General features: G+C 44.3%; 5 protein-coding genes and 1 long non-coding RNA gene across 8 annotated transcripts; 1 reads left to right on the forward strand and 5 right to left on the reverse strand.

Annotated features, from left to right (window-relative positions):
- Positions 1-245: 245 nt before the first annotated feature.
- Positions 246-41,054, reverse strand: SLC41A1 (solute carrier family 41 member 1). The gene is made up of 11 exons (XM_048497747.1): positions 40,904-41,054; positions 37,212-38,562; positions 29,863-29,970; positions 23,436-23,507; positions 23,010-23,154; positions 22,761-22,907; positions 21,655-21,802; positions 20,426-20,505; positions 20,034-20,168; positions 18,873-19,021; positions 246-3,816 (listed from the first exon to the last, which is right to left on the reverse strand). The coding sequence occupies exons 2-11, from the start codon at positions 37,593-37,595 to the stop codon at positions 3,631-3,633; spliced, it is 1,554 nt and encodes a 517-aa protein (XP_048353704.1). The 5' UTR covers positions 37,596-38,562; positions 40,904-41,054; the 3' UTR covers positions 246-3,630.
- A 22,640-nt stretch (positions 41,055-63,694) lies between these two features.
- PM20D1 (peptidase M20 domain containing 1) lies at positions 63,695-93,912 on the reverse strand. 2 transcript variants are annotated; one of them, XM_048496945.1, is made up of 15 exons: positions 93,699-93,912; positions 90,821-90,907; positions 87,965-88,200; positions 85,722-85,808; positions 84,872-85,005; positions 82,702-82,821; positions 80,983-81,058; positions 79,556-79,617; positions 79,204-79,282; positions 73,704-73,775; positions 72,829-72,997; positions 72,163-72,262; positions 69,486-69,611; positions 66,895-66,930; positions 63,695-64,222 (listed from the first exon to the last, which is right to left on the reverse strand). In XM_048496945.1, exons 1-15 carry the CDS (start codon positions 93,910-93,912, stop codon positions 64,168-64,170), a joined length of 1,653 nt encoding a protein of 550 aa, XP_048352902.1. In that variant the 3' UTR covers positions 63,695-64,167. The 2 variants fall into 2 exon arrangements, with proteins under 2 accessions (XP_048352902.1, XP_048352903.1); XM_048496946.1 differs by having other exon boundaries at positions 66,895-66,994.
- A 115-nt stretch (positions 93,913-94,027) lies between these two features.
- LOC125432871 lies at positions 94,028-125,281 on the forward strand. The gene is made up of 3 exons (XR_007244561.1): positions 94,028-94,114; positions 105,144-105,258; positions 124,507-125,281. It is a non-coding gene; the product is annotated as an uncharacterized LOC125432871 (long non-coding RNA).
- On the reverse strand, positions 103,931-173,960 carry SLC26A9 (solute carrier family 26 member 9). 2 transcript variants are annotated; one of them, XM_048496942.1, is made up of 22 exons: positions 173,834-173,960; positions 151,896-152,030; positions 145,019-145,158; positions 144,185-144,295; positions 143,245-143,420; positions 140,522-140,686; positions 139,265-139,417; positions 135,009-135,091; positions 131,387-131,534; positions 129,616-129,729; positions 128,348-128,425; positions 126,905-127,000; positions 124,530-124,636; positions 122,336-122,405; positions 120,870-120,962; positions 120,121-120,252; positions 115,686-116,003; positions 113,201-113,255; positions 110,333-110,478; positions 105,597-105,674; positions 105,416-105,459; positions 103,931-105,212 (listed from the first exon to the last, which is right to left on the reverse strand). In XM_048496942.1, the coding sequence occupies exons 2-22, from the start codon at positions 152,018-152,020 to the stop codon at positions 105,197-105,199; spliced, it is 2,448 nt and encodes an 815-aa protein (XP_048352899.1). In that variant the 5' UTR covers positions 152,021-152,030; positions 173,834-173,960; the 3' UTR covers positions 103,931-105,196. The 2 variants fall into 2 exon arrangements, with proteins under 2 accessions (XP_048352899.1, XP_048352901.1); XM_048496944.1 differs by lacking the exons at positions 144,185-144,295; positions 151,896-152,030; positions 173,834-173,960 and having other exon boundaries at positions 145,019-145,026.
- Positions 173,961-202,004: 28,044 nt separating this feature from the next.
- On the reverse strand, positions 202,005-225,012 carry RAB7B (RAB7B, member RAS oncogene family). Its single transcript, XM_048495846.1, has 6 exons — positions 224,796-225,012; positions 215,409-215,470; positions 210,961-211,087; positions 209,751-209,966; positions 206,446-206,571; positions 202,005-203,794 (listed from the first exon to the last, which is right to left on the reverse strand). Exons 2-6 carry the CDS (start codon positions 215,459-215,461, stop codon positions 203,714-203,716), a joined length of 603 nt encoding a protein of 200 aa, XP_048351803.1. The 5' UTR covers positions 215,462-215,470; positions 224,796-225,012; the 3' UTR covers positions 202,005-203,713.
- A 13,810-nt stretch (positions 225,013-238,822) lies between these two features.
- On the reverse strand, positions 238,823-251,913 carry CTSE (cathepsin E). Its single transcript, XM_048497878.1, has 7 exons — positions 251,901-251,913; positions 251,338-251,456; positions 249,524-249,723; positions 249,136-249,258; positions 246,550-246,691; positions 245,678-245,776; positions 238,823-239,003 (listed from the first exon to the last, which is right to left on the reverse strand). Exons 1-7 carry the CDS (start codon positions 251,911-251,913, stop codon positions 238,839-238,841), a joined length of 861 nt encoding a protein of 286 aa, XP_048353835.1. The 3' UTR covers positions 238,823-238,838.
- Between the last annotated feature and the right edge of the window lie 36,445 nt (positions 251,914-288,358).

The raw sequence follows: 288,358 nt of genomic DNA on the forward strand, positions 1-288,358 counted from the left end.
AGGCAACACTGACTGAGAAAGTCAAGGGCTTATTATGGAAAAAGTTTTCCACACAGACTAAGATTGGAGGAGTACAGTGGAGTTAGCATCATCAGACTGTGGCATACAAGAAATATGGGAAAACCTTGTATTGGGCAGTGGCAGAAGGAAGGGGGCAGAGTTTGAATACTAATTATAATTTATCAGCAAAATCTTCACCTGTAGGTCAATACTCTTAAACAAAATAAAGAGAACCAGAAACCTTATAAATAAATGTATTCTTTATTTTACCAAATATAATTTATCAGTTGTTGGCATTTGTCAGTTCAGTAATAGTAACTATAAATAATTAAGAATTCTCTTAATAGAAGTGTAAACCAATCATTTTCATTTGCTGCCCAATCTAAATATACATGCATTTGAGTGCAACTGGTGAGAATAAAATTACTCAGAAATAGTTCACACACCCCATCCTTACCCCACCCCCACCATACTGCAGACAAAAAAAATTAGGGATATCACCCAAGCAGCTCTAAACACTCAGCTTAAGAACCTTGGGCTAAATCTTGTGAATAATACCAGGAGATGGAAACACTTTCATGAGATGCACAGTCACACATACAATAAGTAGGAAAAAAACTAATGCAACAGAAAACTTGCATGAAGTTCCATATAGATACCATGAGCTTGTATGTCAGGAAGGTAAACATTTAAGATAAATCCAGCACAACCTGGTGAGACATACAAAGCTCATTTTAGATGTTCAGGAGGCCTGAATTCAGACAAAACGTTTCAAGTTATATTGTAAAGATTCATCCTAGAGCAAACCTAAATACTTCCAAGGTTCATGTGGCTGAAGGAGACCTTTGGCTACTCTTGTGGTTAGACTTCAGCAGTTAGTGTCAGAAGTAAGACAACAATGACATTGTCATCCACATTACTGGTATCATCTTGTAATGGAAGGATCATCCTATAAACATGTTTCCACAGCAGTCACACAAATTTCCTTTTGGGGCATATTAAGAAAAAACTGGAATGTACAGACCACAGTCTAAAAAGGCCTACGGAACTGACAGGAATACTCTGAAGTAATTAGTCACAGTTGTCCAACTGAGCTGCTGCCATGTTGTTTAGGTGCCAACTGCCTTTCAGTGCTATCATTTTAATCAAGCCTTTGGAATATCAAGAATATTGCCAAAGGCTCAATTCCTGAACCCATAACACATGGAAAATCCTTATTATGATGCATCTGGTACAGAGGCTGAACCAAAGTACTTACTATTGGCAACCATGTCCTTACTGATCAAGGTAGGGCCAGCCAGCATTCTGAAAGCAGTATGCAATTAATATAAAATTGTGCTAGGACCTGTTTAGAGCCCCCAATCAAATCTGGGACCCTGGCTTTTACAGAGACCTACAACTCTGGATACAAATACAATCACCTCCTCCCTCAACTTTATTTGGGGAAGAATCACATAAGTAATCATGTGATATGCCACTAACAGTGCAGATAGGAAATGTAGTGAGCCTTAGAAAAGGTAGGAATGACTTACAGCCAATTAAAATTCCAACATCCTTAGATTTACATCATTAAATATGAAACAATATTCAGTACAACAAATTTCCTCCCTACAAGGATATTGTTTTTAATAACTCTTCATTACTCTGGTGAAGGAAAACTAACCCCTTTCACACATTTCATGCAAGTTACTGCTATTTTGGCGGTTTATACTAATGCATACTGAACTGCTCATAAACTGTTCCATGTGCACAACAGCACAGAGATAGGACTCAGAAATCAACAGATCAGCATTCTACAAAAAAGGTGCCCCCCCTCCAAAGACATTCTTGCCGATGAAATTAGATCTGTGTGACCCATTCTCCAGTTTATGATTGCCCCAGTGGTAGGCTACTTGCTGAACACCACAGTGAACCCAAAACCTGCAGTGTTTGATAAAGGTTCCCACTATTCAGACCAACTGAAGATGACATTTCCCCAATAAAGCATCCCACAAGTATTGTGTCAGTTTTTGGCCAGATACCCAATAAGTCAAATGTACTTATACAGACATAAAATAGATCAAACACTATATGAGATCCAAATGTCTCTCAGATGTACTATAACATGTTAACGTAAAAAAGAAAGAAAGATGGCATAGTGCAAAGGCAAGAAACATGGCCAGTAAATGTTAGTATTTACGAAGTGATTTCTCAGAAAAGGGGATGTGTATATTTCGCAGGGCACTGTAGGTAGAAACCCATAACATTGACCTAATGTATACAAATCCTTACCTCACGAGTGAAGAGCTTTCAACCATGAATGTGTATGAAGGCTTTTGCTACAAAACAACTGCCCTATGATATACTGGAAGTAATGATAGATTAGAGCGAAGCCAAAGATCTAATGTATGGAGTTTTATACAGACGCAGTAATCTTGTACCAAGTTCCCTATATGTTAGTACATGCAAAGAATCTTCAGTTCAGTACAAGCATGGTACAGCACCAGAAATTTAGACTTCTCTGACTACCAGGCATCCAAGATACCAACAGTATTCCAATCCAATTAGCTCATGGCTATGCACATCATGTGGACCATATACAATGCAGCCAAGGAGGCTACAGTTCAAAAAAGCAGCAGATGAGTAAGCATCTGGGATACATAATTTGCTGTGTAAACTAGTGAAAATCTAACCTTTAAAAATTGAAATGGGCAGTTGGAGGTAAACTGTACCCAATCTGCTTATGTTTAATGTTTTCCACTGAGTAATGGCATGATACCATGGAAAATGACATGACCTCAGCCTTCTCAGGAGGCTGCTGTTTGATTAGAAAATCTATGATTGTCATGAACAATGACCAGTTTTGAAGAGTTGGATATTGGATAAATAAGTATTCTAGAGCTGAGCTTTCATGGTCTTATTAGCAGATTTGGAATGGCTGGTAGTAGGGAGACATATTGCAGGTTAACTCAATCTCCATTCAAGTTCTTATTCATCAACAAGGGGAATGATATAATACACTACAGCAAACTCCAGTTCTGCTATCCACCGACAGCAAATAGCCAGATTTCACAGCCATGAAGATTGGGGCTTATGGCCAAATGAGAGAATATTAGTGCAAACAAGCGACAGTTGAAATGCAGTAAGTATGTAATAACCACAAACCGCTTAATCAGTTTTCAGAACACTGCTGTAAGGTGAAGAACTCTTGCCCCAGCTTAATAACAAAATAAACCTGAATTGCATCTCAAACATTTAAAAGAACATCGACAAAAAAAGTGACTGTTTACTTCTAGTGTCTCATGTGGGTGCAAAATGAGGGAAGTGGGGTTTCTTTAAAATCTGAATTGTTGATCCATTTTCTACTATATTCTACTAGTTTAGACATTAATTATGAAATTGCACTTGGTGATTGTCTTTACACTTTTTTGTTTTGCCCTTCTTAAAACTATTTGTCCTGTACAAACTTGGCTTGAAATATAAACCACATAAAATTCCCATTGAAAATAATGAGAATCCAGTATCAAAGTTGAAGTCCCAAAGAGAGACAAAGGGTGGCAGCAAGGCCTGGAAGGGTGAGGGGTGGAGATGGGAGAATGTCACTGAAGGAGAAGAGCTAGGGAGTGGGGGGGAAGTCAAGGAAGGGTGCTTCTAATCTCCCACATCTGTGTCCCGGTCTCCAATGAGCCAGAGGATATGGAAGCTGAGGGCCAAAAAACCTGTCCCAAGCAAGTCACCCAGCGCTGTCAAGTAAGGAATTGAAAAGTTGTCCGGATCCAGGCCTCTGCCCCACATCCAGTGGACCATCCAGTCAGCAATGTAGAGAAGGATGAAAACCTGGAAGACAAAAGCACAGTGGTCACATTAGCCACAGATCTAGACATTATGGCAGATTTACTCAGCCTTTACATTTTATGAACCATCAGTATCTATGGCCAATTTATGGTTTCACACACACTGGTCACTCTGCAATTTAATTGGGCTGGACACAAGCACTATTGTGCAGCGAGGGTGGGGTTGACAGACAGACCTGGAGGGTAAAATCCATACTTCAAATTACAGAGTAATTTGGTAATCAATGGTAAACAATTAGTTGGTACATGCCAGCTGCTGCTCCTGCTTCTGAACCCATCCCCTTCACCATATGAACTTATTAATCAGCATGGCAGATAATGAAGAAGAATTGGTTTTTATACCCCGCCCCAATTTCTCTACCTTTAAGGAGTCTCAAGGTGGCTTACAAACTCCTTCGCTTCCCCTCCCCTCCCCACAACAGACATCTTGAGAAATGGGTGGGGCTGAGTGAGCTCTGAGAGAACCATGACTCGTCCAAGGTCACCCAGCAGACTTCATGTGGAGGAGTGACGAGTCAAACCCCATTCTCCAGATTAGAGTCCGTTGTTCATGTTCCCTAGGTTAGAGTTGACCACTCTTTACTACACCACACAATGCTGCACCTCAGTGACAGTCCCCTGAACAAATTAATCACCCACCCTGCTGATATGACCTTTCTTGTTGATCCCTCTTGTTTGAAGGCAGGAGATAGATAGAAAAAGAAGAGGAGAGGAGGAAAGGAGCCAAGGCAGCCACTGGCTTCCTCACTCACTTTATGGCTGCAGCTGTTGACCTACAGCAGGAGTTGTTTTTCTCCGTACTCCACAAGCAATGTGTGAGTGCATTCATGTGCAAGCACACACACAAAGTATTTCGTCAACAGAAGCACTACGTTTTCAGAAGAGAGGTTTTACTGGGTGGTCAGGAAGCTATGCATCTCTCACGAGCAGCACTGCAGGCACCAGCTACTAAGGGCTCTACTAAGGACTATGACTCTCCCAGAGCCACCGTCCCTACTGCACTCTCTACTGGAACAGAAGCTCTCTCTGATGGGCCTCTTCCCACATTCTGAATGCTGCTTTCTCGGCATTTACATTTAAAGATAAGATTGCTAGCCAGTCAAAACTCCTTTCCATCTTCTCAAATGCCTGTGAACCTGGCAGGAGGGTCTACTCTAACCTATATTTAGCAACTGTATTTCTTTTCCTGATGACTCATTTCCACCAGCTTCACTTCAGCTCTACCCCTGCTCAACACACACACACACAGACAGAGGAATGGCTACTTCAACAAACATTGAATAGGAAGCCAGAGTTTGTAGGAAGCTCCCCTCCCACACTGTTTGCCTAGATCCCTCAGCAAACAGCTGAGAATAATCAGCATCTCCAGAATTCTTTGCAAAATGACTCCCACTCCATCATTCATTCTACCCAACTGGTCTCTTTTGATTTTTGGGTTTGTAGCTGGGCAAGATTAAGGCTTGGTCAAAGTGGGGAGGAAAATCAAAAGAGACACCAGCTACCTCATCTTCCTGCAGACGGACCTCCACAGCCATGCTACCATCCCTGTGCCCCTCTGTAGCTATGCAGAAGAGGCAGGGGCTGAAAGGAAAAAGGGAAGCACAGCCAAGTAATGTGGTTGCTGGGGCAGGCATTTGCTTGGCTGCAATCCACGTTGAAACAAAAGAATCGCAGATAGTGCAACCCTTGAAAGACCCAGGGAGGTGGGGGGAGCACAGGTTCGGCTCACGTTAGGAGCAGGATCCATGCAATGTTCCCCCACCAACACGGGTTTTATACCATGGTTAGCCTGCGATTATTGGTCCGTGTGGAAGGGCCCCTAGAAAGTGATTAATTGTATATGCAAACGTCTATGCCAAGTATTTGGACTAACCTGCAAAACTGAGTCAACTGAAAGCCCAAGTGACAGATGACACAGTAGATTTTACAGTAATATCACAATGGCAATGACTATAGTGAGTATTTCTTCAGGATATCCCAAAGTCTCATTTAACTATGCTTTTTCAAACGTTTTGTGCCCTGCTTTCAATTTCACATATTTGGAAATTGTTTAACCTATGCTAACTTCTTTTGAATTCCTAACTTTTTTCTTCCTGTCTCAACTGATGTATGGCAAGCCCTGATGGGGTTTTCAAGGCAAGAGATGTTTAAGGTGGTTTGTCACTGCCTATCTCTGTGTCACAACCCTGGTATTTCTTGGAGGTCACACATCTGAATACTTGCTGGAGTTGACCATGCTTAGCTTCTGTGATCTGACAAGATCAGGCTAGCCTGGCCTATCCAGATCAGGTCGACTGAACATATTTTCCTTATAACAGCAGAGGGTTAGATTGCCAGTGTAGGTGGAGAGGTACTTATCTATAGTCACCATTACTTCAGTAACTGACAAGTAAGATCTGCCTTGCAAACCCTGCCCTCTGTGCCACTGCCTTCAGAGGTGAGTTGGATGGCAACCACAAAATAACTTTTTCAGTCGTGCCACCTTCCCTGTGGAATGCCCTTCCCCTTGAAACTCATCTAGCCATTAAGTTGCTTTCTTGTAAGAGCCAGGCCAAAGTGTTTTTTATTCACACCAACCTTTAATCAAGGTCTTTAAAAATGCTGGAGTCAAAACCCAAACTTATTAAAAAGGGAAGTTTGAATTTTATAAGATTTACATGACCAATTGGAAGAAATATTTAAAATTAAACCCTATCATTTCCTATTCAACAGGATGTCAAAATTTTCTATAGTGCTAAATAACACAGAAAATAGTTTCAAAATTGGGACAGCAACAGCTGTCAACATGGAATTGAAAATCCTAGTGCGAGATGGACACTATTCAAAGAAAAGGGACATCACAAGGTAGTCCTACAAAAGAGCTACTTGTAGTGATGCAATTGCTGACCTGCAGTAGCACTGTAGAACGTTAGACTAACGACCTAATGGCTTTGCTGGTCGCACTGCACTCTTACCTCTCATCCCCCCCCATGAGTCACGGGTCAAGGAACTGTTTGGCTCACCTCAGACCGGGCGTAGGGACAATGGTCTTGCCCCAGGGTGAGGGATAGCTCAGACGCTATTACGCCCTTCCTCCAAGACAACAGAAGGGCTAGATGAGATCATGCATCACATGATGATCTCCTAATTCTCCGGGCCTCCGAACTCCCCCCCCCGGTCCCTCCCTCCTACACGCCTCTCATAGAATAATACAAAAGGTGCCAGGGAACCGGCAGGACGGGAGATCATGAACATCGACCTCCTCGGCTCCGGGCTGCTGGCTTATCTCCACCAGATGTTATCTCCTGCCTCGCCTCGCTCTACGCTTGACCACGCGGGTCGACTCAAGCAAGCTGGTGTCAAACCCGGGAATCCTCGAACCTCCACCCTGCTACTCACTGGCTTGGGAAGGGCTGCTGATACCAAGTCCGGCTGGATCGGCGCATCCAGGGACCACTGCTGGTATCATCAGCTTGTCCCTCTGGACTCATGATTCCAGACACACGCCCTAGGGACACTCTCTCGTCCGGAATGGAACACCAGAGTATGGGAGTTGCAGCAGGGCTTGGTGACAAGCATCGCTGATCTAACTGGAAAGCGTTTAGCTGCAGGGTCCCTGTGAAGAGAAGGGGAGCTGGCGAAATTGGTTGGAGAGGAGATTGAAGCTCAGTGTCCATGGTACCCAGAGAGGGGGGACATTGGAATCTTAAGGACTGGGAAAACATCGGGCGACTCTTCAAGACAGAGCCTTGTGCGCCATGTCGCTGCTACTGACGTGAGACAATTGCTTTGTCACATCAGCCTGCAGACCTATGGCTCCCTTGCTGTAGGTAATGCCTCCTTTCACATCTTTCACCTTCAATTTCAACCCCGAATTTTCTTATCCGCCAAATTGGACGCCTGTCCTCCTTCTGCCCCTCGCCTCCTTCACTCCACTCCGGTCTCAAGCTCAGCCTCCCTGGCTCTTCATTTTCTGGCCACTGCACTCCTCCGGGCTAGCCAATGAATGGCGCTGGTTTCAAAACTTCTAGAGCCGTATTAGCCACGATCTGCAGAAGAAAGAAACCCTGACGGAAGACCTATGCCGAGATTCTTGCATTGTGCCCTCATCTAATTTCACAGATAATGGGGAGGGTGGCGCCATTCAACGGGTTGTCGGTAGGCAATCACTCTTTGCTATAACATTCCTACTGAGTTCGCAGAAAGCTGCATGCGGGACGGAGTCACTAGCCTCACGTGGAGAGAGGCATGTTGAGGCTATCGCAAGGAACCACCCAATGGTTCCAGACGACTGGAAGACCACCTTCGTGATGCTCCCTGAGCTCTCAGACAATTTGTGGTCTGGGAAAGCGAAGTCTGGCCAGCAGTGCTTCAACAGAGTAGCCACTCTGGCGGCGCCTACACCAAGACAGCTTTACGGCTTCATGCTTTCGCCAACCCAACGTATCAGATTAACGGCTCTGAGGCCACTCCTTACGGTCGCCTCTGAGGCTTCTATAAGGTATTTGTCAAGGTCCCTAACGCTGCCAGCCAACTCCAGAGTTTCCTCCCATCCAAGTAAAACCCCAAGAGCCCTATGCCGAAGTCAGAACAGGCCCGTGGAAGCGCCAAGAGGCAGGTAGATAGCTAGGGAGGCTCAAAACGAAGCCTCTGGCGCTTCGCAAAGAGAACAACGCCTAATGGAGTGCCGCGAGGGCATCACGGCCTGGGCAAAATCCTGAACTGGGCTTCCCATGCTTAAGGTTTGCCAGGGACATCGATCCTCCGGCTTCACTGTTGGCCTCTCGCAGCACTCTCCACCGGGCGGGAGGCAGCCTCAGGATGACTGCTTTAACTGCGGGTGAGACCTGGCACTTCCGGCGGGAGTGTAGCAGTCTGGGGGGGCTCTACAACCCTTCGAAGGGAGGAGGGTCCCTCAGGAGGGAGAAGGGCCACCTAAGACCCGGGTGCCCACGCTGTTGCAAAGGTTTCCACTGGAGAAAAACCACTGTCTGCCGGGAAACTCTCACTCGGGCGCCTCCCCAGCCCAGGACCAAGGAGGAGAGTACTAGAGCAGACCTAAACGCCAAGGCCCCTGCCAAACCACCCCTCTCGTGGCATCTCAGCCGCATGCACCCAGCCCATCTCCCTTTAAGTTCCCCACGCAGGTTCTTGTGGTCAGCCCAACCCAGTATGACGCAGTCCCATCCCTACCGGGACTATTGGGCTGGTGCTGCCAGGCTCCTCTGGCTGAACAGGGGACTGTCTATCGCCCCTGAGTGATCGAATTCCACGCACTAAGGGACCCATCCATCTCCAGGTCTGGACAAACATCCTACAGAGTTACCTGTCGAGCCGGGGCTAAGGCCAGTTGATTCTTCTGTCTCTATGCTGCTCCGCCGACCCAATAAAGGCTAATGGTGCCCCAGTAGCCAACATGGCGCAGGCGCCTACACCACCGTCAAGAGCGGTGGAGACGTTTATCGAGCTCCCAGCCTCATACCTGAGCTCGCCATAGAAGGATGTAAGTTCAAGGGCTCTGGTGGACACCGGGCGCTGATGTTACTGTCATCAGAGCAGCCGAAAGTGGGTCTCACCAGTGGCCGAATCGGGGAGGCTTGCCCGCACATCTGGGGGTGGAGACAAAATCATGATCGGAGATCCGGTCACACGGGTCAACAGGCCCAGGACTCGGAAGGGTAGTCGATAGGTCCTACCGCATCGCTTTTAGACATCCATGTCAATCTCTGGGAAGAGACCTCTAAGGAGTCAGGGTTAAACGACTTGGTCTGGGATGGTAAAGTCACACAGATCATTTATCCCACTGTACTCCAAATTACCTCCCACTTCAGAAGAAACTGCTTCCCCTCCCTCCCTCCCTCTCTCCTTCTGTTTTTCGACTATAGAGGCGCGGGAGGGCCATTGGCTGACTACTAGCCCTCCCTTGATTAGAATTGGGCCCGCCCTGCACCGCAGTACTGCCAGGACAGGCCCCAACTTAAGGCTGCTGTAAACACAGATCCACTCATGATTTGCAGTGGTGTCACAAAGGCAGGGCAGCTGTGGCTGAACTCACTTTGTAGGCTGGCCGGCCTCTTAAGGGAGCGGCCCCGGGCGGACGGCAATCCCCCAAGATAATCTGACTGCAATTCTTAGCACCATCCAGCTTCCTGCATTAGCCACCAAGGTCACTGTAAGTGCAACTCCCTTTGCAAAGAACCCCCCCTTTCCCTTCTTGTGTGTGCAGGGACATTTCCAATTGCCTGGATCGCCTATCTCCGGATACACCCATCCCCCCAGAAAGATGCTTCCAAAAACCCCCTTTGTGTTGCTAATTAAGCATGCATACCCACAACTCTAGGACCTCACTTGTTCCTCCCTCGAGGCTCGGACCCCTCAGCCTTGACGCACTCTGATGACGCCTAGCCACTCCCACCAGGGTCGGCCAATTCTCCCTGCCCCTCCCCTGTCAAACAACCAAAGAAAGAGGAGTAGGCGTGTCCCCAGGAGGGGATTTCAGCCAGCAACCTTCACAGGCTGCAAACAAGCCTTTCCTTCTTATATTAAATTCTAAACACTAAACTCGATCCCGACCTCCGCCATCCATTTAGAACTGAGTTTGGCGGGACCTGCCCCCCCCCCTGCAACCTGGGAAAAGGGGTGTGTTTCAGTCCCTCTTCCTACAGGTCCCTGTGGTGGACTCCTCGGGACTGGCCATGACAGGGCCAACCCATGGAATGGCTTCTTGTGAGGAAACCAACCCCATCCCGGAGATGGAACACATCTCTAGGAGTATCCCACCAGCCATCTCAACAGGAACTGCCGCCAATGCCCAAAGACCAATGACCTGGGAGACGCTACATGACCACCAGCTAAGCTCTAGAGCTGCCAGCAAGACCACCCCAGACACCCGAGAACCTCTGGAGCCTCTTTATGTATCACCGCCAACCTCGGCGGCCACCGCCCTGCCTTGCTCTGCTGCCTCCCGCCGCATGGCGATCGCCACCCCTGACGAAGCCACCAGACCAACATCTGGGAGCAGTTTGCTGCCGCTGCCAACGCCTCATCCCTTCTGCCTGGGCCAGTACCTAGGAGTCGGGAGCCTGCTAAGCTCCTGCCTGTTCTGCCTGCAGTTTCCGGAGACTTCCTAGCTGGGAGTCTGCTGCCCCTTCAAGGAATGCCTCATCCAGTCAGGGTACTCTATGAGCTACTGACCAAATCTGTCGCCCAAACCCTCCCGGCTGGCGCCTCCCTTGTCACCAAGACTGTCGCTAACCACTGCATCTAACACTCCGCGCTCAAGGCCACCGGGCGCAGCTGCTGGGAACCGAATTCGGCTCCATTCATCGGCTCGGCCAGTTGGAACTGCACACACACGGAGGGACATTCCCCCCATGTTCAAAACATCCCGTCTCCCTAGGCTGGTTCTGGACTCATGGGAGAGAACGCTAATTATATTCCTCACCACTCTCTGCCGAACTTTGTTGCTCCTTAGTCAGCTTCACACTATCGCCCCCACTCCCAGGCTCCACCTCCGAGTCTGGACGCTGCCACAGCCACCAAGACCGCTTCTGCCTCGACCCTCCTGTCGAGCGACAAGGTCGCCTCTCTCCAAGCGGAGTTCGCCTCCCCTGCAACTTCCCCCAGTGGGAGTCCCCCGACTCGCCTTTACAATGCTAAGACCTGGCCTGTGCCTCCTATGGTCCATCAACTCTCTACCTCCACCGCCTGGATGCCCTGGCCTCCGAAAGCAGCAGGAACTTCGCCAAGCCGCACCCTAGACAATCGTGTCGCCAGCTGATTACTTGTTGTTATTACATCACCAAGGTTGTGAGAATGTGCTATACATGTGTTGTTTTTTAATCTTTTCTGATAATTCTCAATTGATCTATACAAGGAAAAGTAATGTGAGCTGTGAAGTTGTATCTAATCTGAAGTATGATGTTTTGCTCCCATTGGTGGTCAGCCCTCTGAGCTAGCCGGGAGGATGGTTGAGTGCTATTGTACAGCCTGCATTGGTTTACCCAGCTCCTGCTATCGGATCTTGTTTCTGCTCTAAATGGCGCGGTCTTTACCATTGTCTGTAACGTGTAAGAAGCTCCCTCAATTTCCTACCCTGCAGCCAAGTTCTACTGTTACACAAGAAGCCATTGTTTAATTCAGATGGCGAGGAGACATTCCTTTAAATCGCCTCTTTACATTTCGGGTCCCCCCTTTCTAAAATAAAAAAGGAGGAGATGATGCTGACTCCAGCAGCACCGTGGTAGAAACGTTGGGGACGCCTTAAGCGGACCTACGGCCTTGTTGGCTTGAATGCAGCCACCGCACCCCCACTCCTCATCCCCCCATGAGTCACGGGTCATGAACTGCCTGGCTCAATCACTGGGCTATGCCAGGGACAATGGTCTTGCCCCCAGGTGAGGATTAGGCTCCAGACGCTTACGCTTCCTCTCCGCGACGTAGCCAGATGAGATCATGCATCACATGATGATCTCCTCGACTCCTCCAGCTTCTCTCTCTCGAACTCCCCCCGGTCCTCCCTCCTACACGCCCCGATAGGAGCCTAACATTAAAGGGTGCCAGGAACCGGCAGACCGGGAGACTTCATGAACACGGACCTCCGGGTCTCCCCGCTGCTGGCGATCTCCACTCAGATGTTATCTCCGCGTCTCGTCTCGTTCTTACGCTTGACCATTAGATTGACTACAAGCTGGTGCGGGAAACCGAATCTCGAACCTCCACCCTGCTCACGTGGCGCAAGGAAGGGCAGCGTGCGAAGTCGGCTGGGTCGAGCATCCAGGGACCACGTTTCGGTATGCGCCTGTCCTCTGGATCGGCATCCAGAACGCAGCGTCCTAGGACACTCTCTGCGTCGGCGGAACACGGTGAGTATGGGGAGCTTGCAAAAGCAGGGCGCGACGGCTGCGGTTAATGAACTGGCGTTGAAATCGCGGCAGGAGTCCCGTAAAGAAGGGAGCTGCGCCAGTGGTTGAAGATTGAAGCTCGAGTGTCCATGGTGCCGGGGGGGGGGACGGTGAATCTTAAGGACTGGAAAACATCGCGCTCTTCGCTGCAGAGCCTTGATAGCGCCGGTAAACTTCTTACTGGCGTGGAGACAATGTTTTGTAAAAGCCATCAGCCTGAACCTATGGCTCCCTTGCTGTAGGCAGCCCTCCTTCGATCTTTTCACCTTCAATTTCAACCCGAATTTTCTCTATCCGCTTCGGTGGGCCTGTCCTCCTTCTGCCCCTGGCTCCTTCACTTTGAATTCAAACTCTCCGGCCAGCGCCCCTCCCTGCTCCGCCTTCATTTTCGAAGCCACTGCACCTCCGTCAGCGCCCGTAATGGCGGGTTTCAAACTCGCCAGGCGGTAGCCGATCTGCAGAAGAAGCCCTGGCGGAGAGCGATGCCGAATTCTTGCATTGTGCCCGTCCACTTCACAGATACTACGAGGGAGGGTAGGCGTCGATACCGGCCGGGTTGTCAGTGCAGCCCCGCCAGCTATAGCATCCTCACTGAGCTCCATAAGCGTCGCGGGGCGTAGGAGTCACTAGCCCCTGCATTGAGGCATGCTGGAGGCTATCGCAAGGAACCACCCTAATGGTTCCAGGCGACTGGAAGACCACCGCTGCATGCTCTGAGCCCGCTGGTGTGGTCTGGGAAGCGAGTTCAGCCAGCAGTGCTTCAACAGAGCAGCCACCTCTGGTACCACGCCGCGCAACTGCGGCTTCGATGCTTTCGTAACCCAGATCAGGTGCAATGCCTGCCTGAGGCCACCCTTCACGGTTAAGCCTCTGGTCGCTATAAGGCATTTGTCAAGGTCCCCAGCAGCCGACCCAGCCAACCCAGAGTTTCTCCTCCATCCGGCAAAAAACCCCAAAGCCCTATGCGAGTTTGTGAACAGGCTCCAGGAGGCGCTCGAGGCAGGTAGATGGCGAGGAGGGCCAAAGCAGGCTCCTCGTAAAGCAGCAAGAGCGCCTCCCGCAGTGCAGGGGCAATCACGCGGGCCTGGGCAAAATCCTGAGCCTGGCCGACATGCTTAGGGCTTGCCGGGACGCCGGATCCTCGCCCCACCAAGCTGGCCTCACCGCGCCTTTACTCCACCGGCGAGGAGGCAGCCTCAGGATGACTGCTTTAACTGCGGCAGACCGGGCACTTCGAAGGGAGTGTAGGCAGCCGGTGGGGGGGGCCTACAACCCCTGGAGGAGGGTCACCCCAGGAGGAGAGGCCACCTAGACCCGGTGCCGCGTTGCGAGAAAGGCTTCCACTGGAAGCTTGACTGCCCGTCGGGAAGCTCGCCGAGTCTCCCCAACCAGGACCAAGGAGGAAGTACTAGAGCAGACCCCAAGCGCAGGCCCCTGCCAAAACCTACCTTCTAAGTGGCATCTGGCTCGCATGCACCCAGCCCATCGCTAAGTTCCCCGAGGTTCTTGTCGCCCCAACCCAGTATAGCCGAGCCCATCTACGGGACTATTGGGCTGGTGCTGCCAAGAGCCTCTGCCGCTGAACAGGGACATTCATACGTCCAGTGTCGACTCCTTTCCAAGGACCCATCCATCTCCAGGTCTGGACAAACATCCCCACAGGAGTTGCTGCGGAGCCAGCTGCGCTCAGCTGATTCTCTTATACATAAGCTGCCGCTGCCCGACCCAATAAGGCCTCTGAGCTAGCAGCCAACATGGGCGCCAGCCTACACCACCGTCGCAGCGGTGGGGCATGCTCGGGAGCTCCACACCCATACCTGGGCTTCGCCATAGAAAGGATGTAAGTTCAAAGGGGCCTGGTGGACACGGCTGATGTTATTGTCATCAGAGCGAGTGGCGACCAGTGGCGACGAGGCTACCCGCGCATCTGGGGTGGGGGGGGGGCAAACCCGGCGAGGAGCGGGCATCCGCCGGCTCACGGTCAACAGCCCAGGACTCGGCGGCGGCTCACAGTCCACGCCCATCGTTTTTAGACATCCCATGGCCAATCTCTGGGGAAGACCTCATGAGTCAGGTTAAGCGACTCTGGTCTGGGATGGGTAAAAGGCGTGCAGAATCATTTATCCCCAATCGTCTGCCTTCGAAATTACCTCCCACTAATTTCCGTAGAAAACTGTTTCCCTCTCCCCTCCTCCTCTCCTTCCTGTTTTTTTCGGCCAGTAGAGGCGGGAGGGCCAATTAACTGACTAGCCCTCCTGGATTAAAATCTGGGCCCGTCCTGGTACGCAGTACTGCCAGGACAGGCCCAATAGGGAGTTGCTGCAAACACAGATCCACTCATGATTTGGGTGGGTGGTGTTTGCCAATAGGAGCAGCTGTATGAACTCAGCTTACGGGCCCAGCTTTCGGCGGCAGCCCTTAAGGCCCGGTCTCGTGGGGCGGCAATCCCCAAGATAATTCGATCAAAATTTTTTAGCACCATCCAGCACCACCATTAGCCACCAGGTCACGGTAAAAGTGCAACTCCCTTGCAAAAAAGAACCCCTCTTTTCCTTTTGATAAGGAATTGCGCCTCTAATTGCCTGATCGCTTCGTTCGGATACCCCATCCCCCCAGAAAGATGCTTCCAAAAGCCCGCTGTTGCTAATTAAGCATGCATACCCACAATCCCCAGGACCCGCCTGTTCCCTCCCCTCGGTTTCGGACCCTGGCCTTGGCCTTTTCCCTGATGACGCTCTGAAGCCAATTCCCACCAGGGTCGCCTACCTCCTGCCCTCCCTGTCAAACAACTAAAAAGGGGTAGAAGGCCCCCCCAGGAGGATTGCATTAAAAGCAGCCTTCACAGGCTGCAAAACAAATAACGCCTTCTTATATTAAATTCTAAACACTAAGCTTCGATCGATCTCCCATATCCCGCTCTGGGAACTGAGCCTGGCGGACCGGCCCGTAACCTGGGAAAAGGGGTGTGAACGATCCCTCTTCCTACAGGTCCTGTGGACTCGATTAAGCCATGACAGGCCAGCCCATGGAATGGCCAGGAGAAACCAACCCCATCCGGAGATGGAAACACACATCTCTCTAGAGGATCCGCTTAGCGATCTCAACAGGAGCGCCCGTGCATGAAAATGCCCAAAGACCGAATGACCTGGGGAGGCGTCAAGGCGACCACCAGCCAAACCCTAGAGCTGCTGCGTAGCAAGACCACTGAGACACCGAGAACCTCTGAGCGGCTCTCTTTGCGATCATCACACATGACTTCGGCCACCGTCCTTTGCCTGCGTTTCTGCTGCCTCCTGCCGATGGAAGCGTCGGCCACCCCTGACGAGCTTCCACCCAGACCAGCATCTGGGAGCAGTTTGCTGCGGCTGCCAGCGTCTCATCCTTCTGCGCAGGCCGAAGTACCTAGGAGTGGGAACTGCTAAGCTTATATACCTGCTCCCGTCGGCCTGCAAAGCGCCGGAGACTTCCTAAGCCGGAGTTCTGGCTAAAGCCTTCATGAATGCCTCATCCATCAGGTACTCTATGGTGCCGACTGGGGACCTGTCGTCCAAACCCTCCCGGCTGGCGCTCCCCTTGTCACCAAGACTGTGGTCGCTAACCCGCGAATCTAACACCTAGCCAGCGTCACGGCGCCAATAGCGCCGGGAACAGGCCAGCGGGCCCATTCATCGGCTCGGCGGTTGGAACTGCACACACACACGGAGGGACGGTATTCCCCTATGTTTACCGAAAACATCATAGCTCACGGGGCTGGTTCTGGACTTCTTGAGGAGAGAAGCGCTTCAATTATATTCGCCCGACTCTCTCTGCGGAACTCTTTGTTGCCTCAATTAGCCTTCACCATCGTCCTACCCCCAGGCTCCACCTCACAGGAGCCAGTTGCCGCCTTCCCGCGCAGCTCTGCGCTGGGCCCCTCGCAGCCGGAGCGTAGCGCCGTCGCCCTCTCCGGAGTTAGTCTCCCTACCATAGCTTCCTAGTGGGAGTCCCGGTTCATATCTTACAATGCTAAGAACTATCGTGGCCGGCTGGCGCACCATTGCCCTTCGAAGTCCATCAACTTCTACCTCCACGGCTCTGGGATGCCCTGGCCTCCGAGGAGCAGCAGGAACTTCGTCTGGCGACCCTGGTGTCCCGTGGCAGCTATTGATTACTTGTTGGTTATTACATCACCAAGGTTGTGAGAATGTACATAATATGTGTTGTTTTAATCTTTCTGATAATTCTCAATTGAGTTCATATGAAAGCATGCGTGAGCTGCAAAGTTGTATCTAATCCCCAGGTATGATGTTTTGCCCCATTGGTGGTCAGCCCTCTGGAGCGCTGGCTGCGGGGAGGATGGTTGAGTGCTATTGTACAGCTCTGCATTGAGGTTTAATTATTGTGCCTCGTTATCGGATCTTGTTTAGTTCAGTAAGTGTCTATTATTGCCTGTAGCGTGTGTAAGAAGCCCCTCGAATTTCCCTTACCCCGCAGCCAAGTTCTAATGTTACACAAGCAGCTTGGTCAGCTTGACCGAATGGCCGGAGGAGACAAAGCGTCCCTTTAAGTAAGCCTCCTTAGCATTTTGGTCCCCCCTTTTTTCACAAAATGTAAAAAGGAGGGAGATGTAGTGATACACTGCTGATTAAGCAGCACCGTGGTAGAAACGTTGGGACGCATATTAGCGGACCTCTGACGCCTTGCTGGTAGCGACCGCACCTCTACTCATCCCCCCCATGAGTCACGGGTCGCCAGACTTCCTGGCTCAATCACCGGCGCGCAGGGACAATGGTCTTGCCCCCCAGGTGAGGATTGGAAGCTCCAGACGCAACTACGCTCCTCTCGCCGCGTAGCCAGATGAGATCATGCATCCACGCCGGTGATCTCCTCGACTCTCCCCGCTTCTCCCGCTGAACTCCCCGGTCCTCCCTCCTACGCCCCGATGAGGAATAACAATAAAAGGTGCCAGGAACCCGGCAGGCGGGGGGGAGACTTCGCTAGAACCACGGACCTCCGTCTCCAGCTGCTGGCGATCTCCACTCGGAGGTATCTCGGCGTCTCGTCTGGAACCTTCACGCTTGACCACGTGGAATTCGAGCATCACACTACTAGTTTCTAGAAGATGGTGAAAAATACACTTAAAAATATAGTGAATAACAGATTCTATAACATAGAATGCTGCTGTAATAGGCAACAGAGTATGTTAACTGCAACCATATTGATGTACATATAGCATTACAACAAAGTACAACCATTAGAACACAGGAAAATAGAAGGGTAAAGAAGAGTCAGGAGTTATTTTCTTTAATTAAACATTAATTAAATGTTCCCCCTCCGGCGTGTCACACAGGCCAGGAGACACCCCTGCTGTCCTGCGCGACAACTCTGGAGTCGCAGGGCAGGGGGGCGTGTCCCCTGGCCTGTGCGAAGTGCCGGAAGACTGGAGTGGACGGAAAAGCGTTCGGGAAAGGGGGGGAAATGGTGCCTTCCAACCGCTGCCATTCTCATGGAAGTGGTTGGAAGACGCTGCTTCCGAAAAACCTTGTTCAGGGAGCGAGGTTCGGAAGCAATGTCTTCGCGCCGCTTGGGGGTTGCGAGGCCGGCGCTGCTGCAATGCAGCGGCGGCGGCCGTCCGAACCCCTCCCCAGGGATGCTGTTTTTAGCATCCCTGGGGCGCTCTTTACCGCCTGTGTGGAAAGGACCTTAATGTGGTAGTGACCAGAGTCCATGACACATTATATTGAGGGTTTAGATCACGAGTCAGCTTAATATCACACTAATCCACCATCTTGTAACAGTGTTTCTGCCTTCACCCTGAATGTTACTGCTCTCAGTTGCTACACAAAGAGTTGATTTTAGTTCAGAAACCTTTCAAGCATTCTCTCCTATGGCAGAAGTGTACATGTTAACCCACAAACAATCCAGATTAATGGTCCCTTGCATTAAAGATCACTGGACCAGAAGAGCAATATCCAGCTCTGTTACTTATAAGAAGTTGCCCAGGAAATACTTGCTGAGTTCATTTCAGAAGTACAGGTTTATTTTTCAGACAAAGCATCGCTCATAGGAAGTGGCCGGATTTCTGCTATCAACAAGTAATCAGCATTCCCTCTTGTAGCCAGATCACAGTCACATGATTACAGACAACACAAGCCAGGCAACTGGAGCCAAGACTTACCTGGAGAAGTGCTGCTGTCATGTAGAAAACTATAAAGATTAAGGTGAGTGTTGTGTGGCCACCCTGCATGGAGCTGATGGTGTAAAGGAAAACCAAGTGTCCGGGAACCACCAGGAGAAAAAGCACCCGAGCAGACTGGGAGTTCACATCTGTAGGACACATACAGAGACAGCAGAGGAGTTAACCAGGCACACCAAAGTTCTGAAGGGAAGCAACCCTCCTTCATTGTTCCAGCTTCAGTTCTGCCCATTAGACATATATGTGAGGATTGTATATGCTAGTGGCAAACCTGAAGTCTTGTGTAACATGCAAGATAATGTACTGAACTTTTAATGTTCAAATCCCCACCCATGCTACAGAAGCTTGCTGAATCACCTAGTGCCAGTCACACACTCTCAGCCCTGACCCTGGCTAGTATTTAGATGGGAGACCCCCAAGAACATCAGAGTGGTGACAAAGAGGCAGGCAATGGAAACCCACCTCTGAACATCTCTTGCTTTGAAAACCCTACGTGGTTGCCATAAGTCAACTGTGACTTGATGACAAATTATATATATATATGCAGATCCAAGAAATTTAACACTCCACTTTGTAGAATGATCTAGACCCAACCCCCCACATTACTATAGGAACTAGCAGGAGATTTAATAATGGAAAATTTGAAAATATGCAGGTCTGTTCATGAATTCCTTAATACTAATTAGTAGTTCAAATAGTGCAATATTTGTGATTTACCCTCTCAACCATGCCTAAATGGCTGAGGGTAAATGAGAGAGATGCCTTTATATGCCCAGGTTACTTAGGGATAAACATTCTGTTCATCATACAGCAAAAAAATAGGATCAGCAAAACTTCAAAAAATGAAGCACAGCCAAAACTCTATTTGAAACGACCGCATGAAATTCCTCAAATATGCTCTAGGACAATATCCAAACAAAGAAATATTTGGATTGATTTGCTACAGTGCTTGCATTGCATTACATGCAGCACATGTCCAAGTACTCTAGCTTGCCTAACCAAGAAGTCTCCAGTTAACCACCTCTTCCATGCAGCAGCTCCATCTCAATGTCTTGAGATACTGCAACATAAAATACAGGAGGAAATGGAGAAAGTTCCAAGAACACAGGCTATTGTAACCATTGCTACACATGTTAAAGCTACCTGAACTGAAGAAAGTCCTGCAAGGGCTCGGACACTTGCGCGGAGCCATCTCTGAGGTCTCTCCAGGCATCCCACTCATGTGGAGGTATGTGGAGATGCGGCTAGCCTGGACAGCCACTAGATTGCCACCAACACCTGCAGAAACAGGGAAGCACCAGTACCATTAGGCCACAGAAGTTGTGCCTCTGTGCTAGCTCAGTCCTTTTCCCAAGGACAACAGATGTGCGAGTCCACAGCAGCCACTCATATCCTAACAAAAGAATCTTTGTTGCTGTTGAGACCACAGCAGAACAGTCTCATTAGGAGCTCCCATTTTCTCCATCACATACTATAGGCGAGCTATACAAGATTTGGTTACTGTGGATACTGTTGTTCATAACAAAAGAACTCACCATTGATAACAGGTGTGAAGACTGCCATCCCCACAAAATTTGGATCCGACACAGTTTTACCCAAGATTAAACCTCCAACACTGCAAAAAAGAATTTTTGAAGAGAAAAGAGCTGAGGAAAGAATAGGGACTTAGATGTTTTAGAGGCATCCTCAAAGAGTTACTGCCTTAATTGTATCTACTTAACAGAATTTCTGTTTTCAGTGAAACATTAAATGTAGGTTGGTGATCAAGTCCATTTATTTCATTCAAAACACTCCCTCCCCTCAGTGTACAAAGGGCTTTTTCAGTCTTGGAGGATCAGCCATTTGCAGCCTGTCCCTGGGAAAGGAAATTGAAGAGCAGAGATTACAAAATCCAATTGAGCTCAATTTTGGAATTGACCTGGACAAAATCCAATTGAACTGGATTGAACTGGATCCACCCTTTCTCAGTCTGCTCACTGGACTGCATTCTGTTCCAAGAGACATCTGATAAGCTGTCTGATCTTGCTCAAATCTGAGATGGGATATTTGCACTGGGAGATGAATCCAAGATCCAGGGACACTTCTGAAAACCCAGAAGTTTGCACTGTTGGGCTTAGAGAAGAGATCTGGCACTTAAATCACCAAGTTTTAGGATTGTAAATCCTGCTCGTCACCCCCAGCTCCAGCTGTACTCCTCAGGTTCGGCTGCACTGCGTGCAAACTTTCACAGAAGATCTTGGGAATGGATCTCCAGTAGAGAGCATTCTCTATGAGTAGAGAGCATTCTCTCAACTGACAGAACTGCAGGAATCTGTTTTGAAGAGGCCATTGTAGGAGACAGATTTGTGTGAATGACTGATGTGGCAGAAGCAGCTGTCTCCAATCTAAACATGGCCCAATCAACATGAATTCTATGCACCATCTTCCTTTCAGGCAATTGCCTTTTCTGCCATATGCCATTTTGGGCAGAATGATTTTGATTCCTTGATTTCTGCTTAACAGCTGATGAGAGATTGCTGATTGTTAATTCCTTAATTCCTGCATGAGAGATTGTCATATTTTTGGTGCATGAGAGATTGTCATATTTTTGTCACCAGAACACTATGGCTAAGAAAGTTGTTCTCTATGCATCTACCCAAGGAATGTTTTTTTTAGGAGGAGCATGTTTTCTAGCTAAACATGGAGATTAGATAGATTTGAATTTCAAAGATCATGTTTACAAGAGCATTTATACCAGTCAAGAGAACTACTTAAACCCTCCTACCTGCTAATAGCCATAGCAATGATGACTGGCTCCCAGCCCGAATACAGAACCTCCCGGGTAGCTGGATTTTTTTTGGCGATGATGATCCAAAGGGGCAGCAGAGCGACAAAGAAAGCAAACACCAGAGGATTCACATAAGGTTTGTCCTCTGAGCAGAAAGAAACAGGAGGTCAGAATGCAATCACTGCAAAGTGATAGGCAGACATCAGATCCCACCCTGCTCCACAGAGACAGGCAGCAAAGCATCCCCTATGCTGGGTAAGACCTGCCAACATAGTATTTAAGAAGTACTCAAGCACAGTTCTATGTTAGAAGTACAAATGTACTGTTCTAGCATAGCCATTTCCTGCAGTGATACACAGGCCGTTTCAGTCCTAGCTGATCTCCAGCAGCCCACATGACTGGCAGATAATTTCTAGCTATCAATCATGGAATTTACAGTTAGGTTCTTGATTTAAGTGCAAACTGATATTTGACTGGTGCTTCATTTGACTCTACACTAACATTTTATGTGAGCACTAAGGAATTAACAACTAACAACGATAGTTAAGAGACTCAGCAGACCAATTAAATCCTTATCCTTATGGATGCAGATACACTGTAAGCTTGCTATTGGATGTGCCCATAATGCACATGTAGTTCTCTAATAAAGGCAAAACCGTAAGTGCCTCTTGATGCACTTTGGCCTGGACATGTGAAACACAGGAAGGCAGTTCTAGATGTGTAAATAGAAGATCTTTGATGTGGGAAAAACAGAACAGCAGTTCTAAATGCACTAATACCAGGTTTCTGAAGCAGATGGCCACACAAGAAGAATAGTTTGTAATCACATTTCAAGATTTCTGGCTTCACAATGCAGATGTCACTTGGGGCTTTCTGACTAAAGAAGAGAGGAAAATTGCTCTGGCAGAGGGAGCATGCACCCACAATGAGCTCCTGGCCAGGAAACCATGCATTGCAGAAAGTCAGCAGATTGTGTACCCTTTAAGAATTAGACTGGCAGGGAGGGAATGGGTTAGGGAATCCTAGATAATTTCTAGTCACTTCCTTATGGCAACTATAATATGCAACATAAAAAGATGGCCATACAACCTCTTTTATCTTACCCAGTTCTATGTAGAGGCCCCAACTGATGCCAGAAAGCAAAGCTAAAGTGATGAGATCACCCAAACTTGCAGCAATAGGCGTAGCCACATTGTCAGGGTTAATGCCCATCTTTCTAGAGCCGATGATTACGCCAATCATGATCATGCCTAGAGAACCAGAGAGAGGCAGTTTAGCCTTGCTGCAACAGCAGTGCAGGGACTGAACATTTCCCCCTCTGCCTGCCTACCTCCAAAGAATTTCCTCCTTACCTAGCACAAGGGAAGCTATGAAGGCTGTGGCCACACTACTGGCACAGAGAAGAATGGCATGGCCAATGCTGAAGTGTCCATCTGGGATCCAGCCAAATACCACTGCAGCAATTGATGCCAGAAAACCAACCACTGTTGCTTGAACCTAAAAGACACAGCCAAATAGAAAAGTTATTCTCTGGCTCCCAGTCAGTGGAAGCTTTAACTCTGGCCAAGGCCTTGTGGCTGCATCACCTCTGCTGCTGGTGCCGGTTCAGCTCTTTCTCTCTTGCCTGCCATTAGTAATGGCCCATGACTGACTTTTTGGTGAATCAGAGAGAAAAGATCTTTTTATGAATTGCAGCAATGGACAAAGACAGACAAAACCAAAACTTCCATTCCACTCACTAGTTCCTTCCATTTCCCAAAGGTACTGCCAGAACTTACCTGTATCAGAGCCATGTTGCCTGTTATCATCCTCCAGAGTTCTTCGGGGGTGTCCATTTGCCCAATATTAGCCTGCAAAACAAAAAATGCCATAAAGTAAGCAAACTGCGTATTGAGACATGGTTTGGAATTCCACATTTATCAATTGACTGCTTTTTGCAGCATGCTTTATATCCTGCTTGTGACACACTCTGATCTGGACTATACAAGTCAATCTGTGGAGGTCAGACAACTTCTTACAAGTTTACTAATGCTTCAATCACATCCCAGCTACACAGGATTAAAAGCCTCCTTAGAACTAGGTTCAGAAGAAGAGATTTCCAAATTAGGAAAAGTTCTGCATTTATCATGTATCCTTTCTCCATGTACCCAGTCCAACAACATTACAAGCTGCAATGATCTGAACTATTGTTGACTGACCCCACTTTTTTCTCCCAAATTGAGACACAAAGCATCTGACACAGTTCACCAGATATCCACCAGGCTCCCGTGACAGAATGGGGATTCACATCTGGGTCACATAGACCCTAGTCCAACACTCTAGCCACAACACCCCATAGTTGTTATGCAACGCAGGCAACCTCTTTTGTGTACTTAAAGGTGGAAATTGTAGTTCTATTGGCATCTGAAACTTTTTTTGCAGTTTAAAGTTCAGACAGGCAAGAACAGAAGCCCCTGCCCCAACACTTTCAGCAAATATTACGAAAAGCTGCTGTCAGAAGCATGAGCCACTATTTCTGGCTCACAAATGATAGGTCATGTTGCCTCCGTTGCTTGTGGAAAGGGCTCAAGGTCTGATAAGGAAGAAAGTCGGAATGACACCAATGAAAATTAGGAGCAAATAAAGAACATGCCAGGTGATTCCCCATTGAGCAATGAGTGATTTTGCAATAATTGGGGTCTTGAATCAGTTGGAATATCTTTAGCGCCTTCAGTTCCCCAGCCAATGAAAAACTGTGCTACCCCAATCACAGAAAGACTCAAGCAAGGGCTCCAGAATGGTCTATAAGCTTTCCCAATATGCGTCAAGTTCAAAATAATGTTATTAATTGCAACATGCTAGATATTTGGTACCAGCAAACTTAAATCTTTTGCCCAGAAAAATAAAGAACCACTTACAGAACTTTCCTTTTTTAATATGAATATACACATACAGTTTCTCTTGGTGACAACCACGATGCAGGAGGAAATGCACCTCACCTCTCAATCTAAGCTTCTCAAGGTAAGATACAGCCCTTTGCCACCAGCTAATTACTCAAGCTCCATCCAAGAGTGAGTTTTCCAAAAATCGCTCACCAATGGCCTCTGTAGCCATTATGTGGACTGGAGACAGGTTTTGTCCAAACTCACAGGTGATAAACAATCCAAGTTGCATCGAATGAGACCCCTAATCCATCAAGCAAATCTATAGATTACAGCCACCTATGACTGTGAAATTCTAGATAACATCAAGTACACATTACCTTAAAGAGTTTACTGACAGCTGTGGTGCTACTCTGAGGAGGGGGTTCTCCCCTGGGATCAAGTTGCATCATGCCTAACTGAGCAGAGTTCAGTTTCCTTTCTAATCATTGCTGTTACTCAAGACCAGCTCTGTAATTCCAAGTCAGCTATCAATCATGAAGATGTCAAAGGTATTTTCTATCAAAGACACATGGCCAGTCTGAGCGAGGCAGTTTCTCTCCGTTGAGAGAAGAACCAAATGCTGCTAACAGATATTAAATAGCAATTTGGAAGAAAGCAGAGTATAGCTATCTAGAGTAGACTGTAATCTTCATAAACCTCCAGAAAATGGCAGCCCACTCCCCCTAAAGAAGTACCTTATGACAAAGGGCACCTAAAGAACAGTTTGCAAAATTCTCTCCATCCAAGTAGTATCTAAAATATGCAACTTGTGAGCCGGAAAATATAACCAACAGCTATACTCACTACCATGGTGGCAGGCTCAAGTTCTACTGGAAACAGCCATTTCTATAAACTACAGCTTTGTGAATTTTTGGTGTTGCTTTCCCCTCATGTCACATTCCACCAGCTCATGCAAGATGAAGGTGAAGAAAACTTAATCAGAAGTAGAACTTCCAATGGACACAAAAGGCCTAAGATGACTCAACATCTGCCAGAACCAATAGGAAGAATGGAACACAAGGTGTATTCATGCAGTGCCAAAGGGACTGTTGTGAACTTGGCTGTAAGAGCCCTCACTGTTAGGTTAAGGATCAACATAGCTGTCATTGCTTACAGCTAAGTTAGCTTTTAATCCACTGAACAGGATGGGGGGAAAATCTTTTCTTAAAGTAAACACACAAACAGGTCTATTTTGGGATCCTTAATGGGCAGATAATGAAAACTAGTACTAAGTTTCCTTTGCACATAGCAGGCTCAGCAACCAAATCCACAGAAGGCTCATTTTAGAAGCTCTACCTGAATTCTCACCCTCATAGGTATCCTCCTTGGATGTCTTTCCTTAGAGAAAGAGTCCAAGTGATTGCAGAACACATGCATCAGAACTATAGCCCACAAAGAGATGAGCTTCCTTGGCACGAAGTTCACCAAGGACAGAAGGTAGGAGAAAGCAGCGTTCGACCTCAAACTGTGCCAAAGAATCCTGCTGAGTAAAACAGCACCATGTATTTCATTAAATTGCATCAAATGTGATGGAATGCAAAGTTAATTGTTTGCCAAGAGTGAACCTAGCCTCTTTGTGCCAACACCAGCTTTTCTAACAATTGCCTTCTTTGAGGCCTTTCATGTTCGTAAATTATGTTAGGAAAACAGAAGTCCCAAATACACGACTGCAGACACAATGCTGATATGTGCTTGCCTTCACATATATGCTGGGAAATTAGAGCCAGTTGTGATTCTACATTACATTTGTAAGTAGCTGTGGCCTTAAGAAGGTGCACAACAAAAGGCTGATTTTGGCACTGTTTAGGATAATGGAGGGGCATGGGAGAAGGGTGCCAAAGGTTTCCCACAACCCACTGGGAAACTCTCCTGCACACTCTTATGTATTTGTATTTTATTATTTGAGGCATTAAGAAACCTTGTGTGGGGGGGGGGAGCAGGGGGAGGACTCGGGCATTAGTGTATATGGCTATCTACATGCAGGTGGTGTGTTTTTCTTTTGTAATAAAGGTCAGTACCAAAAATCAGAACAGTATCTTTTGAAGTTTCTTCCATTTTGGTTCATTGGATCCTGGGGCAACTCACCTTCTGATTTAACAGCTATATACCTATCCCTAGTTAGTTAGTTTTTTAAGTTTAAAAAGCTGCTGTCCAATCCAGGGGGTAGCTTACCCAAAAATTACATTCACTGTTCTGTAGGACAGACGTGCACTAGGAAGCAGACCAAGTTTGATCCTACACCAGTGAATTCAGATGACACTACTAAATCCAGTGGATCTAAGCTTCCTGAAAGAACCTGTCAGAAAACCGCCAGAGGAGACTGGGAAGCAGACAGGAAAAATGTTTTCACACAGCAAGGGGGAGTCTCATTTTTATGCCAAGTCTCTCCCAAACATTAAATTACGCTGGGATGCCACAGAGGATTAAGCAGTGAAACTCTGACTTAGCCCCGTGGAAGCAGAACTTAGCAAAGAATTACTAAGAGACCTCAACGCAAGGTCAGGAAAGAAGTTTGCAGTTAGAGCATTTGCATGGGATGTGGAAAGTCCAAGGAGAAAACTTCTGGTTTTGGAGAACTTGGGAGTAACTATCTTAAAGCCTATTTCAGATGCTGTTTCCTATCGTTTCTTCCTTGGGGAATCATGAACAGAGAGTGAGGTGTGTCTTTAAAATGATGTTCATTACAATGGTTCTGCCTTCTAGAATGTATCTGAACGGTGACTTGGTCCCCTCCTTTTTGCCCAAAACGACAATCACGGCAGCTAGATACCTTTGAGATTGTGTTTGTATGCTGTGCCACTTCAGTTCAAGACATTAAGAAGCTTGCAGAAGACATGTGAAAAAGGCTCTACAGAAACTCTGGAGGAAGGGAATGTCACTGGAAGCAAATAAAACCAAAACCTTATTGCATCTCTACAACTGATCTTTCTGAAAGGTGGTTACAGTTCCTTGCATTTCACAGTCTTAAGGATTGCAAATGTGCAAGAACTGGGCTAAGCAGCAGCTGATTACAGCAAAGAAGCAGGGAAGAACACGAGCAGGCTGTGTAGGTTGGAGCTTGGAGATTTCTATTGCCTTGCTTCATACCCAGAAGCTGGCAAGAGACCTTGCTCTGGGCAAATCAGTCATATTTTCACTCAGTTGAACATATTCATTTTGCTAACCAGGATGGAGCTACACATGTCATATAAACTACATGCTACATTCCCACAACAGAGTAATCCCTACTAGGGCAATTTCAGGCCAGGAAAATGATACAGGGGTTAAGGTCTAAGTCCCCTTTCTGTGCAGGCCATGGTCTTGCTCTGAATTGGGCCCTCATGCACTTGGGAAGCACAGAACTTAAGAACCCACCACTACCCAATTTGAGGAGGCCTTCTCTGGAGAAGAAAGTATGTTCCGTTTGAAAATGGGAAAGAGAACATAACCATGCTGGCCTACCACAGCCCCAACTGCTGAGGTTGCAAAGCTTGAGATTTTGCCACCTCTACACATGAGGAACACAGCACAAATGAAGTATTTGACAGAGAAGTGATGGATAAAAACCAGGCATTAGGAAATAATCCAAAGGGAATAGAAAGAGTTGAAGCATGAAACTCTTAACTGGCAGGAGGGAAATATTTAGGCAAAGAACATCATTAAGCAAATGCTGCATCAGAGATTCAGTGCTCCAACGGCAAGTACAAAACGGCAGAAGGAGCCCTGATGGTTAGTGATGCTCACAGTGAACTGCCAACACTCACAGAGAATTGCCAAGTGTTTTTTTCTGCGTAATAAGGAAATGCACTATTGATCATTGCTTTAACTTTGGACTTCAGAGTGACGAGAATTGAGCACAAAGATGTGCATGTAGGCAAGTCAGCACTGGTCACAGCTCTCCTGTGTGAAGGTCAAACTAGGTTAAGTAAATATTTGATCCCAATCACAGGTTTGCTGAGATAACAGGGAATTTACTGGCGGTGTAGGAGAGATGAATTAAAAGGGATTATAATTTCAGAGTGTAGCCATGCTGGCCTGCAGTAGAAAGACTGCACCTCCCTGCACCTGCCAGTATTTCAATATAAACCCCCTTGAGGTAATCTTCTACCACCCCAAGCCTGGTTTCCTTCCAGGTTTGCTGGGGGAATAATTATATTGCTTTGGGAAGAAAAGAGAGAGAAACAAAACCCACTGCAAAAAGGAACCAGATCTTACCTGTTTACTCTCCAAAACCCCAGCATTAGCATTGAGGTCCACATGTCTGCAGGCCTTGTTTCCCTTAAACTTCAGCATATCTACATTTATTCAACACCCTCCCTCAACAAAAGAACATTCCAGAACAGGAAACCTGCATGTTACAAAGAGGAGCTAGTCTCCACACTGTTGATGCCCAACCAAAGGGGCTTCTTGTCCAGGAATTATTCTTTAGCCTTATTCCTTACGCTATTAGAATTGCTTTGTGGTAACTTCATGTCTAAAGTTCAAGAGCAATTTTGCTTTGAGGGCTGCAATTTTATTAATTATAATATATTATTAACCTTATTATATTATTATCTCATTACAGATGCTAATTTTCTGCCCCTCTGCATTTCCACTCTGCTCTAATCAAGGTAATTATTGTGCGCACTGCATCTCTGCATCCTGAGTTCCTTCTCTGCAATACCCCTCCAACCTCCCAACTGGGTCAGATCTCCATTCTAACTCATACATGATAAAGGGAGTTTAGACTCTCAAAAACTTATACCCCCAAAATCTTGTTGGTTTCTAAGGTGCTATTGGACCCCAATCTAATTATTAATGAAACAAATGCTTTGAAGTATTTGGCAATGCAGCCATCGGAGAGCCCAATAAGCCACAATTATAGCCATGTGTTTTATGACTACTCCTAAAGGACTCTGATCAAGTAGCACTTTGAGAATTCATCCTTCAAGCACTCTTGATCAAAGTAATGCCATTAAAAGTACGCATTATTGTCCACAGCATGCTGCTCATCTTTGCATTTACAAGATCTGAAGGCAATACATGCAGACATCCCCAAAGCAGTTTAACTGCATCTGAGCTGACAGCTTTCAAAACACATCCAGTTCTCCCCCCCGCCCCCCTTAAGTTTCTTCATTTGAAGTGATGAAACACATTTCTAGCCCTCGCTGTTTGCTTGGAAAAAAACCAACTGGGTGACCCAAACCTGTAGAAACCAGAAGGCAGGACTCATGTTAAAAATTCAAGAAAACCTTATAAGAAAACACCATGTCAACTATATCTGTAAGTGGTTAGATACATGAAGGCTACTCACCCAGCCAGCCATAAAACCCAAAATACTTACAGCAGTAGAAAGACGAGATGCTAGTGTCATCTCCAAATTTCCCTTCAGTCCCAGGAGGGCTGGAACCAGGATGAATACTTCACCCACATACTTGAAGACATCCCAGTGCTGAAAGAGCAATGGCACAGTTCTGAGTCCCATACAAGATTGCTAAATAAGATGGCAATTTTCAAAACGGCAATCTCGGAAGTTGAGAGGGTCTTCAGCAGCTTATTACAGGGTCCTCAACGGTGTCAGCAACAGCAGGCAAAACTGCCTAGAGTGGGGGAAGAAGCCCTTATCTGTCATCACTGATATTCTCCGGCAATGTGCAGCCACAGTAGTGTTCTGGACATGCATTCACTTAAAACTGGGCAGCAGGTATGCTCAAAAGGCACAATCTGAATGAATGTCCTATATACTAGGGTGGGATGGAATCCTTTGCAAGTGGGCAAGAATTTTTGGGGCAACAAAAGACTCCTGAGCTTTTGGGAAGAAAAGCAAGATACATTAACAAAAGGCAGAAAGGACTACTGCAATGACATACTTAGCAGCAGACACCTATTTGTTCCAGATTAGCTGAGTCTTGGGTTACCAAGCCCCAGTTAGATATGACAAGGCTGACAGGCAAGGCAACTCCCACCCCATTCCCAAAACCAAAACCACAGGCCCAGCAACATATCTAAACTAGGCTACTTACCTCCAGTTCCAAAAACCAAGGTGTATGCAGTTCAACGTACTAAGCATGCCTTGTTGCTTTGCAGAGGCTGCAGCCCAGTCCAACTGCAATGTTGGACCCATGATAGTTGCCTCATCAGCACCACATTCTCAGAACAAGTTCAGTCACAAGCAGGGTTGACATCCTCCAAGTGGGGTCGGAGGATAATCCAGAATTACCACTTATCTCCAAGCTATCAGTTCCCCTGGAGGAAATGGTTGCTTTGGAAGGTGGACTCGATGGCATGATACCTCACTGAGGTACCCCTTTCCTTGCCAAACCTCCAGGTTCCACCCACAAAGTCTCCAGGAATTTTCAAACACAAACAGTTGGCATCCCTAATCACAAGAAACCTCCCCTCCAAGCCGTGGATTGCAAGATCAAATTCCATAAACTCCCAAATATAGGCAAAAACTCTGGCAGGAATCAATCTATTCTTCACTCCAGAATCTGCATCATCTATAAATATACCATCCCTCCCTGAACAAACACTAAACTCTGGGTCTCTTAGGGAGCACTAACTACAGGGCAAGAATTATAACAGTAGGATTATTGGAGAAGAAAAACCACAGAGGCCACAGGCAAAAAGTTTCCAAAATACACCAGACAATCTAACTCCCCTCCACACCCTCTTGAGAAGGTCGTCTTAACTTAACTCCAGCATGTAGATTTTAACCACTTACCAGCAAAACTTCTGCTTGTTCGAAAACGGGGGGAAGTGCCTTGGAAAAGAAGTGCCTTGGACAAGGTTCCAATGTCCTTATTCCCAACCTGTGTCTTCCCTAGAAGTCAGCCAGAGGGCAGGAGAACAAGTGGACTAGAACAAGTTCTTGTGAAAGATCTGAGAATATACCACTAACCTAGCTTGGTTCCTTTTGAGCCCCTACAGAGTTTGTTCAACTGGCCACCAAGGATACCCCCATACCAAACCAAGGAAAGTGATGGGTAAATTTTGTGCCACCAGATAGAATTACATATGGTTATGCACCAGTCAATTTACTCATCTGAAACATAATTATGAAAATAAGTCTCCCCTGCCTTTCCCCTTCTGTTTTTGTACCTTGATCCTAAAGTTCTTTCCTGCACTATAATAGCTTAAAGAACATCACAAATATTCTTATCCCTCTCTTCTGCTAATTGCTAGATGTACCAACTGGCTTGCTATACTGTAGAAGTAATGCTTTATTTTCACTGCAATTCTCTAATTGCTTCCACAGTAAAATGTTATGCTATAGAAGCTATTAATGTAGCTCCTTGAGAGCATACACAAACAGAAAAACAGGTAGAAGTACTAAGAACCACCCAACTACACCAGTTCTATACCTCACTTACTTTAACAGACTCAGCCAAGGAATCTACAAGTTCTCTATTTCAAATTCTCACTACACTGAGAAGCTTTTGTATTTGCTTGGATCTATTCCTCAAAAGAAAACAGGGTGGCAATCATATGATACTGCTGTAGTTAAGTCTCACTGCATCAAACAGGAGAGTTCATCCAAAATGTGTTCACCACCACCCAAATTCCTTCCAAGCCATTCACAGACACTCTTGTCAGACAACAATCACCATTAAGTTTGCTCACAGTGTTCTCACACTGACACACATAATGAAGCTTGACTCCTTTTTAGACCTTGTATGAAGGGAATCCCCACAGCCAACTGACAGTTAAAGATATATTTGCAGCACAATTTTAAACAGCTATGTCCATCTTAGGGCGCACTTCTGGCTAGGACTTTGCTGTTCACCACTTTATTGGATAACCCACTCAGATTCAAGTACTTTCAAAAATAGGTCTCCAAAAAGTGCTTAAAAGGGAAAACCTCAAATACTGCAGCAGATATATGGTCCTGGATAGAAAGCAACCTGTAAAATATTCCTTTTTTTTAAACAGTATCATGGTGCTTTTTTCCTCTTCTAGGGCCAGCACAGCTTAATTTTCCTTAATGATTCCTTATAGGACAAGTGACTGGCCGCTGAGTAAGAATATTCTGTTGAATGTTCCCTGCTCTTGGTATACATTAAACTAGTCTCTAACAACATTACTTTTATGGAAAAGGAGGTAGGTTTAAGATGGAAAAACATTCGAAGCTAATACGTAGGACACTGTACCTGTGCTCAAATCCCATGATTCATACATAGTCCTTTAACAGTTAATCTGTAACAACAACACTAAAACTCGTAAAATCTAGAAAAACAGATGGAAGTGTGTCATCCTGTCTGTATGTACATTCCTTGTTTACAAATTTAAGCAGGCAGCATAAGGTTAAACAATATTATCGGTTAAATATATATGGATAAGAATGGATACAAGAAAACCCATCACTACTTTCGTCACCCGCGTGCCATTTTGGGTTGCTATGACAGCCGCAAAGGCTGCTCAAACTCTAGCTGTTTTTTTTGTTTGTTGCACACGCAGATGTCACTGTTAAATTTCAGGGAAGGGGTTATATGCAAATTTGCATATCACGTATTTAATATACATATTTTCTTATGTCCCATTGGTGTGAAATAATGGCAAAATGAGCCAACTTTAAAAAGATATAACAAAGCCTTCACAAAGCTTTGATTAGGATGACAACAAACAATGCTCTTACACACCCCAACAGAAAGTAAAGTATGACCTGGCCCAACAGGATTCATCTCTACTTAGGATCTCTTTCAAATCAGTGATCCAGATCCTTCTTTCAACACACAAAAACTTCCAAGTACAATTAATCCTGCATCCAGCAAATATACTAAATTCTACCATGTTGCCCTGTCAGCCTGTCTCTGGGTTAATATATTAAGTCATTAGCTACCCTGGCCCAACATGAATTTGCTGCCTGGGTATTTGTATACATATCACAGCAGGTGCCAGATCCCTCAGTCTTGGATTAAGAGAGTCCATGCTCCTACCTTGGAAGCTAAAGTGAACAGAAGTGCAGAGGGGCCTCATTCATAACAGATTCCTATTTATTGTGAAAAGAACTGGTTTAAGTTTCTGTTCTCCAATTAATACTTGTCAAATATCCTCTAACTCTTCAGTTACCACCTAGAGCAGGAGTCTGCAACCAGCGGCTCTCCAGATGTTCATGGACTACAATTCCCATCAGCCCCTGCCACCATGGCCAATTCTAATAAAAGGGTTCTGATCCCTAGTTAATCCATCAGCAGGTACTTGCATTCACACATTGGTATGAAATTAGTCTTGCAGAGAGACATAAGACATTTCTATTATTCTCCTGTAGAATACAGCCTTTTGTCACCCCTTGAAAGACTGCAGGTCTAGGAAAGGGAATAAGCACGGCTCATACGAAGCTTTCAGCACTCCCATTCAGCAGCCCCATCCTTTTTGCTCAAGACCATGGCTTAACACTGAAGAGGCAACAGAGAAACTCGATCAGCCGAGAAGGAACTGTTCCATACCAGTCTGTAACTGCTATGTTCTGTCTCAAAGATCATTCATCCTCTCTATTTACACAGCCTATTATAGGAAGCTCCAGAAACTGGGATCACAAGTCAGACATACACAGAGGGCTACCGAAAGAGCAGTTCTACAACTGACAACATTTTATCAGATTAGAAGATCACTCCTAATCAGGCAAGAGAACCAAGGCTCTTGCCCTAAAACGGGATCTATTAGGTTTTCAGCACCCAAAAAGTAGCCTTAATCTCCTGAAAGCCTCAAAGAGAGGACAATTGCACAACTTCCTTGAATATCTTGTTTGAAGGGCTGAACTGCTCCAGCAAGTTTTTGTTTGATGTTTGACCTCAATCTACCTGCACATTAAGTCAACTGATTGTCATTCTACCCTCAATGAGTAAAGGTATTTGCTAAAAGAAGAAAGTTTTGAAGAGAAAGGATAGACTGCTGTCTCTTTAATTCCCAAGCCACCAAACCACCTTCATTCACATGAGCACATGAAGCTGGCTTACATGGAATCAAAGCCCTGGTCCATCAAGATCAGGGTTGCATACTCTGACTAGCAGCAGCTCCTCAGGGTCTCACATTTCCTACCTGACTCCATTCACTGGAGACCCTGGGGATTGAACGTGGGACTTTCTGCATGCTGAGCAGATGCTCCACGGCCCCCTCCCTCCCTCAACTTTTCCTTCCAACAAAACAAAGAGGTTACAGACCAGTCTTACAACATATTCCAAACTCAACAGGGCCACACAGCAAGAAGGCCAGGATGCCACTGTGAAAATTAAACAAATTAGCATAAATAACGGAGATTAAGCTACTTTGGAGGGAAAGTGTTTACATTTGCCTAGGTCAGAAATAAATTCATGAAGATGTTTAATTATAAATGGGCTGGGGAGCCCCTGGCACATAGGATAATACCAACCAGCTCCTGTGGTGAAAATTTGAATGCTTTTTTGGGGCAGGAAAGGTAATTCATATTTCCCACCAAGCACATCCCAGTGATCATAGGAATCAACCAATGACAAAGGTATTAACTAGAATTTTGACTTTACAGAAGGGAGCTTATACAAGATTATTAGTCTTTGTTTATTTTATTAGGGTATTGGCTTTACATTTTGCTTTTATGTAATTCAATTGTGATGAAGGAGATTCAAATATTAGCACAAATGCAGTGTTCAGGGCTCTGCTGTTGAACAGGCAGGTAAGGCTTGTAAAGGGCTTTTAAAGAACTAACACTTGAAGGATGTTTCTGCCTGCAAGTACAACAAGCTCTGTACTGCTTCTAATACCTATGGTCAAGTTGGCAGGGGAAAGAACCATGCTTACAAAATTCATGCATTATATTTCCACTTAAATCCAGGGAGAGGGAACACTTGCATAAAAACAAAATATGAATTTGTCTATAAACAAAGAGAAAGGAAGTATCTAATACACTGGACCATAAAGCTAGCAGATGCCTAACTGCAAGAAATAGATCAGCAAATACAAATCAAAGTCTCTAAGTACACTCCAATGTTAAAATTCAGTGATGTACTTAAATAACTATGTTTATTTAGTTTTTATCATGTTGAATTACCACTATGGACCCAATCTCCCCAGAAGACCAAGAACACATGGCGCTGATCTAGCATGCCTTTCCTATGCATGGCCTAGTAACAGACACTGATTAAACTCCCAGCCAGCAAATCATGCAAATGGATGTGCAACTGAGATTTCAAAAAGTATCAAGTATTTTAATGGAAAAATCAAGTAATACAAGGAAGAGGTTGAAGCCAGGAATCTAGTATAACCTAATGTACCTAATAATGCTGTACTCAGTTGCAAGTATTTCACAGAACAACCTTATTCCACCACACATACAACCTGCTAAAAGCAGCAGCCATTTAAAAATTAGGCTCAAGGAACCATTGCTGCTATGTCATATATCTGAAGCAGCCATAATTTGGAATATGTGGGACCAAATCTTATTTAAAGCACCACCGGGCTTGTTTAAATGAGAAAGATATGTCCCTGAAGTCAAGGTCTTGGTCTTTAGTAAAAAGTTACATGCATTTAGGGCAGAGAGGTCAGTGAAACTATAATCCAAAACAACTAAAGAATGTCATTTGAGAGGCAAGTTTCATGTAACAGCTGGTGTTTTATGACAGACCTGCTGGAAATCTCCAGAGGTAATCCTGCACTTCCAGCTTCACAGAAAAGGGAAAGCTGAGTTTAGGGAAGGCCAAATCCCAGGGTGCACAAGCACATCTTTTCAGTCCTCAGCTAAAGTGGCCTTTTAGCTGGATAGCAGTTGCTCCAGCTTGTCAGCGTTGATGTCACCAGCCTTGGCCAATGTACAGCACTGGCTTCATAGTTTTTACTGCAGCACTTTGAGTCATTCTTCAATTGGCAGTGCTGCAAGCATGTAGATATTATCAACAGTGCCAGGGTTGGAATTTAAAAATATTTCTACTCTTGAAATAACAAACCAATCATGCTCCCCCCCTGAAGAATTCAAAATAAAATCTCAAATTTATGTAATACTCCCTGGTTTAGGTTTCTAGAAGAACCCCAGCATGCCAGCCTCTCCAACTGTGAGTAGGAATTTACACAGCTCACAGAAACAGGGTTTTTCAGTTTTCTGTGCTAGCAGCATACGGAGATGGATCTCGGTCTGTTTCACAACAGAATTCAAAAGCAGCCCCAGTAAGCCATTGCTAATAACTAACTGAAACGTCATTCATTCTATAACAGCATAGGTAAAGTATTCTTGCTCCAGCATATGTTACTTGCTAGTGAGGAGAGCCTCAAGCAATTGGACAGACAACATAGTGACCCAATAATGCTTATCCCAGACTAAGTCCATGGCCAACCAGTTCGGGGCAAAAAGATTTTGTAGGATTTAAAGTCACCAACTGCAAATGATACAAACGTACATATCCAGAAACAGTATATGGTCTCCAAAATCTACCAGTTCCCTCCCCTCTGATATAAGTTAAACATGAATTTTGGGTGGGAGGGATGGATTTATAGGTGATGGGTGTAATTTTAGCGTTCCCCAATCAGCAATATGAATTTAATTTAGTAAATACTAGAAGCCATATCAATTTCATATGAATTTTAGTAGACTTGTATTGTTATACGTATTATCAGTGATGTTATTTGAATGCTCTTAGCTGCCCCAAGCCTGCCTTTGAGCTGGGAAAGGGCGAGATATTCAGTCAAATAAAATAAATAAAATACATGATGAGCCTAGGCCAGTCTTACCTGCACCATGTCCAACACCATCCCAGCAGCTACTGTGCCAAACCCTGCCAGCAGGAAAGGAAAGATGACTTGCAGCCCAATGGAAAAGGATGTCTCTTTGAGAGGAGAGCTTGGTTCTGGGCCCCGGTCCGTACTGGTGTCATCACTCTCAGTAGTCTGACTGCCATTCTCCAGCAGGGCATCCTCCTCGCGAACCCCTTTGGCATTGGCTCGAGATTCTATCACCACTACCTCCACTCCAACTGCTTCAGGTCCCAAAAAGTCTGAAGATTCAACTAGATGTTCTCTGTCAGGGCTGGAGAGACAGTCTATAGGCCCAGAAACAATGGGTAGTATCGATCCATTGGTGTGATGAACTTCTTTTTGTTCCTGCTTGGATGTCATGTTGCTAGATTATGAAGGCCTCCCCAACTTCTGAAGTACTACAGAAGACAATTGATAAAGAACTTTTTTTTTGCTTGTGGGTTCAGCCAATACACCTTTCGGCATATAAATGTCAACCCCCACAAACCCACAGTTCTGTTTTTAGCTGCAAGGTCTGCTACCTTAGCAAAAACCCCCATCAAGCACAATCCAGAACTGGAGGTGCCGGCCACAGAGACAGAGGATCTGCAACAGATTCCAACAAAATCTAATCCACACTGGTTTGCCTTGCCTGCAGTTTTCACTTAAGGCAAAGATCTTTCAGACACAATCTACAATTTATTAACAACTTCTTTGGTTCATAACTTCCTGTGGCAGCATCTTTCCAAATTTGTGTCCTCTCAGCTTCAGGTCCAGGTTTGTTTGGTTATATTTCTTTTAATAACAGCAACTGCAAAGAATATATAGTTCAACAGTTCTTTAGAGAAGATGGAAGAGAGATTATTTTTCCCCAGAAAGGCACAATGTAAATTATAATCTTTAAAAACAGTCTGGCATAAATTTGGATCCTAGCTTTAAAAAAAAAACACGATAAAGCTCTAAATTCGGTTTTCTAGCCAGTTGCTGCTTTATCTACTTTGGAGGGTAAGAAACTTGAAAGGTAGAACTTGAAGTCATCTGTTCTTTCCTCCAGAAGGAAACCTTCAAATTCCAGGCAATTAAGAGGGGTTGGTTAATGTCTTGTTGCTGGTCTTCTCACCTTCTCCAGCAGCCCATCGTACTCCTTGCAAGACAGTCTGGCTTCTCAAGAGCTATGAGCACAGCCAACCGCTTTCTCAAAAAGGAAATCTCTCACCTTGCATCATGTGGCAATGAAGGCTCTCATTTAAAGCAACAGAGACCCCCAGAGAGGCTTATACTGTGAGCTTATCATGTGCTACACTGAAAATTTCTTCCACTGATGTTTCAAGAATCACGCAGCTCTCACCTTAAAACAGGAGGGAAGGAGAGAACACATGACGCAACTGTTAGGTAAATACAGAACAGCTCCTTCATTCACAAAGTCCTTCCTTCTCATGTAGTCACACATATATCAATAGCTTTACTGTTCTTGACTATGCAAAAGCTCTCCTTGCTAAAAAAAAATCTACATGTACAGCCACAATATAAAACACAGCTGCAAAGGAAGAGGCCCTTACATTTCCTCTGTTCCTGCTCAGTTTCCCTTCCTGATGTTAGATATCCCCCACTTGAATTCTTCATGCACAATTGTGACAGGACATACAGTACAGATGTGTTGTATGCCCAGAACAAACACCTTTGTTCACTGCTGGTGACCAAATGCAACTGCAGAAACTTCAGTTTATTTTCTATAAGTATGGGGGGGGGGGGCACACAGGGCAAGTGCATTAATGTATATGCACTACTGCCATCTACTGTGTGCATGATGCGTTCAATTCAATAGCTAGCAGAATTTTGCTTATATTGATCACCTAGGGCAAAAAAGGAGGGCTAGTAATTAGCTATTTTGTATGTATATATGAAGTCCTTGCAGTGCACACCCCAGGTTTTTCATTTGCTGTACAAGAAACACCCACAGAGGCTGTAACCACTTGTCAAGTTTGAGGTTTTAAGGTTTTTACTTCAGGTTCAAGCCTCCAGCTTGGCACTGCTATTCCTGTAGAATGTAGAGTTAGGTTTTTATTACTTTTGAAAAGAGAGTCAGGTTCATTTTCGTTCCACAGGATAGCAATGTTTGTAATAGAACAGCTAGATTTGAATCCAGTAACACCTAATAAGATACATTTGGGTGTAAACTTTTGAGAGTCAAAGGTTCCTTCATCAGATACAGTTGGACTTTGTATCTGATGAAGGGAGCTTTAACTCTCAAAATATCTGAAGAAATTTTGGGTTAGTCTGAAGTGGATACACAAGAGAAATAACTCAATATATAATCAGAAAGTTTATGTTGTTATAATGTAAGATATGTACTTACAAAGAGAGTTCTTAAGTATTTTGTATTGATTTGTATTGTTTGTCATAATTTTATGTTAAAAAACAAAATATCTGTCAATCTCTAATGTGTCATTGGACTTGACTCATTTTAGGTTCATGTTATTCTCCAAAAGGCCCACACATATCAACAGAGCAGGTTTTTTACATAGCTAAACCCTTTCCTCTCGCATATACCATACATACCACACCCCTACACAGAACTTGGCAGTAACAATCTGTAAGGTCCCAAGGTATCTGAATTAACAGAATTCAAAACCAAAGTCATTTCAAGTCCAGTAGCTCAATCCTTTGAAATACTTTTCAAATAGTTTATTCAGGAACTAGCCAAAGTGAAAATATTTTACAGAAGTATGGAATAGATTAGATATCCCCCACTTGATATCTCACAAACTCACAAAAAGAAAGCATCAGATACTGATCCTTGGACTGCAAAGTAAACCAGATAAATTTTAAATTTTCAAGTTCCTTGTAAGCCTTTGAATGAGACAGCCGCTCATGCAATGGCATCAAATGGTATGCTTCGCAGGTTGCTGAGCATACATTTCAGGGCTCTGAGTAATTCTCCCAATGTCGCAGATTACTTACAAACTTGATTCCCTTTTAACTGCATGTCGCATCACACATTCCACCTCTTTTCAATATCTTTTCACCTGTACCTGAATACAGCCTGGCAAGCCCTCCTCCATCCTCGTCAATAGACCCTAATCTTAAAACCACTTGGCTGAGGATCTATGATCATCACCCTGTCTCCTTCACACTGCAGATGGCTTGCATCTGACTAATCTAGTGGGACCCAACAGTTAACTATCTATGCTCTTTCCACTAATCAATACTATTAATTTAACCCATTTTAAAAAGAGAAGCCTCCAGTCCTACAGACTCAATCCCCAGTTAACATTCCATTCCACTATAGCCGAACTATATACCTCCAATCTCATCAAAAGGGTAAAATGCCTCTAGGAAACAGGATGGCAAAGCAGCCACGGGAGCACAGCAGCATTCCCTAATGGGATCTCACTTCTCAGCCAACATCCCCATCATAGGAAAATTACCCAACGAGGCAGCTTTCCTTGCTCCAATCTCCCTTGTGGAACCTCGACCCAGAGCAAAAGCCCATAAAGGGAGGAGCATAAAAAGAACCTGGGATGAAGAAAGGAAAGCCAACTAGCTGAATGAAATCAACTAGGTACTACCTGGCCATTCCGCCTGCAGGCACAGCCCCTTTAAAGACCCCCCTCCACCCCGGGAGCCAACCATTTCTACCCCTTGGCAGATAACATCCATACTTCTCAGGGGCTGCTAGAAGAACTCACCTGTGCTTAGCAGCGGCTGCTGCCTGCAACCCCCGGTTTCCCGGCCGCTGTTCTTATGGGAGCCAGTGGCGAGCTGTTCCGCAGCCCCCGTTCCCTACTACTCCAATGTTGCATTTGGACAAGCAACCAGAAGCCGCTGCTGCTAGCAGAGCAAGTCAGAGGCGAGCAGGATATAACCTCCTCCCTCACTTGGGGATTTGACATCGCCGTTGTCCAATAGCAGGACGCCGCCTCCCACCCTGGTCTCTGCTGACTGGCTTCCCCGAGGTGACGTGACAGTTCCGAGCAGGAGGAGAGGATCAGTGGCCGTGCTAGCCAATCGCAGGCGCGGGAAGGCGGGCTTTACCGTGCGGCCTTCGTCCTCTTGGCCGGGAGGAGGGCGGGTGTCAGGGAAGGGACTAATCATGAGCTCGCTGCGAAATTACGGGGTTTTTGTTTTTGTGAAATCCTCCGCATCCCTGGGCAGTTGTTGCAGCTGTTCAGAAGCCTGCGGGGAGGTTTGGTTCTTCAGAATAGCGGACTGAAAGCGAGAGATCGAGGCAATGTTAGTTCTTCCAAGTGGTAGAACAGAAGGACTAAGTGCAATGAGGCGTAACAAAACACCCTGCCCTGTTCAAGCAGAAACCAGCAGAGCTGGGAGACGTACTTTATCTCAGGTTTACTAGTCTTCTGCTTTCAGGGGTGCAAAAAACAAAAAAGGGGGGAGCATTCATTCTATTTGGAACACTTTGACATCTGTTTTGCTGTATATGGAAAACAGGCTTCAGGCTAATTTGAATGTGATGCTGATAGGAAAAAAGAGTCTCAGGACGCCTGCTATCTTGTTTCAACTACATCGGCAGCTGCTACATGGGTGCCGCTAGTGCACCCTAGACTGGCACGCTAACAACACAGGTATAGTGACTGAGGACCTAGAATATCAGGCATATCATGTAATGCTATACAGTTAGATTCTTATTGTTTACCAGCACCACGTTTAAATCAGACCTCTTTCAAACTATCTAAGCAAGGGAAAGAAAAGTATGTAGTGCTTGTAGTCGGTTACTTTAGGTTCCCAAAGCATAGGTAGTGAAAAACATATGTGTACAGTAATTGCAAGTGGTTATATTTAGCTGTTGCAAACTCACTAGTTTTATTAATTTGTCCTGTTTTTAAATGCTGTTATTGCTTTAAGCTACTATTTGTGTTATTTGAGCAAAAGTAAGATACTACAATTGCTAAAAGTACATCAAAATATGTATCACGTTCCTGCTCTTCTATCTCAAAAGATGCTATATTTTGGCTGCATATACAGAGCTCAGGCACCACCAAAATATAGATATGCAAGTCTCAGGCACCAACAAAATGCCTTTGTTGCATGAGAGAGTTTTGATTACATTTCCTTGTCAAGGGAAATTAATGTGAAGAAACTTGTTCAAGGTTCCATATTATGTGTGTGGCAAAGCCTATTATCTTAACTGCTATTGCTGTGTTTTAACTAAAAGGAGATATGAAGCTTTATTTTAGTTCTAGATTAGTTGAGAAATATCATTATTTCTACCATCAGTTTGTACCCTCAGAGGAATCCAAATGACATCATAGGCAATACATTGCATTTCAGAGTTTACTTATTTTCTTTCTTTTTAAGGTTTATTTTATGAAGGCTGCAGAAAATTGACCCAGGCTCAATCATTTGTAGTTCCAGTGCTATTGATATTTCTAAGGGATACTGTTAACTTCTTCTCCATTCAGCTTACTCAGTATTACAAATGGAAAGGATCCTCAGGTTTTTGGACTTCTCAGTCTTCACAATATAGTTGTGCATGTTGTAAAGAGCTTCAGAGATCCCAAGGCTACTGGGAACTACATATAAAGGGGGGAAAGTGTATGGATAATGGCTATAATGCAGTGGCGTACCACCTATAGGGACATGGGGTAACAGATGGGTAACCCATCTCCCCAGGCGCATGCTGGCCTCTCCCCTGCCGACATGCCCAGCCTCTCCCATGTGCACGAAGCCTCTCCCTTGCCAGTGCACCTGGCCTTTCCCGTGGAGCATGAGGCGTCTCCCAAGGCGCGCGCGCGGTCAGGTGGGCTGGCAGGGGAGAGGCCAGGCGTGCTAGCACGATTCCCTGGCAGGGGAGAGGCCTCCCAGCCGCGCACCTGGGAATCACACCGCGCATCTCCCCCACCTGGGGATCACACCGGCACCTGAGGTTGGGCTCAGCCATGTGGCATGGAGGCCTGTCCCCTGCCAGGTATCTGCTGTGGTGCCCTGCCCCCCACCTCCCTGCAGGCCAGCTTCTGCCCTCCCCAGAATCTGGGGAGGACAGCAGGCGGCCTGCAGGGAGGCGGGGTGAGGGGGTTCAGACAGGCGTGACAGCAGCAGGCTGGCTCAGAAGTCAGCCTGCCGCTGCGATGCCTGTTGGAGCTGCTTCCGGCCCTGCCCCCAAGTGTGCGGGGGTGAGGGTGGGTGCCCGGAGCAGGTGTTGTCCCCGGGTGCCATTTTCCCCGAGACGCCTCTGCTGCAATGAAAAGATTAAACTAACAATTTGTCAAAAGGAAGTGAAATATCTGTTAGGAACTTGCTTACACAATCCAGGGTCTGAACTCAAGAGTGTTTATCCCATATCAACTATGACTTTGCTGGAATGAATTCTGATCGTTATGTCAGGATATCTTGGCATACCAGTGAACAGAAAGGAGATCGTACATGAAATCTCCCCTAACAAGAAGTATTCCTTTCCTTCCTCCAGCCTGCCAGTCAGCACTAAATATACTATTATTGAGTTTATTTGTGTCTTACATTTTCAAACAGCAGTAGCCCATTCCAGCAGTGATTACAATTAGATGCGTCACTTCTGGACTCTCTGAATCAATAGCTTGGCAGTTTGAATAGTAGGGAAGTGAAGTTAATTTCTGCTAAAGTGAACTACTGCTATTTCAGAACAAAGATATAAGCACATCTGTGATTATATACCCTGAAATGATTGCAAAAGAAAGCTAAGAATCCTTGATTGCACAGCAGCTTAACTTACAGCAGTCTTGAAAAAGGAAATAAATGCAGTTCTTACCATTTCATGATACATGTTTGAATGTGCCCTAATTGTAGTTTACATCCTTTTGATAATGTACCCTAAGAGACTTGTGCAAGCCACAGCTAGGTGAAAAGCCAGGTTTTTCAGACATTTCTTTCTCAACAGCTGCCCTGAGCTCACGGTAAATTATTAATTAACAAGACTTGATGACTCTGTTAATATCCAGCACAGTGTGCCATAGTTTGAGCACAGACTTCTCCCTTTACCCTTCCCACAGCAGTATCACAGTTAGATCTTACAGGCAAACTAAGGGAGATTGCAGAAAAGCTGAATGAATTCTTTGCATCTGTCTTCACCCAAGAGGAGGTGAGGAAAATTCCTGTACTTGAACCAAGCTTCTTAGGAGGTGAATCTGAGGAACTAGCAAAGATAGTGGTAGACAAGGAAGAAGTTCTGGCAGCCATCGATAAACTAAATGCTACCAAATCCCCTGGTCCAGATTGCATTCACCCAAGAGATCTATGTAAAGTGATGCACATGGGCAAAAAAATCCAAACTGCACATATACGCTACAGTATGATATATCAGTATCAGTATGATAGTTCCATGGGAATGTCAACTCAATGCATGGCAGCTGTGAAAGAGGCAAACTCTGTGCTGGAGATAATTAGGAAAGGAGTTGATAATAAAACTGCAAAGATTGTCATGCCCTTATATAAAGCAGTGGTGGGACCGCACTTGGAGTACTGTGTTCAGTTCTGTTTGCCGCATCTCAAAAAGGATATTGAAGAGATAGAAAAAGTGCAGGGAAGGGCAATGAGAATAATTGAGGGACTGGAGCACCTTCCTTATGAGGAGAAGCTGCAACGTTTGGGCCTCTTTAGTTTGGAGAGGAGACGTCTGAGGGGGCATATGATTGAAGTCTATAAAATTATGCATGGGGTAAAAATGTTGACAGAGAAATTTTTCTCTCTTTCTTACAATACTAGAACCAGGGGGCATACATTGAAAATGCTGGGGGGAAGAATTAGGACTAATAAAAGGAAATATTTCTTCACACAATGTGTGGTTGGTGTTTGGAATATGTTGACACAGGAGGTGATGATGGCCACTAACCTGGATAGCTTTAAAAGGGGCTTGGACAGATTTATGGAGGAGAAGTCGATCTATGGCTACCAATCTTGATCCTCCTTGATCTAAGATTGCAAATGCCCTAGCAGACCAAGCGCTTGAGAACAGCAGCAGCAGCAGGCTATTGCTTTCACCTCCTCCATGTGAGTTCCCAAAAGCATCTGCTGGGCCACTGCAAGTAGCAGAGCGCTGGACTAGATGAACTCTGGTCGGATACAGCAGGCTCTTTCTCATGTTCATATGTTCTTAAGGACTTTGGCTCATGAGGTAACAATGTAGAGAAATGTTGACAGCTTCTGGTTAAGTCAGCTTCTGGATCTAAACAGAAAAACAGATCATCAACTGTATTGTCGAAGGCTTTTACGGTTGTATTCAACTGGTTGTGGTGGGTTTTCCAGGCTTTGTGGCCATGGTCTGGTAGATCTTGTTCCTAATGTTTCGCCTGCATCTGTGGCTGGCATCTTCAGAGGTGTATCACAGAGAGAAGTCTGTTACACACTGGGTCTAGTGAGAAGGGAAAGTTTAGTGGGGTATATATTGACCATGTTGCAGGGTGGGGAACCAATCAGCAAGTTCCACGCAAACCCTTACTGATTGGTTAATTTGGCCTACCTAACTTTCATGTGACTTTCTTCTCACCTTGGCATGTGGTTTTGGCCAAAAGTATAGCTATGAGCTTGTGAGAGCCAGCATGGTGTAATGTTTAAGAGATGGGGGCTACAGTTTTGAGGGTCCATAACTTTGGCCCCCCTGAACCAAACTGCACCAAACTTGGGGGGAATCATTAGGGCAGTCTCCTGATGAGACCCTGAAAGTTTTGAGACGGTGCCTTCAAAAATGTGCCCCCCCAGCCTGCAACCCCCATTGATATCAATGCAGAAAACTCAATGCAGAACAAAGATTCTTGGGCAAATTTCGGGATGTTCTTGCAGAGAGGGCATTCCTTGGATATCAGCACCAAACTTTCCAAGGGTATCAATCTGGAGACTGTCATGATGGTGCAACCCCCCAAGCTGTTTGGTGCAATTTAATTCAGGGGTCTGAAAAGTTATGGACCCTCAAAAAAAGGGTAGCCCCCATCTCCTTAGCAAAGAATGTGGGATGTGGGGGTACCCCTTTGAGGGGTCCACATAACGTTGGACCCTCCAAAACCAAACTGCACCAAACTTTGGGGTACCCATAAGGACAGTTTCCCAGATGATACCCTGAAATTTTGGGTGCCGATACATCCCAAAAAAAATGCGCCCCCTGCAGGAACATCCCAGAAATTTGCCCAAGAATCTTTGTTCTGCATTGAGTTTTCTGTATTGCTGTCCATGGAATTTGCAGGCTGAGGTGGGGGGGGGGACATTTCTGAAGGCACAGCCTCAAAGCTTTCAGGGTCTCATCAGGAAACTGCCCTGATGATACCCCCCAGGTTTGGTGCAGTTTGATTCAGGGGGACCAAAGTCATGGACCCTCAAAACTGTAGCCCCCATCTCCTATTAGCTCCCATTGGAAACAATGGGGATGGGGCACCCCTTTTGGGAGTCCATAACTTTGGACTCCTTAAACCAAAACTCACCAAACTTGGGGAGTAGCATAAGGACAGTCTCCTGATGATATGCTGAAATTTTGGTGCTGATATGTCTAAAACTGCGCCCCCCGAAGGCACCAATGTCCTGGTGCAAAAAAAAATTGTTCGTGGTGGAGTGGCCGCCCATGGGGGGGGCATCCAACTCAGGTTTTCCCAGGGCTACAGTTTGCCCAGGGCTGCCTCGTTACGCCCCTGAGTACAATAACCAACTCTTCTTCTCAAACAGGGACTTCAGAGTGGTCCTTATCTTAAACAAGAGATTTCAGTTCCCCTGCCTTATAATCTAAAAACACAAAACAGTTTGCTCTCATATTAGTCACATACTTCAGAGGGTACAATTGAGAATGTCAAATGCCCTATGATTACGCTAGTTTTCCCTTTTTGCTGAAATTGTTGGTACAACCCAGATAAAAATATTCTCATATCCTGTGTTTTATGAAGTCACAAGTTCCTGTGCAGCTGTTTTTTAGTGACAAAGAAGCCACCTGTCAAATAAAAATCTAAGTGCTCACATTTTTTTCCTATCACCTTTAACAGGATGAATGGAATTGTAATGGAAGAGAACAGGGTTGGTGGAGGGGGGCAGAAGTGATCAAAACATCATTCATACAATCCTTTTGTCCTTATTTGTGTTTATGTGGTGTATATTATGTGGTGTATATGTGGTGTATGCTCGCTCACCTTCTGACCTCCGACCTATCCCGAGGAACGTAGGTGGTAGGGCTCAGAGAGACTCCGCTTCGTCATTGGTGCTGATCAATGCCAGGTCCATAAATAACAAGACCACAGTTCTCCAGGACTTTCTCGGGGACCTGCAAATGGACCTGGCTTGTGTCACCGAGACCTGGGTGCGTGGAAGGAGGCAGACTCGCCGCCTCTTTGATGCGAGGTCTCACCCCCCGAGTTTTCATGCGTGCTTGCACCGACATCCACCGCAACACGTGGAGCCGGGGAGGCGTTGCAATGTTCATCCGGTAATTACCATCCCTTTTAAAGAGGCAGCCCCTGTCCCGGAGATCGATGGTTTGAGTAGTGTCTGAAGCCTGGGAGTGGATATTGGCCCAGGAGAGGTTGGCTGGTTCGTTACCGAATTGGTGTACCGGGTCGCCTAGCGCTGCCGAGAGACAGCCTGCCACGGCTGCTGGAGGTGGTGGCAGACTGGGCGGTAAGCGGTTTCAGGCTTAACTTGTCTTGGGGGGACTTCAATGTCCATGTCGACACACGCCTCATGTACGGTGGCCGCGGACCTGGGTTGTTATCCATACTTGTATCTGGGCCTCTCCTTAGTAGAATTCTGGCCCCACCTGCCATGAGGCTGGGCACACACTGGATTTTGAGTCTTCGGGTCGGGGGGGTTAATATGGTCACTTATCCTTCTATTGACAGAGTGCCAAAGTGGTCTGGAAACCATTATGCCCTGAAGGTTCGGATGGACATGCCACAACACCCCTGCTCTAGGGCGACGGGCTAATTTTTTGCCTCGCCCGCTGAAGAACTTATGGATCCGGATTGGATTCCTGAACAGGCGCTTCTAAGCGGGACTCTGAACCCGACCGGCACCCTCGATGCGAGCTGGCTAGTGGAAGATTGGAACTCCCGTCTCTTCCGATGCCATCGCAGGGGAAATTAGCTCCCCGGCGCCCTCTACGGCTCCCGCCAGCGGCTGGCCCCTATTGGTATACTGAGGGAGCTCACGGCTGTATGAAACGGGAACTCTAGGACGACTCAGAGCGAGTGCGTGGAGGAAAGCTTTCGTGTAACGAAGCTGCACGAACATCTTATAGGACGTTTATGAAGGCCTATGAGGTGGCGACGAAGGAGGCGAAGAGGGTTTTCTTTTCCTCCTCCCTCGCATCTGCAAGCTCTCGCCCGGCACAATTGTTTCGTATTATTCGGTCTTTGACCTCATTGTCTGAAGGGTCTACAAATTGTCAATTGGCTATCAGCTGTGAGGCATTTATGAGCTTTTTTGCGGATAAAGTCGTGTCGCTCCGCCATGATCTTCCTGCCACCTTAGAGACAATAAGTGAACTGGAGGCTCCCTTGTCGTCTTCTGGCCCTTGCTTGGCCCAGTTCTCCCTGCTCTCAGAAGCCGCTGTTGACAGGGCCCTGGCTGCTGTTAGACCTACTACCTGCCCTCTGGATCCGTGCCCCTCCTGGCTTATTAAAGCGTGCCAGGCGGAGCTACGCACCCCACCTGTTGAGTATCATCAATAACTCCCTTTGCCCAGGCAAGGAGTTTCCTGGTGGGTTGAAGGGAGGCCAGTGGTCCGCTTCCCACTCTTGAAAAAAGATCTAGCATCGCTAGGATCCTGGTGATCCTGGCCACCACGCCCCGCTTTCGAATCTTTTCGCTTCTGGGGAAGGTACTTTGAGAGAGTGGTGTTAAGGAGCAGCTTCGGGTTTCCTGGAGGACACAACGGCTTTTGATCCTCTTCCAGTCCGGTTTCCGTGGCTGGGCATGGGGACGGATGACCGCTCTCCTCGCGCAGTTTCACGGATTTGCTCCCGCTTTACAACTAGACCGAGGCGGATCGGCACTGCTGGTTTTGTTAGATCTAACCGCTTGAGCGTTTGATGTGGTCGACACGATCTTTTGACCCACCAGCCTGGCCGCTTCCGGAGTCGCTGCAGGCACTGTCCCTTTAAAATGGATTGCTTTGTTTCTCTGGGACCGGACACAGCAAAGTGTGGTGTGTGGGGATCCAAGCGTCCCCGAGGTGCTCACTTTCATTGTGGTGTGCCTCAGGGGCGGCTTGCTGTCCCCACTGGGTTATTTCAACATCTACATGCGACCCGCTTGCTCGGTTGGTGCGGAGCTTTGGGCTGACGATGTCATCAATATGCTGATGACACCCAGTTCATCCTGTTGATGGAGGGGAGCTGACCGCCGCCTCTGCAGCTCTCCAGCATTGTTTGGAAGGCCGTGGCTGGTTGGTTGAGACAGAGCAGGCTGAAACTGAATCCATCGAAGACTGGAATCCTCTGGTTGAGGCGAGGGGAGGTGGGGGGGTTTCAGCCGCCCGGAGGTGTGAGGAGGGGGGCTACTTTGGCACCGGCCCCCTCTGTTCGGCGCGACCTGGGGTCCACCTGGATTCGCTCTCTTTCAATGGAGACCCAGGTGGCCCATAGCGCAACCCGGGTCGCGTTTTACCATCTCTCGCCAGGGCCCGACGAGCTGGCCCCAGCCTTCCTCTCCCAAGCTGACCTCAGCCACTCATGGTCCATAGCAACGGGTCACCTCCAGGGCTGGACTATTGCAACTCGACTCTCCCCACGCCGGGCCTTCCCTTAAAATACAGCCTTGATTCGAGATTAAAAATGGTCCAGAGAAATGCGCGCGGCTCGTGTGCTCACAGGGAGTGCCATGAGAGAACACATCACGCCTGCAATTATCCGCCCGCCTGCACTTTGGGTTGCCAATAGAACACCGAAGATCATTTTTTCAAGGTGTTGGTGTTAAACGCTTTAAGGCCTTATGCTGGCTTTGGGGACCTACGATACCTGCTTGGGACCGTCTTTACCTCCATATGTCCCGAATCGGTCTCTGCGTTCGGCAGAGGCCAATCTACTGGTGATTCCTGGCCCCTCAATGATACGGCTGGCTTCCACTCCGGCCAGAGCCTTAACAGCTCTGGCCCCCGCCTGGTGGAACGCTCTCCCACCAGCTGTTCGGGCCCTGCGGGATCTTGTTGAGTAAGACAGAGCTGTTCCACCGGGCCTTTGGGGAGCCTAGCCGTTGATAGGGGCCCCCTCCCTCTCCTCTCCTCCCTCCTTCTCCTCTCCTTCCTCTCTTCTAATTATAACATCAAGTGGACCCACCACCTCATTCCTCCTCTGAGGCTCTGGGTGAACTGAAGCTGGTGCCATCTTGTTTAATGTTAGTTAATGTTAATTTTAATGATGTTGTTTTTAATAAGATAGGTTATTATTAGAGCCATATTAACTCATATTTATTGAATTTTAATCTATTATTGTGCTCTATTATATGCTGTTCACCGCCCTGAGCCCTCGGGGGAGGGCGGTCTATAAACCTAATAAATCAAATCAAATCAAATCAAATCGTATATACAGCCTGAACTGAATTTGGCTAGGGCAACAAAGTAGACTGAATAAAACAAATAAACTGAATAAAATAAAAAATAAAATAAATGATTTGGCCAGCTGGCTTGGCAGCACTGCAGAATCCCAGAGAGTGACCAGAGGCTATAAACCAGATACCCATCTGCTTTGATTTATTATTACTTCAGAGACTAATATCCCTCCACCTTACAGATGAAGTCTTCACACAGAATGTTACCTACCGATAGCAGAAACACATAGGAAGTAAACCAAAGAAATAGCTCAACCAATCCCACATTTTTAAGATTTACAATGATTATTAAAAGCTCAAAGAGTGTTATTTGTTCTTTGTGTTTAGTCATTAGCTGTGCCCTAGATTTCTGGAAGACAACACGAAGAAGAGAGAGCAACCTCAGGAAAACATAGAGAAGAATCCATTAGATATGTTTAATCTTTCCGGGTGAATTTGCCTTTAGCAGGATTTGCATAACAACTGCCTTTTCTTCAATGTCTTCATTTCCTTCATTTTTTCCCCAATACTGGAATAAATGTTTTTCTCTTAACTGAACTAAGGTAGTATGGGGTTTTTTTTCTGCACGCTGCATATGCTCAGGGACCACTCAGCAAAGCTATCCTGAGAGGCAAAATAGGCTAATGTTTGCAGGTTTTTTTCTTTCCACAGTTTCTAGCTTACACATTGGTAGACAGAATACTAAGACCTGAGAGAAAGTCAGAGATGGTTTGTTTTCCTGTTCAACCTGCATGTTTAGAAATGCAACATGGATGGTGGTGGCATTTATTCCCTCCCCCATGCCATGAATGGGAAGAGGTATAAAGAAGAGCTCCCAATCTCATGCTGGGCACAGTTTTATTATTACAGGTTTTGGTTTCAAGGCAGCCTTTTGCTGTATATTCTTTAATAACATAAACATCATCTTTCATTATATTCATTGAGAAAGCTTGGATTTCACAAAACATGGAAGAATAGTAAAGAAGGAAGTCTGAGAATTTGTATTGATGTGCCTGAACAACGAGTTAACTATCCACAGACTTGGAAATTGATCCATCTTAAAGGGTCTTCTAAATTTTGATCTCATGAAATGACTGTCTGTCCTTCCTTCTTGGATCATGCAATATTTTGCTTTAGTGTGCCCCAGTTTGCTTCAGCTTAATTGTCCTGATTGCTGATGCAGTGTTAAAGAAATTATCATCCTGCTCTTTGTTGCAGTGAATTAATATGTGTGCAGTAGAGATGAATGAAGATAAGTGCTAAAGATTTGGAAGAAAATCTTGTCTCAAAAACTACTATTCATGGACTTTGAAACTGGAAAGGAGCCAATCAGAACATCAGCCCTGAAGATCCATAGATAGTATTACCCAACACTAATGGCTATCTGGGTTTGATAACAAAGTCTCTGAGATCATTCAAAAGAAGTTGTCTGTAATGATATCAACGGACTTACTGCACTGTTGTGGTTTAAGTGTTTGTGGACTGATTCTGTACCTCAGACACACCACAATTTTATACTGCCAGGAGGATTTATCCATACCAAGGTAGCAAATTGGCCTTTGATTCTTGGATGCATCTCTCCTACAGGAGAGGGAGGAGAAAGTTTGGTGGAAGTAACAATCTAAAAGACCGTAGGGAGGCGGAAACTTTGGTGTCAGAAGAAGACGCTTAAGATTTTGACTTGTTAAAGCATTCTGAAAGATATGGTGCATTTAATTGTGAGTCTTCCAATGATGATGGGCTGAACTGAATTAAAAATAATGATACACCATGACAAGAAAGGCTCCAATACAGAGCGTCCCTGTTTTCCATCATACTACTTTGTCCTAGGGTTGAGCAGCCGAGCAATCAGTAAATCCATCATTTTACCTCCCCTTGATGTGGCCATTTTCCTTCCTGCTTGATACCGTTTCCTTTTGCGCAGGTTGCTGCTGTTCCTAAATCAGTTACAGCGACGGAATCTTGGTGAATGCTGCGGGGCACTTCCTTCCCCACCATGCTGAGCACATGCTATCTATGGCCCCTCATGCCCCAGGAGAATGCAACAACTGGAAACTAAGCTGAGGTCCCTGCCCAGCGGTGCCACAGATATGCCACATTGTGCAATTGTTTAAATAAAATAAAAATGTTAATGATGCAGAATTTCTAACTAGCTAGCAAAACTGTGTTCTCCAGGAGGACCACTTACTAGCATTCAGCAACTAAAAGAATGATGATTGTTCAGTTAGCATTTACTACTTTTTGCACAGCCAGGATAAGATAGCAGTGGATGGTGTCAGGACTTGGGATAAATAGCAGAGTTGAGCAGGGGCAGATGAGGCCTGGGAGGCCAAAAAAATCTACTGGATAGGGAGGCAGCAGTAAAGCTGAAGAGGGGAAAAGCTGTCCCAGCATCTGCATGTGGAACAGCTTCAACACACACTCTCACTCTCAACATGGATAAAGAGCATAGTGAAGTCAAGAAAGCCAGTTGCTAGAATCCGAACGAAATCATTGGGCTTCATTCGGAGACCTAGCCCTTGCCAAATCAATGCAGCTGTGCACAAATTGTATTATTGGAAATATTTCTGGAGGTTTTGAGCTGGAAGCAGAATCACTGGGCAGTCAGAGTAGCTTGAAAAAGTTCAGAGTTTGGGGATACCTTCTCTCCACATCTTTCTTGTATGAAATTTTGAGACAATTTATCTCAATCTACATGTCAACCTTTTACTTTTTGCTGCAATAGTACTGTCATACTTGTGAGATGCAGAAAGGACACTGGCTTGTGGGCTGGTTTTTTAATGTGCTGACTGATTAGGGTACCAGTCCAGTGGTGGAGCTACAACAGGACGGGGGGGGGGGACAACAAATGCCCCACACATAGGTGTGGGGAGGGTGGGGGTGAAATATTTGCTCCCCCTCCCCATAGGCCGCCTCTGCAGCCCAAAGCAGCCTCCGCAGCCCCCATGGACTGCAGCAGGCTGCTTTTTTTGCTTTAAAAAGGTAGGTGAGGGGTGTTGGGGGGGGGCACGGCTGCCACTTTGTCCCAGGCACCATTTTCCCTTCCTACAGCACTGTACCAGTTTTATAGTATATCTAACATAAGTTTTCTCTCTTAAGAATGAGCCTGTTGTTATATAACTGGAAGATAAAGAGATCAAATGCTATACATGAAGAGAAAGCATTAGAATTTTAGTCTTAGAGAGATTCTAATGCTCAGAAGCTGTTAAATATGTGCTCTTATTTTTGTAACTAATGTAGACATTTCTGTCATGGACCTAAGTTTTCCATCAGAACATATGTCCAAACAGAATGCTTCTCCTTTTTGCTTGTGAGGCAGATATGGTCAAAATGACTGGACTTGTTTTGCAGAGTGTTCTTGGCAAACTGGATCTTCTCTGAAGGGCTATTGGCAAAATGAGTTCATCATTCAATTTACAACAACGGTGAGCCAGATACAAGATACCTTTAGGATGCTTAGAAGCCAGGTAAAAGGGCAGCGATATTTCCCTGTTGTTTGCTTCAGCACCTGATGTCCAGAGACAGACTTACAGGAATGGACAAAGCTGATACGGGGTTGGAAAAGTTTGGAAGTGGGGAACAGAGAAGAGGAAAAGTGAGATGAATGCCTGGCTGGGATAAGTAGAACTCCCATTTCCTTGGGGCACCGGCTGCCCTGGTAAACATCTAGTTCTTGACATCTTATGAGATAACAGCTCTTGGTAGTCATTGGCTCCAAATAAACCAAGGCCTTAAAATAGAAGTTGGCAAAACAGCGTTTGGAAGTGCAGGAGGGGCATTTGACCTTGTCTGAGACATTCCATGCTACACTTGCCTGGCTGAACTATGATACACTCAACTTAATTAACTTTATAATTGATCATGCCACAAGAGCTGAGTTTTATTGGCAAACAACACATAGTCCCAGCATAGAGAAGTCAATGTAGTTTGCCAAGAGAGAGATTCTCTTTTTCAATTTTAGCCTTTCTATGTGACTAATGTGGAGCTAAAGAAACAGAATTAATTTGATGAAATGGCAAGAATAGGAAAGGGGGAATCAAAGCATTCCTGGGTGAGCTGATTGGGAGCCTTCCCCAAAAGGAGCGACCTTCCATAGAAGACTCAGTCACTCAACAGTGGAAGAAAATCAGTCCATGCACAGTGCAGGGCTCCTTCCTGATTTCAGCACAGAGATTGAACCATCAGTCACTTTTGTTTTGTCTCCTGCCTGTTATTCAAGGAGCTCATGGTGACAGACAAGGTTCGGTCCATTTTGTTCTCACAGCAACTATGTGACATATGAATTAGGGAGAGAGATAAAGAAATAATGTGTGTGAGACAGCAACTGGCCCAAGATCACTCAGTGAACTTCATGGCTGCATGTGGAATTGAAAAGGTCTCTTCTGTCCTTGTCTTTTACACATTCTCCTACATCACTTTGACTTTTTTAGAAGTGTGAAGCTGCATCCTGTCATATGACAACCTACTCACCTGCCATCTGAAGTGGTATAGTCCAGACACAATGCCTGCACACACACAAACCCAGCATGTCAGACCAGAATTCCTCTCCACTGGAAGAAAAAGACCACTGTGGAATCCTTATCATGCATTAGTATTGGAATACCACAGTGGCATTAGTATTGGAATACTACAGTAGCATTCAAGAACTTAGGGGGAAATAAGGGTATAGAGAGGTCTGGATGCTTTTAGAGGCATATATTGTTGGTCTTTGGACATTTTTACAGATAATCAAATGTCCTTTTACAGATAACCAAATGTCATCATGATTTTTCAAGCAAATGTAAGCTGTAGACTGGAATGATTATTTGAACATTGAATGACTCCAGAAGTATATAAAAAAGAGGGCAGACAGGAAGGAAAGATGTTTAAAATAACACAGTATTGGATTTAATTTGACATCAGCACACTGCTAATTTTGAAGGTTGGATGCATTGATTCCCATAGTCCATGCACCCTGGAGGCTTCAGCCAGTGCATGCTGGTCTTCCATCCATCTAGAAGAAGAGTAGAAGAGCTGGATTTATACCCCCCTTTCTCTCCTGTAGGAGACTCAAAGGGGCTTACAAACTCCTTTCCCTTCCCCCTCACAACAAACACCCTGTGAGGTAGGCGGGGCTGAGAGAGTTCAGAAGAACTGTGACTAGCCCAAGGTTATCCAGCTGGTGTGTGTTGAAGTGTACAGGCTAATCTGAATTTCCCAAATAAGCCTCCACAGCTCAAGTGGCAGAGCAGGGAATCAGACCCAGTTCCTCCAGATTAGAGTACACCTGCTGTTAACCATTATGCCATTGCTGCTAAATAATACATGGGGACAAATGGAAATGCCATACACACTGGGTAGGCTGCATAACTTTCACATATTTTCTTCTCACCTGACTTCCATTACTGGGGTATCCCCAAGAAAAAACACCCTGTTTCTTGAGCAGCTGCCATCTGGACCTGCCCGTAAATAGACAAAATGCTGCCCCCCTACAATTGCTGAAAATGCTAAGCCATGCAGAGCACCTGATATAAACTATACCACCTTAGAGGTGCATGAGGGAGCAGATTTCTTCGAAAATGGCTCCATAACAACATATCCTAAAATATGCAAATTAGTAAGTTTGGAAAAACAGATGAAGGAATAAGTGTATGTGAATGTGAGTGCATCATGAATATGACCTCATATAATATAAGGTGAAGAAACCCATGGAGGACTATGGTAGCATGTGTCTTGAATGTTTTGAAATAGCTTAGTGATCTTGAAGAAGGACTTGGAGTGTTCCTCTACTGAAACCTTCTACTTGGGCTAAGGAGACCAAGACAAGTATAGAAATTCCAGCTATTGTGCAACAGAGTGTTTAAGACACATCCCAACCAAGGTATAAAACCCCCAGTCAGTGGCGTAACTAGGCAAACTGGAGCCCTGGGCAAAACCTGAATTTGATGCCCCCCCCAGGCGCGTGCCCAATGCAATGCGCACCCCCCCTTGTAGCTATGCCCAGTGGCGTATCTAGGCAAACTGGAGTTTGGCGCCTCCCCCACTGTGACCAAGCAATGATTTTTTACACCAGGTTGTTTCAAAGTCACCATCACATTATAGAACATGCCCCAACTCACAAATCTGAGCTGCTGTACAATAAGCCAAGGCACACAGCAGAAATAATTTTTTGAAAACATTTTATGGTGTTGTATCCAGTACCCCCAATTGGGGGAAAGGGCATCGCTTTCAATGTTTCAAAGGAGAATTTGGGCTCCCTAGTTTAAACAAATGATGCTGGAATCCACCTCCAAACAGCATCATTTTCAATGGTGTTAGTCTAGGGGAGCTCCAGATTCTCCTTTAAATCTACCTTAAAGGGAGAATCTGGGTTCCTAGTTTAAATGTCGATTGGAAGTGATGCTACTTTAGTTGATTCTCCCCACCCTGAAACAGCATCACTTTGCAATGTTTAAATTAGACCTCAGATTCTCCCCTTAAATCCATGTCAAAGGTGGGGGGATTTAAAAAAGGAAAATCTGGGGAATTTGGGAGGTGCCTCATGTCAGGGTAAATTGTTAAGCTAGCAGCACCAAACTTCCAGGGTATCTTTAGGAGATTTCTATCGATACTACCTAGTTTGGTGAAGTTTGACTAGGGGGTCCAAAGTTATGGACCTCAAAGGTGTAGAAGGCCCCATCTTTCTGTTAGCTCCCATTGGAAACAATGGATGATGGGGCACCCCTTTTGGGAGTCCATAGCTTTGGACCCCCTGGACCAAACTTCACAAAACCTGAGTGGTATCAGTAAAAGATTCTCCTGATGATACCTCCCAGGTTTGGTGAAGTTTGGTTCAGGGGGTCCAAAGTTATGGACCCTCAAAGGTGTAGCCTCATCTCCTATTAGCTCCCATTGGAAACAATGAGGAGTTATAGACTCCTCTTTTGGGAGTCTATAACTTTGGACTCCCTGAACCAAACCTCACCAAACCTGGGCCATATCATCAGGAGAGTCTCCCAAAACATCCCTGAAATTTTGGTGCTGCTAGCCTAAAAACTGCGCCCTCTGCAGGCCAGAAAACGTACCAAAACAATGCACCCAACAAACCCGCTCACGTATACGCTCAAAAGCAACCACCAAATTTATCAAATGGGAGGAACGCCTCTGCCCCCAGTAATTCCTACTGGCTATGTTATAGTAAGTCTCAACTTGCTGTAATGGATTAGGAAAAGAGAGCCTGCAGGGGCTTAGCCGTTGGGATTTTCAGTAGCCTGTCTGCCAAACCAACACATTTCCTGTTCCTCTGTGAAATTCATCTGATAAACAACTCCTGTCTGGCAGAACAGATAATAAAAGCACTGTCCCATTTCCATTTCCCTTTTTTTTGTCTTTCTTCCTGACATTGCAACCTTTTCATTCCCCATGCCTTTGCAGACAGATGCCCAGATCCTTTTCATTAAAGTGTAGTACCTCACTATCAAAAAGCAAACCTGATCAAGAAAAACCTGCAGCATTTTTACTGTCACAGCTATAGGAATCAAAGAGCCAAAGAGCAAAGAGCAGAACAAACAGGAGCAATATGTCAGGTGAAGCTGTCATCCATGCCTGACTTTCAAGGTAGATATCCCTTTTAACTTGACACACTGTTCTGGTTCTGTTGTTTTTTACAACAATAACAACACTCTCAGGGCTATCAAAGTCAGCAGTAGGGCTAATCATGCCACAATATTAGGCTGTAAAAAAAAGAAAAGAAAAAGGGAAGGCAACATGAATTTGCCTACTTCACTGCAATTCACTCTATGAATGCAACTCACTCAGGGCCTGAGAATCCGGATTATTTTAATTTTGGTAATTAGATTGTTGTCTTGTGTGGTCAGTGTGTTTGTGGAGTTATGGCATGGAATCAGGAAATTCCAGGTTATTCTCCCCCAGTCTCAGATATCATTGTTAGGCCAGTTTTGGGGGGCAGGGGGTGGGGAGGGGGTGGGGAGGGAATCTGTGCAGCTAATTCACATTGCTACTGTCAGGTGGACAATCTGCACTCTAAGGTGTCAGGCAGTTCGCACGTCCGCATCAAGGCCACAGCTGGCCCAGCCCTTATCATCGCCCAAGGCCAAGGAGATCTCCCTTGCTTGCATGTTAACTAGTCAATAGAGCTTAACCGTTCATTCTTATCTGCCTTCTTCTGGAGTGAACCGCCTGTCCCAAAATAATACCTCTGTTCACACCACTCTTTATTATGCTGATATTATGGGAATGCAAGGGTGGGGGGAACTATGGGATGGGCCTTGTTGTAACTTACAGGTTTATAACTGAGCCAAACTTCAGTTTGGAGTATCTGTGCCTTGGGCTGACACGGTTCTAATAAAGTTCTTGAAACCTTCATGAGTCTCGTTTGTTGAATGGAATACTAGACCCTTACACAAGGGTTGTAATTTCCTAGTTTGGCAAGCTGGTGCCCAATCTTTGCAAAATAGGAAAGAACCAGTGGTGGGATTCAAATAATTTAACAATCGGTTCCGGTGGTGGGATTCAAATAATTTAACAACTGGTTGTCTACAAGCACCATTTTAACAACTGAGTTCTGTCGAAGTGGTGCGAACCTGCTGAATCCCATCACTGGAAAGAACCCATTTCTCAAGATGGGATAGAGCCAGAGGTGGGATCCAGCAGGTTCTCACCAGTTCCCAGAGTAAGGGTTACCACTATTTTCGTGTAAAGCCGAGAGGTTACTAATTGATCTGCTTTTCCTCGCCTCTGCTCTCACCCTCCTTCTTCTTCTTCTTTCCTCAGAGTCTCAAGCTTCTGTATTAGTAAGAGGAGGGACCTTAACTACTGTTGGGTCCAGGCGACTCTTTACTTGCCCGGTAGGCTATTTATTTTGGTACTCTGTTCATTTTATGATAAATTGTGATTTACCATGATGCTTGGCCACTTAAAAGCTCTGTATTCCTGTATGTGAGAATGTTATGCTAATCTGTGTCTCTAATCCTGGATTAATTAATGTGAAATATTTGCAGAATATACAGTATGGATTTTCATAATTCTTAGTTCACAATGGATGACGCTCTGGTTTATTTTTTTACTTTAAACAGAAGAAGAAGAAGAGTTTGATTTATATCCCCCCCTCTCCTGCAGGAGACTCAAAGGGATTCCCATAACTTTGCCCTTCCTCCCTCACAACAAACACCCTGTGAGGTGGCAGGGCTGAAAGCTATGACTATCCCAAGGTCACCCAGGATTAAAAAAAGGGAGTGTTAATGACTGATTTTAGGTATTTATGGGGCTGATTACGTGCCATTTTCTATAAGTGAAAGGTTGGGGAAGGCACTAACTTTCACTAATGCTTACCTCAATTTTTAAAAGTCATGACTCATGACTGGCAGTAGCCTTGATATCTAGCTCTTGAATATGCCGCCCTATGCAGTAGGAATGGTCCATCAGATCCATGTTTTAATGAATTTGTGTCTTAATCTAAAGTGCAAATTATTTTGAGTATTGAATGTATTAGCCCTTCAAAATATAGTTAACAAACAGTGGTGATGGTGAATCTTCACAAAACTGTAAAGTGACCACACATGATTTCACAGTTGCATAAAAGTCCTGTTGTTTCCATGCAGCTTGTTAGCTTAAGGTAAAAAACGTGGATAATTCTCCCGTTATTGTTTTAAAACATGTTTTAGAAATATGGTAAAGTTTCTTGTTCAAGAAAAGTATCCTTCTTTTGATTTCTAGAAACAAAATTAAGTATTTGAAAGTATTAAGTATTTGACAGGAAATCAATTAGAGGAGAAGTAGTTGTTTCTGTTGGCAGTAGATGATAGGACTTGCTATAATGAGTTTAAATTATGGACAGAAAGAAACCAGCTGGAAATTAGGAACTTTTTTTTACAGTAAGAGTTTTTTACAGTAACAGAAATTATTAATGCCCCGCCACGGAATGCCTGGCTATGCCCCCGTCGTGCCCCACCCAGCCCCATTGGCGCTGCGCCACTGTTTGAATCCCACCACCATGGGAACCTGTTACTAAAATTTTTGGATCCCATCACTGGATAGATCTCTCCATAATCATTAGATTTTTTGACCATCATAATGTTGAGGTGAATCAAGGAAAGGTACCCACAATATGGACATCCCCTCCATTGTAACACCAACCGCCATATGTTTTGTACCCTTTCTGCAAAAAGATACACTTAATAGGTTTGGCCACGCTTTTCCAACCCCCATCCCACTAATCCAGTGATGCCTAGTTGATTAATGTGTGTGTGTGGGGGGGGGGGGTAAATGGGACTAGGGATGTGTCTCTGAGTACACATCCCAGTGGAAGTGTTATAGTGACAATGGATGCACAGTATCCAATAAAACTGCAGTGCACCAAGACAGGATGTGTTTCAACTCTACATTCACATTCAAAGTGAGAAAAATGGGAGGGCTTTGTTTACCCTTGTTGGTAACCTCATGTAGCCAAACTGGATTGGTCATATGGTGCTGTGATGTCATCCCATTCAAACAACTGGTTAAGAATCCCATCATCATATTAAAGAAAACACATACCAGCAGCATATCTGAGAAACAAGAGGAGGAGGAGGAGGAGGAGGAGGAGGAGGAGGAGGAGGAGAAGGAGAAGGAGAAGGAGAAGGAGAAGGAGAAGGAGAAGGAGAAGGAGAAGGAGAAGGAGAAGGAGAAGAAGAAGAAGAAGGAGAAGAAGAAGAAGAAGAAGAAGAAGAAGAAGAAGAAGAAGAGGAGGAGGAGTTTGGATTTATATCCCCCCTTTCTCTCCTGCAGGAGACTCAAAGGGGTTTACAATCTCCTTGCCCTTCCCCCCTCACAACAAACACCCTGTGAGGTAGGTGGGGCTGTGAAGAGGTGGGAAAAAATGTAAGAAGTAGCACTTAGGATTTCACAAATCACACCTCCTCCAAACAGCCAGCTAATTTTCTCATTGGAAAAATGAAATCATGCATGTTTAGCACAGAATGGGGATAGCATTATAAAATCATCAGAATTAAAATCACCTACAGAAACACTTAAAAACATAAGAACATAAGAAAGAGCCTGCTGGATCAGACCAGAGTCCATCTAGTCCAGCACTCTGCTACTCGCAGTGGCCCACCAGGTGCCTTTGGGAGCTCACATGCAGGAGGTGAAAGCAATGGCCTTCTGCTGCTGCTGTTCCTGGTCTGCTAAGGCATTTGCAACCTCAGATCAAGAAGGATCAAGATTGGTAGCCAGAGATCGACTTCTCCTCCATCAATCTGTCCAAGCCCCTTTTAAAGCTATCCAGGTTAGTGGCCATCACCACCTCCTGTGGCAGCATATTCCAAACACATTATTCCAAATTATTCCAAACATATTCCAAACACTTTTTCTATAGATCTTAATAAGCAGAGGCATTCCTCCCATTGGGCAAAGTGGGCAGTTGCCCTGGGCGCAGCCCTGTGGGGGGCGCAGGTTTGTTTGTGGGATTTTTTTGTATTTTTAGTGTTTTTCCAGGCTTTGCAGAGGGTGCTTTTGAAAATAGCAGCACCAAAATTTCAGGGATGTTTTGGGAGACTCTCCTGATGATATGGCCCAGGTTTGTGTTTGACCAGGAGTTCAAAGTTATAGACCTCAAAAAGAGGTGTTCCCATCCCATTACTTCAATGGAGCTAATAGGAGATGAGGTTACACCTTTGAGTGGTCCATAACTTGGGACTCCCTGAACCAAACTTCAATTAAACCTGGGAGGTATCATCAGAGAATCTTTACTGATACCATCTCAGGGGTTTTGTGAAGTTTGGTCCAGGGGGTCCAAAGCTATGGACTCCCAGTGCAAGGTGCCCCATCATCCATTGTTTCAATGGGAGCTAACAGAAGATGGGGGCTACACCTTGGAGGGTCCATAACTTTTGGGATCCCCTGAACCAAACTTCTACTAAACCTGTGGTATCATTAGGAGTCTCCTAAAGATAGCCCTGAAGTTTGGTGCTGCTAGCTTTAACAATTGCACCCCTGACAGCAGGCACCTCCCAAATTTCAGATTTTCCTTTAAACTCCCCCAATCTTGACATGGGATTTAAAGGAGAATCTGAGGTCCCCAGTTTAAACATTGCAAGTGATGCTGTTTCAGGGTAGAGAATCAACCCTCAAAGTAGCATCACTTCCAATGTTGTTTAAACTGGGAACCCCCAGATTTCCTCCCTTTAAGGATTTGAGACCTGGGCCCCTAGTTTAAATCAATTCAATTGAAAAAAAATGATGCTGTTTGGGGTGGATTCCAGCACTTCCTTGTTTAGACTAGGGGGCCCAGATTCTCGTTTGGAACATTGAAAGCTTTATGCCCTTTCCCCACCAGTACTGGATACAACACCATAAAATGTTTTCAAAAAATTATTTCTGCTGTGTGGCATGGCTTATTGCTGCGCTCAGATTTGTGAGTTGGGGCATGTTCTATAATGTGATGGTGACTTTGAAACAACCTGGTGTAAAAAATCATTGCTTGGTCACAGTGGGGGAGGCGCCAAACTCCAGTTTGCCTAGATACGCCACTGGGCATAGCTACAAGGGGGGGTGCACATTGCATTGGGCACGCGCCTGGGGGGACATCAAATTCAGGTTTTGCCCAGGGCTCCAGTTTGCCTAGTTACGCCACTGTTAATAAGCTCTAAACATTGAAGGTTTAGGCTTCTGAATCTCTCTTGTGTGAAACATATACTTCCCTCCAACAGGTTCCCTCCCCTACAATTCAGCTCCCATGAACAGCTGCAGAACAGAGTGCGGTTCCTTCCAGTCAGATCCACACTTTCAAAAGATGTGTTGTGCCTGCTGCCCCTTTTTCTGTTGCCTCCCTGGCTCTCTTGAGTCCTAAGCATGTCAATGGGAAAGAGCATAGGGAAAAGAAAGTACTATTCTGGTTTTATAATTAATTGAAATAGTACTCAGTCATGGCATCAATTCTCAACTACCTTAAATAATAGCCTCCAGAAACAGTATGGCAAAATTTTATCTGAGACTTTTGTTTTCAAGGCTGAACCATTAAACGTTTTTTTTCTTTAAAAAAGTTTTTAAAATAATCTTTATTTAAAATTATACAGTGACAAAATTAAAATTCAACATAAAGAGGATGAGAGCAGCTAGACATACAGTTACTGTACATTCTCCCCTTCTACCGTCCCTCCCCCCTCTAACAGCATAGTAAACTTCACCTTCAGTCACACTATTATCCCCATATTATCTTCTAATGAAAAATATCACTGTCGTTGAGTTGATTCTGAATACAACGGAGTTTATCTCTTCACCATAGTGAGAAGGAAAACAAAAGAAATTAAACTTGAACAACAATACTTGTGTATCAAGCAACAACATTTAAATCTCATTAATATTCAACTGGTTGAATGCCTAGGTAAAAGTTCTTTAAAATGTACTTAGTCCACAACTGCCATTTTTGTATGTATATTTCCACAGGTTGTAAATTTATTTGGTGCGAGAGTCTGTCCATTACATAAAATTGTTGGACTTTTTCCTGCATTCTTCAATTGTAGGTAGATGTTCTGTTTTCCAGAGTTTGGCCAGGATTATTCTTGCTGCTACAATGAAATGGAACATTAGATGCATATTGTCCTTTGAAATTGCTTTAAACTGAAACATAGGACCCAACAAGTAAGTAATCGGCTTTTTGCTGAATATTTCACCTAATATAGATTCTATCTGTACGTGTATGTTGCTCCAATATTTTTTAATTTTACCACCACAGATGAAAAAAGGTCCCTTTCCCACTATGACATTTCCAGCAGAGGGGTGAGTTTTTGACATTTATTTTGTGTGTTAGATTTGTGTTAGATATGCTTTGTAGAACATTTCAAAATAATTTCCCCATATGCCAGTATTCAGGGTATATTTATAAATTTCCCTCCAAAATTTATCCCATTGCTCCAGTGTTAATGTTTCATTAATGTTCTCAAAGGCTGAACCATTAAAAGTTTGTGGGAGGACCAGGAAATGAATCAACAGGAAGAAATAAAGGATGAGGTGGAAGACAGAGCTGGCTGGAAAATAGTGGGTTCATCCTGTTTATTTCCAGGGTAGTTTTGTTTTGATGGAATTTTTTTCCTTCAGCTCTTATGAAACCTCAGATGAACAGATTGATGATCTCAGAACAGTGATTACAGGCCATATATTAAGAATACTCAGAATTCTCTTTTTAGATGATACTGTACTCGTTTTTCTTTTTGTCTATTATACAAATTAGATGTACATATAGTGTATATTAGTTAGAGAGACTATGCAGGGGTGTAACGAGGCAGCGCTGGGCAAACTGTAGCCCTGGGCAAAACCTGAGTTGGATTCCCCGCCCCCCCCGGGCGGCCACTCCACCATGACCAATTTTTTTTGCACCAGGACATTGGTGCCTGCAGGGGGTGCAGTTTTAGACATATCAGCACCAAAATTTCAGCATATCATCAGGAGACTGTCCTTATGCTACTCCCCAAGATAGGTGAGGTTTGGTTCAAGGAGTCCAAAGTTATGGACTCCCAAAGGGGGTGCCCCATCCCCCATTCTTTGCTAAGGAGATGGGGGCTACCCATTTGAGGGTCCATAACTTTGGACCCCCTGAACCAAACTGCACCAAACCTTAAGGGGGGGTGCTCCATCAAGATACAGTTTCCAGATGAAACCCGGAAATTTTGAGGCGGATATGTCCAAGAATGCCCTCCCTGCAAGAACATACCAAAATTCTGGCCCAAGAATCTTTGTTCTGCATTGAGTTTTTTCTGCATTGCTGGCTCAGCCCATGGGGTTTGCAAAGGCTGGGGAGGGAACATTTCTGAAGGCATTGAAGTCTCAAAACTTTCAGGGTCTCATAATGAGACTTTCCTAATGATACCCCCAGGTTTGGTGCAGTTTGGTTCAGGGGGGGCCAAAGTTATGGACCCTCAAAACTGTAGCCCCCATCTCCTATTAGCTCCCATTGGAAACAATGGGGGATAGGGGCACCCCCTTTGGGAGTCCATAACATTGGACTCCCTGAACCAAACTTCACCAAACTTGGGGGGTATCATAAGGACAGTCTCCTGATGATACGCTGAAATTTTGGTGCTGCTAGCCTAAAAACCACACCCCCTGCAGGCCAAAAATGGAAAACCACTAAAAATACCCAAAAACGAACCCAGCATTTTGATGCCCCCCACAAGGTGATGCCCTGGGCAGCTGCCCACCTTGCCCAATGGGCATTACGCCAGTGAGACTATGTAAGATAGTCACTTCTCAAATGAAAGGCAGATTCTGCACGGGCCCCTATAGCGGCTTCCCACCAGCTTATATGATGCTGGAGGAGCCCCAGGGCCGCTCCCCAGAGTGACCACAGCCTGTGGAGGCGCTCCCCACACTTATCTTCTCTCCCTGAAGAGCTCTGTAGGGATAGGGAGGCACGCCCAGGCTGCCCTCCAACTCCCAGGGGGGTCTAAGGGCAGTATGGGCGTGCCTCCCTGTCTCTGCAGAGCTGTGCAGGGAGAGAAGGTAAGTGTGGGGGAAAATTCCATTTGCATTGCTCCAGCTGGGAAACGCTGTTTCCCAAAAGCCTTGCCCGGTGGGGCGGGGGAACGGGGGGAGCACAGAGCTGCCTCGATGCAGAGGCAACAGCCGTGCAAACAGTGCCCCTGGAATGGTGTTTTTACCGTTCCAGGGGTGCTGTTTTTGGCCCGTGTAGAATGCGCCAATGAGGAGAAGGAGGTAAAAAAAATCTGCATAATGTTAATTAAATGTGATTTTTTAATGTGTGCTCATCTTATCTGTATGTATTCCTTCTGAAGAACGGAATAAACTTCATATAAAAATGAAAAAAGAATAATCAGAATCCCCTTATTTCATTAATACAAAAAATCTATTTCAAGTCTTATTCGTTACCACTTTCACATCCACATAAACAGTACAAATACATGCAGATTGGCGTGAAACAGACACTAAGATCCACAGTGTAATCATCCATAGTTATCTTAATTTCCTGGCGCTCCAGGCTTAATTTCACCACTATTTATGCCAGGAGTACTAGGGAAGAGTGTTTTTATATTGCAATGGATAATTCAAGTCCCCAAATATGGCATTTGAACATCCCTGAGGAATAAAGCAGTAAAGGAGATATTAAAATATGTGCAGTAACCACCACCCCCCCGCCCCTCCAGTGAGGGTTCCTCGACTTAGCAATGATTTAATCAAGCTTCTTTTGACAAGGTTCCGCGAACAGAAAACTGCAAAACAATACCTTGAGGAATGTCTATTGCAGAATGTCCCCTGGTGGCTGTAAAGGGAAGAGACACAGCTGCATGGCACACAGCACCAGCAAAGACATAGCTCCCTGGTTTCTACAAGCAATCAAATTAATCTCAGTTATAATATTTTTCCCTCAGCCAAGTGTACTTCCACTGAAGGAAGAGAAAACAGCCCTCTTAAAGGAAGAATAAAGAGAACATGGACAGGATGGAAAAAAGGGTCTCAATATAAAACAATCTGGTGAATAAGGAAAAGAAACTAAATACAGGGAACTCATTCTCACTCAAATACTGAAATTTACATGTCTGACATTCCCTCAACATGGCTCCCACCAGATTCTAAAGCAACAGCAATTAAAATACCTGTTTCAAGCATAAAAATGGCAAACTAGTACCTTCATTAAAAAAACACCAGCAGAAATTAGCAAAATTAGGAACTGTTGGGTTCCCAGCAAGTCATGATACCATAGAATGACAGAGGTTTGGAAAAGTCAAAGGGGTGTGTGTGGAGGGAGTTTCCTGGGAATAATTGTTTAAGACAACTCATACAAATTCTGGTCAGAATTAGCCAAACTAACAAATGATGCAACAGACGGTCAAAACATGAATGTGAGGAGAGATGGAAACTCTACTTTTTATATGAAGCTGAATCGATCATGTAAAAATAACGTGAAGATTAATAATTTGATAATGATTAAGATATAAAAGACTAACCAGTAAAGGTGTTCCAGAGTTGGTGGACAGAAGACAGTGACTTAAAGATTTCGTGATAGTTTCTATGATAATATTTTTATTTATTTGGTTAGTTTGATTCCTATCCCCAAAGGGCTCTGGGCGGGTTACAACATAATATAAAACATTCCATGAACATTAAACATTAAAAATATAAATCCTAACCAATTAGTAATGTAAAAATGCTGAGATGGTAATTAACGTAAGTTCATCTTTCCCTTCTTCCTTCTTCCCCACTCCCCCAGAGACCGAGAGATGTTTAGCTGTGCTCAATCAATCTGGCTGGCTAGTTGGAAAAGGCCTGGTGGAAAGTCATGTCTTGTAAGCCCTACGGAATTGACACAACTCCCACAGGGCTCTGACATCACCAGGCAACTTGTTCCACCGGGCCAGAGCCCGGGCTGTCCCAGTGGAATCCATTATGTTATGGTTATATTAATATAGTTTGGGGTAGATGTCTTTTCTGTTTGTTCCTATCTTTTCTGAAGTATCTTTTTCTATATCTGTCAAATATACTATGAAAATTAAAAATATTTTTAAAAAACCCAAATTCTGGCCAGAATAAGGACAAGACAGAAATGACTGACGTCTAAACCAGACCAGTATGGATTTGCAAATTCTAAGCACCATCTTATTCAACAGGACTTATACCCAGGAAAGTGACCCAAGGACGAAATGGGTTATCATTGACATTACATGAGGCAGGCAGCAAGTACAATATGAACAGGCAGAAATGAATCATCTTCTATCCCTCCCTGATTTTCCTCCCCATACTGCTTATAGCCGCTATTTTCCTTTTAGAGGAGTTCAGACATTAGAAATAACCCCTTTAATAGAAAAAAATTAAGGGGAAGAAAATGTGCCCAGGGGGACAGTTAGAATAGAATAGAATAGAATCTTTATTGGCCAAGTGTGATTGGACACACAAGGAATTTGTCTCCGGTGCATATGCTCTCAGTGTACATAAAAGAAAAATACATTTGTCAAGAATCATAAGGTACAGCACTTAATGATTGTCATAGACTTAAGTTTAACACTCTCCTCCCACCTGCTAATGCTATACTTTAAATGTTTCCATCCCACCAATATTTTATGTGATTTCAACACAAACCTAGTTGGGAAGCTACTTAAGCTTTGTGTGTGTGTGTGGGAGGGGGGGGGGGCAGAAATATTTCCATCCAGTTCAGTGTTTTAATCCACTTATTAATTGTTTAGGTATAACGATGTACCATAACTCAAGAAATTAAATGTTTAGGTATACTTAGGTATAACTCAAAAAAATTAAAGCACTGCAAGCATCACAACCAGAAAAAATGTGCTTGGCAGAAGTGAAACGTGGTTTGCTGGAACACTAGTGGATTGGAAAATAGAAAGAAAACAGTGTGGTAGCTTAAGCTGGATTCAGGTGATTAATACTGAAGGGCTGGCACCACATACAGCCATAGCTGTTGCCCTGAGCACACAACAAAACAGCTCCTGTAGGTTTTGGAAGGTCAGCTTTATGGAGAATTGCCCTGCCCCTCTTAAGAGAACAGTTTAAAGATCTTTATTTTATATACTTCGCAGATCTGCATGGTGAGCATTAAGAGCACATGGTGAACACTCAGGGCAGTAGTGGCTGGAAAGTACAACACAGAATGGAGCATAAGCTTTTGTTCTGGTCTGAAATCATTTGTTCTACTTTAGTTTTTAATATGTTTCATAACTGCATGTAGAGCAGTTAATTGTTAACTCTGTATGTAAGTCATTGCTCTTAATAACTTAGTTCCAAAGAACAACATGGAACATAGCTTATTTGATTATCTTCAGTCTTTAACCATATCCATAAGCCTTCCCTCATTCTTGTTCTTACAGTTCATGAACATTCTCATGAGGTTTTTGAGACGGGTCGATATCAGAATTTTGAATGAGCTGGAAGAGAAATTCCACTTGCTTCTCAAAACTTTCAATAGAGATCCTTTCATTCAATCCATGTAACCTGATAAAAAACAAACCAACATAAGAAGCGGTTTTCATTCAAATCTGCATCAGTCAACTCTGTTAGCACAGCAATATTGCAAGCTTCACCACACCAAGCTACCAGACCAAGACAGAAAGGCCAACATCAACTACATTTGAAGCACCCTAAACTTTATTTGTTTGTGTATATCTCCCTCTTTTCTTCTGACGAGGATCTCAAAGTGGCAGGCATAGGATTCACTGGAGGCCTACCAAATGGACAGTAACCAGACCCAGACCTGCTAGGGTTGCCAACCTCCGGTGGGGATTGGAGATCTCTTGGAATTACAACTGATCACCAGACTACATAAGCAAACAAACAAGCTATTTAAAATATGTATTCCAGTTCTGCTGGAGAAAATAACTGCTTTGGAAGGGAGACCAATATGGAGCTATACCCAACGGAGATCCCTCCTCTCCATAAAGCCCACACTCCTAAGTTTCACTGCCAAATCTTCAGGTATTTCTGATCTTGGAGTTGGCAACCCTTAGACCTTTGAGAGTCATTTTGTACCCTCCAACCAGAGCTCCAGAGCCCAAGTTGTGCCAAATCTTTTGAAGGAAACATCTGCTTGTTTTGCGATGACTTGTGAAAAATCAGGACCATGAATTACATTTGCAGTTCTCCAGCAATTCTAAAGAGCATGCCCAAAGAAGCTAACAAAAGCAATTGGAATTAAAATATACTCAATTAAAATGACTGAAACACAAACTACAAAACATCCTTCTCCACCAAAGGAAGACCTAAAATCAAAACTGCTTTCACTTGCCACCATAAAGAAAGAAATGGGCCTTCTGGCGGACTTCTCTGAGGAGAATAGTTTGAACACTAAGTGCTACTACAAACAGGAGCCCATCTCTGGTCACCATCTGCTTTCCTCTAGCATTATTTTGAAGAAGGATGAGGGTAGGTAGCCCCAGTTTCCAGAAAAGTATAACTTCCATACTTCTTTAGAAAGTATGAACCCCCTGGCAAGTTTAGTCCGGAGTTTCGGGCTGCAGTGCCACCAATATGCGGATGACACACAGCTCGTGTTCACAATGGAGGGCCACCCGTCTTTGGCCCCCGACGCTCTCCAGCGTTGTTTAGACGCTGTGGCTGGTTGGTTGAGAGCAAGTCGGCGGAAGTTAAATCCTACAAAGACGGAAGTCCTGTGGCTGGGTCGGGGGGATCGTCCAGTGCCTTTTGGCCTGCCTACGCTATATGGCGAGATTTTACAGCTAGCCTAGTCTGCCAAAAGCCATGTGGTGATCCTGGATCCAGCACTGTCGCTGGAGGCCCAGGTCACCTGGATGGCCCAGACAGCCTTTTACCATCTGTGGCAGGCATGGCAACTGGCCCCGTACCTTTCCCGACCCGATCTGGCCACTGTGATTCATGCAACTGTCACCTCCAGACTAGACTACTGTAACTCACTTTATGCGGGCTTGCCTTTAGCCATGATCCGAAATTAAAACTTGTACAGAATGCAGCAGCCAGGCTCCTCATGGAGACTTCAAGCAGGGACCGGATTACGCTGGTCCTATATCATCTGGACTGGCTGCCGATCGAGTACCGGGTCATGTTTAAAGTGTTGGTTTTGACCTTCAAAGCTATTCATGGCCTCGGACCTACATACCTGAGGGATCGCCTCTCCCCATATCGCCCCTCCGCTCCTCCTCCTCGGACCTATTGGTGATCCCTGGCTCAAAGGCAATCAGGCGGGCCTCTACACGGGCCAGTACCTTTACGACCCTGGCCCCTACCTGGTGGAACATGCTTCCAAGGGAGATCAGGGCCCTGTGGGACTTGCAGAGTTTCCGCAGGGCCTGTAAGACGAACCTGTTCCGCCAGGCATTTGGCCAGCCTGGCTAAGTACATCTGCCACCATTCCATCTGGCTTCCCATGGGCGCAAGGGTGGGGGAAGAAGGGGAAATCTGATGCCATCTGATATTGATATTTATATAGTTCCTGTTTTAATTATTGGGGTACTGTGCTGGTTTTATTGTATTTTAATGCTTTGTTTACTGTGGTTGTTCACTGCCCTGAGCCCTTTGGGGAAGGGCGGTCTATAAATTTAATAAAATAAAATAAAAAATAAATAAAAAGGGATGAACTAAATTAAAAAAAATAGAAAAGGTTCTTTCTTCTGGAAGCCTACCTCGCAATGGTGCTGGACAACATTGTATATCTGTAACCAAGACAATATAACAGCACTAACAGTACTATCCTAAACAGAATTATACCCTACTAAGCCCAGTTTGTTCAATGGACTTAGAAAGGCGTAACTCTGCTTGGAATTGCAATGCAAGTTCAGATATGGAAAGGATGTTTCAATTCCAGTTTGCCTTTTAAAAGAGACAAATACAGGATTGTGCTCTCCTGTTGATATCTTGGACACTGGGGCAATGTTTTGGACACAGACCAACACTTTAAACAAATACAGCTTTTTGTCAGGTCTCAATGGTTATGTCTTGTTTGCTTTTCTGAGAAATCACTCATGCTTCTCATCAGGTGTTTCCACCAGAAAGAATGAACAGATTGCAGTACCTTGGCATATCATCGGGTTTAAAGACCACTGGATTAAATCGATAAGTGGCATTTGTGAGGTTGGTGAAGTGGATGCTGTCAGTGTTTGCAACACAAACGCCTGGAGAAAGGATCAACAGCAAAAAGATTAATAATATTCCAGTCAAATCTTGTATCTCAGCACCAGGAGCAATGTGCTTAGTTTCCTTACATGCCTTCAAATGTTCTTGTATCTACTTAAGCAATGCCAGAAAATTGAATGCGTAAACAAGGTTGGGTCTATCTCCTAATTCAAGAATTATGGCTTACCCAGCAAGCCATTTTGAACCAGGCTGAAACAGCAGCTTGAAAGTAGAATTGTCAAAAATTACAGGGAGAAATTAATTGAAGAAAATAAACAGCTTTTCTGCTAGCTCCATAAATTCCTAGAAGATTGAATGTATGAATTCAGAAGTTCAACTCAAACTTTATTCTTTGTCAGTTTCCTGTTGGCCTTTTTGTTTGTCTTACCACCATTAAAAACTGTCAATTGCCTTATGTCAGAAAGATAGAACAGAAGAAGGAAAAGGCAATGGTTTTCCATCATGAATATCATGTGTGTACAGGGTGGGGTGGGGGGAACACAGTAAGCAGGGACTAATGAATGGAAACAGAAGAGGAAAACAATGATCATGTGTTTGCCAGTACCTGGAGCCACACTGCCAACATCTGGGAAAACATTCAGAATGGTCTGGCGGAAAATCTGTACTCCGAAGGTCTCGTCGTCCCACGGACTAACTGGGAGCGGATCAAAGGCACTTGTTGCTTCTATCGTTACTCTCTTATCATCAATCGTTTTGCTTACTATTTCCAGTACCTAAGAGCACACCCAAGAGAACAAATAAATGAAAGCAGCAAGGTGCTTTCCATTACGGGTAATAACATATATTCCAGACTTTGGGTCAACTTTGTACACAAATCAATTTCCAGTTACGGTTCTCCAAATAATGATGTATAACCAGGCAGGTATCCTTCAGGGGCCTTACTATGGAAGTCTGCCCTCCCACTACACAGTGGCTTAGTAGGGTGACAGATCAAAGTTCTTTCCAGGCAATCAGTTCTGGATCTTTTTAGAGATACCCTTCAAAGATAGCCGTGTTCCCAATATGATTCTACAAACAACTCTGAGTAGTGTCCAAATATGGCTCGCAGTAAACTTGCTGGCCTTGTGGCAATAACCAAAGCAGCACAATGAGGCCAGCAACCAGACATAGGTGGAGGAATAGTGGAAGAAACTTCAGATATGCAGAAAAATTTGACTTCACCAGACAAAGGCCAAACAAAACAGAACCAGGTTGGAGAAGTTGTGCTACCAGTTCTCAGTTCCATCACGGTTGGTTGTGCTGGTTGTGCTTCCATTAAGCCTAAAGACAAACTGCCTGTAATGTTGCAACAGAGCTCCTTGCTCTGCTGGGTCCCATATCTCCGGACAGTGCCGTGTTTATCTAGCTGACCGGCTGGCATGGCCTATAATGATGCTTCAATTGTAACGTTTGTTACACTCCATCACACAGTCATAGTACCTCATCAACTGTTTGTGCAGGATGGATGCGAAAATTCACAGTTGCGTTTGCAGATGCTGGGATAACATTAGACTACAGAAGAAAAAACAAAGAAGTGTAAACATGTAGGATAGTATCAAAATAGCTCCAAACTCTGACAGATCACAGACCGAAGGACTGTAAGTTGAGTAGGTCCCAAACAAGGGCTCATGGGTTACTAGCTATTTCCAAAGGCAGGAAAGATCCCTCACCTACCTGTGGCATCCTATTAAATCAACTTTGCATCTATTATTTAGGGGCATGTAGTAACAGATTGCCATACCCTTCTGTTCTGATGTACTACCATTCTTCTCCCTTCCCTGTGTCATTATCCCAGCAGTGAAAATAACTCTGCTCTTCCCTGTCCAGCAAGGGAAGGATTGGACAAGTCCACTGGTGGCAGAGGAGATCAGACTGAGTTGAGTGAAGGCACAGCTTACTTCTTCTACAAAGACACAAGCTTTATTTGTACTCATCTAAGATGTCCACATGCAGGATAGTGGACAGACAAGAGCACAGTCAACTGGTTTCCCTCTTCCTCTACCTGGGAGGCTTGTGAGCACCTTCCTGCTAATTAAAGTGGAAGACAGCAGCTGCTAATGCCCCATTTCAGTATCAGGTAAATGTGAAACACAACTAGTTTCTTCCCTTTCTAAACTCAAAGGCTGCTGGCATCAGCATCTGCTTTTTGAATGGTTGCTCAGGTGAGTGGTACATGATAAATGACAAGGAAAACATTTCCCCACAGACAAATGATGACATTTTCAAATAAAAGCATTGTCCATCCTGCCAAGAACGGATTAGGCAATGTAAATTCCAATAATTTCAAACATAAGGCATAACTCAGCACAATGAGATCTTTTTATATGAAATATGTTTATATTTATACTAATACACATTGACACAGGGTACCTTTAGCCACGGTGTTAAACCCCACACAACAGTGACAAACCTAAGGTGGTTTCCACACAGGGACAGGCTTGTGTGGTTTCCCCATTGCTGCAACTAGAGTGCAGTGGCAACAGGTTTCTTGGCAGTTTCCCTGCCCAATCCTGAAGCAGCAATGCCCGCCCCCTCGCCACGGAGGCCTTTGCAATTTTTTTAAAAATTGACACTAGAATACTGATATGTCAATATAACATTATAGCAGTAGGTATACAGGTTCTCTGAATTCATTTTAAAAAGCAAGTCTCTGGCTCCTTTTGTAGTGGATATGTGCCTTTCCCTTTATCTCTCCTCAGAAGAAACACTAGAAGCTCACTATTTTAGAAAACGAAAGCTGGAGATTCAGAGAATCTGTAACACATATCGTTACAATGGTATATTCTTGTGTTGATTTTTTTTAAAAAAGCTCCCCTCTGGGGGTGGGGGAATGGCTGCCTTGGGTTGGGGGAATGCTGGGGGTAATAGCTGCCATATGGGTGGGGAAACTTGGATTTCCTACACATAGAGTAAGAACATAAGAAACAGTCTGTTGGATCAGACCAGAGTCCATCTAGTCCAGCACTCTGCTACTCGCAGTGGCCCACCAGATACCTTTGGGGGCTAGTCATCCAGGTTTTACGATGATCCTTCCCAAAATGTCAGAGCAAAGCAACTTTGGCCCCTTCCACACATGCAGAATAATGCACTTTCAATTCACTCTCACAATAGTTTAAAAGTGGATTTTGCTATTCTGCACAGTAAAATCCAGCTGCAAAGTGCATTGAAAATGCATTATTCTGCATGTGCAGAAGGGGCCCTAGAGAATAATCAGAAAAAATAAGTCAAATGCACCACAATCCTTTTGGGAAGGTGAAAAAAAACCCTTTCCCAACAGCACTGAACCCAGAGCCATTTCCACACAGGCTATGTGTTTAAATGGAAAGCTGCCACAAATCATGTGCAGTGTTGGACTTTGTGCTGTCTCTTAACCTCAGACTTCAAAAAGGGACTTGACTGGAGAGTCAGAGGGACAGAGGGGTCAAAGCATTGGGCATCCTCTCTCTACTGCTCTGACACTCTCAGTTGGATATGTAGATTGCTACTATCAGGGAAATTTCCTCCCTTCCTGTTTCCTTCCACACCTCTACTCACATGTTTCTCTTCTCGACCTTGCAAACCATGAGGGTAGGATGCAGATCCTGTATCTCCTGCCATCCTAGTTAGTTCGAATATCCTATCTAGAAATGGGAGTTCTTTCAATAAATGAAGTATATTAAATTGAGTAGATAAAAAAGTCTTTGAGTAATTTTGTTCCTGGCACACACAGAGATTGGTTCATCTTTGCTGTATACTATATCCTTCGTTCACTCTGCTCAGTAACCAAATCAGAGTCTTACAGGCTGTGGGGCCCAGATTCTGAATATACCAACATGCAGCAGGTACACTTTAAAGAGCAAAAAGGGTAGGCAGGAGGAATATGCATACTGATCTATGCCTGCTGCCTCTCTCATAGACTTTCCCTCAAGGACAATTTCTGCTCATTCAGACTCTGATGCCAGAAGCAACCCTGGCTAGAAAGTATGTTGCTGGAAGGACAGAATACAGCATCTTCAGCCCTCAAGCTCTCTTTGCACTTCAAACCATGCATCATTCTACATAATATTCTGAAATATACACTATTTGTTGTTAGTATTCCTGAATACCTGAATATGGAGCAGCTCCACACCAGGTTTTGCTTATGGCTCCATCTCACCCTGTAAGATTCAGGCAAGCTGTTGTGAAGGAAGGGGGGCGGGGGATCACTCTATTTTCTTTGTTCATGTGAGTTTGTTCAGAATAAAACAATATTGTTATGTTGAAAAGATCCTTTTCATATTCCTGTGTAAAAGCAGCTTTTTACAACATGATTCAATATCGGGCTGCCCCACATGCATGGTTTGGCGTTTGAACATAGTTGTAAAATTACCAAAGAAAACCTAACATCTTATTTCCCTTTCCACCACTGGGTGTCACTGTTTAACTATCATACCTCTGTGTCCAAGTCAAGGAAGAGCTTTGAAATAAAAAATGTCACACCTTGTTTAGTATTCTGTTTTCAGAAAGTCTGTTAATTAATCAGACGATAGCAAAAAACTGTCATCTAGAAGCTGTTCAAGCAAGTTCTGGACCTCTGATTTTTAATTTAGTTCCTAGAAAGATTTTTACTGCCACCAACTATAATATTGTCGAAGGCTTTCTGATCCTCTGAAGATGCCAGCCACAGATGCAGGCGAAATGTCAGGAGAGAATGCTGCTAGAACACGGCCATACAGCCCGGAAACCACACAGCACCCAAACTATAATATTACTTTCTGTAATCCATAAAACAATATAAATTAGCAACACACACAAACAAACAACTTGGTAGGAAGATGTTTCTGTGCCACAGAAACATAGAACTCTCTCAGCCCTACTTACCTCACAAGATGCCTGTTGTGGGTGGGGTGGGGGAGGCAATTGTAAACTGCTTTTAGACTCCTTATGGTAAAGTGGGGTATAAAAACAAACTTCTTCTTCCCCCTCCACACCCCTAAGTGACATGGGTTTTATGCCCAGAGGAAGGCAAAAAAACCCTCCTGGATCCTATGCCAATCTGGCCTGGAGGAAAATTCCTTCCTAACCCCAAAGTGGTGATCGAGAATGCAAGAAGGGGCCATGAGAGCGGAGCCCCCCCCCCCCCATGATCTGCCCCCCGATCTGCTAAGTTTACAGAATCAGCATTGCTGTCAGTTGGTCATCTAGCATCTGCTTTAAAATCTTCAAAGAAGGAGAGCCCACCAGATACTTGTTAAAATGTGGTTCTCAAAACTGAATACCATACTCCAAGTGAGGTCTAACCAAAACACAGTAAAGTGATACCATCACTTTGCATGATCTGGACATTTTATTTCAGTAAGTGCAGCTGAAAATCACACTTGCTTTTTTTTAGCTACTGCATCACACTGCTGATTCATGTTCCCTGTTTGGTCTACTAAGACCCCTAGGTCCGCTGATCACATACTACTGCCATGACAAGTCTCTCCCATCCTATAATTATGCATTTGATTTTTTCCTACCTAAATGCAGAACTTTACATTTATTTCTGTTGAAATTCATTTTGGTAGTTTCAGTCCAGTTTTCTAGCCTGCCAAGATGATCCTGTATCTTGCCTTTGATCTTTGCTGTATTTGCTGTGGGTACGTGTGTTAGTGTGCATGCCGCCAAGTCATGGCAGACTTATGTGACCCTGTAGTGTTTTCAAGGCAAGAGGCATTCAGAAGTGGTTTGCCATTGCCTGCCTCCATGTGGGCTGAGAGAGAACTGTGAGAGAACTGTGATGAGTCCAAGGTCACCCAGCAGGCTTCATGTGGAGGAGGGGGGAATTGAACCCAATTCTCCAGAATGGAGTCTGCTGCTCTTAACCACTACAACATACTGGCTCTCTCCCAATTTAGTATCATCTCCACATTTAATTAGCATTCCTTCAACCAAGTCATTTATAAAGATGTTGTATAACACAGGGCCCAGGAGAGATCCCTGAGGCACTTCTCTCCAAAAGGATGAGGAACTATTAATAAGCACTTGTTGGGTATAATTAGTCAACCAGTTAGAAGAAGAAGAGTTTGGATTTATACCCCACCTTTCTCTCTTGTAAGGACACTCAAGGTGGCTTACAAGCTCCTTTCCCTTCCTCTCCCCACAACAGACACCTTGTGAGGTAGGTGGGTTGAGAGAGTTCCGAAGAACTGTGACTAGCCCAAGGTCACCCAGCAGGAACGTAAGAGTGGGGAAACAAATCTGATTAACCAGAGAAGAATCCATCGCTCATGTGGAAGAGTGGGGAATCAAACCATGTTCTCTAGATTATAATCCACCTGCTCTTAACCACTACACCATGCTGGCTCACAAATTACAAATCCAACTAACAGTAATGTCCTCCCTTAAGTGACTGTTGTTCACACACTGCATGTTTAGATGTACACTTAAAAATCATAAGTGTGATTATGTTAAACAGGTGTTTGAAAACACAAGAATCACACAGAAATTCTGATCAGAGGGTTAAGGAAGGCTGCAGTGCCCTGTAGAATATACTGTTTGATACACATTCAGGTTTCTTCCTGCATAATGAATGAAATGACTCTCCCTTCTACTTGCAGTAGATGTTAACTTTTCTGTTTTCTAATTGTGAGAGAATTGTGATTACATTCATAAAACCATTCCATTGTAGGAAGTGATAATTTGAGTTAATTCTCAAGGAAAGGTCTCAAATGTCATGTGGAATTTTCTGTCCCTGCAGTTCCATCACTGAAGCCTTTCTGAACATTTGTCCAGGATAACTAGGTCACTGGACAACAGTGAAGGTAGTCTATCTTTTTCACTCTACAGAGGGAGAGAAAGAAATGAGTCTACATTTTAAGCTCAAGCAAGGGATAATAATGAGAGGTATAAATTGCTATGCACCAAGACTGGTAAATGAGGCTGCTGCATTTGTCATTCTTACAATTTATTTAAAAATCCCGGGAAATTCATGTAACAGTACCTTGATTCCACCATGAAACATGGTGATTGCAGTGGTGGTCCGAACTATGGCATTAGTAGAGGGTGTTTGCTCAAGAAAGCTGCATAAAGATTTAGAAAGCATTTCAATGCTTGAAACAGACACAAAATTCAAACACATCAGAATTATACAAAAACAAGGGACACTGCATTCCACCAACAGTACTTTTAAAAAACAATAAATGTGAACTTTTCTTGTTTGTTATGCATAGAGGGCAGAGAGGAGTGGGGAGATACTGCCTCACTCCCGACAATGAAGTTGCAATCATTTGTACCTGGGGAAATTCTATAGTCTCTACCCTCGATCCCCTCCCAACAATATAATTCTTACTTACCTGCTGACAGCTGGTGCAAACAGCCACAGATTGGCCATGACGATATTGAGAGGGAAGTTGAACTGAACAGCATAGACAAAAAAAGCACAAAAACACATCAAGAAACTTGGTACCAGATACATAGGTTTCTTGCACAGTAACATTTGCCATTCAAAAGAAGAATTGTTGAAGAGATCCTATAAGTGCATCTGCTAGAAAGTGTTATTTGTATTGAGCATGATCAAGACCAAATCCTCCATACACAGAAGGGAAGTGAATGGGTAGCTGAGAACAGCAGGAGAAAACTGCATAAACAAGAAGCAGTACACCAGAGAAAAGGTAATTCAGCAGGCCACTGGATTCCCCTTGTAGATTCTGCAGGAATCAGTTGTAAGACATACTAGGTTCTAAGATTCTGCTCATACCTTTCAACATTTTGGTCCAATTGTCTGGAGGCCATGGTGAAGAAGAGCTGGCTGAAACTAAATCCACCAAAGACAAAGGTCCTGTGGCTGGGTCATGGAGATTTGGTCACCTTCCAACTCTTGACAGGGTACAGCTAACATCTTCAAAGACCATCAAGGACTTAGATATGATACTTGATGCCTCCTTGTCTATGGAGACTCAAGTAACAAATGTGGCCAGGTTGACATTTTATCTTCTATGTGAGGTCAGGTTACTGGCCCCCTACCAGTCATACAGTGATCCATGAACAGTTACTTACAGATTGGACTACTGTAACTCACTCTACGCTGGGCTGCCCTTGAGGTTGCTCCAAAACTCCAACAGGTTTAGAATGCAGTTGCACAGCTTCTTACCAGGATGCCAAGGTGGAAGCACATCCATCTAGTGCTCCACCAGCTGCACTGGTAGTGAGTTGAGTTCAAGGTTTTGGTGCCAACCTTTAAAGCCCACGGTGGTCTGGGACCTCTGTACCTCTGAGATCACCTCCCCAAATATACTCCCAAGAGAGCACTCTGCTCTATGGCTAAAAACTTGTTGGTGATCCCTGGCCCAAAACATCTGGCTCCTGCCTGGTGGAAAGCTCTGTCAAATAAGATCTGGATCCTGTGGGACCTGCCACAGTTCTGAAGCGCTTTTAAGACAGAGTTGTTCTGCCAGGCCTACAGTTGAGGGCAGCAACAGTATTCCATTTCAGCAGGCCTCCCTTCCCCCACCTTCTTTCTTTTTTTCCCTTCCCTTCCTTTCTTCTTTTAATTCATTCCCCTTTGTTAATGAGGGATTGATTTTAGGGCACTTTTTATAATGTACTTTCTTGTTGTAAGCTATCCTAAGCTCATTAAGGGGAACAATGTCCTAGAAATCAAATTATAAATAAATAAATAGTATACTGGCTAAGGATTGTTCTCTGAGAATATTAAATACTGATCATTTCAAACTCAATTACCAGAAAGTGCAAGAGAGAACACGCTCTGTTCAGTACTTACGTCTGGAGCCAATTGTTCCAACATAAGGGCTTCAGGTCCCTTACCAAACAGATTGGGCATGGGTTGCTGCTCCAACCTATAACAACAAAACACAAAAATCAATACAAATGGTATTCCTTTTATTCAACAAGAATGCAATGGAGTAAGATACAAAGGCAAAAACTGATCACTGTACTCCTGGCCGCTTAAAGAACCAACACTATGGCATAGACTGTGCAATTTAATACAGAGTAAAGAGCAATACAAAAACACCAAATAACATGTATGCAAAATACTGCTTCTAAATCCTATGGTTCTTTAAGGGGCCAGGAATATGGTGACTGGTTTTAGTCTTTATTCCTTTAATTCAGCATATATACACTTATACATAGGAGGGAAAACAGAACACTTGTAGGTAAATAGAAACATGCAAGACGCCAGTGTAGCAAAATGATTATAGCTCCAAACATTCTCAGCCTAATCTATCTCATAGGGTTGTTATAAGGATAAAAATGAAGCAGGGGAGAAAACAATATGTCACCCTGAGTTCCTTTGAGGAATAAAATTATACCAAAAAAAGTCAACAGAGACTATCAAAACGATCTAAACTGTGCAAGGACAATGAAGTTTGCAAAGTAGTAAGATTTAATCTTTATATTACCTGCACAGTGGCTGTTCTATGGTAGCAAAACATTTGTTGGTATGAATTACCTGCCCCCTGCAGAACAATTTTGTGGGGAATGGGAACATAAGAGAGCTGTTCTGAGGTATGCTGCAATTGCTGACCTGCCTCAGTGTTTAAAGAGAACTGTTCCACATCTATGTTATTTAACTTTATTAACAAAAACACATTCAGTTAGTGACATACAGAATCCAAACAAAACATTATCTACTAGGCCTAATGCAACTGCAGTGTTGTTATATGAAAGAAACCTAGTTTAAATTATGAATTTTTTCCAGACTCAGAGGTTTTAGGAATAGGAGATACTTGTTTCTTTCCCCCCTACCCAAACCTCTGTCATCTGCTCTTGCCTCCTTCTCTATGAGCTGGTTCACTTTCTCTCCACATCAGACCCTAATTCTTCCTCTCTCCTCTATTACTCTCTCCTCTATTACTGTTAATGTCTCACAGCCGTTTGGTTCTTTGTTTTTGAGCACATTCCTATTTCCCTGATTCTTAAAAGGCCTCCTTCACCGTCCCACTCTCATGTCTTCTCCTTCAAACGACTTGAATGTTTCATTGCCTTTACTTCTGATCATACCTTTTCTTGACCATCTTCAACATGGATTCCAGCTGCACAACTCCTCTGAAATTACTTTTATTGAGGTATCTAATTACTTCCTTCAGGCAAAACTGAAGGCTTCTTCTGTGCCGTTATCATGCTTCCTGATGTATCTACCACCGTCAATCATGCAGCTTTTCTCATTTACCAAGGCCTCCAGTTTGCTCTTATTGTCTCCTTTTCCTTGCAATACAAAGAACATAGCTAACCATACTTGTTCAGAGCAAAATCCAAAAACAAAAGCCATGTAGTATTTTTTCGCTTAGACCAACCACAGTAACACAACTCAGTGAGTTTTCCAGAACTCTTCATCAGGCAAGATGTTAAAAAAAGGAGAGGGGAAGAAAAAAAGACCTTTTGGGCCCTTTGTTTGCATTCTGTATAGAAAGCTCTGCCTGCTTCAGTGGGCACAAAGCTAGTATCATGCCATGCCCTTAGCCTTTAGGCAACCTCTCACCTGGCTAAAGCTTCAGAGAGAATACCAATACTCGTCCTCTTAGGTGGCATAGAAGAATGGCCTGGCGCTGACGTCACACTGAGTTCTGCTGTCACTGCACCCTTTTCTGTGACAGCTATTCTGATGAATAAAAGAAACCAAAACCACTCCATCAGTGAGATTCCAAGCACAACAAAGTGGAGCTTTCTACTATTCTCTAGTTGGACAAATATTCTTGTTCTGGCTGATTCTTTTTTGAAAGCAAAATAATAAAATGTGACGAGCCAGCAATAAACCAGCAGAAGCCAGGCCTAACAATATGTTGTTCTTATTGCTTTGGGGTCCAATTCACAAGCCTAATGTGTTGTGCAGCACAGCAGAATACCATGCTAACGAATCTCTGGCTTTTTCAGACCTGGAAAATCAATGCAGTTCCTGAGGCCTAATGACTACACAGCCCAGCTACCAGCCTTCTTTTTGGGAAAAGGCTATGCTTTGCATAACATGGCAGTAAACCGGGAGCTCTAGGTTTGTAGGGGGCTGTTGAAATGATCTGGCCAGCCATTCACATCTCTAAGGTTAAAGAGGTATTTCCCAGAAGGAAGATCAGCTACAGCATACATTTTACAGCAGGGGTCAGCGACCTTTTATAATTAGAGTCAAACTGTGTCAAAATTCAGAGTAAGAAATCAACGGCACCAGTATAAGGAAGCCTATTCACATAACTGTAAACATACAGTCTGGGGAGGACGGCCTATAAATCAAAGGATAGATAAATAAATATAAAATAAAATTACTGTTAATTTAAATTGTGGTTGATAATCTATACATTCCCGGCAGCCCAAACTGGTTGCTGCAGCCCTTTCAATAGGAAAAAGCACACATGAGGTCTCAGAATAATGGATTAAAAACACAGGAACATCCTGCATGATTGGTTCAGTGCATTGTCATAAATCTGTATATGGTTTGCACCTGAATTACTAGCAACTGTTTATGTCTGTTACTTCCTTTTCTGCAAAGCATCTCTAAGAAGCCTTTTAGTGCCATACAAATCTTTGCCCACCATTCCCGTCACATAATATTAGGTTGTCAACTGCTTGGAGAAAAAAAAAGTCCTATCCCTTGAACAGATGTTATTTCCCAGGTAATCTTATTTATTTGCACACCATTAAAGTCTTCCTGAGGTCTAACACAGCCCAGCTCCCAGCCTTCTTTTTGGGATAAGGCTGTGCTCTGCATAACACAGCAGTAATGCTAAACCAGGAGCTCAAGGTTTTAGGGGGCCGTTGAAATAATCTGGCCAGGTATTCATATCTCTAAGGTTAAAGAGGTCCATTTCCAGATATTAAGCCTCTGTTAAAGAGACAGGATATTTTTCTCCAGGCAACCGTAGCACCCAGCTATTATAACATCTCATCTGTTGTATGTGTGTGTTAAGTGCCGTTAAGTTGCTTTCGACTTATGGTGACCCTAGGAATTTATAACCTCCAAAACATGTTACCTTTAAAAGTGTAGCTCAGGTTCTCTAAATTGAGGACAGTGGCTTTCTTGCTTGAGTCAACCAATCAGATGTTGGGCCTTCCCCTTTTCCTGCTGCCTTCAACTTTTCCTATCATTATTGTCTTTTCCAGTGACTTTTGTCTTCTCATAATGAGACCAAAGTTCAATAGCCTCAGGTTGGTCATTGCAAATACCCCCTGGACATATCTTGCTTAAGGTCAGTGGTGATGATGCCAGACCCCCCGCCCCTGAACTTTTTGATGCCAAACCTGGTGCCTACCAAGTCCAATGGGGCCACAGGCATTCCCTTTATAGGAGTACCTGCCAGCCAGCTGATGAATAACTGTTGGGTTTTTAACAGTTGGTCATTTGACAATCAACTGTCAGGGGTCAAAGCCCTTAGAGAAGAAAAGGGAGTAGTAGAGGATAGATTACTCTGAGGCCACTATTGGCTTGACCATGTTTCCATAGGGCTTCTGGGTAGAGTGTGGGCAACGGTTGAGAAGGATGCACTAGCTCTGGCTGCCATCACAGAAAGGACCAGAGCCATAGGGTTGTAGTCCCATGTTCCAGAGAATTTTTTGTTTGTTTGTTACATAGCTTTGAAGAAACCTGTTTGTTTGCCTAGACCAGCAGAGAGGCTCTTATAGCAGTAGTAATCACAGGTAAATGTTCATCCTTCCATACTTACATAGCTGCAGGTTTCTTTAATCCAGTTATGATCCCATCTAAAATGAAACTTCCCTCATCAAGCAAGAAAGAAAGTTGCACTCCTCTGGATTCCAGCTCAGCCACAATCTTCGCTGCTCCTTTTCCACCACCCACCTGCCAAATCCATAACAATATTATCTTTGCAAATCAAGCCATTTGCCGACAATGCTAGTCCAGGCAGCAGCAATGAGATTGGGCATGAGTACAGGACAAAAACAGGAACCCCCTACAAGAGACATCAAGTGATTTGTTCTGTCCCAAACACTGAAATCTGCGGCTAAACAAACTATGCATTATTTCATTTGTAACAACAATATTTTCTGAATCCTGCTATAATCCTGCACTCAGAGGCATACTGAGAACCAAAAGTGAACCAGCTACTATACTAGAACATATTCATTTCTGCAAGTGCAACAGCTGGTCCCACTCCAGTAGCATAAGGAAAAGTAATACAATACACCAATCTATCTCTAACCATGAATTCATAGGCTCATTGTTCATTATGCCGCTTTCTCTAACGAAGTATTTGCTACACTAACTTGCATAAGAACTTATTGGTTTACAGCTGCTCAGCAAAACCCATATTTCCATGCTGCTGAGAGCTGATCAGCAAATAAGCATCTAATTCTGCAATATATGAAAGATAACCTCAAGGCAGCACACAATCTTAGAGAATCTTCAAGTAAAGGAGTAGCAAGTGGACCTACTCAAGTTTATTAACAATGCAGGCCACTGGATTCCAACATGGAGTCTACTGTTTCAGCCTTTGGTGGAAAATAAATCTAACTACATAGATACATAAAGGAAAAATAATTGACATAACAGAATACCTCTTCATCATGCCCAAGGCCAATATAGAAAGACCTGCGAGGCCTATACTTTCGTCTCAGTAAGAATTCTAGAGCCTGCAGAATCCCCTGAGGAGCAGAAACAAAATGTTCAATACTATATCATTTTGCATCATGAGTGGAGAACATACCCCCATACTTTGAGCAACAAAACTAACTAGAAAGGGAGTGGGGAGAGGATTTCAGCTCAGCAGTTGAACATCTGTTTGGCATGCAGACAGTGCCAGGTTTAACCCCCAGCATCTCCTGCTAAAGTGCTCAGGAGCAGGTGATGTGAAAGACCTCTGTCTGAGACCCTGGAGAACTGCTGCCAGTCAGAATAGACAATACCATTCTTGATGGACCAATGGTCTGATTCAGTATAAGGCAGATTCATGAGGTCATGGCCCATTATACATGGAATGCTTACCCTGGGGCTCTTAGCTGCACAGTGGTCTCCTCATGTTTCTCTGTTTGGTCTCCTCATGTTTCTCTGTAGTGTGGTCTCCTCATGTTTCTCTGTTTACACATGAGGAGGCATCCACTGCCTGACCTGCAGCTGCTTGCTGAAGACTCAGTGGGAGTTCTTCGTTTCCTGATTTTCTTAACTCTACCCATCAACTCCCTCTTAAAGGCACAGATCTCATCACACCTGGTAGCTGCAAGATAAAGGGTTTTGCTAAAGCCCTTTAAATTGCAGTTATATCAATATAATTTTCCAAAATCCACCCTCCCAGCCAAAGAAAGAGGCAAAGCAGTTCCCTGGATCACACACTACTGAAGAAGGGGACAACATGCTAGAGCTGATATTCACTCCCCCTCCCTTCTCCACACACTCACTCTCTCTCTCTCTCTCTCTCACACACACACACACACACACACACACACACACACTCTCTCTCACTCTCTCTCTCTCTCTCTCACACACACACACACACACACTCTCTCTCTCTCTCTCTCTCACACACTCTCTCACTCTCACTCTCTCTTGCTGCTGCTGAGGCTTGTTTTAAAACAGAGGCTTGTTTAAAATAAAGTTTTAGAAAGCCCTGTCAATCATCAGGGAGGGTGGAAGCAGTGCGGGGGAGGTGCAGTGGAGGCAAAGAGAGACCCTCATTGTACTTTTCCTTGATATATCAATATGAGCATTTGGAGAAGTAGGAAGCAGCCAGCAACATGAATGGGGGGGGGATGGGGGGAAGGCGTAGACAGCAGTGTGAAGGAGTGGGAAGGATAGAACACATCTGCAGAAGCAACCTTCCTGCAACAGACATTCGCCCCCATTGCGCACAAACCCACCTTGTGCATAATCGGCTGATGTGTCCAAAGCACAGTTCATACACACAGAGTTTAATACACTTCAAACCGAATAAGGGCTGATTTAAATGTGATGAAGGGAAGGCACAAGAATCTACCTGTGTGACTTTCCAAAGAATTCTGCCCCTAGAAAGCAATTATGTCTGCTTAATTACTAGTGTGCCACAGATTAGTAACCTGAGCAGGTGTTGTACTGGCATGCTAAGTGAGAACACAATTCAGATGGGGTGGGGTGCGCTGTGGCAGCTGGAGACAGTGTAGCAATGGCAGTACTGCATCACATCCGCAGGGGCCATGGGCAGGATGAAAAGGAGGGAAAATTTAAACGCCTCTGGCCACCTGGATTGCCCCATTGAACAAACAGGCTTATGCCAAACCTATGTATGGTATAAGTCCGGGAGGCCAGGGAGTGGCATTCCCAAGCTGGAACAGTGGGAATGCCCTGCCTCCCCCACCCCCTGGCCGGCATCTAATTGGACACTAGAATTGCTCTGCAGTGACCCCAACTTCTGGGTTTCATTGCAATGGAGCTGAGGGGCGCCCAGCTACTGCCTTTGCCCTCTCTGCCAGTGGGGGAACCCCTTGTGCTAGTGAAGCAGGCAAATGCATCAGCGCTGCCCTCTGCCCATTCGCCGCCGCCCCCCACCCCCCAGGCATTGGGATCGGGCTGCCTATGCGTGTTTCAAGAAATCAGTAAAGTGTAGCAAAATACAGTCAGAAAATGTTTAACAAAGTAATTTCTAAAGTGAATAAAACAGTCTTCAGCTACAAAAATGTACTGAATGTTTCTATTTGCCCTTAATCTCTTTTCATTCTTATGTACAAATAGCAGAAGATAAATTCTTCTTCTTCTGGTATCTCCAAATTTTGTCATTAACTCACAATTTTTTTTGCATATCTCCAAAATGAGGAATAATGTCAAAACTTACTATAACAGAATTTTTGTTATCCAGCGTTCCCCGTCCGTAGATAAACCCATCACGTTCTTCAGCGGAGAAAGGGTCATCAACATCCCATCCTAGTGGGGAAGCTGGAACCACATCTATGTGGGCAAGGAGCATGTAGGGTTGCAGCTGCGGCTCAGAGCCCTGGATAGTGAATAAGTGGCTATATTCCCCAATAACTTCATGTTGAATGAATGTGGCAGAAAACACTGCAGGAAAGACTTTAGGAAGAACCAAGACAAGATGAAACGAAATTGGACATGATTGCTCCTGATTTGAAATTAAAACACTGTATAAACACATCTCTGATGGAATTAGTGAAAATACCATGAAACTTCCAAGCTAATCTGGCCTGGAGGGCCCATTTCAAGAACACTCATAACAGGGCCTTAGTCACAACAAAGGCCAAAATACCTTTCTTACAGCGAAGGTGGACACTGTCCCTGCTGTTATCTTGGTTTTTAATGTAAAAGTACGGTAGGTGGTAAGCTTCTCTACGGAGTATGGACTGTGGAGAGACAATACATTCCCCTTTGCCATTATCTTTGCAGTGGATCACATGCCAAGCTGTGTGGCTAATGTCTCTTTAGGGGTGAAACGAGGCTTGCAATGTCAGCATAGGTCAGGGCTTTTGGTTTTTGGCTGAAAACTGTATTTGGCACAGAAGCTAATGGATGCCTCTGTCTATTAAAATCTTGTACTTACACTATTCCGTGGAGGAAACTAAGAGACAATAGACTCCAGCTGCTGTGTTCTTGCAGTAATGAGCAGAAGATACTAAAGAGCAACCAAAATGATTGGGGGCTAGAACAACTATCCTGCAAGGAGCAGTTAAAATGCTTAGGAATGTTCAGCTTTAAAAAAGGAAGGTTCAGGGAGACATGATAGAGGTCTATAAAATTACGCACAGTGTGGAGAGAGTGGATGGGGGACCTCAAGCACTGGTTGGTTATTTTAATTGATTATTTTTGTTGTTACTAGTATGACATTGCTCAAGGCCTGTAGGCTAGATGAGCAGCATCATTAAAGCAAAGGAAACACCATGAAAAGTATAGATCAAGGTTTCACAAAGCTTGGTACTTTTAAAAGAATTCTGGTTGTTAAGAAGAACAAGGAAATGAATAACCTACAGCTCTCTCACCGTGCACTCTAGATGGGGGGAGGGGGGATGGAAGGGTTGTGGAAATGGTGCAAGGGTGTGTTGATTCAAGGGCCCTGTACATCACTGCAAGGAGTAAACAGGCAGTGGCAAGGGCACTGAAGAAGCTGCCACTGCAGGCAGCTCCTCTACAACAGGAGCCTGCACGAGCATTCCAGGGCATTTCCGCGGGGGAGCGGGGAGCTGACTTTAGTCGGCTTCCTGTGGCCCTTAGGCCCAAGAACACCCCCTTTTGCTGGCATAGGCTTACGCCAATTAAGAGTATGGTGCAGCCCATTATGCTGCATAGGGGGTTTCATGGTGGCCAAGGATTTCTGCAGCTTTTCATGCTTCCCGCACTGTCCGAAACCCCTTTAGACGTGATGCGGCTGCACCATGGAGGCGCATCCCCTGTTGCCACAAAACTACCCACCCCACAGTAGATTGCACTGAAAAAGTGATGATACATATTTTGAAGCATGAAAACTTCTGCAAAGACAGTGCTGCTGTCTTCTCTCCTGATACAAAACTCAATGTACAGCTACAAATATTGATAGATTTTTTATTGTGTAATATTACAAATGCATCTCACTCTTTGTTAAAAAATACTCAGCCATATTACCTATCAGACCATTACTGAGTAAACAGTAAAATTAACAAGATTTAAAATAGCTGGGGCCAAAACAATGCTAAACTAATACAATTTTCTGAACAACATAACTGAAAATCATATCTAGTAGTTCATACATTTATAGGCTACTTCAATCTAGTTTGGATGAAACAATCAATACTTTGCTATTGGGTTTATATCCTCCTCACCCTCCTTCCCCCCCGGCATGATCCAATTTGCTTACTAACTGAGGCAAACCACACATTGTCATTAGATTTAAATTGGCAAAATATGTTTCATGTTTGACTTCTACAGGGTTTTGCCTGTACTAGGAAGGAAAGGAGGAAATCAGAAGATGACAAGGAAAGGAAAGGAGAACAGGAACAATCCCAATCCTCCAAGCCACGAAATCTCAGCAAACCTTACTGAACACCCCTGCACTGCTGACCAATATCTCTGGCTTGAAAGTGGGGTTGAGGAGGAGGGATAACGGCCAGTGGTGGGATTCAAATAATTTAACAACCGGTTCCGGTGGTGGGAATTCAAATAATTTAACAACTCGTTGTTTACAAGCACCATTTTAACAACCGGTTCTGCTGAAGTGGTGTGAACCTGCTGAATCACACCACTGATAATGGCTCTCTCTTGGTAAGAATGCAAGTTCTCAGATGAATTGAAATCTGAACCTAAGACTTCCAGGCTCATTGTTCACACTTTTAGTTACCACTCAAAATGGCCATAACTGTTCACAGTGTTACTGTGGATCCAAGACTTTAAGTGCTGCACCATCAATAGTGACCCAACAGAAATTGTTGCAATGCAGACAGATCTACAAACTAGTTTGAGAATAAAAGGTTTTGGGGTAGTTTATAAGCTTAATCACACAGTGATTAATTTGATCTCAGATGTCTTCTTTTCTAACATCCCATGGTAGCTTCAGTTAGTTAAGCTGCACTTGCTTCCATTTTTTATACATGTGGTATTTCAGTTTCACTGACAAAAGGAATGACAAATCCAAACCATTTTTAAAATAAAATTTCTATGAAGAAAATTCCCACCTCTCCTTTAAAAGCAGCAAAGTAGATTAAAGTACCTTTACGAATATAAGGCTCGAACTCTGCCAGGGCTGTTGTATTCTGGTCGTCTGGAGCAAAAGAAACTGTTTGCAACCTGATGGCACCTTGCAACATACAAGAAAATATTTTACCATTTTTACAGCATAATGAGTTGAAAACATAGAGCCGACAGAACCTATTATCAATAAATTGACCAGTATCATCTCCAAGATGTCAGTTTCCATGGTCATTTTGAACACCAGTTATTTTCTGTAGTCTGTTGCATCTCTCAGTGACATTAATGGCCCCACATTAAAATATATGCAGTTGGTGCATCAAATGCTGAGCAAGATCTCCAGACTTCATCAGACATAATGTATCTGGCGGATCACATAGCACAAATCCAAGGTGAGTACATATCTTACTTAGAAGCTAATCCAGTAATGGAATTGAGCCTGTATGATTCTACCACAACATTAGGAAACTATATATAAAGTTATTCTACAGAAAGGAAAGTAATTTATATGAAGATTTTTAAAAAATTAAACAGTAGTTCAGAAGCAGCAGGCATTCGTGGAGTGAATAACGGTGAAATTCTTCTCGGACAGGTTATGTTATGCTGTGATATCAATGAAACCAGATCTGAGCAAGCAGAAAATAAGAAGATCTAATCAATTCAGATTGACAAGGCCTAAAGGCTAAAGTCACTAAAATGCAGGCTATATTTTTCTCCCTGGTATCACCAGAACTGCTTCTTTACACAGAAGTAGAGACAGAAACATTTATCGGTACTTATCAGCTGATTTCATCTTTGCATTTGTGACTTGGCAAACCAATCATACCTATAATTACTGGGCACTGTAAATTTCATATCCACAGCTCAACCAATTAAGCTCCCCCCTCCCACCGCAAGTTTCTGAAATAGAGGAGGTTCAGGATCTAGATATCCAGAACTATAGAATGCCATTTTATAATTTATAACATGCCTAACATTACAAGTACTGTGCAAAAATATTCCTGCAGACATGGTTTACACTATAATAGATACAGCAAAAGGAAGAAAGTATGGTTGAGGGGAAAGGAAAATTACTGCACAGACTTTATATTGATGATCAAATGATGTGATAGGAAAACCTGCTTACAGTTTTCATCCTCTGAAGATGCCACAGCCACAGATGCAGGCAAAGCATGAGGAGAAAATACTACTGGAACACGGCCATACAACTGGGAAAAACCACAACTTCCTAGGGATTCTGGAAGTGAAAGCCTTCAACAATGCAGAGCAGTGGTTCCTGACATGTGACCTGGGGACCCCTAGTGGCCACACAGGTTATTGCAAGGGGCACACAAAGCCATCCAGCGGGCCTATCAGCTGGTTTCCTTGGCCCCTCCCACACTGCTGCCAGTCTGGGAAGATCCAGAGCTGCATCTGACATCTGCCAGCAGCTTCACCAGAATATGACATCTCTGTCTCAACCACCTCAGTTTAGGCTTGTAACGAGGTGGAGAGGCTGCCCCCTCCATACAACTCATCAGATGAAATGAGTTCTGCTTAAGTAAAGAAAACTTATGCTGGAATACATGTTGTTACTTGTTAAGGTGTTGCTGGACTTTTCATTTATTTTATCACCTAGATTCTCATCTGTTGTGGAAAAGACCTTTAGATCAATAACTGTGGCAGAGACCTGACAGCACATCAAGAGACAAGGTTCCCCTTCTTCCAACCCAAATGCCATTGCTAGAACCATGGTGGTGGTGGTGGTGGTGGGGACGTCCCTTGATCATGCGTGGATCTGTTGTGTCAGGCCAGAAAAATAAAATTTGGTCAAGATCATCGTAATCATTAGCTAATATACTTATAGAGTGACCATTAGTTGAATTCATTTCATAGTAGCCTTATTGACAGCAGAAGGGCTCTTTCTTTACAAAACCTTAGCTCTATATTATTAATTATATATTGAACCAAAGATCCCTTCTTCTTTCACAAGGGAACAAATTCTTTAATCGCATCCCAGCAAGCCACCTGGGTGCTTGCTGAAGTTTGTAAACAGAGATAACAAACAGGATTTACCACAGTCCCATTGTAAAATGCAACCTCACTAACAGAATGTGGGGAAAAAACTTATTTGACTTAAAAATCCTATCAAGGACATGGGTTCCCTCCCCCCTTTTTTTCTCAGAGGACCATTTGAGAGTAAACCCAAAACAATGAACACAAAACTTCCCAGGCAAGATTTTAAAAAATTAGTATTCAGTTAGGGCTGTCCGACTCTCGAATGTGGAAATAACAGAGACCGTAGGAAAGTCCTAAAGCAGTTTATTTCTTACAACGCGTAGAGTAACAATAGAAAGCTGGATCTAAGCTAGAGAGCTTAGATCCAGGAACTATATCCTTCAACCCCCCCCCCCCCCCATTTCACCCCACACCAAATGTCCCTTACAGTTTCTACAACATTTGCACTACAGAGCTTCAAAGAATCTGGGAACCGTTCACACTTCTTGCAGATGAGCTGGCGCCAGGAGGTTGCCAGGAAGGGAAGAGGAAAACAGGAAAGCATTTACAGGAAAACATTTGCAATTCTTGCACAGCAAGGCATCCGGGCACTGACAGGCTTGGTCCTGACAAGGGCAACTGAATAATAATTATAAAGGGGACTGTGAACACTTTTAAGGTACTTATTGTTATAACCAACATATCTGGATTTCTGCATCATGGAGAAGATCTTGGAAAGTTCACGATTCTTTCCCTTCTCCCTCTTCACGCGAGTTCCACCCACTTTGGACAGGTCAATAGTGAACCTGAGCTGCACTTTAAACCGGGCAAAAACTCCCATAGAAAAGCCCCGAGGCTGCGGCGCCGGTGTCAGACTGCAGGGGGCGTCGAGGGGCTGAGCCACTCCTACCCCCTCTGGTTACCTTTCAGCGCCTCCTTAAGCTCCTGTCGCTCCAAGGGGGTGAAGTTAGCTTCGATGCGCGGCTCGCCCATCCGCGCCCAAATGTCGGATGGCGCAGGAGACTTCATGGAATAAGTTCGAGCGAGCACCACGATCAGTAGGACGGCGGCCACCCCGAACAGCACCAACAGACCAGCGCACAGTCCCTTACGCAACCAGGGGCTGAGCGCCGCCATTTCGCTCCGCTGTGCTGCTGACTTCGCGCTCTGGCAGCCGCCGCTGGGGGACGAGGAGACAGGCTTCCCTTTCTGCAAATCATTAAAGGAACTGGTTATTCATCACAGGGGAATGGAAGGCTCCGAGGCGCGCCAAGAAGTTCCTTCTGATTTAAATGCGACATGCTGGCTGGCACGGCTGCGCAATCCTGCGCACTTGGAAGTAAGTTACGCGGAGTGACTTGGGACTTACTTCCAAGTAAATATGGACACGTGGGTGCATCCCATTGATGCCAAACAGAGACGGTGCCTTAAGCAGTTTTTGAACGTCACAAAATCCTCCACATGATGTAGCGTGACTCGAGACCAGTCAACAATCTGCTGTTTTACACGCCCTTGCCTGATTTACATTCCAATTCCCACTCTTCTCCTCCTGGAAGAGAAGCAGGATTTTAATGGTGTGAATTATCTTTGCACTGCTAGTCCAGCTGATTCTTCCTGTTAGGGTTGCCAACTTTGGGCTGGGAAATTCCTGGAGGGTTGGGAATGGAGCCTGGGGGAGGGATCTCCATGGAGTATAATGCCATAGAGTCCACTCTCTAAAGCAGCTGTTTTCTCTAGGGAAGCTGATGTCTATCGTCTGGAGATCAGTTGTAATTCCAGAAGAAATGCAGGCTCGACTGGGAGGCCAGCAACCTTACTTCCTTTCCAGTGCAATGTTCCTGGTCTGTTACTTATGAGTGATACAGCTACAGTTGCCACAGTTGCTTTAAAAATCATTTGAACTATAACGCCACTAATAAGTAGCCTATTTTCTCAACCTATTGTTTGAGAAGAGGAGTTTTGGGTGGGTGGAGGATATCTTGCTTCCTGGGAATTAGATGCAAATTCAGTGGATTTGCTATTTAATAGCAGTGGGTTGGGGGAGCAGTGGTACAAGGCCCTCACAACGGACTCTTTTTTGGTAAAGCCATTAGAGCAGTGATAGCGAACCTTTTTGAGACCGAGTGCCCAAACTGCAACTCAAAACCCATTTATGTATCGCAAAGTGCCAATACAGCAATTTAACCTGAATACTGAAGTTTTTGTTTAGAAAAAACAACTCATACATTACCATCTTTTGTCTTAAAAGATAAACACAATGACAGAGCTTTCAATGATATAAACAACTTTATATCAACAACTTTTATGATTCGCTCCCTAATTTCTACCTTTATGGAAACTTCAAGGAAATTTTTCAGAAATCAGCCCCGCCTATTCCTAACAACAGGTTCCAGGCATGTTTGTGGAATGTTGTCAATGCCCAGATGAAGTTAATTGCTGTGCAGTAAATAAATGCATATGTTATTATCAAATTGCAGACGTGGGGAATGGAAATAATTATGCACATGTGACCTGCTCTAGTGATTTTGTGGCCCCTCTGAAAGATGATCAAATCCCCTTTGCCATCACAGCAAAGTAAGGGAATTTCTGCAAAGGGCAACCTAGCCATAGAAAAGTGTCCCTACATTTTTCCAGGGGAAGGGATGCAATTAAGAACAGCCACTGTTGCACAATATGTGCAGTTACCAACCTCCAGGTAATGGCTAGAGATCTCCTGGGATTACATCGGATCTCCAGGTGACAGAGATCAGTTCACACTTGGAGAAAATGGTTTTTTGGAAAGTGGCCTCTTTGCCAGGATACTCCACTTAAGTCCCCACCTGCTCCAAACCCTGCCCCTGAGGCTCCATTCTCCAAATCTCTCCAGGTATTTTCCAACCTGGGGCTGGCAACCATAAAACACAGTGGGCAAATGCGTAAACACTAAACTGGTTCCTTTTCTCTGGGCTTTCACACACACATGCTTTTATTTGTGGTGTTTTATGTTTTGGAAAAAGCCAAACCAACAGGTGTGTAGAAGTCTCCGTTTGTTCTCAAGTGGAGTTTGGAGTGAACTTTCTTGCTCAACAAGGTAGATATGAATCCAGACTTCAGCAGTTTTCCACTGCAGACCTTTTAAAAAAATCACCCACCCTCCAGCAATCTTAATTAAACCCCAACAACTGCTATCTAGCAGAAAGTTTCAAAAGTACTTTCTCTGCCTATTTCCTGTTATTGTTTTATTTTCTCTCACTTGTACCTTCTACTTACAATAAAGCTGGGTTTTGTCTAGCAAGTCACAATGTAAAGCATTTTGTAATTTTGAGCTCCAGCTTTTTTCTCGCTGCCATGAGTGCTTCCTTTAACAAATACCTATATTACGCACTTTTAACTGCTGCAAACTGGTTAACTTTTGTGGAAACATCCAGGGATAGGTTTCTTACATGGGTTACTTGTGCAAAATTGTACTCAACAGATCAATGTATACACAGAAGACATTGGAAGAACAGACAAACGCACTGATCAGTCTCCTCCCACACTGCTGCTTAAGGTATCCAAATGTATACACACTTTTATTTCTTTACAAAAACAAGCTTCTTTTTCAAAGACTGAACAATTTTGTAAAAAGGCAGGGAGAGAGAAGAGAAAACGCATGCAGCAAGTAGCACTTGTGAACTTCCTACTATTTTCAACAGAAAACAAAGTGGCTGGGGCTAGTTGTCCAATTAACACACATAAGGATTAAAATCTGAAAGAAAAGTCAATTTTCAAAAAAGACTATTTTCTACACTCTTACTTCAGTGGCCAAATTATTTTCATATCTACTTCAAATCTCAATTCCCTTCAATGTAGCCATACTCAAGGGACTCACCAAGATAATTAGCAATATCCTGCAGAAAGGATACGTTGTACTTAAATGACCAGCCTGGACAGATCAGCAATTGAGTCATAGTTAAAAATGTATTAAAACATCCCTTTTTAAAAAATCAAGCTACACATAAGCATCACTGTGTATAACACAATTACAATTAAAAGCTCTGTATACTACAGAAATGCACAATACTGCCCTAAGACTGCAGGTGGAATTCAGCCTCAGCAATTCTTTTACAAGTAACCCAAGTACAGTACATTTGACTTCTGCCTCTCATAACACCCCCCACTGCTTCCGCTTCTTCCCCCCACGAGGCTTTCCTCCCTGCTCCCATGGCTACCTCCTTCTCCCCGGAGCGGCAGATCTTTACCCCATCGCTTGCAGAATGTACCGGGCTTCCGCAGGGGAGAAGACGGGCAAAAGCCTCCAAGAGCGCCTGGGTAGAAGACCAAGTCCAGGCAATCTCAACAGAGTCAAGGGCAGGTAAAAAAAGCCGGCGCAGCTGGGGAAAGGAGTGGATTTCGGCAATCGCGTGTCTCCTGCAGCAAGGGCATGCCTGCAAAAGGAACAAAGCGCGCCGCTGACCCCTGCAGAGGAACACCCGGCGCAGGAGCAGAGCCCACTGGCGGCCCCAGCAGTGGCTCACCTAGCGCAAGAATGGAGATTGGCGGCAGCCCCTGCAGGGACGCACAGTACGGAAGGAGAGCTCCGGATGCAGCGTGGCCAAACGGCAGCCCCCTCAGGGGCCACTAAATGAACAGCGACGAGAACTCGCCTCCAGTGAGAGGTAGCCAGCTCACCGATCGGCCCGGGCTTCATGCTTTTGAAAACAGTTACGCCCCATAAACAGCAGCGGCAGAAGAGGGAGGTGTTCCTGAGGCAAGCCGCCTGGGGGAACGCCCCATAAGGCACTGTGGCAGTAAGCCGCCCATAAAGCACCACGCGGGAGGGGAGCACCCTTTCTCAGAGGCCCTTTCTGGCGCCTCTGAGAGACCCGTGCCAGCGCAAGGGGGGAAGGGGGAGGGGGAGAGTGGGGCACTCGCGTGCCCGGCAAGAGGCCTCCGCGTGCCACCTGTGGCACGCGTGCCATAGGTTCGCCATCACGGCATTAGAGTGATATCTCTACTGATGCTGGTGAACACTGGAAGGGGACAGGCCAAAGAGAACAATCCCCTTCTGTGGATGGGAAAATCGAGGAGATGAAAAATGTCTATCCCTCAGTATCCACATGGGTTGCACATTCTGCATGTTGCTAAATGCAGAAAATGAATGCCCAAGTATCACAGATTGTAAAGCAGAACCACTCCAAATGTTTAAAAATGGGGGGGGGGGGGAGGGATATGCTGATATGATTAGTCATGGTAACAGACCTGTGTGTGTGTGTGTGTGTGTGTGTGTGTGTGTTTGTGCATGCTTACAAATACATATTTATGCTGAGGTGGACTTTAGTCCACAAAAGTTTATGCAATAATGAACATTAGACTTTAAGACACCATTTGTGTGTTCGGGTGTTTGCTGTAACTTGCTTAAATTACTGTTTGGAAGTTGTGATCACTAGCAATATGTTACAGTTGTATAACAAAGATTTTAGGAAGCTCTTTCCACTGATTTAGTACGTGCCCAACAAAGAGAATCTTTTCCAATGCACATTTGGACAAAGAAGCAATATGCTTTAGTGCAGCTCTGGAAGCAAATTAGCTCAATCCAATCCTATGCATATTTTCAATGGGTTTACTCTCAGATTAGGTAGGAGTCAATGTGGTGTACAGGACAGTGTCAGACTAGGATCTGAAGAACCTAGGCTTGAATCCCCCCGCTGCCATGGATGCTTGCCTGGTGACCTTTCACCAGGTCACACACTCTCAGCCTAACCTGCTTTACAGGGTTGCTGTGAGAGGAAAATGGTGTAAATTACTAGAGAGAACAGATGCAAATACATAAGTGTTCATCAGATTGATTTAAAAAGCAGATATTGGATAATTACCCCAAATGATGCAAGTAACAACTGTGCAGACTATTTCAGGTCATGAAAAAAGCACAAAGCCAAGTCTTAAACCCCTTTTCCCAGCACCATAGTCCTATTCTGAATTCAAGGTCCGTGAACATACTTTTTAAAAGGGAAAAGGTTTATTTATTTTTTATTATTATTTGATTTAGTACACCGCCCTATCCCCAAAGGGCTCAGGGCGGTGAACAATATAAAAGCATATATAAACATAAACATATAAAAGTTTAAAATTTACATTCTAAAACAGTATCATACGAACCCATATGCAACCCTCCCAAGAAGAATGATGGGTCCCGATGATGTTAGGGACCCTATACAGCAGGGGGGAGGATAGAAGCAGGGCACCCTCAGCGGCTGGCGTCTCTCCGCCAAGGCCCGGTGGAACAATCTCGGGTCTTGCAGGCCTCTCACGGAACTTCCTCCGGGTTATCCCGCGAGGGTCTGGACAGGCTGGTGGTAGAGTGTTCCATTCAGGCAGGGCCAGGAGCTTCATGAAGGCCCTGGCCCGGAGTGCGGGGAGGCCAGCCGCGATCATTGAGGGGCCAGGGATCTCCCAATTGGCCTCTGCTGAGCCGCTTAGGAGAGGCTTCCACTCGTGGACATATGGGGTAATGCGGGTCCCGAAGGTACGAGGGTCCCAGGCCAGCTTAAGGCCCTCTTTAAAGGTCAGCACCCACACCTTGAAGATGATTCGAATTCAACTGGTAAACTTCAATGCAAACGGCGCGAAACATTGGTGGCGGTAAATATGTTCTCGAAAGGCGTTTCTCCTGTGAGCAGCCGGGCCACCGTGATGTTGGACCAGTTTCAACTACCTCCTCCGATCAAACGCGAAGGGAAGGCCCGCGTAGAGCTAGAAGTTACAATAGTCTAGCTCTGCTGGAGGTGACCGGGCTGCATGGATCACAGTGGCTACAGGGTCAGTGTTGGAGAGGAAGGAGCCAGCCGCCCAGGCCTGTCTAAGATGGAAAAACGCAACTCTCGGGTTGTATGGGGCCACCTGGGTTTCCATTGAAAGAGACGTAATCCAGGTGGACCTCCCTTATAAGGTTGCGGATTCGGAGGAGGTCGGGCGCCAATGTGACCCTCCCACACCGCAGCTGGAATTCCCCAATCTCTCCCTCCCCGCCAAGCCAAAGGACTTCTCGCCTTCGATGGATTAAGTTTTAACCTGCTCTAGTTGCAAATCCAACCAGCTTAACCGCCTCCAAACAATGCTGCTGTAGAGCTGCAGGGGCGGTGACGCAAGTTCCCCGCCTCTCCAGTCGACAGAATGAGCTGGAGTGTCATCAGCATACTGATGGCAGAGACCACTGTGAGCTCCAAAGCTCCGCACTAACTGAGCAAGGGGTCGCGATATATAGATAGTTAAATAACAGTGGGATTAAATACAAATGCCCCTGAGGCACACCATAATGAAGCGGGCACCTCTGGGAAGCTTTGTCCCCACACCACACTTGCTGACTCCGCCCCCGGAGGAACGAGACAATCCATTGAAGGACAGTGCCCCGGACCCCGGAAGCGGCCAGGCGGTGGGCCAAAAGGTCGTGGTCGACCATATCAAACGCTTCGGTGAGATCTAACAACACCAGCAGCGCCGATCCGCCTCGGTCAAGTTGCATACGGAGCGTATCTGTGACAGCGGCGCGCACCGTCTCCGTCCCATGCCCAGCACGGAAGCCGGACTGGAAGGGGTCGAAAGCTGATGTTTCATCCAGGAAACCCTGAAGCTGCTCCAACACCACTCTCTCAATTACCTTCCCCAGAAACGAAAGATTCGAGGCGGGGTGGTAATTGGCCAGATCTCCAGGATCTAACGATGGTCTTTTCAAGAGTGGGCGGACCACTGCCTCCTTCAACCCATCTGGAAAGACTCCTTGCTCAAGAGAGTCATTGACGATCTTCAACAGGTGGGGTCGTAACTCCTCCCGGCAAGTTTTAATTAGCCAGGAAGGGCACGGATCCAGAGGACAGGTAGTAGGTCTAACAGCAGCCAAGATCCTGTCAACAGCAGCTTCGGAGAGCAGGGGAAACCGGGCCAAGCAAGGGCCAGAAGATGGTTTGACACGGAGTCTGCAAAGAGCTTCTGGATCACTGTCTTAAGACTAAAGTTGCAGATGAAACCTCTAGAAATGTTTAATTCCATCACTTTTCTACTTTAAAAATCAGTATTTTTCAAACCAGGGGTGGATCTGGGGGAGGACTCTGGGCAGCAGGCAGAGGCTGTGTGGGTGCCCAGTTGCTGCTTGTGCTGCACATAGAACACATGACACTGCTCTGCTTCCTTGGTCCACGCATCTGCCAGGGTGAGAGTAGACTGAGTTGGAGAAAGTGAGGAGAGCCTGATGGTTGAGGGAGGAAAGAGAGGATTGTCTGTTGCGAGGTGGGGAGTGGGGAGAGGTGAGCCTGGGGCCAGTTTTTGTATGCATGATGTGCAGTCAAGTCACTTCCAACTTAAAGCAGCCCTGTGAATTAATGACCTCCCAAATCTCCTGCTTTTAACAGTCTTGCTCAGGTCTTGCAAACAGAGGGAGTCTCCCTCTTTGGATGCTGCCTTCCACTTTTCCTAGCTTTGTTGGCTTTTCTAGTGAGTCTTATCTTCTCATAATGTGACCAAAGTACAATGACCTCAGCCTGATCATTTTAGCTTCTAGGGAGTGGCCCAGCTTGATTTGATCTCTGTGTGTGCATTATGTGCAGTCAGGTCACTTCTGACTTACGGCTACTCTATGAAGGCCTCCAAAACTTCCTGTTTTTAACAGCATCGCGCAGGTATTGCAAACGGAGGGCTGTGCCTTCCTTAATGAAGTCAATCCATCTCATGTTGGTGCTGTTTGGAAGCTGTCTTCCTAGCATTGTTGCCTTTTCCAGTGAGAGGGTATTTCAGAAGTAAACTTGTCTAAAGATCTCATCTACAAGAGCTTTATCACGGATTTATCCGGGGGTCTGTGCAACTGCTGTGGATTCAGGTGTCAGGAATTTGCCTTGGTTATCCAATAAATGCTATAGCTTTTCTTGAATAAAGACTTTTAATCAATTTTCTTTATTTGGTTAGTGGGCTCTCTTCGTTGGAGTTTAAATTTCCCCTGTCATAGTGAGTTCTCTACCATATATCTGTTATTAGAAAACTGACCGTTTGAGCTTGCAGGAGCTCTTGTTTTAGGAGAGTCCACCCTTCACTTGCTCTGCCCCTTTCCAGCATTCATGTCATGAAATGACTCTAATCATGCCTCTGAGTTCATTAAAGTCTGTCTTCCTAACACAGTGGTTCTCAACCTGGGGGTCATGACCCCTTTGGGGGTCGAACGACCCTTTCACAGGGGTTGCCTAAGACCATCAGAAAACGGTCTTTTTGTATTTTATATATACCAATTTTATGGTTGTGGGTCACCACAATATGAGGAACTGTATTAAAGGGTTGCGGCATTAGGAAGGTTGAGAACCACTGTCCTAACATCTAACATGCATGCCTGGCTATGAACTCCTTTTGGCTCCCAACAGCAAAAGGAATTCTAGGAAGAATTAATAGATGATAGATAAGATAATGTAAAAGTGTAATTATTCATTAACAGTTGGTAGAGGTCAGCACAGTCTATTCTGTTTTAAACAGTTGTTGATTATATATGTATATTATATATGTTGATTATATACTATATATAATCAACATAATATATGGTTGGTGTCATTTTGTTCTTTTGCTTCCCTTAAAGTAGATTTGTCCCTGTTTAAAACACCAAATGAGTTCTGGGACACTTGAAAAATAGCTTTACTATATGACTTTAGTTGGCCCTAATAGAGCTATTATCAGAGCTATTATCAGTACAGTCTGGTATCAGTACACTTTTCTGGTATGAAGGTCCATTGAATAGATATGAGTAGATTTGCTTAGGAGAGGCTTCCTGTTTGATTTTTTTCCTAATTGGATCTACAGCACCCTGCATGGTTTTTAGTATATGTGTGAGAATAATGGGATTTTATAGTAAACTTGATTAGTATTGAGTTTCTTACTTGTACAGGATACATAAGTATTCAACAAGTGTCATGTGCATCTGGTTGGACAGTGCCCCGGTTTCTTGGATGACAAAAGACACACACATACCCTTCTTCAAGTGTGCATAGCTGTTAGTCATTTTTAAACATTTTTCAGCTGTTTGGAGTTTGAGGGCATGCAGAGGCGGAGCTGTAATGGGAACATCTGGGGCGGCTTGCCCTGGGCGCCGCCATTGCAGTCACATGTCGGGGTTGGGGCTGGGGGCGTTTTGGGGCGGGGTGTTTTGGTGACATTTCGGGGTCGGCGTGGGGCAGGGCAGGGGTGGGAGGGGCACGCGGGCAGTTCATGTCCCATGCACAGATTCCCCTCCCTTTGTCACTGAGGGCATGTGCTCCCTAGATATATTAAATAGTTGCTCATGTGACACTGACACGAGCAAAATTTTATCATCTCCCCTGCAGCAATTCCACCTCTAGAACTAGTTGTTTCTTTGAAGGATATGTTCTCTTTCTTCATGACTAGAACAAACTATGTTTATCTTAGAATGTTGAATGACACTTTGGAAATCAAATCTGTAACTTCCCAGGTGCCATATCCCAGTGCACTTGGTTGCAAATCATCCCCTCATATACTGTTGGAAATTGTAAGAGAGATTTTCTGTAGGTGGGTGTATTTTGATGTGTGTGTGATAAACTGATTAGGGTATGGGGAGAGTATGTTACTATTTACCATTCAAGTTGAATGTATTGTTGTTTTCTTTTTAAGTCGCTGTGTGGTAATTGTGGATAGATAAAAGATTTTCAAATGTAGGGATTTTTAAAAACTGTTTCCCAATGTGTGTGTGGTGGTAGTGGTAGAGGAATACACTGCTTTCTATGAATAATGTCCCAGACAATGATGTCCAATAGATGTCTGAAACAGCTGTACAGGTGACTTTTGCAAAAGTGTTAGTTATGCTCCTGGGAACTAACTTTAACTTTTCTTGTTTTTTTATTGATTGTTTTATACAGTGAAACAAAAACTTAGTTGCATGTTAAAAACCATGTATTTTAAAAGTTCCAAACCTACTACATTAAACACCCTTCCAACTCTACTAATTTTCCCATTATTTATAACAAGGTAATTTCTTGATGAAATTTTATTTTCTGATGATTTTTTAAAATGAAAAATAGAGTATTTCATTTTTCCCCAAGATCCTTTCAGTCTTCATTTTGTTTGGGTGTGTTGAGTTTTTTTGGATCACCAGATCCAAGATTTTAGAAAAACCTGAATTTTGGGGCTACAGATAAAATTTTATTTCTTGTGCCTTGGGCTATAAAAACCTTTTATTTTGATTCCTTTACAAATTCAACACCTTGCTACTGCAAGACAAAATTAAACAGAAAACTAAAACCACAATAACAATTTGCATCATTCATCCTTTTATATAAAAATCACTTTGCACTTATACAATAAAATTCAAAAGAGACCGGTTTCTAGGTTATCTAGTCAGGCTTGTCTGCCTGAGAGGTAGATTCTCTTTGTGGCATGCTAATGAAAATTCATTTAGCATTTGAAAAGGTTAAACACTTGAAAGGGATCAGTAATAAACCAAATATGTTGTATAGGTCAGTTTAAAGATATTCAGCCTAAATAGCTGTTTGATGCTTGAGTTTTGAGTAGTTTATATGTTTTTGAAATATTTTTAATATGCTATCTGAGATGTACAATTAGCTCTTTCCCCAAGATATGTATGGGACAAGTGAATGGGTCCAGGAAAACGGGTGCCTTCTGAAGCTTTGTGTTTTTTTTCTCTCAAAATGAGCCTAAACTGAAGTTTTTGTAAATATGTAGCTATGTAGGAAGATAGAGAATACTGTAGAATTAGTTATTTCCTTGACAGTTCTAAACCCAAGGACTAGTCACAAGCCCATTTCAGTCAATGGCTTCAGTGTGCATTATATCAAGCCATATGTCAAATACATTTATGAAAAGTTCTGTCTATGCTTATTGTTCCTACTAGAATTAATAGGATATTTTTCTCTGAATGGAAAGGTTCCCATGAAGGAAAGGAGTGCGGTTTGTAATGGAAAAGGAAGCCCTTCTTCAAAACAGTGGTGTGAAAATGCAGCATTTGTTCCAGGTAATTAGTGATAATCCCAGGTAATGCTGCTGCATTTAAGCCCCAGAAAGAAAAAGGGACAATTTTATATATTAGTGCTAAAAGTCAGACTGGGCACCATTACCAGGGACTTATTTACACGTAGAGTGAGGTCTAAAGTCAGTGTGTACTTTAGAAACAATCATTCCTTCGCAAAGCCCAGGAGCTGCATCTTGTGAGATTTCTGCCCGGCACTCCGGACGCAGTTCTCCACATTTCCTGTATTTTTCCTCATGAGAACAAGGCTAATGCTTTACAGTTCCTTGGTATGCTTGTGTTCATACATTTGAGTATGTAAGCATTGCTTGAAATGTGAATGAGCAACAATGAGGACCAGAGAAGTGCAGTAATAATCCTGCTGCTCTTCTGCTTCTTCCAGGTAGGCAAAATTTAGTTCCTGAGATCCTTCTTCTGTTCTCCATGATGCCAGCTTCAAGAACCCCTTGCTCTGAATTTGGAAAGCAGAAAGGAATGGAAGGAGGAAAGAATGTCAGGTAAGAGAGGCATTTTGCCTCAGTGCCCCCAAAATACGATGGTCCCATGCCCCAAATGCACATTGTTCTCTCCATTTGGATGCAGGAACATTTTTTTCCTAAAAGACATTCCTTGGCTAAGGAGTCAGGTGCTTAAGAGCACTCCTGAGAAACTCACAGTGCTGTCTGGGTCTCCAAATGAAAAATACCTCCAAACATTTCCTGAGGAAAAAACAAGGAATTTAGGTTAGGAATAGTGTACTGGATACTAGAAACAGGTCAAAAATGTACTGGAGAGACTGCATGTCTGAAGGATGGTTCAGACTTTTCATTCCCTACTATCTTTCTCTTTCACTCACCTCTTCCAAGTTTTGGAATTCAGCACTGCTGTCTTCCAGAGACTCATCAGTGACAGAGATTTCTATCTGACTTGCTCTCTGTATGGAAACATGAGGAGGAAGGGAAATACTAGTTATCATTACAAGCAAAAAGCATAATAATATATTTAAACTGTAAAATAATCCATATAGCTGAGAGGCTGAAGTTCATCATAATCAAATATAATCCATATAGCTGAGAGGCTGAAGTACATCTAAGATTAAACATGTGTGTAAGTTATAAAAATTAGTTTGCACTGGCACTGCCATGGCATGTTTATGCAGTGGCCCAGTTATATGTATGATCTGCTTCTAACACCATGCAAAAATTCTGGATAGAGTAAAGGTTCTTTGGAGATAACTTGTATCCATGAATTTAAGACACATGCACTTTATATCTAATGTGCTGTACATGTAGTTCATACTCATTCATACCCAACTACAAAAAGGTTTGTGGAAGCAAATTCTAAGACAATTGTTCTACACAGAGTTGAATTCAGTGACAATTTAACAGCACTATAGGTTGTTCTTACAAGGTTTAATGGGTTTAGCCAGTGTAATGCCGTAGAAAGAGTGTTGAACTAGATCTAGCAGAAACCAGGTTCAACTCTTCACTCTGCCTTGAAAGCTCACTGGATTAGGCCAGTCACATTCTCAGCCTAACCTACCTCACAGGGTTGTTGTGAGGTTAAAATGGAAGAGAAGAGAATGACGTAAACTGCTTTAGGTCCCTACTGGAGAGAAAGACAGGATATAAGTACATACTGGATTTAAACAGAAGAGTGGAGATTTAGGAGAAGTTCAGGAGGATTTTATTTACACTGAGTATATAAAACTAGTTTTCCAAGGGAGATAGTAGAGATATTAACATTGGCTATCAACATATACACAAACAGCTGTCATTTATATTTTAGCTACAAACATTTATATGTATGGTGTGGTTGGGCCCTACATTTTGGTCTCCTATGAAGCTTCAAAAAGGAGATACACCTTTGCTATGGAACAAAGAGTTAGTCCTTTGTCCTACATTTAAATGATAACCAGGTGGTTTCACCTTCAGTAAATGTCATAGAAGCAAACAATTGCTATATGGCAAAGATAAGATATTTCGTCATGTCAGCTGAACCTGGGCTGGTAAATACTTTATCAAGCAGAATAATGCAGATAATGAAACCAGGAACAGGGTTACCCCACAAACGCAGCATGTGACGTGACAATTTAAAAATAAAATGTCCTTGTAATCATTTGTGATGTCGCTTCACAAGGGGATACTGGGGGCCATTCCAGGGAACAGATATTGGCTGAAGTGGGGCTTACATTGTACTGCCTATCTTCCTGGAAATGTCCTATTCAGAAGTGTTCAATACGCTTAAAGACCGGCTTTTCGATCTGGAATTTGCACATTTACATCTAGCAGCCAAACGAACCTGCTCCCCTACACAATTCTTAATTCCATTCGAGCAGAACTGCACGGCTTATTACCTTTATGTTCTAACGAACCCCTGTGCAAGGAGAGCTCTTACCATTGCGCGATTCAACGTTATGCCCTCTGCCCTATTAAAGGGTAGGTTTAGTAACCTAGAAAAATCTGCAAGGTTATGCAGCTGCAAATCCAATGTGGTTGAAACCCTGGCCCACCAACTTTTGCACTGCACCAGATTTGTTAAAATCAGATCTAAATATATCAATTTATATTCTCTTTTCCAATCTGGGCTGCCAGATCTGATTAGGTTATCCTTATTGCTGAATAACTCGGACCCTAGTCTTTGTGAAGAGGTCGCCAATTTTATTATGGAGGTAGCTGAGAGTACCCAATAGTATGTATCTGTTATGGTCCTTTTGGGGCCTTTTGTTTTTATTATCATTGTATTTATTTTGCTTTCCGATTATGCCAATGAATGCTTATGTATGTATGTATATGTGATGTGGGCATATACATTTGGAAATTAATAAGCTTGGATCAACAGGATTTGCACATTCATCACCACAGCTGTTACATCTAGTGGTGATTTGCATGTCTGAATGCTGCTGGTGACTCATATTTTTGAGTAAGATTTCTAGAAGCAAACACACATAATTTTTGGGTCTTCTTGCCTCTTCTTGCACAATGGTGCAAAATGCAGCTGAATGAGTCCTTATGGGGACTGCATGATTGGCACGCATTCAGCCAGCGTTCAGCCAACTGCATTGGCTTTGGGTGGAGGATTGGATCAGGTTAAAGGGCTTGGCATCAAAGCCCTAAACCATCTGGGACCTTTGTATCTATGGGACCTCCTCTCTCTATACATTGCCCAAAGAGGTCTTTGTTTAGCATGTAACAATTTACTGGTGGTCCCTGCCCTAAAATATGTCCAGCTATCCTCAACTAGGTCAAGGGCTTTTTCAGCTGTTACCCCAGTCTGATGGAATGATCTGTCAAGTGAGACTCGGCCCCTACAATTTTGCAGTGCTTGTGAGACAAAGCCTATGGTTGAGGACTCCAACAGTTTACCAACTAGTTGGCCTTCCCTTTCCCCTATTTTCCTCTGCTTTCTTTTCAATTTCCTTCCCCATTTTTCTGTTATTGTCTTTCCCCGCCCCCTCCTTTTGAAATATATATGATTGTCTTTCGGGGCGGGGGGGGGGGGGGGGCTGAGATGGCACATCCACTGAGTCAAATTGAATGGCACCCTGTCAGAATTAATATTTGCGAGGGTTATTTTAATGCTTATACGGCTGTTAATCAGCTGGCCTGAGCCTATATGAGGAAGGGTGGTTTAGAATCAATAATAATAATAATAATAATAATAATAATAATAATAATAATAATAATAATAATAATAATAGTAATAATAGTAATAATAGTAATAATAAAGCTTCAGCATCTATGGCACAAACCAGCTGAGGTGGCCCTGGTGGTAATTGGCACCCTGGGCGCCATTCCGAAAACTCTGGGGCAGCACTTGAAACATCTTCAAATCGACAAAATCAACATCTGTCAGATTCAGAAGGCCACCCTGCTGGGATCTGCATGAATACTACGCCAATACATTACAACTTCCTAGGCCTCTGGGTGAGGTTTGAATTGTAATGAAAGGCCAACAACCAGCTAAAGAACTGGCAGCTGTGAAATCAAACAACAACAACAACAACAATAAAACCTTCAACAATAATAATAATAATGAAAGGCCAGCTAAAGAACTGGCAGCTGTGAAATCAACCATAATAAAGAAAACAAAGTTGGGATATCAAATGGCCAAAGACTCAGAAAAAATCTCACATTTGCTGTGCATGGATGATTTGAAGCTGTATGGAAAATCAGACCCAGAAATCCAGTCACTAGTGAACACAGTCTGAATATTCAGCACAGACATTTTGATGGAGTTTGGCCTGGAAAAGTGCGCCAAGAAATGCCTTATAGCCAACTCAGTTATGTGAATTCCTAGTGGCTCTCCAAAGTGGTGCAACCCAGGCACTTTTATTCAGAAGATATCACAGTCTAGTGGTATCAGTGGTTTACATGGTAAGGACAGTTGGACTAATCCTTTTCATCTCTGCACATTTTTTTTACTCAGACATTTTCCTGGGCATCTAAATGCATAAGTTGATACTTTTATATCCAGAGGGCCAGCATATTCTCAATTTAGGACTCCCCCATATTATTTTATTATTCACTTATTTTATTAGATTTAATAATGCCTGGTTCAGGGCGGCAAACACACATAGTTACAAATCGCAATCATAAAACAATTCCCATTTTAATAATTAAATAATTAAAACATTAAAAGCATTCACAGATGGTGACTAAAATATTGAGACCCATATTAAAATGTTTCAATGTTTGATTGTTTTATACTGTATTTTATATGCTGTACACCGCCCAGAGCCCTTCGGGGATGGGGCAGTATAGAAGCCTAAAAAATAAATAAAATAAATAAATAAATTTCAACCATGTCCCATTATATAATACATTACTGTCAAAGGGGGAATGGATGGGATGCAAGACTAATTTCTATTTTTGTCAGTTCCTACAGATCCACCAATGATGATCTAAACAGAGTTGTACCAAACAGAAAGAAACATTAAAAGCAGTATGACTTCTGTAAAGCATTGGCTTGCTAGGTGACATTCCATTTAGATGAGCCGGGTTCCTCTTTGCCACAAAACCCACTGAATTCTCCTTTTAGGGATTTTTTTTCTTTTCACATTCTTCAAAATATGTCTTTGCTATGTTTTTCATAATTTAGAGCTAGTAAAGTTGAGATTGCCAAGGGCCCAGGTATTGCTCGGAGATGATGAGCCGGGTTGTTGAGAGTCTGTGGCCCAAAACCAGCATGACTGACACTTAGTGGCCTACCATTCCACTATGCCCTTGTAGCAGCTAAAAGTCTCATTTTAGCCCCACATTCATCACACCCTGTTTCAACAGGGAGAATCTTTTTTTTTTCAATATAAAAACAAGGGCTTTAAACATTTCTTATGGCTGTAAAATTAATTTTGAGAATAACAGATGACTAGAAAGAGGATTATTAGGCTTCATGAGTGGTGGTAATGAATGTTGTTGAGTGGTGGTAATGAATGATAGGAACAGACTGTGTTGCATTTTTTTCTACATTTCTAGCCTACCTAGTTGGTAAGGTCTGGAAGTTGAGTGGGTGACTATGAAATGGACACACACCACTGGTGTGGCCAAGAGTAAGGACTGCTGTTCACATAGGAGCACAGTGAATTATCCATACCTCTTCAAACACCGGACGATGTATAGCTCTGTGGCCATTCATTGTTGCGAACAAAACAGCATCATGGGTGGTCACGAAGACGTGACTAGGCTCAAGGCCACCTTCTTCAAAGACTCCTCCTATGCGAATGTCATCGTACACTTGGGCTGGAGAAAGAGACAAAGTCACTTTAGTGGGTTGAAAGCAGAAGCATATGCTCCAAAGTTATTTAAGATGAGTCATATTCACTGTGGAAACTGTGACTGTCCAATAGATAGAAAATAACATTTGACCAGCAAAGGCCAACTTAGCAGATAGGGCTCTTATTTAAAGTTCACATGGAACCTTGCAATTGCCAGACAAAGCCTGTTCATCAGGCAATATGCTAGAATGCAGCTGTTTAATGTGAATTTTTATTCTGGAATAAGGAATGGTGTGGATAGAGCAGTACTGAGACACTAACACCTGAGATTTTGTGGATTCACAATATTTGATAATATTTGTTCAAGCTCCAATAAAAGTCTCCCAATCACTTTCATGCTTCAATGGAATTAAAAATTTAAAACCAGTATTTAGAATATATTGAGGTGTTCTTTAATCTGGTTGATAGAAGGGCATGGAAGAAATCAAATCAAGTTAAAATGAACAATATACCTCTGTTAAAGTAAACAGTAGAACAGAGGAAATAAAAGAATTACATTTTGGTAAGGCTCATACATCAGGGGAAAGAGTAGAAAAAGTATAAGTGAGAGCAGAGGTGGCTTAATCCTTTCCTCTTTTACTATTTACTAATCTGCCTTCCCCCAATTGTGAGAGAAGAGACGCAAAGTCCCCATACTTTCTCCAGCTACTGGGGAGAGGGCAGCTTTGAGCAGAAGAGGCAGGAAGAGAATGCAGCTCCTCTCCTATATTTTTCCTCTTGTCCAGACTTGCAGCCTATGAGGCTGCTTTAAATTAATAAAGCAAATGGGAGGAGGAAGGAAGGATCATAAAATTGACCTTCAGATGCAATTTAAGCCTCACACCTTTCAGTAATACCCTTCTGTTGTTAGAAGTATGCTCAAAGCCTTTGTCTATATAGAGAAAAGATGTTCCATTGCATCAAGGAAGCTAAAAGCATAGACAACTGTCATGTAAGCATTTTTTAAAAAACATATAGCATATCTTTCTTTTAAAAAAGAAGATAATGAGACTAACAAATGGACATAAGCAAATTGACAGCATCTTCTGAACTGTGCCTTTCTGGTCCACAAACTATACTATACCCAACTGTGCTTGTAAATTTATCCCATGGTATAAAGTAGGAATGGAAGTATTAGAATAGATTTTAATACATATAAAATCAACCAATATTCATCATATTCCTTTTCTAAAAACATGCATATGTGTGCCTAAAAACAATGGATTATGGTGTGTGTGCATGTGTGTGTGTGGGGGGGGGGAGGGGGTTGTTCGTTCCAGAAAGAAATGCCTTTAATCAAGTGCAAATTTAATTGATCAACTAAAGATGAGCAGTCCAATCCACAGCCCCAGGTGGTCGGGGACAGGGCCACTGCCACACCGACCTGTTGCCTCCAGAGGGATTTCTGGTGGCACAGGGAGGCAGGAAAGCTGAAAAAAACCCCGTGGCCGGAAAGCCCTCCATAGGGCTTAATGGGCCAAAAGCAGTGGTGGGATTCAAATAATTTAACAACTGGTTCCGGTGGTGGGATTCAAATAATTTTACAACTGGTTGTTTACAAGCCCCATTTTAACAATTGGTTCTGCTGAAGTGGTGAGAACCTGCTGAATCCCACCACTGGGGGTGGCCTAAGTCCCAGGCTGTGGTGTAACTGGCTACAAAGCTGGGGTGGAAGCTGATTAGTGTTGGTTCCACCCTTGGGGATGCTTCCATTGTGCCAGCAGGGCTGGTGATGGCAAATGAGTTGCTGATGTGGCACCCAGCACCACATCCAGGCATCCCATGGGGCCACAGCATCTGCTCGTCTGCGTATTATGCCCCTCCAGCAGGGTAAATGCCCCAGAGAGGGCAAATCCGCCAGCGCAGGCCCTCAGGATGATTCACCCCTCCCCCACCAGATTGGGCCATAAAGCACGTATGATTAAGAGTAAGGTTTACTTAGTCAACAACCCTGTTAAGGATTCTCATTTGCCTTACAAGCAGGGAGGTATTAGAATCTGAAAACTAGGGATGCTAGTCATCAACACTGAAGATGAAGCTTGGTTGCTTTCTCTGAATCCAGGTTGAGGAAGCTGCAGTTTTTACTCTGAAATGGAGCTGTTCTTGTTGGAGAAAGTCACTGCATGCATGTGTGCCTATGTGCATGCATGGGAAAAGGCCACTCATTGACACATGGAGGAAAAACTCCCATGTACGCTTCCAGATATGGAAAACATACTGCCACAGCTTTTCCTGCATAATCGAAAACGTGGGAAACTGCACTATGATTTCAGCATAAGATATAAAACCACAGGTTCTTCTTTCAAATAAATCTTGTTTTTCTCCCACCAGTGACCCAAAATAGCTTAAGCCATTCTAGATTTCATACCTCACCTGTGAATTGATAAAAGGAATTGAGCAATCTTTAGAGGTGTTATTTCATGCTCTTTGGAATTTGAACTAAAAGGTATATATGAGCTTGATATTATCAACACTTCTTCCCAACCCTGATAGGCAAAGATTTTATCTTAGTAACAAGAAGATTTTAGAGAATCACTGAAAGGTTCAAGAGTTTATCTTATTCTTCTGATAAATATCATCCCACACCATTAGCTAGTCTCTCCCACCAAGGAGATACCCAGTCAAACTTAGGGAAACACCAGGGAAGAGAAACGCAACATTTTGAGGCTGCAAGAATGGCAGGCAGACACAAGGGACAATATTCATACCAGGAACATTTGCCAGGAAAACTTTAATCCCAATCCTTTGGTAGTTGGTGCACAGCTATAAAGCAAGACAAAAATGGGAGGGGGAGGGAGAATATTAGTTAGCTAATTAGCTTTTACAGCACCTGACAGTGCATTTATTTAGGATTCATCACAAATTTCAGACATCTTAGAAGAATTGTTTCTAGAATGATATGATAAAAAACACCTCAAGTTGTACACAGCACAAGATTTTCAAAAGCGCTCAGCTTCTATTGACACAACATGTAGCCTTAAACCTAACCACTGGAACAAGATTGTAAACTATTAGGTACTTGGTTTACTTAAAAACTGTCTTTTTAAATTAACGTAGAATGGTATGAGAATAGGCATCTGAACCTTTGGCACCCAAGCTACTGGCCCACATGATAGCTTTCAATTGTTGAAGTTCTGTTGATGTTGTGGAATTTTCTTATTTTTTGGTTTCCTCCAAATTATGACTGTTCAAATCCCTCATGACCTACTGACTATGTATGTACATACATATGTGCCATCAAGTCATAATCAACTTATGGTGATGATAGCGAGGTGGTTTGTAATTGCCTGCCTCTATAATGTCTTAGTTGGTTGTCCCCATCCACTGCTCTTAACCACTATATCACTATGGCTCCTAGTAAGGTGGGGGTGGAGCCAGCAGTATAAAGAGTCCACTGCTCTTAACCACTACACCAAGGTGGCTCCTAGTGGAGGTGAAGGTGGGGTGGGGGTGAAGCCAGCAGAATAAAGCTGGAGTTGGGTTGAGTGGCTGCTCAGTTGATGGGTCAAACTATAAACTGCAGGCTCAAAGCCTGTAGTTTAAAGCTCGGCTCGGCTCAGCTCAGCCAGGCTGAGCTGTGTTAAACAGGCATGCCCAGCCCCTGAACCCCATGTGGAGTTTGGGAGTAGAGTGAGACCAATTTAATTCTGAGCTCAGTCTGGCCAGGTTTAGCATTCCACTGTGTGCCCTGCCCTTGAATTCCACATGGAGTTCAAGGCAGGGCACAGTTCAGCGCTGGCTACTTGGAGGCTGCAGGGTGTGAGCTGGTGCCCCCTTCAAAGAGTGGTGCCCAGGGCATGTCCCCTGTCTTCTCCACCCTAGATATGCCTGTGTGTGCTCTTCCAATACCCAATCTTCCCCAAAGATAGGGGACACCAAAAATGTCTGAAAAAGACTCATGCATGGAAATTCACTCTTGTCTCATGCTTATTCTTGATCTTTACTCTTGTTATCCACTGATCTAACATATTTGTATTATTACTTTCCATTTCCACTTGACTCCGTGGTGTTTCCTACACAGATCCAGGTTCATGTGGCTTCTCCCTTGTTGCTCTAACTGCTGATACACCCACCCACATGGCAGCCATCCAGAGTTTGTTGCAACTTTTCCAAAGCTTTGAAATAAACAAGTTTGAAAAAGATTAGAGAAAAGTTGGGGAAACCCCAGAAGGAAACTCATTTCCCATTAGCACTGAACCAGGGGCCAATAAACCATGTCAAGAAGGAGTATGACAGCAGCCTTCTTCTCATCTATCACTGGAGTCTTCTACATGGATCATCTGTCCTGAGTTCAATGCTTTTGGGAAGCAGGTTTTTTCCTCTGTCCCACAGTATCGTGGTGCATTCTTGTACTTCTGGGTTTCCTCTGATCTTCCTCAAACCAGCTTTGCCCCAAAGTTTTGAAAAGTATATGGTAACACAAGGATGGCTGCTGCATATGTGGAAAAATCTGGATTTTCCAGCTTACATTGCAGCCATTTCCTCCCCTGCCAAAGGGACTTTTATTTTAATTTTTAGATTGGCACTACAATGTTGTTAGAGCGATATACTTTCATAATTAGTGTAACAGCCTCTCTGAACTGGCTTTCATTTTTTTAATTAAAGTAAATCTTTATCCTCTTCCCTTGCATAAATATAAGGAAAAAGGCATATCTTCTTAAGAGAAGGAAGTGGAGACTTACTTGAAAAAAGAGAGGTGGAATTCAGAGAAACTGTTGCACCTATTGTTACAATGTTATGCTAACATAATGATACTCTGCTGCCAATTTAAAAAAAACACAAAGCCTGGGTGGCCACATTATAGCATGTAGCCACTTTCAAGGAATGAGGCAAGGAAACTGGGGGAAAACTGCTCCACTCGCTGCTCCACTTAACCTTCAGCCTCACCAGCAATGGGAAAATCAAAAAATCCCATCCCTGTTTGGTAAATATCACTAACTTCTTAGCCTTACTCTGATCCTGGATATATCTATGTCATATGACTTGTGTGCCACAGATATGGTATCTGATTAATTGCTCAGCTACCAATTGTGACCTTACTAGTTACTAAAGCCAACCTACTGCAGCTACACAAAACCAACAGTTCTGTTTACGTTTGTTTGGTCAAGTTCAATGAAAATGTTTAGGCATAGCTTTAGTGAACAATACAAGATCGCCAAAACAAAATAAATTAGAGGCAAGATACAAACCAACCTTTCCCAGGGCCTTTGTCCCCATCAGATCTACAAAGCAAACTCCACTCATGTCCAAGATAATGGTGTGGAAGTTGACAAATGGGGGTGCGGTAATCATAGGATCAACATTAGAGGCTGGGATATCACTGCAGGTGCTGCTCCGATGACTAGTTGTGCTTCCCTGTGCACAGGAAGCATTGTCCTGCCTTGACGTGTTCACAGAAAGATTGAATGATATGTGGGAAATGTTGGTGCCATTGGAAGCTGTCTGGTTGTTGTTGGTATCTGTTGGAGTAGTGCTTTCGAATTCCTTGTGGAGCTCTTGCAGTGATATGGTCTGTACAAAGGAAGACATAGTACTTTCAGGAAGAATTGTCTACTCTCAGGAAATCACTGAACCTTGATGTAGCATGCAAGTTTTCATCAATTCAGGTCATAGGTTAACCTGATTTTTTTAAAGACATAGAACCATGTTCCTATTTGCTTGCTTAAGACACATGGTGTGGATTAATCTGTTAATGGCCCTGATTTGGATCAGAACTTTGGACTGTTTCTGTGCTTGTTTTCATGCACGTAGGTAAGGGGGGGTTTCTCGGGTTTGAAACCCCCCCAATCATGTCCGAAGCTCCGCCCACCCGTTTGTGGGTTTTTAAAACGTTTTAGTGCTTTTTCGGTTTTTGGCCTGCAGGGGGCACATTGTTTGGGCTAGCAGCACCAAACTTTCAGGGATTGTTGTGAGGGAGCAAGGGCAAGGGTGCCCCCATGCTCCATTGTTTCCAATGGGAACTAATAGAAGATGGGGACTACACCTTTGAGGGTCCATAACTTTGGACCCCCTGAACCAAACTTCACCAAACCTGGGATGCATTATCAGGAGAGTCTCTTATTGATACCACCCATGTTTTGTGAAGTTTGGTCCAGGGGGTCCAAAGCTATGGACTTCCAAAGGGAGTGCCCCATCCTCCATTGTTTTCAATGGGAGCTAATAGAAAATGAAGGCTACATCTTTGAGGGTCCATAACATTGGACATCCTGAACCAAACTTCACCAAACCTGGGAGGGATCATTGGGAGAGTCTCTTATTGATACCACCTAGGTTTTGTGAAGTTTGGTCCAGGGAGTCCAAAGCTATGGACTCCCAAAGGGGTGCCCCCTTCCCCCATTGTTTCCAATGGGAGCTTAGGAGATGGGGCTACACCTTTGGGGGTCCATAACTTTGGACCCCCTGAACCAAACTTCACCAAACCTGGTTGGTATCATTAGGAGAGACTCCTAAAGATACCCTGAAAGTTTGGTGCTTCTAGCTTAACCATTGCATCCTTGACAGCAGGCACCCCCCAAATTTCCCCAGATTCTCCTTTTAAATCCACCCCCTTTGGCATGGATTTAAAGGGAGAATCTGAGGTCCTCAGTTTAGAAGAAGAAGAAGAGTTTGGATTTATAACCCCCCTTTCTCTCCTGTAGGAGACTCAAAGGGGCTTACAATCTCCTTGCCCTTCCCCCCTCACAACAAACACCCTGTGAGGTGGGTGGGGCTGAGAGAGCTCCGAAAAGCTGTGACTAGCCCAAGGTCACCCAGCTGGCATGTGTGGGAGTGCACAGGCTAATCTGAATTCCCCAGATAAACCTCCACAGCTCAAGTGGCAGAGCAGGGAATCAAACCTGGTTCCTCCAGATTAGAATGCACCTGCTCTTAACCACTACACCACATTGAAAGTGATGCTGTTTCAGGGTGGGGGATAATCCACCCCCAAACAGCATCACTTTCAATGTTGTTTAACTAGGGACCCCAGATTCTCCCTTTAAGGTGGATCTAGTTTAAACACCATTGAAAGTGATGCTGTTTGGGGGTGGATTCCTGCATCACAGCGGCTGCCCCAGGGGGGCGGCGGGTGCAAAACTCAGATTTTGCACCAGGCTCCATTTTCCCTCTATGCCTCAGCCCAGAGGGGAGGGGCAGGGGAAGGCAGGGCAGGGGAGTCTGCCATCCCCGACCTCGGAGAGCTGCTTTTATAAGCGCTAGGCCAGGGGCGGGGCTTGGGGAGGCGTGGCCATGCCCTGAGGCGGGTGGGGGGTGCCCCCCCGAACCCCCCCATAAAAACCTATACCTACGTCCCTGGCTCTTTTGTAGACAATCACAGGTTTTTTCAACTTCTTCTCTGTCAAATCTACACTTAAGAGAGAATTACCATGGCTACCTTAAGCAAAGGCTGCATAATACCATTTTAGGTCCATAATGTCTACCATAATGGAGGGTGTTTTTCCTCTATTATTCAGATGGTGAAGACTGAAAAACCTTGTTCCCTATGTCCAAAAACCTCAAGAATGCAAACATGGATTCTGCACAATACTGGCACCTAATATTGTTCATGAAACATGGATCCTGCTGATAAAGAACTTGAAATGTTTTCAAACCTCCAAGATGACCCTTGTTATTAGTTTTAAGCTGAACGAAGTCAGCAAAATAGGCATTGGCTTACTTTTTTTTTATTTTGAAGCCCTGGGCCAAATTAGTATTTCAGTGTAGAACTGCCCTGTCTTACATAAAGGTGTGAAGAGTGGGAAACCATTTTTTCTTTCTTTTTATTGAAAAATTAGAGCAAGATAATTTCCGTAATCTTATTTCACATTACAGAACATGTAATCAAATCTCAATCATCGCTTCTAATGATAAACTCAATAAAAAGGGACCAAAGTCTTTGGAAAGTCTCTGACAGAGCAATCCAAAGGGGAGGCCGAAAGTGCTGTGGAGGCAGTGTGACCCTGGCACTGGCCTAAATGCCAAGCCTGAGCTGGCAAACCAAGCCCCTCTTCTACCCCACTCAGATTAATTTCTACTAACAGGTTTCCTGTGTGAACTTCAGACATCACAAATAAAGCTCAGTTTGCTCATGACATAGCCAAACCTGGTAACTGTTAGACTCACATGTTTCCTCCGTCCCCCTTCCCTCTTCCTATTGTACAGTGTGCCAGAATTGAATATAAAGTCTTCAATTAACTCCAAATTGCCATGATGTCTGAAGGCAGACCCCGTAACAAACTGATGTTAGTTTCTTTCCCAGTAACTGGGATTACTGACCTCAATTGATTCTCAGTTAAGAATCCCAGTTATGGGAAAAGGCTAACCTCAACTTGTTAAGGTGCCTGCGGCTCAGGCGTCATGACTAACTGGGAGAGTTCAGTTGCAGTGTGTTATTCAAGGGGGGATGGACAGAGGAAGACCAGCAATTCTGGGTGGAGTCCTTATCTTGAAACTAAGTTAATCGTTTTAAAAAATGCATGAAAGAGGGAATTGCAAAACCCAGGAAGAAGACTCATCTTCCCTAGCTATTTCAGACAGTTTCCACAGGAGGAATTCCCTCCCCCCCTCCATGGGCAGCAAGAAGCCTCTGCAATAAAGGGAAGCTCCCAGACCACTAAAAAAAAAATAAGAATTTTCTCTGTGAGGTATCTGTATGTGGATCATGTCTGAAGTTCACAGAGGAAACCTGTTAGTAGAAATTAATCTGAGTGGGGTAGAAGAGGGGGTTGGCTTGCCAGCTCTGCCACCTTCCACATACATCTGAATACTCCACCATAGCCACTACAAGGATGGAGGGAAGAGCTAAACTCTGTTTTTAAAATGGCAGATGGCAGTTCAGCATCCCCCTCCCCCTGGTATTCCATTGGCATTCTTGTCCCTATAATAACATAACCGATATGAAAAAATCTTCCCTGCCCTAGCATTTGAATCTAAACCATACATTCACAAAATAGCAGTATTGTGTCCAAGATCCTGGTCTCCACTACAGTTTAAACGTTGGGCTAGACATAACACATGTCTTTCACACACACTGCATGTTGTGATGCAGTCAGTCTGCAAGTCTTCTGCAAGCCATTTTCATGTGTGACCATTAACTGTGCATTTCTGGATCCCCGCTTTCCAGATTCTGAGTCAGCTGGCCATAGATTTCAAAATGGGAACACTCAGGAAACCTACTCTCTAATTAATTATACAGCTCATTGATATATGTTGTGTTTTCTTACAAGCACAGTCCTCCTCTTTCATGGATGCATGGGGAGTATTCCTTTGAAGAATTCAGCTATAGAATCAGTCTGTCCAGAGGGGTGATGCACCCCCATGCATAGGCAGCTGAGTCTCAGTAAAACCCAGATATTATCTAAGAGAAGGACAGCATCCATCACAGCAGCTATTGTGGCTGCTGTCATTGACCTCTGCAGTTGCAATAGCATTTGGCTGGGTGTACCATGGTCATAGGAAGGAGGGGAACTTAGGGCTGCCAGATCTGGTCCAGATCAGTTAGAGCTGTAGCAGGTAGAGCAGCTGTTGTATGTCTTTTGAACAATGTGGTTGTCTGGCTCCTGAGGATGACTAGTGTTTGCCATGCAACATGGCTCTTCTAATCTATTATATGGACGCAATATCTTCTACAACTAGGAAAGGGTTAAATTACCTTGTTTTTCCTGAAGACAGATTTCAGCTTGCTTGTTTTTTGTCCTGGTAGTGCTGCCACCATCACAGCTTTTTCTTGATTCTTCACATACTTTTTTCTAGCCAAGAAGACTTTTATAGGATCCACACCTGTCTAAATAAAGAATAAAATAATGCCTGTTCTGGCTCAATTTATAGGTGTCTGAACATAAATCTGGTACTTAAAAAGGGACTCTGCAATTTTAGGGAAGGAACTCCTTTCCCTTATCTTAGGACCGTGGTGGTGAACCTTTGGCACTCCAGATGTTATGGACTACAATTCCCATCAGCCCCTTCCAGCATGGCCAATTGGCCATGTCCCACCTGGCATCTACCAGAGCCCGGGCCTTTTCCATCATGGTTCATGATATATGGAATGGGCTTCCTGAAGAGGTGACCCCCCCCCCCGGCCAGAGATCTTCAAATTCCATGATCTGGGGCTCCCCTGCTAGTTTGTCCCGAACCCCAAACTTCCCTATTGGACTTCTCTCCCACAGTTCTAGAAACCTATGTGAAGGAAATAGTGGAAGAACATTTTGCTTGGTTTTGCCCCACATTTGCCAGCAAACAACAGGAGAAAATAGCACAATATGCTTTTATTTAGAAGATATTTGCTATTGGGAAATATGAAAACGATGGACATGTTTTACAGAAGCTAGTGTGACATGACACTGCATATTTCTGAAATACTGCAGGATGTTTCATCATCTGAGCATGGAGATTATTTCTTACCTTGGCTATTACTTTCTCCCTGAATATCTCTGAATTAGCAAAGTACAGTGGGGAGCAGTAAGTGACAATTTTAATCCCTTCTATTTCTTGGACCTGTAAGAGAAAGATGAACAAGGTTCAGGTGCTGCGCAAGATGATGGGGTGCTTCAATATGCTGGGGGTGGGGGTGGGGGTGGGGAGGAATTGGAAGAAGAGATCCTGCAAACCATTAAAGTAAATCTGGGCGATACTCTCCTGAGGAATAGGAAGGAAAACTTGAATGCTGCAATCCCTATATATTGTCCAAGTTAAGCAAATGTGCCTCTGTTTCCAAACTGCGTAATTTAGTGTAGTTGCCCTAACTATTGGGAGGAACAGAAAGCTAACTGCCTTTTCTCTCATTCCCATTTTGACACTCAAACCAAACATAAGGGCACACTGTGCTGCCTGTGATCTTCCCTATGTGCATGGTTGCCCTTTTGTGTGAATATCATCCAAAGGGGTATGGGGTGAGCGGCTCAATGAAACCAGTGGGATCTTGTGCCAGTGCGAGTTTACACTGGTGCAAGTGCACACCCCATCAGCACATTTGGCAAGTGCACCAGTGGGGTGGGCAAACTGGGAGGCAGGCAGGTACCTCGACGGTGTCCAACCCAGAAGGGAATCTTGCTGTTCCAAGCTGTGTTGGGTGTCCAATTGGATGCCAGTGTAGGGAGGGACAGGCCAGAGCGTTCACGGGGATGGAGCTAGTTGGCTCCTAACAGTCCTTTCATACTGTGGATGCTGTGACCAGTGCCCTCGATTTATGCCACCAAAAGGGTAGTATAGGTCCATTCAGCCAATTGGAGGGCTTTCAGCCGGCCAGGGAGGTAGTAGCAGCACTGCATCCCGACACCTCAGGCTGTGGATGGGGCTTCCTGTATTTATACTTCCTGTTTTAATATGTTTTATCCTTTGTGTACTATCTTTTATTTATGTTATCTTATGATCGTAACAAAGATTTGATTGATTGATTGTGTGAACAGGGCAACAGAGGTATTTGCTAGCTTTGGTATGCATATTTTTTTGTGAATATGTGTTTGCACATTCCAAAGCTGAACATATCTGAATTCAGGGCTGAAAAGACCTAATATCGACATTGTATTTGAAACTTCCATTGAACTTTGGCCAGAAATTGGTAAAAATACCATCAAGTCACAGCTGACTATGGTGGTTCTGATAGAACAGTGAGTAGCCCAATGCCAATCAGTGGGCTTCATGTGGAGGAGCAAGGAATCGAACCTGGTTCACCAGATTCAAATTCGCCGCTCTTAACCAATATACCATGTGACTTTCTTGGCCATGAATATCACAAGAAAAAAACGTTTTAAAAAGACTCCACAAATTAATTTGAGGAGTCATCACCTTGTGATAAAATAAATTTCTGGCTTTTATATTGGCTGGGTAATGACCAAACTGGGGTGAGAGATTTTTGCTGCAACATTTACCTTACTGTAGACTTTGGGGTTCTTGTATATATCAGAAGCAGCTACAGGGCCAAGGATACAGCCATTGCGGCTAAAGAGAAAAATGGAAGAAGTGTCAAAATATAACCACTCCATAGAAGCTATTTGCCTGAAATAACTTCCATGTTACTGAAATCCAATGGTGCAAGTGAACCTTCTGAAGACATGTTCCTGGCTGAATAGCCAAGGCAAGGATGTGTCTGTTTAATAAATCATTTAGTACATTAAAAAAAACAACCAGCCACTGTACAATTAAATCTCCCTCTTCTTTATCATAAGACGTCGTGCATGTATGTCTACCTAAACACAATTCACAAGCACTGAACACTACTGTCTTGCAAATATGATAGGTAACAGAATTTCATACATTGAATTTTTTAGAAGTACACCCCCATGTGGTGAGAAGTGATAGAACACAAACAAACATATTAGCTATCAAACTTTTAACCTCAAGATAGATAACAACTGTTAGAAGATGGGTACATTCACCAGGATGACTCAACACATGTGACTGAAAAGTAATATCACCTCAGGATGACTACTTCAAAACTGAATGTGAGAATTTAAGTTCAAGAATACCTCTGCATGGGTAGTTTTTCAGGGTTTCTAGCAAAGGGGAACAACTAATCCTCATAGATGAGGGAATATGTGGACTGCAGATCTCTACTGACTGTATTTGGGCAACAAAGGCTGGAGGTTCCTCACAGCACTTAGGATCCTCAGGAAGGCCTCTTACAGCTGGACACCAACAAACTAGAGGGAGAGAATCAGATTCTGCATGGGCCGAATTCACCGGTGTCAGCCTGATAAAAACACCGTTTGGGGGAGAAACTTCCCACAGCTGCCACCTCCAAATCGAGGCAGCACCGCTCCCCCCCCCCAATGGTGTTTTGTTGTCTCGCTCATTGAATGAAATGAAAAACAGCAGTGTCTGCTTGGTGCCAAGCGAATGGCACCGGGGGGATGCTGCTGTTTTCTAGCGTGCTGCTTTTAAAAAAAATCTGACCTCCGTGTCCCTGTGTAGCTCCATCAGGACGAGGGGACACACCCCTGCCTTCTGACCTCCAGGCCATTGCCTGGGCCACGGGGCGTGTCCCCTCTTCCTGATGGAGCTATGCAGGGACACGGAGGTAAGTTTTTTTAAAAGCGGTGCGCCTCATGCAGAGGAGCTGTTGCGGGCTGCGGCAGCTCCTGGGTCACCTGCACACAAGTGTGTGAACGGCCCAAGGGCCACACCGGTGTCTTTTATGCTGGTGTCCCACCGCTCCCTGGGCCCATGCAGAATCCGCCAGAGAAAGAGAAGCTCCAGCAAGAAACCCAGAGCTTTGCTTTTTTTTTTTGACTGATATAACAGCATTTTACACTGATGAGTGCATGAGTGAGGCAGATACAGACCATCCATGCTTATCCACTCAGGCAGTGCTAGCAAGAAGGAAGCAAAGCCTTAGCTCTCCTACTTCTGTGGCTCTCTAACTTTATGCTTTGCCCAGCTTGGCCTCAGCTAGCAGCAAATAGAGAATGACTTCAGATATCCTGCCCGAGGTTTTTGCCATTCTTTCAATCTTCAAAATGCAAGCAAAAGATTGAACACCCACAGTTCTTCATTCTGGGGTTACAACCCATTTCTAGGATTACACAAAAACATGTGTCTAGGTCTGGCTGAGTTAGGGGCTCGAGTACACCAGGGACCTTGTCACCAAGACCAACCTCTATATTAAGGAATGGCCGTGTATGTTTGCTCCACTGTGAGAGAGGGGAGCTAAATCTTACCCACTTTTCTGTTTTACCTCACTGTCTTCCATTAGTGGAAATATTTCTTCTCCCAGTCCATTTATTTTTTATCCTGAGATGGTCAACAGCAGTAAGTGGATTGCGCTTTATGTATAATCGTTGTAAGGGCAAATGGAGCAGGTGTTGTTGTGTGTGACATAAATACCTTCAGATTCAAATCAGCTGAAAAATATATTTATGGTAATAATATAGTAAGAAGCTGTTAGCTTAAACTGACATCATTATTTACTAATGGGGACTGGCACTTTCATTTTCATGGAGCTGCTGGTTACACCTGCCTTTGAAATTTTGACCCAGACATATGTGTGTGCATGTGTGTGTTTAATCTGAAAAATGCCTACCCTTGTGCATTTCCATTGCAGATCATTTCCAAGATAATACTTACAACTGGGTATGGAAAACCACTACTAGGATGGAAAACCCTACTCCCACAGCAAGTCCAAAGGGCAAGCCCAGGAAGAAGGCTGAGAGGAAGCTCACCACCCAGACCATCTGTGGAAAGACATAAACACAGCAGGTCACTTCCTTGCATTGAACTGCAGAAGTGGAGGGCTGTGGACACATGGATGACCTGCTGGATGACTCAACCCAGGGATCCTTAAGGAACTCAAATGTGAAAATGTTAATCTGTCAAAAATATGGACTTCATTGCTAAAACTGTCCTGCACTCTAGAAAACTGGAAAGTTGCAAATGTAATGCCAATTTGGATACAGAGGCGATAGAAACCAGCTAGCGTAAAAGATTGCAGTGGGTAAACTGTCAAAAATGTTCTATGACATAGTTAATGCAGAAGAACAAGAATCTGTGTAGCTTCTGTAAAGGGAAGTCCTTTCTCACAAACATTTTGAACTTGCTCAAGAGGCTTAACAAACATGTGAAGAAGTGTGATCCTGTGGACATTATCTGCTTGGATTTCTAAAAAGATTTCAGCAGTGACCTTTACTAAAGATTCCTGAGTGAAATTAGCAGTCAGGATATAAAAGGACAGGTAGGTTTAGCCTTCTCCTGGTTTCGCCAGTTTCAGATCAACAGGAAATAGAAAGTAGGAGTAAATGCTCAGTTCTTGCAATGGAGGGAAGTAAGCAATATGGTTACTTGGGGATTGATATTGTGCAATTTTATGAACAAAACTGAATTAAGGCGGATTCCATATGGGCCAAAAACAGTGGTGTGAAAACAGTGTAAACCCTTTTACACCATTTTAAAACATTTTCACACTGCTGTTTTTGGCCCATGCGGAATCTGCTTAAGAATGAGCAGCAAAGTAGCCAAGTTTGTGGAGGATACCAGTGAGTCTCATGAAATAAGATGGTGCCATCCAAAGCTGACTCAGAAAAGCTCCAAAAGGATCTCTCAACAGTGAATGAGTGGACAACAGCATGGCAAAAATACTAACTTTATGCTTTTAAACAGATGGTAGCCAACCAGGAGAGAACGCTTGGGATTATGGTGAGGAGCTCAATGAGAATATCGATTCAGTGTGTGGCGATGGTAAAAAGAAAAAGACAAATTTTGCGCTGGGATAATTAGCAGAGGGGCTTAAAACAAAACAGTGCATTGTATACATTTATGATATGACCACATTTGGAATACAGTGCACATTTTTTATTCTGGATCTCTGAAAGGATGCTACAGGGAAGAGGTAGAGAAAAGGGGCAACCAAAATTATCAAAGGGTTGGAGAACCTTCTGTGCAAGGAAAGGTTAAGGAGTTTAGGGTTTTTTGGTTTAGAGAAAAGACAGATGCGGGGTCATGACACAGGTGTAGAAAGTGGGTAGAGAGAATGTTTTCTCACTCTCCCAGAATAATAGAATATGCAAACATTGAATGAGCAGCAGATTCAGGAGGACAAAAGGAAATACTCCCAATTCAGAGAGAAATTAACTTGTATTTCACTGCCATACCGTGTTTCTCCGAAAACAAGACAGTGTCTTATATTAATTTTTGCTCCTAAAGATGCTCTATGTCTTATTTTCAGGGGATGTCTTATTTTTCCGCTCCACAGCTGCATGCTCTGGTGTTCTGTTCGACAGGCATGCTTCCAAACAAAAACTTTGCAATGTCTTACTTTTGGGGGATGTTTTATATTTAGCACTTCAGCAAAACCTCTACTACGACTTATTCTCAGGGGATGTCTTATTTTCGGAGAAACAGGGTAGGAGGATATAGTCATGGGCACAGATTTAGCAGGCTTTAAAATGAGATCATCCAAAGTTGTAGGGTTACCAACTGGTCAGGCAGAAGCTTTAAACAGAAGCTTAATGTGTGGAAAGGGAAGGTGAAAAATTTTGTGCCATGAAGGTAAATGACATCACCTGGTGAATAACATCTTTAAAGAGACAGACCATTTTTCTCTAGAGCAGCTGACAACTCTATAAGGATTATTAGGCACAAAGATGAATTAGAAGCTACATGGATACAAGTGCTGAGGGGCAACAATAGAAGCCTTTGGCATCTAGACCCTGTTTGTTGAGCCAGGGGTATCTGATTGGTTTCTGTGCCAAACAGTCATTCATGTTCTTCTGATATGAGCACACACTCACAACCTCAGTATGTCACCATGCCTACTATTTGAATACCATTTTAGAAAGTTGTTCTAAAGAATTTTGTATACAAAATATTTGGTTAGAAAGCTTACATAAATCTCACACACTATTTAGTCTTCATGCTGGTGATGGAACAAACTCATTCCATACTGAACAATACTCATCCCCACCCCAGACACACACACAAAATATGTGGCATGATATGACACTCACGCAGTCCAACTTGCTTTTTTTCCAGAGGTAGTAAGGGTCAGTCAGCTGCTTCAGAGAATTCTTCAGATTCACAGCTATCAGGGCTCCCAAAACAGCCTGTAACAACAGTCATACAAAATCAAAATAGATTGAGGGGAAAATCCCCCCAAAAGTTGTTCCAATACAAATGCCTGTTTTTCTTACAACAAAGTTATGTTTTGTCCTCATCTCAATCTGCTCTTTTTGCTGTCAACTAGAAGCAAAACTGAAGTGTGTAAACTGATGTGAGATTAATGCCAATTTACAGCAACTCCAGCAAACAATTTCCAAGGCAAAAGAGAATCAGAGATGGTTTGCCATTGCCTTCCTCTGCATTCTTCCTTGGGGTCTCCCTTCCAAGTACTGACTCTTAGCTTCTGAGATCTGACGAGACTGGGACCCATTATACATAGAGCACTTTCCATGCACTCCTTGCTTCACAGTGAGTTTGCAGAGAGGTCTCCTCACGTTTCCTTTTTTACATGCAAGGAGGTCCTCAACTGTCTGCTGCGTGGCTTGTGTGGCTTGCCTGCCCCCACTTTCAGGTCCTGTAACTTGCAAGTGTATAATCGGCCTGGGTTACACCATGCTGCTTTCCCTCCCCAATACTAAAGAATTGCCTTCAAATTCACAACATCATCTTCCATTTTCTTTGGTCTAAGCCCATATGTATGTGCAAAGTGCCATTAAGTCACAGCCAGTTTATGGCACCCAGCCGAATTTTCAAGGTAGGAGATTAAGAGTGGTGTTGCCATTGCCTTCCTCTGCATAACGACTCTGGTATTCCTTCAAGTTCTCCCAACGAAGCGCAAACTAGGACTGACCCTGCTTACCTTCTGAGATCCAATGAAATAAGGCTACCTGGGCCATCCTGGTCTGGGTCCAAACCTCTCTATGAATTTATATTTTTGTCCATTTGCCTAGTTTCATTCTAGTTTCTATCTTGAGTTGAAGCTTCTTTACATGTAAGTAATTTCCAGTGAGTTTAGTGGGATTTACTTTCTAGTAAAGATACAGCCTTGCAGAATTGAAGAGTATTATGCTTTAAAGAAATATTAACTGGGATCTTCCTGATAACTGATACCCAGAAACCATCCTGCTTAAGAGATTCTGTAATTTGACGGATTCCTGCCTACCCCAAAAATCTGATTTGAATAGAAAAGGATGGCTTAAAAATCACATAACATGTCTATTATACTCATTTGTATATTGGTTTTGTACTGCTGTGGCTTTCCTCCAAAATACTGTCATTTGTATTTTTACGTTGTGAATTAGATTCCTAGAGTCAGTTTCCAGGATTCCCAAAGTTTGTGGGAATGACCACTGAAATCACTTTAAGCTTCTGATGTAAATATTACCATAGAAGCGAACTAATCTAATTCTAATACTATTTTCTTAAACAGATCCTACTGGCTGAGTGTTTACCTTAGGAAGAGGGCTCAGATAGATTCCCAAAGACAGCATGGTTATCATCACGACAATTGCCACACAAAAGCTTGCCACCTGAAAGAAGAAATGTAACTTATCGCAAGCAGAACTTGGTCATGAACATTCCAGACTTTCATTCAATGTGAGGACCTGGAAAGGATGCTGACACTTCTAGTTTGGATTAAAGATCCCTGAATTAAACACCTCTGTCTAAAACCTGAGGCCAAAGCACTCATGGGTATCTAACACAAATTCCTGGATATCGAACACAAGTTCAGAGCTGTCGTCAGTGCCTATTAAGCAAGGGCCTTTGTAGTTCATTCATGTCAGGTAGGATACAGAAGCATAACCTTGCGCTACTTTTCTAGTGCAGGATGCTATTTCTGTCACGGAGATGAAAACCCTGCTTGTGATCCATTCAGTATTGCTGCTTCTTAAGCTCAGGTGACTCATTCACTGCAGCAACTGGCAACAATACCCCAAAGTACTACAGTTGAAAATAAGTATATTCTGAATTTTTGGTTCTGAAGTTGGCCAAATTTAAAATTAGTGGGACTAGAAGTTACAAACTCCTAGCATCTTAATTGTTTCTAGTTTTCCAGAGATCTGCCAACCTTGCAGTAATAACAGCAATGCATACTGTTAAGATGGCTGTTCCACAATACCAATATCCCTAACATGATTTTATGCCTATTTATATCTCATAGCATCCTCCAATTTAGTAAAATCACTGATAATTCCTTGTTTTATATATCTAGCCCTCTGTACAAATAATTCCACTGGGTAATATTTTAATAGTTATAGCTAAAATCAAAGGGTCCCCAATGTTGTTGAACCTGTGGGTGCTTTTGGAATTTTGAGAACTCATGATGCATACTATAATAACATGGCTACCATGTAGGGGGAGGTATGGTGGTGCCAGTAACAAAGATACCATACATATTGAGTCTGACCACAAAATGTTAGGCACTTCCAAGCCAAGCAACCTTCTGAAGTGAAGGCATCTGTTTCTGAATAGGTCCTCCCTGAAGACATAAAGTTGACCCTGAAGACTCTTCTAAACCACCTCCTATTCCATCTTTGAGGAAGAAGCTAATGGTCACTAGGAAACACACTAATGAGCACCATAGGGGTGATCAATGACCTAGACCCAACTTGGTAAATAAATACTAAGGATTCCCTAGCCAGAGAGAACATCTAAGATATTCTCTGATTTCCTCAGAGAAAATCTGCAATGTAAGTAGAAAAAATAAACAAAAGATAACCTGAGATTTTCCTCCAGCTCCATCCACGGCTAGGGTCACAGAAAGAGCACAGCAGATCACATGGATTTTGAAAAATGATCCAAAGAAGTTGCTGCAACCCAGGGCCAGCATTTCCTGTAGAAGCAACAAGGATGAATAGCACCATGAATAGTTGTTTGGCTGATTTTATTGGAAACTACATGTTGTAAACCACTCTGACTGAACCTGTTGTAACAGGGGAGAGTGGTTTAGAAATTTAATAAATAAATACATGGGCAAGTCAGTGCAGGTGACAACACACAACCTTACCCTTACAGTAAGGTTCATTTGGCAGCAATTGCAAGGGTGCAAAAAGTAGGTTGAACAGTCACACTGTCATCCTCCTCATGAAAAGGTGGCATTAATCCATTAATCATGCAAAGATTGCCAGCCCTGACAATGCAGAGCTGTCTTCCCGTTCCCTAAGGCTCATTCACACCACATGAGTATGGCTCCTGCTCATTCCAGAAATATCCTGGAATTCTCTAATTAACATATCTATAGAACATGTGACTCAACTACAAACGCTTGGCCAGGAAAATGCAACCAGGCTTCTCTTTACCACAAGGCTAATCTGACGATGTTATCCCTAACGTGTCATTCATTCAGAAGCAGGGGACAAGGAAAGATCTGAAAGAGATAACCTGTGGCCCACTTGCCTGGGTCTGTTATTTACAAGCCACAGCTGTTACAAGTGGTAGCAAAGGAGGACACACCATCTTTGCCATGTGATAGACACAAGTTATTCACAAATTGCACAAGTTTGATCTCCTCAGAGGAATTTGTTTAGTCTGTTACAAGATAATCACTTGAACTAATTGCTAAATATCCAACTAATAGCCCCTCTGCAGTTGCTTCAGATTCTTTTTCAAGCCAATTTGCAGTTGTCAAGCAGCTATTATGGGAATATGAAACAGCAATAATTACAAACTTGCCCAGCCCAGCCTTTGTATACAGAAACAACTCAAGACCACAGCAGGAGAAAAGGCACAAAATTTAGGACTCGTGCTATTACAACCATCTTCTAAATAACTCCACATAGCAACTACCTCCACAGGGTTAGTGCTTTACATGCAGCAGATCCTGTCTGCTCTCCATGTGCTTTTCCACACACCCAATTAATATCACACTTTTTGATGTTTATGGTCATACTGAGAAAAGTCAGTACTGTGTGCTGCTGTTTGCAAATCCCTCACCACTGTGAGACCATTGTGACTCAGTCTCAAGACCACTTTGTGTAGCAAGTTCTCTCATAATGTAGCAAGTTCTCTCATAATGACCAGGAGCCCTTTTCAGTCATTGCAGTTTTGGTGATCAAACCACATGTAAGGGTAGATCATGCCATGTGCAATCCTTCCAAGATCTGTGGTTGCCATTTTGTGTGAATAGGGCAATGTGCACATTTTGTAGCTTCACTATGCACGATCTGAAAGGGCAGGTGAGCATGTGTGTTTCAAATCTCAAAAATACAAACATTGCCTGCACATTTCAGAAAGACTGTGGGTAGCCCAAGCTCGTTTTACATGTGGTTTGAGCTCCAAAATTGTAATAACTGAAAATGAATCATTGTTCTTCATGTGGAAACATGGGTGGATGTGTTTCAGAAACTCCAAATACAACTCCCTACACACTTCACTCTCTGAGGAGGACAATCAGATCCTAACTCTGGAATGGCAGTACAGAATTTTTAGACAAACTGTTTAGATGATCTCTTTGATGTCTACATTTCTCTTCGAAGAGCCAAGGATGTTACCTGGTTGGGGTCCACATCATAGCCATGCTTGGTGCCAAGAGTCCTGCCCATGGCCAAGTTAATCACATAGCCCACAATGGCAAGTGAGAAAGCTGTGCCGATCATGTCCTTCCATTTGCTTACTTGAGGAAGTGTGGCAGAAGGAAAGCTGGAATCAAAATAACAAGGAGGCCAAGAGGAAGTCAGATTCAGAGGCCTGTGATATGGAAGCAAGATTAACTTTCCTCCTGTAAAAATGACTGCAAGCTGTGGAGAACAATATAGCGGCCAACTGCCATTTGCTCAAGGAATAATGGCAATATTAAAGATAGTCACATTTCATTAAAATGATCTACAACAAGGGCTTCAAATTCTACAAACAAAATGGAAGCCTGAAATCCATTATGCACATGGTGTCTGGGCAGAACACTATGTCCCATCCAAATTTAAAGGTTTTGCAAGAAACCAGCATGAGACTCTCTCTCTCTCTCTCTCTCTCTCTCTCTCTCTCTCTCTCTCTCTCTCTCTCTCTCTCTCTCTCTCTCTCTCTCTCTCTCTCACTCACTCACTCACTCACTCACTCACTCACACACACACACACACACACACACACACGATATACCAAACAACATTTGACTAGTCTTTGGGGCTGTCATGGGGTGAGAGCATCCTGCCAGGCAGGCGCTTCCTCACCATTCCCCCTCAGGACATTGGGAATGTGAGCCCGGAGCTGCATGGCTGGGAATGTGAGCCCGGAGCTGCATGGCTGGGCTCTCTGGGCACTGGCTCGGCTAGCAAGTGGCTCCGGCTAGGGAGCTGGCCTGGCTCCCGGGAGAGCTGTCAAAGGGCAGAAAACCTGCTTGGTGAACTTTTCGGAAAGGGGGGCTGCAACTCAGCAGAAATGAAACGAACATGATGTAAGGCGGGGAAAGGTGGCAGGGTGGGAAAGATAAATTGGTTTTGCTCCCATGACATTCTCACAAAAGAGATTCAATACGGGGGTTTGGAAAAAGATTTACATTTTAGCATTTTTTGAAAAACCTGGAATGAGAGAAATATCACAGGACAAACCCGATTTAGGATCGGGAGCCATGTGAACTTCTTGGCCAAACCAGGATATCTCCCTTGCTCAACCCAGGATATTTGGACTGTGTGGAATCAACTTTTGTCATATTGCATTAGAGAAGAAATGCTTGGGCACAGATACAAGCCAGGTTGATTGTATCAGCTTTGTCAGTTTTATCTTGAATTAGCTGCGTCCACAGTTAGAAGCAAGTGAAATTGACAAGGGAACTTGTTTTGCAGGAGGAAATTGACAAGGACTGCTGCAGTAACAATTATGTATTATAGCAGGTCTAATTTGGTTGAAAAATGTGGTTCTCTGTGCACACGTGTGTGTGTGTGGGGGGGGACTATGCCTTTCTGTTCCTTCAGATAATGGCACCTGTTCCATTTGTTTCTTGTTGTTTCCATTTGTGCCAGCACCTGCCCCTTATCCACATCCATGTAGTTGCCCAACATCCCCTTCAGCCATTTTTTTTCTCTTTCTCTTTCTCTGCTTTGTCATATTAAACTAGCAAACTAGCGTGGTTGATTGGATCTGCTTTGTCAATTTCCCATAGAACTTGCAATCTTAATATTCAAGCAGAAAAACAAACTAGCATGGTCAATTGGATCAGCTTTGTCAATTTCATATCTAACTACAGATAGGGATTTTGAAGAGTACTAGTGATAATTGCTGCATATAATGAGGGACTGCTGCAGTAGTGGCTCTGTGCTACTACAGATCAAATTAGCCAAAAAATGTGGTTCTTTGGTGGGGGGAAGGGGGTTCATGTTCTGTTTTTTAGGTAATGGCACCTGATCCAGGAGTTGGTAGTATATGGAGTATCCACGTGATCAATCTATAAGTTAATGACTGCCAGTACATTAACAATGGAACAAGTGTACAGAAGCTGCTTTGCAATAGCTAGCATGTTGCAAAAGTAATGTATGATCACAGGCCTAGGATCAAAGAACATATGATGCCTCATTGTTTTAGGATTCAATGTACTTCATGGAAAGCAGTGTCCTAAAAAACAGGACACCCCCCAGATCTATTCCTGTTTATTTCTCCAGCACAGGAATGTAGATTTGTATGCAGCTTATTATAATTTCAGTTTCAAAGTGTGGCCTGTCACATATCTTACCCAGCAGTAACTGCCTGTAGTTAGTAATTAGACTGTGCTTATGATTCATTAATAGATTGACTCAGGACCTGCAAACATTTTCTACTCTTAGGCTGCCCTAGTTTCCATTCTATTTAGAGATGTTGCTAAACACTCACCACTTGGAATTAGGAACCCTGTTTCAACTTGTTTTTAAACTGTTCCCATTTTGTTTGCACTCTGTTCTCCCCTTTAGCAGGTCTGATTGCAACACTAACAGCTGTTGAGATGGGGTGTGTGCATGCTCATGTGCAAAGATGGGAATCACAGAAGTGAAGTAAAAATTTTTCATTTCTGTTGTATGCTTCCACCACTCACCTAACTGCAATGCTGAAATTAAATATGAAACTACTCTTTAATTATATTTGTATTCTAGTAAGAAAGAGGTTGATTATTAAATGTACTGAGATAAGTGTTGGGAATTAATTACAACAAAAACCCAACTCCGCATGAGCCACTGATAATCGAATAAATGGAAAAAGCAATAAATGAATTAATGTTATTTGTTCATTTATTGTCCCATCTGTACCACCTCTTCCTCCCTCCATTAAATTTACTGGGTAGTTAGTGATTGGCCATACTTGTACAAATGACTGTGGCCAGCCACTGTAAGTGTACAAAGACAATCTTCCTCTCATCCAGAGGCGGTGCAAGGGGAAACTGCAGCAGGTGTGTGTGTGTGTTGCCCACCCTGGAACGTCCCCACCATGCCCCTTCAACGGCCCGGTCACACCTCCACCACTGCTCCACCTGGGGTGTCACTCCCCTGCCCTGTGGGCACTATGCCACTGCCCTCTACCATTACCAAACCATGGGTGCCATCGTGTGAGATGTTGTGTCTCGGTGCACCTTGGAAAATGTAGTCTTCAGCGTGCTTGACATCTGAATGTACAGTTGTATCAACTATGATGTATGGCACCTTTCATGCATTGGAAACAGGGTCTGTGCACCACATAAGGTGTGAAGAAGAGCAATTCTCTGCACCTGCACACTTGTTCATTGGTTGTCTATTTGGCTGGCTGGTTGGCTGGCTGTACCACTATGCCAACCAGGTCTGCAGCAGCAGCCGCTACCACCAGCAGTATCAACAATTTGCACAAAAAATGGCTTGCAGTCCAAAGACTGAGTAATCTAACAGTTTACCAGTTAGTAATGTGAACCAGGTCTACTGTGGGGCTATCATACAAATCAATCCCTTACACCATACATGTGAATAGATACATCATATATCATCAACAAGCTTCTATAAGCTAATCTGAAAACCCACTAATGAGCTCTGGTATAAATCTGGTTTTGATGAGTCTTCTATGGCTCATGTATTCATGGTATTTTCACTATCCCACAGTATTTTTCCAAGTGCTTTTATTCATACAGTTCAAACTGGACTGTGTTTATCTCTGCACTATTTACCTCTGGCCGCAAAATGTCCTACTTACCCCATATTAATGTGCCCAACGATTGGCATATCGTATTTCTCACCCATATTAAAGCTTCCAGATATGGCAGTAGCTACTATGACCTAAAATCAAAGCATAAAAGAGACATTAGCCTTGCAGCATGTTTTCCACCTTATGAAACAAACAGCGAATTGGATATCAGTGGTGGTGGGGGAGTACTCAGATGGGAGGTAATCCAAGGGAATGGTGAATAAGCACATGAATAGATTTTTTTCTACTATTGAATGAATAACAATGCCATCCTAAGCAGAGTTATACCTTTCCAAATCCATTGAAGTTACTAGGCTTAGATGAGTGTAACTCTGCCTAGAAATGCACCATAAATGAACGAGCAAATAGTCTTGCATGATCAGATGTGCCATAAAATCACTTGGTATAAAATCCACATAAAATTTCCACTTGGTATAAAGAAAATGGTACACAATTCAGGATTCTCAGCTTCCCATATACTATTCTGTTAACTTGTACCCTTTTCTTGCATTGTAGCATCTTTTCCTCACATCATGGATTGTAGGGGGAGGACCTTTTCATATGTGAGAGGCTGGGTTGTGCTTCAGTCAGTTCATAATGCAAATGTAAAAGCTACATTCACCAAGACACTCTGTTCTGATGTTAGGAGGAGGGCAGGATGAGTGCCTAACAAGCAATCCGGTTGTGTAACAAATAAGCACACACACAAAAAAGGAGCTCCATATGGTAAATAGATAGGTGGGGTGATACAGTTAATAAAGAGTTAAATGTTGGAGGAGAGGTGGTATCTGAGAAGAAGAAATTGAGTTGTTAAGATGACTGTTGGAGTTGTCACAATTTAGGGTCATTAGGCCCAAGTCGTATTTTGTGTTTCCAACTTTGCTGGGGAAATTATGGGAGGTTTGTGGGTGTTTGAGAAAGGACTTCATTTTCTTTTAGAATTCATGGTATATCATCAAGTCCACATTCTGAAGCTGTACTTTTTTTTCAGGGAAACTGATTGCTGAAGTCTGGAAATCAGTTGTAATTTTGGGAAAAAGCCAGCCCCCATATGGAAGCTGGTAACCCTAGGAATCATATGTAAATAAACCAGTTCTTTCACAACAGGCTTGGATCAGTCCCTGACTACAAATACTTTGCTTTTGGGTGGTGGTGGTCGATTTTCCTCTTAATGAGTGAGATCTTGAGATCATGAGGAGATCTTTGAGCAGAATTCTTTCTTTGAGCCTTATAATTCATTGGCCTCCCAACTAGGTATTTTGCCAGACTTCCCACTGTACGATCCATTACTTACTGTTGTTCCAATTGGCAGAGTGAGAACAAAGAAACACCAGTGGCAGATATATTACTATGTTACTTCCAGGTACAACTCAGAAATGACAAACTGTAGCTGTAGGAACCAGAAACATAGAGTTTCTGGACATTCCTAGAGCTAGAGATTTCTGGACATTCCTAGAGCTAGAGATGACCTAACCCTAATCCTGACCCTAACCCCCCCCACCCCAATGTTCCTAGCCTTCCTACTACCCTGTTTCCCCGAATATAAGACATCCCCGGAAAATAAGACATTGTAGAGGTTTTGCTGAAGTGTGAAATATAAGGCATCCCCCAAAAGTAAGACGTAGCAAAGTTTTTGTTTGGAAGCATGTCCGACGACGAACAGAATACAGAAAAATAAGACATTCCCTGAAAATAAGACATAGCGCATCTTTGGGAGCAAAAATTAATATAAGACACTGCCTTATTTTCGGGGAAACACGGTAGTTGTGAGGTTTAGCCTGGCAACCCTATGTCTCTTCTGGGTAAAGCCACATAAAACCCAGAAGTGATGTCATATCTTTCAAGGAATTGCTAGAAACTCTCAAAAATGGTAATGACAGCATCAACCAGTCCTTTATAGTTTTCTGCTGTGTATTTCATGGATCCAACATCTCTTGCATATTTTTCTTTTGAAACTAGAGCTGATTCTGCCTCTTGTGCTATCCTGCATTCTCTGCCATCATTTACAAAAGCAAGTGTAAGATGTTCCCAGGTTAGAACAAGCAAAGCTGGGAGTGATTGCAAATTGAAACCAAAGACGTCTGCCCAAATCTTAGCATTTCCCACAGCTATAATTACACAAACACTCCCTGGGTGTCAGCACGTACTTTGGCCTCTTGCCTCTCTAGTTATCTGAGATACATAGGCATCTTACTACGACTTCCTGTCTCATCACATTACACTGCTTTGGGATACAAGTGCTCCCTCTGAGGTTGTTTTCACCAAGATGTTGGAATATGGTCAAGGCAACCAGTGCATTTTTCTAAATAACTTCAGTTGACCTGGACCTCTGCTATGCTGGATACTGCTGAGAGGGCAAACATATTAGAGGCAGGTTGAAACTGGAGTGAGCATCAGCAATTATTTGTCAGCTTCCAAACAACCAACTTCTCGTTGCTTTTGATGTCTAACTTCAGCATGGTCAGTTTGTCACTGGCAGGTATGTGACAGAGGATGCAGGTCTTAAAATGTGCTCTAGCACAGGGGTGTCCAACTCTGGCACCCCAGATGTTCATGGACTAGCATTCCCATCAGTCCCTGCCAGCATGGCCAATTGGCAGGGGCTGATGGGAATGGTAATCCATGAACTTTGAGTTGAACACCCCTGCTCTAGCACATAGCTAGCCCAGTGGAGGCAATAGTTTGGCTGTTTCAGTTCATTTGAATTTCTCCCCTTTTATTCACTTCAAGCAATTAAAGAACTGCTGGAGTGGCTAGAGAGGCCTTGTGCTGATCCTTCTCCGAATACACAGGTCTGTTTCATCATGAATACTACTACAGATCAGCACAAATTTCAGCCTGTCCTTCTTGTTTTCTTCTCTGTGCCTCTTCTGTTTTAGTTTTCAGCAAAGGTTATACTTCTCCCAGGAACTGACCATTGGAGCTTTGACTGTTGAAAATTCATACCCTGAAAATCTTGTTGGTCCCTAAGGTACTATTGGACTCAAACCTAACTTCTCTCAGCAATTTCCTTTTTGCTCCTTTGTTATAAGCTAATTAATTACTTCCTGTTATCTTGGTAGAGTCTCTCAGATTACTCATGTATTAATGGATAATTCTCTATTTTTGTGGCCAACAGGATGTTAAGTACTACTTTTTATTCCATATTCAGCTGAAGTCACTCCTTATCCCCACAACAATGCTGATAACTGCAATAGCTTAATAGTGCAACAAACAAAGAGCAATGGTTTTGACTATTTACAAACTGAAAAAGCTCTCTATCCCTGAAAAAAGAACTGAAAATTTACAACTGATTCATAAATTTGAGAGAACCACCAGAGAAACAGAAATTAATTAACTAAGCAGGAAGAAGAATGAAGGAAGGAAGGAAAATTTAAAGGGATAGTGGCCCTAAGAAACTTCAGTAGTGATTTGACTATCTGTACTGGCAAGTACAGTATTGCAGCTGCACTTAGTTCTGAAAAAAGAGAAAAATCACACTGAAAACACTAGAATGCAATAAACTGCAATCATGAGAATTGTGTATTAAATGGAATGAACAATAATGGGAATCCCAAACTAGTGCAGATCTGCCTATAGTTCTCTCTGGTGGCATTGTCCCAGCAACCTAACTATTGTTAGTCAGAGGGGAGCGGGTGAAGGGGATCTTGGAAGCAGTGCAGGCCCATGCTGATATGTTTGCCCACCCCATCAGTATAAGTTGCACCACTGCCGGTAGAGAGGGCAAACAGGGCAGCAAACAGGTGTCACATAGCTCTATGGCACCTGACCCAGAAGAGGCTGCCTCCTCCAGAGCCGCACTGGGATAACTGAGAACGCTGGCACTACTGGAGATGGACTAGGGTCATTCCCAAGGGTGGAGCTGAAGTTCAGGCAACTTCCTTCAGACTTTCAGCCTGGGAACACCCCCCTCCATGGCTGTAGACTTATGCTTTGGGAAATTGTGGTGTAAGTCTGTTTGGCCTATGGAACTATTTGAGTGGCAAGAGGGTTTTGGGATTTCCCTCCTTCTTGCATTGCCTGAAAGCCTTCTGGAGGCTGCGTGATGCCACCTTTGCAGTGCTGACCTTGGCTGCCACGGAACCCACCCCCACCGTCTGCAGTCTGCAGTCGGCATTACAGTACCAATAAAAGCACTGCTTGGGTAAGAATGTTTGGTTCCTCTGCCACACATTTATTGAAGAGTCTATACCTCTTATCAGTACATCTAAGAGGCTCAAGGGTTTAGAAAATTGGAAGAAGGAGAGATTTCAGGAACTACTTACTATAATGATTTCCATGGGGATAGGAACTCGAATCTTTTTCATGTATTTCATATTCAGCTCTTTCACAATAATCAGGAGCACAATGCTGACCAAGGCAAACACCAGGGAGGCCACGTTGGTCTTAGGCAAGCTTTTGCAAATATCGATAAACGTCTTAAAGAAAGAAGACGAGAAAAGGGTTAGAGCAAGAGAAAGATCAGTAAACAACAGTACAGAAATGCCATGCTGTGTGTTGTGTTCTTCCAAAGATGGTACCTGAGTAGACTATTTAGCCTAATAACCCATAGTTCACAAAACCCAGCACCCAAAGCAGCAACAAGAAGGCCCAGTCTAACAGTACCCAACTTTGAATTAATTATAGGATCAGTAAGTAGGTCTTGACCAGACAGGATGCATTTAGTCCAGCTTGTCATTTCCAACAGTGGTGTTCAACTCAGACTTCAGAGAAACATTCAGGAGGTTCACAACAGGCAACGGTGATGTCATAACTCCAAAATGGCTTATTCTGCTAATACCTTAATTAAATCTTCATAGAAATTAGAGCTATTCTCCATTACTTGTCTCTCTTTCCTACTATCACAGAACTCTGCAAGATCTCACCTACTTTTATGAACAGTTTAAATGAGATATGTCTTCCTTCTCCCATCATGCTCATGGTACTGAGGAAAAGTACAAGTACTAAAATTCAGCCTTTACAGGAGCACTTGGAGCGACTGCATTTTCTTGTTTAATATCTGTTTTCTTAACCTTATTCAATCTAGTAGGATGGAAATAAACTCCTTTTTTGCATAAATAGTTGATAACCTTTAATTTGTTTGTGTTTCGTGGCAAGGAGGAGAGCAGTGCTTCCAATCATTTTAAACCACTCATTTCCGTTTTAACAATGTTCACCACATTTATATAGCAAGCCAGCTTTTCTGGGTCTTGATCTGTGTTCATTTAGCTGGAGGAGAAATTTTGTAATATGTGTCCAGATTTATTTGCATTTTGCTGTATCATAGATAATGCTAGGAAAAGTTGAAGGCAGCAGGAAAAAAAGGAAGACCCATCATAAGACGGATTGATTCTGCAAAGGAAGCCACGGCCCTCACTCTGCAAGATGGAAGCAAGGCTGTTAACAATAGGACATTTTGGAGAACATTAATTCACAGGGTTGCCTTAAGTCAGAAGCAATTTGATGGCACATAACAGACACACATATCATAAACAGGTGGTGTCTGGGAGGAAATAATATCTGTCCCCTGAGAGCTCACTCACATAGACGATGGCCAGGGGCCCTGTGTAGGATGGAATTGTGACGCCAAAGATGTACTTGAGCACTGAGATGAGGATCTGTAGGCCAGCTGCTGTCATGAAGCCCCTGATGAAGGATTCAGAAAGGTAGATAGCGACAAAACCAAACTGCACAAATCCCAGGCATATCTGCAGACAGAAATACAAGTCACATGGACCTGTGAGTGTGGCCTCTCCTAGGCACATCCTGCTTTTTGTACACCAAAACAATCTGCTCTGTAGAAATGAATATTATAACTGTTCCCAAAGGAATTTTCCCCAGTGTAGGAGTATGGCACAAAGCCCGATGCATACAATTCCTCCCTCTTGCTGTTTGTAGGATGAGAGAAGAGCAGATGAAGCAGGGCAGAGATATTTCTGGGATGCACAGGTGTTTAACTGTGGTTTAATCCCAGGAAATAACATGCCTGCTAACTCTGGCACTTTCTTGGAAGCATTAGAAAAATTCCACATATTATGTGACAAATGTGGAAGGTGCAGGAAGGTTCACCTGGACAGGAAGGGTCAAGGGAGGACATACAGCAATGGTGACCATGAAGTTTGGAAAATTAGAGGGAGAAGAGAACAGCAGTGGAATGGCAGAGAGAGGAGACAACAAAGAGACCAAGACAATAAGAGGAAAACCAGAACTGTTTCTAATAACCTGATAGTTAAGAAATTACATTTGTGGAGTGCTGAAAGGCAAACCCTGAGCTGTGTGAGACCAAACAGGCTTGAAGAGAAGGGTAGACAAGTAGCTTTCCATATGAAGTCATCACGGGCACAACACAACCTTATGATACCCTGGCAACACTGCAACACTATTAGGACTCTGACACAGACATATAAACTCTGTGTTCACATGTTGTTTTTGGAAAGGAACAAAGACAAGCAATTGGGCCATCATGTGAAATTTTCTTGGTCTTATAAAATTGTGGTTCTTTTTTAAACATCCTTGTTTTCTTGGGTTTGTGAATGTTTGCTCAAAATCACTGGACAAAAAAACTGCCAAATGCTTGTACATGCCACACAGCATGGAACACCAGTGTTTCATGAAATAAACCCATGAATGACACAGATGAATGAACATGTTCATGGAGGATAGGTCTATCAGTGCCTACTAGCCATCATGACTAAGGGGAACTTCCACATTCAGAGGCAGTAACCCTCAGAATACCAGTGCCAGGAGGCAACACTAATGGGAGGCCTCAGTCTCTATGCCCTGTTGTTGGCCCTCCAGAGTAACTAGGTGACCACTATGTGAGACAGGATGCTAGACTAAGACAGATCACTGTCTGATCCAGCAGGGGTCATCTTACATTCTTATCTTTTAGTATCTTAGACACCTGATGTGATCAGGATTCCCAGAAGTGTGCACATGGGCATTTCAATACAAATACATGCATGTATTTCTTCCACATTTTATGAGTTTGCTTCAGCAAGCACTGATGTAATAACAGAACAGTGTTAAATGTAGCTGCCTTGTTTAATACACCAAGGCTGCATTTAGCACAAACCAGCCAGAATTTGTTCATGACAAACACAACCCTGTTTGTATTGTTGTGTTAGCATGATTCTTGTTTCCTCACCAGGATGTATAAAAGTGGGTATATATTAAAACTGTATGATTCTAAACCAGGAGTAAGCCATGTGTTACATGTCTGGTTATTTGGAAATACATGTGCCCCAATTTGATAAGTTATATGCATTTTGGTGTGATGAAGAATTTAGTTAGATTGAAGATTTCTGCCATTGTAGCATAATTTTGCAGGGAGGAGGGTGGAAGCAGTCCAATAATGAGCAATGCTCTCCACGAACAACTTAAAGTTGAATTCACCAACTAACTCTTAGTCTGATTCTCAAACCAGCACCAAATATGGTGGACACAAAAATCCATCTGTTCCTCATTCTCTAACAGCAATGAAAATTCACTCTATAACTATGAATGTGGCATTACACATATATAATTTTTCCCACTGCACTATGCTCCCTGGCAGTACAGTCCTAATCAGAGTTAGACCTTTCTAAGTCCACTGGAGTCAATGAGCTTAGACGAATGTAACTTCATTTAACATGGTACTGCAGATGGCTAAAAAAGTGCTAGGAGCACAAATTGCAGGATTCTGAGCTTTGCTTGTTAGTGAAGAATTTGGACCTAATTTTCCTCTCATCTTAGACAAACATTAATATTTTGGCCTCATAATTAGTTGATAGTTTCATACCTTCACAAAGAAACAAATAATATGCAATGCCAAACAACTGTTTAAAAAGAAAATGGATGAATGTATTGTCGAAGGCTTCACGGTCGGAATCACTGGGGTGCTGTGTGGTTTCCGGGCTGTACGGCCATGTTCTAGCAGCATTCTCTCCTGACGTTTCGCCTGCATTTGTGGCTGGCATCTTCAGAGGATCTGAAGATGCAGATCCTCTGAAGATGCCAGCCACAGATGCAGGCGAAATGTCAGGAGAGAATGCTGCTAGAACACGGCCATACAGCCCAGAAACCACACAGCACCCCAAAATGGATGAAGATCCCCAACAGCCCCCCCAAACCTTACTGATCAATGAACTGTTTAGAAATAGATTCAGTTGTTCAAAATGCTGGTACAGTCTTCCCTTTTCACTTCTCATCAGTACTGCATAGAGGTGGCTAAGTATGCAAGACCACTTGAATATTCTATAGCCTTCTATATACATGGCATTCTGACCTGTATTATGGCTGTCAAACAAGCCAATGTTGCAGAGATCTCCAGTCTGGCTGCTTCCATGGCTGTGTGGTTTATCTCTAACTTCTTAGTGGTTGAATTAAAGTACTGGAATTCATGATCAGGAGCCAGTTCATGGCAGACATTCCCCACAATAATACTGATAACTGCAAAAGTCCCTGCAACACAATAAAAAAAATTGGCTTCCATTAATGCAGAGCACCTTCTCATGTGTGCTAAGACAGAATGGCTGATGACTATGAGTGGTGTCAGCAGGAGACTCTCCTGATGATACCTCCCAGGTTTGGTGAAGCTTGGTTCAGGGGGTCCAAAGATATGGACCCTCAAAAGGGTAGACCCATCTACTATTAGCTCCCATTGGAAACAATGGGGGCACCCCCTTTGGGGGTCCATAACTTTGAACCCCCTAAACCAAACTTCACCAAACTTGGGTGGTATCATCATTAGTGTCACCTGACGATGCTAGCCTAAAAATGCGCCCCTTGCAGGCCAAAAACCTAAAAAACACTTTAAAATACAAAAAACACAAACAGGGGGCGGAGCTTCAGACATGCAATGGCGGGTTTGAACCCGAGCACACCCCCTTACCTACGTCCTTGCTGAGGACTATGAATCTGAATAGATCAACAGCCCAGGCTGCAATATCTAGGCACTTATTTATCTCTGCATATTGTATAGATGACATCCATTTGCAACAAGTGACAGCTAATTTGAAGGACAAATTCATTAACAGGCCACAGTGTTCCCCCAGTCTCTTAATGGTTCAGTGGGCTTTTCAATTATCTCATTAATCAGAATGGACACCAACTCCAAAGGAGTGTGTGTGAGAAACACCAGATGAAAGCTGGTGTAGGTACAGATAATACTTTCAGCTTTTGTATGTGTATGCAATGTATTCATGGAAGTGGGAAATGGACCATACCTGGAACCATCTGATGCACACCACCTAGCAAAAAATATGTTATCAGGGGGAAGAATGAAGAGTAGAGCCCATTGATGGGAGGTAAATTGGCCAGCAGAGCAAAAGCCATGCCTAAAAAATACAAATGAAAAGCTAGTCAGATCTTACATCTTAAAACTTGGTTAATTATCTTTTTTCTTTATTATGCAAATAAATTGGCAGTAACTATGATCCTGGGTCTTCTGGTGGCCCACATTTAGAAAGAGTTTTATTTCTAGTGCATACATTGCACTAAGTTTAACAGGCACCATTAATCTACCAGAGGGGTTTGGTGACATCTTCTGCAGAGAAAGAGCATGGAATGGTGTCATGCGGATGATAGAAATAATACTTACAAACATGCCCAACAACCTACGATTAATATTTTAAGGAACCAAAAGTTAGGACTAACTGGTAAACACCCCTTTACACACTACCATAGTTTACACAAAGATTTCACAACAAACTAACATTAAGCCAAGATGTACAGAATTCCAGTATGTTGCTGGGTGTCTTGCATATCGTTTCCTCCTCACGTGGAAAATCCTGGTTAGAAACCAACTCTACCTGTCTGGTTTATGGAGGGGAAAATGACTTTGATTAATGTGCATGCCGGTATTGGTATGTTAGGAATCTACATGAAAAAGTAGTCCTTAACTCACTGGGATGATGAAGTACCCTAAAGAACAGTGGAAGATCCAATTACTAGAAGGCAGGCATGAGGATAAGCCAAGTAACAAGCTGGGTTCATGCACATTTATTTTATGTATTTACATCCTGATTTTTTACAATATGGACATAGCAAAGTTATCACACCTTGAGGCACTTGAATAGTTCCAGCACTGACACCACCAAGAACATCAGGCAGTATGTAATCTTTGATTTTGTATTTTGGGAGCCATAGGAGGATGGGAAATAAGCTGTACGTTATAAGCTTGAGTCTGGATGGTGAACATCTAGAGAAGGAAGAGAATGCAGACATGGAATTAGAATCAGGAAGCACTGACATTGGGTTTTTGAGGTAAATTAAAAAAAGTTGAGTCACCTATTCTTAGAGCAGCCAGAGCAAAGAACCTTTTTCAGTAATGTGGGACACCTGCTCATAAGAAACCAACAGCCCATAAATTCACATCTGCAGCTTAGTCCTGCTCATGCCTACTTAGAAGTAAGTCAGATGGTGTTCAAAGGGACTTACTCCCCATAAGTCCTCAGGGTGTTACAATCTTAAGTACTTAGTCTAATCCTATGCACATTCATGCAATGGGAGCCCCTTCTCTCCTCCTATAACTGTGTATATGATTACAATCCAGTGATTCTAATCTACCTCACACTGACTGGAAAAGGACAGAATACCAACCAAATCCCCTTTGTCACCATAACTTCCAAGTTACAATTATGCCATCGTAACTCTGTAGAAAGGAATACATTGCCAGATGTGGGGATCAGAAGAACAGCCAGTTTTGTTCCCCAAGTTTTGGCAAATTTACTAGCATAAAATAAAAACCGCAAAACTGCTGTTGTATCTTATTGAATCTCTGCTTGAGATAATGAAGATTCATGACCCATATCCCCTTCTCTCCCCTGCTCCATCACAACAGGGAATAATATACCAGCTCACTCAGAAATTGTCATGGCTCCACAGTAGGAATCTATGAATCCCAGAAAGAGAACACAGCTCACATATAACAACTGGGACTGTGAATGAATATTTTACACATTGCCTTTCAACCTAGATTTCCAAAATGGAAATATTCCAAGTACTTGTACTGCTGGCCAAACAGTTATCTCTGCATATACTTCCTTGTAGAATAGGCATCATGAAGTCCAACAAACCTGAATGACCAAGAGAGCAACTTCAACCTTTCTGCAATGGTTGTGAAAGTACTGTTTTGATAGCAAAATATTCTCCTGTAGCAGATGATCTCCCAGGTGGAGACATCAGTACCAGGTGAACATACTCTCAGTGAGAAAGTGGGGAGTAGGGTAGAATCAGAATCAGTGGGACAACCAGTAAAGGTCTTTCTCAGTTACTCATTCATTACTCAATGCTATCACCATGGTTTCATAGCCAGACAAGCAGCCATTCAACATGCACAAAGGCAAAAAACAGTTTCTTATTTTCAACTCTCCCCCCAGGTCTGCATAGAGTGGGGAACCATTTTGTCCTAGCAGAACTCTTGTGCTACCAACAGTCGAGTAACAGGTGCAGCAGTACCCAGAAGTAGCCAAGAGAGCTCTTTCTTTGCTCTGCTTTTTCTTCATTTCAGTTTTTTTCAAAATAAACAAAAATTAAACAAGGGCCCAAGCAATTCTCCAGCACCATATTCAGTAAAGCTGACTGGCTGCATTTTGCCCAGTCTAGCAACTGAAGTACCAGCAGTGATAGCATCCAACAACTCACTGTCCCTCTTGGTTATTGGTAGTATGCAAAACCATGCAACTGGGCTGCATACAGATGTAGACAGATAACAAGATCTAGCAAAAAATAACCAGTAACTACCAGCAGTCAACCAATGTAACATGAGAGGGCGTCGCTCTAATTGGAAATGAACCCAGCAGTTACGGCCCAACTGAAGTAAAGGTTCTTACCTCACTCACTATGGCTATAGGTGCTAAATTACACTGGCGCGGTTGTCCATGCTTAGGGTTGGGAAGGGGTCTGTCATAGTCTTGGCAGCTGTGAGACTATAACAGCTGAGGGGTTAATGCTGGTATGTGGAGGGAGGGGACTATAACAGCTTCCTTCTGTGTACCTGAGGGGTTAATGTTGGTATGTGGAGGGGGGAATTCTATTTCTGATTTGCTTTCCCATCTAAAATGGCTGTTTCTAGATTGATGCCCAAAATGTGGACTTTTTCTTAAGGAGACTGCATTTGTCTCTCTTCTTGGGGTAGAATGTGACCCCCAATATTATTTCTTCTGGTGCAGTGTATTTGCTCTCTAAGAAATTAGCATGTTTAAACTTGCTACTGTAGCTTCAGTTTCTTGTTCAAGCTTTCCTCACCCCCATTCTCTCTATGTGACACCAATACTAAAATGTTATTAGCACTGGCTGTGTGGAACCTTTGGATCTGTAGTAAGACTTGACTCCTTCCCCTGGAGGCATGTTTTCTTTGTGTAAACCATTGGGTGATGATGGCAATAGGCTGATTGTTATGATTGGCAGCCCTCCTAGCCACTTGGCAATGAATCCAGGGTGACAAATGTGATTGACAGTCTTCCAGTCTCTGAGTGGTCCTAGTTTTTCCCTGGTTATAAAGTGGCTGTTTGTAAGCTACTGATTCTTAGGCTGCCTGAGGGTATTGGAAGCACTGGTGCTTGTGCTGCATGTTAGCTGATGCCCTCTTCTCTCATGATGAACTAGAATAAAATCTTATTTTATTGGCTTACAGGCTGCCTTTCCCTGCAAGCGGGCTTATGGTGACTTACATCAGTCAAATCATAATTTTAACAACATAATTTCCATACAATGCAATATCCCAGCACCTTCTATACTAACAAATCAACCAGAGAGGGAATTATTAGTAAATGGCAATAAGATATAACAATAAGCTATAAACAAGATTTAAAAAACAATCAATTAAAAGAGAACAGAAAAGGGAGGCCAGCTAGTTGAATACTGTTGCAGCCCTCAACCATAGGCCTGGAGGAACAGCTCCATATTACAGGCCCTGCAAAACTATTAACAGGGCCAGCAGGATCTGGATCTTAATTGACAGAGTGTTCCACCAGGTCAGGGCCAGAACCAAAAAAGTCCTGGCCCCGATTGAGGACAGCTGGGCAGTTCTTGGGTCAGGGACCACCAGTAAGTTGTTATAGGCCAAATGAAGGGCCCTTTGGCGAGCATATTGTGAGAGGCGATCCTGAAGACACGAAGGTCCCAGACTTTTTAGGGCTTTGAAGGTTAATATCACTGGATCTGATACTCTACCTGGAACTGCTGGAGGACTGGTTGAATATGCAACCACTATGGTGTCTCGGTAAGGATCCAGGCAGCTGCATTTTGAACCAGATTAAGTTTCCAGAGCAGTGTCAAAGGCAGCCCTGCATAGTGCAAGTTACAGAAGTCTAGTCTGGAGGTGACCATTGCATGGATCTCTGTGACAAAGTCAGAAGAAGACAGGTAGGGTGTTGGTTGCCTAGCCTGGCACTGATGGAAAAAATGCCAGCCTGGCAACATTTGTGAACTGTGCTGCTATCAACAAGGGGGCATCCAAGATCAGCTCCAAACTCCTGACATCCTGCACTGATGTTAACTGCACACTGTCACGAGTTAGGAGCTGGCTACCTTCTCACCTTTGCTTTGTGAGTCTAGCTGTTTTCCCTGACAAAGTGGTTGTTCTGTTCCTATCTGGGCTGTCAGTAAACTGGAATCCTTGTCTGCATATATTAGTTGCTTGGCTGTGGTGTTAACAGTGCTGGACGAGATGACAGGGCTCTTCTTGGTACTATGCTTGGAGTTGTGACTCGTATGGAAGAAAGTTTCATGGATTATTATTGTTGTTGTTGTTTGTTCGTTTGTTGTTTGTTTGTTTGTGTTTGTTTTATATACCGCCCACCCCCGAAGGATGGCAGTAGAATTGAAAGTGGCTATCTTTGTTGCTGAATTGCAACTTTCCTTCAAACTACTTTTGATCTTGCTACTGGGAGAATGCAATCCAGTGTAAATCCCAGTACAGATGTGGTCAAAGGGCTGCTCTGCCCTATGTATGAGCTTTAGTGTACCAAACCTTGTTCTCACAATACTTGAGCACAACCTTGTTCTCACAATACTTGAGCACAATTTTGAGGAAATGAGGTTATCATGGAATGCTTCTACTATGGGCCCAAGCCAGTATATCTCTGTCCCCTTTTTGGAACTTTGTGATGGCACATCAATCAATAACTGAAACCACCGCCTCACAAAATCATGGGACCAAGGCATCCCTGATTGAAAAAAAATAAGCATCCCTCACCACCAGTTTGTGTAAATCACTACTGCTTTCACAGTTTGCAGGCATGCTGTCCAGTTTGGCATGAAGGCTTCAGTCTCAACTTATATGGAACAGATTCCATATAAAATTGTCTCTACTATCCACTCATACAGTGGATATGGCGTATGATATGGTTACTGATGTGGTTTATGCCAGACAAGATGTTATGCATTTGCAAGAGGTGACAATGACTAATTCTTTTAGTGCTACCTGGCATTAATATATCTGATATATTGGTTGTTGGGTGAAGTTTCCTTGAAACTAAGTGACTATAATTTTTCTACCTTAGCTGGCACTGTTCTGAGCACCTGTGAAGGTACATAGGGAACAATGCTGCCTTTGGCATGCTTCCACAGCTCTTCTCTCTTAAGAGACCATTCAGTCATGTTCGGTGCCACCCAAATCTAAAGTCAACATGAGAACTGCTGTGAAGCCCAAATGTGTCCAGTTTACTTACTTAATGCATGCTTGGCTATGCCTTCAAGATGCCGACATCTAGAGAATAAGTACGTTAAATAGCTGTCCCCATTAGTCACATAGTGCAATAAAAACACTTACTCCTGAGAACACTAATGTTCTACCTGTGCCTAACGCATAGTTGCTTGTTTTTCTGTGTTTGTATTTGTGTGCACATTTTAAACTAGTAACGTCAAATATCTCGATACTCCTTGTGGGCTACAAAATAGGGAAACTCAAGCAGTAACTCTGGAAACTACAAATCTGGCCATGTGAATGGCCTGCTCCACAATAAGACTCCCCTGTGTAAAATGAAGACTGAATTAAGCATCTGACTATGTTGTATGGCAGGGCCATTACAGGGTGTAATTATTGCACCATTGTACTGAGAATGTGTCCCATCAGGTAGGGTTGGTTTATAACTAAGTGGTACAGTATGTGTTTGGCAACAAGAAGGTCCTGGGTTCCATCTCCAGCAACTCCATTTTGAAAAAGATCCAGCAGTAGGTGTTATGAAAGACCTCTGCTGGAGACATTGGAAAGCTGCACCCCTTCAAAGTAGACAATACTGGCCTCAATAGACCAAACATCTGACCCTCAGTTTAAGGCTGCTTCTCACACTCATGTGACAGAGGAACTGACCAAGTTCAAAAATGTGGTGAAATTTAAAACACTGATGCCTTTCCCACAACATTGTCCTTTATTTTAACTACATCACATCATGGAGTGGGAAGTTAACAGAACAGGAAAAGGGCTGTTCAGTGTGTGTCTGCAGAGAAGTCTCAAAGGGATTTTAAGGCTCAAGAAGCACATTGCTTTCACACACAACTCACACATACTCCATGAGATATTTCAATCATTCTATATTTTAATGTTTGATTAAGAAGTCTTTATTCTGGCATTTTAAAAACTCAGTCCTCAACATTCCTCCTCTTCTCCTTTCTTTGCCTCAAGTATCTAATCTTTTATTTAGATTGTAAGCCTAAGGCCAGTGCCTGCGTCCTTTATTTTAGTCCATGGACTGTACCCCATTTCTTTAAGCATTCTATCAATAATAAAGAAGAAATGACATGCTATTCAGGGAGAACTATTGTGCAGGGTGTATTGTTGCAGCTATTTTAATCCTTCTTAAGAACCGTTATAATTTTTTATTGTGCCCCACCTAACAAGGAGGTATTATAGCTTGTGGCAGAGGACACTAGGTAAAGAATATCACTGGATAAAATGAACCTAAATTTGCTTTGAATACAGGATCAACAACTGGATTTTTAATCACAGTGAATGTTTGTGTTCAGGTAACATTTTAAAATTTAGTTTATCCTTTCGCTATTACCTTATTCTTTTAAAAACATTACTAAAGAACTTCTTTTGTTAATGCAAAGACTGAGTCAGATTCCTTAAAAGGTATTTATCAGCATTACAGTTCTTTTCTTCCAGAAAAAAAAAGTTTTTCCAAGTACAGCAATACCAGCTAAATAAAAGGTGAGGATAGCCACGAATTAATAAACCTGTTCCTTTATTTGTCTAAGTACAACCAGATCCCCAAGAATGTTTCCTCCTCTGATTTCCAGCATTTTGGTCTTCTCCTTTCTCCACAATTTGCAATTCTAATCTCTCTCCTGGCTTTGGCAGTGGAAACAGTCTAGCACATTACTGAATTATTAGGAATAGTTCATTGGCTTCGCTTTATTACTTCCTAGGCCATCAGGAAAAAAACTTAGTTTATGACCAGTGATGTTTGAATGTCCAGCATTTGTTGATTGTGCCTGGGCTGCAAATTCAGTTGGAGACTTTTGTTGGAAAATACCTCTTCCCAGGTTTATTGGATCAATGCACCTTTCTAAGGCCATTGAAGCAAGTGGGCTTAGAACTGTGTAACTCTGCTTAAAATTGCACTCTAAATTCATGTTTGCACCTTGATTTGTGTGCGTAAAGTGCCATAAAATCACAGCCAACTTATAGCATCTCCTGACAGGATTTTCAAGGCAAACGATTAAGCAAAGGTGGTTTACTGTACTATTGCCTTCTTCTGCTGAATTTTCCTTGAAGGTCTCCTTTCCAAGCACCGACTCAACTTAGGTCAGGCTACATTATACCATTTTACATCACACCTTGATTTACACAAATCTAACTCTGAGTCAAATTGGACTGGCAGTATCTCATTGTGAGCTTCTAATGGACTGTCTACCAAAAACAGCCAGCCTCTTTAAAAAATCCACTATGTATGATTATTTTTGAACAAAATTCTATAGCATTCTACATACCTGAAAAGATTTTTTATTTTCTCTCCAAGAGGGTAACTTCTACTTTTCCTTTCAAATTCTTCATCAAAGTCATTGATAGAATAAGCAGGGCGGTTGATGACATAACGCGGTCGGGGTTCATTCATCCTTGCCTTACTAAATTCAAAAATAAATGGAATGAAACCACAGTGAGAAGCCAGCACCACCAGGCCTTCAATAAGACAGGCAACTCATTTTATCCTTCAGTCTAATAAGCCAATTTTTTCTTCCCAAAGCCCCACCCCTTTGCCTTTCCTAAGCAGCCTGTAGAAGGAAAGGCTGGACCAGTCTTGAGATTTCATCATGGCCTGATAGCAGGCTGCACAGATTTTAAAAAAATAAATTACTTCGTAATGGTGTGGGATGAAGCATGAGATGAAGAAACGTGCACATGGCCAGGTGTCAGGAAGTAGCATATTGTAATAATTGCTCTGGCACTTTACTGCTATTTAGCCTTGGGTATGTCACTTGGCCTTTCTCTGCCTTGGTTTCACCATGGGGTTAGTTTAGTGTATGCTGCAAGGGTGAATCAGTATGCTGCTGTCAAGTACTGTACAGTGATAAACTCCAGGTACAGCACTACAAAATACTGTGTTGTGGTAAAACCACCCATATTTAGAAATATGCTACAGTGGCTTGTGAACTCTACTCCCGTCCCCTGCCTTTATTGTGAACACTTCGGAACTGCTATCCTGGATTACAGTTACAGCTATGATATACAACTTTACAAATGTGCTGTGGAACTAACAAAGAAATGCAACAATTTGACCTATTTTAATTATAATTGCACCAACTATTCCTGTTCAACCAGTCCTACGCAGTATCAAGGTGTTTCCAGGGGCAGGTAATAAATAAACTCCTCGAGGTAGAAGTATAATATAAACAAAAGGAGAAGGAAACAGAACTTTTGCATGACGTTAAGTCCGGGGGTGGGGTGGGAGAATGTGCAGAAATAGATCACAGTTTTACTATTGTACTTGAACACTTTGATGCCAAGCAAGTTGGCAAAGGAGGAAGATAGGAATTATTTGTAGGAATAGGCAGATTATGAAGCAACACTGAATGTTTTTTATAAGGGTCACATACTTAAAACTGGATCATTTCATGGTATAAACCCATTGGCAAAAGCACTGTGGAGATAAGGTATCAAGGTTATAGTTGCTTTGATCTGAATTAGAATGTGCTAGTTCAGGAATCAAATACTTGTTAGCATCTTGAAGAACTTCAGCGCTAAAATTTAACATGTCCAAAAAGGCACTTATCTTATGTATTGGTTTATATTTTAAAGATTCCATCTTCATACATGAAAGCAAAAAAAGCACCTCATTTTTAGAAAAGTAAACTATAAAAATTCAAAAAATAAAATTAAAGTTAATTAAAACAAAATGGAATTGATAATTCCAGTTTATGCAAATTTAAAGTGCTCAGAAAGGTGTGAAATCACCTGTCAGTTCAGTTGATAAACAGTTCTGAATTAACGTTCTTTTAGCACAGGGGTAGGGAACCTGCAGCTCTCCAGATGTTCAGGAACTACAATTCCCATCAGCCCCTGCCAGCATGGCCAATTGGCCATGCTGACAGAGGCTGATGGGAATTGTAGTTCCTGAACATCTGGAGAGCCGCAGGTTCCCTACCCCTGTTTTAGCACAATGTTGAATTAGCTGAATACAATGAATCGTGAGCCCAACTCCAATTACATTTGTAAGCATCAAAGTGCGATCAACTCCCAACTGACTTATGGAGACCCCAGCAAGGAGCTTATCCAGCAATTGAGAAGCAAAGGATGGTCTGCCCTTGCCTTCCTCTGCAATGTACTCCTTGGTTGTCTCCTATCCAAGTGCTTAGCTTCTGAGATCTGACAGCAGCAGGCTATACCATGCCACCTTTCCTCCTGGGCTCCAGTTACAAAACTGAAATCCCCCCTCTCATTTTCATTGCAACTCACAAAGTTGCCTGCAGTGCTGCCCCTAGGGAACAGGAAACCCCCAGAAATGCAATCTGAGAGTCTGCAGTGATGGGACAGAATCTGTGAAAATCTCCCCCTTTTTTGCCAGAGGAAAATGACCACTAGATACACCTCAGTAATTTGCAAAGAAACAGTAGTTTAAGGGATATTGTAAAAACATCACAGAATGTGGGTTTTGCAGAACCAAATCATACATACATCCAGTTCTAGTTTTGATTATAATGATTGGGACAGGGACTATTTATTTAGATTCATATTTTATATACTTTATATATTTATATAGCATCACCAATGTGTATGATGATCTAGAATACGAGACACCTGGTCCCTACATGGGGGAAATGACATAGGTTTGTCGAAGCCTTTCATGGCCAGATTCAACTGGTTCTGGAGGGTTTTCAGGGCTGTGTGGCCATGGTCTGGAAGATTTTGTTCCTAACATTTTGCCTGCATCTGTGGCTGGCATCTTCAGAGGTGAAGATGCCAGCCACAGATACAGGCAAAACGTTAGGAACAAAATCCACCAGACCATGCCCACACAGCCCAGAAAACCCTCCAGAACCAGTTGACATAGGTTTGCCAATCTCTAGTTGGGGCCTAGAGATCTCTAAGACTTACAACCATTCTCCACATGACAGAGGCCAGATATGCTAGAGAAAATGTCTGCTTTGGGGTGGGGTTGGGGCTTTATGGCAATATCCCTGTTGAGGTTCCTCCTCTTCTACAACCCCTGCTTCCCTAGGATCTACTCCCAAATCTCCAGGAATTTCCCAACATGGAGTTGGCAACCACAGACATAGAGATAATTTAGATGACTTTGGCACTGTAAAACTATTGGCTAAAATAATTTTTCTCTCTTTATCCCAAAACCTGGGAGTACTTTGATAAAATAGCTCACCTTATGACCCCTTTCAAAAAAGTTTTTAACTATCTGCCAGATATATGTAAAATTTGCTATTCAACTGAGAGTTAATAACAGGTGGCCTCCTGCACTCCATCCTGAGAGAGCCCGAGGAAAGGAGAAGGTGAGAAAGTGGCAGCAAAGGTTGCCCCAGGAAATGCAAGTTTCTAATAAAGCTTTGTGAAAGGGATAACCAATCATTTCTGTCAATAGAGGAATTCAACCCTTGCCACTATTTCTAGAATTTACGCTGTCAATCTTGTCTCATGAACTTGTAACAAAGGGTTACTCATGGATTGATCCCACATGCTGGCACCACCAAAAAGCAAGAAAAACTCTGTGAAAATAGCAAAGAGGATACAGCTGCAGTGGAACACAGGGACCCAAGGGCCAAACTCAGATGTTCCAGGATCTGCATTGGTCCTCTACAGTCTCTCAACTGAGATTGTTGAACTGTAAACCTCTGTAAATATATATACTAAGAGAATATTTACAATAGATGAATAGACAAACTGGATCAAGCAGAACTCCATCTAGTTTAGCATATTATGTCAAAGAGCAACCAGCCAGATGTCTCTGAGAGTTCCACCTAGAGCATGAAGTAATGGCCATCTTCTGTTTGCAATGTAAAAAAAAATTGAGGCCATCAAAGGCCTTTTTGTTGAATGTTCCCTAGACAAAATGCTAGCATATTGTTCTGGAAATAATAGGCAAACCTTATTTGTCATATGGAATTTTGGTGACTGGAGATACATATGACTGTATATTACATCTTTTAGTTGTTTTAATTGATACTCTTACTTTCTATGAATCTAGAACAGTGATGGCAAACCTATGGCACGGGTGCCAGAGGTGGCACTCGGAGCCCTCTCTGTGGGCACACGCATACAGAGTTCGTCATGTGGGGGGCAGAAAATCACCCCCCCAAACACACACATATCTAGACTGGCATGAGCCACTGAGCATTATGTGCGCACACCACGGTGAGCAGGGAGGACTCGGCTGGCAGGCCTGGTGCTTGTGCTCCAGGTGGCTGCTGCCCGGGGGGGGCGGGCGTGGTGTGTGCGCAGAGGAGGCAGAGATGCTAGAGAGGCACAGAGCGGTGCACCCGGGACTTGCTGGAGGCTAGAGCAGGCTGGCCCCTGCTCGAGCAGGTGGGGCGGGGGAAGAGGGAGCCAACCGGTTTTTTCTAAACTAAAACCTCAGCATTCAGGTTAAATTGCTGGGTTGGCACTTTGCGATAAATAAGTGGGGTTTGGGTTGCAATTTGGGCGCTCGGTCTCAAAAAGGTTCGCCATCACTGATCTAGAAGTTGGTGGGTTACATATGTAAATTAAAAAAGAAAAATATGGACTTTGTAATGAAATCTGAATTAAAGCTTCACTTATGACTGAATTACACTTTACAAATTTTGGCAAGTTGAATCTGAGGAACTCATTATAAAACAGCAGCTGTGGGGATAGCAATTTTTAGAATGCACCAGGCCCTGATTTAGCCTGGAATAACGTGGGCTCCTGCCTCCCGCCCACACTGGCCCAGGTGCGAAGATAATTTGTCCCACTGTGGAGTTCACATGCACAGAATCGGGCCTTGGTGGACTTAAAAAAAATATTTTTCCACAACTGTTGTGTGACAGTGGGGGAAATGAAAACCAACCTATACATTACAAAAACTGCCTCCTCTCACAGTGCTATTCCAAGCATTTGGGGGTCCTTTTAAAAAATAAGCTGTTTCTAGCTGCTGCTGTGTGGATTAGGTTTGAGGAACCAGGACCCAACTTTTAAAAGATGGTAATGTGAGGTTTACCTCCGTGTCAGGTACAGGCAAGGGAAGGATAGAAAGCTGACGAGAACAGGAAAAGGGGGGAAGCTATGGTGGCTTTTAGGGAAGCAAAAGACGAAATAGTGAGAAACAGGGGAAAATAAGGTGTCTTCCAGAAGTTATTGTGGGTTCACAGCTTGTTGTACCCTAACCCAGCTTATTATAACTTTTGTCTACATAACTACATGATTCTACATAGTTTAGGAATTGGCACTTTGAATCCATTGAGATAAAGTGAGATGTACACATTTTAAATTGGATTTTAAAAAATTCCCTCTTTGTCTTTGATACAAGTCCCTGAGGTTAGACTAACTCTCAGACTAACCTGTTGTAAGGAAAAAATGGAAATGAGGAGAATGATGTAAGCTACGTTGGGTCCGCACTGGGGAGAAAGGCAGGACATAAATGAAGTAAACAGAGACTTAATTCTGCTGCTTTTCTGGAGCAAAATGATTCCCTGTCCATCCCTTGACCTAATAGTGTTCCATTATGATTCACACCTGTTTTTGTTTTTAAAAATCTGTTTTTCCCCAGACCACTTTAAAAGGCCCTTCGTGTCATCTTCCACAGCATATTTAAACATATCTGAAATGCTTCCTAATCAATATATGAGAACATTTTTGCTACATGCCCTAAGGAAGTCACCCACAAACACACACATGCTAGGCACTGCAAACGTGTCAAAGAACAATATTCTTCCAAGCAGGTACATGAAGACAGCTGGTATCATTCCCTGTAAAAATAAAACCATCTCTGGGGGTGGAGAGTTGATTAGTTTAACAGTGCACATAGCAGGCTGAAGCAGGAAGGAAGTAGATGATGCTCTTCAGAGGTGAGTCTGCCAGGGAATATAGGTCAGCTAGCAGAATGATTAGCCAAATAGGACTTTAGCCAGGATATCTGAGCAACACCTTCACACCTGCAAATGTGTCATGGAAACTTTAATGATCTAAATAGAGATGCCACATTTTTAAAGACCAATTCCTATACACAACCAGCTAAAAAAATTCCTGAACATCCAAGACACCCAGATAGAGTGAAAAGTCATATAACTATCAGCAAAATATGACAATAGCCACTAACATTCTCATTATATTAATGGTATTTTCCATCCTAAACATACTTTGATATCCTACCTATTGAGACACAAGGGGGTGAGGCATAGCTCTGTAAGGAGTACAGGTCTAGCATGATTAAGGACTCAGTTCTGGTCTCAAACATCTCTAGTAAGCAGAATTGGGAACAACTTTTGCCTTAGGTCTTGCTGCCAGATGATTGTACATGATGATGATATAGACCAATGGTGTTGATTCAAGGATAAGGCATATTTATATAAGACAATCAGTAAAGAACAGAAGGTAGGAACATTAGGGAGATTTCTTACATCACCAACATTGTTTGTACTCCAAAAAATCATAAGTGCTTAAACTCAGGCTGAAAAGCGGTATTATTCAGGTAAAGATACTAAAAGAAGCAACACACTCACAGCAACTGGTGAATTGTCTGCTCCCCTGCTGTGGCAGCAGACCTCTTTTTAGCTAGCAGCTCTTTCTTCCTGCCTCCGTTAACAGCAGCAGGAGAAATCTGGAAGTGATGTCATATTCCTCTAAAAATTGCCAGAAACTCTATGGTTTTACTATCAGCTGGCAACTCTGCTCCTCACCCTCTCTTCAGTTTCATCCTAAATTGAGTTACAACCTTCCGTTGACATCAGTAATCTTAGAAGGGTGTAACTCTGGTTAGGAGGTGTAACTCTGTTAGTAAAATAAAACACACAACATGACTGCATTGAAGGTTTCCCTTTCCCCATTCTACTTCATTAGGTGCTGCTTGTGGGGCAGGAAATTTGGAACATAATGAAATGTCTAGTATTTTATATTATTCAGTGGAACTATAGCACAGAGTGGAAGAAGAGATACATGGGTGATACTTTTGTTCTAGCCTGATCCTGCCAAAGGTAGAAGCTACAGCTAATATTGCTTCAGAAATCAAGTTCCCTAAATGATTTTAAACCCCATTTTGTGCATATTTAGAAATAAAAGACCTCTTCATTCAGTAGGCATTCTTTCCAAGTGACTCTGTCTAATTTTAAAGATTTGGTTCCCCCAGTCTTTCTAATCTTGTTGTAAATGCCTGGTCTCTGCTGTGCACCACTCTAGAAGTTTATAGGTTACCTGTCCCCAAAAATGTCTCTACAACTCAGTCCCAGATAAGCTGCCCATAGGTCAGAAGTAGAACCTTGCTGAACTGACCTAAGTCTGCAAAATATAAATTTGCTCCTAAGTTTCTATTTCAGAATTTCAGCTCCCTGGACAGCACTCCCTGTTATATTGTCAGAGGATTGAGCATGAAATTGCACATTGTTCTTTCCTGCCCTGTTGAGCCAAAATGCTAGCAGGCACTCTGAAAAATAAGGGTTGAGGGAAGGCTACTAGCAGAAGGACAAAAAAAGTCCCGTGATTAAAAATTCCAGCCTAAACAAACAGGCCAATGATGTCAGCATCTCTAAGAGTTAAGTTTCTACAATGGTATTATCAGCAGCCTTCCCCTAGATCAAACACGAAGTTGACAGTTTTTGTAGTACAGAATTAAAGACAAGGGATCTAAGGAAAGGAAGGTCTAGAATGGAAGGCAAAGGTAACTATCCTGATATGAGATGCGTTTACACTAAAAGAAAGACACTGGGCCAAAAGATATCATGGCAATAAAGGAAATGTGATTCTTCTTGAACCAAACAGTCATAACAGAAGAGATACACATCCATTTTCTCCTTCTAGGAAACAAACAGCTCCCGTATGATGCAGTGCAACCCACCCTTGAGCTTCAAAAGATATGCAAGCATCTGGTTGCCTTTACTTGCAGCAAGCATCAAAGCAGGAGGTTTTATGATGTTTTGAACATGTAGCCACTTGCTGTAGGCCAGCCAGAAAGATCTGAAGTTTACAACAATTTTTAACAGCAAGATGATGATAGAGGGACTGGACAGAGAGAAGATAATAGAGTTAAATGACTGGCAATGGAATATGTAAGCACATGGGATGATGTACTAAAATCAAAATTTTAATGTATGTGGTCCAATTTAAAATATAAACAAAACACAGACCCGTTTGCTTCTGCATGTAGCTGATGCTTGTGGATGCTATCCAGACCCTACTTAATTTGCTGGATGCATAGTTCCCTGCACATTCTTACCCAGAATCACTAGTTGTCCATGCAGCTACTTCCTTGCATAAACATTGCAATCCTGGTCTGTTAAACAGACCAGAGTAGGATTCTGAGTAGACCAGTTTAGGGTTGCTTTCAACAACATTAATGCATGCACTACTTCCCCTGCTCTGCAGTGGGTTATTACCAGGGGTTTCTTTTTTTTTTAACCTAGGGATTCTCTCCCTGCAAAGTGTCCCTAGTTGAGCTGACCCATCGTTTTACCTATCCCCCGATTCTTTGTTCTTTCTGTACAACCTCCATTTGGAAAGAGTGCCTAATGCTTTGTGTATGTGTGTGTCCTCTTTGGTTTGGAATTACTATGCTAGACCATGTCAATTTCATGTCAATTTCGGGATCTGTAGCTAGACTTTTAAAAATGAAGAAAGCCTTCTTGATCATTCTAAAATGGTGACCTGAAAAGTTGGAGGAACTGCTGTTGGGTGGGCCAGGGAAGATGGAGAGGAGTGAGAAAACTCAAAGAAAACATAATTCATATGGCTCTCCTTTGATTTTCTCTGAAGGGAGAGAAAATGTTGAACTTTGAGAGCTTTGGGAAACAGCAGGGATTCTCTGATCTGAAAGTGTGATGAGTTCCAAAGACGGAAAACCGTGTGCGTAACTGAGAATCAGACCTGAATGGAATGTACACTCAATGAGAAGGAGACCACAAATGTATAAATGGCCAATGTCTAAGTCTTGGCTTGGAGCTCACATTGTTTGTAAAATAAAGCCCTACGGATTAAAAGGGAAAGCACTTTAAGAGATAGAGGGATGCCATCCTCCAGGTGAGACCTGGGGATCCCCCAGAATTAAAGCTCAACTCCAAATTGCAGAGAATAGTTTCCCTGGAGAATATGGATATTTTGGAGGGTGAACTCTGTGACATTGTACCCCACTGAGGTCCTTGTCCTCCTCAGGTCAAACCTTCATATTTTCAGGAGAATCATAACCTGGAGCTGACAGCCCAACCCCCACCCCACCCACTAGTGACTACAGGGGACCTGAATACGAACAGAGATTCTCCCCTATCCTTGTTAGCAATAAAGGCAGGATTTTCAGGATCCAGAAAACTTGCTATCACTTGAGTAAAGTATGATTGAAAATGGAAGTCTTCGATCTCAAACTGGGATTCTGCCTCGAAAATATGTGTTAATTTAATGAATGTGAAATGGGGGTTTCTCTTTGTGTTATTCAAACTAGGGAAAAGATAGTTTGTGTTTGACAGTCAGTGAGTCCTTTGATAATTGAAATGTGGTGTGTGTGTGTGTGTGGGGGGGGGGGGGGACACCAATTAAAATAATCTAGCAAATAAGGGTCCAGGAAAGTATGAAGGCTGAAAGGCCTAAGGCCGAAGTGTTTCAAGGTGATGGAATAGGTGAAATAAATGTAATGTTGCAAGCCTAAAGAATGTAGGACTCATCCTGAGGCAAGACCCTGTAATCAAAAGTATGACATAAAATGAATCATGCACATTTTGGAAAGTAATAGGTTTGAGGGCAGGAAAAATATTTGCATTCTAGGTTTGGTGCCTCAAGGGACTATTGCTGTAATTCAAGAAACATGGACTTCCTTCAGAGTAAACATGCATAGGGCGGCTCTCAGACTTCCCCTTGAAGCTGTAAATAGAAAAAAAAATCTATAATCCACTACAAACTACAAACTTTACCATTTTTACAATTCCAATATAATGAGACCTTTTTACCACAGCAATTTCAATCTAGTTTAGCATTTCTTTGACTGGTTCTGCCAATCTTAAATGAATACTGTTCCAAATTTAATTTATGAGTTTTCACGTTCTGCCAAAAAATAACAATATTCATGTCTACATACAAATAGTGACACAAGAGGTTCAACAATGTTTTTTGTATTATGTTTTGTATTATGACCTGGGTGGCAATCTGAAGAGAAACCGGAATATGATTGGCAGTCTTACATGATCTCATGACTGCTTCTATTGTCCTCTTTGAAAATTTCCAAGCAATCATTATTCTAATTTTTGGTCCCTAATCAATTGTCCTGCTGCAGATGAAAGTCATATAGAGGTTCCTGCTTGACTCAGCCCTTTGATTAAACTTTAGCTACCCCTTATGCAGATATTCAGATAATAATATCCAGAGCCATATCCTATTCTGTTGGAACCATCTGAGTTTGTCATTTACTCCCATGTGGTTTGCAGAAGATATAAAGAGGACTTGAAGGACCACTTCCTCTCATACTCTCCAGTCAGCCAGGTAAAATCTATTCCCAACCTCTGTTCCTGTGCCCCCACTTCAGAGGTAAAGCAGGTGACAATGAGAGGCAGGGCCTTTTCAGTGGTGGCACTTCACCTTTGGAATACCTTCACTGCTGACAGCTTCACTTGCATTCCTGTAGCACTATGCCAGAAACATCTCTTTTTACCAAGACTTTGAACTGAGCAGTTCCATCATTTTAAACTATTTTTATTTCTGTTTCTAAGCTGAGCGCCATTTTATGAATTTTAGACTGCAGTGTGTTCTGTGCTGTTTATATGACCTGTTTTATTTTTATGGCTTGTTTCTATACTGATGGTTTTATAATTTCATTTATTTTTATTGTATTATTATGTGCGTGCCTTGAGCAGGTAACTGAGGATGTGGCATATCAGTTTTCTAAATGAATAAATATGAATACAAAACACAGAAATTCATCCAAGGGAGAAATTCCATTAATAGACTAGACATTCTTAATGACAGTTAAAAAGCTTCTGAAGAACTCAGAACAGCTTCATTTCTTACAAAATTTCCATACCAAAGGAACTTCTATTTAGTCCTTAGCATGAAACTCATATGAGGAAGGGATCACCACTATTCACAATTATCCAGGTTGAGAAACTACCTGTATCATGTTATATTCTAACAAAAATATACTGTGTGATGGGCAGAACTGCTTGGAACCCCTGCCCCATAATTTTCATCCCTTTTTCTGTATGCATCTAGTTTGATTAAATCTGGCAAGGTGTGCTCTACTGTTCCCAACCAGTCTAAACATGTAGCAGAATGAAGTTTTGAGGAGGAAGCAGGGTGCTGAGACAGAAGTTGTGGTGGTGGAAAGTGTTGTCAAGTTGTGGCCAACTGGAAACCCCTCAACAGCTGCTGGTCTTGGGATGGGGTTTATTTTAATGTGATCTTTATTTTAATGTGATTTTTATTGCTGTTTTAATTGCGGTATTCTATTTATGATTTTTTTAATTATGGTAAGCTGCTTAGAAACATTAGTATAATAAACAAACAAATATAATATAGTATAATAAACAAATTAGTATAATATAATAAACAAACAAATAAATAATGGTGAACCCACAAGGTTTTTATGGGACTGGAGACCACTAAGGAAATCCATGGTCATTACTCAGAGAAAGGGGGAGAAGGGGAGGAAAAAAATCAAAGGCCTAGGTAAAAGTAGGATTTTCATCCAATGAGAGAAATTCAAAAGGTTGTGTGTCAGATGAATAACTATGGGAGGTTATTCCACATGTTGGCTTCTTCAATTGAGAATGCCTTGAATCTAACCTCAGAAAGTGAGAGAAGGTGGAGCTGGGCTCCTAAAGATAATTTTAATTGATGGGTTGGTACATACAAAGCACTTTGGCATTCTGGCCCCAAGTAATTTAATGCTTTACCAGCACTTTTGAATTGGGTCCAGAACCAACTCAGCAGCAACTGAAGTTGTTCCAACCCCAGGGAAATATGTACCATGTAGAAGCTAATGGGACTGCCACGACTAATTAAAGCCTCTGTTTGAATCATCTTCAAAAGTAGCCCCCACAAAAGGTTTGTTATAGTATTTTAATGGGTTGCCAACGTGGGTTGGGACATTCCTGAACCCTGGGGAGGGTGTGGTTTAGGGAGGGGAGGGACATCAGTGGGGTATAAAGTGATACTGTCTATCCTCCAAGTCAGTCATTTTCTCCAGAGGAACTGATCTCTACAGTTTGAAGATCAAATGTAATTCCACGAGATTGCCAGGTCCCAACCAGAAGGTGGCAATCAGAAATGTGATCAGCATAAAAAATGTGACTCTCCCCAGCTGCACTCTGAAGTGATGCAGTGTATTTTACACTCTCATTCTGATGCAGATATAGGTCAAGTCCCAGACCCCCGTCACATTAATTACAGCTACTGCATGTGCAAAGAAATGAAGTGAAACTTTGGTGTGAGAACTACAAATACTAAGGAAGCAGTGAGGTATTAAGTAGGATGAAAAACGGGGAGATGCTTGTGAGGAGTGTGTCATAGCTGGTAGTATGTGAGAGTCAGTGCATATTACCTTTTTGACAGGAATCTCATGCGTTTGACAGCAGTGGGTCAGACAAAAATTGAACAGATCCAGCTTTTTCTGTCATTGTATCTTTGTGCTGGAAACATATGCAGATGTTGAATTTCTGTTTATACAGAAGGTGCTTCAAAAAACTCAGAGGCACACTTGTAAATGATTAGTCCCAATATTTCTGGTATTGGGTTTCTTCCATGTGGTATTTGAGGGTAAAATGATGTGAGATTCAGAGATCCATAAACAGGATCCCCCCCCCCCCCCCAAAGAACAAAGGTTCAAATCAGGACTGGCAGTGAAGGAGACGGAACTCTTTCCTGTGAGCATTTTCACAAAGCAAATCACACACACTTTTACACACATTATCTGCCCTGAGGAGAACCATACAAGTTTCCTCCAAGATAAGCAGTGGTTGGGGAGGGTGTGATTATTTGTGTGTGTGATTATTTGCATCAGGAAAATGACACAAGTGGAAAGCTTAAGGCCTCCTCATTTGCAATGAATCAATTAACCCCTCCTTGCAACTTTTGTATCTAGAAAAAAACAGTCAAGAACACCTGCTCAAGAAAAAAAAATTAGTTTCTTTATGTTTTAGAAATACATTTATCTTATTGGCAATACCTCTTTAAAACATATTTACATTTTGGTTAAACTTTCCTGTGTCACCTCTTGCGCTCTGTTCTTTAGGTGATATATATGGGCCAGATGGAGACTGTTTTATCAATCCTGCTGTTAGGACCTTAGTCTGCACCACTTCTCAGCACATATGTTTCAGATTTCTCAGTGATGTCTGTCTGGTTCTAAATGGGGTTATGAGCCAAATGCCACTCAAAAGCATGTACTGCAACTGTGGGGAAACTGCCACTTAGATTGCTCTTTAGCTGAAGTGTGATTGAATGGCTAAGTGTACTTCAGAAGCAAATAATCTGTACTGGGTGCTCTTGAGTTTCAACAGCCATTCACTTGTTTTTACTTGGAGCAATCGATGCTATTTTCATATATGACCTTTCTTCTTTGCAAAATTCTAGGAGATGGTGGCAGCTACTTCAAATGCCTGGAAACTGAGAAGTCTGAAAAGCTGTCTAAATTCCCATCATAGTAATTCATTACTTCCTGCTATTATTTTTAGTGCCACCTAGAGGCCTTACCTAGTAGTTGAGTCACATTGGCCTGTTGCAGTTGTGATAAAGGAACCCGTTTTCCTGTTTATCCGTGCAGGCAGCAATTAGATGCCATGGAAACAATCCGGGTTGCTGTTGCACCTTCGCATGGAGTCACGTCTCCCTCTTTTTTAAATTTCCTGTGAAACATGCATAGCTATGTAGACATGCAGAGATGAGCCCCCCCCCCCCCCCGCCAGCCATGCTGATCGTCCCATGATATGACCGGCTGCTTCAACCTGGGATTTTTCAAAATAATTGCTAGTTTAGCTAGTTTCAAAAAACCCTGGTTGGGGGAAATAAAATGGGGCAGACACATTTTGGAGGCAGGTCCTGTGTAACATCCCCCCTCCAAACCGGGTTTTACAGAGTCCTACCCCCATGTTTGTTGGTTAATGCGGAATGGGCCATTGTGCTAGGCTCTGTACACTTATGAAACAGTCACAAACAATGGAAAATCTCATGGTCTTATTTGCCCTGCTCTACATTTTTTGCTCTAGAGCCATGGTGGCGAACCTTTGGCACTCCAGATGTTATGGACTACAATTCCCATCAGCCCCTGCCAGCATGGTCAATTGGCCATGCTGGTGTAACCCCCATACCCTGAATGGATTGGCCCAGAATGGGTTGACCCAGTAAGGGGGTGGAGACTCAGAGCAGCAGAAAGACTGCAAGAGCTCTTTGCAGAAGACAAGGCTACCAGACTTGGACCTTGATTTCTATAAGCCCTTAACACCTTGTTAAGGTAATAGCAATATTGTTGGGAACTACTGGGAAGGTAGTTGTTGTTTTTGCTATGTTGTAAATGTTGGAGTTTATTGTTTCAGGGTTTTCTTTTGTGGTTGTAATGGGTGAGAGTTCTCCTGGAGACCTTCATCATGTTGCAACCTGTTCATCAAGCCCTTGGAGTCTTCAAGAGCCAGCCAACTTGCAAAGAAGAATTTGGACTTGGCAATATCAGTAGACTGTAAATAGAAGGACTTGAAATGCAACCTGAACAGGACCTTGAATTGTAACGTTAAATGTTGATGTTTTAAAAGTGTTAATTGTAAAGAAAAGTAAACCATTTTGTTGTTTAAAAATTGTTGTTGCAACTCATTCCAAGTACTGCCCCACAGAACCCACAAGCTGAGGTTACACTGGCAGGGGCTGATGGGAATTGTAGTCCATAACATCTGGAGTGCCAAAGGTTCGCCATCACTGCTCTAGAGTATATATTGTCACAACTGACTCCCCAGTCCTGATGTCACTGGTGGGTTAAGAGGAAATATCTGAGGAGTCAAAGAGTGGGCTTATCAGTTTGCCACTATGCATGCAATGACTGCCTGACAGAATTCTACCATCTGATGGTTTTCCTGTGATGTTACTTCTGTCCCAACAGAAGTTAAACCTGCTAGAAGGAGAAGACTTGGTTTTATACCCTGCTTTTCTCTACCGCACGGAGTCTCAAAGAGGCTTACAACTCCTTCCCTTCCCCTTCCCACAACAGACACCTTGTGAAGTAGGTGGGGCTGAGAGAGTTCTGAGAGAACTGTGACAGCCGAAGGTTACTGAGCAAGCTTCATGTGGAACAGTGGGGAAACAAACACAGTTTACTAGCTAAGAGTCCACCGCTCTTAACCACTACCACCACACTGGCTCCACATTTCTGAATGTCAGTCTGTAATAAAAGGCAGTGTAGATAATATGTATTTACTTCTTATATTCTTAGATTGCCAAGCTCACTGAGATTCCAAGCAGATTATATAGTGCAAATCAATACACTGGAAATCAACACAATCAGTATGAAGAGACATGCCACAGGCAATGTACTAGGACTCCAGAAATAGGAATAAGCATAGTATATTAGACATGACAAAGAAGGCAGATATAAGGCAGAATTTGGGCCTGCAGAGTGGTAGAAGCATTGGACTAGCACTGGGAACCCATGTTGACCTCCGCACTTGCCAACTGCTTGCATAACCTTAGGCCAGTCAGTCTCTCTCAGATTACCCTACCTCACAGGGTTGTTGTGAAGGCAAAATGGAGAGACTGATGTATGCTGCCTAGAGTCCCTTGAAGGGAGAGCAAAATAAAAATACACTAAACAAATAAATAACAACAGAACCTGTAAAAAGAAAATAATTTTATAATCTGAAACATGAGATTTTAAAATTATCATGTTGGATTAAAAAGCCAACTATTCCCAGGATAGTCTAGTCTGGATCTGGTTTTGACACCATCACCAATGCTTCAGATATGTTGACATATACTGTACTTTAACGCTTCTTAAACTGATAATGCAGATTCTTTAAAACTCTCATGCATTGACTAGATATAAGTGTATTTTTATATAGCACCTAGTTCCATATGCTAACCTTTCAAAATAATAAAAAATTAACTTGTGACAGTAATGCTATGGAAAAATAGTGTGGTGTAGTGGTAAGTGTATTGGACTGGGTGATTATTTATTAAAAATACATACAACCCATTCTTCCCCATTCAAATCCCCTTAAGATTATTAGTTGACTGTCAGCCAGTCTCGTCTCCCAATCCTATTCATTCCATGGGGTTATTGTAAAGAAAAATTGGGCGAAGCTAACTGTGTACATTTACATACTTCCATATAAATCTATGCATGAAAATTGGGTAAAAATGTACTGGGTTCTAATACCGCTTTTGAAAGGATAAAGCCAGGGAGAAGTGAGGATGGCAATTATTGTACGCCATTTATGCATGCACTACTTGCCCTGTGACTGAGAACCTTGCTTCTCAGTGGATATTTCCTATATACACCATTCTTTTCCCCCCTGTAGTTTTTTGCTTTCCTATCCCAGCTGATCCACCATTCTCCCCCTCTCACCTAAGGTTATGCCTCTTTGTTGTTCTTGTTGCCATGCAACCTCCATTTAGGGGATTGCCTGGTGCCTTTATTGGGGGGTGGGGTGTCTTTTGCCTAGTGATAGATCACTGAAATTGCTTATCAATTTCACCAGGTTCACCAGGTTCACTGCTCCACTCTTCCTCTCCAGTAATAGAGTTTAAATGGGGAAATTAAAAAAAGAGAAGCCCTAACCTTTTGATTCTTTTGAAATGGTGGCTGGTACAGTGAAAGGAAGTACTGTGGGTGGGTGGGAGAAGTTAGAGAGGAGCAAGAAAACCAGAGGAAATGGTGACACACTGGAATCTCCTTCGCTTTCCCTGCAAAGGGAGAAAAAATGTTGCACATAGAGAGCTTTGAGAAGCCATGGAGATTCTCTGATCTGAGAGTGGGATGAGTGCCAGAGAAGGGAAAACATTTGCATAACTGAGAATCAAGGCCAAAGGTAAAGTACGCTAAAAAAAGAAGAAGATGACAAGTGCGTAAATGGCCATAGATTATTGTGGCAACAGGATACACACAAATACATTCAAAAACATACAGGTAAAATGGCAGCAACAAAACAGAAAACATTCAGAAATGGAATAGCTACCACCCCCAAATAATAATAAAATGCAGAAACCATCCCAATTGTTGGATGTTTTATAAGCACTTGCAAGACTTTCAGAAAGAAAGGCATAGTACGCCTTATTCTCTTAGCCCCCTTTTGTCTCCCATTTGCCTTTTAAAGCACTCTTAAATTCTGCTCCCAGAGGAGTTCATCAAAATAAAGCTACCCACTTGTCACTAACCCTCTTGACTCTTTGGTAGCTGAGTTGAATGTCAATGTTTTCCTTTGCTTAAATTAAATATGTGGGAGTATTTATAGGCCATTTTCATAGGCAGATGGTCTTTTAAAGTGGGAAAAAACCTTGCATATAGCCAGCCGTCATTCAGCAGTCCTGTGCTCTCTTCCTCTGCTGTGGAACCAGTGCCATTGTTTGATGTACCACTTCACTCAAGCTTCAGACCAAACTCACTTTGTACTTGGCAACTGGAACAAGGCACCTGGTAGGGACACGTAGCAAAAAAGACCTGAATTGATTGAGTTAAAGGGAGTTTAAAATGTGCTTAGATACTTCTTCCCTCCATCTCAAGCCAAGGGTGACTTAAAAATGTACCGGCTGAAAATGTACCTGCATAGCTCTTCTCTCCATCTTAAGGAAATAGTACAACCCAGGGAGGGTTTTTTAAAAAAACCCTTCACATTGCATATGAACAAACAAAGCTGCCTGTCATCACTTTAGAACATTGGTCCATCTAGCTCTGCTCTGTCTCCTCTGACTGGTTGTGGTTCTCCAAGGTCCAAGGCAGAAAAAGGTCTGTGCCACCTAAGATCCTGTAACTGAAGATGCCACAGATTTTGAAATGGTTTGCATCCAAGCCTGTGGTTTGAGCACCAGCCCCTCCACATATTTGAAGCTTCTAACACGTATAGAACCAGCAAATTGTTCAGATATTTAAATGTGCCTGAGTGATTGTCTTGAAGTCTGTTGTGTATGTGTGTGTATGAGAGAGAGAGAGAGAGAGAGAGAGAGAGAGAGAGAGAGAGAGAGAGAGAGAGAGTATATTACCTGCTCACAGAAAAACTATTTGAAACAGGGATCCACTTCCTCCTTAGTAGGATTTTATGCTGGAAAATTTGAGGCAAGACTGATAGTGTTTCCTTGAACCGGTTACTGCTTGCTAAGTGTTTCCTTGGCATTCATTCATACTGCTATTGTTTTTTAAAAACATGTGGCATTGGCTAATGAAAGTCTTAAGGAATTATAAAGTTTGCAGACTGTAGCATTCCATTAGCACCTGAGAACACTCTTATCCAGATCACCTGCTGCGAGCTCTCTAATGCACACACACTCTGGCACACCCTTCCCACTGCTCAAGAAGCAGGCATTAGAAGGAAAAACACCAACCTGGTATTTATTAAGCCAATAGGTATCCAGTACAGGGCATGCAGACCTCAACAGGCACATCCCCCCCCCGATTGTTATGTACCTAGCTAAAATAAAGGATTGAGCAGCACAGAGAATTTTCATGGGTGGCAGGGGAGGCAGTGGTCGTCAGTTTTTCCCTCCTGCTGTAGACCTCCAACTTCCCCCGTGCTGTCCCCCTATTCCCCAGGGGAAGCATATCAGGGAGCATTCTAATTGGCAGCAGCAGGAGGTATCAAAGATATTATGATCCAGCAACACAATTCACCTGTGGGATCCAGCACAAACTCTGGAGGGCCTTCAAAACTCTTAGATCAGCATAGGTTCTTCTTTGCCCCTGCAAGGCAAATCTAAAGGGCAGCAGAGGCTCAAATATGAGTTATGGGCCAGAGAACAGATGACTATGCCTTAGAGTGATTGGATCCTTTTTATCCTCTCTAGCCCAAAATTGTCTACTTTGACAGGCAGTACTCCAGCTGGGCTGAGGCCTTTCCTGACTATGCTATCCATGGAACCTTTAACTGGTGGTGGTGGTGATGATGATGAGAGGTATTTGTTTTTATACCCCACTTTCCTCTACCTTTAATGAGTCTCAGAGTGGCATACAATCACTTTCCCTCCCCCTTTCCACACAGACACCTAATGAGGTAAGTGGAACTGAGATAGTTCTGAAAGACTAGTCCAAAGTCACCCAGCCAGCTTCATGTGGAAGAGTGGAGAAATAAATCTGGTTCTCCAGATTGGAGCCCACCATAGTTTAACCTCTACTCCACATTGACTCTCTAAGATAAGGAATGCACCTGGGAACTAATGCGTGAAATCGATGTGATCAATTGCTTAGCTATGATGAACCCTCTCAATAAAAGGGGGAACACCTTCAAGCAATACAAGGATTGGTTAAAAAGTTAACTGGCAACTCTTATCATGAAGAAGGGTACAAATGGAAGTGAGATACCCTGAGTAAACTAACAGGTTTTCTTTTGCATTATGCCTTTTATGGCACCTGCAAAACACAATCACTACTAGGACTCCTGTTTCATTAAAAGTGTATAAAATAGAGCATTTTGGTAAAGACCCTTTGGCAAACAAGGATGGGAAATTTTAATTTTTTTTAAAAAAATTATACTTATCACTCTCAGTTGCAACTACTGCCTCAGCCTCTTGTGGGCGTTGTGGGAGGGGGTTGGGTTTGTTGTCATCTGTTTTTATCTAAGTTTCTTCTGAAAATGTTATTAGTTGTATTTTAATGAATTGATTAGTGTGTGCTTTCAAAGTATCTCTAGTAAGCTTTTTTTCCCCTCCTCAAGGGCTGTTACAAGTTTCTCACATTTATCTACACCAAATTCAAAGAAACTCTGTAGCAGAATATAAGGTACCTGTAGACAACCTATAGCTTTGGCATCTGTAGGGCTCGTGGGAATCCTATGCAAATAATATGTAAATCAGCTATAGTTTTCTGGAGGAAGATTCAGTGCATCCTTCAGATAGATACTGGAGTAGAGACTGATCTGGACACGGTATGTAGCAGACTTCCCTCTGTGATACACCTCTGAAGATGCCAGCCACAGATGCAGGCGAAATGTTAGGGACAAGATCCGCCAGACCACGGCCACACAGCCCGGAAAACAACCATCCAGTTCCTTAATGTGTTCTTTCAGGAAGAAGAGTTCTTCCACAAGCCAAAAAGACTGAATCCTAGCACATCACTTTCAGTATCCCTAGCCCATTCATTACTTCCCATCTTTTAGCCAAATGCTTTATAATGCTACACATCTGTCCAAAAAAAAAAGATTGAGAAGGAGGATAACATGTTCCTACATTTCTATGCTTTGCCCAAACCAATGAACCAGAGTCCTGCATAAAACCAGAAAATAAAGACAGTGGTACATGTTCAAATAGGTTAAGGCTGAATTAGGCTCATTCCGCACACGCAGAATAATGCACTTTCAAGCTGCTTTCAGGGCTCTTTGAAGCTGTGCAGAATGGCAAAAACAGTTGTGAAAGCAGCTTGAAAGTGCATTATTTTGCATGTGCGGAATGAGCCTTAGATTATGAAATGAGTGAATACAGATTTATTTTTTAAAAAACCCAAAATTTCTACATCTGGTGAAGCAGTGCAATAATGGCTTTGCTGCAGACATTTACTACACTGCAAAATGTGACTGTGTAATGAATACCGAGATCTGAACAATGGCTTTTCCAGCAGTCCAGAAAAGAAGGGGGAGCATCCATTCAGTTCACATCATGCCACTAAAGCAGGCATGTAAACTGGGCAGTGCCTGTTGCACACAGTTGCCAACTTGGGCTCCTGTGTTCTCAACGTACATGCTCCAGAGCAATATAGTACTGCTTTGAATGGAGGATGCATCAGAGGGCCGAACTGTGTTCCCATGTTTCCAGATCTCCTCTAAATGTGAACATGAGGTGGACATCCTATCACTGCATTGAGAGAATGTGCATCTCTCTCTGGCCATTGAGACACAGAAAAGAGGGAAAGGAAGCACGAGTCTTTTCTGGTTCCCCTCTCACTACTTCTTTTGACAGTCTCAATTTTCTAAAAGGCTTTTATTAAACCCAGGTAGCTGCAGTACAGGCAGGCTGCATGGCAGTCATAAATTCAACCCTTGCTGAGTAGAAATAAATAGAAATAAATGCAGACAATACCTCTTGGTATAATCACCATAGGATAGGGTATAAGTGTGCTAGATTTGGAGAGGCTGGCTCCAAACTGCTGAGAGGTAAACACAGCAGTACACTAACCATGGGATTCAGTGCAGTGTCCCTTAATATGGGAACCTTCAAAATGGGCAGAATTTTGTAAACCTGCTATTATGCTTTAGCACCCCCCTCAAACCATCAATAGAGTTTTACAGTGCCCAACAACTGTTGGTGCAGAAAGGGGAGGAAGGGGCCACCTAAAATCATTTCCCCCTCAATTGCTGCAAGGTGAAAAGCAGACTCACAAGCAGAACATTGTTTCCATTCGTGGGTCATAACTGCTGAATAAGGGCAAACAAGTCATCTATGTTCTAACCAGCTTAGAATATTTCTCCCAACCCTCCGTATGGCATCCACTACTGCTGTAACAGTCTCTGTATCTTCATCTCCCTCTCCACTTCCCCAGTCAAAGACAGGAATTATAGTTCTGTTCTTTCTTTACCTCAGCAAAAGTGAGGCACAATGTCATTGAAATTGCCTGCGCGAAGTCAAACTGAAAACTTACAAACCTGCTTGGCAGGTGACAACATTGACCTTGCCTTGAAAGTCCCAAGGTTCAAGTAACTGCCCTCTGCTAAAGAACCCTTCTTCAATAATAGCGTTCTACACTTAAGATTCCCCTCTACATGTTCTTTCTCTGCAGTAGCTGTTCACTCTTCGGGGCAAGGACCCAATTTGTGAATGACAATCAAAGTAAGACCCAGTGTGTGTGGGATTTATAATAAATCAGGACCATGCTCTCAGTTTTCTAAGGTGATTAGCAGGAGTTTTGATTCTTTAATGACTTTATATATTTGCATTCTGCCATATTATTCCTTTATAAATCATTACTGATTCTGGTTCCACAGTAAATTTGCTTTGCGAAGAAAGAAGGAAATACATTTTTAAAAAACCAAACAAACTGGGTCTCCTAATATTGAAATTCACACCCAAAGGTTTTGCAAGCCCGGGAGTGCAAATCTCCCCCTCCACCCCCTCCCTCCGCCCACCCTGAACAAAGAGCACAATTGTTGGGAGCAAGGCTTACCTTCACTCTGCAAGAGAGGAGAAAGGGACTGATTCTGGAAGGTGAGTGAGCTGCAAAAGTGACAGGAATCGCAGGCGGAGAGTTGTTCCCAAGGTGGTGCTCTGAGGAGCAATGTGATTCAAAGAGTCCAGTGAGCCTCTTATAACTCTCCTCAGTTAAAGTACAGAGGGCTGAGCTTGACATCTGATTGGCTTGTTGGGAAGCAATTGCTGGTAGTAGAGGCAAAGCTCAGGAGATAGGAGAGGGAGATAAGGAGGTATTGGAAGAAGCTTTTTGTGTACGTATGTTCCTGTGCCTCCACCCCCTGCCCCCCAGTCACTCTTTAGAATTGGGCTGTTTGATCCCTTTGATATACCTGGGCACTCCTAGACAATACATCACATTCAATGTCCACCGGGGTCCCCCCTCCCCACCATGCCATTTACAATGTTTGGACTTTGGGGAGTTGGGAGTTGAGGAGTTGCTTTTGATGACCTGGTCTATGGTTTCATGATGGATTGGACAATGTCTCCAGCCTTTGTGTCTTGATGGCTTCTCTGCATCATGTGAGAACAATGAAACTCATTGTATCAGCCCTTAAACCCTCCCAAATTGAGCTTTGAAGATGGGACGTGCAGAGGGAAACAGTTCCTTCCTTACTTCCACGTTAAAAGGGATGGGAGAGTTAGAAAGAATACAAAGGGCAGACCTCCACGAAACTGGCAATTAATTCTGGGCTCCCTGCTCTGCTGTCTCTTAGCATGGAAAAAAGAGATGGAGAAACTGAATTTCTGCTGTGCTATATATATATATTGGCCTTGAGTGATTTATATATCACTCAAGGCCAATCTTCACATGAGATTGAAAGTCACTCACAACAATTTGCCTTTTTTAGTCCATACATACAGTAGAAATATGGTTGGTAATCAAAAATTGACCCCTCTTCAAAAATCAAACTTTGACTATCATACTTCCCTATATTGTATAATCACCATTAAATAAGTGGTGATAGTCTTGATGGGTTGTGGCTACATGCCTGACCAGAAGAGAATGCTGTCACTTCTATAATTGCCACTAAAGGAATTTACAGTACATATTGATAAAGGCTTAGTTCAGACAATAACAAGAAACCATTGGAAATTTTTGAAACCAGGATTCATCCTCCAGACTATCATTCAAACCTGATTTGCCTTGAGAGATGCAGGACACTCTATCTTAGGGATGCCAGCCTTCAGCTGGGACCTGGGCATCCCCAGACTTACATCTTATCACCAGACTAGATATAAGTCCTCCTGGAGACAATGGATGCCTTGCAGGGTGGGGGTCTGTGGCATTGAATCTACTGAGGTCCCTGTTCTCCCCAGGCTCCATCCCCAAATGTTCAGGAGTTTCCCAGGCAGGATCAGGCAACCACTCTCCTGCCAGAGCCCAGGTAGGACCTGGCAACCCTACTCTCACTTTTGACTTCATCTTCCTTGCAGACACTTGATGCTGGGAATTGCAGTGAAAACAGGACCAGGGAACAAGCCAGGATTAAGCCACAATATCCACATTTAAATATGTAAAACTACAATAAAAATAATATTTTATTTGTTTCATTAAAAGATGTTTATATATTTTTAAATGACAAGAACTAAAAAGATAAAGTAAAATAACAATAACAATAAAAAGAAAAAGAAGTTATATATAAAGAAGATGCTTCTTTACATTTACACTAGGTTGCAAAAAGAAAAAGCCTATCTTTTTTCTATTTCTAATTAATAGAATGTATCTAATTAATAGAATGTATATGCACCCTCTTGCCCAGAGTTTCAGACTGGGTTGTGACTGGTATGTGAACCGTTTTGACTGGTATATGGACCCAGCAGGGACGGAGGGAGAGGGAACTGGCCCAGGGCATGACCTGCCCACACCCGACCAAGCCTCGTCCACGCCCCACAACGCCCCCTCCCTGTTGCAGCTTCGCCATTGACACCCAGCTATATCTGTTGATGGGTGGCTGGCTGGACACTTCAGTGAAATGGCTGTGACAGAGCTGGTTGAAACTAAATCCATTGAAGATGGTGGTTTTGTGGCTGGGCTGAGGAGATTTTGGTTGGGGTGCCAGCTTCCCACTCTTGATAGGGTACAGTTAGCACCAACACTGTCTGTCAAGAGTTTGGGAGTCAACTTAGAGCTGTTTTGAAACTCCTTACATTTGAGAAAAGTGGGGTATAAATCCAAAATCTCTTCTTTTTCTACGGTACCAAATTTTTTCGATTTTGCATTAATAATTCTATTCCCTTTAAGGGATCTTCTAAGATTTATACCTGATCATCTAAAAAGGCTCTTAATTAGTCATTTTTGACCTTCACACCTGTTATGCTCTCATCTTGTCTTATATCTCTCTTCAATATTTCAATAACTAAGATGAACAAGAGAGGGGACAGAGTGCAACCTTGTTTTGTTCCTTTTTAAATCTCACATGGTTTAGTTAAGTCTTCAATAACAATCAATTGTGTTGTTTGTGAAATGTAGACTGATTTTATCCATTTTTTTAAAGTTGGCACCAGAATTTATATCTTCCAATAAATGTGATTAAGAAACAATCTTTAAACCATGGTTTCATTACTAGTTTAACATACCCTACATAACCATAGGATTGGCTCTCATGGGATCATATTAACCACAGGCTATTAACCACAGACTAGACTACTGTAACTCTCTCTATGCAGGGCTGCCCTTGAGACTATTCCAGAATCTTGAACTGGTCCAGAATGTGGTGGTAAGGGTTTTGGTGGGTACATCATTAAGATTTCAAATACAGCCTGTACTCCACCAGCATCACTGGCTCCCAGTTGAATACCAGATCAGGGTCAAGATGTTGATATTAATCTTTGAAGCTCTAAATGCAGTGGTGGGATTCAGCAGGTTCGCACCACTTCGGCAGAACAGGTTGTTAAAATGGTGATTGTAAACAACCAGTTGTGAAATTATTTGAATCCCACCAAAGAAACAGGTTGTTAAATTATTTGAATCCCACCACTGCCTAAATGGTCTGGGACCGTCATACCGGAAGAATTACCTTGCCTAATACAACCCCCAGAAATCATTATGTTCGATGAGGAACAACTTGCTGGTGGTCCATGGCTTTAGAAGTGTCTCGCTGGCCTCAACCAGGCCTAGAGCTTTTTTGGCTGTGGCCCCAGCCTAGTGGAATGCTCTGTCTGTGTAGGCATGGGTTTAATTCCACATGGCCTGTGAGAATGAGATGTGACACTAGGCTTATGGTTAAGGCAGCAATGGCCACACTGTAGCTGATCTCCCTATGTCTTATTTTTGTATCTTTTTGTATCTTTTATGTCTTTTGTCTAGATTTAGATTTTGATCAGGTTTGGTTGATGTTTGTTGGTTTTTCCTCCCATAGTTAGTCACCAAGTGGTGAATATGGCATATTAGAGAGCCAGGGATATTGTTATTGTAGTTTTTAATGCATATGGAATTCAGTTGTTAATATGTTGCTGCCCTGAGCCAACCTAATGGGCTTCTTCTGTCTATTTTACAATGGATATTGCATCAACCAAACACTGGTTTATAAAAGGGTCCTTTCACTGGCAATTTGCTACTGATTTTTGCAATACTAACGGATTCCCTCGAGAAAGTGTGTAGAGAACTTTAACTGAGTAATAAAATATGTTTTATCTTATTTGGCACCATCAGCCTTGGCCTTATTTTTTATCTTCTGTATCTCATGCAACCCCTTTGTTTCTCCTTATTCTATTTATTAAAACATTTTTACCCCACCTTTCCTCATGGTTCAAGGCAGAAGTGTGAATTGGGTCCTGTTCTTTGCAGTTGCTGTGTGGCTGCAGGGAAAGTTAGTTAGATTTGGGAAACCCCTACTAGTGCAGTTTTGCTATTATTGTGCCATAAACTTTTGTAAACTAGAGTCCACTTCTTCAGATGTATGAAGTGTTATATTCAGGCAGCCGAAAGATTTATATCAAAAGATCGCTATGAACAGCAGATGGGGAAACAGAAATTGTTATGACAAAGAAGGCCAAGTTTTCCAGGGCATTATCATATGTGAATGTCATGCAAACCTCTGTCTTGCCATGCTTAGATGTGTTTGCATGCCAAAGTGGCTGCCAAACAGGTGGGATCATGCCAAAACGGATCCAATATTGGCTACAAAATGGGGGGGGGGTGCTTGGCTTTTCTTGTACAGATCCATTGCAGAAGAGCTGAGCAGACTAGAAAGATGTTGGGGTGGGAGAGAAGGTTCCCCAAAAGAGGGAAGGAGAGGGCTTGAGAAAGAAGTGAGATGAAAGGAGTAGTTGTTAACAAGTTCCCAGGAATTTGCTTTCTGACCCTGGGAAAATAATTTTGACACATTGTGAGTTAGGAGCTCAAAAAGTGTCAGTAATTTTTCATTATTAAGTATCATTAATACAAGGAACTTATCACACTGTGCAAAGAGGGCAGGCATACAAAAATGGTGCTTGTCTGGTCTACCAATGAAAGAGGAAGTCTGATTAATTACTTTCTGAAAGATAAGAGGAAATAGGGGCCCATTTGTTCTCCTGTAAATATAATGAATTACCACAATAATTTTAAAAAGGGCAGTTTGATATGAAACTACAGAGATCTCTAAAAAAAAGGAAGCTTACAGGAAGAGACATGTGTCTCTAATCTCATTCTTCCTACATTCTCTGGCTTGGATTATGGTATGCACTTCTATCTTTGTAGCATCACTGAGTTCAGCATAGCACCCTATGTCATCACCCCCTCCCCCACGGCAACCAGAAACTCCAATGTGGAAAATGAGTTCAAGAAAATGGCAGCGGGATGGGAGGGGGCTGTCGAATCAACTGTTACCCTCTTCAAGTCATTTACTCAAGATACATTAGTAGATCATCTGACATCACATTAACTTTGACTTAGGAAGTCCAATCCTGATGGGGGGGGGGGGGGGAAACTCCGCAGCCATTGGGGATGGTGCTGCAAAGGCACCTCCAATGTGCACCTCCAAATGGGTTTCAGGTAGCCGGGAAAGGAGGCAAAAATGAGAAACCTCCTGCTGCCTGAAAAGCTCCATTGCAGAAAAAGACTCATGCCACGTTTTGGGGTGGTCTAAATCTGCGGCCATGTTGGTGGACATTCCCAATGGAAGCTGACTAAAGTTGGCTGCTATGATGACTTCCTCTGTCCTGCCCTGGCAAGGTGTTCTCAGGAGTTTTCCCGCCAAAGTTATAACTGTCACTGTAAGGACTCACTGAGCAGCAACCAACTGTTTTTGGTGGTGATTGATTATATTATAAATAAACTGATTGTAATATAAATATAAAATTCCCCAAACCCATTCCTTTTCCTATCAGACTTTCCTTCTGCTTTCTAGCTGGGCTGCCTCCCAGTACCAGGAAGTCTGTGACAAGGAGAGGAGTGGAACATGGATTACTAGCCTGAGGAGACTTAGCACAGGAATAATGGGAGGTGAGGGTTTGGCTACCTGGTGATGCTGCCAAGAGACACTCAGAAAAAATAATTCCTATTGTTCCTGAGGCCAAGGCCAAGTGCCTCATATAAATGAGGCAGACAGAAACAACTCTATACATCTCTGGTGAGTGCACATTGGTTCATTTGGGGTAGAACAGCTAAACAAGGTGGTAGTTTGTGGAAATATGAGTAAAGTTGTGTTGGGCCTTAGTGTGACCTGATACAAATGTCCTGTGTCTTAATTATAAGGCATAGTGATAACAGATTTTCAAGTGCATTAACAAAACAACAGTCTTCTCCCACATTGTTCTGACCTTCAAATGTGTAATTATGAAAATAGTTGCAATGAAATGTTATTGAGTTCAACCTTTGTTTTGTTCTCTTTCTTTACTTGTGATATTGATATAAAAAGGCAAACAAGTAGGTAATTGGGAAAATATAATTTTTAAATACTGGTGATTTGGGAACATTTATACTTCTTCATTGTAGAGTCCCATGGCAATATTGCAGTCAAAGTTCTGCTCATGACCTGAGTTTGATCCCAACAGAAGTCAGTTTCAGGTAGCTGGCTCAAGGTTGACTCAGCCTTCCATCCTCCTGAGGTCAGTAAAATGAGTACTCAGCTTGCTGGAGACAAAGTGTAGATGACTAGGGAAGCAATGGCAAACCACCCCATAAACATAGTCTGCCTAGTAAACCGATGCTTGCACAGAGTATTACTTTTACCTTTTATACTACTTCAAGATTATAAATGATCTCTATGACTGATTCCACACAGGCAACATCTCTACGACTGATTCCACTCAGAAAACGCTGTGTTTCCATGCAAACTACACAGCCGAGAATCCCTCCATCTGAGAATCCACTCCCGAGAATCCCCCCTCTGGAGAGTCCACACCCACCCGAGAACCCCACACGCCTACCTGCATGGCATGGCAGCTGCCTATTGGAGTATCCACTCTAATAGTGGCCACCTGGGGAATCCACCATAATGTTGGACAGAAGGGGGTGGGGACTGAATTCGTCCTCCTTGCCATAGTTCGCACAGGCAAGCAGGAAGAGTTTGCAACCTTGGTTAAAGAAAAAAGTCACTAATTTAGCAATTTTAATTTAACCAGGGCTCTGGCCAGTAAAATGGGTTTGGAAGGCAAGTTCTGAGGGAACTCCCTGACAAATGCTGCTGCTGCTGCTATCATCATCATCATCATCATCATCATCATCATCATCATCATCATCATCGTCGATGATGATTAATTAATTAATTAATTATTTAATCATCATCGACGATGACGACGGCGACAATAATAATAATAATTATTAATTAATTGGACTTCATAGACTGCTCAACCCTGGAGGGCTCTGAACGGTGTACAAGGCCATAGCAAGGTGATAAAACAGTAAATACAAATATCAACAATACATTAAAACCCTTAGAATTACATAGCAGTATCAACATAAGATTTAAATTTACAGAGAATGACATTATTTGTGGCGCCCATTCCCAAGGCTGGGCTGGGAGAGGACCAGCAGAGATGGAGATAATAAACTGCAGTGCTGGCAAAACTGGGAATGATAGAACCATGGTACGGGGGCATCAGGAGGGGGCAGGCAATCTGCAGCCTCCCCAAAAGCCCGGTGGAACAACTCCATTTTGCAGGCCCTGCGGAACTCACCAAGGTCCCGCAGGGCCCTGACAACTGATGGAAGAGTGTTCCACTAGGCAGGGGCCTAGGCCAGTGATGGCGAACCTATGGCACGGGTGTCAGAGGTGACACTCGAAGCCCTCTCTGTGGGCATGCGCACACAGAGTTAGTTATGTGGGTGCGGAAACCCCCCCCCCCACATATCTAGGCTGGCCTGAGGCACTGAGCACGACGTGCACGCACTGCGGTGAGCAGGGAGGACTTGGCTGGCGGGCCTGGTGCCTGTGCTCTGGGTGGTTGCTGCCCGAGGGGGGTGGGTGGTACAGAGGAAACAGAGATGCTTGAGGGGCACAGAGCGGTGCGCGCGGAACTTGCTGGAAGCTAGAGCAGGCTGGCCCCTGCTCGAGCGGGTGGGGTGGAGGAAGAGGGAGCCAACCGGTTTTTTCTAAACTAAAACCTCAGCACTCAGATTAAATTGCCGGGTTGGCACTTTGTGATAAATAAGTGGGGTTTGGGTTGCAACCAGCAACCACCTCCAAACAATGCTGTAAAGCCGCAGGGCCAGAGATGCTCCCCCGCCCCCATCAACAGAATGAGCTGGGTGTCATCAGCATATTGATGGCACAGCAGCCCAAAGCTCCACACTAGCTGAGCAAGGGGTCGCATGTAGATGTTAAACAAGAGCGGGGACAGCAGAGCCCCTTGGGCACCCCACAATGAAGTGGGCACCTTTGGGAGGCACGGTCCCCACATCACACCTGCTGACCCTTATCATGGAGAAATGAGGCAATTCACTGAAGGACATTGCCCCGAACTCTGGAAGCAGCCAGGCGGTGGGTCAAAAGATCATGGTTGACCACATCAAACACTGCGGTAAGGTCAAGCAACACCAACAGTGCCGATCCGCCTCAGTTAAGCTGCATGCAGAGCATGTCTGTGACAGCGACAAGAACCGTCTCCGTCCCATGCCCAGCACAGAAGCTGGACTGGAAGGGATCGAGCGTTGATGTGTCCTCCTGAAAGCCCTGAAGCTGCTCCAACACCACTCTCTCAATTACCTTCTCCAGGAATGAAAGATTCGAAACAGGGCAGTAATTGGCCAGAACGCTGGGATCTAAGGATGGTCTTTTCAAGAGTGGGCAGACCACCGCCTCCTTCAACCCACCCGGAAACACTCCTTGCTCAAGGGAGCCGTTGACAATATTCAACAGGTGGGGTCGCAACTCCCCTTGGTATGCTTTAACTAGTCAGGAGGGGCATGGATCCAGACGACAGGTAGTAGGTCTAATAGCAGCCAGGACCCTCTCGATATTAGACTCGGTGAGCAGGGAAAACTGACTCATACACGGACCTGAAGATGGCAATGGAGCCTCCGGTTAGCTAATTGTAGCAACGGTGGCTGGAAGATCTTGGCAGAGCGACATGACTTTATCAGTAAAAAAGCTCATAAATACCTCACAGCCAATAGCCAATTGAGAATTTACAGAAACCTCAGACAATGAGGTAAGTGTTCGAATTACCCGAAATAATTGTGCTGGGCGAGAGCTAGCGGATGCGAGACAGGACGAGAAATATTTTCTTTTTGCCCTCTTTGTTGCCACCTCATAGGTTTTCATAAATGTCCTATTGGATGTTCGCGCGGCTTCGTCACGAGTCTTCCACCACACTCGCTCTAGATGTCTGAGCTCCCACTTCATTCAGCACAGCTCTTCAGTATACCAAGGAACCAGCCGTGAATGGGGGCGCAGAGGACGTCAGGGAGCAATCACCTCGATGGCATCGGAGAGTCTGGAATTCCTGTCCTCCACCTGCTCATCGAGGGTGCCAGAGGGTTCAGGGTCCTGCAGAGCTTTCAGGAATCCAATAGGCTCCATTAGTCTCTGCGGGTGGACAAAAATTATTCCGTCGCCTAGACAGGGTTGGCGCGGCAGGTCCACCTGGACCTTCAGGGCAAAATGGTCTGACCATGGCACTCTCTCAACAGAGGATACGACCATACGAACTCCTGACCCAAAGACCAAATCCAGAGTGTGACCAGCCTCGTGAGTGGGACCAGAGTTTATCAAGGAGAGGCCTAGAGTCACCATGGATGACTCTAGATCCACAGCTGCTGAACATGAGGCGGTATCGACATGGACGTTGAAGTCACTCAAGACAACAAGTTGGGAAACAGCAACGCCCAGTCAGCCACCGCCTCCAGCAGCTGTGACAGGCTGCCCCCCAGTGAGCTAGGTGACCAGTACACCAGGAAGAAAGCCAGCATCTCCGAGGCCATCCACTCTAGGCCGACACACTCTATTCTGGTGATCCTTGGAACAGGGACAGCCCTGAAGGAGATCGAATCCTGGATGAACATTGCCACACCTCCCCCCCAGCCCTGGGTTCGAGATTAGTGGATGCACGTGAAACCTGGGGGTGGGACTTCACCCAAGGTTACTGTCTCGCCCTCACGCACCCAGGTTTCGGTGATACAAGCCTCAACCCATTTTACTTGGCCCATGCAGAATCGCACTACAGAGATTAGTTCCATCAGAGGAAATGGCAATTTTTGAGGAGAACTCTAGCATCAGGTTGCAACTGGGTTCTCTTTCTTCCTTAAACTCTACTTTCCGCAGGCACTATCTCCAAATTTCCAGAAATTGCCAGAGTTGCCAGAACTAGCAACCCTATTTAGCACACTAATTATTACCACCCTGACCCTTATTCTCTTTCTGTGTGTGGTAAAAAAACTGGAGTGGATTTTCACCTCAGCACTGAACATGGAGAAGTTTAGTTACCCTTCTGACATTTCTGGGAATGCTTAAGGCCAAGAAAGACGAAATGACACTATCATGATGGGGCATCAGGACCCCACAGGTGCATGCAGTATTACTTATTTATCTTCCAACCGTGATAACACCATTGAGGCAGAGAGTTCACTTTTTCAGGAACTTAATAAATGATTTTCTCTTGGCTAGATTCATGACTAATTTGTTGCCATGAACCAAATGACTCTCTGTCTGACACTTGCATGGAAAAAATATGACATTGTTTTTTAGGTAAGAAGCGAGAGAGAGTTAATATGGCACATCAGAAATTCTTTTCAGAAGTTGCAATCTTAGCATTTCTTCCTCACATATCAGGAAAATGGGTTATGCATGATCCACCTTATATGGTGGTGTTGCCATTTTGTGTGAATAGGGCACTGATCAGAAGCCCAGATGTTTAAGGTAGGGATACCAGGCTGCTGGCTGGCTTCCCAGGGAGTTTTTAGGATGGGGTAGTGAGTGGAGATGACATCCAGTGACAAGCATATGTTAACATTTTCTTGGGTTATGTGTTAGTGGGGCTGTTGTTTATTAGTTTTGCCAAGGTGTATCGAGGCACACAGGTACTCTGATTTGGAAACAGAAAACAGGACATCCAGTCATGCATGAAATCACATCAACATAAATACCCAAAAATTCCATAGAAAGTACCTTGGATTTTTTGGGGGGGTAGCAGCCACGGCTGGCCCGTGCATCACCTGATGCACTTATGTCATCCTTATGTTTTTATGCAGACGTCATGTATTGCAGGTCATCCTTTCCTGCCAGGGCTTTTTCACCAGCTGCTCAAAGGACCAATGGCGGGAGGTAGGGCCCAGTCACTAGGAAGCCTCCCAGTATAAAAGGTCTCTTAGTTTGAGAGTACACATTCACACATACTAAAGCTAAAAAATACATACATTACATAGTTACACAAAATAGCTATTGAGCATTTTAGGATGATCATGTGGCATTAACACTTAAGGCACACATACCGAAATCATAGCAATTTAAATTCCAATATGTTTATTCAGAAGTAAGTTCTACTAATTTTCCATTGGGACATACTTCCTAGTAAGTGTGTGTAGATATATTAAGCAAATAGTATTTTGTGGACGTGTGGTAAATAAATAATAAAAAAATTAGGGGAAATGCTTAATAAAGGGACATATGCTCTAAATATAGACCATGAATATTTAATTTTGGTCAAAGTTAGTTGGCATTGTATATGCTGAAAAGTGATCCTGCATTAAGTCAGCAACCTGTGGGAGGTCCTTCCAGCAACCTGTGGGAGGTCCCTGCCTGCTCTGCTTGCCCCCCCCCCCCATAGGTGTGCTAGGTGGAAGGGGGCTAGCTGAGTGGACAGGCAGAACTTAAACAGGTAAAGCTTTTCTAATTTTAAAGACACGCCAAGAAAAGCTTCACATGTTGTATGCCTTCTTCTGTTAGGCTCAGAGGAAGTAAAAACAAAATGAAATAAAACAGCAATTTCATAAACAATACCAAACAGGCTAGTCTTTTCCTTCAAAATGTTTGTTGTTTCTGGCTATCTGTTGTTTTCCCAAATTGATCTCTGGAGTGAACACTTTGTATGAATGAAACCTGAAATAATCTCAGACGAAACTGATAGCTCCCCAATCCTTTCATTTATCACAGCAAACACAGCCAGGAGCATTTACAGAATTAGAGCCAAGACACCACTGGGGGAGGGGGGGAGGAAGTAACATACCCCTTGCAACTTTTCTGCTAAAATAATCCCTAGTAAATATGGCTGAAATGCCATCAAATGGCTGAAATGCCATCAAATAGCCATATTAATTTTTTAACCCAAATAATCCCCTTGTATTCCTTGAATGCAATACAGTCTGCTTGCCTGCACTGACACAAGTAGAAGAACTTTATCCATGGAGGAATGAGGAACTGAAAGTAGAGAGAAAGAAGGGGGGCAGAAGGGCTTGGGAAAAGCAAAATGATGTTTGAGTTGTTGAAAAACAGCCGCCACCAAAAGGCTCAGAAGAACATCCAGTTCATTTCTGCTACATGTAGAAATCACTTCACCCAAGTTCCCCTTCTTGACCCTAAAAATGAGAACCGCCTGATGGTTTTAGACCAAATGCCTATATTACATCTCTGCCAATGGTAAATACTGAATGCTTTCGAAATGATTTCTCCGATGCCATTCTTTATTATCTTTAGGCAATTTGCACCTGGTTATGCCACAAAGGGTAAACACTGCAGATGATTCTGGTGGGTTTTCCAGGCTGGTCTGGTGGACCACGGCCACACAGCCCGGACAACCCACCAGAACCAGTTGAATCCGGCCATGACAATACACTACACTTCGACAATACACTGCAGATGATGTTGGGAAATATCTTTCGTTGTCTGAGACTGGAGTATGCTCTGGAAAATCAGAGTAGAAAATACTGAGCTAGACAGACAAATGTTCTGACTGTGTACCGAGAAGCTTCTTATGTTAACTTGTCATTGAATCTCTGTTAAAGTTCTTTCTACAATCCGATGCAGTTGCAATGGGGACCAGATGTTGGCAGAAAAGAAGTGCTGAGAGAAGAGGTGTCTAACTTTCTTTTCCCTGCTGCTGTCCTGATCAAAATCAGCCCCTTTTCTGAAATAGTTGTTAACCCCATTGAAGGAACATATGCAGCAGTTACCTGTATTTTGCAAGGTCACCAAATGTCTGGAGAAAAGAAAACATCCTGACCCTTTACCAACAGCTGATCTCCATGCCACAAAAAGCTCCAGGTCTGCTGGCAGCTAGACCGTTGTGTTTCATCTCTGCTACCCCACACAGATGCTTGGTAGGGATAAAACTGAGACAGAATTGGGGAGATTTATTTTCACAATCTTTTTGAAAGTATTGTTCCTGCCATGGAGATGGCTGTGTTGGTGCACCTAACCTGATATGGTGGGACAGTGAGTGTCAAGACAGGATAGCCTCCTCACAGAATGCCACTAAAGTTACACTGTGTAAACCAGAAAGTTTTCCACTGTTTGCCAAGAAAAGGATGAAGCGTTTCTTGAACAATCAAACCACTCTACAGGATTTATCCAGCACTGTATGCCTCTTTGAATAAGGTAGCATTTCCAATAACCCTCCTGGTAACTGGCAGAAGCTTTAGGGAAGCAGATTTGGGGATAGTGATTTGTGTTCTCTGCATAATTACATCACTTCTCACTTGATGCGGAAGTGCTGACATTGCAGGGGGAGCACTCCAGCACTTGCCCCAAAACTCTCCGGTTTCTATAGAATTTTTGGGAAGACTGCTAGAACATTCCCTGGTGTAAGTTACATCAAGTAAGAAGTTACATCATTGTGCAGGGAACACAGATTCCTCCCCCCTTCTGCTTGCCTGCTTTCATCTACCGACCAGCTGAGTGTTGGCAGGCAGGGCTAAATACAAAGTCTGCTTGCTTTGAGCCCTTGGCATCATTGGGGACTAGTTAGACAAACACTGAAGGGTTTCTTTACAAATCTACTTCATTTATACCCTGCCATTTTCCCCAATGAAGAGCCAAAGTGGCGTCAATATTGTCCTCTCTTTCCATTGATCCTCACAATAATCTTGTGAGGTAGGTTATCCAGCAGCTTCAATGGCAGAATGGGGGTTCAGATCTGGGTATCCCAGATCCTTCTCCAGTACTGTTACCAGCACACCACACAGACCCTCAAGGGTATGGTTTTATTAAAACTCAGGATTTGTTTATGACTGATTTATATAATTTGTGTCTGATTTAATTGTCTATTTAAATATTTGCTTACTGAGTGGAGGAGTTAATGTAGCAAGGACAGGGACGCAGTAGAACTCAGTTGGTCTGTGTGAGAACAAGCATGCCTGAAAAGCATTTGATGAAATACCCTGCCAAACAGCTACAAACAGTGTGATGAACAGTTGAGCTGATCATCAAAAAAATCATGCCAAGCGAACAGGAAATGAGTTGAAATGGTGGGTGCCTGAGTATCCCCATTTTTGAGCATATTGACAAAATGTGCTTCCAGTTTTAATCCTGAAAAACACTTGGTGCTCAAGTGTAGTTAATGTAAATCAGTCTGTGCATGAGCCTAACAATCTATAACCTGAAAAATCTGTCCCTAGTTTGAAACCAACTGCTGAGCCAAGTCTTATCTTCAGTGGAACTAAAAAATACAGCTTTTTGTGGAAGTTAGCTAGCTGCCCAAGGTTATTTTAGGTTGTGAATGTTTCAGGAAATACATAATTATGTGGCACAATGACATGGTTTATGATGTCAGTTTTACACACCATGATTAGCCAGCTTCTGTGCAGTCTGCAGATTAAAACACACTCATGATAAGATAAGGCCTGTTGAAGAGAAAAATGATTAGATACTGCAGAGGTTAGGAAACCTACTGAAAGTGGTGTTGGTGAAGGGGCTAGCAGAAATTCCTTTCTCACACATTATTACATATATAGAATGACATGAAAGCTTCCCTGTATGTGGCACGAAGCCTAAAAGGTCACACTGGCTCTCAAATTACAAGCAGATCTTAGAAGCATAGTGCCCCCCCTCCCCATTTCCCCCCAACTTACTAGAAAGTGAGAAACAGAGGAAGGCTGAAGCATGTGTTAGTTTTCTGCCCTATGAAAACTCAGGTGCTGGCCTAGACACCCATTTGAGTAACAAATGATCTAATCTGACTTTTTTGCATGGATGGTGTCTATTGATTGGCATGCAGTTTTTTAAAAACACAAGTTATCTGATTTGTGTTTAGGCAAAAGCACATATTTCCTTGATTTCAAATACTAATGAAATAAACAACATTTGCAACACAAAATCTAATCCTATACCTGGAACGCACGAACACCACTGGCACACAGATGGACTGTGACATCAGCTTTGGCTCGTCACCAACTCACTTCTGGACTGCCTGATGGATTCTCTTGGATTGACATAGGGTTGCCAACCTCCAGGTAGTGACTGGAGATCTCCCACTCTTACAGGTGACAGAAATCCATTCCTTTGGAGAAAATGGCCTTACAAGGTGGACTCTATGGCACTATACCCCATCAAAATCCCTCCCCGCACCAAATCCTGTCTTCCTCAGGCTCTGTCCCCAAAATCTTCAGATATTTCCCCATCTGGAGCTGGCAACTCTAGATTGACAGGATGTGGGCCCGTGGTTGTACTGGAAGCTGTCCTTTACTGGTTAGGATATTTGGGAGCTGGAAGATAACAGGTAGGAGGACTGAAGGTTGGTTAGTGAGACATACCGTAATTGAGCATGCTGCTTATCTAGCTTCTGTTATATCACAAGGGAAGCTTGTGCAAAGGTGCCTAATGTTTTTGCTTCCCCAACAATAGTGTAAAATACTAGATTCGTGAGGAATAAAACTGCATTCCTAGCCAGGTTGCTGGAAGAGAAGAAAATTGATCTGGTTGGATGAGTCTTTCACCTATCACCAATTCCCTGTGAAAGCTGTAGCTAGTGTTGATTGTTTGATGCTTATGTTAGGTTCCAGGAACAAATTAGGTGTTCTACTTACTGGCAGCCTAATTTCCACTGGGCACCATGATCCACTCTGCACAGAACAAATGAGATGTCCTGAGGATGCCTTTAAAAGAACCGTCCTGGTTTTTTCCATCTGCACAGCACAACAACAACAACAACAGCAGCAGCAGCAGCAGCAGCAGCAACAACAACAAAAGTTGCACTAGCCATTTGCTGCAGCTAGAGTCTCCGTTGCAGCCATTTACTGCATGTTGTCCACAGAGGATTCCCCTGCTTGCAGCTCATCTGATTGCTATTTCCATGTAAAAAGTTCACAAATAGTTTGTTTCTCTGGTGATCTTAAAAGTTACAAAAATTAGATTGGGTTATTTAATCACCTCAGAAGCAATGATGTTACTTGCCTGGCACAGATTACTTACCAGAGCAGTTGACACACTGATTCCCAGAGGCCCTGCCATCTTTCTCCACTGTGGAGAAAGGCAGAGTATAAATGAAGTAAATAAATAATAAATATAACTGTAGATGGGAAGTAGATAAAAGGTAGGTTGGTGAATGTCTGAGGAGAGAAAGGCAGGGAAAGAGGGTGATTATGGGATTGCCAGGATGAGGGAAAGAAGAGATAATGCAGTAAAGGTGAGGAAAGTGAGGTGACTCCCACAAGTCTTTTAGGGTTCCCTGCTATACGATCGGTAGAAGCCAATTTGTTGGTGGTCCCTGGCCCCTCGATGATGCGGCTGGTCTCCACTTGGGCCAGGGCCTTTACGGCCCTGGCCCCTGCCTGGTAGAACACTCTTCCTCCATCTGTCCGGGCTCTGCTGGATCTTGGTGAGTTCCGCAGGGCCTGTAAGACTGAGTTGTTCCACAGAGCTTTTGGAGGGACCAGCCGCTGATTGGTGTGCGCCTCCCTCTTTCTTTCTTTTGGGTCCCTTTAACATCTATGGGACCACTGTTTCCCCTTTTGGGGAGGGTTTTAATGCGGGTTTTAATATTGGACCCTGAAATAATTTTGTATTGAACGCTGTATTTTAAGGGGTTTTAGAGTGTTATTGTTAATGGAGCCTATATTATTTATTGCAATTTGTACTCTGTTTATGTGCTCCATTTATTTGTGGCAGTATTTTATGCTGTGCACAGCCCAGAGCCCTTTGGGGGAGGGGCAGTATAAAAAACTAATAATAAATAAATAAATAAAATTGGCCTGGTCCAATGGCTGGTACCACACAACTGTGCCATGGTTAACTTAGGCAGAGGCTACTGTAAGGGAGTGAGAAGGAAAGCTGAACATAAAATAGCAGATAGACTGTTACTGGGAGGGAAGAAAAGAAGGAATCAGGAAGAGAGAGCCTGTGGGACATTCAGGAAATTGAAAGAATTGAGATGGGGAAATAATATGTTGCCCACAAGTCCTTGTGGGTTCCAACTTGTCATTTAATTGTGTGATTCTACTCCTATTGTATTGTTCATTGGATGTCTTATGCAGTATGAGTATGTTGCTGAGTATACCAACATTATACAATAACATGAAAAGCAGACCTGAAGAATATTTAGCATTTAGGCAATGTTTTGCAGTTTTAAACACACTGTGGAAAATGATAAATGATTCACCTACATCCCAGGTGGCTGAATACCAGCTTTTTAGTTTGATAAGACTGCCTGACTTTGGCTCTGGGAGACCGGAGCAAAATTCCATGGAGGCTTTATTGCTCTCCATGGAGAAAAATTATGTAAAAATCAGTGGCATGCTTGAGGCTCACATTCTCTGCTGACTTCAGCAAATCTCAAACTTGGCTGGATGACCAGCCAGATTCTCATAATCCTTATTACATGCTGATCTACAGAAACAATGTGCAAATTTGTAGCATTAGTGCAGGCTAATTCTGTACACATTCCATGGCGAGGGAGGAATCTTAGCAGTACTTGGGTGGAGAAAGGAAATGTAGTCGTCCTTGACCCATCATCTTCCTGGTAAAGTGGTCAACATCTTTGATATTAAGCCTGTTGATATCCTGCATCTTATATACTTTCCATTAGACTCTTGTAAGTGGCCGTGGGTCAGAGTCGCTGCAAGGTTTTCTGGCACTCTAGGTGATCTATGTCTTTGGAAGCTCCTCATTCAACAGAGATAAGCATTAACATTTACTTGGTATTTGAAAAGAATAATGGGAAATTAAAGATATTTTAATGATTTATAAAATTTTCATTAATCCTAATATAATCTGCTTGAAGAACTGTGCTCCAGCTGTTTGGGAGAAAAGCCACTGAAGCAGGGAGGATGGGAAGGGGCAGTCAGAAACGGAGGGTCTGATCTCTGCAGTGATGGTTACCAGCTTTTTGAAAAATGATTCCAGCAGCAGTGGTAATAGTGGCTAAGAGCAGGTGCACGCTGGAGGAACCGGGTTTGATTCCCAGCCCTGCCGCTTGAGTTGTGGAGGCTTATCTGGGGAATTCAGATAAGCCTGGGCACTCCCACACATGGCAGCTGGGTGACCTTGGGCTAGTCACAGCTTTCCGGAGCTCTCTCAGCCCCACCCACCTCACAGGGTGTTTGTTGTGAGGGGGGAAGGGTAAGGAGATCGTCAGCCCCTTTGAGTCTCCTACAGGAGAGAAAGGGGGGATATAAATCCAAACTCAAACTCAAACTTGAAATTGACAAATCACTTGGAGAGAGAGGGGTTGCAGGAGGAGGCTGGGCTGGGCTTTGTCATGGCACTGAGTCCATTCTTGTACCTTCTGTAGAAACTGCACCCATGGCAGCATTTGCTCACTTCCTTGAAAGCTTCCTGCTTGTTGGGCCAGCCCCATTTCCATGGAAGTAAGGACTGTAGGAATGGGGTTGACCCAATAAGTGAGAGTCAGAGATAGCTGACCCCTCCATATAGCTCCATGCATACCACTACAATCCTAGTGTTGCCCTAGTCCAGGGGTCTGCAACCTGCGGCTCTCCAGATGTTCATGGACTACAATTGGCCATGCTGGCAGGGGCTGATGGGATTTGTAGTCCATGAACATCTGGAGAGCCACAGGTTGCAGACCCCTGCCCTAGTCAGTTACCTTGTGACCCCCAGCCAGTAATAGTTCCCCTGTCCTTCTGCCACTGCTTCTAGTCTGTCCAGCAGGCAGCTGGATACTGTAGCTTCTGCATTTAGTGCAGACTGGAGATGGCACCATCAACCATGGAGCAGGGGGGGGGGGCAGGGAGAGAGCGCTAAACTGAAAATACACTTGCATGAATAGAAACATCATGGCAGTGCATAGGCAAGAATGGATGCAGAGCCCAAGGACAGAAGGAGCTCAGTACAGTTCACCAAGGGGAAAACAAATAACTAGATAAGACAACAGGTACATGAATAAGTGAAATATACACTGCATTTTTCTGGAAGCATAGGCATGGCATAAGTATAACAGAGTTTGAATCATTGGATATAACCTTGCAATTTAAGAATCTGGTAGCTGGATTATGAAGTTGGAGTGGGGAGTTGTTAAATTACCTTTCTCCTGCTCCTGTTAGCTAAGGTGATATGTTTGTATTAGGTCCTACACAGTGGCACCTTACCCCATTGATGAAGGGAGGGAAAACTGTGCTGGGGACATGAACTACCCATGCACCTCCTCCCGCCCCGCCCCACCCCGACACTCCCCCAACATACCCCACTTCGCCTATGACATGCTTAAGACAAGCCCACACCCCCGACACATGACTGCAATGGTGGCACCTGGGCAAGCTGCCCCAGATGTCCCCATTGCAGCTCTGCCTCTTCCTTACCATGAGTAAATCAGTAAGAGCATTAGTGTATTGTTGAAGGCTTTCCAGGCTGTGTGGCCGTGGTCTGGTGGATCTTGTTCTAACGTTTTGCCTTCATCTGTGGCTGGCAGGAGTGCAGAAAGCTTATAAATCTTCAAGTGGTGTATGCAATTAAAAGGTCTGACCCATGCACTAGAGATAAAAGCCTAAGAGGTTTAAATATAAAAGTTAAAAACAGAGAGCTCACAATTACTGAGTCTTAGCTTCTCACCCCCGTCATCTTCCCATTACTCTATTTCAAACATAACTTCAGATACCTTCACCAAAAACAGTGGTCCTGGAGTTGGTGACTGCCCACATCTTCTACTTTCAGAGAGTTGCAAATAGTTAATTTAGCTTCTCTGCACTCTCTGTACAATTGTTCACTACACTTCTTTGTCACCCAACAGCCTAGTCACCTCTCTGGTTGGTTTCCTGCTTCTGCTGGAGACCTAGAAGCTACCATAGATTGTAACTAACAATTGCTCAATCCTATTGCTAGGGAACAGCATGCAAATAAAAAATTTTCAGACTGGAAATAAAATGTTTTGGACTAAAAATGTTGCAGAACTGCATGGAGGAATGTTTTATTTCCTGCCTGAAAACGTTTTATTTGTGTTGTGCAGAATGGACCAATGAATCCCACTTTTAAATGATTATTTAGGCTGAAGTGTTTTCAAAATGTCTTCACTGCTGTGTGACATATTTAATACATTTCCCACATCTCTCTGCAGTCCCCAAACTTCCTCCTCAGTGGCATTTTCTGAGCTCACTCTGTTCCTTGCCTGTTTATATTTTAATAATTCCTGTGAGGTATTTTATTTGTGCGTGTGGGTAATCTTTGAAGCATCAATTATATGAAGTATAGAGAATTGCAGCAAGAAGCTGTGAAGCATTGAAGCATCAATTTTAAAAAGTTTTAAAAGTGTGTGTTTGGGGGAGAAACAGCTAATGGGGGCCATGAATATTTTGTGTACAGGTAGAGATGCACTGGGTCTCTGCAATATACAACCCTCCCTCTACACATAATAATGGGCATTTTTGTTACAGAATAATAGTAAGGTTTAAATAGCTTTAACCTATCAGACATTTTGTTTATAGTGTACACCCTACTTTCATTTAAATGGTCCAGGTATCCAAATAATCACCTAGTAAATAGTTTGAATAAACTGGAGTGCTTTTTATGCTAATTTACCTTGATTTGAAATGGCATACAATAGATATGGGAGGTAAATTCAGGAGACCAGGAAGTTAGGATAATGGGTGTTTTACTGTAATTGATTAATGGTTAAAACATGTTTACCTTAGAGAGGTCCTTAGCTAGATCTCAAAGCAGAGTGAAAGAGCAGGATGATGAATGTCGAACGTCCTTATAAGTTTAAAGCACATCGGATGAAACCAATTTATTTTCCATTAATTGTCCAGTGTTGTGACTATTTGGATCAGGTGCACTGGCAATGGAGCACTAGAGGAACAGATCAGCTCAGCTCAGTACTTGACTAAGAAAAAAATTAGAAAAGCCATTGTGAATCCAATAGAGCTCTAAATGTGAGCATAAATATTTACTGCAAACATGACAGAATTTCAATGAGGTATGAGCTGTGAATGACATGCTTTCTATTATGTCTTTGAAGTGGGTGAATTTTGGATGTCCCTGGAAATTTGTACTTGGATGCCAATCTTCTTAAGAATCTCAGTGAATACCTTGTTCTGACATTTTTAGGGATGAAATAACATTGAAAAGACCAAGACTGATTCTGCATAGGCCAAATAGAACAGGTTGAGGCTCTTTTTAAAAGCGCTGCAGGAGGAAAGTTCCTACAGATCTCACCCCCGCCCCCCTATGTTTCTAACCCATTCTATTTGCCAGAACCTTGGTTAAATTAAAGTTGTTAAATTAGCAAGTTTTTCTTTAATGGGTTTTAAACACTTCCTGCTTGCCTGTGCAAACTACAGCAAGCAGGAAGCGTTCAATTCCCACTCCTGTCCACCATTAGGGTGGATTCGGCCAGGGGGCTGCCATTAGAGTGGGTTCTCTAATAGGCGGCTGTCATGCAACCCAGTAGGTGGGGGAAGGATTCTCGGGTAGGGGGATTCTTGGATGCTTGGTTCACATGGACACACTTCATTTCCTGTGTGAACCGTGCTGCTTCCTGCCACTGGAATCCCAGCGAGCTCAGCTAGCTCCTTCAGCCACTGTGCAAATGGTGGCTCAGGTAACCAAAATGGGTTCCATGAAACCGTGTTGCCTGTGCAGAATCAGCCCAAGTTAGCAAGGGATCAAGTCTGATCACCCAACTGAATGCAAGGACAAAAATGGGGGTCCTCCACAAAATGATAATCGATAAGATAATGAAATCGAAAACCTTAGGTTATGGCCACTTGCACTTCCGAGCTGTTCGAGTAGAGGACAAATTTTCATTTTTTCATATCCATTTGGGGACCCTAACTGTTTAAGTCATTAAATTAGGATTGTACTGCCCTTTGCTTTGTGCTTTATGGAATTGGGGAGGGGGAAGAAGTTAGACTGTATTTCAGTAACATGGGTTTCAGAGTTAAAGATTATTTTAGGCCTTTATGTTATCATAAAGTTTCATTTGGAGATGACTGAGAAAGAATTTAAAAGGTTTAAAGTGAGGCTTGTGAGTTAAATTCCTGCATATCTTCTACAAAAAATCCCCTTCGGGGATGGGGCGGTATAAAAGTTCCAAAAATAAATAAAAATAAATAAATAAATAAAAAATAGTGAAAATCCCTGGCAACAGATAGGAACCTGGTAGTTAGTGTGTTCGGTCCAATATAGAATATTTTCCCTCACTGAAGACAACCCAGATTTTTTTCAAACTTTGTGGGTGCAGCAGAATCTGGTAGAAGCTAAGACTCAAACTGTGATAAATTGTTAAGGTGCAGACTACTATGTTAGGAAATTGTAAGTGGATTAACCAATCATTAACTAATTAATTAACTAAGCAAGCATGGAGTAAGTATTGATTCCCGTATATTATTGGAACTGTTCCAGGAGTGGCTGTGCTCTTTTAGGGAAGATAGTGTTCATGTGTGTTCTTTAAGATTTTGTTCTTAGATAAAACTCAAATAATTAAAATTAATTTTTTCTGTCTTTTATTATGACATTTTCAATTTTAGTTATCTTCCTGTTCTTTCTTCTCCATTTCAAGATTGTCCTCACGGATGGGTAGTTGTGTGCTTTCCTTTTAGATTTACTTTTGAGGCCTAGTTTCTCCATGCATAATGATTCCACAAAAGAGGTTACGTTTTCTAGCTTATTTGATTTTACACACTCTATGATATATAGAACAACCCCCCACCCCATGTCATTCTCTGTCCTGAGTATAGTTTTTATATCCAGAGATATCTATATCTCACTGGTTTTCTCTATTCTGAAAGGATCCTGAAACCCCCCAATATCTCAATTGTCAATTAGCACCAAGCACTCCAATTCCTCCATCTTGGCTTGGGAGCCTCTAGCCTTCAGCATACAGTCACCCGCATTTCATTTCCCTCTCAAGGATTTTTAACCTCACAGTGACTAGGTTTCCTCAAGTGACCATCACTTACAACCTTATTGCCATTCTCAAGTTCCTTCTTGCTCCCGCAAATGTTGCTGCCGTTATCCCTTAGGGGTGTGTTATCTCAAACCAAAGGTTACCCAGCTCCTGTTGATTTTCCTACAGAAGTTAGTCTGAAAGTTGCACTGTATTCTTTTTAAGCATCAACAGCCTGGTTTAATTTCTGTTCAAGTGAACTCCTTCTCTTTTATAAGTTTGTCTTGCTGAGAAAGTTCCCCAGTGCCCAAAAAATTCAATCCTTTCCTCCTGGCACCACCACCTCAGCCATGCATTGAGAACCTGAACCTCTGCCTGTCAAATTGGTCCTGCAGATGGAACAAGGAACACTTCTAAGGATTCTATCATAAAATCTTTGACTTTAACCTTCTGCCTAATAACCTCACCTTGTCCTTCAGGGCCATTCAACAATATTACTGTCACCAACATACACCAGGACCACCTGTGTGTGGTGTCTGCAGCCTTCACAGCAGGCAGTCAAGTTATGCCAATGTACATTAAAAAACATGTTTAAGCTTCAGAATTTTGTTTGTATATGCACATTAATCAGCACATCAATGCTGAAATAACTATTATCAGTGACTGTCCTTATTAGGGATGGCTAGAGATGTTAAAATAGTTCTGAAGCAGTCTGAGCCAAGTGTTTTCGCAGTGCTAGCAGCCCCACAGGGGCCACTTGGCTTAGACCTGGTTCAGTGTCTTGGGCCAGCCTACACTCACTGTCATTATCAGCACAGCCTGAGTCCAAGAACAGTAGCCTCTGTGGCACTTGATTCAGGCTCCTCCTAGAGGCCCTCTAGGGCAGTATTCCAACAGGATCATTCCTAGTAAGTCAAAGGCAAATGTGCCTCTGGTCCTTATCATGTTTGACCGCCTTCTGTGTGAGATATATTTGCTAAAGGATGGTGATGTTAACATTATTCTAACTAGGATTTGTGCCACAATCTGGAAGCAATAAGGAGAAGGGGAGCCAATGCATGGCCTACACAAATGCAGTCTAGTAGTACGCAATTAAATATACCGAAGATATTTATCTCATTTTGTTCATGGAAAATACCCAATCTGAAAGATTACTTGTTCAAGGATGTCCGGGTATGCAAGCTGTCAACATTCCCAGAACATTATTCAAGAGGAATTCAATCAAAACTGGTCAGCATATCCATAGCAGCATGGATCCTAAACCCAACGTTGCAATCAGAAACCTGAAACTAAATGTAAATCTGTTAAATCTGGGAGACATTTGCTGTCTATAATGAGTGCAGAATTATTTTGTGGCCCTCAGTAACTTTTTAAAAATATAAGCCTTTGTTCAGAAGACACATATTTTTGGAGGTTACACTTGCATGTACATGTATGCATGCTCATTCCCCCAAATAAATGCATAAAATAATGAAATGCCAAGCCTTAAATCAGTCACCTTCAGCAACCTACTTCATCTTATATCATGGCTGACTCTGTATACAAGCAACAAACACAACAGGCATTCTGTAACACAGGTGGCATTCTAAAAACACTACAGCTGTAGACAGCTGTTTCTGCACCCTGGGTTGATCTCAGTATTAAATATCCAGTGTAATGATGTTCATTTTGTATGTGTGTATAGTGGCAGGCAGTGCTCCAGGGCCTTCTTACATGCTCCTTACAAGAACTCATGCTGTGCAGTCCCCTCTTGCTGTGTTGAAAAACATCATCTACTATCACCAAGTTCCTGATACAAAGAGTGAGCTGGTGATGGTGAATGACCTTGAACATCATGCTCTAGTTCACATTAGCTTAGCAACTCCGGCTGTTGCTGTGTGTGTCTCTGTGCTTTTTCCTTATTGCCAAATAGCTAGAGCTCTCTGGCCTTTTCAGGTCAGGAAAGACAGAAGACAAGTTGTGAAACTGAGGCTTGCTTTAGTGCATCCAAAACCAGAGTCATCCCTTTTAATCCATCTTCCTTTCCTTGTTGCTTCAGAATGAGAGCTTAAAATAGAAAAAAGTTGGGAGGATTAAATGCTTAAGATTCATAATCTGGCTCTCAGTAGTTTCTCACATTACCCTTTCTAGTTACTAAGAGCTGACATCACTTCCATGACAAAAAAAATTCACAGGAGCTCTGAAGGCTCTTTCACATCAAGGGCTCTCCCTAACCAATGAAAGCATCATTCCCTTAGCGAACTGTGTGATTTGGGACCAACATTTGAAGAGCAGCATTTTTTTTTTTAAAGCAGCTACTTTGTCTCACCTGCACATGGTCACTCAATGGCAGGCCCAATAGTGACCATCCATGGCTCTCCTCCTGGACTCTCAGTGTTCTAAAAATGAATCCTATTGTCAAGTGTTATACTACGATTCTCTGCACTTACTCAGTCTAAACACAGTGAAAGTATACTCTTTAAATGAAAGTGAGTGACAAAAGGCTTGATGATTCTACCACAATGAGAGACAGGAAAAGAAAACGAAGGACCATGAAGCAGAGAAGAAATAGAGAGTTACAGGAAATGGGATAACACTATCTTGGAACAGCAGGTGCAACTTCCTTGAAGAAGTTTGCCTGGAAGAACTGTATAGAAACATCTTATTTTGTATCAGCATGCCATAGGAATCCTGAGTCAAAGATCTGAACTGTGAATGGAAATCTGTCGGATGACTAACTTCCTTCCCACACCGAGCCACCAAATGCCAGGATAACTTCCTGGATGCCTTCTAGAAGTGATGTAAGGTATTTCAGTTTAAACAGGCATTTAGTGGTTGGGGCAAGTGTGGGGTTGCTTTACTTGACTATGTATTTTTGCAACATCCTTTTAGCATGTATACTACTTTAAACTCCAGGTCGTTTAGATTAAGCATGATGGATGGGACAGTTCAGAAACCAAGGAACTCCATCCTGAAAATGTTATTGTTCATCTCTATCCTATCCTCCAACACTCCACTGTCAAATTTCTTAGCATCCTGCTTAAGGGGCTGCTGCAGTTAGCCATCCCAACATCAGGCACTGCAGAAAATAGCAGTGGATGCTAATGCATTGGTCCCCAGAACATGCCTTTGTACTGACACAGCTGTGCAATATGAGGACAGCTGTGATAAGGGCTGAGGTTAGGGTTGGCAATGTCAGATTGGGACCTGAAGATTTCCCAAACATACAGCTGATCTCCAGACTGCAGAGATCAGTTTCCCTGGAGAAACTGGCTATTTTGGAGAGTGGCCTTCATCACATTATACACCGTGGAAGTATCTCCCCTCCCCAAACCCTCTCCTCTCCAGGCTTAATCCCCCAAATCTCCAGGAATGAGTTGGCAACCTTGGCTGAGGTATGTGTCCCTGTGAGGGATGACAGCATCCAGGTGGGGCCTGAAGATTTCCAAGAGTAACAGCTCATCTCCAGACTAGAGAGACCAGTTTCCCATGAGCAAATGGATGCTTCAGAGCAGGGGTGTCCAACTCTGGCGTTTCAGATGTTCATGGACTACAATTCCCATCACCCCCTGCTGGCATAGCCAATTGGCAGGGGCTGATGGGAATTGTAATCCATAAACATCTGAAGCGCTAGAGTTGGACACCTCTGCTTTAGAGGGTGGACTCTATCACACTGTATCCCTCTGAGATCCCTGTCCTTCCCAGGCTCCATCCCCAAACATCCAGGAGTTTACCAAACTGGAGCTGAAAATCCTATCCCCACCCCCCACCCCCACCAGTGGCCAGGAGAGACATAGCAGTCCCTGTCTCATTTTCTTTTGGCATGACTGGAAACATTAATTGAACAAGCTAATCAAATTTTTTCTGGTAAAGAAGGTGGGTCTGATTAACTGCTGGCATTTTTAACACTGAGCCGTTTAGGGGGCTCCTCTGTTTTTCTCTATGCACAGGCACAAGAAAAGGAATCTGGTGCAGTTGCTAAAGAAAGTAGTCCTTTTCAGACATTACACCTAGGAATACTGGAAGTCTACCAACTGTACATATCAGGAGCATGCACTACTGGGTTGCCATGTTATTTATTTGCTTAGGAAATTATATGCCCTCTTTCCCTTTACAGTCCTGCTTGAAGAGACTTTCAGGAAAAAATAATATGAAATCAATAAAACATAATAAATTATCAATATAAAAATAAAACAAGCCATTAAAACATTAAAATGTAACAGAAGGCACTTTCGCACATGCAGATCCATTTTCAATGCACTTTGCAGCTGGATTTTACTGTGCGAAATGGCAAAATCCACTTGCAAACAATTGTGAAACTGGATTGAAAGTACATTATTCTACATGTGCGAAAGTGCCCAGTGGCAACATTTGTGCTTGCCACGCATGTACAGACTTGGTTCACATGAACACTGAAAAGGACCAATGGTCCACCTGCACATACCAGAGCTGTATATAAATGGTGAATATGTGTGTAGCCTCCGTTCACACATTATGGCAACTGCACGTATCAGGAGGATGTATGCAGATTGGTAGGCTCCTGATATTACAGTATGACTGTAATATCTGAGATCTGTAGTGAGAGTGTTATTCTTCCTTTCTTAATTACTGAATAGTAGTGCCATCTTGAGCAGAATCAGATGCTTCCATTTAAAACTGTTTGGAGTCATGAGAGCACTATGGCACCTCTGAACACCATGTTGAGAATCAGACTGTGCACTTCCTCCATCATCTGCATGTTCCCATACACACTCTGGCCCTACCCTTCCACTAAGGAACTCAGGTTAGTGTACACAATTCTCTTCTATGCTAACCTCTTAAGGTAGCCCAGGCTGTTTGTGAGTGGGCAAGATCACTCAGTGATCTCCATGTAAGAGGAAATCTGAACACTTCTGGTGTCTGTCAGATTGAATGGGCATTCCCTCTGGGTTTCAGTCTTGCTAATGCATGCTCTCCCACCCGGCACTTACCGTGTCCCTGGGCCTCCGGCGCGTCGCCGAGGCCTGGGGACACGCCCCCCTGCCCTGCGCCGCTGGACACAAAGCCCGAGACCTTCAGCTGATTTTGCCTCCAGGCACTGGTATTCAGAGGTTGGGCTTTCAAAGTAAGTGAGAAGCAGAATGGTTCACCATTACCTTCCTTTACAGAGTCTTCCTTTGTGGCATCCCTTACAAGTACTGACTTGTAAGCTTAGCTTCCAAGATTTGACAGGATTGGGCTACACCATTCCACTTTCCCTCCATGTGCAGAAGATTAGGTCAGCAAAAGCCAATATGTCATTTTAGAAACATCTACTACTATGTTCCCCTTCAGATTTTTTCTTAAACTGAAATGCCTCAAACAAGCCTTTTGCATGAGGAAGGTGTCTCAGAAAAGAATTTGGGTTTACATTCTGGCACAAATATTTTAACATTTGCTTGGACTCTACAATTAATTAACAATGGCTTCAGGCTTAAAATTAACAATGTTAATTAATTAATGAATTAAAATCACTCATAGCCTGCCATTCTCAGTGAGACTCAAGACAGATTACAAAATATAAAAAAACAATTTAATCAAACTACATAAAACATCCAATAAACAATGATTACGGGACTGGACAACAGTGTAGAAAAAGAACCCTGTCTAAGGCATGACATACCATAGTGCAACAGACTGCATATAGATTCCCTTATATTCCCTGTTCAATTATACCACACCTGTAATACTTTTATAAGAATACCCTGATAAACATTTTTGTTTTGCAAAGTTTGTGAATTGATAGAAGTGAAGGGGAAATACAGGCATTCACGGTGATGATGGAGCATATACATGGAGATATTCTCTGCACTTGCCCTCTGTCTACTCTAGCTCCCGCTGTTCTCCATAGGAGTATGTATGTCACTTCAGCTATTACCATTTTTCTTAAAGCCAGCAAAAAATGTGCTGGTGGCCCAGGGATGAGATCATGGTGAGTGTAAGGGAAGTGCCAGTAATGTAGGCAATGAGGTTTGGTGGGCAAACCTGCTTTAAATACAGTCTTGCCAGAAAGATCATGCCAAAGGAGGTTTTGGAAAGAACAGGGGAAAGCAGGGGAAACTGTATAAGTGAATTGGAGGAGGATGTCATGTGAATGCTCTTGGGGGGGGGGGGGACCTGCAATTTGAGATGCAAAACAGAGCAACACTGCTATGTAGAAGTGACCTCAGATTTAAAATAATGTTCTCAAAAATTCTTCTATAATATTTCTTATTGCCTTTGTAACTTTGAAGAATATCCCAGAGAAGTGGAAATTGTTCCCTTTTTACATATGAGGAAACTGAAGGTGGCATAATTTGTCCTGGTTGCATGTCATGTTTGTGAATTTAAATGTGCTGTTTGCCATTGCACAAACATGTGTGCATCTGAGAAGGTAATCTCCAGTATAGTGTTAGAAATGTGATGCATCAGTAACATGAATACTAGAAATGCTCTTCTCTGGTGTATGCGTAAGGTGGAACCAGGTTCCCGAGGAAAAACTGCAGACTTTAATAAGTGAATGTGCAAAATCTTGAATTTCTGAGAAGTTATACTGAAGAATGCAGACAATGGAACTGGACCCAAAGATTTTTAATTCTTCGGGTTGCACGCTAGCATTCAGGCAACTCTCTATTCTTTGAATAATATACATTTTAAAGATCTTTAACTGAATTGTCAGCTTCAGCCTCTCAGTAGTGTTACAAGTGAGTATGGTGAACCAACGTGAACATGGATACTTGTCAGAGTTGCAAAATCAGTTCAGATTATTTTCAAAGGAGGGGACTGAGAGGTTTACTTATGCCCCTTCGGGTTGTGCTGTTGGGCACTATGTAGGCAGTTCAAGCACCAAAAGTGTAGGCAGTCCAAGCACCTATGTGGAAACTGAAAAGAATTTGCCTGAATTGTTAACAGGCAACAATAAGAGATGGAAAACAGTAGTAACCAGAGATGAGAAAGACAGTCCTCAGTTTGGCAAATTAACAAGGTCATTTCATGGGTGTGCTTTGAAAGATGGTACTGAGCTTCAAAATGGCATCTCAGAATGCAACTGGAGCAGGAAGGATGACAGCTGTAATCCAGATACTTTAGGCTGGTTCCCATCTGCTTGTTTCAGTCATCACCTGCCATTTTCTTGTCTTTCCTGGGATGTGGTTGCTGTAAGTATTCTTCCCTCCTTGATTGGCGTGGGGATTTCCAACAACTGTGACTGTTCCCTGAGTGAAAAAACGCCATCTTTCCAACCAATATCTCAGCAGCATTTCTTTCTGGGCTCATCTTCAGGAATAAGTTTAATAGAATCTGTGAGATAGCTCTCAATGGTCCCTCGGTACTATAAGAAATATACAAACCAACATGAATTGAAGTCTAAAGTTCAAAGCATCCCAAAAGAGGAAAAGACAAAAAGTGACTTTCATCAGAAGTTTAACTAGGCCAGAAGCTGAACAGTGATCAGCCACTTGTGCCTTGAAAGGATCATAAGCAAGGCATGATGGGTATATTGTGCATCCATTTCAAGGGGCCATAACTGCTTGAAGTTTCAGCCCATTTTTCTCTACCCCTACCCCTACCCCTCCTCGCATAAATGACACTCAGCTGCACTCAACGTTTACTACTTCCTTCAGGATAATGAGCATGCTCTGAGCTTGGATCATTTGGGTAGGTGCATGGATGGGTCTTTATAGTTTACAAATCAATATTAACTGAAAAGTGGATTTTGTTACTATCATTTTGAAAGAAGAGTTCCATAAACATAGTTTGCCTTCATGTGTTTTTCAGTGTTATAAATGTATTTTCATTTTGCATGGATATTAAACTTTTAATGTCAAAAATTGCCTGGCACTTTTTGCCAATTTGCCTTGACAACAGAACAAATAAAATAAGGGAAGGTTTTCATTCAGCTTCACAGACTGACCAGAGGCCAGGGCAACGTCTTATTGCTGGAGGCAGTTATCTCACTCAACATTCTTCCAAATAAATCAAACCCAAAGAGAATACTTTTTTGGTTTCCATTTTCATTTGCTACATTAATAGAAATATACTTCAATTTCATGCTAATCCACTCATTTCTTTTACAGCGCCACATTGATTATCATCATTAATAGTCATTTACATTCAAAATCTGCTGTCATATGTTAGTGTTAATTCTTATTTCAACCCACCCCCCCCACCCCCCGATTTGAAAAGGCTTTCTCATGGTCTCTCAATTAAGCAGTAACCTGCAATGTTCAAAATGTGAAAATATACTTACACAAATATAAACACCTATTGTTGAAAGCTTTCACAACCGGATTCAACTGGTTGTGGTGGGTTTTCTGGGCTGTGTGGCCGTGGTCTGGTGATATGCACCTCTGAAGATGCCAGCCACAGATTCAGGTGAAATGTTAGGAACAAGATCCACCAGACCACGGCCACACAGTCTGAAAAACCCACCACAACCAGATAAACGCCTATCTTTATTCTTGTCATTCTGAGTAGACATGAACTGCATCCAAGTTAAAATCGTGGATGGAAATACACAAGCTAAAAAAAGGTGGTGGTGGAAAATGCTGTCCAAAATTACTAAATCACAAATTAGTGAAAAACAAAATGTTGTCTATATTGGATTTACTGAAATGACCACAAGAGGGCACTATAGGCTTCACATGTGATTTAAAGCAGTGGGTCTTAACCTTTCAGTTTACTGGCTCCAAAGCACTCAACATTATCATTGAATGCCCCCCTTTTTAATTAAAATATTTAGATGATAACTTTCCTGCTTTCCCTATGAGGAAAGTCTGAAGAATCTGGGAATTTTCAGGTTAGTAAGAGTTGACTCAGGGATGGACATATAGAAGTTTATAGAATTCTTCATGGAGTACTGAGAGTAAAGAGAACTTTTTCCCCTTTCCCAAAATACAAGAACTTGAGGGCATCCACTGAAATGGATGGGCAGTAAATTCAGGGTGGACAAAAGGAAATACCTCTTTATACTACAAGTGATTAAAATTTGGACTTTGCTGGCAGAGGATGTAGTGGTGGCTTTAAAAGGGATGGCTTTAAAAGGGAATTGGACAATTTCATGGAGTATCAGCCTTAGAATACCAGTGCCAGGAGGCCACTTCGGGGGAAAGCCTTGACTTCTATGTTCAGAGGAACTGGTTGGACATCTACTGAACTAGATGGACCATTGGTCTGATACAGCAGGGCCACATTCACCCAATTGTAGAGATCCTCTTGGAGCTCTTCACAATTGGCCTGGACTTCCCTTCAAAGAAGCTATGCTGATTATCCCTCAGCAGGCTTCATTCTTCTTTGTGGCTAATAATTCTATCTTTGATTACAGTTTCTGGGAAAAACATTAGAGTGACTGGCCAGTAAAAACGTCTGTATTCCCATAGGAACTTCTTTTTAAAAACTGGTGTAACATTTGCTACTGTCTAGTCTTCTAGTGCAGCAGCTGATTTTAGTGACAAGTTACATATAAAGATTAGAAGATCAACAATCTCATATTTGAGTTCCCTAAGAAACCTTGGATGTATGCCATCAGGACTTGGAAACTTACTGGTTTTTAATTTTCCCACCATGTCTAGAACTTTATTGCTCAAACTGATCCAGTTCTTTAGACTCCCTTCCTGAAAATAGTGGCTGTGGCATGGGTATTATAGACCACACTTTTAATAGTGAACACAGGGACAAGGAATTCACTTAGCTTTTCTGCCACCTCTCCATCTTTCTTTGCTCAATACAGTAGCAATTTGTTGCTATAGACACATATATTGCTTAAAGCTATAGAGATATGTTAATTATCAGTCTTTTTAAAGAAATGTGAAAATATCCCTCGTTGTCAGAGAAGGGAAATAGTGGCTATGGGGGGCTGGGACAAGAAAATTCAGAGGAAATTAATGAATGGATGTTCCGTTTCAATGAAAGGGACATGGGTAATCATCTTCATGTGGATGCAGGCAAGAAATGCTATTGCTCACAGTTACCAGTGCTACCTACCCTTGAGAGTGCTTGCTTTGATAAAGTCTCAAAGGCTTGCACAACATTGATATCATCTTTGGCACTAACTTCGAAGTAGGCAATGTTCTTCTTCACACACCATAATGTAGCTTCCTCCTTGGATACCTGTCAGACAAGAAAAAAATAATTTGGTCAGGTGACTGCTGTAAACAGTGAACTTTAGCTACTTCAGTTTCTACTGCTTTCATAAACTGTCATTCTGTTTGGCCAAATTGTTTAAAACTTCAGCTTTATCTGAAACTTTTTTCCTGATATGTGTTATTAGGGGATTCCTATATCTGATGCTCTCAGCAGCTCTTCCTGATCATGGATAAGTTCTAAAGCTGCTGGGGGAAAATCTGTATTTTCTTGCTGACTAATCCTTATCTGTGAATTGGGTCATCAGTTCTGCACATCAAATTGGCATTTCTGCATTTCTGCACTTTACTCCCTATAGTTGGGTATCTCAACTCTTTCTGTGATAGCCTAAAAAAGGGCACTTACTAGCCAATCTGAACAGTAAGATGTCAGTCTACCCGAAGTCCAGCTAGAAGAAGTTGCTCAGAAGAAGGTCAGCAGGAGTTATTTACAATTATTATTTTCATTGCTATTTATGCTTGGGTAATATCGCTCTGCCCTCCCTATTCTGTCATTGGTGCTGGTCCGGGAAATTATGTCAGTGCAAGGGCAAAACTCACTCAGTTCCTGCTTCTCAATGCAGCCCCCACCAGACCACATGTTCTTTTCCCCAGGTAGATTCCATAGCTTCCAACAGCAGCAAAACTGCTTAGGAGGTTGCTCTAGAAGGGCAGGAAAAACTGAGTCCGTGGTGTCATTACTATCACATATCACTGGATCCATGTCAATGTTCCCACCCCCCATCCTCACAGAACGTAAGGAAAACTAGCCCCGCCATGTTCATAGTAATCAAAGGGGATTTTTTTCAGAAACACTGAAGTAAAAGGGTGAAAACGACCTTGAAAAATCTATAAGATGAATACTTGGGTAGGAAGAACTAGGTACGTCAGATGGGTGGTGTTTGGAGCATTATCATTTGGTGAGTTGACATGCATTTTTAAAAATCAGAAATATTCCTATATAAAGAAGCTCCCATTTTTTAGATGGGAGTGTCCCAAATCCGAAAACCTGGGTTTTGAAAATTTTCTTAGGTATGGCAGTATGTTTACTGTCTGTATGCCCCTTTCTGAGAGCACATGTGGGGAATAACTATTTTTAAAAATGGCAAACTGGATTTCTGAAGGCATCTGCACCTCTAATGAACAGGAGGAATACACAGCCTCTGAAGGGGTAAAGACAAAGATACACAATGGTGCCAGTATGTGGGTCTTAGGCACCAGTAAAGCTGCCTTCTGGCATACTGTCTCACATAGCAGCCAACCAGCTTCCCTGGAGGGCCAAATAACCAGGTCATAGGGGCTGATGCCCTTCCTTGATGCTGCCTCCTGGCCCTGGTATTGACAGCTTTGTTGCTTCTGAAGATGAAGGCAATTTTCTCTTACCATGATTTCTTCTCTAGGAATCTGTCTAATCCCTTTTTAAAGCTATCTTTGCTTGTGACCTCATTACCTCCAGTGGCAGTGAATTCCAGTTTAATTACTCACTGAGTATAGAAGTTTTTCCTTACTTGAACCTATTTCCAGTTGGGTTCTCTTGAGTTCTAGTATTATAGAAGATAGTGTAAGAGCTCTATCTGTCCACTTTTTAAATATCCCATGCAGAATTTTATAAACTTCTACTATACTTCCTCTTAGCTGTCATTTTTCTAGACCGAAATGTCCCAAACTATTCAGTTAGGAGAGAGCAGCAGTCTTTGTTTCACTAGTCAAGTAATCTTGGAAGATGTGGAACACTCAGATTTTCAGGAGCTCTGGATGGTTCTCAGCATCTACTATCAGGACAGGGCCTATCTCTTCATCATATCTGGCTATGATAATCTATAGTCTTAATTATGTTACCCACATGAACAAAATTTTGTTCCTTACCAGCAAGCAAATGAATACAGGAGCAGCCAGAGAATGTATTTAGCCAGCACTATACATCAGTATTTTCATTATGACCTGAGAAGTTGTTGAAGAATATGGTGATGGTTGTTGTGGGTTTTCTGGACTGTGTGGCTGTGGTCTGGTAGTTTTGAAGAAGAACAAGAGAAGTTTGGATTTATACCCCACCATTCTCTCCTGTAAGGAGACTCAAGGCAGCTTACAAACTCCTTTCCCTTCCTCTTCCCGCAACAGACACCTTGTGAGGTAGGTGGGGCAGAGAAAATTCTGAAGAACTGTGACTAGCCCAAGGTCACCCAGCAGGCTCTATGTGTTGGAGTGTGGAAAAAATCCAGTTCACCAGATAAAAATCCACTGCTCATGTGGAAGAGTGGAGAATCAAATTTGGTTCTCCAGATTAAAGTCCACTGCTCTTAACCATTACACCCCACTGGCTCTCTTAACATTTTGCCTGCTTCTAACATTTTGCCTGCATCTATGGCTGGCATCTTCAGGGACATGCCACAGAAGATGTGTTTCTCTCTGTGGGGCACTGTGAAAGAATTTGACAATACAATATGGTGATTTTTTTAAGTCACTCAGAAACTTGTACTCGACACTATTATATTGAAAAGTTCTTATTCTTCTTGCTGGTTTTTGATTGCTGTTGCTCCTGAAGAGTCCTACTCTGTTAGTAAGTTAAGACTGTTCATGCAAGCTTTCTGCATAACTTTTGTAAATTGCTCCCTGTAATGTGATCCATATTTTCTGTTGTAGACTGGATCGTCTTTAGTTGAATGGACATTTAATTTTCTAAAGATGTAAATATGAGAATATAATTCTTTATTATTTTAAAATAAAAACAATTCAAATTTAGGACCTTCCAGTTAGTAGGTCTGTTCTTGGTTTACTGCTGAATACTTGCCCTGTAAGTGTGTTTCTGTGTGTCAGGATGTATTGAAAAGCAGAGTAATAGGACTGTGTTCCACGTGCAGGTCATACTAAATCCTAGTCTGGCAACTGGAATAGCAAACATCAGAATGGAGATCCTCCCAGTTCTTGTGTAGCTTTTCAGATTCAGCCTACCTGATCTCTGAAAAACCTCTGGCCTTAATCTATAGAAGTTAGTTACATTTATATTCCTTCAAAATCAATGGTATAGGGATATATGAAGCAATGGGGGAATGTGAAAGCCTCCTATTCTTCATATAGTGTTATAACTTGAGTCTGATCCTTATCTGCAGTTTCCAAGTAAGTTTATATCCTGCACCTTTCCACCACTCCTCTCATACCTTCTTTTCTTACCTCTCGTTTCTTCAAATCAATTTTATTCCCCAGAACAACCATAGGGAAGTTTTGTTCTGTAGGAGTGACCTTCTGCAGAAAATCTTTCCTCCAATAATTCAAGGACTCAAAAGAATCCTTGTCTGTGACATCAAAGGCCAGCACACAGGCATCTGCGCCTTTGTAAAATGTTGATACCATGGACCGGAACCGTTCTTGTCCTCCTGTGTCCCAAATCTAAAAGGAGAGTGAACATACACACATTAGCAACTTCAGGACCACAACAGATGAGCCATCAAGAAGGCAAAGCGATACAATTCTAGGCCTGAACACACTGTGCTTTGTAAATATTGAGACCCAACAAACTTCCGTATCTTCCGTAGCTGTGACAGCCACTACAGAGGATCATGGCTGGAGGACCTTTCATGACCTTGCCTTTGGTCGTATTTCTGGCAAAGAAGCAGACCCCCCAATGTCTTCTTGCCTGCTGTTAACATTTTCCAAGATTTATGATGACACTGAGAGAAGATTGGAGCAAAGTGGTCAGTATCACAGAACATAAGAAAGGAAAAGATTTTATTGTTCTTCTTCCTGCACCATGATAAAACTAGCAAAAAAGGATATGTGAGCAGTAGTGGGTATCACTTTGCTGGTGGAAGGGGGAAACATGAGGATTGAGAAGGATTTCTAGCTACTGGAACCGGGAAGGCGGTGATATTGAAACTAACAGGAGAACCTTATTAAGAAGACAGTACAGGAACTGGTTTAAAGGTTAAATTGGCAGATTGAATCAACTGTGGAGAGATTTGCAAAGACGCTGGGACAGTTGTACTCCAGAGAGACTATCATAGTGAAACCCCAGACCAATCAAACCAAAGACCAATCAAAATGACACAACACATTGCACAAGTTATTAAAAACCATGTTGTGCTGTTTTGGTTGATCTTAATAAAAGCTATTCAGAGGTGTAGATCCAAGGAGACGAGGGTGCGTGACGCACTGGGTGCCCCCCCCGTAGGGGTGTGGCGAGGGCATTCCGGGGGCATGGCATGCCAGTGCACCAGGCGCTTTCCCCCCTTCCTACACTTCTGAAGCTATTACATGGATTTGGGGTTTTGTATCTCACAATAGCTGCCTTTGAGAAGGGTCCTCATGGCTGAGCAAAGTGCAGCCAGGCCAGAGTCTTTTGCATAGTCGTGGGGCAGGAAGTCTAACATGAGTTTCATCTCACCTGCAGCTTCAGGGTGGTATTGTCCACCACCACCATCTTAGACAAGACACTGGCTCCTAGGGTAGTTTGATAATCTTCATGAAATGTTTTGTGAACATATCGAAGTAGGAGAGAGGTTTTGCCTACACTAATGAAAGAAGAAACATATAAGTTATATACATAGTATTTTTAGGTTGTTCAAACTGCACCGAAAAATGTACATGCATTCATCCTAAGTCAAACAGATGAAGAAGGCAAGGCTGTCTTTTACTTAACATAGCCCCTTTATATACCTAATAATTGTTGGAGAAGTGGTGAACACACTGATTAAAAGGGCAAACGGTAAATATTTATTAGGAAGTAGGATAGGAAAGAGAGAAGGATAGCATGCTGCTATCTTGCTAGCAAGGAAGAGTCTCTTTTTTATCTTCCAAGAAGAAGCAGGATATCAGTCTAAGGACAGACAAGAGGTGACATGAAAGGATGGAGGAATCTTTACAGCCCTCTCTAGGTGACCATTTGCCCACCCCTTACTGGATCTTCTTCTCAGTTCCTTTGCACATTAGACATTGCTACATCCAACAATAATTGTAAATCTTCATTTTGCAATCTGAAATATATATATATTAACAGCATGGTGGGTGACCTTGGGCCAGTCACAGTTCTTTCAGAACTCTCTTAGCTCACACAGAGGCAGTACATGACAAACCACCTCCAAACATCTCTTGCCTTGAAAACCCTATGGGGTTCCCGTAAGTCAGCTGTGACTCGACAGCACTTTCCACCACCACAGTAGCATATATATGCCAATGTTGTTCAGTTAAAATTTGTGCACAGTTTGGTTTTTCCACACAGCTTTGATTCTGCCTATGCTGATATAATTTTATATGACCAGTTCTTTAGCTGTTTGATCTGGACAGCTTTCAGTCACATTTTTTTCTTCTGGAATGTTTTGAAGGAGTCTTCAGTTGCATCTAAAAATATTACTTTCTATGGCACTACCACTGCCATGATTTGTCCTTTCTGTGCCCAGCAAGTACCACCATAACTTCAAGTATTATAAAGTGTACACTTCTTGGGGTGCTGTGTGGTTGGCATCTTCAGAGGATCTCCTCTGAAGATGCCAACCACAGATGCAGGTGAAACGTCAGGAGAGAATGCTGCTAGAACACGGCCATATACCCCGGAAACCACACAGCACCCCAGTGATTCTGGCCGTGAAAGCCTTTGACAATACATTGTACACTTCTTACTTGTCAGAAATGTTTTCATCCCAAAATTTGTATGATAATTATTCTGTTTAAGTTATATCTGCCTCAGTATTATTATTATTATTATTATTATTATTATTATTATTATTATTATTATTATTATTATTATTATTATTATTATTATATTGATACAAAACAGTTATACACAGCAAACAAGATCAATATGCTGGATTTTGTATTACATCACACGTCGGACACTTCCCAAGCATCTAGGACTGTGTGATGTATCGACAAATAATGCATGCAGAGCCGAGTTGGGTGGCCTTTTGCAGCTGACATATGGTGATTTTGTCAGCGTCGATTGTTTTTAAGTGCCGATCAAGATCTTTAGGCACTGCACCCAGTGTGCCGATCACCACTGGGACCACCTTTACTGGTTTGTGCCAGAGTCTTTGTAGTTCAATCCTTAAATCCTCGTATCGTGTAAGTTTTTCCAGTTGCTTATCATCAATCCTTCTGTCACCAGGAATTGCAACATCAACTATCCACACTTTCTTTTTTTCCACAATCGTGAGGTCAGGAGTATTGTGTTCCAAAACTTTGTCAGTCTGAATTCGGAAGTCCCAGAGTAGTTTTACATGTTCATTTTCAGTGACTTTTTCAGGTTTGTGATTCCACCAGTTCTTTGTCACAGGCAGGTGGTAATTCTGACACAAGTTCCAGTGAATCATCTGAGCAACAGTATTATGCCTCTGCTTGTAGTTCGTCTGCGCGATCTTCTTGCAGCAGCTAAGTATGTGATCTATTGTTTCATCTGCTTCCTTGCAGAGTCCGCACTTGGGATCTGTAGTCAACTTTTCAATTCTGGCTTTGATGGCGTTTGTTCGAGTTGCTTGTTCTTGAGCTGCAAGAATCAAGCTGTCAGTCTCCTTTTTCAAAGTTCCATTTGTGAGCCACAACCAGGTTTTTTCCTTGTCAATTTTGTCCTCAATTTTTTCTAGGATCTGTCCATGGAGAGCCTTCTTTTGCCAGTTTTCTCTTCTGCTTTGCAGTGTATTTTTCATGGTATTCACTCTTTGTCTTTTGCACTTTGAGCTGTTTTCTGCTGTTGACTTCCATCAATGTTGGTTCTTCACTGTTTTTCACATAATCTGCCAGTGCATGTTTCTCTTCTTCCACCGCTTGTTCTAATTTGCAGAAGCCCTCTACCTCCTGATTTTCTGGGTAGAGTAAAGTCTGTCAACATCACTCACGCTGGTGTAATGAGTAGTGGATTGTCATCAGTTTTCTTGTTTTTCTGTCCAGATCATCCAGCTCTGCTTGTGTCCAGTTCACAATTCCAGCAGTGTATCTGATGACGGTATGGCCCAGGTGTTGATAGCCTTGATCATTATTCCCTCACCAAGCGTTTAATTTGCTCTTCAAAATTTTTCTGACCCTTTGGACATATTCTCTGTTGACCACATTTTTCACATGTCCATGCTTGATGTTGTCCAGCTGTAGTATTCCCAGGTATTTATAGGATTCAGGTTGATTGCACTTTATGGTTTTTCCATTAGGCATCTCTATGCCCTTACTGTCAGTAATTTTCCCTTTCTTCAATGCCACTGTGGCACATTTGTCCAAGCCGAACTCCATACTAATGTCATTGCTGAAGATTCTGACTGTGTTGGTCAGTGACTGAATTTCAGTTTCTGATTTTCCATAAAGCTTTAGATCATCCATGTACAGCAAGTGGGGAAGTTTTAGTCAATTTCTTGCAGTTTGATAGCCCAGGTTTGTTTTTTGTAGAATTGTTGACAGTGGGATCATTGCAATGATGAACAACAATGGTGACAGTGAGTCACCCTGGAAAATTCCTCTCTTGATGTTGACAGTTCCGTAGCTTTGGTTGCCCATGAACAACTCAGTTTTCCAGTGTTTCATTGCATTTTGAGTAAACTTGGTAATATTTTCATTTTGAGTAAACTTGGTATTATTATTATTATTATTATTATTATTATTATTATTATTATTATTATTATTATTATTATTATTATTAGTGCCTTTTGAAGGGTTTGACAAAAAAGGCTTTAAATTACAGGCTTCCTTCACCTTCTGGGAAGTGTAACGGGCTGAGGGAAAGTGCTTCTTATCACCAAACACTACCTATTAGAAGCAGCTCAGTCCCTGAGGTGAAAAAAGCACAAAAAATCTCAGAAGTCTGGTCAGTGGGTGGTTTCACTGCGTGGGTGATATTGGAAGATGGGATGGGTCCATTGCTGGGGCAATGACTGGTGGTGGGAGAATAACTGGAACTGTGGGACAAGATGTGGGACAAGAAGCTATGGAAATCCCACACTTACCCAAATATGCTTTTAAGGCAATTGTTCAGAACTGATCATACTGAAGTAAATTTGGAGAAACCCACATCAGATTCAGGGGAGACCCAGAAGGTCAGTGGAAGTTCAATAGTGTCATGTGGAAGCAAAAATAAAACAGCTGCAGCCAGTGGTGGGATCCAAAAATTTTAATAACAGGTTCCGATGGTGGTGGGATTCAAACAGTGGCGCCGCCGCACACATGCACCTCCAGTCCCTGTTGGGCAGGGAGGTTGATTTAGTAACCCCTTCTTGGCACTGAGAACTGGTTGGATCCCACCTCTGGCTGCAGCTTGGGAAGGGGGCACAGAGCAAGCGTTTCCTGCAGAAGCAACCATAGTATGAGGTGAGTTTTAAGACAGAGTTGGTTGTCATAACTATGATTGTCTAATGGAGGAACTACCAATTACACATGAAAAATAATAGGTCCTTGCCAGCTAATGGAAATGCAGGTTTAGATGGCATTTGTAGGGAAAAACTTGCAGATTGGAAGCTGGAAGCTGAATTCCAATCTTACCTGCCAATTTTCCCCTCTAATCTCTTCTTCCCTATTCCCAAATGTGTTTATTTCTGGTCCCAGAGCCCAGTTGAGGAAAAAAAAATGAGGGTTACAAGTTAGTAAGGGAGAAAGGAAACTTTCAATACTACTGGTTGTGGTGGGTTTTCTGGGTTGTGCGGCCGTGGTCTGGTAGATCTTGTTCCTAACGTTTCGCTTGCATCTATGGCTGGCAACTTCAGAGGAGTATCACAGAGAGAAGTTTGTTACACACTGTGTCCAGTGAGAAGGGAATCTCATTATTATTATGTAAGAATCATTAACTGGATTATCAACCTACAGGCAAAACTGTTATGGCAGTGATGGACTCTTCAAACTCTGAAAGCAAAGAATACTGCTTACCCTAGAGCTCCAATTATAATGATTTTCAAATCCACTTTCTTGCTTGCATTCATGAATGGAACCTAAATGAGGGGAGATGAAATATAGTAATTAATTCCTAATATCTTCAGCAAGTAAGGTGACAAAAACTCTCCTCCGTGTTCTGGTGTAGTGGTTAAGAGCAGATGGACTCTAATCTAAAGACTCTAATCTATTCCCCACTCCTCCATGAGCGGCAGACTTTTATCTTGTGACCCAGATTTGTTTTCCCAGATTTGCAGGTGATCTTGGGCTAGTCATAGTTCTTTGGAACTCTCTCAGCCTTACCTATCTCACAAGGTATCTGTTGTGGGAAGGGAAAGGAGTTTGTAAGCTGCCCTGAGTCTCCTTATAGGTGAGAAAGGCAGGATATAAATCTAAACTCTTCTTCTAATTCATAGCATAAAATACATTGTATGTGGGGCCAAAGAGTTGTCTATGGCCCACCAGGCCTCACCCCTTCAAGGATTCACAAAGCATCACAGGTATCTCCTTTGGTGATTCATATGCTAGGTGGGCCATAAGCTAGAAGTGCTCAATTTGTGAACAAGATAGTGCATCAGCAATATTGCTAGTTATCCCAGGAACTTGGAATGCTGTGAAAAGGGTGTTAAACTTCAGGCATTGGAGTACAAAGGCCCAGACTAGTGACATGACCCTAGAGGATTTAGAAAACAATGTGTTAACAGTATGGAAAACAGCCCTATTGCTTTACCTAAAACATAGTGAATGGTTGACTAGGTCAAATGTAGAAGGGAAGAATGGTTGGCTCTGGCCAGATGTAGATGGGAAGAAGAATCCCTAGAAAGTAAGATCTGTAACAATTGTGTTGTGCATGCTAGCAATTGCTCTGCACACCACTGTGTGAGGGTACTGAGTCTATGTACCAAGCCAGTGTGAAACCTTGAGTGAAACTGAACAAGCCATTAAACAGTATCTTGAAGTAAAAAGGGAACTGTACAACATCTAAGAAACTATAAATCTAAGCTGAATTGAACTGTAACTAAGGCAGATTCCGCATGGGCCAAAAACAGCAGTGTGAAAACGTTGTGAAAACAGTGTAAACTCTTTTATACCGTTTTAAACCATTTTACACCATTTTCAAACCATTTTCACGTTGCTGTTTTTGGCCCATGCGGAATCAGCCTTAGAACTTAAACTGATCAAACTTATTTGAACTTGTGCCTGAAAACACATAGCAAGTGGGGTTGAACCACCTGGCACTGGAGGCTGCACAATTGGGCAGTGAGCAATTAGGTGTCCACTACAAGACCTCTCCCCCTCCTGCACAGATAAGCTAACCTCAAGGGATGTTACCTTTTATAGTCTAACAAACATCTTATAGACATTGTCAGTGCAAAAATCAACTGGATGCTGGCACCATCTGTTGTTGCTGTTTCATGGATTTCCACATTGTAGTTTGTGGTAGATCCTGCCTCAGACCTCACGCTGACTTTCACATAAGTCTAAGCATGCCTGATTATAGACGGCCTTTGTACTAAGGTGTTCTAAGACTGCAAGGCCCATGAAATGCTGAGCATCTGCCTCTGCACTACTGCTTGCTTTCTCCATCCCCCACCCCCAGCAATCCTTGCAATTGTGCTGTACTTTTCTCAGCAGTGAAATGAGAGAGGACTGGGAGCATCTCCTACACACAACTGACAAGGAGACCATTGTCACTAAAATGGCTTTCAACAAATCCCATTACTGTTGCTGCTGTATGAAAGACACAGCACCAAGAAAAAACATTTGGCCGGGACCATCTCCCTTATATCACTGCTACTTGTCTCCTTGTCTGCAACTGTAGTTTGTTTGCTAAAGCAATGGTTAGTGTCTTCTTTCTAACCAAAAAGTACATTTAAATTGCCCTAATAAAGACAAGTCTCAGTGCATGAGTGATGTAGAATTTGTGCAGTAGACACGGGAAATTCATAATTGTGACTAATTTCTAAGGAAGGAACTAAGATAAATTAAAAGAAATTATTTTGTCTTGGAACTTGCAGGAATAGTTAGGATTAACTGGCTGCATTTTCTGCTATTTTCTCTCACCAAATGCTTTTTTTGGCTTTTTGTGTGTGTTGCAAAAAGTTGTTTTGGTGTATGTTATTGAGGCTTTTAGAAATCTTCAGTAAATAATTGACTGTTGTGTAAGCACTTATATCGCAATCCTATGCAGAGTTACTCTGGTCTGAAATCAATAGGCTTAGACTGGGGTAAATCCCCAGGATTGCACAGCCAGTCTTTCCCACTCTATGGCTATCCCTCTGTCTTTGGTAGTGTGAATTTATAATTTATAATCTATATCAGTGATTCTCAACCTGTGGGTCACGACCCCTTTGGGGGTCAAACGACCCTTTCACAGGGGTTGCCGACTCTCTGCATCAGTGTTCTTCATCTGTAAAATGGATAAATGTTAGGGTTGGGGGTCACCACAACATGAGGAACTGTATTAAAGGGTCGCGGCATTAGGAAGGTTGAGAACCACTGATCTATATGTATTCCTGCATGGCCGGGGACTGAACTTGACGCCCCTTGTGGTCTCTTCCAACTTTTTGATTCTATGATTCTAAGAAGAGACTGTTTGGCAGAGACAACCAAGAGAATTTTTTTTTATCAGGTGGTAATTGTGAAGGCTTCTGGAGGAGAAGAATCAAAATGGGCTACAGGGAGTTGTTTTGGCTCATCTTCTCTCCTATTCATAGTCCAATTTGCAACCAGGATTGTGACATACCAATGAATGCCCCAGAGCATATCAGAAGAAGTATGCACGCACTCAAAAGCTTATACCAACAATAAAATGTTGTTGTTCTTAAAGGAGCCACTGGACTCAAACTTTTTTCTGCTACTTGAGACCAACATGGCTACCCACATGAATCTGTCCCAGAGAACGTACTTCATCCCTGAGAGTGCTATTTCTTGAGCTGCAGCCAGAGTTACTGTGCTTTTCTGAAGCTGGGGGTATGAAGGCTGCATGCATACAGGGGTAGCTCTACCTACTGGCATGTAGAATTTGGCTGGGCAAATTTAAATGAAACTCTGAGGTTTTACACATGGAGTTTTTCATTGGTTCTGGCCCCATAGTGCTTTGGTTTATCCTGTAATTTCTGTATGCAATCCTCTGCCTTTAGTTTTCACTTCTAGTTTTAAAAAAACCCTCAAGTTTTTGTTAAGACCCCTTTTACCACAATTTTGGAAGTTGATTTTGGATCAACTTTTCCCTGCTGTGTAAAGTTTCTATCAGTTTTCTTTGTCCCACCCACCTCCAGCCCCCTTTTCAATGACGGGACTGTTGTCATAATTAAACCACCCCCTCCCCCCCAACATTCTGAAGACTAGTGATTTCAGTTTTTTCAAAAAAGTCTTAAAATATTGATATGTTTCAGTAGTGTTGTAATGACAGTTTAAGCAGGTCCTCTGAATTCCCAGGCTTCTATTTTTTCTTTTTTAAAGGAAGTCTCTAGGCCCGTGGTGGCGAACCTTTGGCACTCCAGATGTTATGGACTACAATTCCCATCTTTTTTAAAAAAACGAAAACTGTAAATAAAAGGGTTCTCTGGTGCCACAGATAACAACAGCACTCTCTTTTGAAAATCCTCATTATCTAAGCCATATTCAGAAGAAATAAACTGACTCCACAATTGTAAAAATGCACAGGAAGGGCAGACATATGGAAGAACCCTGCCCAAACAAATTCCTAAGTTTGCATCAACTTTCAAGAAAATCAGAAATAGCTTGAGCATGTGGGAAAAGTCTCTGTTAACCACTAACCTTCAATTACAAACAACATGATGCATAACTACTGATATTGTACAGACATAAAAGACTGAGAGCCCAGCTTTGCTAGTCTCAAGACAAACAATTACATTACAAGCAGCTGAATCATTCATTTAGGATTTGGGCAGGGAAAAAGCCTCTTGATTACAGTGTTGGGAAATGCTCTCACTGTTAGAGGATATTGGGGAAAAAATTACCTTTGACATTATTATCTGACAGGGCTATAGTTTCAAAAATAACCATTACCAAAACCTGTGACACAGTTCAGATTTCATTCACCATCTTTCCAAAGTTACAGTAATTATCAGTGATGTACATTCATGTGACAAATTTCCTCCAAAGTTGCAGCTGTTGGCAAAGTAACTGTGATGCGTTAAAGGACCCACCTAATGGCAACCTGTATTACACCTTCACCCCTTTTATTTCAGTTAGTTTTGAAGACTGCTGGTAGTAGAGTATTGTTTGCCAAAGGATTGGGATGGGAAAAAACGGCTGCTGTGTAAGTGAGATTGGGAAAATCCAGACTTTCTTACTCATATGGCAGCTACCCTAGTTTTGCTGTGATTTTTCACAAAAGTTCACAAAGCATATTTGGAAAAGATCAGAGAAAAGGTAGGGGGAGCCCAGGAGATGTACAAATGTGCCATGATGTTGCAGGTAGCCAGGGGGAAAACCCAGTGCTCAGCAACTTTCAACCTGAAGCACTAACCCTTATCAAAAAGGTCTAGCACATTTATTATGAAAACTTATGCCGAGCGGTACTATTTTGTTAAGGCTGTATGTTGGGAACACTGGTAATCAGAAATAGGGAGGATCCCACCTCTTGTCTAAATTTAGTTTCCAAATCTTCCAGTGACTCAAAACACAGGAAATTAGGCCATGGGTTTAGCCATATAATGTAATCAGAAGGTGCTTTAATTATGAATCAATTAATATAGTTACTTCATATGCATAATGCTGACTTGTCATATTGTTCTTTCTTTTTGCATGGCTGCATAAGAATAAAGAATTCAGCTTCAAGAATGAATTTTTTATCAGTTCACCTATGAGAGTGCCCTCTAGTTGCAACTGACTTGCGGTAACCTCTGCAAGGGGCTTTCAAGGCAAATGAGAAGCAGGTGGCTTGCCATTTCTTTCCTCTGCAGCAACTACCTTGGTGGTCCCCCATCCAAGTAATGACCTTGCTTAGCTTCTGAGATATTCCCTCATTCACATCATCTCGAATAAATATGCATTATGATATATACAGCTTGGGTCTGGAGTCCCCAGCCTGTGGAACAGTCAGAGGCAAGTCATGAGTTTTCCTGTTTCTGTGTGCTGTGTGTTTTGTGACAGTGGTGATCATGGAGAAATTATTTTAGCCTTCACCCTCTGTTTTGTTTTCCTGATGTGAAATGGGAGGGGAGGGAATCGAAGGAACTTTTCCACATGCGCTACAGCTGCAATCTGAATTCGGCATTGGCTGCACAAGAATTAAGAACTTGCAACTCCAGGGTCATTTCTGCATGGTCCAAATATCCTGGGTTGAGCAAGGGAAATATCTCAGTTTGGCCAAGAAGTTTGCACGATTCCTGGTCGTAAAGTGGGTTTGTCCCATGATATTTCCCTCATCCCGGGATTTTCAAAAATTGCCAATTTGACGATTCTTTTCAAAAATTCCATGCTGAACCCCCTACCTTGCAAACAAGGTGGGAACAGAACCAGTTCATTTTTCTCGCCCAGCCACCTGATCTCCCTGCCCTGCTGTCTGCCCCCCTGATCTCCCCACCTGACATCATGTCAGTTTTCAACTCTGCTGAGCCGCCAAACTGTAGCCTGCCCTTCCCAAAACGTTCCCCCAAGCATGTTTTCTGCTCATGGTACCTACCGGGTGCCATTTCACCTGGGTTAATCAGGAGTGGAGTTCCAAAATGTCCTCGTTTTTTTCTGTACATGCACTGGTTGCTTGGAGTGCATAGCCAGGAGAAGTGCACTTTGGGCCAAAAGTTAGTGGGCATATCATGGGGGGGGGAAGTCTCTCGTTTTCCACAAAAATATGATAATGTGAGTTGGAATGTGATGTGATGCTGTGCCCCATTGTTTTTTGCTGCTGCTTGCCATGTTGAGGCCTGCGCCGAGCCCTATCCAGAACTGGAAAAAAGAGGGGCTTTGTTTTCCCCCAGTCGCTTTGGGTTAACCAATCAGAAGTGCAGCCTTTCAGTGGGAGTAGCAGTGGCCCAAAATGGACCTTGGGTGGGAAATGGCCAGTTTGAGTTCAGTGTTAAGGAGAGGGCGGCAGCAACTGTTGGTGTGTTTTTGAGCAATTGGCGTGCATGGACAACGATGGCTGGCACAAGTGGTGATGCTGTTGTTGGGGTCTACAAAGGTACCAGGGAGAGGTGCTGCCTGGAAGAAGGTGTTTATAAGAAGGTGGCTGCGGAAAAGAGGAGTTGGGGTCACAGCAGGACTGCTGTTGAATGCTGCACCAAGACCAAGACACTGCGGCAAGAATACAAACTGGAGTATTTCCTCCCAGCCTTCACTCAGTTCCTTCACAGAAATGGGCAGTCATGCAAAGGGAGAAACTGGATAAAATAGACCTGGATTGTAAGATACCTATTGTAACCCGGTATAATTGTGCCGTGCGGAAACAGCCCAGGCATGTGTATCCACAAACTTGTGCCTTCCAAGCCCACAAATTCCCTGTTTGTGTTAACATTGCTAAGAAATGTGCATGGGATCAGGTTCTTATTTATGAGTTTAACAAAATGCAGCCTGTCATGGGCATTTCCCCCACAGACAAAATATCCTGGGATAGACCCAGGATCATATATCCCAGAGTGTTTTTATCCCAGTTTCTCCCTTCGCACGGCTGCCTGTCTGTGTGTTCAGGCCAGGAGGAAGAACTCCAGTGAATTATGCACGAGCCCCTGGTTTATTTTCATTTCCCACATGAATGTTTACATTTACGTAGTTTATCTAGGTTCCGTTTTTCTGACATTCTGATTGGCCGCAGCTGAGGGGCGGGGAGAGCAGGCAGCCAAGCTGGAAAAATAAACTGGCCTGTCTCCCGTGGTGTTCGCATGGGAACGGGAGCGGTGCAGGCTTTTTCAAAAGAACCACCAATTTCATTGTTTTTTTAAAGCCGCAGGATAAGGGAAATCTCGCGGGGCAGCCCCGCGTTAGGCCCAGAAGCCATGCAGAAACTATGCCTGAACCGGAATGTTTCACCTCCTTATCCCAGGATGTTTTGTCCGTAGAAAAAACGCCATGAAACATTTGCCACAGAAGTTTTACCTACACTTTATGAAGTCTGTGTGTTTGTCAGGGAACAACATGAGGACATTGCATTACACGGGCAATGAGAGTTTTGTGTCTCCAAGATACCCCCTAGCGCTTTGTTTGTGATTAAAGCAGGCAGGAAGAAGCAGCTTTGACCTCTCCCCCTTGCTGTTTTTGCATCTACAGACCATTCCATGGAGTCCCTGTTGGCTCTGATGAAACTTACAAGCAGCCACGTAAGTGACATGATTGTTACAGTAGAGCCAATATTGGCTTCAGAGACAAAAGCTGTTTCTAAGGGTATGCACCATTTTTTCCCTGGTATTTTTCAGGTTTAATAGTCCTGGACATTTTTGAGCCCCCAACCCCCACCAAATTTCCATACTAGGGGTTTTTTTTAGAATTTGAATGGGAGGGGTCTATCAGTGACATATGTATAGCTTTTTTATGGGGTGGGGGCTCGGGGGTGGGGCTCAGGGGTCCATGCCCCCACCCACTCCTGGGAGTGTTGCGTGTGTGCGCACAGCAGAACTCAGGGAAGCCACCTGCACTGGCAGCCGGCATAGCACGCTTACAAGCTGCAAGTCAACTGGCTGGGGAAAGAAAGTCTCGCCTCTCAGCTCCCGTAAAGCAGGTTTTGAGCATAGGAGCTCTCGTGAGAGGCAAGACTTTCTTCCCCTGGCTGGCTGGCTTGCAGCTTGCAAGCATGTGTTGCCGGCTGCCTGTGCGAGTGGCTTCCCTTAGTTCTGCTGCACGCGGGCATGTGTGCCCCCCCCCATGCACTGGCCTCTCGTTGGGAGTGGGACTGATGCCTTTGCAGCATCGTTGCTCGGTTGCCCGGGCTCAGTGGGAAGCACAGCTGGGGCGTGAGGGGCGTGCAGCTGGGGTTCAGGAGCGCCCAGGTCCCCCACCGGACATGTAATGGGGGGGTTTAAACCCATGAAACCCCCTTACCTACATCCCTGGGGTCTATTAAACCTATACCCAAAAAATTCCAGCAGCCTTTGAACTCCACATGGGCTCAGAGGCAGCAACAGCACAGAGCTGAATCCTGGGCTTAGCCCAGACCCGCTGAGCGCAGCATTGAGCTCTGTGCTGCCTGCTTCCTCTGAGACCAGACAGCAGGTAAGTAAGTGGTAGACAGAGGCAGGGAGGGAGAGAGTTTTTTTAAATGGCGGCAGGCCCAAAGCAACTTTTCCTGCTCCCGTAAATCACCACCAGTTTTGGGGATAACCCCCCCTCCCCGAAATACCAATAAGGTATTTTTCTGGGGAGAGATTTGATTCAGCTTTGCAAATATGCACCCTAGCTGCTTCTACTTGCCTGCTTAGACTGCAAGCAGAAACAAACTAGTATGTGTCTGGGAGGCACATATCTCCCATCTCATTTGTGATGCAAAGTTCTTGTGTTGTTCTTCAACAAACAAGGATTTTATAATGTTCTAGTGGAGCCTCGCTGCTTGTTCCCCATTTTACTGATTCTTTAGCAGCAGCACAAGAAACTGCCCCTTTTACAGTCACTATTTTGCATGCCAGGAAAACAGTAATCCGTTTAAATTGTTCGTCAGCTTTGTTAATATCTCAAGCACATTGTTGGTAAAAGAGTTAGGGTTATTAGCTGCCTGAGTTTGCTACAAATGCTGTATATGAACTCAGTAAATTATTTTCTAATCTCCCACTGTAGTGGTGAAAACTGACAGAGAAGAAAAGAGGGAAACAGGTCACAAACTAACCCGTTCTATGTCACCTAAAATAGCCCAGGAACTGACTCAACAGATCTCTAAGCATGCAGAAAAGAGCAGTGTTTATTCTGATGCCTCGTCTGTGCTTGACCCGAAAAACCAGCTGGCAAAGTTTATCAATGAGACCATTTTTTGTCCATGAGCATTCTCCCAAAACATCTCAAAAAGAACAAAAAATCAGAGACTCCCAACAAGATAGCTCAGAAAACATTTGAATTACTGTGGGATCCTTTTGGGCTTGATTATCATTTTACTTCTACAGGAGCCCTCGTTTTGTTTTGCTGAAACAAAAAGCCAAATAAAAGTGAATGCTGCTTTTTCTCACCCACTGGCATATAATCTGGAGGGGGGGGGGGGGCTGCACCAACAGTTAGAGAACATAATGCTACTTGTACATTATCAGCCTATTCTGCTTTTGCTAAATCTGGAAATCTAACGATCTCCGTACGACCACCCCTTCATAGTTAGCAAGCTGGTTATTATTTGCCAGTCCTAGTTCCCTCCCTTGGGCTCTGCTGCAATCTACAGTTATTTATCACAGCTGTTTTGTTTCAGCAGCCAATTTGGGAGAAGTACAGCCGAAAGCTACTTACAGAGATTCTTCCGATGTGATCCCTTCTTGCTTTCCTGAAAGCTCTTGTGTGGAAAGTTGGCAAAGCAAACTCTGAGCAGCTCTTCTCTTGTGCGTTTGTTCCTGAGAGTTCTCAAAAAGAAAACAGCCTTCCTAAGGTCAGAAATTTAGGCAGAGTAGGATTCCACTTCATGGTAGACACTTAAAGCACAGATTTCCTTCACTATTTCTTTTATTTACCCAAGTATAGAGTGTGGGAGGGTTGCTTGAGAGGCTGTCGAATGATGACATCACCCACGCAGGGCTGAGATAGTAATTTTTTTATGCCCAGTAAGATTTCTGCTCTGTGCAAAGCCAAGAGGAAATACAGTAAGCATAATCACCCAGAACTGCATCCCACAGAGTTTACTTGGACTTCATTTTCCGGTATGTATATTCAGGAATCCAACTTTTCTTTAAAAAATCATTTTATTGGTTTTTTTTACAACTACAACAAAACTAACATAGAAAGGGGGGGGGGGAAGGTGACCCAACCACCCTATTTTCTACTTTCTCAACAAACATGTGTATTACATGAACAACATAGACTACATATAACTAATTGACTTCCTGCCCTTTCCCAGCTGTCAATCTTATCCATAACATTTTTCATGATTTATTCAACTTCAAGCCCAACCTAGGTCCCACTATTTTCCTTAAACCTTTTCTAATATATTACAATTTGAGGCAATTTAAAATAAATAAAAATGACATCTTATTCTCCTAACCTAATTTCCCATGGTCAAAGATTTTTAACATAATTTCCCCCTTCCCTCCCTTATCCCCCTTCTCTAAACCTTATATATGAGAAAAATGTTGTGTCAGATCAATTACTGATTTAACAAGAGGGAAAATAAATGGGTTTATTAGAGATAAATGATAAAAGGAATCTCAACATTTAAAAGAACTTACTTAGTTACTGTTGATCTTGACATGTGCAATCCTGCTGTAAAACTCAACTTCAATTTCAGTTTTGGCCCTCTGCATTAACACACCCTACTAAGAATCAGGTTGTCTCAAGTCCTATCTTCAGTTCATTGTTAAGGATGTAGGTCTTTCTCACTTAGAAATACGGGCATAGATCTATTCTTTCTCACTTGGGAATAAACAAGCCTGGTACATTCGTGTGATTAAGCTACTTCCCCTTTGATTATTCTTTAGGTTTTCAAATGGAAACTCATAAAGTGTACATGCCCTTCGTGTGCTTGTTGGACAAGTGTCATCACTTCTGAACAAGTGTAGTCAGTTATAGCAGTGGGCTGACACAAATAAAGCATGTGAAACTTTTTCTCAGCATGGAGATGAACTGTAGGGGAAAGTTTCCCCTGCTAAACTGTCCAGCTTTCCATGAGGAATGCCAGCAAGAAACAAAACAAAACAACCTGGTGGCTGATTCTGGCCCTTTCTGCACAAACCCTGGAAAACATTTTGCAAACAGCTTGTAAACCCTCGTTTGTCTAGAATCAACTTCTCAAAAATGCTTCCTGTCCGCCATTTTGTGGTTGTTCTGGGTTTTTAAAACTTCTTAGATTCGTATCTACAAAGCTTCAAAGCCTTGTGCTTTGCATCTCTAGGGGTTGTGTCTATGTGTACAGCGTTAGACTGCTGGCGCAAGCTCAGAAAATTGATCTTGGTGCCAACGAGGAAGTCTGGGGACTGTGGAGAGGCGTGGGAAATGTTTGAAAGAGCTTGTACAGCAAGTGAAAATATTTTCAAAACATTTTCAAAAGAATTGCTAGGTAACAGCATGCAAATAAAACATTTTCAGGCCAGAAATAACATGCTTTGGGCTAAAAACCACGCAGAACTTCATGGAGGAAGCATTTTATTTCCTGCCTCAAAACACTGCATTTGGTTTGAGTGGAAAGGGCTTGAGTGGAGTAGCTTCCATGGAAACTAAATCACCATAAGATATTTTCTGATAAAGAGTCATATGTTCATTCTATGAAACCTTGCCATCTAATTCTAAATAGGAGAGCCAGAATACTGGACTCAGTACATGAATGATACTCTATTTTTAACAGTTGTATTGAATGGAACATTCACTGTGTCTGTGCAATGTGCCATCAAGTTGTAGCTGACATAGCAACCAAGTAAATTTTCAAGACAAAACACTAACAGAGGTGTTGTGCCTTTCTCTATATTGCCTTCCTCTGCATGGCAACCCTGGTGGTGTCCCCTTCAGTTACTCCCCAGGGTCAACCCTGCTAAGCTTCTGAGATCTGATGATCAGGCTAGCCTGGACCGTCCAGGTAAGGGCAGAACATTCACTAGATAGAGCTTGTTCCATCAGACAAAGTTTATTTGGCAAATTCCAGTGGTAGCTGTGATAATCTGCCACTGGGGGGAAAAACCTTTGTCACTCCTTGAAAACTAATGGGATTTATTGTGGCATATATTTACTATGAACTTTGGCTTTTGGCTTTAATGGTTCTCACATTTATGAATATCATAATATCTTCAGCTTTTATTTTCATTCCCTGAGGTCACCAAGAAGCCTTTTTTGTTTTGACTGTGAATTTTCTGTTATGGGTGCCTGTTTGTTGAGGATGCTTCCCAAAAAAATGATGTAAGCTTCTCAAGGGAACATGTTATGAAGTGTGATCTGTAACAGAATGAACAAGGAGAGGAGAGAGAGAGAGAGAAGATGCTAATGCTAAAAGCCATATTTGCTACAGATGCTCACATTTTGTAAATGAAAAAATTGAACGGGCTTATCTCGGACCCAATTTTTCTTGTAAGAACAAAAATTCTATAGATAGTTGTTCTCCTTCTGCTAGAGAGGTAAAATAAGATACAGCCAAAATAAATGGGCCTCTTTGTAAGTCTGTAGTTGCAAAGTGATAAGGAAAAGGGCCCTTTCCACATGATCAAATACAGTCATCTTCTGTACTCTTAAAAATATCCAGGGGCAAGCTAAGCACAATTTGCCCTAAAGAGGTATGTATAAAATTGTTAGGCTCATCTATGTAAAATCCCTGCTGCAAAAGCATTATTAACATGTAGCCTCCTTTGTGAAGGGAGATAGAGTTATTCCCTTGATGTGGTCCCACTAGTTTGCCTCAGCAATTAACAGGAGATTGTGTATGACTCTCTGCCTCGGGAAACTTCTCCTGCAGATTTTTGCATCTCTAACTTCTGGTTAGCGGCACAGGAACATGATGTGCACCACACATGCAGAGTTACCGGTATGCTATCCAGTCAGGTGTACATCAGGGGAATTACCTTAAGCAGCGCTTGGTTGCTCAGCACTGCAAGAGAGAAGGAGCTTCTGGTTTTCTAAGGACACACAAAGCCAAAGAAATGGGGCAACTCTCCCCCTACTACATCATTTCCTCTGGAAAAGGCAGAGTGAGAGGGAAATCAGAAACTCCTTCTCTCCAAACAGCACTGAGAAAACAAGGGCTTCTTGAGGTGTTTCCCCCATATACGTCTGACCGTGAGTCAAGTAGTGGACCCATGACTCAGCACATATCAGGCGTATCATGTGTTTTCACCCTGTTTTTAAGCAATCTGAAGCATTAATTCTCCAAACACAGATAGCAAGCAGGTTTTACAAGGCCCTGACTCAGAGCTTAGTTTAGAAAGGAGTGGCTTTCTGCCTGAGGCAGTTGAACAATTCCAAAAGTGAGAGCAAATGCCTTAGTTTCAGAGCTGACAAAACCTCCTCAATCTTGGGGAAGCCTTCACTTTGTTCTGCCAAGTTTTTTCCCCTCAGAAAAATATTACACAAGGAAAGCAATATTTGATAGATCGTCACCAAGGGCTGGATGAGCACAATATCTGGAGTCCTGTTTCTGTTCATGGCTGCTTTGTGCAATTAGCAATCTGTAAAATGCTTTCTGGTGATGAATTACAGCAGCAGAAGTTTTAGACACAGGCAAAGGGGACACTTGTAGGGGTGAGCCCGTGAACCCAGCAGAACCGCAGATAGAGCACATGGAATGCCTGTGCCAGCTGCGGCCTTCTGGGCGCACACGCTCCCCCACCCCCCGGTCTCCCGTGAGTCACAGGTCATGAATTACCTGACTCATGGTCACCAGGTGTCCCTGACAAAGGGACAAAGGGGCTCTTGCCCCCAGGTATGGCTTAGACCCAGACGCTTCCTCCTGCACGTAGCAGCCCGATGAGATCATGCATCACATGATGATCTCCCGCTCTCCCGCTCTCCCGCTCTCCTGCCTATTCACCTCCTTTACACGCCCCCAGAGAAACCCTAATAAAAGGTGCCAGGGACTAGCACACGGGAGAGTTGCCAGGTCCACGGATCACGCGCTTCCTGCTGCTGGCTCTCTCCACCGGATGATATCATCGCGTCTCGCCTCTTCCTTGCGACCCCTGTGGGCCGACTTCATGCTGGTGCCGAAACCCGGGAATCTCCAACCTCCACCCGCTTACCGTCGCCTGGAATAGGCCCCCTCAGTGCACCGATCATTTGCTGGATCTGCTCATCCTCGGACCCGCGTTCTAGGACCCTCTCTCGTCCAACGAACCACCGGTAAGTATGGGAGCTTGCCAAAGCACTGCTTATGACAAGCACGTCCGCGAACTGAAAACGCTGACAAAAAGCGCCAGGGATCTGCGCAAATTGGTTGGGGAGATTGATAGGCAATGTCCATGGTACCCTGAGAGGGGGACATTGAATCTTAAGGACTGGGAAAGCATCGGGCGCACTCTGCACGAGGAGCCTCGCGTGCTGATGCCACTGCTACTGACGTGGAGACAATGTTATGTCGCCATCAGTCTGCAGGTCTGTGGTCTCTCTGCCATAGATGTCCCTCCTTTCGACCCTTCACCTACAATTTCACCCCCGGAATATTCTCTCTCTACTAAACCTGACGCCTGTCCTCCTCTTGTTTCGCTTGCTACCTTGCCCCATTCAAACTCTCCCACTCGCACTCTCGCGGCCCGGCCGCCTCTTCCTCTCGCTCCGCCTTCTGCTCCGCTTCCCCCCTCCACTTCTGAAGCCACCGCACCTCCGTCAGCACCACATAATGGCGCGAGTTTCAAAACTCTAGCAGAGCGCATTAACCACGATCTGCTGAAGAAGGAAACGCTGATGGAAGACGATGCCGACCTCCTCGCTCTGTGCCCCGTCCACTTCACTGATCATGTTGATGGCGATGGCAACATTCAGCGAGTCTTCGAGCATCGCCCCATAGGCTATAACGTTCTCACCGAACTCCGTAAAGCAATACGGGACGTGGGGATTACGAGCCCCTATGTGAGAGGCATGCTGGAAGCGGTCATGCAGAATCACCTAATGGTTCCGGAGGACTGGAAAACAACCTTCCACATGCTCTTGAACCTTGCGCAGTATTTAGTCTGGGAAAGCGAGTTCCGCCAGCAGTGCATAAGCAAAGGAGCAGCCTCCGGTGGCGCCTACACTGGGGAACAGCTCTATGGCTGCAGGAGACTTCGCCAAACCCAACGCACAGATCGTCCTACCAGAGGCTACCCTTACGGTTGCCTCTGATTGCGCTTACAGAGCGTTTTTGAAGGTACCTAATACTGGACAACCATCCCAAAGCTTCTCCAACATTCGGCAGAAGCCCCAGGAGCCTTATGCTGAATTTCTGAACAGGCTCCAGGAAGCCCTAAGGAGACAAGTCGACAACGACGTGGCCCAAACCGAGCTCCTCATGCCCCTCGCCAAGGAGAATGCCTCCGCCGAGTGCCGCAGAGCGATCACGGGCTTAGGGAGGAACCCCGAACTGGCCGACATGCTTAAGGCTTGCCAGGATATCGGATCTTCCGCCCATCAGGCCAGTCTCCTAGCCGCAGCGCTCTCGTCCACCAGAGGACAGCCCCCAGGCGAGTGCTTCAACTGCAGCAGACCGGGACACTTCTGGAAGGATTGTAGGTTGCCCGGCGGGGGGGCTTACAACCCTGATGGAGGAGGGTCCGCCCCCAGAAGGTGAGGACCCCCAAGAAAGCCCAGGACCAAGTGCCCTTTGTGCCAGAAAGGCTTTCACTGGAAAAGCAAGTGCAAGTTGGGAAACTCGCACCCGGGGCTCTCCCCGGCCCAGGAGCAAAGAGGGGAGTACTGACGCAGCTCCAGAAACCGAAGCCTGCACCGAAAAAACCCAGACCACCTCCCTCTAATGGTATCTCTCTCACCTGCACCCAACCCCTTTCCCTCACATTCCCCCATGAGATCCTCGTTGCTCCTACCCAGTACAGTGATCCCATTCCTTCGGAAGCCGTTGGATTGGTCTTGCCTAAGGCCTCCGCCGCTGAGCAGGGGTTGTTTGTTATTCCAGGGGTCATTGACTCCACACACCAGGGAGCCATTCACATCCAGGTGTGGACAAACATCCCGCAGGAACTGCCCAGCGGAATCAGCTGCGCACAGCTGATCCTCTTGCCCCACGCACTGCCTGCTGCCGATTCAATAAAGGCCACGAGCCCAGGTAACCATCACGGCGCAACCGGCACCACCGTAGCGGCGGTGGAGACGCCCATCGGTAGCTCCCGTCCATATTTGGAGCTTACCATAGAAGGGTGTCCGTTCGAGGGGCTTGTGGACACCGGCGCCGACGTAACCGTCATCAGAGCAGCCGAGTGGCCTGATCAGTGGCCAACCGAGGCTTGCCCATGCATCTGGGGGGTGGGGGGAAAGCAGACCGTGAGACGAAGCATTCGCCCGCTCACGGTCAGCAGCCCGGGACTTGAGCGGCAGCTCACAGTCCGCCCCATTGTCTTGGACATCCACGTTAACTTGTGGGGAAGGGATCTTATGAGCCAGGTCAAAACAACCTTAGTCTGGGATGGATAAGCCTACTCCCACCACTCTCCCTCTCACATGGATCACCGAGACCCCCGTTTGGGTGGAGCAATGGCCGCTGCCCAGGAAACAGCCAGCAGATAGCCACGTTGAGATCCCCACCTCCCAGCCCTGACTGTGTTCCCTCTCTCCGTCAGAGCTCCTGCTCTGAAGTCTTTTTCCTCTTCTATCTCCTTCTATTTTTCAACCAGCAAAGGCGGGAGGGCCAATTGGCTGACTGGCCCTCCCTGGATTAAAATCTGGGCCCGTCTTGGTACCGCAGCACTTCCAAGACAGGCCCCCGGTAAAAAAGGGGCTGCCGCCATTATGCCCCTAATAACCAAACCTGTTTGGGCTGTGGTTGCCCAGCGCCTGGCAGCTGTATCAATACCATGTGCGAGGCCAGGCGCTTAGCCGAAACCGCCCCTTAAGGAGTGGTTTCGGCGGGCGGCATTTCCCCAAGATGCTCAACTGCAGTCCCAACGTCCAAGCACCCTTCTTCGAATTGACCCCTGAGGTCACGGTGAGTATCCCCTAACCTTGTTGTGAGATCTCTCCCAGCCTTTTTGTCCTCGAAATTGACCCCCCTCTGTGTGGCTACTTCCTTCCCAAGTGCGCTCTCCTCTGTGCAACACCTTCGAAGTTCATTGCTCTGCAGAAATTAAGTATGCATACCCACAATCCCCGAAGGGTCCGCCTGCCCTCCCAGGAGGCTCGGACCATCGCCTCGTCGCATCCTTATGACGTTCCTGAAGTCAACGCTCCATAGGAGTCGCTTGCCCTTCGTCCTTCCCGTCACAAAACCTGCGCTCCAGACGTTCAAAATCGCCAGGCGATCGTTGAACGAGCCAACCGCACCTTCAAGGAAATTTTGGCCAAACAAACTAAAGAAAGGGGAGTAGGTGCCCCCCCAACTTAGGTCTCATCCAGCAGACCGTATCAAAAGTGCTATTCACTATCAATCACTTAAACTTGCTCGCCCTACCCTCTGGGCAACAGCTCACCCCCGTGGAGAGGCACTTCAGGCAGTCAGAGCCTCTCCCCCACGCCCAGGTCTACTACCGCCAGCTCCCAAACCGAGCCTGGCGGGGCCCGGCCCCTCTCATAACCTGGGGAAGGGGGTATGCTTCAGTCCTTCTCCCTACAGGTCCCCTGTGGATTCCAGCTTGCCATGTCCGGCCAGCCCATGGAGTGGCACCAGAAGGAAACCAACCCCATCCCGGAGATGGAGCGGATCTCCCTGGAGGACCCTACCCTGCTGCCTCGGCGGAACCGCCGCCAGCGCCAGAACGGTCCGAGGACCCGGATGACCTGGGGGGACGTCAAGGCAACAACCAGCCAAGCTCGGGAGCTGCTGCAACAGCGTGGCCGCCCCGAGACACCCGAGGATCTATGCGCTGCCATCTTTGCGGTTATTACTGCAAATTCCGCAGTCACAATCATCTGCTTGCTCTGCTGCCTCCTACCGGTGACAATCGGTCACCCCCTCTTGGATCTTAATCAAGCCAACATCTGGGAGCGATTCGCTGCCGCTGCCAACGTCTCGTCCTTCTGCTTGGGCCAGTATCTGGGGGTAGGAAGTTTGCTGAGCTCCTGCCTGCTTCCCGTCTGCAAAGCCCCTGGAGACTTCCTAGAGGAATCTGGCCTGAGCCCTTTCATGAATGCCTCATCCATCAAGTATTCTATGAGTGCTGACTGGGGACCCGTTGTCCAAACCCTCCCCGCCGGCGCTCTCTCTCTCATCACCAAGACTGTTGCCAACCACAGGTCCAATGCTTGTGCCCGCATCGTCAACGTGGCGGGAGCACAAGTCGGCCCGAGCCCATCCACCGGTTCGGCCAATTGGAACTGCACACACATGGAGGACATTCCCCCCGTGTATGGGAACATCCTGCTCCCTAAAGGTTGGTTCTGGACTTGCGGGGAAAGAACCTTCAACTACATCCCCGCTCATCTTTCTGCCGGGACTCTTTGCTGTCTTAGCCGCCTCACCATCGTTCTGCCACAGGCTCCACCCCAAGAGCCCAAGCACCGCCGTCGCTCCACCCTCCCTCTCGAACCGGCCTGCCGGAGCGACGCAGTTGCCCTCTCCGAGGCAGAGTACGTCTCCCTCGCAACCTCCCTTGTGGGGGTCCCTGGACTTGCTTCCTACAACGCTAAGACTATCGGCCGTTTGGCCTGCGCCCTTGCGAAGTCCATTAATTCCACCTCAGTTGCTCTGGATGCTCTGGCCTCTGAGCAGCAGGAACTCCGCCAAGCGACTTTAGATAATCGAGCCGCTATAGATTACTTGTTGTTATTGCATCACCAAGGTTGTGAGAATGTAAATAATATGTGCTGTTTTAATCTCTCTGACAATTCCCATTTGATTCATATGAAAGTGCATGAGTTGCAAGATATTGTGTCTAATCTGAAATATGATGTATTGCCTCATTGGTGGTCAGCCCTTTGGAGCTGGCTGCCAGGGGAATGCTCAAGTGCTATTGTACAATTCTTCGTTGGTTTGATTGTATGCCTTGTCGTTGGATCTTGCCTTGTTCAATGTATCTCTACTTTTGCCTGTAATGTGTGCAGGAAACCCTTTGACTTCCCCCTGCGTAGGAACCAGGTTCTCATGTTGCACAAACAGCTCAACCAGCTTGAGCGAGTTCCTGGGGAGGCAAGCGTTCCCCTAAATTGTCCCAGCTAATTCGGTTCCCGTTCTAAAACGTTAGAAATGGGGAGATGTAGGGGTGAGCCCGCGAACCCAGCAGAACCGCAGATAGAGCGCATGGAATGCCTGTGCCAGCTGCGGCCTTCTGGGCGCACACGCTCCCCCACCCCCCAGTCCCCCGTGAGTCACAGATCATGAATTACCTGACTCACGGTCACCAGGTGTCCCTGACAAAGGGACAAAGGGGCTCTTGCCCCCAGGTATGGATTAGACCCAGACGCGGACGCTTCCTCCTGCATGTAGCAGCCCGATAAGATCATGCATCACATGATGATCTCCCGCTCTCCCGCTCTCCCGCTCTCCTGCCTATTCACCTCCTATACACGCCCCCAGAGAAACCCTAATAAAGGTGCCAGGGACTAGCACACGGGAGAGTTGCCAGGTCCACAGATCACGTGCTTCCTGCTGCTGGCTCTCTCCACCGGATGATATCACCGCGTCTCGCCTCTTCCTTGCGACCCCTGCGGGCCGACTTCAGACTCTGTTATTGAATTTTCTTTCTCCGGGAATAACAGAAAGTAGTAATCATAAAATCATAAAATAAACTTAAATTACATGAGTCTTCTATAATAATTTTTAAATTTTCATTCTTATCCTGGCACTCAGTGTAATTGATATTGATTAACATTTGTCCTCAAAATACTTGCCTAAAATGGGACTATAATTTCCACTTTACTGTTGGCCAGTTCAAGATAGGTAAAGATAATAATAAATTTGATGCATAGGCTGTAGAGTAATGTTAGTCCCAAACCTGCAGAAAAAGAATCTCTAGTAGTGGTTGTACCTAATCCACGTGACACTTTGTCAGGAGATCGGAGCAATTGTTAAAGTCATTTGCAAGGGTAGGGGCCCCCAGTTTGAATCAGGACAGCAGCACAAAGGAAGATTTAACCCTTGTTTTCTAATATTATCTAAATTGATCTGATCTGTTCCTTTAATAGTTGAGGGAATTAGCTGGGTAGGGGATCTCCAACTGTGTATACAAGCAGTCCTTTCCCAAAGAGAAACACTCAAAACTAGGGTTGCAGTAGAAGAGATCAAAATAATAAAAATATACACAAGCACACAGGATTAGGAGACCTAAGTAATAAAATGTGTTTTTTTTAAGTGGTAGAAGGAATAGGTTAGGGAATTAGGAGGGTGATAATTATCATTCTGGAAATGCAAAGGTCCAAAGAAAAAGTGAGAGGAAATGGCCAGAGCTTTTAGCTGGAAAACAACATTGGGTACAAGGCATACTGGGAGGATGGGAGGAACAGTATTGAGACAGCACAACTTTCCCAGGATTTGGTCATTCCTGAAGGGAAACAACTGAGTGAATCTCTGGCCAGTGTCTCAGTGGCTGGAATTTCTGTGCCTCGGGAGAGTGGGGTGTGGAATTCTCTGTGGTTGCCCTCCCCTCATGACTGATCTTTTAAGAAAGAGTTGAGAAAGAGCCAGGCAAGAAGAGCTAGATCCAAGCCCAGCAGTGTATGAGTGAGACTTGGAGGCAGCATGATGGAAGAAAAAGGATAAAGGCAACCAACTGCTCTCCTTGGCTGGTCTATGGTACAGAAAAAGACCAAGTCTGAAGAAAAGGCACCCCGGAGGGGGGGGGGGTGCGGCACAGCAACCCTGGGCTCTTCCCTGGAAACTACAGTAGCTGACAATGTCATTTTGTTGACTGGTCAGCAGCCTTTGATTTTGTTGATGAGATCATCTCTGGGAATGATGGGAATGCTCAAACACCCACCAGGTTGGCTCATGACCTATTCATGAAAAAGGACCTGATTTTTCAACCAACAATTCAAAAGTTTATAGATCCATTAACTGGTGTTCATCAGGTTGCTTCACTATATTTCTTCCTAACCCCCCAGACCAGCACAATTTTTGCACCTGTACACTCTCACACAGCCCATCGAGTTCCACTGTCCTCTCTCCATCCTTGTTTTGTGGTTGCTCCATTCAGCAGGCAATTCTTTAAACAATTAGATTACTCACAAATCATAAACAAATGGTGTTTCAATAAAAATCCTATCCTTGGGTTTTCATCTAAGTAGTCCTTAGTTGCCACTGATCAGTTTGAATTGACAGGATCTTTGTGCATGTACAGTTTTGTGAAAACCCAGTGCTAACCAGTTTGGCAGGCAGAAAAAACCCTGGAAAATTCATGGAGGGAAAGTGGATTTTAAATGCAGTGGGAAACAATATGGACAGCAAACAGCTGATGTGATGGGACAGGAGGCTGTCATGCCCTGAAGAGAAAATCATCCATTCAGATGATTCCATAGAAGTGCTGCTCCAGCAGCCGATCACCTTCGAGAAGGGGAATGAGATGGTTGAGGGAACAGAAGAGAGGAAGGAATTGAGATCTGCCTCAGGGAGACAGCAGAGACAGCTCAGGTCTGGCTCAAGAAAAAGAGGAGACAGGGTGAAGGGGTAGCTCTGCCTGGTAGGAGAGAGGAGAATGCTCGATTGTCAGGCCTCTCTCTGGTGATGAGCAGACCTTGGACAATTTAGTCTGACTGGGGAAGAGGCAGAGTGGTGGTGGGGGGGGGATCCTGTATGTGAAAAAGAATCCAACCTAGTGGCTACTGAATAAAATTATATCCCTGAAAGCATTGTAGAAAAGTCTAACTATTCTATGAAGTCATAACAAGTTTAAAATGTTGTGCCTCAACCAGGTTTCTACTTTGTCTTCCTAGAGACCTGTGCTGCCGGTTTACTTCTTTAAAACTAACCTGTAGATAATTTTATCTTCCTTGTTGTTTCTATATTAATCCAGTCTCAGTGATCTCAATAATCTCCTTGTGCACCACAAAATTTACCTCACAGCAGCAAACCCCAAAATCTATAGACTTGCTACTTACAACCTCTGTAAACTGAGAAGGCTGATAGTTCAAAGTGAACCGTGATCCCAAACATCTTAAGAGGCTGTAGGTGTCCCCTCAGTAGGGAGAAAAAGTTTATCCCACCCCATTTTTCAAATGGAAAAAATGTGAATTTTAGGGGGAGCATTGAAAAAAAATCCTGTGATGATAAATTATCGTTCCCAGCCTTCAAGTGGGAACTGGATATCTCTTGGAATAACTATTCTCTAGATGACAAAGATCTCTTCCCCGGGACAAAACAGCTGCTTTGGAGGGTGGGCTCTATAATGTTATACCCAGATGAGGACCCTCCCCTCCACAAACCCTCCCCTCCCCAGGCTTTACCATCAAATCTCCAGGAATCTTCTAGCTGCGAGTGAAATATTTGCTTCTACCCTGTATGAAACCAACTTTCTACAGCTGTCTTTTCTCTAGGGGCACCTGCTCCCAGCAAATCATGGCCTGTGGCTGTCTAAAAGGATGCTTGAGTCCACACTGGCCTTGGAGAGAGAGAAATAAACTGTGCTGGCTCTCTTTTCCTTTCAGCTCCAAGATCTCTGCCCTGGGGAAGGAACTGTTTCACAGAACAGAATGCCAAGCAAGCATCTCCAAGATGTTACAGCCACTTTAGTAGTTAGTCTAATGGAGAGGCACACTTCAAAATCTCCTGTACTGTAGCAAGGGATTCCAGGCACCCGTTTTAAGCGTTTCACTGCTCAAAGGAGTGGTTTACTCAGATGAGCAATGTACCATTTAAAGAGAGCTCATTGCAGTTCAACTTTTTAAAGCATGAATTTCCACTTAGGGTTCATTTAAGGTCCATTGTCATCTTGTATTTGCAGAAGTAACCACAGGTGTTTAGATATTGTTATCAGTTATGTGCAGTAACATGCAAACAGCGAACCACAAAAATTGTCAGAACAGGTTTATATTTCAGGAGATTCTTCTGGCAAGTGAGGTTGAACAAAAATCCCTGGTGGCAAGTTGCACATATATGCTGAAGCTAGGTAACAAGGGCATGTACAGCAAGGTTAACTCATAACTAATCAACAATCTCATGATGGACACTGCCCAAAATACTGTAGTGTCTGTAGATTTTTGTTTGCCATGGTATTAAGCTACTATGTGCTTCCCTCCTGCAAGTTCCTTTCTGGTCTGTGTATGTAACATTAGACTGTCACAATAGCCTATTAAACTAACTTCAGAATCCCCAGCTTTCATTAAAAATAGTCTCCAGCCCTTTTCAATGAAAAGGATTAAAGGCTTAAAAAAAAGAGAAAAAAAGAATCAAAGCCAAGGGTTCAGAAGAACTAGTATATGCTTGCAGTAGATTGTTCTAACATTACTGTGATCTAGCAATTACTGGTTTTTTTAGAAGCCTGAAAATAGCCCTCTGGTGTTGCAACAAGGAAAATGGCAGTCACAAGGGGCTGAGGGAATGAAAATAATGCTGCTGTGGGTGGACTTTGGAAAACATGTACCTTCAATTCCAAGTCACCTGATAACACAAATGCCTTGTGCTCTTCCCCAAAACATTTCAGAAAAGCACGTTTGGGACAGACTGCTAAGAGTGGGAAAAGGACTGTTAGACTACAATGCCAGGAGGATGTGCCCAAAAAGTGTTCCAGTTTGGTAGCTGAAGCAGAGAAGCAGCTACTGTGTGGAAGAAACTTAAGAATCCATTACTCTCTGAGTATTTTATTGGACAGCAGGTGCCAAACCCACTCTGTTATTCCCACGATCAAAGACTGAGTAGAACTGGCCAATAAATACATCTCCCAAAATCCAGAGTGGCCCAGCTGGGGGTTGGATGTCGAGTCCCTGGAAGCCACTGGTGCACAGTGTCATCCCATCACTATTTTCCTAATTGGAAGAGAAAATATAGATTGACAACAAATAATATAAACTTGCTTGAGAGTAATCCAGGCCCAGCCTAGTATGCTATTCTCCCAGAAAAACAGTTGCAGATTTGAAACTGAAAACACCTTGTTATAGATTGTCAGTACAATTACATCTTCATGCAGCTTAAGAGCCAGAATAGTGTAGTGGTTAAGACAAGCATTCTCTAATCTGGAGGACTGGGTTTGATTCCTCACTCCTCCAAATGAAACCAGCTGGATGTTCTTGGAACAAACAGCTCCTGCAGAACATTTAGCCCCACCTATCTCACAAGGTGCCTGTTGATGTTGTGGAGACAGAAATGGATTGTGATTGTAAGCCTCTTTGACACTCCCTAAGGTCAGGGAAAGCAGGATAATAAAACTTTTCCCATACTGCAGACGTATCAATCTGAGTCACTTGCTGAATCACCTCCTATTATGCAGCAGACAAAGGAACAAATGTCCTGACCAAAAAAGCTAGCAACCCTATTTTAAAACAGTTTTCTATACATACACATGAATCTTCCTGATGCAAGGCCAGTTGAAATATACTCCTAAGACATCAAAATTTTAGGGAAAGGAGAAATCCTGATGGAATCTTGAACTCTTATGGTACTTTTTCAGCAGCCCACTTCCATAGCCTTAGCCTCCATTAAAGGGACAGGACACTTTTTGCCAAGCCTTTTGGCAATCATGCACATAGTCTGCTCTACCCTGCTCTATCAGGATTGCTAGTTGTGCAGAAAGACCCCAACACATAGAGATACTTATACCAGTACTGGTTATGATTATAGCTTCCAATGAATGCCTGCAGAGTGGATATTGTTACCACAATTGTGTCCCTCCAACATGGATTTTAGAACGCCTACAAACCTATTCCTCTATTGATATCAAGACCCACATGTCTGAAAGACTGTCTTTTGCCTTATGAGTCTATATGCCAGCTGTAACTGATGGTTTACTGAGGATACTCCAGGTTGCACACAGTCTACTCTTGCTCCTTTTCTACTGCTATCAACTTGGGAACACGCTTCCTTTGCAGGTCTTGATGGAGCTTATCACTGAGCACTTCATTGTTGCCTTTTAGAAGGGTGGGGTTTTTAGTCGAATCCCCACTAGAAATTAAATACAGATACAACCAAGTTTCAAAAGAATCGGCACCTTTTCATCGAGGTTTCACCCTCCCCACTGCAGCATGTTTCTAGTGAAGATATCGATGCCCATCATGGATTCAAACAATGTTACGCTCCCCACGAACAAGCCACCTGCTCAGCGGGTCTATCCTGATTGGCTGTCATGTGGTGTTGGGGCAGGAACTTTTTTAAAAAAAATTGGTTCAAGAATACGTGCTTATGTAAGCACGTGGGTACATACGCACAATCTCCTGCCTATGCAGCTTCCTTTTGATTTGCTTCTCAAGCCCATGTTTCAACAATTTCTGCTACTCGTGCCCATGTTTCAACAATGTCTGCTCCTTGTGCCCACGTTTAAACAGCTTCTGCTCATTGTGCCTACGTTTAAACAATGCCACGTTGCCTCCGCCGGCATGAAACAAAAAAACCCCTGAGCTCTGATTGGCTTTGAGGCTCGGCGTCATAGCCAATGGTGGGAAATTAAATCTAAATTGAAACCCTAATCCTCCCCACCGATCTGGATCCGGCATGTGTTTTTGAAAAAGGTGCACATACATGCAGGTTCTGAAAAAACCTGCGATTAGGGGAAGAGGGAGTGCCAGAACCAGGATGAATCTCTGTTTGATGATCAGGCAGTGGGGAGTTCTTCCTGAAACCTGGATAGTTCACGTGAGTATCATGTGATTAATCGGCAGTGGGGAATCGACCTTTGTTTTAATATCAAAAGGCACTTGCAGACCATGAGCAATGTCATGCCACATGAAAAAAAATAAGAAAAACAATAGATAATTTAAATAGCCAACCAGTTCTTGCACTTGAGGTCCTAAGAGTTTGATCACGTGTGCAAAAAATTTGGCTATAGCCAATGTAACTCTAAATCCACGGCTGTCGAGAGTTTCTTAACCTTATCTGTTGACAGCTCTTCATTATTGCACAAAAAGGAGTAATGCAGCATGGTGTAGTGGTTAAGAATAGTGAACTCTAATCTGGAGAACCAAGTTTGATTCCCCACTCCTCCACATGAGCAGTGGACTCTTATCTGGTGAACTGGATGTGTTTCTCTGCTCTGAAACGTGAAGCCCACTGGGTGACCTTGGGCCAGCCAGTTCTCACAGAACTTTCTCAGCCCCTCCTGCCTCACAAGGTGTCTGTTGTGGGGTAAAGAAGGGAAGGAGTTTGTATGTTTTAAAGTAGAATTGTTGTTAGTTGCCTTGTTTCATATAAATAAATGCATATAGGGATTCCCCCCCGCCCCCCCGTCCTGGAACAATAACATCAGAATGTCAGTTCAATCCCTGAACCTACTTCAAGAAGTCCAAAAACTATGATGATGCTATTTTCTTTGAGTTTGGTATAGAAAGATTATTAGTGTCCTAAAATGAAAGAATTTATTTTCTTTAAACAACAGTAAACCTTTTAGGAGGCTATGAATGTCAGATGTGCTGATTTATAGCACACCTATTGTAATGGCCTTATAAATCTTCACAGGAAAGTGTGATGAAGCAGGATAGTTAGCCCAGAGCTGTTGGCTAACTATCCTGAATTCCTTTTTCATTCCAATGTTGCTTTTATAAAATCTATGATCCTTTGACGTGTTCTACTTGAATGAGCAACAATGCATACTTCTCTCTCTTGCATCCATTACAACCTGGCTCCCTTTCTCCTCTTTTTCCCCTACTCTGCTTGTTTGGTTTGCCTTGTATCCCTTCAATGTCTTTCCCTCCTATTATAAATATCTTCCATTTTTTTAGCCATCCCACTGCATTTTCTGCTTTTACAAGCAAAAAGGAGCGGAGAATCTCTCAATATTCTGTTCTGCTATATAAAGGATTCCCTTGACCTGAACATCTAATGTACTGGCAAGTATGCATTGACTACTCTGTTTTATCCTGAATACATGCTGTTGATTGACAAAGAAATGCAGCCCCTTTTCTGCATTATATGATAAGAGCTCCTCTGAAAAAGAAAGGAATATCCAAAATATTTCCGTACATCTGCCTCCTCCACTCCCATAATACTTGACAGTACCTCCGAACTGCATTTGTGTCCTGCTGTCATGATACTACAAAAACCTTCCAACAAAGAGCATGCAAGGGGTTATGGGATATGTGTGTGCAAACTGCCAGTCTGGGGCCAAAAGAATGGAAGGGAATAGGGCTCACAGTATGCCCACCCTGTCCTTTGACACCAGTGATGAAGGGAGGGGAAACTGTGCCCGGGGCATGAGCTGCCCGTGTGCCCCCTCCCACCCCTCCCTGCCCCTGAAATGCCCCAAAACACCCCTGAAAAGCCCTGCCCCTGACACGCCTCCACCTCCAACACATGATGGCAATGGCAGTGCCCGGGACAAGCCGCTCTGGATGTCCCCATTGTCACTACACATCTGTTTGACACTCTCCAAGCTCTTTGTTCCTCCCCCAATACCTTTAGTTTATTTAAATGAAATTTATACTTTTCAAAAATAATTTATCAGTCTTGCATAATAAAGTGAATACAACTCCACTGAACTGAAATAAAAGCAGCAACATTTAAATAACCGTAAATAACTACAGAGCAATCACACTCATGGGCCGATTACACACAAAACATCTGCTGCATAATGGGAGCAAATGTCTATCGCAGCAAGATTTTTTGTACAGGCATTTTTCTACCAACCCCGTTTTCACTTTCTAGTCTCCCCGTGGCAAGCGAGACTACTTCTAGCACAAATTTAATTTTGCTATGCCACCAGAGCGGGGAGATTTCCAGTGAGCACAGCTTTGCCCTGGACCTCTTCCTTCCACCCACAGTCAGCCAGTCTAGCTCCACCCTTCCCACTCTTCATGATGCGGACCATACCTTCCCCTTTGCCTGTTCCATGTTGCTGGCTCCTTCCTGCTTCTCTAAAGCTCATTTCAATATGTCAATATAACAAAGGCTTTTGCAAGGTACAGCACAAGCAGGGGCTGTTTCTGGTTCCAGACCACCTCCCCCACTCTGCTTCTACCCTCCTTGATGGTCAGGAGGGATTTAAAAAACTTTTTTCCAGACAAGCCTCTTTTTTAAAACAAGCCTCTCTCCCACAGATCCTCTGAAGATGCGAGCCACAGATGCAGGCGAAACGTCAGGAGAGAATGCTGCTAGAACACGGGCATACAGCCCAGAAAGCACACAGCACCCCATATCAGAACTGTTAGGTGGTTCTACTTCAACTTTGGTGTTGTGCAATACCAGGTCTGTGAAAAATAAGTTTGCAAAAATATCTGACCTGTTGCATGCAATATAGGTCAACCTGTCTTGCTTGACTGGAACTTGGATGGATGACTCTAATGTGATCACTCTGACAGCTCACACTGGCAGGGTATAAAGTCCTTCATCAACCTTCTCAACCTTCTCAAAAATTGTATGGTTAAGAGTGGTGGACTCTAATCTGGAGAACTGGTGAACTCTAATCTGGAGAACTGGGTTTGATTCCCCACTTTTCCACATGTGCAGCAAATTCTAATCAGGCGAACCAGGTTTGTTTCCCCACTCCTACACATGAAGCTTGCTGGATGACCTTCTGTACCTCTCTCAGCCTCCCCTGCCTCACAAGGGTGTCTGTTGTGGGAAGAGGAAGGAAAAGAGTTTGTAAGCTGCTTTGAGACTCCTTGTGACATAACTCCTCCTACTCCTCCTTTCTAAAATGCAGTTTACAGAAATCCCGGTGTCTTAGGTAACTGAACTCTACAGCTGACAGTCTCTCCTTTTTGGGGTGTTAGTAATGTTAGTTCAACTTCTGGGACTGCAAATAATCCCTGGAAGCTACAAACCATCTCTCGGTGCACATTTCTTGCTCAGAGGTTCTGTTTTGAAAACCACAGATTCAGCCATTCAGATCCTCTGAAGATGCCAGCCACAGATGCAGGCGAAACGTCAGGAGAGAATGCTGCTAGAACACGGCCATACAGCCCGGAAACCACACAGCACCCCAGTGATTCCGGCCGTGAAAGCCTTCGACAGTTCTGATATGAGTTACACCCCTGTGGCACTTCCTGAATTTCCACAGGGAATTAACAGCTGCCATATAGCTGCAAGTCTTTGGGGCAATCAGGGCTTGTTTTGTGATGGTACTCACTGTTACCAACTACCAGTACTGTTTTTCAGATCTCTTTCCTTACTTCCTTTCTCTGATGTTTATAGCTTTGACACCAATTGTAGATAACTAGGCTAAGTGACCCTGAGGAACCACTCTCCTCAGGAGAAACAGGATGTGCCTGTTGGCCTGAGGGGGTAGGCAAGGCAGGTGGCTGCATCTATCCCTATCGGGTGACCTTGAGGTGCCTAAGCTGGTGAACAACTCTTTTCATACTTTCTCTGGAAAAGCGAGAGGGGGGACTGGGCAAGGATAAAGGGACCCAGGAAAGCCAAGTCAAGCAGAACTTGCTTTCACGAGCTAGGTACTATGCCTGTGGTGGCGAACCTATGGCACTCCAGATGTTCACGGACTACAATTCCCATCAATTGGCCATGCTGGCAGGGGCTGATGGGAATTGTAGTCCATGAACATCTGGAGTGCCATAGGTTCGCCATCGCTGTATGCCTTTCAATAAACACTACTGATCAAGAATCCAGAGTCTGTTTATTGACTAAAGGTTCGAGACCTGACACAGTAGCAAAATCCAGAAGTCAGGGCCACTGTGAAGCAACACTGGTGTGCGAATAGCAACTGATTTACTTCTTGATTCATAAAACAGATGTGGTCTTGTGTCCATGTGCAGCTAAAATAAGATCACAACCCATAGCCTACACTTTCCCAAGAATAACCAAGAGTCTTGCAGCACATTAAAAGCACGTGAAGTTATTTTTGGTATAAGCTTTTGTGATCTAGAGTTAACTTGTGCATCTGACAAAATGGGCTCTCTGGCTCACAATAGGTTAGGCCACAATAAATTTGTTAAATTTGTGTCACAATATTCTTTTTGGTTTTGAGGCAGCAGAGTGACATAGCTACATCTCTGGAGTTTCTTAAGAACAGATTTTCTTTACAATCCAACAGGAAAAGAACTAAAATACTGTACATACCAAAAACTTACCACTTTCTGACCATGGTGAGCAAAGCCCTGCCCGCACCCTCCATTGCCCATGCTTGATCAATTAAGCAGCAAGGGGAAATTGGGATGGGGGAGGGAATGACATTGCAGTTGTTGTGAAGTCACTTCTGGGTGATCATCCAGAAGTGATCTCACAGCATCTGCAACACTCTAGAAATTTCTCCTAAGGGGGAGGGCGGTCTATAAACCCAAATAATAATAATAATAATAATAATAATAATAATAATAATAATAATAATAATAATAATAATAATAATAATAATAATAATAATAATAATAATAATAATAATAATAATAATAATCCTAGAATGTTATGGAAGCTGTGATATCACTTCTGAGTAATCACCCAGAAAAGTTGCCACAGTGTCTGTAATGCTTCCCCTCTCCAGGTCTCCTCCCTGCTGCAAAATCTCCCAGGATTGGTAGGCACAAGGCTGGGAACTCCAACATACCATGAGGGTGTAGGTCTCTGGAGTGAGAGTATAAGGGTTGCCATTGATTGTAAAAGTAACATCAGGCATCACATTCAGGTTGCTGCATTCCACGGCATACTGCAGAACAACAGATATATTTGCCATTGTCAAAATATAACCTTTTCAATTAAAAATGAAACAAAATCTCTACACATGAAATTTTGAGGGGAAGGAGGTAGAAAATGGGGAACAGAAATAGCTGCATTCTTTCATGCTGCCCTGGGGCATATAAAGGGATATACACTTAAAGATGGTGCTCTATACACATATATCAAGGAAAGGTATTTTGGGAGGCAGCTTCTGGAGCAGAAAAATAGCAGGGAAAGGGCCAAGAACCCACTTTACCTTCTATCCCCTCAGAATGACCTCCACTTCCAATATAATTTTCCTTTTTTTAAAAAAAGGCACTGGAGCTTCCTTACACATATTTGCAAATAATGCATACTTTTGTTCCACAACAATCACCTGGTTTAAAATCAAGCAACTTTATGTTTAACACACTTGTTACATGAAGTTGCATATTTATTTAATTATTCAGTCTTTATCCTGCTCTTCTTAAATGAGTCGGGCTTAGGGTGGCACAAATACTGCATCAAATATACAAACTAGAAAATAGTGGAAAAACAAACAACAGGCTCAAAAATACTTAAAACTAGTAAAAAGCTAATAATAAAATATGAGCAAAGAGAAAAATATACAAAATGTGTCCTTAGTTCTAGATACAAGGATTGGTAGGGCTGGCTACAGATCAATACCAGTTTTTAGCACTGAGAAAAAGGAATTCCTGTGAATGCAGCCTGTTTTCTCTGCTCATCTGACATGCCAGGGTGGGGTTCCAAATAGGCACTTACATCTCCATCCACAGGATCTGCCCCAATTAATTTCTGCATTTGGATTATATCCTCGGAAGGACCTGTAATAAGAGATGTCCCTGTGTCCACGATAGCCTGACATCCTTCTGCACAGAATTCAATGTTCCCATTAACCTTGATACTGAAAAGGGGAAAAAATGAAATGAGCATCAGAGAAAAATGGGAAAGGCACTATTTAAGGGCAGGCGATTCAGGTACCAGGTTGGGGCACCAAGCTTAAAAGGATCTGCCATGGAATGTCTACTCAACTATCTAATCAGCAGCCGAAAAAGCACAACTGGAGTAGGGGTAATCTTCTAGGGCTCTTTCCTGCTGTTTAATACATTTGTAAGCTCATGCCAGTCATCATGGTGAACATGAATCTCAAGAGCTCACAAAGTTCAGAAAGCAGGTGTCAGTAGTTACAAATATGTGTGCTTTCCTCCAAGGTTATCATTCTTGTTAGTGGGTATGAAATTATTCTCATTTATTTAGGCCAGCTGTAACTGGTTTGTTAGAATGGTAATTGGATAAGTTTCATTTTAGGAGAGTGGCAATAAGTGTGTTCATCACTGAGAATTTTCTGATCAAGGTATAACCTCATTGGTCAATTAATGATCACATGATGTGGCCAGCCTGGACCATAAATTAGTTACATCAGGGTTAGAAGTTACTTTCATTCTCTTTGTCTAAGGCTTTTTCTTCATTCTGCCTGAAAATATTATGAGAACTTTGCACATGTACTGATGACTTCTAGTATCTTTTACCTGCATGTGTGCTCCCAAAGGCACCTGGTGGGCCACTGCGAGTAGCAGAGTGCTGGACTAGATGGACTCTGGTCTGATCCAGCAGGTTAGTTCTTAGGTTCTTATGCAAGTATTTCTTTCTAGTACGTAGACTTTAGCTATTGTTATTTTATTGTGTACCTGGATTGCACCTTCGATTTTGTGTTCTCTGTTATGTTTTCAAACCTTTGTTTTACAACCTTTCTTTAATAATTTTTGTTAAAAAAACAGTTTGTTGCCTGGAGTACTGGTTCAGCGCCCACAGCTCAGCGTTGCAACCACCCCAAAGACCAGGCCAGGTCTTTTACACTCTCAATTCCAGCAGCCCTTTTACTTGTGCAGAGTTACCAGCTCCAGATCGGGAAATACCTGGAGATTTTGGGAGTGGAGGGTGGGGTTTGGGAAGGAGAGGGACTTCAATGGGTTATAATCAGTGGTGGGATTCAGCAGGTTCACACCACTTCGGCAGAACCGATTGTTAAAATGGTGCTTGTAAACAACCAGTTGTTAAATTATTTGAATCCCACCACTGGTTATAATGCCACAGACTCCACCTTTCAAAGTGGCCATTTTCTCCCAATGAACTGATCTATATCACCTGCAGATCAGTTGTATTCCAAGAAGATCTTCAGCTACCATTTGGAGGTTGGCAACCCTACGCTTGTGGGAAAGATCATTCCTGGGGCTACAGGACAAAAGCCACTTTGGTTGAAGCACTGCAAGAAGGAGAGAAAAGAGAGTAAAACAGCTCCTCATGCGTCTTCCACAAGCACAGCTCAACTGATGAAAGAAAGAACGGGCGATTTCTTCTCTCCTTACTGCAGTACCATCATTCATGTGGTTATTCTATTTTTCCGCACAAGTCCAGCAAACCTAGGACTGATGTTTCTGGAGATCTGATGAGGGGCCAGAAGTGTGAGATGAATGCCATCCAGATAGTCTGTGGATTTTGGACACAATCCAGTGAAATAACTACTGGGTGTGCCAAAAAGGTTGGGAGCTCCAAAAGACATTGCTGATTACCAAGGACAATTGCTAATTTTTTCAATGTAAAAATGAGAATTTTCTGTAAGTGGACATGCTTGAAATGTGCCCCATGTGTGCACCCAAAGGTGCTGACTCACTGACCCAAGACCCAGAATTCAATTTCCCTTTACTGCATGTGAGACTATCATGTGCTGGCATGTGATCCCTCTTTAGCCTCTCTACCTACACAGGCTCACACAGAGGAATTCAGGGTAGCAAGAAGCCAGACAAAAAAGAAGAAAGTGGTGAAGAAGTAGTTTGGAGATATGGTAGCAGCATCTGTGGAAACTGTTTCAAATCCACTTCCATAAACTTGTGGTGCACCCCATGCTAGATCGCACATGCATGATTAGTTTACCATGATTAATGTTTTCACCAACAACAGGAAGAAACAGAAAGCCATTATAATCTGTTCTGCTTCCCATTAGGGCTAAGTCAGTTACATTCTCTCTAGCGCACCCAGTGAATCTCAACTAGCTGCTACAATTTTAGAAATTAGCAACCATAGACTTCTGAACTCCATGGTTTCACACTGCTTTTGAAATGTTTTGACTTTCAACTGAATCAGTTTGCTATGTAGAGTCTGGAGGGGCTTCTGTTGATATATACAGCTCCAGACACCCACTGGACACACAAACCTAAGTGCACAGGAAGGTTTTTTTTAAAGTCTAACTTCTTCAACAACTGCAAAACATATTATTTTCGTTACTACTTTCCTTCAGCAAATCATTATCTTTGCAGTTAACCCGATGAATTCCCAGAATAAGACACTTACTTATCCAGCAGGATCTGCCAATAACCCTGTTTAGTTACTGGAACCCAGTTGAGATTCCCGCTGAAATGAGAAGGATCAAAGCCACCCCAGATCAGTTCCCCTCCTACAGAAGATTCTGGGTTTCTGAGGAAAAAAGAATTGGAATTTCAGTTAGGATTTATTTGCAAGGGCCTTCCCCTCAGTATTGTTTCATTTTACATTTTCTCTGTGTGCTTTTTTTAATGTTGGAAGAATATCATTAATTTTCTATGCCTTCTAAAGGTGTGCATTTTTAAAATATCCACTATGGGGCTGTTTTTTCATTTCCACTTTGACTGATTTTAGCTAAAGAGAAGTCTAGATTGGAAAGAAGCATTGGTTGCTAGCAGCAGAAGTTTACTTATGTCACCTGTTCATGTAGACGGAGAATATTGGTAGATCCACCAGGTTTTGGGCCATCATATTATCAAAGACTGGAGTGACTCCATCTACAGCCAGGGATGGGTATGCTAGACCAAGGATGCCATCAAATTCGGAATCCAAAAAGGTGTTTCCAGGCTCATTGACACTTTCTGCAAATTGTTGATTGATTACAGTAATTCCTTCAACCTGAAATGCAGAAACATAAGTGTTGATCCTGTACGCAGACAGACAAACAGAAATTACCCAAGAATTATGCCCCTCCAAGGGAAGAATACAAGGCCTTTCCCCACTCCCTTCCATCCCCCCTATGCCGCGCGCTGCTCTCAGCGCGTGGCATCCCAGGCGCGCGCCCAGGCGTCCCCACGACCCCGCGCTCTGTGCTCTGTAATGCTGGTGCTTCCACATTGTGCTGAAAGTGACATTATCACTCAGGGATCATTCCTCTGCCTTTCAGCCAGCCTGCTTCTTCCCACCAAACAGCTGAGTGTTGGCAGGCAGCAGCAAGAAGCTCTGGGAGTTTGCCCGCCATTAGTAGGCACCTGGGAACCCTAGAGACTGAGGGGTAACCAAGGGAGCAGGGACAGTCCATCATGGCAGAGGTGCCTGCCAGGAATGTGCCTGCTAGGATTGCCAGGTGGTGGCTGGAAATCTCCTGGGATTACAACCTATCTCCAGGCAACAGAGATCAATTCACTTGGAGAATATGACTGTTTTGGGTGGTGGACTCTATGGCATTATTTCCCAACTTGGCACTGGAAACTCTAGCATCCTTTGAGGATATACCAGCATCACTGGAAGTCATACTGTCAGAACCTTCAAGGGAAGTCTTGCTGCCAGCCCATGAATAGTTACTAGGCTTCCATCAGGCATCTGGACCTGCAGCCTCTCAGGATCCTCTCTTGCTCCACATGAACAGTGGTAGTAGTAGTGGCCCAGGCTAAGGTGGCACAAAGGAGGCAACGTGCCGAACTGGGTGCATATTGCCTCCCTGTAGCTTCAGAGTAGAATACTTAGGGTAGCACTTCCTCACAGGATCCTAGCCAAAGCACAGAACAACAGCAGGAGCTCAACACCTGCTAGCAGTGCTACTGATCCTGATTACCTCCCAGCCTTCTTAGGCTGAAGCTTGGGAAGTCGGCCCACTCCTGTTGATGTTCCCAAGTCCCACTGTAGACCTGAGAGCACTATTTCAGAGGTGATCTTACTGGGTCTGCCTGTACAGTGCAAGACAGGAAATATGAGAAAGACTGCAACTGCAGGGATTTGAGCATGGAAAGCTGTTGCCAGTCAAGGTGTATAATACTGGAGTAGACAGGCCAATGGTATTCAATGTAAGGCAACTTTACGTGTTCATACATACGTATGTGCATATGTTCAAGGTATAAAATTAAATTTGTTACTTTCCTTTGCTAAAAACAAGCATTAGAGGAAAGAATATTGAATTGTATGCACAACAGTAAATAAAGCATTACCCTATAATTTCAATGAATAATTCAAGTGAGTTCAGAAAATAAGGTAAAGATACCCAAGCAGAATGTCCATGATAACAATGTGCATGTTCTTGGTCATAAGCTGTAGAAATAAATGTTAAACAATCACAGGAGGATATAAAACACGTTCCTAGGCTGGGCCCTCAGTCTTTGAAAAAAAATCCTGCATTCAGTTTACATCTACAAAGAGAAGTCATCCTCCCCCCCCACCCGCAAAGTAAAAGAAAGCGTTAGGTTATGTTTGTCATCAAAGTTGGAAAAGAGCTACTGAGGGGAGACTGTAAAAGAAATAATGAGATCTTCCACTCACAGTCACTTGATCTGATCCAATTATTCCTGTCAGGCTCCCAGTACCATATTGGATAGAAAAAGGAGTGCCAATCTCACTGTAGGTGCTGGAGGCTGATGGATGAAATCTGGAATGTTCAACTGCAGTTTAAAATATAATTTCCTCAGTCAGAATATTGAACAAGTGAAATATGATACCCTATATCTTGCAATATGACCAAGGATACTACCATGAAAAGTTACAGTGCAGGCCTGAACACATCTGGGATGTAATTTCCTCTGTGTTCAGTGGAACTTGCTGTCAAGTAAGTGAGCATAGGGTTTGCAGTCCTATGCTGAACTTGGCCCTATATGTTACAGTCATCACAGGATATATGGAACTGCTACCTTAGGGCTGATTTTTTGCAGGTGAACACAAAGACATCATTTGCTCAAGTAATTTCTAACCTCTTTGAAAAAGTATTATATTTGATGTGATACAGGAGTTCTGTTTGTAGCATTTATTGCAGGATGGCAATTTCATACATGAAACATATTATTTGATGCTGCAGGCATCAAGCAATAAAAATGCATTTGTGAGCTCACCCACTTTCATCATTGTTCAGTTTGATCCCATGCATATTTGTGTGTGGCTTAAGTACCATCAAGTCGTTTCTGATGGTGATCCTATGAATAAATATCCTCCCAAACATCCTACTGTTAACAGTCTGGCACAGGTATTGCAGACTGAGGGTTGTAGCTTCCTTTACACAGGTAGGTTGTAGCTTCCTTTACACAGAGTCAACCTATATCATGTTGGGTCTTCCTCTCTTCTTGCTGTCTTTGACTTTTTCTAGTATTATTGCCTTTTACAGTGAATCTTACAATGTGACCAAAGTACAATAGCCTCAGTTTAGCTTCTAGAGGCAGTCCAGGCTTGATTTGATCTGGAACCCCCTAATTTGTTTTTTGTTTTGTTTTTGGTGGTCCATGGTTTCTGCACATATTTTCCCTTGAAATAAGTTGCACTATGGACAATGCTAGTATTACTATCATGAAGTTTACCTCTAAGTGCTCTTTAGGTCTTATTTACCACCAGGATTTTTTATACAACGATTTTTGGCAGAAAAAAAATCACCCTGAATTCTGTCCTTCTTCTGACCTCATTTTTTCATGGCAAATCTGTTGTCTTAATGTTGTAGGCTTATGACTGCAGCATTTATTATTGTTAATGTGCCCCCATGTGGTAAGACCAATACCTTACAGATAAATGTGAGAACTCTGTAGTTAACTGTCTCTCTCCTGATCGGTGCCTCCCCCTTTTTACAGTAAAGAAATATCTTATGGTTTTATTGAGGTTGCTAGATGTTGCCAACTGCAAATCAGTACTAATCACAACGAAGTAACTTATAAGGGCAACTTAAACCTTTGGTTAAAAGTCCTATTTAACAGCTGGGTTAACATCACACTGTATGTTTAAGTCATCTTTTATAGCAACAGCGCCATGGGATGAGCCATCTGTGTACATTGGCTCACTGTGACAATCAGGCCAATGTAATAAATAACACTGTGGGAAGCAAAAGAAAAATTGCCCAGTATGCATGGTGAGCAAACAAGAATATTTCTTCCTACTGCTTCCAAATGGATCGGTTCCTCATGGCCAGTTTAAACAGAATCCAACTCATGTATAATAATAACAAATACTTGAATCCGAGGAACCCCATCACTGCTTTCAATCACAAAACTATCCAGATGTACCTGGGGTGGGGGGGGGGGGGGGTGGGGGGGGGGGGGGGTGGGGGGGGGGGGGGGTGGGGGGGGGGGGGGGTGGGGGGGGGGGGGGGTGGGGGGGGGGGGGGGTGGGGGGGGGGGGGGGTGGGGGGGGGGGGGGGTGGGGGGGGGGGGGGGTGGGGGGGGGGGGGGGTGGGGGGGGGGGGGGGTGGGGGGGGGGGGGGGTGGGGGGGGGGGGGGGTGGGGGGGGGGGGGGGTGGGGGGGGGGGGGGGTGGGGGGGGGGGGGGGTGGGGGGGGGGGGGGGTGGGGGGGGGGGGGGGTGGGGGGGGGGGGGGGTGGGGGGGGGGGGGGGTGGGGGGGGGGGGGGGTGGGGGGGGGGGGGGGTGGGGGGGGGGGGGGGTGGGGGGGGGGGGGGGTGGGGGGGGGGGGGGGTGGGGGGGGGGGGGGGTGGGGGGGGGGGGGGGTGGGGGGGGGGGGGGGTGGGGGGGGGGGGGGGTGGGGGGGGGGGGGGGTGGGGGGGGGGGGGGGTGGGGGGGGGGGGGGGTGGGGGGGGGGGGGGGTGGGGGGGGGGGGGGGTGGGGGGGGGGGGGGGTGGGGGGGGGGGGGGGTGGGGGGGGGGGGGGGTGGGGGGGGGGGGGGGTGGGGGGGGGGGGGGGTGGGGGGGGGGGGGGGTGGGGGGGGGGGGGGGTGGGGGGGGGGGGGGGTGGGGGGGGGGGGGGGTGGGGGGGGGGGGGGGTGGGGGGGGGGGGGGGTGGGGGGGGGGGGGGGTGGGGGGGGGGGGGGGTGGGGGGGGGGGGGGGTGGGGGGGGGGGGGGGTGGGGGGGGGGGGGGGTGGGGGGGGGGGGGGGTGGGGGGGGGGGGGGGTGGGGGGGGGGGGGGGTGGGGGGGGGGGGGGGTGGGGGGGGGGGGGGGTGGGGGGGGGGGGGGGTGGGGGGGGGGGGGGGTGGGGGGGGGGGGGGGTGGGGGGGGGGGGGGGTGGGGGGGGGGGGGGGTGGGGGGGGGGGGGGGTGGGGGGGGGGGGGGGTGGGGGGGGGGGGGGGTGGGGGGGGGGGGGGGTGGGGGGGGGGGGGGGTGGGGGGGGGGGGGGGTGGGGGGGGGGGGGGGTGGGGGGGGGGGGGGGTGGGGGGGGGGGGGGGTGGGGGGGGGGGGGGGTGGGGGGGGGGGGGGGTGGGGGGGGGGGGGGGTGGGGGGGGGGGGGGGTGGGGGGGGGGGGGGGTGGGGGGGGGGGGGGGTGGGGGGGGGGGGGGGTGGGGGGGGGGGGGGGTGGGGGGGGGGGGGGGTGGGGGGGGGGGGGGGTGGGGGGGGGGGGGGGTGGGGGGGGGGGGGGGTGGGGGGGGGGGGGGGTGGGGGGGGGGGGGGGTGGGGGGGGGGGGGGGTGGGGGGGGGGGGGGGTGGGGGGGGGGGGGGGTGGGGGGGGGGGGGGGTGGGGGGGGGGGGGGGTGGGGGGGGGGGGGGGTGGGGGGGGGGGGGGGTGGGGGGGGGGGGGGGTGGGGGGGGGGGGGGGTGGGGGGGGGGGGGGGTGGGGGGGGGGGGGGGTGGGGGGGGGGGGGGGTGGGGGGGGGGGGGGGTGGGGGGGGGGGGGGGTGGGGGGGGGGGGGGGTGGGGGGGGGGGGGGGTGGGGGGGGGGGGGGGTGGGGGGGGGGGGGGGTGGGGGGGGGGGGGGGTGGGGGGGGGGGGGGGTGGGGGGGGGGGGGGGTGGGGGGGGGGGGGGGTGGGGGGGGGGGGGGGTGGGGGGGGGGGGGGGTGGGGGGGGGGGGGGGTGGGGGGGGGGGGGGGTGGGGGGGGGGGGGGGTGGGGGGGGGGGGGGGTGGGGGGGGGGGGGGGTGGGGGGGGGGGGGGGTGGGGGGGGGGGGGGGTGGGGGGGGGGGGGGGTGGGGGGGGGGGGGGGTGGGGGGGGGGGGGGGTGGGGGGGGGGGGGGGTGGGGGGGGGGGGGGGTGGGGGGGGGGGGGGGTGGGGGGGGGGGGGGGTGGGGGGGGGGGGGGGTGGGGGGGGGGGGGGGTGGGGGGGGGGGGGGGTGGGGGGGGGGGGGGGTGGGGGGGGGGGGGGGTGGGGGGGGGGGGGGGTGGGGGGGGGGGGGGGTGGGGGGGGGGGGGGGTGGGGGGGGGGGGGGGTGGGGGGGGGGGGGGGTGGGGGGGGGGGGGGGTGGGGGGGGGGGGGGGTGGGGGGGGGGGGGGGTGGGGGGGGGGGGGGGTGGGGGGGGGGGGGGGTGGGGGGGGGGGGGGGTGGGGGGGGGGGGGGGTGGGGGGGGGGGGGGGTGGGGGGGGGGGGGGGTGGGGGGGGGGGGGGGTGGGGGGGGGGGGGGGTGGGGGGGGGGGGGGGTGGGGGGGGGGGGGGGTGGGGGGGGGGGGGGGTGGGGGGGGGGGGGGGTGGGGGGGGGGGGGGGTGGGGGGGGGGGGGGGTGGGGGGGGGGGGGGGTGGGGGGGGGGGGGGGTGGGGGGGGGGGGGGGTGGGGGGGGGGGGGGGTGGGGGGGGGGGGGGGTGGGGGGGGGGGGGGGTGGGGGGGGGGGGGGGTGGGGGGGGGGGGGGGTGGGGGGGGGGGGGGGTGGGGGGGGGGGGGGGTGGGGGGGGGGGGGGGTGGGGGGGGGGGGGGGTGGGGGGGGGGGGGGGTGGGGGGGGGGGGGGGTGGGGGGGGGGGGGGGTGGGGGGGGGGGGGGGTGGGGGGGGGGGGGGGTGGGGGGGGGGGGGGGTGGGGGGGGGGGGGGGTGGGGGGGGGGGGGGGTGGGGGGGGGGGGGGGTGGGGGGGGGGGGGGGTGGGGGGGGGGGGGGGTGGGGGGGGGGGGGGGTGGGGGGGGGGGGGGGTGGGGGGGGGGGGGGGTGGGGGGGGGGGGGGGTGGGGGGGGGGGGGGGTGGGGGGGGGGGGGGGTGGGGGGGGGGGGGGGTGGGGGGGGGGGGGGGTGGGGGGGGGGGGGGGTGGGGGGGGGGGGGGGTGGGGGGGGGGGGGGGTGGGGGGGGGGGGGGGTGGGGGGGGGGGGGGGTGGGGGGGGGGGGGGGTGGGGGGGGGGGGGGGTGGGGGGGGGGGGGGGTGGGGGGGGGGGGGGGTGGGGGGGGGGGGGGGTGGGGGGGGGGGGGGGTGGGGGGGGGGGGGGGTGGGGGGGGGGGGGGGTGGGGGGGGGGGGGGGTGGGGGGGGGGGGGGGTGGGGGGGGGGGGGGGTGGGGGGGGGGGGGGGTGGGGGGGGGGGGGGGTGGGGGGGGGGGGGGGTGGGGGGGGGGGGGGGTGGGGGGGGGGGGGGGTGGGGGGGGGGGGGGGTGGGGGGGGGGGGGGGTGGGGGGGGGGGGGGGTGGGGGGGGGGGGGGGTGGGGGGGGGGGGGGGTGGGGGGGGGGGGGGGTGGGGGGGGGGGGGGGTGGGGGGGGGGGGGGGTGGGGGGGGGGGGGGGTGGGGGGGGGGGGGGGTGGGGGGGGGGGGGGGTGGGGGGGGGGGGGGGTGGGGGGGGGGGGGGGTGGGGGGGGGGGGGGGTGGGGGGGGGGGGGGGTGGGGGGGGGGGGGGGTGGGGGGGGGGGGGGGTGGGGGGGGGGGGGGGTGGGGGGGGGGGGGGGTGGGGGGGGGGGGGGGTGGGGGGGGGGGGGGGTGGGGGGGGGGGGGGGTGGGGGGGGGGGGGGGTGGGGGGGGGGGGGGGTGGGGGGGGGGGGGGGTGGGGGGGGGGGGGGGTGGGGGGGGGGGGGGGTGGGGGGGGGGGGGGGTGGGGGGGGGGGGGGGTGGGGGGGGGGGGGGGTGGGGGGGGGGGGGGGTGGGGGGGGGGGGGGGTGGGGGGGGGGGGGGGTGGGGGGGGGGGGGGGTGGGGGGGGGGGGGGGTGGGGGGGGGGGGGGGTGGGGGGGGGGGGGGGTGGGGGGGGGGGGGGGTGGGGGGGGGGGGGGGTGGGGGGGGGGGGGGGTGGGGGGGGGGGGGGGTGGGGGGGGGGGGGGGTGGGGGGGGGGGGGGGTGGGGGGGGGGGGGGGTGGGGGGGGGGGGGGGTGGGGGGGGGGGGGGGTGGGGGGGGGGGGGGGTGGGGGGGGGGGGGGGTGGGGGGGGGGGGGGGTGGGGGGGGGGGGGGGTGGGGGGGGGGGGGGGTGGGGGGGGGGGGGGGTGGGGGGGGGGGGGGGTGGGGGGGGGGGGGGGTGGGGGGGGGGGGGGGTGGGGGGGGGGGGGGGTGGGGGGGGGGGGGGGTGGGGGGGGGGGGGGGTGGGGGGGGGGGGGGGTGGGGGGGGGGGGGGGTGGGGGGGGGGGGGGGTGGGGGGGGGGGGGGGTGGGGGGGGGGGGGGGTGGGGGGGGGGGGGGGTGGGGGGGGGGGGGGGTGGGGGGGGGGGGGGGTGGGGGGGGGGGGGGGTGGGGGGGGGGGGGGGTGGGGGGGGGGGGGGGTGGGGGGGGGGGGGGGTGGGGGGGGGGGGGGGTGGGGGGGGGGGGGGGTGGGGGGGGGGGGGGGTGGGGGGGGGGGGGGGTGGGGGGGGGGGGGGGTGGGGGGGGGGGGGGGTGGGGGGGGGGGGGGGTGGGGGGGGGGGGGGGTGGGGGGGGGGGGGGGTGGGGGGGGGGGGGGGTGGGGGGGGGGGGGGGTGGGGGGGGGGGGGGGTGGGGGGGGGGGGGGGTGGGGGGGGGGGGGGGTGGGGGGGGGGGGGGGTGGGGGGGGGGGGGGGTGGGGGGGGGGGGGGGTGGGGGGGGGGGGGGGTGGGGGGGGGGGGGGGTGGGGGGGGGGGGGGGTGGGGGGGGGGGGGGGTGGGGGGGGGGGGGGGTGGGGGGGGGGGGGGGTGGGGGGGGGGGGGGGTGGGGGGGGGGGGGGGTGGGGGGGGGGGGGGGTGGGGGGGGGGGGGGGTGGGGGGGGGGGGGGGTGGGGGGGGGGGGGGGAGGGGGGGGGGGGGGGTGGGGGCGGGGGGGGGTGGGGGGGGGGGGGGGTGGGGGGGGGGGGGGGTGGGGGGGGGGGGCTTGGGGAGGGGGGGGTGGGGGGTGGGGGGGGGGGGGGGTGGGTGGGGGGGGGGTGGGGGGGGGGGGGGGGTGGGGGGGGTGTGGTGTGGGGGGGGGGGGGGGGGGTGTGGGGGGGGGGTGTGGGGGGGGGGGTGGGGTGTGTGTGTGTGTGTGTGTGTGTGTGTGTGTGTGTGTGTGTGTGTGTGTGTGTGTGTGTGTGTGTGTGTGTGTGTGTGTGTGTGTGTGTGTGTGTGTGTGTGTGTGTATAGATGTATGAGCATAAGCAGAGGTGGGATCCAACCAGTTCTCACCACTTCTCTAGAAGTGGTTACTAATTTTTTCTGAGTTTGTGAAAGTGCTTACTAAAGCAACCTCTCCTCTGCTCCAACAGAGACTGAGAGGTGCTGCTGTGTGTGCAGCTGCAAACCACTGTTTGAATCCCACCACCATCGGAACCTGTTATTAAAATTTTTGGATCCCACCACTGAGCATAAGCCCTAAATCATGTGTGATATTGTGTGGGGAATAGGCCTTCCCCATTTGATCTACAGTTTATAGAGGGCACCTGGGATTAAACATGTCTGTACCAGCTGTTAATCTTGAAGCCAAAAAAAAGTTTTGTTGCTTTTTAAAAACTGAAAAATTCATTTTGAATTTGAGCCTGAGGGGCTGCATTCAGACATCTTGCTTGTGGGGAATATGTGTCAAGAAAAATACAGAGTTGCACTTATTTGTAACTGCAGTTCATTGAGTTAGTTTCTATGCAGGCACACATTGGGACTGTGCTTGCACGGACCAGCCATAGTCTAATTAGAAAGCTAGGCAGGAAAGGCACTGACTCCTCTCCCCCATGTCTGAGGAAGGCAGCTTCCTCCCAAACAGTCATGTGAGAGGAGGGGGATGAGTGCCATCCCCTCAGTTCTCCTGATGCCGCCACAGCCGAAACCAACTATAGAACCAAGCAAATAAAATAAACAGCCATAGTGGGGGCAGGAAGGGGGACATGTGCCTGCACAGAAGCCCATTCGATGAACTACAGTTATGGGTAAGTGCAACTTTGTATTTCATTGTCATGGACATTCTGTGAAGTCCCATATTGGGACACTAGCAAGCAAGATACAAATGGTAGGTGGGTAAGGATGTTTATTTGAAAATTGCATACAATATAGCATTCGCCACAGCAGTTTTCCACTGAGAATCAACATCAATCACATAAAGTTTAATAAACGTAGACTCAGAGAACCAAGTGGCCACTGTACAAATACCAATAATGTCTACCTTAGAAAACCAGGCAGCAGAGGAGGCCATAACCCTACAGGAAAGGGCCCTTAGGTACAAGGGGCAGACCATTCCACAGCATCATATGCCAGGCCTTCCAAACCCAGGGGGCCAGTGTCTTGAGTTGAAACTTGATCACTTATGAGACCCTTTAAAACAGATGAACAAACAATTGCCTTTATGAAAACAGGATGTCATGAGCAGGTAATATAACAAAGCTCTTTGAACATCCAAAGTATTCTGAGCTTCCTCAGATGTGGAGGCAGTGGCAGGAAAAATCACCAGTAGGAGAACATTTTGTGAAAAATGTAACCATAAAGCAATCTCTGGTAAATGGATAAAACTAGGATAACACAGCCTTTTCAGGGTGGAACGAGAAAGGGGAGGGGGTCAGGACACAGGGCTTGAAGGTCTCTAACCTACCTTGCAGAAGTGACTGAGATCAAAAAGGTGGTTTTATAGATTAGCATGGCTAGGTCACAGGAAAACAGAGGTTCTAAGAGGTGTCCCATCATGGCAGTGAGAACCAGAGTCAGGTTCCATTGAGGGAACAGTTTACTACAGGGAGGATGCAAATTGCTCAGCCACTTAAGAAAATGTTCCATCGTAGGGTGTGAGAAGGGGGAAGAGGATTTGAAACCTGCGTGGAAAGTTGAGATGACAGACAAATTAAGACAAAGTTAGACCCCTGTCCAACAAGAACAACAAATATTTAAAATCAAACAGCAGAGAACAGGTTTGGGGCACTACAGAATTATAAACAGCATAGAAGCACAATCTCTTCTATTTTCTAAGGTAAGAACATCATGTAGATGGCCTCCAGGATGTCAGCAACATGTTCTTGACCCTCTCTAGCCAACCCTCTAAAGTTGAATCAAGCTGTTAAGTTGAGGAAGTCCACATCCAGGTAGAGTAGATTGTCCAACCGGAGAAGGTCCACCATGGGGCAGGGGGGGAGATGCATGGCACACACCCCAAAACAGAGCTTGCAGCACAGGGACCCAAGGTCTTTTTGGCCATGCTGGGGTGATCAGTATGGTGGAGGATTGGTCCACTTGCACCTTTACTACTACGTTCTCCAGTATGGTGAAAGGTGGAAAAATATATAGGAAAGTGCCCATCCAGGTAAACTGGAAGGCATCTCCCAGGGAGTCCCAACCTAGACCTGCCCAGGAACAGTAGAGGTTGTATTTGGCGTTCTCCAGTAAAGCGAACACATAGAGAACTTCTGCCTTGTCCCTGAGAGGATCTGGGCCATAGTGAGAGAGACCTACAGTGGGTGCCGGCAGCCGATTCAGGTAAGTAGTGTGTGTGGGGGGCAGTTCCAATGGCATTTAAAGTGCCCTTTACCCCCTGTCTTGAATTTTTTTTACAGGATGCTCCAAGGTCTCTCTGTCCAGGTTTGCGTTGAATATGGGAAAGCGGAGTGAGTGCCTTTTCGCCTAGTGACAGCAACAGAAGATTGAAAAAAAGCTCTCTAAACAGACCTTGGCTGGCCTGCACAAGCTCAGTCCCAATGTGAGCACAGAGCGCTTTGGTTGCTATGCTCCCCTTTTGGTTGTTTACTGAAAGCTGAGGTTGCAGACGAAACTTCAGTTTGTCATGATGCCCAGATTTTGTATTTTAACAGATTGTGATTTGTTTCTTGTCTCCAGCCAGGATTCTAAACCATTCATATGTGTGAGCCCAAGGATTCCCTGGCTTTCTCTAATCTTGAATAAGTTACAGTTTGTTTCTGACATCTGAATACGAACTCAAGCACCATCAAGTCGCAACCAATTTATGGTGCCCACAACAAGCAGCTTTCAAGCCAAATGAGAAGCAGGAACGATTTGCAATTGCTTTCCTCTTCAGAGTGTTCCTTAGTGGCATATTAATTCTAAGAATACGAATTGTGGATAATATTAGTATACTAATAAGCTTCCAAGATCTGATGAGATCGAGCTATATCATGCTGTCTTCCTTTCCCTCCCTGGTTAGCTTCCAAGATCTGATGAGATTGAACTATACCATGCTGTCTTCCCTCTCTCCCTGAATACAGCTACAGATTTGAGTCTATAGCACCTTGCACCAACAAGATTTTGACGGTATGAGCTTTCAGAAGTCAAAGATCTTTTAATCAACCATAGAATTTATTTGAGTTGAAGCCCATGCAGAGCCTTGCACCAAAGCCCCTGATTTTAAACAAAGATCATTGCTTTTCTGCAAGATCACATTCTTTTCCATGCAAATCAGTATTTCTTTTTCATTTGTCTTACTGTCAGGGGGATGCTATCTAGTTGATTGAGAGGCAGTCCCGGAACCATATGCCAGCCTAAAATAATACATGGCTTCTGCTATTGTGATATATGTAACCAGCCTGCTATATGTAACCACTGCCATCTGCACATTCTTCCCTTGATCTTTGCTTTATGGCTTCACACGCTTGTAGACAACTAGGCTTCCCCTGGTCCTCCCATCCCATGAGAACAATGTTGCTTCCATTATCTCGTGGGGCGGGAACCCAGGTGGCTTTCTCTTACTATCTGCTCACTATCTTGCTATCTGCTCACCTTGGGGTGCCTTAGCTCCAAATATTATTTTTCACAAATTCTAGGGAAATTGGGAGGGGGGCTTGCTTTGGGGATGAAGACTGTGAATGCCAGCTTCAGCAGAGCTGGCTTTGCTTGTGTGGTACTCTGATACCTGCTCAATAAATGCTACTGGTCAATCCTACAGAGTCCATTTGTTGGCTTAAGGGTCTTAGACCTAACACTTACCCTCATAGGACTGCCATCTTCCAGGTGGAACTTAGAGATTTCCACATTACAACAATAAATTTTCTTGGAGAAAAAGGTTGGCTTGGAGAGTGGATTCTATGTCATAATTGTCACTATGGTCCCTTCCTTCCCCAAACCAGGCTCTGCCCCAAATCACCAGGAATTTGCCTACCAAGAGTTGGCAAACCTATCCCCTGAAGTAGTACTTTTTGTTGTCTTTTCTAAGATCTCAGAGCATAATGTATTGTGCCTAATAAAATGTGATATTTGTTACATTCCCTCCAATTATAACTACCCCATAGAGCCTTCCTGTATTTGGGGCCTATTCATAAATTGAGATTATCTAGTGAGCCTTGCTCAATACCTTTTAGAAGTTCAGAGTGTGACTGATTACATGAAATCATAGTATCATAGAGCTGGGAGAGGTCATCCAGTCCAACCCCTGCCATGCAGGAATACACAATCTAAGTGTAAAGGATTCAGTGGTGTTGATGGTGAAGTAACCTTGAGTGCATTCCACAGCCCGGGCGATGGGCCAGATGCATCGGCGGAGACTTTATCTTTGCGCGGGAGATGAAGACACCGTTCCCATGGGAAGCAGGAAGGGGGGATGGGGTGAAGGGTGTTATAACCTGTGCTTCTGGCGGGAAGTGCCATTCCTGCCACTGCGTGTACTTGAGCTTTCTAAGATGTCTTAATAAATGGACTTTTACTCCCAAAAGCCTTTTATTTCTGCTTCTATGGAATTCCTTACATTGTGGCAGCCGGACTGCCTTCCCATCGAGAGGACTGGATGAGGAAGGGGCGACCAAGTAGATGCCTGCATGGGACCGGAACGCCAGCTATGGGAGAGGAACGGCACAGTTGCAGCAAGAGCCAAACCTGCAGAGGGACCGAGAACAGCAACGAAGAAGTTCAGCTCGAGTTGGACCGTGCCAAGACCGCCCAACGCATTAATATGCCCAGAATCTGTCAGTCCATGATAAAGTCCCGGGAACATTCCCACTGATTTACATAACGCAACGCCGAAAAGCGCTTCAGGCTCTGGCGCGACGCAAAGCGAAGCCTTCACCGGAAGCCCTTAAACGGGACGAACTGGCTAAATTGAACGAGAAAGCTGCTTTGCATACACTCAGATGCATTGACTCATGAGGAGCTGGTTGCTGGAGGGAACTAAGGAGGCAGCAGACCAGGAAGCCCTCCCAAGTTGAGTCTATGCTGTTACTGGATCAGGCCGGGTGCCAGGGGCCGCTGCATCTGTCCTTAAGCACGAACGCCAGCGGCACGCTTCAGCTTCGACCCGCCCCTCCCGCATAACAGCTGCCTGCCCAACCTGCTCAACCCGCGAACCACCTCCCCAGCAGGCTTAAGAGCAGTCGAACGGGGCTACATCGCCTCGACATACCAGCCCGCTTTTTGATGGGACCGCCTAAACTTCCTATCATCTTGCAACTCAATGCCCACTTGAAGACTATGACATTTTATACCGGTCTGAGCGTACAAAATACGGACATCGGTTCAGTCCTGGATGGGCAGCAGCCGATTGGTTCGTGACTAATATTTTGATTTGCGGATGAGGACTCTCGTGACAGTGCCCGTGATTCCTTCAAGTTTCCAAGAGCTACTAAGATCCAAGCTACCGAATGAAGCTATCCGCATCAAACTATCCAGCAAGGCAACCGCCCGCTTGCAGAATTTTAAGTCTTGAATTCCGCAGGCGCTGCTGCTCGACTTCCTCCTGAGTGGCCTGGAACGCAGAAATGCATTACTCTCGGATGCTGTGGACGGCAAAGCCACGGAAACGGTGTTTTAATTCGGGTTCCTGCATCATTGCAGATTGATCCAGTTAGTCCCAAGTGGCGCCCCTCGCTTGAATACGCCAATAAGGAGGCCGCTTTACCAAAACTACTCACGTCCACCAAGTCAAGCCCAGCCGCAGTTCCGTTTTACTGGGATTGTGTCTTTACCGCGGAGGCCAGGTCATTCAGCCGCTAACCGTGTCCTGGAAACAAACTGAACCGCTTCCAGCTCACAAGACTCCGCTCGCTAAAACCAATTACCGCAGGTCAGGGCCTCCCCATTGCGGCCTGGCTCTAAAGCTGCCACCGGTTACGCAATTCCAGAGGGGAAGCAGCTGTTTGCCTTCTTCAGCCCCTCTATGGACATGGGCCCGACTCTGATCGGGTGAGTGAAGGCAGCGGCCCCATTACTGTCTCAAGCATTTTGGCCAACCCCGGGCTAAACACACCTCGACAGGCCTCGCCCTCAGGGATTCCGCTGGCTGCCCATCGCTTAAATGCCCCAGGTGGTGAGGAGCTTGTGGTCTGGACCAATTCCCCTGGTTAAGCCCATACCATTCACCCAAATGGAACGGTAGCCCTCGGAACGGTATGACCGCCCAGTACAAAAACACAGCCGGGTTCTCCTCCGCTAATTCATTGGGAGAAAATTGTTCTTTATTTTGGCTTCAGTGTGGCCAAACACTCCATAGTTTTGGGCATGCCTTTGGTTATTGTTAAGCATGAACCAAAGTTCATTTGGAAAGAACGGATCTTAGAAATTCACTGACCCTCCCGCGTGAACACATGAATTGGGGAGAAAACCCAACGCCTCCTTAGGGACACAATACCCTCCTGCTTCCCTCAGTGATTGCTCCCGATTCTATTGGCATCCCACCTGCATATCATGATCTAGCCAGAGTTTTCAGGAGCAGGAATGCTAACAGCTGCCACCCCACAGAGACACTGACTGTAAAATTGTCATCATACAACCAGGGGCACAACTACTCCAAAGGGTAGAATCTACCGCGATGAGTCCCAATGAGGAGAAGGAACTTCGTGTCTTCTGACAAGAACCTTGCTCAAGGCTCATACGGCGTGGTTACCAAACACACACGCTTTGCCCCTGCTTTTGTTTGTCATCAAAAGAAAGATGGTCTTTACTGCTTTGCACAGATTATCGAGGTTCACGCGGCCCCTGGTTCAATAAATATCCTTTTGCCTTTGATCATGGACCTTTTAGATGCACTCGTGCCAGACGATTTTTACCAAATTGGACTTGAGAGAAGCTTACTACAGAGTCAGAATTCGTTGAAGGCTATGAACACCTGACTGCGCTTAACACAAAGTTTGGCCAGTTTGAATATTTAATAATGCTTATTCGCTAAGTGGGGTCCCCGGAGCTTATGGCCCTTATCAACTTAAGTTCTCCATGATTTTACTGTACACAAGGGAGTTGTTGTATACTTAGATGATGTTTTAATTTACTCACAAACCATAGAAGAGCATGAAATATTGGTCTCGAGAGGTATTGAAACTGCTTGACAACTCTCTTTGCCAAACTCTCCAAATGCTGTTTTCATCAGACTCCATTGACTATTTGGTTATCGATCCTCACTCGAGGCTTAAAATGGATCCTGCTAAAATTGACGCAGTCCTCCAAATGGCCTGCTCCCACCAACCGCAGAAGAACTCCAGTCGCTTCTTGGTTTTGCTAATTTCTATCGCGGACTTTATACCCCACCTGAACTGATTCTCCTCTCACAGAGACCTCTTACGCACTAAGCGCGGCAAGATCCACTGTCCGCCCGCCCTTTCCTGGTCTGAGGGAATGTCAAACAGCCTTTCAACTATTAAAATCTGCTTACCTCCGACCTATCCTGTAAAAGCACCCTGACCCAGATCTCCCGCTTGTGGTTCACGCGGATGCCTCGACAAAGCACTTGGGGCAGCCCTGTTGCAGAAAAAAATAAAGATGGTAGGCTGGTTCCGCGGTGCCATTTGTCTAAAAAAATTCCTCTGCGCCGGTAACTCAACTGGACTGTGGGGACAAAGAGACCGCGGCCATCAAAAGTAGCACTCTCCACTTCACCACTGGCTGGAGAGGGGCTAAGCACCCTCTGCTTGGTCGGATCATAAAACCTGGCAGCTCTTTCCACCCCAGGATGTCCGCAAACAACTTCGCTGGGCCGATTTTCTCGCTTTACAGTCCATTTTTTCCCTGGGAAAACTAACAACTGGCTGGACGCTGGCCTCGCCACCAAGAGGGTGGAGCTGCCCACGCAGACATTCCACGCACTGTTCTTTCCTCCCAGTTGGCTGGCTGTCACCGATCTCAAACGCCCACTTCCTCCACCCCCCATCTCCCAGTCTCTCGCCTCCTTCCCAAGCGGAACTGGAGGAGGCGGGCTGCGAATGGTGCCTCCAGCGCCGCAGGGAGACTCCTAAATTGCGCTTGATGAATGGAGTTTACGAGGGGGGAATGTTGCACGCGTCTCAGCAAGCAGGTTCCCAGCTTGCCAATGATGCCCGCTCGGGTTGACATTTTGGCTTTTTGAAAACTCTGCATTTAGCCCGCCACAAGTAGTTCTGGCGCTACAATGCGCAAAGACATTGAGGCATACATTAAAGGCTGCTCGGTGTGCAGTAGCCAAAACCATCCCGGAAAGCCCCATGGACTATTGAAACTCTCCGTAGCCTCCCGCCCCTTGGGAAGTCATTCCATGGATTTTATTAAGCAGATTTGCCCGAAAAGTCATGGCAACACGGGTTTTATGGGTGGTGTAGACTTACCCTAGCAAGCCCATTTTATTCCATGTGCTTCATCCCTCCGGCCCCAAGTTGGCACGGTTGTTTATTCAACATGTTTACCGCTCTATTCCGCTTTAAGGTGGTCTCCGTAATCACCGCCCCCCAATCATCCCCAAAAGTTCTGAAAGCGCTTTTGGGTTGTTGGGGTCGCTTCTTCGCCGTCACTCTACCACGCTCAAAGCGACTTTGTGACGGAGAGAACTTAACAGAACCCTAGAGCAGTATTTACGCGAGCCATAAATTCAACTACCACCAAGACAATTGGCGAGCTTATCCTCGCTTTATGGAGTAATTTCTTACAACAATGCGCGTGTTCATAGTAGTACAAAGAAAACCCCTTTGAAATTATTGTGTCTGTCGCCTTTTCCGCCACAACTACCCGCAGCAGCTTTGGACCCCCCCAGAATTAACAATGGATTTCTTTATCATCCCTAGCCGAGGGATGGAAGTCGGTCCAGACCGCTTTGAGCAACAAGCAAAGGACTCTCAAAACTGCAGCTGATAAACACCGCCGGATTTTCCTCATGCAGGGCTCCTGCGTAATTTATCTACAAAAAATCTCGTGAGACGTGCATAAATATTCCAAACTTCTGCAAGAGATTTGTGGGACCTTTCAGATTACTAAAGTGATTAAATGATGTCACTGCCCGCTTAGATTTGCCTAACTCTCTAGTAAGTAACATCCATCCTGTCTTCCATTCCAGCTTGCTCAAGGAGGCTCCCGCCCGATGCCTGGCACGACTACTGAGAGGCCCTAACGTATCATTAAATATTGATGGCTACAAGCACTACTTAAATTGACGCTTATCCTGACTTCGCTTTAATCGCGAACGCTTGCAATATTTAGTCTCGCTGCAGGATATTCTCTGCATAATCAATGGTTTATTCCGGAAATATTGAAGCCCCACCTTTATTTTGCTTTCCAATCAGGCTCTTCCTCAAGATAACCTGGGGGGAAGGGGTCTTCTTTAGGGGAGGCAGAGTGTAAAGGATTCAGTGGTGTTGATGGTGAAGTAACCTTGAGTGCATTCCACAGCCCGGGCGATGGGCCAGATGCATCGGCGGAGACTTTATCTTTGCGCGGGAGATGAAGACACCGTTCCCATGGGAAGCAGGAAGGGGGGATGGGGTGAAGGGTGTTATAACCTGTGCTTCTGGCGGGAAGTGCCATTCCTGCCACTGCGTGTACTTGAGCTTTCTAAGATGTCTTAATAAATGGACTTTTACTCCCAAAAGCCTTTTATTTCTGCTTCTATGGAATTCCTTACACTAAGTATCCTTGACAGATGTCCATCCAGCCTCTGTTTAAAAACCTCCAAAGAATGAGACTCCACCACACTTGTAGTGTATTCCACTGTTGAGAAACCCTTTCTGTCTGGAAGTTTTTCCTCATGTTTAGGTGGAATCTCTTTTTTTGTACTTTGAATCCATTACTCCTTGTCTTAGTCTCTGGAGAAGCAGAAAAAAAGCTTGCTTCATTTTCAACATGACATCCCTTCAAATATTTAAACATGGCTATCATGTGACCCCTTAACCTTCTCTTCTCCAGACTAAACATACCTAGCTTCCTAAGCCGCTTCTCAAAGGGCATGGATTCCAGACCTTTGAACATTTTGGTTGCCCTGCTCTGGACCTGTTCGAGCTTGTCAATATCCTCACAGGGTGTTTGTTGTGAGGGGGGAAGGGCAAGGAGATTGTAAGCCCCTTTGAGTCTCCTGCAGGAGAGGAAGGGGGGATATAAATCCAAACTCTTCTTCTTCTTCTTCTTGAATTGCAATGCCCAGAACTGGACACAGAACTGGACACAGTATTCCAGGTGAGGGCCAACCAATGCAGAATAGAGTGGTACTATTATGTTCCCCGATCTATAGATAGAGGCTACAAAATCTGGTCTCCTGTGAGGTGCATTTGACTCCATCTCTCTTGTTTTGTTCACAACCTGGTAGTACAGATTATTTCGTTTAGGAGGGCTTTTAATTTCAGCAGTTAAATCCAACTCTCTGACTCCTAGCCCTGTTGCTAGGCAACCTTGGTATTTTACCAGACTGTTTTTGTTTAGTTTTACTCCACTGTTGCAGTTTTCCTCAATATTGTTGATTTTTTAAATCTCTGCTCCAGATTTTAAATTGATATTATTCTGTAAACTACTGGGGAGTCTGTTGTGACCAAAATGTTTGAATAAACAAACAAATCACTGTCATGATTGCTGTGTGACATGCAAATGTGTGGGAATAACTTTGACTGAGTGATGGAACATCATCTTGGCATCCAGAGCATCCAGGTTGAATCCCCAGCATCTCCAGTTAAAAGGAGCAGGTAGCAGGTGATGTGACAGATCTCATCTTGAGACCATTGGCCGTGGCTGTCAATGATACTATCCTCAATAGATGAATGGTTTGATTTAGTATAGGTCAGCTTCAGGTGCATTCACACATCACTGTGAGCAAGTACATCCGAGGCAACATTCTACTGAAACTTTTTATAAGCAAAGGCTTATACCAGAATAAATTATTTTAGTCTCAAACAGTGCTCTGTTGAGCACTTGGTGCTTCACGAAGCATCTCCAAGTGCTCCACAAAGAGATTGGAATAAATGTGACAAGGTCTCAAATTTGTGAATTTGTGCAGCCATGAACTGTGTATGATGCTTAACATGTCCAAATGCTTAAAAATACCTTCCATAGTCAATACTGTTGTCATTCAGTTTAGTCCCTATGTAGGTGCTAGGTAAACAGCCAAGAATGCACAACAACAGTGTTCTGTGATAAACTTTTCTCCTCAAAAGTGCTCTGCGGCTCAAAAAGCTTGAGAATATCTGCTGTATGGTGTCACTTGATTCCTGTTTTATGTTATTCCCACTGAAGGAACAGTTTAGGGATAGTATTAAATTGTGCCTACAAACGGTCAATCAAAACTCTGCTGTTGGAGTCTTGGCAGTTCTATAAAATGAAAATATTGTTTATTGTTTTATTGTTTCCCAAGTGACCTGGACCACAGGATCTCTGAAACTTATAGGAGCAATATGAAGAACACAAATGATCAGGTGACATCTAAGGCACCAATTAGTATTTTGGATTTTAAACATCAGGAAAAGTTCAGTAGAAGTTTAATCAAAGCAGACAAAAATGAACTAGGACAAAAAGATAAAAAATAGCACTCAGTGCTTATATCATTTGAAAAGCCTTGCTTTCTTAAAATAGCACTTAACTGAGTAGCTCTTTGTCTCCCAGGTATCAGAAATCAGAATTAAAAAGGAAAGCTGTCCAGGAAAATGAATAGTGTACTGATAGCAAAACACCAGATTATGAGCAATCTGATGCTGTTTGTTTTAGTTAGCTATTGCTGCTGTTACTACATACCGGTATGTATGTGTCGTGAGAAACAGAGGTAGTATGCCAAGTGAGAAGCAGAGGTAGTTTGCCACCACTGCCATCATCTGTACAGTCTTCCTTGGTGATCCCCACCCAAGTAGTGACCTTACTTATTTTCTTAGATCTGACAAGATAGGGCTACACCATGCCACATTATTTCCTTGGTACTGTTATTACAAATCAGATATACTATATATATAGACCGCCCAACCCCCAAAGGGCTCTGGGCAGTGAACAACATAAAATAACAATAACATAATAGGCTATAAACAATTTAGGTTAAAATGCAGCAAATTAATAAACACAATTCCTATTAGACTCTCCCAGAAGGGGAGAAAAAAAATGGACCCATAGATGGTAATGGGCCCGGAATATAGGAGGGGACGGGGGGCACTCATATCAGCGGCTGGACACTCCAAAAGCCTGGCGGAACAACTCCGTCTTGCAGGCCCTGCGGAACTCGCCAAGATCCCGCAGGGCCCGGACAGCTGGAGGAAGAGTGTTCCACCAGGCAGGGGCCAGGGCTGTAAAAGTCCTGGCCCGCGTGGAGGCCAGCCGCATCATTGAGGGGCCAGGGACTAATAGCAAATTCGGCTCTCTGCTGAGCGCAGAGGCCTAGGTAGGGACATTATGGGGTAATGCGGTCCAGAAGGTATGAGGGTCCCAGGCCGCGTAAGGCCTTAAAGGTAAGTACCCAAACCTTGAAGATGATCCGGAATTCAACCGGGAGCCAATGCGGACGACGCAGTATTGGTTGGATATTGTCACGGAAGGCGCTCCCCGTGAGCAGCCGGGCCGCCTTGATCTTTGGACCAGTTGTAACCTCCGGATCAACCGCAAGGGTAGGCCCGCGTAGAGCGAGTTACAATAGTCCAACCTGGAGGTGTTTCCTAACCTACTTTAGATAGTGTTGCTTATGCTGGCCTATGACCATGGGCCTTTCCCCACTTCCCTTAAGCCCCACGCTACTTGAGGAGAGTAGCGTGGGGTCCCTCGGCCCTCCCCACTGAGAGGGGCGGTGACAGCGCAGCCTCCCCGAAGCTGCTGCTGTCGCACCCCTCAGCATACAGCATCCCAGGCGCTCTTCTCAACGGCGCCTTTTGATGGCCCCGCACAGAGCGCGGGGTTGTGGGGACGGCCGGGCGCGCGCCTGGGATGCTGCGCGGTGAGAGCAGTGTGCGGCATAGAGGGGAAGGACGAAAGTGGGGAAAGGCCCCATGCCAACTGAATTATTCCAGCACAAATTTTTGTGAGTCAGAGCTCACTTCATTACATGCACAGGTGTGTAAATCCATTAGATCAATTGATGTGTGTGGAGGGATGTTTCAAAGAGAGGCCTGTTCAAGATCCAATCTAAAAAGTAATCAGTTGGCATGGGTGTGAGTCACTCCCAAATGCTGTCAGATAAGCAAAATATAAAATCTACTGTCGCACGAAGTGAGATAAAGCAGATAAGGCAGGAAGTTACATAGATATAGCTGAAATAATTACCAAATATGGGGTGTGAAATGCAAAATATTACCACATATAGTGAGTAAGAAATGACAGGTATTTATTAAGACTTGGCAGAGAGATTAGTGGCCCTTTCTGCACAAACCTTTTGAAATGTTTTGAGGCAGGAAATAAAATGTTTCCTCCATGGAGTTCTGCTTTGTTTTTACCCCCAAACGTTTTATTTCCAGCTTCAAAACATTTTAAATGAATCCCCTTTTAAAACATTTCTCTGGCTGAACCATTTTGAAAATGTTTTTAGTTGCTGTGTGATCTATTAACTACATTTCCCATGCTTCTTTATTTCCCCGAACTTTCTCCTTGGTGCCATTTTCTGCGCTCACTCAGTTCCCCCTCACCTGTTTATTTGTGGCATTTCCATGTTTGTCCTTTTATTTTGGAGGGGGCAGTCTTCGACATATCGAGTATACAATGAGTATAGAATGCAGACCGAAGCTGTGAACTATCAAAGCATCAATTCAATGAAAAAATAAAAAAGAAGAAAGAATCATGGCAACCAGGAATTGTTTTGAAGGGTTGAATGCAGACATACATTGTTATAAAGTGTGGAGGGAGGGCATTAAAATGTTTTAGAAACACTTTAGGGGATTTGTGCCCAAAGGGTCTGTGTTAACTTTTTTTAATACTGTGAAGTCACAGATGACTTATGGTGACCCCCATAGGGTTTTCAAGGCAAAAGATATTCAGAGGTTGTTTGCCTCTGCATCAGGACCCTGGCATGCCCATCTAAATACTAACCAGGGCCAAACCTGCTCAGCCCATCCTAACACAAACCACAGTCATCCTTGCTGAGATCTGATGAGATCAGACCAGCCTGTGTCAGGTACTGTTGACCTCTATGCAGTGGCATAGCACCCACGGGAAGGGGGGGGCGATGCTCCGGGCACACCCCAGGGTGAGGGCGTGGAGGGGGCGTGGAGTGTGGGGCGGATGGCACTGCAGCAGGGGCACAGTTCCCTCTCGCTCCGCCCCTGCCTCTCTGCAATAACCAGACTCTTAGGTGTAGAAATTGGTTTATTGAGCAGGATCGATAGTATACAGCCACCAGCAATTCTTTGCTGGAACTAATATCAATATAGCAATTCTGGGTTAATAACTCTTCCCTTCCAACCCCCTCCTTTCCCTTCCAACTCCCTCCCTTCACCCAGTGGGGTGAAGAAACTAGCAATTCACTAAGCAAAGTGGAATCTTCAAGGTTGCCTCTTAGATAAGATAGGTGTTGCTCGACTAGAGGGTGAGAAAGCATTTGCCCACCCAAAGCAAAAAAGGAAAACTAGACAGAGGCTTCCCATGCCACCAACTTCTGGCCCACCCCAAAGATCCATGGCAAAAAGCAAGGGGAAAAACTCACCTTAACAGGTTTTCAGAGGATCCTGACAGCCTGGAGCATCCAGATCAGGGGTTAAACTTCTTGATGAGTGTTAATTGAGTGTTAATTACCCCTTGCATTCTTCCTTTGAATTTCTTCTGTAGGAACCCATGATTTTAAGATTGGCAAGAGAATACACTGGAGGATTAAAACGTTCACCTACTTGTTTCTGAATATTGTGATTTTTAATGTCAGATTTGTATCCATTTGTGCATGTCGAGGAAGGGAACATACAAGGGATGGTTTGCATTATTTTATTTGTTTTTGAATGTATATCAGAATTGCACTGTTGCACGTGCAAAAAAGATATTATGGTAACAATTGCTTTCTTAGCGGAAATAGAGTGAGAAGTAATTTATTGAGTAGTAATTTTAGTATTTCTGCTTGTGTTTTAAATATAAATTCCATCTTTATTATATTTATTACCAACAATACATCCCAAGTCAACTCCAACACATCAAGCATCAAATACATCACATACGAAACATCTGCACACAATCTGCCAACAACAGAAAACAAAAAGAAAGGAAAGAGAAAGAGAAAGAGAAAGAGAAAGAGAAAGAGAAAGAAAGAAAGAAAGAAAGAATAAATAAATAAATAAATAAATAAATAAATAAATCTGGTTCACTTCCCACTATTTTCATATTTTTACCTTAAAATAATTTCTACCAATTCTTATTCTGGATTCTTATAACTACAGTGTTTCCCTGAAAATAAGACAGGGTCTTATATTAATTTTTGCTCCAAAAATGTATTAGGGCTTATTTTCAGAGGATACCTTATTTTTTACACCCCAGGGGCATAGGGAAGGGAAACAGAGCCCAAGGTTAAATGGCACCCAGGCCTGTCTGCCGTGCCCCCTGTGAGGCCACACTCCCTGCCAGGCTAGGCATGAGTGCCTCAGGTGCCCAGGCACTACACACAGGCCCACTGGCTCTGTACATTTAAACAAACCTCATCTTTTAGCAGGCATGGTCCTACCTTTGGGCTATCTTTTAAGTTATGGCAAGCATTTTTAAAATTATGGTTTTTAACTGTAATGTAGGTTTAACATGTTGTTACTGCCCTGAGCCCTTCTGGGATGGGCAGGATATAAAAATAAAAATGAATTAAAACATTTTTTAACAGCATACCCATGACTCTTTGCTAAATATGCAAATTAATAATTTCTTGACATGGGCAGTTCATGTCCTGGGTGCAGTTTCTCCTCTCTTTGTCACTGGTACACACAGATTATATAACACTTCCAGCTCACATTTCAATATGCAGTTCGGTGAACCTCCTGCTAATCAAGAAACATGCAGCATCATTTTTAGTCTCTAATTCTCTTTTTTGTTGCCTTCTCTTAAAAAAGGGGGAGCAATGCTTTTCATTCTTCTGGCAGGTAGCAGAATTCACTCAAATGAAATGTTTTGTCATACAAGTGCTCACCATTTAGCAGTATGTTTGGCTGGTGAGGAATCTCCACCAAGTGCTTATTTTTCAAGTGTTGACTAAACCTTTAATTTCTCTGAAAGGAGAAAGGTCATTACAGCAATTAAAACAGTCCAATTAGACAAGGAAATTGAAGAAAAGCTATCTTCCCTAAGTTGCTTAGAGTAGTTGGAATTAATAATATTCAGTAATTCCTGACACTCCAATCAAATCACTGTTCCTTTAATCACTGTCAAGAACAGGAGCGCACAATCAGATGAAACCAATCAGACAGGTGGTTGTCTAAATATGTTATAACTGCCACCAAATATTTGGCCACCAGTTTTCGGCATTATTTAATAAGAACAAAGAACTTTTCTCATCAGGGGAATCAGAACCAGCTCAAAGTAATTAACTTTTATCTTAAATCTGAAATTACAGGAAACCCAAATCTATATGGTCAATGGAGTTGATTTTATCTGAACCACAGGTACATATTCTGTCAGAGAATGGTATACCTCAGTATCTTCCCATTAAAACTGCATATGCAAGACATTCAACCATACTAACAGAAATCTATTTTACACCTACCACCAGCAAAGCCCATTGCAGGGGAGATGAGGAAAAGCTATTGAAACCATACATGCTTTCTGTTTGGTTTGATTCATAATAGATTTAACAGGAGATTTAAAAAAAAATCTTACACTGCTTTTCCAGTCTTAGAAATAAGCAGACATAAGTGTTCGATAGTTTGTTGCCAGATATCTCTGAAAGAATTGGCTTTAGGCATCTCAAGTACCATAAAGACTCAGAAAGATCAACAAAAAGCCTTGATTAATATTGTGACAGTTACTAGGCAAGGTATAGCTTCTTTCGAAGACATCCTATTCTGCCACAATTCATGTGAAACATAGACACGGGCATAATCCTTTGCTGGCTCTTTTTTGTTGTTCTGATAATAGCTAGAATATGTTTATTAATGCTAAAATAAAAAGAAGATTAGCTGGTCTCAGTACCAAAATGGAGGGGATAAGGAAAAACTTGACACAAAATGAAAGAATCATAGCAACTCAACTGGTTTTGATTAATAGTTCCAGTGTGGAACCAGCTCCTGAGACATAAAACAAAATGTTCTAGAAAAAGCAGGTATTCTTACTTTTATTAATGAAATTTGTGTGTGGAGTTTTTCTGCCCCAGTATAGTACACAGGTCAAACTTCGGCCCTTTCTGCACGGGCCAAATACAGCACCCTGGGGATGGCAAAAACGCCGTCCCCAGGGAGCTGTTCGCATGGGGGGCACAGCTGTTTTGCAGCTGCACCGCCCTCACTCCTCCCCAGCGGTAAAGCGCTGGCCGCCATTTTTCCCACCTCGCCCCCCTGAGCTGCAGTTTTTGGAAAAAGGCGCATTCCAGCCACTGCCGTGCGAACGGCAGCAGCTGGAAGACGCCATCCCTCCCCCCTTTGCCCAATCGACCTACCTTCTCTGCGACCGTCCAGCACGTCGCCGAGGCCTGGGGATACGCCCCCCTGCCCTGCGACTCCGGCGACGCGTCAGACAGTCACAGAGAAGGTAGGTCGATCAGACGACGGAGCTCCGTGGCGCCGTCTTCTCTTTCATTACCAGGACCGTTCGTGCGAACGGTCCCGGGGGGGGGTTGGGTCGGCGTCATGTACGACCCAACCCCCAGCGTGGCCGTGCGAAAACAGCCTTAGTAATCAGAATAGCCTTTTGGTTCCTAAAAAAAACCAATTAAAATCTTTAAGACTTTAAAAAATATATATATAAAACTCTTTATTCACCAGTGAGGTTAAGAGAAGTAAATATTTCTGTAAGTTACAGAAGATTTCAGATGAAGTTATGGGGAAAGTAGCAGTAAAACTGCCACAACACGAAAACCGAATGCCTATGCTATTAATAACTTCTTATAAATTTTCTCCTAAACTCCCTCTCTCTTTTAAAAAAAATCTAACTCTAAGTATCTATGTAAAGCTGCACATGACTGATTTTTTGATAGGGGGTCTTCGTAATTTCCTATTGCACATTTCCTTTTTTTCAGATTTCTATCAGCCAGAGCAGTAGCTTTCTTGCAACAAAATGACAGTTGATTAAGAAGGATCCTTGAGAGAAGATATCTTTTCAGAAAAGGATTATTTATTGTATGTCCAGAAGCAAATGGCATTCTAGAGGGATCACTGTAGAACTCATTGGGTAAGTAGAATCTGAAGGATGCTGGTAATGAGCAGACAGAGAATGGGTTTCTGTTTAAATACTTTCTTCACCAACTTTGGATGCACCTGATGCAAATGTAAACTGGCTCACTGATTCTTTGTTTTAGTCATCTCTTTTCATTCATCCATGGATTCACCCATCACTACCAATACATTTGTGGAATAATCAAGATAGTTACCTAGGCCAGAAGGCAGGATTGTTTCCCTTCTCACCACTACATACATCCACCTGTCAATCCACTTAAGTATATTCTTTTTAATGCTAGATACTGTTCATTGGAAACATGACTATATAATAACTATAATTAATTTCTAAAAGTATTTCTTACAGAATATGTATCAACATAAGCAAATATATATATTTCTGTAAGTTACAGAAGTTATATATATATATATATATATATATAACTTCAATCGTATTCTCATTTTTCCTTGTTAATTGTTAATTTTATTTTAAAAAATAATATGAGAAGTATGTTTTCCATTTTTCTTGAAATTCTTGATTCAGTCTCTTATTCAGAGTTCGTTAGCTTTGCCATTGTTGCATATTCCTTTAACTTATTTTCCCAGTTCTCTAGGCTGGGGCATTCTCCTGCCTTCCATTTCGTTGCAAATACCACTCTAGTCACTGTCCTTCTGAAATTCTTGAGATGTTCTTTGTCAATATGCCTAGCAGCACGGTCTTTGCAACCATAATACATTTAGTTTTAAAGATTTTTTTGTATTTCTGCATGTATGTCTTTTCAGAATTTTTTCACTGGTCTACATGATCACCACATATGATAAAAGGATCCATCTGCTTTGATACATCTGCTTTGATACATTTCGAGCATTTTCCTTTATTATTTCTATTTATCTGTTCAATGTTCTTTGCAGTAATATACCATCGATAAAACATCTTACACCAATTTTCTCCAAATGCTTGCAAGGCTGTAAATTTTATACCTTTCATCCATAAATATTCCCACTGTTGAAAAGATATTTGATCCACACATTTTGATGCAAAGTTTCTTGCACAATGCCTCAGTGTAAGAAACTGTGGCTTTTCAAATTCTGCTGATTTTTGGAAACAGGTTTGTTGAAACAAAAATACTTTCAGGGCAATTTCCACTTGTGAATTTCCACATTTATTTTATGTTTCCAGGAGCTCCTTTCCACACGGGACAATGTGAACAGCCACATGAGAGGAACCTGGACTATGTCAGCTCTCTAGGCCACAGTAGCTTCTTCTTGAATATGAGCCTACTTTGGCCTGATGAATGAGGCCGGATGCAATTTGAGTTCCTGCTATGTGGTCCATGGCTTGTCTTGTTATTCTAAAGCTGGGGAAGAACTAAGATCATACTGTTTTGTAATTCCACTAGTGGTGAGGCAGGAAGAGAATAAGCTTCACAGTTGAGTGTAGGAAGTGAACCTGGCCTTGCTAGTTGAAAGGAGAGCCAAATTAGTCGAGACTGCACTAATCACATGCCAAGCAGTTATGTTGGTCCAATTTTAAGAATAAAAAGCTGGTTAAAAGTTGTTAAACTTCCTGTATCTTACATCTCAGCAGCCCCTTTCTTCAAATGCTTTTCTTTTAACTTAGGTTTCCAGTATTGAACTCAAGGGTTCTCCACATGGGGACAAGCTTGTGTGGTTTCCCCATTGCTGGTGCAGCTGCTCATACAAGGCAGAGGGTTTATACATAGCAGGTTTTCCTGTTTCAATCTCCTGGCAATAGTAACAGTATTCAATTGCTTTTGTGTGTCTGTGTGCGCAGTAAAAAGGTCCATGACAGGTGTTCAGAAAGTTGGAGTAGTCCTGCAATAAGACTAGAAAACAAGCTGTTAACCACCATGTTAAATCTTTTTCTTGGTGGGATGCTGCCAGTGAAGATTAGATAGTAACTGCTTTTTTAACATGAGGAACCAGCATTTGTAAAAATAAGCCAAATTCAATTCCACTAGTGATGCTGCCGCTGCAAATGGAACCTGGGCGGTTTTGCATAAATGAATATTCAGTTGTGAGTCATGGGTTTGACTACTGTTAAGAGTTCCTGAAGTGCAGCAATGTGCAATCACTTCGTGGTGGTGGAAAGTGCTATCAAGCCACAGCAATTGCTTTATTTTATATTGACAAAGACTGGGAAATAATGGAGCAATTTGGATGAACATTCACAATGTTTAATGCTGACTTTCATAGACACAACCTCACGTATTAGAAAGTTGGATCCAGACCAAATTGTCAGCTTCTGCTGATGTCACCCTTCTTACCACAGATCCCCCTTATGTTCTTTCTCAAGGTCCCCTATACACAAGGAGAAGCATTTTGTAAAGATCAGTGGGTTACAGCAAGAGAGGAGAGCGAGGAAAATTTAGCCTGGATCTAACCAATGGTGGGATTCAGCAGGTTCGCACCACTTCGGCAGAACCAGTTAATAAAATGGTGCTTGTTAAATTATTAAATTAACCAGTTGTTAAATTATTTGAATCCCACCACCAGAATTGGTTGTTAAATTATTTGAACCCCACCACTACCCCTCAGTTTAAATTAGTCACTTCATTCCTGAGATGATTTGTCTTCATTCCTTATCCAGGTAGCACTGTCCTGAAGAGCTGCTGGAGTGAGTCAAGGTCTTCTGCTGAAAGGATGAGTGCAGAGAACAACATGTAAGTTCTAAAGAGATGAACTGCTCCACAGATACTCACAGGAATTATTTATGACTAGCAGGGCCCGGCCATGTGTTGCTGTGGCAATTTTCCTTCTCTTCACAGTCCGCAACCCACACAGATGTCCATTCAGGTCCAATGATCCCCAGCATAGCCTTTTGGGGTGGTCAAATGGAATCCCTCTTTCCCTTTTCAATTCATATTGTTATGTGGTGGTGTCTTGTTTTTTTAGTATCAGCACCAAAATTTCAGGGTATCATCTGGAAACTGTCCTTATGGTACCCCCAAAGTTTGGTGCAGTTTGGTTTAGGTTCAGTTATGGGACCCTCAGGGGTGCCCCATCCCCCCTATTCTTTGCTAAGGAGATGGGGGCTACCCTTTGAGGGTCCATAACTTTGGACCCCTTGAACCAAACTGCACCAAACTTGGGGGGTGCCATCATCTCCAGATGATACCCTGAAATTTTGGTGCCAATACATCCAAAAAAAATGCACCCCCTGCAGGAACATCCTAGAAATTTGCCCAAGAATTCTTTTGTTCTGCATTGGAGTTTTCTGCATTGCTGTCAATGGGGGTTGCAGGCTGTGGGGCACATTTGAAGGCACAGTCTCAAAGCTTTGTCTTCATCAGGAGATTGTTCTATGATGTACCCCCCCCCAAGTTTGGTGCAGTTTGGTTCAGGGGGGCCAAAGTTATGGACCCTCAAAACTGTAGCCCCCATCTCCTATTAGCTCCCATTGGAAACAATGGGGGATAGGGGCACCCCCTTTGGGAGTCCATAACTTTGGACTCCCTGAACCAAACCTCACCAAACTTGGGGGGTAGCATAAGGACAGTCCCCTGATGATACGCTGATATTTAGGTACCACTAGCCTAAAAACTGCGCCCCCTGCAGGCCAAAAATGGAAAACCACTAAAATACCCCAAAACGAACCCAGCATTTTGATGCCCTCCTGGGCAGCTGCCCACCTTGCCCAATGGGCATTATGCCAGTGCAGCCTAATCCATTTCACAAGGTTGTTGTAAGGATGAAATGGAGAAGAGCTTTAGCTGCTTTGTGTCCCCATTAAATAGAAAGGCAGGATATAAATGAAGTAAATAAATAAATAAATAAATAAATAGATCCAAGTGTTATCCAAGAATCCCACACAGCAGCTATACATTTTCCTAGCTGTGCATTCAAAAATAAAACAGAATCAACATTTTACAGTGGGGCTACTGTCCTGATGCAGAGAGATCTGGCCTCTTGAAATAGGAAGACCTGGTACATTATAGGAGCAACTTCAAAGTAGAAAAATGTTTCAGGGCTCCATCCCGGTACTGTGCAAGTCACATTGAGCACACACACACACACACACGATCTATCCCTATTCCCATGTTATATTGCATATTATGAATGTGGCTTCGTTTATTTTTATTGTACACTTATTCACTTGGTTATATTATTTTCAAACAATGTATTAAAATTTGATACTTCATCCTTTAATGCCATATGCCAATAGCAGTGGTGTAGTAGGTTTCTTTCTAGTTCATACACTGCATGCACATACAGCCTGCATGCACACTTGCGTGAAAAAAGGATCAGTGCACACTAATTTTCAAACAAACCCAGATACCAGTAACTGGATCAATGTGGGATTCCAGTTGCTTGCACAGCTGTACAGGCATTGAATATAACATAAAAATTACTTGACACATTATAAAGTAAAATCAACACTATACATGGATTTTACATACATTAACAAATGCAACTTGTTAACAGGGCTACTGTGTACAGGGTATACCTGACTGTCCTTTGTATTTGCATTGAGTATTCATTTAGTTGATTTCTACTCATGAGTAATTCTCATGTTAACAGTCAACAACTGTAGAGCTGAATATGCGATACAAACCGCATGTTTAACCAAGTACTCATCCACAGTTTCATTCATAAAGCGACCACACCTTGACTCTTACAAACAGATGAATCTGCATACAGACAGGACGCATGTGTGTTCACTGTAACACATAAACATGGCATCTATGGAGGGGTAAGCTATCAATATAGGGCTTTATGCATAGGTTGCATTGGAGCTTTGGGTCAGGGAATGAAGAATATTCTCACCTGAAGTTGTGTCAACCAAGCTGTCAACTATTGAGTAGTCTAACATTTCAATTTGTTTTCTTTTTAGATTCGATACCAAGTGTTTCCCATGGCCAAGCATCCTCATACCTACCGTATTCTCCATGCTCTGTCTTTTTATGTTGATAATGGTTTACACCAAACTCAGGAAAATAGGTAACAGATTCTCCTATTTCTTTTAGTTGAGCTGAGCTACAGTCCACCAACTGACTTTCCCACTGCATTCCTGACCAACAACATATTTATCACAGACCTTCTTATATTTCACAGAAAGGAAACCTTAAGATAGCTCTCTGAAATTCAGCAACTTCTGACTCTTAATTCACCATATATTTGGATTGCCACTATTCTATTTACATGGGTAAGATTCACCTCAGGTCCAGTTCCAAAATGGAGTAAATAATGCCCCCTGGTGCCATTTCCAGGCATGAAAACAGAAGTGCCTCTTCCCCCTGTAGTGCAGTACAGACCTGAAGCTGTCGGGCCAGCAAGTCTCATTGGGGGAACCTGGACATACCACACTAAACAATATAACATCTAGTTTGGCCTCTACCAAGAATGAACAGGAGCTGGCTACCTTTCTGCATAGTTTCTCAGAAGTAAGACCGTGAAGTTCAATGGAATTGACTCCCAAGAAAAATCCACATGGGATGTTTCAGCCAAGATGAAAACCCCCCAATCAATGTTTCATGCACAAAAAAAGGCAGTGCTCAAAATGCCTGATCGCCTTGAGCAGTGCCATGCCATCATTAGGTGGAATATGGGGAGCTGGAAGTGTCACATGTTCTTTTGTGCAAACCGATAAGGAATGACTCTTGTTTCTTACTGGCATTGTGCTGAGCTAAAAAGGCTTGTATTTTCTGTTTTAGATAAGAAGACATCTGTCCATAAAGCAAGAAGACGGCTTGGATTAAGAACAAAGAAACCCAACAATACACCGGAAGCTGGAAAGGAACTTTGTTCTCAGAAAATGCCAGCCAGTCAGCCTGCAAACATGTCTCTGTGGCTAAGGGAACAAATCCAGTCACAAATGGTACAGCATCCAAATGCACAAGTTAACAGCCAAACCCAAAAAGGCAAGTCCTCTGCTGAGGAAAGCAGCTTCTGGTGTCAAAAATTAACCTCATGGGAATGTTTCTTTGCCTGTATATGTAAATTTAGATCTGTTCCACACAGCACACAAAAAAAACCCTGCTTCTTTTCACTCTGCACACCCAAAATAAGAGGTCCGAGGAAGAGGTGGCTACTGGTTTGGTTCCAGACAGCAAAGGCGTTTTGTTCTCTCATCAGTTTCACCCTCCACTTGTGCCTGACATTTTGTGTGCTGGTGAAGGGATTCTCCTTGCTCCAGTTTGCTGAAGGTTGCCCCAGGATGTGTGCTCTGCAGGCTCCAATCTTGAGCACCATTTCAGACCGAAAAGTACATAGTTGTACTCAACTCATCCTGTCAGTTCCAGCAATATATAGTTTTCCTATTTATTTTTTTTAAAAATGAGGAACTATCTTTGTAGCTATGCAGACACGCATGAGAGAATCTTAGCTACTTGGAGAACTTTACCTCCCATTGAGAAACACTGAGTAGATCAACAAAAAACGAAGTGGAGAGCAGGTCTACCAGAGAGCTAAACCATTGGGTGGGAAAAATAAGATGCCTCCTGAGCTCTGCATTCTGCACAGCCAGGCAGGGGACATCTTGCAGGCACCTTAAGGAAAAAAGCTGCACTTAAGCGTTTTCAAAAAAGGACACCTTGAACTGAAATAAGGCAATTTGAGCACACCTTTTTTAGGTTCTCAGGATATCTTATTTGTGCTGTGTAGAATGGACCATAATGACTCTACTAAAATAGGAGAGACTAGTTGGTCTTATCTCCAGCCACATTCCGGTGCTGCTAATCCCTCTAGATTTAAGCCAAACCCTTCAGAGGCAACATGCCTGGCAAACCTCAGGATCTTGGATCATGGAGGCCTTGAGTTGTCTTCTGTTTGGCTGGTAGCCAGATCTTCCCTTCATCAGCTTCCTGTCAGAAAATGTAGGGCTAGAACTGAGAATATCAAGAACTAAACCTGAAACAAATAGCAAAACATATAGGCAGTGGTGGGATTCAGCCTATTCTCACCTATTCGGTAGAACCGAAAGCTAATTTTTTGTCTAGTTCAGAGAATAGTTGTAATCTCACCACCAAGTCCCTTCGGAGCCGGTGTTAAATTATTTGAATCCTACCACTGCATATAGGCTATGTGAATACCATTTAAGGAAAATGTCCCACTGAGCACAACAGAACTAACTTATAAGAGACCATGTGGATACATGGTAAATATATTTGGAACTTTCCTCTTCAGGCCTAGCAGAGACCAGTATTGGCATCTTGGATAGGCAGAAAATAAACCTGTTACTGCTATGAGGACGCAGTCTCAGTTTTTAGGTTTATTATCACAGTCAACAATTCTGAACTTCCTCACCTCAGTCTGACTGGACCATCTTCCCTGGCCTTCATCCTTCTTATCTGCCATCAGATCAGATCTTGAACTGTACATCCCAGCTCCCAGTCTTAGGCCTAGCTAATTGTGAACAAATTTTATATGCATTCCCTGCGATCATCTGCAAGTTGCACAGATACCTGCTACGGTTGCTGTCCTCCAAGTGGGGCCTGGAGTTCTTTTTCAGAATGTCAAGGGATCTTCAAACTACAAAGTTCAGTTCCCCTGGAGGAAGTGGCAGTTTTGGAGGGTGGACTGCATGAAGTCACATCACTGCTGAGTTCCCTCCCCTTCCTGAACGCCGCTATCCCCAGGCTCTGCCCTACAAACTCCAGGAAATTCCCAAGCCAGAGTTGGTAACCCTAGTCCCTGCTGAGAAAAATATTATCTCCCTTTTCTCCACACTGGCCACGTGCAACAAGCTCCCTCCTCTCCCCTTACAATGTACTAAACAAACATTCCAACCTCTATAGCCTATATAAATGCAAAATTCCACTTATGCTCTTGCAGTAGTGGCAATGTCTACATTAAATCTAACCTCCAGATGTCTCATTTCCTTCTGTTTATCTCAAATACCTGAATTTCTATTGAGATATTGTTTGCTGTTTGCTCATAGGTAGCTTCTCAGAACTCTCCTCTCACAGTGGACAGGTAATCAATTTTCAGTTCCATCTTACATGATTCCACCTTAAACTGAGATACCAGTACTACTCTGATTACTGTAGCAGTACCTTGCTTCAGCAAAATTTGGGAAGATTTCGATACTGAAAGCACCTCTTTGTTCTTTAAAATAAAAAGAGAAAAATTTACTATCCTCTATAGACAGGCAGGCAGACAGGCAGTTAGACAGATAGACAGATATCCAAATAGTCAAACATTCAGATAATCTTCTGATTATAAATATCAGTTATGCAGAAATTAAGCTACAATATGAACATACAATGGACTTCCATTATTAGGAAGTTTTAGCAATCAAAGTTCAAATAAAGAGAATTTCGTTGTGTACTTTAAAGGCAGAAAGATTAAAGCAATTTCCAACTTCTTTAAATATTCTATGGATATTCCTGGATCAGGCTGTACTTGGTTTCTTAAAAACTTTTCATTAAGGAGCAAAGTCAGCTTTTTCTGCATATTTGGCATATGCGTATGCAAAAACTTACCTTGTCTATCCGCAGCTTGGTTTTGCTGCTTTTGTGATTAGCATGAGCCACTAGGTTTGTTATTAAATATCATAATGAAACGATGTATAACTAGATGAAAAACAAGCACAAGCTTCTGCTTTATACTGAATTGGTGCTTTAAGGTCAGTACTACCTGCTTGGACTGGCAGTGATTCTCCAGGGTCTCAAGAAGACCTTTCATACCACTTGATCCTTTTGACTGGAGAGGCTAGCAACTACGTAAACCTGGAACTTTCTGCATACAAAGCAGATGCTATAATACTAAGCCACAGCCACACCATGAAACTAATTAAACATCAGGTACTGGGAAGTACAAGTCCATTGCTATGGACCTGATGTGTGTACATATGGGCCTATTTGAGCATGTGAGAATCATCTGTAATCAGCAAAAGGTTAGAAAGAGGTACTTGTGACCATATTTTCTCTAATAAAATTGAAATGTACAGGTATGTGAAAATGATGAGGTTTTTTGGATCATATGAAGTTAATTACACATACAGCTGTGGATCTGTATCAGTTTGCCACATTCAAATAGACAAAGACAGTTTTTAATTTGTTTTCCTAAAAGTAGCACCAATCATAGCATTTGTACAGTGTTTTATGAGTATTTGAAGAACTGCACATGCATCATCTCACTAATCCCTTCTATTCTGTAAAGTGGGTTAGTTATACTCCCTAAATTGAAATTGTGAATTAAGGAGGGTTGGTGCCAAGAAAGAAAAGATTACTGAAGGCCCTCCAAGGAGTTAATGAAATTTGAACCAGGGAATTGGCAAGTTTAGCTACTACATACGCTTCATCGGTATAACCTTTTGGACATGGAGAGTATTACATTTGTACTGTGATTTCATTCTGCTAAGCTTGGCTGAAAGTTGATAATGCCCTCGAAAATTTGAATTTTGGCTTATTTTTCAGCATTCTGATTCAGATGATGTCAATTATACAACCATTGCCTTCCCAGTTCACAAGCAAGGTACCAGCACAGTTGGTGGTTATAGAGATTAAGAAGAAAAAATGAGAGTCAAGGATGTGGATCCACAGGAAAGAAAACTGAATTTCTGGCTATACTATTGTTGTTCAGTTGCTTCCTCTTCAATAGATGACATAAATCCCATCTGTCACCCTGCAAAAGACTTTAATTCTATTTCAGCTTTTCAGCAAAAATTACTATACCTATTTTAATCCGCTAATCTCTTTTTATTCATGCCATTGCAATGGAAATTATCCAAGGAACAGGTTTTGTACCCTTTGCAACTTACATCATGTATATTGAAGTATACTGAAACACATGCTGTACATGACTGACATGTTGTGATAACATAGGATATTAATAAAGTGTCTTTGTGGCAACAGGAAGAATCAGCAAATGTTAAATATGTATATAGGGCAATGAAGGAGGAGCAGTGTATCTTAAAGGAAACCTCAAGGGAAATAGAGAAAAATGTGAGTCTATTCATTGTTGACGAGAAGTGGTGTGGAGTGGACTGAAGATCTTGCTGACCTGAATTTCACATACTGTTTAAAGATAAGCAGTTGGGTCTTTGCTTGAAGGTTCCTGATTTCATAATAACTTTTTGTATATGAAGCAGTTTTATTATACGTAGGAACGGCCAATGCTCTAAAACAGAAGACATAGATTTTAAGTCAAATATTAGGAAAAAATTCAGGTTCATTAAGTACATTGAGATCTGTTAAGTCCTTTATTGTGTGCGTGGGAGGAAAACTGTAAACCATCCAATGGCAAATATATCAGTTTAATAGCTCTGAAAAGTAATTACCAGAAGGAATACTGCTTTACAATTTTATTACGCACAGTGTTTTGTTTAAAAATAATATTATTTTTAATTAATGTTATTTAAAATTTCTCTATGTACATTTACAAGTGTAATTCAAAGCAGTTTCCAAAGAATATAAAAACATATAAAACAAAAAAGAACACAATTGCATGTATTAAGTCTATTGGCAACCATATTAAAATATTCAGCAATAAACAGCCAGTAGTATGAAAGTTTGATGCTTATCTCATATCAGACTAACTCATTACTTTTGGAGATCTCCAAAGCCAGATAAAAAGAAAAATCCCAAAAAATTACAGAGGGCTTGGAGGAAAGAAGAATAGAAATTTCTCTGGCCAAATATTATTAAGTGTTAAGAATTCTTGGTCCTCTGCATGATGTGAGGCCTGCTGATGTCATAGTAACAGCAGTACTAGTAGTAGTACTTCCCCATGCTGGGAGGAATTGTATAATTCATTATCTATGTGTGCAGTCATAATCATGTGGCTTTGCAGGGAGGAATTATTCATTAAAAAATGAAAATAAAATATATGCTAAACACAAAATACAGCTGAGAGTACCAGACTACTGTTTCCCATCCCTAATTTATGTGTGTAGCAGTTAACACTACTGTTAGTTTTAGAAATGCCTGCATGGACAAAAAGTCCAAGAAGAAGTCATCAAATGTGTCAGCTACTGGTAGCTGTGGGCCCTGGGTTTTCAACCTGCAGTTCAGAGAATAAGCCCTGGAACTTGAGTTTCAGGGTCAACGCTTGAGACTGAGCAACCTTCCGCAGCACTTTTCTTCTTGTATATTAAAGTGCCCAGAATTTGGCCACACAAGATCTTGTGCATGAAGATACACAAGTGGAAATGCAATAAATCTGACAGTACAAGTGGCCAACTCAATCTTTTTCTTGCATTGTAACTTGCACAAAAACTCTAGTGCAAGCAGAAAATTTGTGTCAGGTGCTTTCCGCACACACGTGGAAATGTATCTCCACTGGCATGAATCATGCCGGTGGAGGCTCAGGGACCATTCACACGCTAGCATGTGAGCGGCCCTGACTTTCAGCCCAAGAGGAGCCACCTCTGGTCGCCCCTCTCCACTCATGGTCCTGTCCAGCGTCGCTCTGGAGGGCTGCAGGGACCCGCCCACGCTGCCCTCTGATCTCCAGGGGTCGGAGGGCAGTGTGGGCGGGTCTCTGCAGCCCTCCAGAGTGATGCTGGATGGGACCGTGAGTAGAGGGGAGGGGGAAAGCACCGTCTTCCCGCCGGTGCTGTTCTCACCGCGCCAACGGGAAGACGGCGCTTTGCAAAAACCTCGCTCATTAAGCGAGGTTTACAGCAGCGGCTTCATGCTGCTCCCGGGCAGCTGTGCAAACAGCAGCCCAGGGACTGCGTTTTTGCCATCCCTGGGCTGCTGTATATCACCTGTGCGGAAAGGGCCTCAGATCCAATCCAGAGTTTGGTGAGTACTTGAACAGGAATTTTTCTGAGGATACTATATTTACCACTTTGCGTTCCACAACAGAAGAAAGGTAGAATCTAATGGCACAATTTGGGAAGGTGGCGGGCAAAACAGCATCAGGGAGTTGCAGAGGGCTATGCCAGCATCTTTACCTCCTTTGCTGGCATAAAGGGCACCCTGCTGGTGGAAAGGGCAAAGACGCTGATATCTGTTAGGGCTCAGCCTGGTCTGAATGGGAACCCCTGGGAGGAAGACTCAGATAGA

Source organism: Sphaerodactylus townsendi, linkage group LG05, assembly GCF_021028975.2.
Source record: "Sphaerodactylus townsendi isolate TG3544 linkage group LG05, MPM_Stown_v2.3, whole genome shotgun sequence".
NCBI classification, from domain to species: domain Eukaryota; kingdom Metazoa; phylum Chordata; class Lepidosauria; order Squamata; family Sphaerodactylidae; genus Sphaerodactylus; species Sphaerodactylus townsendi.

Bases quoted from the DNA above. Each gene is read 5' to 3' on its own strand.
- PM20D1 (XM_048496945.1), bottom strand. From the start codon at position 93,912: ATGGCGGCGCTCAGCCCCTGGTTGCGTAAGGGACTGTGCGCTGGTCTG. The intron at 69,612-72,162 runs GTACTGCAATCT...GTTTTTTATCAG, and splicing joins AAACCCGATGATATGCCAAG to GTTACATGGATTGAATGAAA. The intron at 66,931-69,485 runs GTAAGAACAAGA...TTCCCTTTACAG, and splicing joins CATGAGAATGTTCATGAACT to CCACCAGGGGACATTCTGCA.
- CTSE (XM_048497878.1), bottom strand. The intron at 249,724-251,337 runs GTGAGTGGAAGA...TCTGCATTTCAG, and splicing joins TTGGATCAGATCAAGTGACT to GTTGAAGGAATTACTGTAAT. The intron at 246,692-249,135 runs GTAAGTGTCTTA...TCCCCTTTTCAG, and splicing joins TGGCAGATCCTGCTGGATAA to TATCAAGGTTAATGGGAACA.
- SLC26A9 (XM_048496942.1), bottom strand. From the start codon at position 152,020: ATGAATGAACCCCGACCGCGTTATGTCATCAACCGCCCTGCTTATTCT. The intron at 110,479-113,200 runs GTATGAATATTG...CTCTTTCTCCAG, and splicing joins TTTCCTGGCAAATGTTCCTG to CCCAAGTGTACGATGACATT. The intron at 105,460-105,596 runs GTGAGTGAAAGA...TTTTTTCCTCAG, and splicing joins AATTCCAAAACTTGGAAGAG to GAAATGTTTGGAGGTATTTT.
- SLC41A1 (XM_048497747.1), bottom strand. From the start codon at position 37,595: ATGACATCCAAGCAGGAACAAAAAGAAGTTCATCACACCAATGGATCG. The intron at 29,971-37,211 runs GTAAGACTGGCC...TTGCTCTTTCAG, and splicing joins TGGTGTTGGACATGGTGCAG to CACTGGGATGTCTTCAAGTA. The intron at 22,908-23,009 runs GTAAGGAGGAAA...CTGGTTCTCTAG, and splicing joins CATAGCTTCCCTTGTGCTAG to GCATGATCATGATTGGCGTA.
- RAB7B (XM_048495846.1), bottom strand. From the start codon at position 215,461: ATGAATGCAAGCAAGAAAGTGGATTTGAAAATCATTATAATTGGAGCT. The intron at 206,572-209,750 runs GTAAGAAAAGAA...CTTGTCTGACAG, and splicing joins TTGATTTGAAGAAACGAGAG to GTATCCAAGGAGGAAGCTAC. The intron at 203,795-206,445 runs GTAGGTAGCACT...TATTTCTTATAG, and splicing joins CAAAGCAAGCACTCTCAAGG to TACCGAGGGACCATTGAGAG.